This window comes from Balaenoptera physalus (genome assembly GCF_965194825.1).
Source record: "Balaenoptera physalus genome assembly, chromosome: X".
Taxonomy (NCBI): Eukaryota; Metazoa; Chordata; class Mammalia; order Artiodactyla; family Balaenopteridae; genus Balaenoptera; species Balaenoptera physalus.
This window is the reverse complement of record NC_138903.1, coordinates 39,850,713-40,139,070: the sequence shown is the minus strand read 5'-3', so window position 1 is coordinate 40,139,070 and position 288,358 is coordinate 39,850,713. Positions and strand designations below refer to the sequence as shown.

The window sequence follows — 288,358 nt, the reverse complement described above, 5'->3', positions numbered from 1 at the left end:
AGAGCTTTTGTTCCAGACCATGTTTTCAAGGATGTTTGTCTGCCAAACAGCCGTGAAAGCTGGAGACAGTGTCTCCCCCTGGAGCAGAGGCAGACTGTTTGCTGTCATGTATAATATAGACCACGTCTCCTTCCGGGGCAAGGGTCAGGCAGACTTACTGCCCATTATAAAAGATTTGGGTTCCTTAAGCTTGGGGTTCCTCTCCTGGAATACAACCCGCTATGTGTGCAGGTTTCGCCTTCACTGCATTACCTTTGGGGAACTGGAGCTTGGGAAACCGGGCAAATGATGATACTTTGGATACTGCTTCTACTGTGAGTAATAAACTACGCTTTGTCCCTGATCCTTTGTCTTCTGCAGCGTCCATGAAACTGTGGCAGCCCAGCTTCTTAGCTTGCAAGAAGGGTAAAACCTCAGACCCTTCGTAGCTCTTGAGAAATTTATGTAGATCACTTAATGCAGCTCTTGACATGTACACAGCAGGTTTTCACTGAGTTGTAACTAAATGTACAATAATGGCTGATGACGAACTGTCAGAAAAATGCCATCAACTGGTAACATTTTTACTGCACTCTTCCGAAAAGTAAAATATGGAAAAGCCTCAGAATGGCTAGTAGAGGGAAAATACACAGGGACAGCCATGTCAAGGAGCTCTGGCCCACTGGGAGGAGGGAGCAAGTTTACTAAAGGCCAAAAATTCAGCTTTTCAGGCCACAGGTAACAGTTTCTCCCTCTGCTCTGTTGTTTTATTTTTTTTATGGATTTATTTTATTTATTTATTTGTTTGTTTGTTTTTTGGCTGCATTGGGTCTTTGTTGCTGCGTGCAGGCTTTCTCTAGTTGCGGCGAGCAGGGGCTACTCTTTGTTGTGGTGCGCGGGCTTCTCATTGCAGTGGTTTCTCTTGTTGTGGAGCACGGGCTCTAGGCACGCGGGCTTCAGTAGTTGTGGCACGCGGGCTCAGTAGTTGTGGCTCGTGGGCTCTAGAGTGCAGGCTCAGTAGTTGTGGCGCACGGGCTTAGTTGCTCCGCGGCATGTGGGATCTTCCCGGACCGGGGCTCAAACCCGTGTCCCCTGCATTGGCAGGCGGATTCTTAACCACTGCGTCACCAGGGAAGCCCTGCTCTGTTGTTTTCTGACTTCCAGGACTTGGGAAGAAAATAAGGGAGTGTGTGGTAGACCATGGCCTTAGAGTAAGAGGGATTTCTAGAAGCTGAACCTTTTAGGAAGGATACTTGGGAAGGATGGGCCGAGCCCCAGGCTCCAACATCAACTGTATCTAGACTGAGGCTACACTGGACCAGCCAGGGTGGCTCCTGCCCTGGAGGGAACTCACTACCAGGTTCCATCAGGAGAGGCGCTCAGGGCTCATTCCCGTCTCACTAAGTCCTACCCACGGACCACAGAACTTTCCTCCTGAGGAGGGCTGCCTCCATTTTCCCTTTTAGAAACTTTGTGTCTTGCAGGCTTGCTAAATATTTAACATATTTGTTTAACATATCTTTCCTCCACTAGAATGCAAAGTCCATAAGGGCATGGGTTTTTTTTTTTTAACATAAGTTGAAAATTTTAATTTATTTTTTCCAGTTTTATTGAGATATAATTGACATATAACTTTGTATTAGTTTAAGGTATACAATATAACGATGTGATATTTGTATATGTTGTGAAATGATCACCACAATAAGCTAACGTCCATCACTGCACATAGTTATGTTTTTTTCTTATGATGAGAACTTTTAAGATTTATTCTCTTAGCTTTCAAATATACAATATAGCATTGTTAACTATACGGTACATTATGTTCCCAGATCTTATTTATCTTATAACTAGAAGTTTGAACCTTTTGCCCACCTTCACCCATTTCCCCTGCCCCCAATCCCCAGGCCTCTGGCAACCACCAAATCTGATCTCTGTTTCTATGAGTTCAATTTTTTTAGATTCCACGTGTGAGATCATGCAGTACTGCATTCATCTTTCTTTGTCTAACTTATTTCATTTAGCATAATGTCTTCAAGGTCCATCCACATTGTCACAAATGGCAGGATTTCCTTCTTTTTGATGGCTTAATAATATTCCATTGTGTGTATATACCACATTTTCTTTATCTGTTCATGGACACTTAGGTTGTTTCCATGTCTTGGCTACTGTAAATAATGCTGCAGTGAATATGGGGGTGCAGATATTTCTTCAATTTTATTTTCATCTGTTGTATACCCAGAAGTGGAATTTTGGGATCATATGGCAGTTTTCAAATTTTTTGAGGAACATCATACTATTTTACATAATGGCTGTACCAATTTACATTCCTACCAACAGTGGACCAGGGTTGTCTTTTCTCCACATTCTTGCTAATAATTACTTCTTGTCCTTTTGATGACAGCCATTCTAACAGGTGTTAGGTGATAATCTCATTGTGGTTTTGATTTGCATTTCCCTAATTGTTAGTGATGGTGAGTACCTGTTCGTGTACCTGTTTGCCATTTGCATATTTTCTTTGGAAAAATATCTGTTCACTTCCTCTGCCCATTTTTAACTAATTTTTTTTCTTCTTGCTATTGAGTTGTTTGCATTTTTATATATTTTGGATATTAACCTCTTATCAGATACATGATTTGCAAATATCTTCTCCCATTCCATAGGTTGCCGTTCATTTTGCTGATGGTTTTCTTTGCTGTGAAGAAGCTTTTTAGTTTGATGTAGCCCCAGTTATCTATTTTGGGTTTTCTGTCTATTTTGTTTACTGCTATATAAACTGTAAGCAGTGGCACAGGAAGTGCTGGGTAAGGAGTCTCTACATGTGTTCTAGCCCCACTTCTGCCCTCTCCCTCTGCAATAGCCTCCATTTCTTAACTTCCTCAATGCTTTGTCAGCTGCCTCTCCTAACCTATTTCCTAGTTTTTTAACCTCTTCTTCTGCAAAGAGACTTTAGGCAACCCACAGAGGTCTTGGAAAACACTTCCCCAGATTCTCAAAAATTCTCTAATTAAGCTCTTTTTTTCCTGCCAAGATGACAGTTTTAAAGAGCAGATATCCCAGTGAAAGAAGATGTGATGCCTGAACTTCCCACCTGGACCTAGATGACTTGACCCCCTTATCCTGAAACTTTGAGTGGGTGGCGTTGGAGGGAGAAGGCAGCAGGAATGATGTGGGTGCAGAAGTCATTTCCCAGCTGAAACCCGTCCATTGGCTGCCCTGCCATTCAGATTTAGAGTCAAAGTCCTTACCATGACCCATAAGGGCCTCTGCACTGATAGCCCTGTCACCTCTCTGCCCTCCTCTGCTGATTTTCCCCTTGTTCGTTCTGTTCTCGCCACACTGACTCCTAGCTGCTCCTTCAGTGTGCCAGGCCTGTTTCTTCTGTTGGGAATGCTCTTCTCCCAAAAGCTACATGGTTTGACACTTCATCTCTTTCAGCTCTTTGCTCAAATGTCATCCCCTCAGGGAGGACTTTCGTGTTTTTGTTTTGTTTTATTTATTTATTTATTTACTCTTTTGGCTGCGCCATGTGGCATGTGGGATCTTAGCTCCCTGACCAGGGATCGAACCTGTGCCCCGTGCAGTAGAAGCGCTGAGTCTTAAACACTGGACCGCCAGGGAAGCCCCAGGGAAGACTTTTCTGGCCACCCTGTTTAAAATTCCAACCTCCTCCCTCTCCCCTGTGCCACTCCCTATCCCCCTTCCCTGGTTTATTTTCTTCACAGCATTTTTCACCATGCTAAGTACTTTATGTATTTGCTTATCATATCTTTTTCCCACTAGAGTGCAAAGTCCATGAGGACATGGGTTTTCTGTCTATTTTGTTTACTGCTATATCCTCAGAATTTAGAACAGCACCTGGAACCTAGCAGGTGCTCAATAAATATCTGTGGAACAAATGAATTAGTAAAAGAGTGAATAGCCTTCCCATCCATTTCCTCAACCACAGGATCTGTGTGAATGATCTCATGTATGTGCATGAGTGTGTGTGGAGACCCCCAAGAAAATGATCACATTTAATCCCAAATTAATGGAGTGTGGGAAAGCAGAGCTCCAGAAATCCACAAATTACCCGAGGCAGTTCAGATTAATGGAAGGAATGATAGGGCAGCAGGCTAGAGACCCGGTTTAAAGTCAATCTTTACCACTAATTGTTTGGGCAAGTTATTTAACCTCCCTGGGCTTCAGTTGTATCATCTGTAAAATGTGAAGGTTAGAATAAAGAATCACTGAGAAAAAGTATGTAGCATGTTATGGCTAAAAAATTTTTTTCACTTGTATTATCTCTGAATCCTGTGAGACGGCCAGGGCAGGTAGACAGATATGAGAGAACACAAAACATTTTTGTAGTCTTTGTTAATTGAAATCCCTCTCTGGACCCCAAGGAGGGGGGATCCCATAAATGGAGGACCCTTTGTTTGCTGAATAGATGATGGGGGACAAGTTTGGACTTATGAGAGGGGTAAACTGCTTTAGTAAGAATCAGCTGAAAACAATTTTCTATTTCTTTTTGTGTCTATATGGGATGATGTATATTCACTAAATGTACTGTGATAATCATTTCATCATGTATGTAAGCCAGATCATTATGCTGTCACCTTAAACTTATACAGTGCTGCATGTCTATCATGTCTCAATAAAACTGGAAGAAAAAAAAGAAAAAGAATCAGCTGAGATAGTAAGGACAGAAACAGAAGCCTGGAGAAGCAGAAGAAAAGAGGTGGCAGAGCCCTGCTGGGGGAGATCAGGAAGGGGCGATCTTGTGGCGAGATGAACTAATGGGGCATGGAAGCCAGAAATAGCAAGACGGATTGAATTTGCTCTGCTGGGCATGACGCAGTCCCTTCCTACATTTACCTCAGAAAATCCAAGTCACTTCTGAATGCTTTGGCCCAACTGAATTATCTCAGGAGAACAGAAATTGGTGTGGACCCCATGTGGAGGCTGCCAGAAAGGAGGTGACAACCAACATCTTGGCCACATTATAGCAAAAGCAGAGCTCAGGCTCATCGGAGCAGGGCTCTGGTCCAGAAAAGATGACTACCATGGGCAGCCCTTCCTGTTACAAGTCGTTCTTGTAACGACTTCTTAGGGTATGATATTGCCCATTTCCCCCTGAATATCATATAAAGGATCTGCTATAGATTGGATGTTTGTGTCCTCTCCAAATTTGTATGTTGAAACCTAACCCCCAAGGTGATGGTATTAAGAGGTGGGGCCTTTGGGAGGTGATTAGGTCATGAGGGTGAAGCCCTCATGAATGGGATTAGTGCCCTTATAAAGAGACCCCAGGGAGCTTCCTGGACCCTTTCACCAAGTGAGGACACAGCGAGAAGATGGCTGCCTATAAATCAGGAAGCGGGTTCTCACCAGACACTGAATCTGCTGGTGCCTTGACCTTGGACTTTCCAGCCTCCAGAACTGTGAGGAATCAATTTCTGTTGTTTATGAGCCACACGGTCTATGTTATTCTGTGATAGCAGCCGAACAGACTAAGACAGGGTCTTATTTATTATTTTAATCTCTCATCAGTTTATTATAATGAGACACTCTTTTGCCTTGGACTTAGTAATTGCTTTAAGCAGTAGAGCCTTCCTTGGCCTGATAAAATAGTCATCATGTTAAGAGTCATTAGGGTTGGACCTGAAGAAATCTAGAGCCTTTGCTTAACACTTTGACTTTGCAATTAGGTTTTTGATTTTGCACACTTAGGTAAATGGAAAAGCACTTTGAACTCACTTTTGGATAATTAGCACAAAAAGAAAATGGCTTTGCAAGTCACAATGTGGCATGGTTCAAACTGAGCAAATGAAAACAAAAATCAACACTTTGATATTCATACAAACCTTCTACCACAAAGAATTTTCATTTATTTTAAAGTGATAAATCTGGGTAATTATGTGATATGATTATTCATAAAACTGTTAGTCAAACTCACATCTATCTTGTAGCATCTCATACATAACTCTGCAATTGGAATATTTTAGGAAAATATATTGTCTGAATTTTAAAATATCACTCCATTGTAACTATTTATCAGCAAAAATGAAAAAAATGTATCTTGGCTAGTTTGGTTTAGTCAGTTATTGCAATGGAAAGTGTTAGATGTATCCAATAAATACAATTATAAATAATACAGTGTATATCTGCTTCCAGTGTATACTCCCTGATAAACATCCAATATAAATAAAGAAATATAAATTGGGTCTGGAATGGACAATAAAAATGCTTTAAAAGTGAATGTTTATCATGGACAGGTAAAAGACAAAAAAGTCCTTTCTCCATTTTCGTTATTTTGTTAAATCCGTACATAAGTACTTCTTGAGTACATTTACTATCCAGTATCTTATTCAGACTTTTCCCAGATGAGATAGGAAGGTATAAATAAAACCAAAATAAAGATGGAGACTTTGGAGGTGATTTAAAAATCTGATGTGTTCTAAACAGCAGGACATGATTATCTTGTGCTAGTATGTTTGGAAGATCCACAGATTGACTTTTAGACACTAAGCTTTGTTTATGCTCAACTTCATTAAATGAAATTAATTCTCTTGTGATTTGGGGGTGCCTTTCAAAAGAATCTTCTTTTTTCAGTAGCATAGAAGCATTCATTTGCCTCACTTGGATTATCCATATTCTTTTACAGCTCAGCAGTTTCCAGCTCAGTTTAGAAAGTCATTTCATCCTCGGGTGGAAGTGCATTTCCAGATATATTGGGCACTTTTGATCCCTCTTGGCTCAGAGGCCTTCCTTGAAGATCACAGTCAGTGAAAACATTTTTTCTGTGAATGACAACAATTGAGAGAATCATGGGTAACTCTTAGAACCGGTGAAATAAGCAGTTCATTTTCAACTGGTGTGATTCTCTCGCAGATTAGCAGATGGGTTGCCAGTCAAGATTAAAGGAGAATACTGAGGATGGAAAGAAATGAAAACTTAATTAACTTCATTCTCCTGTCAATGGACACTTAGGTTGCCTGCACTTTTTCAGTATTACAAATAATGTTGGAATACTTGTAGATGTTTCCTCGAGCCTATGTAGAAGATTTTCTCTAGAATATATTCCCATAAGTAGAATTGCTGGGTCAAAGGGTATATACATCTTTAATTTTACTAGATATTATTACATTGCTCTCCGAAATGCTAGTACCAATTTACACTCTCATCAGCAGGACATGAGAGTTTCTGTTACCCTACATCCTCACCAGAACTCAGTATTATCTGGATTTTTTACCTTTTGTTGGTCCACTGGAGGTAAAATTGCATTTCATTACTGTTTGTATTTCTCTGATGAATAGCCATATTGGACATCTTTTCACATATTTACTGGTTTTTAAGCTTCCTCTTCTGTGAGTTACGAATCCATATTCTGTTGGCTTGTTTCTTGTTTTTCCCTGTAGGAGCTTCTTTTAAAAATACGCTTTGTAATTTTATGTCTTGCAAATAGCATCTAGTCCATGGATTTTTTTTTAAATGTTTATTTATTCATTTGGGTGCCCTGGGTCTTAGTTGTGGCACACGGGATCTTTAGTTGCGGCATGTGAATTCTTAGTTGTGGCATGCATGTGGGATCTAGTTCCCCGACCAGGGATCGAACCAGGGCCCCCTGCATTGGAAGTGCAGAGTCTTACCCACTGGACCACCAGGGAAGTCCCCCATGGATTTTCTTTTCACTTTATCTTTTGGTACATTTTATAGTTCAGAAGTATGTCATTTTAATATAGTTGAATTTATTAATCTTGCCTTTTGTATGTTAAGAAATCCTTCCCTGTACTGTGACCACAAATGTATTTTTCTAAATTTTGTTCAAAAATTTGTAAAGTCTTATTTTTCACAACTGGAATTTATTTATTTATTTATTTTTGGAATTCCTTTATTTTTATTTATTTATTTATTTATTTATTTACTTATTTTTGGCTGTGTTGGGTCTTCGTTTCTGTGCGAGGGCTTTCTCTAGTTGCGGCAAGCGGGGGCCACTCTTCATCGCGGTGCGTGGGCTTCTCACTATCGCGGCCTCTCTTGTTGCGGAGCACAGGCTCCAGACGTGCAGGCTCAGTAGTTGTGGCTCACGGGCCTAGTTGCTCCGCGGCATGTGGGATCCTCCCAGACCAGGGCTCGAACCCGTGTCCCCTGCATTGGCAGGCAGATTCTCAACCACTGTGCCACCAGCGAAGCCCTGGAATTTATGTTTTTGATTGTGTGTTTTAGTTCTCTACTGCCCTGTAACAAATTACTACAAACATAGCAGCTTACAACAGCACAGATTTATCAGCTCACAGTTCTGTAGGACAAAAGTCTGGTAGAAAATAGCTGACTTCTCTACTGAGAATCTTACAAGGTCGAAATCTAGTTGTTGACTGTCTGTGTGCTCAACTGGAACTTGGAGTCTTCTTGAAAGCTAACATGGTTGTGGCAGAATTTTGTCCCTTGCAGCTGTAGGACTGAGGTCTCCATTTCCTTGCTGGCTGTTAGCCAGAGGCTGCTCTCAGCTCCTCTCAAAGCCATCTTCAAAGAATCTCCTTGTGTGGAATCTCTCTCATGCTTCAAATCTTTCTGACTGAGAATTTCTTCTTCAGGACTAGTCCTACTGGTTTTAAGGTCTCACCTGATTAGGTCAGGCCCACCCAGGATAATTTCTCTTATCTTTTTTTTTTTTTTTGGCCGCACAGCCTGAAGGATCTGAGATCCCCAACCAGGGATCAAACTCTGGGCCCCGGCAGTGAGAGCACTGAGTCCTAACCACTGGACTGCCAGAGAATTCCCAATCTATCTTAAGGTCAACTGATTTGGGATCTTAGTTACATCTGCAAAACCCCTAAACAGCACTACCTCAATTTGTGTTTGAATAAATAACTAGGAAAAGGTGTGTGTGTACCATGGGCCTGTAATCTTAGAGGCCATCTTAGAATTCCGCCTACCACATCATATAAAGTAAGGATTCATATTTTTTCCATGTGCATCACTACTTTATATTCATTTTGGAAATTTAAAACATATACAAAAGAAGAGAAAATAATTTCATGAACCCTGATGTTCCCAGTAACCAGTTTCTGTGATTCCACATGGCTAATCTTGTTCCACCTAGCTCTCGACTTCCTTCTCCCCACTCCCCCAGATTATTTTTCAACAAATCCGTGACATACTAGTTCATCTGTAAATCTTTCCATACGTATCTTTAAAGACAAGGACTTCTTTTCTTTCTAACTGGAACTAGCAAAACTTGAGGTTAAGGGCACCATCCTCCAGACTGCCAAGTCTGCCCAAGACTTCTGACACCAACTGCAAGTTCAGTGGTTTCCCGAAACCCCACAGGTTTCATAATTTGCTAGAAGGACACACAGAACTCACAGAAACCTATTATATTCACATTCACTTTTATTACAGGCAAAGGGTGCAAATTAGAAGATACACATAGGGCAGAATCTTGGATTGGGAGGGTTTCAAATGTAAAGCTCCCATGTCCCCAGGGATGCATTACTTTCCCGGCATTGCTATGTGGCAATACATGCATGGAGTATTGCCACCCCAGGAAGCTCACCCAAGCTTTGATGTCCAGACTTTTATTGGGGCTTCATTATGTAGGCATGATTGATTGGATCATCACCTATGTGGCTGAACTTGATCTCTGGCCCCCTTCTGCTCCCAGAGGTCAGGCTGATACCCTGAGGCTCACAGCCCCAACCCTCTAATCACGTGGTTGGTCTTTCTGGTGTGGCCAGCCCTTACCCTGAGTCATCTCTTTGACGTACACCATCAGGCTGGGTCTAAAGGACCCACCATGAGTAACGAAGACACTCCTGTCCCTTAGGAAACGTTAAGGGTTTAGAGGTTACCTCCCAGGAACTGGCAATAAGAGCCAGGCAAATCCATCCTTCCTCCCTTCGTTCCTTCCTTCCTCCCTCCCTCCCTCCCTCCCTCCCTCCCTTCCTTCCTTCCTTCCTTCCTTCCTTCCTTCCTTCCTCCCTCCCTCCCTCCTTCCCAACCACAATACCATTATCACACCTAAAAAATTAAAACAATTCCTCTTTTCATCAAATCTCCAATAAATGTTCTAATTTTCCCCATTGTCTCATTAAAAAAAAAAAACCAAAACAGTTGATTTCTACAAATCAGTATCCTAATAAGCTTCACACATTGCACGCAGTTGATATGTATCTTAAGTTTCTTTTAGCTTAGAGGTTTCCTTTCCCTCTTTTTTCCCCCCTTTAATTTATTTGTGGAAGAAAATGAGTCATTTGTTCTATAGAGGCTACCACATTGTGGATTTTGCATAAATTACATAACCATAAAATTCACCCGGATTCTGTTTACACTTGACGTATTTGAATTCATTTAGCTAGAGCAGACAGTTCAAACACACCTTGTGGTACACATTTCACAGGTACAAGTAAGCACTCTAAAGACCTTTGTGAAACAGTCATTAGTTTAGTGAACAGCTTGGTGGCTCAGGAACTCTGGAATATCTATCTGTCCTTGATCCATCCTCCAAGCTTAATGCATGTTACCCTTATGTTTATATATACTCCAGTGCTTGGCAAACTCCAAGACTTCAAGGCCTATTTCTATATGACAGGTAACTTCATAGAGACCTGTTACTATAGCCCTGCCTAAGAGGATTTCTAAGAATAAAACAAATTGGCATGTCTATTTGTGACTTGGAACCCCTCATGACCTCTGCCCATAAAGAGATGAAGATTTGACCAACCAGGGCTTTGTAGCCCTGGGGTCCACCTGTATAAACTCTGGGGGAAAAAAACCCCTGGAACTCTGGCTAGATTGGGAATAGAGTTTTCTGGGCTCAGATGAACTTTAAGTCAGGATGCCACAAATTTACAGAATTCAACTGTAAAAATCTCAACTAAATAAAACTGGTTCTGTCTCAAAAACAGACATGTCTTTTTAAAAAGGTCTTTGAAAAGTGCTCAGAGGGCTGAAATGGAGGATGTGAGTTATCTAATTCCGCTCCACTATAAAGGCACTGGAGTCATGTCTTCCTATAATGTGATATGCCACGAACAGTCCTATTCTATCCAATGCATTTAGTGGTAATGGTAAAAGCTGAACCCAGCATAAGTGCCTTTAAAAGGCTTATCACAATTGTCTCGAGATTGATGGATCTACAGGCCTTTAAAAGAGCTTCATTGTCATGTTCAGAGGAGAAATTGGCCCCGTACAATGAGTATGTATCAAGTGCTCTGAATATATTTTCAGAGACAAAGCTACTTCTCTCAGTTGTGGCTTTAGCCCAGGTTTTTGTCCTGTTGAACACACCACCCAAGGATGAGATGGACACCATGACCATCCCATGGATCCTCTTGCGGCCAGAAGGAGCCCTTGGCCTATGGGACTCCATGAGGTATTCTGACCAAATGCCAAGGTGTTTGGCACATTTAAAATGCAGCTGCACCAACTGATCTGCCACAGTGCTGGAACTCAGAACCACATATGCTCCCATATGCCAAACTCAGAACTTTCTCCATCCCAAGATCGGTCTCGCCATTAACTGTCCAACAACAAACACAACGGTGAAGCCCAGAGACCAGGCAAGTCCCTTTTGAGGAGCACGGGCTGCTAACCATGGTGGGTTTCAGGGACAAGGTCAGCGCCTTTGTGCCTCCTTGGCTCCCATCACTAGAATCTCCATCTGGACCCCCAAGGCCAGCTTCTGAGGAACAGAGGTGTGTTCACTGTGGGCTTGGGACCCGTCCATTGACAGACTGTCCCAGGCAGGGAGGCTGTACACATGGGAGCAAGTTTTGGGGAGGAAGGGGAGCTCTGGATCGTTGTTCTTCCAGAGGAGAGCCTCTAGAAGGAACCTCATGTTGGGAGGTAGAGCCAGCACGGGCAGGCTTGTAAGACAGCCCTGAAGAGTTGGCGGAATGTGGTTTCGCCATGTGGCTCAGGGAAGTGTAGGAAGAAGCTTCCTGGAGAGGCTGCCATGGAGGAATGGATGCCACAGGAGGAAGATGTGGGGAGGGTGTTGCCAAGTGGAAGTAGGTGAGGGGTGGGAGTGAAGCTTTGCGCTGTTCGGTGACTGCATACAAGACTGACTTGGGTCCGGGTTCTGTGGTACTGCCATTTAGACCTCTGTTCTTCTGGAAAGCTCTGCTGACGGGGACCTGGCAAGAGAGCTCTTTGTAGCCAGAACTCTTGGGGTTTTTCTCCTCAGACTGCTCCAGTGCCACTGTCCATTCAGCCAGAAAATTGAGGGGGTGATTACAGAGCTCTAGAGAGTGATGGTCCAGAGAATTGGGCTTTGGAAATTTCCCTTTTTACTTTTGTACATAAAGACCCGTGACTTTTTTTTAATGAATTTGCTATATTTATTTATTTATTTATGGCTGTGTTGGGTCTTCGTTTCTGTGCGAGGGCTTTCTCTAGTTGCGGCAAGCGGGGGCCACTCTTCATCGCGGTGTGCGGGCCTCTCACTATTGCAGCCTCTCTTGTTGCGGAGCACAGGCTCCAGACGCGCAGGCTCAGCAATTGTGGCTCACGGGCCTAGTTGCTCCGCGGCATGTGGAATCTTCCCAGACCAGGGCTCGAACCCGTGTCCCCTGCATTGGCAGGCAGATTCTCAACCACTGCACCACCAGGGAAGCCCGACCCGTGACTCTTATACAAAGCAATGGGGTTGCCCATTCGGGCTGATCAGATGAGAACCTTTTTAGGAGGCTTAGTCTCTGTTTCCTTCACCTTGACTTTGAAGGAGCCATGACTTTCTTCTCGGTCAGGAGGGATGTCAGGGACCCGTGGTGTGGTCTGCTCTCCTTACACAGAGACCTGGTGTGCACCCAGCTTTGGGGCCAGAGAGTTTGCACTTCAGCATCCAGAAGAGCTTTCACGCAGTCCTGCCTAGACTGGCTCTCATTCCTTTCCAGATTATAGCCCTCTGGTTCCATCTTTACCACCTGAAAGAGCCCCTTCTTGATTCCAGCATTCCATTGACATTTCTTCTGGGCTCTGCTCCCCTTTTCTTCTTCGTTACCAGAACAAATCTGTTCACTCTGCTCCTTGTCTTTTTCCTCTTCCAGCATCTCTGCAGTCTTTGCTTGTGGTGTGCCGGGAATTCATCCGTGTACTGGGCCATCTGCTCTGGCATCGCCCTGCCAATAGCTTCTTTAAGTTTCTGTAGAGGCGCCTTCAGATGCACCCCCTGCCCCCAACACACAGAGATGAAGTTTGGGGGCAAGTGTGACCAGGATGTCCTTGCTGCCGAGCAGGCATGAAGTCACATGGCCACACTCTTCAGAATCTTCTGGCAGAAGATTGAGAGCGAGGGATGCTACCCCATTCTCACAGGCTTATGGTCCTCATGCCTGTGTTTCCTGGGCTGATTTCTCATTCTGAAATTTCTTTAACATCTCTTTATCACTTCGAGCCTCAAGAACATTTCTTCTTCTTCTTCTTCTCCTTACCAGCATTGAGAGCTGTGAAGCTCCTTTGGGAAAAGCTGAGCATTGTTCATTTCTTCTCCCTGTTGAAAGTGTCCTCTTTTTTCTTTCTTCCCTTCTCACTACCTTCCTGCAGCTTCTTCTTCTTCTTTGGTGATTTTTTCCCCCCTCTTTTCTTTAGTGGAGTCGTTGTCAGATTCTGATGTTTGTTGTAACTGCAGGGTTCTCGGGTTAATGTAAAATCCTCCGTACTTTGTGGTCAGAGAAGCACCATTTGAAGCAGTTCATCATATATTTCAAGTCCAAATCAGTTGGTGGAAGAATCAGATTCATCGTGCTCATCCCCCATGGTAATCAAGTCTCGTGTATGGTCTTTTCTATGATTCTTTCCAACCTTGTTTCCAGGTTGAAGACCTGCCACTTCAGCCTGTGAACTCTTCACCAGCTCTGGGTAGTACTCTGGGCAGCGCTCACTTTCTGGGTCAACAGAACAGTTGCTGCAGCCAACTTAGGATCTCAGTGCTCTTCTGCTCTCCCAACCTCCTCTTGCCCAGATTTCTTAAAAAATATGAGATTCACGGGGCTTCCCTGGTGGCGCAGTGGTTGAGAGTCCGCCTGCCAATGCAGGGGACACGGGTTCGAGTCCTGGTCTGGGAGGATCCCACATGCCGCGGAGCAACTGGGCCCATGAGCCACAATTGCTGAGCCTGCGCGTCTGGAGCCTGTGCTCCGCAACAAGAGAGGCCGCGGTGGTGAGAGGCCCGCGCACCGCGATGAGGATTGGCCCCCCGCTTGCCGCAACTGGAGAAAGCCCTCGCACAGAAACGAGGTCCCAACACAGCCATAGATAAATGAATGAAGAAATAAAAAAATTAAAAAAAAAAAAAAAGCTACAGCAAATACATGTCTTTTGGGCATTCCTTGATCCAGTGTGTTTGTGATTTCTGTGCCAAGCATCACTGCACTTACACTCTGGGACTTCCTGCTCCCAGAGCTCCTGTTTTGGAGTAACAGTCTTGGCTCTCTCTATGCAGGGGGAGAGTTCGAACATCTCTCAATACAAGCAAACTTTGTCAGGAAGACGGGATTTGGTGAGGAAAACAGAGCCACTCTGTGGGTTGCGGGAAACCAAGGGCCTGAGGGCTTACATGATGTGGGGAAGCTGGGGGAGTGAGGGTCTGCAGGCACGAAGCACTGGATGGGGGCAGGTGGTTCTCAGAAGTTCCATAGGAAATTAACCACAATTCTTAAGCAAAAAATGGCTGAACCAAAAGATCTCTAGGGTCCTTTCCAGTTTTAAGATATGCTGACTCTTTAACACGGTCCAGAGAGAGTCCCCGGTAGACTCATCAATAGCAAGGAAAACGTGCAAGGTTGGGGAGCTGGACGACTCTTAGTCAAGTGACAAGAACCCCTTGCACACCGGCCTGTGATTGGGAAGGCAAAGCCCAGTGTTTCTGCAGTTTTTCTCATAATTCTGGCTTTCCTGAACAAACCATCCCTCCCTCCAATCCTCAGCCATCTCCCATTGGTCCTGCCCCCTGATTTTTGTGCTGTGACCTGCCAATGACGATGTGCTCTCCTGCCCCAGCTGACTGCTCAATGTTGATCCGTGAAAGGTGTCGTTATTCAGCCTGTTTTGCTCACCTCTCTTCAATGAATATATAAAATCTTGCTTGTATCACGAGACTGTGAAAGATTTACTCGCCTTAGTCACATGATTTTCAAAATGTGTTAATTATGCATTACTCACATGCTCTGAGCTTTTGCTGCTAATGTCATTTTATTGGACTGGGGAGAAGTTACTTGTAGTGGTTACATAGTCCTCAGACTTGCTGACAGGGTATTTTACCACCATAATATGCGTAAGTGGGGGTCCTCAATTTTGATTCATTGCCCTGATGAAATAAAATCCTTCTGGTATTTTCTTCCTTTAGTCAGATGGTAAAGGCAGTCAGCATTTTCTTTTATCTAGATGTTCAACTTCAATTCCGTAGACAAATACCATTGAAAGATTGAAGTAATAATGATAGTCTAAACAGAGAACTCAAAATTCCTATACTAAAGATTAATGGGTTTTCATATTTTATTTGTCAAAGTAAACCATAGAGCATTATTTCATCCCCTCAAATTTTAGTTTCAAAAAGGATGCAAGTTCAGTACTCATAAACATGGTGAAATTTATTGATCAGAAATGCTATCATTTCTTCATAGTTGCCATAAATGGTATGATTATAAAGTAGACTGACATAGAACACTTGACAGCTCTTTCTTTCTTATACACTGTAATTAATCTTGCAACCTGTCTTATTTGTCAATTTAAAAAAATGGGTCAGTGAAACATGCAGTTAACACATGGCATGATTCTATGACAAATAGACATGATTCACGGTCCAGAGCAGGTCCATGCAGAAACCAGCTTTGCCTTTGATTAAATGGCAATACATGTTTATACAGCATCCTCCAAGAACTTAAGGAAACCCTGTATTTGAGGCTGAAATGCATATACTACCATTTTGTCTTTTCAGCAGCATGGGTCAATTGTTTTTGGTCAAAATACATTTTTGGGATCCCATCTGTACAATCAAAGCAATAATGAATTGTGACAGTTTTAAAATATGTCTGCAAATCCTTTGGCACCCTTCCCACGTGGGTTCTATGGCCTCTCCCCCTGAATCTGTACTGACGTTAGAGACTCATTTGTAACCAACAGAACCAGCAAAGTGATTCACATAACTTTTGAGGCAATGCAATGTCTGCCTGGTTCCCTTGGGGCACTTGCTGTGGGGGACCCCAGGTGCCATGTAAGAAATCCAACCACTCTGAGACCCTCATGCTGTTGAGGCCACGTGGAGGTGTTCCAGCTGACAGCCCAACTGAACTCCCAACCAACAACCAAACTGCCAGATGTATGAGTGAGCCATTTTTCACGTCCAGCTCAGTTGAGCCTTTAGATGACTTCAGTCATTGAGAGAGTCCAAACAAGAACAGCCCAACTGAGCCCTTCTCCAATTCTGCAGTCAAATAGTTTTAGAGAGATTTTGCATCTTAGGAGATTGAAAATGCACCTTGTAATATTAAAGGCTCTGATAAGTCCTGCAGTACAGAAATCTAAATAAATTTAGCTTCAATTTATTTAGCCACAGAGCCATTCGGTCTTTAGACATCTATTAGGAACTGATTGATAAAATTAACACTCTGATTAATACAGTTTTCAATTATAAAATTTTCAGCTATACCTTCGGACTCTAGCTTGGCTCAGAATTCAGAAAGAGAGCTTGTTGCAGTTGCAATAGTTAATTGACTTCATCTTGGTAAAGAAATCAAACTTCCATGGGGAAGTATGAATAATAGGGATGGGTGGAGGATCTGAAATATTGTATTGGAAAATAAGAGGCTACTGGTTAAACCAGAAATTACACACCAGTGCAGGGAATACATCAGCAATCATCAGGAAGGAAATTACTTCTGGATAGGAAAACAATTGAGTTTTATTTATTTATTTTATATTCTTTTTTTTATTTTCTTTTTTTGGCTGCACCACATGGCATGTGGGATCTTGACTGAACCCGCACCCCCTGCACTAGAAGTTTGGAGTCTTAACCACTTGACCACCAGGGAAGTCCCAACAATTGAATTTTAAAATGTCCGTTGGTTCTGCTTGTTTTGGTGGTCAAAGGAGTGGCAGAAACTTCTGGCTGAGTCTCAGAGCAAATCAATTTATCTACCTACCTACCTACCTACCATCCATCTTCATTCATTTCATTTGAATGGGTAATATATTCATATAGTGTAAAATTCACAAGGCACAGAGTGATATAAACTGAAAACTGTCCCTCCCAATCTGTCTTTCAACCACAGTGTTTCCAGTTTTTTGTCTATCCTTCCAGGGTTAACTTAAGCATATAGAAACAAATACATATATATGTTCTTAAAGAAAACATATATAATAGCATACTATACATATTGTATTCTGTACCTTGCTATTTGTAGGTAAAAATATATATTTAAAGTCATTCCATATTCATACATGGAGAGTTTCCTTATTCTTATTTTTTCCATATCCATTTAATATTCCATTGTATGGATGTACCAGAATGTAATGAACTAGTCACTTACTGGTGGGTCTTTTCCTATTATAAACAATGTTGCGATGAATAAATTTGCCTGTGTGCAAACGCATCTGAGGATAAATTACTAGATATGGAATTACTGGGTCAAATGCTGGCAGGTGTTATTGGTGCCTGGCCCTGACCTCTTTTATGGGACTGGTGTCATGCAGGATCTCGGGATCTTAGTTCCTCGACCAGGGATGGAACCCATGCCCCCTCCAGTGGAAGCGCAGAGTCTTAACCACTGGACCACCAAGGAAGTCCCTCACATCTACTTTCTTTTCTGGGGAACTGCTGTTGACTGACAGTTGCTGCCTGGCCCGCAGATGTCTTGGAAGTTACACGCCCTTCTGGGGATAGCCCCTGGCCAATGACTTACAGATGTGTGGGTATCACAGGCTAGCCTGTGCAGAACAGCCTCTGTGGTGCAATTTTCACTCAGGAGTTCCCTGTGGGATGAGGCTGAGGCTGAGGCTAGACAGATCTTATGCCACATCTCGCCCTATCTCCTTCCTTGGCCGTCCTGCTTCCCTTACTCCCCTGCAGGTTTCTCCTGAGAACATTCCCTCAGTAAGTCATCTGTACAAGAATCCCTGTTTCAGCCTCTGTTTCTAGGGAGCCTAGTCTGAGACAAATGGTATGTGCACATGTAATCTTTCTGTTGTTGTTAAATCACATGTTTTTTTTTTTATTAAGGTGAAATTCACATAACATAAAATGAGTCATTTTAAAGTATACAATTCAGTGGCATTTAGTGTATTCACAATTGACACACAATGCCTCTATTCACTTCTAAAATTTTTTCCATCACCCCCGAAATAAGACTATACCCAGTAAGCCATCATTTCTCTCAGCCCCTGACAACCAACCACTCTGTTTTCTGTCTCTACGGATTTGCCATTCTGGACATTTCATATAAATAAAATCATATAATATGTGATCTCTTGGTGCACGCGTAATTTTTATAAATTTCATACATATTGTTCAATTGCCTCCATAGAGGTTGTGCCAATTTAGATTCATCCTAGCAATGTAAGAAAGGGTTAGGGAAAATTGTATCATCTTAATTGCTCATCAAGTATTAGTGAAAGAGTGAATATATGCTGTATCTTACTTGGGTGATAGTATATTTGGAGTAGTGTACCCCTACTTTTAAAAATGTGTTTGTTTCCAGAGGAACTGGGACAACTGTCTTCTTAAAAAGTTGTTTCCGTCTCAACAGCCATGTGACCACTGACCCCATGGCCCTTCCACTTGCCATGTAGATGGTGGGGAGGGCCATGGCCAAAGGGACTGGGTAGGAAGGTTGCAAGATCTAGGCTGCCATGTTGGTAGGATACTTTAGGACATAGCAAGTTATAAGGTCTCCAGTTTTAAAATCTTGACAAAGCACAGACTACCTAGTTGTGAGGAAAATATCTGGGACTCGTAGGGAGATTCTGTTTCTGAGCCCAAATTTGACCAGTGCTTTTAGGGGGTAGATGGTTTAAGCGGCAGTGTGGTTTGCATAAGCCAGAGGCAGCCTGCTGTGGGCTTTCGGGTCAGCGCACTTGAGATCCAATCCCAGCTCTGCTGCCTTCTAACTCTATGCCCTTATCTTTCTGAGTCTTGGTTTCATTTTCAGTAAAACAGTAATAATAATACCTATCTTGCAAAGTTATTATGAAGATTCAATGTGTTTGGTCCCTGGTAGGGGTTCTGTAAAGAGTACTGAAAAGGTAGTAGGAATTGTGGTTATTATTATCGGAGAGCTCTCCTTAATTTTGAGGAAAGGTTTCAACACTAGGGAAGTATATTAAGTACAGAAGAAGGCCCAGGAGAAGGGCTCCTGGTCTTCACATGCCAACAGCCCCACTTTTCACCAATTCTTCACGTTGTCCTATTCCAATTCTTTTACACTAACAAAGACCCGTACTCCCCTCTCACTGCCTTGATCTCTCAGCTCATTCAGGGGCTGGCATAGACAGCCAATAAAAGAAAGCCAGAGCATGCGGGTGTCAGGGTTTTCTCTGCTGGTAAATGTTTGGGAACCCAATGACCTGTGTTCAAGAGGTTTGACTGCTTATATGACAAGGGGTTTCAATGGTGGGGAGTTTTCCCATTTCCACTGGGGACAACGTAAAAGGAAATGGAGATGCTGGAGCAGAGGGGGTTAGAATAGACTTAAGCAAGATCTTCCAAGACCCTCAGTGCTAGAAGATTCCATACTGTGAACACATTGCCTCTGGGTTTATTTGAGTGTAGTCCAGCTTTATGGTTCAGCATTAGCTTTATATTATCTAAGACACCCAAAGGAATCCCCACACATAATACAAAATGCACACATTATAGAACAAAGCCAAGGATGATGATGATGATGATTTGGGCTGCACTGCACAGCTTGCGGGATCTTAGTTCCCTGACCTGGGATTGAACCCAGGCCACGGCAGTGAAAGCACTGAGTCCTAACCACTGTATTGCCAGGGAATTCCCAAGGATTATTTTTTTTAAACCCGCATTATGTTTAAAATCATTTTGGGGATAAGTTTCAAATGATCCTCTTTCATTATGTTCCCCACTGTGGTCCTGTTCATAAAGGTTGATGTCGTATAATGAGTAGGGTTGTGAACAACTTTATTGGCTTATTTGTTTTGGTGGAAGAAGGGATTCTATCTTGAGAAAAGAAAATTGGAACATTTGTTTAAGAAAAGTTTATGGGGACAGAATGTTCTCTGCTTTGGAAAAATAAAAAAGCCAGATCTGTCTTGAGCCTTTCATGTTAGGTAATAGTTTGAGAGTATGTCCTCACATCTTGTAAAATAATCATTGCATAAATTATTTATCCTCTTTTCCAGAATAAAGTACTTCTTGGTACCCACACTTGAGAGAACTTACAGATGCAAATTGGGGTGAAGTGTGCTTTTAGCTTGTTTTTTTTTCTTCTGCAGTAGGGAAGGCGGATTGGGTAAAGGCACAAGCTCCAAGATCTAGGCTGCCATGTTGTTGCACAACTCCAAAAGACACTATTACATTATACCCTATGTGAATGGCGCCCCCTGGAATTCAACAGTGTAAATGGTGAGCCCTGGAATTGTGCATCCCTTAGTAATGTCCACATTTTGTTTCCCAATGGCACTTTTGGAGTCTTGCCTCATTTAGTGTCTCTAGGAAGCATTATCTACAGTTCAAGCTACAACAACCTGAGTCAGAAGCTGGCAATCAAATCCAGCTTAAGATACTCTCCTTGATGGGGTGACCCATCAAAGGCAGGAGATTTTGGTCCTCTGGTCTATGGATATGGTGACCATATTTTTTGAAACAAAAAATCAGGACAAATGGTCTGGCAAGGGATTATTTATGGTCTGTGAATATATTCAAAAGGAGCCTTACAAATAGCTTTTAGTGATTTATGTGACAAATCATTGTGTAGAAAAGAATGAAACTGTGAAATGGATGTCATCTCAGGAATTTTAATGTATACTCGCCACCTATAATATTAATAGCTACCATTTATTGAAGGCTTATTATTGAAGCTTCAAATTAAGTGCCTTACAGAAATTATCTCATTTTCTCCTCAGGAGAACTCTAGTTGGTGGGCACTATCAATCCATTTTATAGAGGGGATAACTGAAATCCCGAGATGAGAAGTAGCTTACCACGATCATGTAGCTGGGAAGTGGTAGAGCTGACATTCTGACCCAGGCTGGCAGGACTCATACTCTTCAATGACTCCTTCCTTGCCTTTTCCAGCTTCTGGTGGCTGCTGGCAACCCTTGGCTTATGGCCCCATCACTCCAATCTCTGCCTCCATAGTCAATGATACATGTGGGCTTTTTACTCTTTTATTGGCAAGTTTTACTCTTCTCTTTGGGTCTGGAATGTAGCAAAAGACGGTAGTTCCATCAGGCCAAGAGATTTATAGCTCTCTCCTGTCGGTGGAGAATAAGATATTCCTCATTACCTCAATTTAGTTCAGGACAACAAACATTTATTAAGTATCTACTTGATACCAGCCACGGGGCTAGTAGTTATGGAATATAAAGATTAATGAATATCAATACTGCACTCTTCCTACACTCAAGATGTGTGGATTAGGGGGAAAAAGCAAACACACAAATAACTTTAATATGAGGCCAACTGGAATAAGTGACATACTGGAGAAGCTAGTTGTTCGGAGAGTTTCAGGAAGGTAGAAATTAAATCTGACTAGGGAATCTGACTACAGGAATTGGCATTTAATTAGGGCCCTGGAGGATTGTAGGGCTATCATCGTTACTATGGTCGTGTAACAATTTACCCCAAAACTTAGTGGCATTAAACAATCATTTTACTCTGTTAAAAAATCTCATGTTCAGGAAGGTCTCAGACGAGCAGTTCTTGCTTGGGGTCTCTTAAGTCGTTACGATCAGATGCGACTGGGGCTGCAGTCATCTGAAGGCTCGAGCGGCTGGACATTCAACATGGCACATTCACGGGGCTGGCATTAATGCCAGCTGTCAGTGGGAACGCAGCTGGGAGCTCAGCTGGGCTGCCATTGGAGTGCCTGCACGGGGCCTCTTGTAGCATGGTGGCCTCAGGCAGGAGTTGTGTGCACTAATCTTGGAAGTCACGCAGCATTACTTCTGCCACATCCTGTTGGTAATGAGAAAGTCACTAGGGCCAGCCCAGATTCAAGGGAAGGGGTCATGGGCCCCACCTCTCAAAGGGAAGAGGATCAAGGTCACATTGTCAAAGAGAATGTACAGTCTGCCACAAGGGTGTGGCAGGTGGAGGTGTGGGCAAAGGGCCTTCTAGGCAGAACCGCAGGAATAGGAAAGAGGGATGTTGAAGGAATGGCAGGTTGTCTGGTGTAGCTGGGGTGGGGAGTGTGATGAATTGGGAGAGAGAAATTTGAAAAATTAGTTGGGGTTCTGCCCGCAGAGGGCTTTATAAGCCAGAATGCTGAGTCTGGATTTATTGAGAGGTAATCTAGTGATGAGATTAAGAGCGTGGTTTTGGAGTCAGCTAGAATTCTTTCCAGATCAACCCTTTACTAGCTGTGTGACCTTGGGTGAATTCCTTACCCCTCCAGAGACTCAATGTTCTTACCAGTGAAAGAAGATGATTGTAACTTTGTTGCAGTTTTACTTTACAGGATAAGAAGATGAATGTAAATCACTTGGTATATAATAAAGGGTGGCAATTATTATTACTCTGATAGGAATAAGGCAGCCTATGAGAGTGTTTGAGGATAAGGTCACATGATCATATTTATCATTCAGAAAGATTCCAGCAGGCAGCTAGCAAGCCTGAAGTCAGGAAGACCAGTTAGGAAGCAATGATACTAAGTTGGTTAAGAAGCCATGAGAGTCTAAACTGGGGTGGTGACTGAGGAGGGCTTAGAATGACAAGATGTTGAGATGTTGAGGAGATAGAGGTTTTATTTGGTGGCTCACGGGCGACAAGGGTGAGGGAGAGGGAGAATCTGACTCGGGTCAGAGGTCAGAGGTCAGGTCGTCCCGGTTGGGGTGCTGATTCTAGAAGCAGAACCTGAGACAGAGAATCTTGGGTGAGGGGTTTATTAGGGGAGTGTTCACAGAAGAAAGAGTGTGGGAGAAGGATGGAGCAGAGGAAAACGTTAAGAAAAGAGGTGGTCTCACCTGACCACCAGCTTTGGTTGGATCCCACGGGAAGCTCTGCAGCTTGATTGCACCACACAATACTTTGCACCTCGAGGCAAGTGTCCTGCCTTTTGTACTTTGCCTGCAGCCAGTCAGTCAGAGCTTTGGGCTGCCTGGGGCTGATGGGGTAAGGTGTAATCTTCTTTGCCAGATGGTTCCATTTGGCCAAGAGCAATTCTCTGGAGAAGGGGGCAGCTGTGAGCTCTCAGCAACCACCATTCCCGGCAGCTGGGGGAACAGGTGTCCTGGCCCAGAAAAGGGGATTTGGACGAGGCACCACCAGTGTCCATTATAAGGGTCAGTGTTGCGATCAGTCTGCTCAATACCTTTCCCAAGCCAGGGAACCAGTGCAACTGAACTTCTGCTCTGCACGCCTATCTTCATTATAGAAAATTCCTGTAGGTTGCAAGCTGTGATAATAACTAACATCTAGTGTTTGGGAGGTCATCTTTTCTTCTTAAAGGATCCTGCGGTATGGCATTGTGCACGTGTAGAGTGCTGAAATGGGGGCCACAAGGAAGCCCGTAGAGCCTTTAGCCTACAGAGAGAGAGAGAGAGGAAAAGCAAGAGAGGCCAATAGAACAGATAGCACATGGAGATGTGCATTACGTCGTATTTACTGAAGAACTTCCCCCCCCTCATAATTTATGTACCTCTCAAAAGACCCAGCAGGTGCTATTTATTCCACCTCTGGCTCTGTGATCTTCTGTTCCACGCACGCTGGATTTGATTGAGATTAGACAAATCACTGTTTTCTTTGAAAAGGGAAACTTCTGAAGCAATCGCTGAATGTAGCGCGTGATAAATTTAACTTTTCACGTAGGTACTGTTTACTTCTTTAAAGTCAGTATAAATGACTAAATGGGAATAACTTACGTAATTCAAAGCAAACCCATACACACATACCAAATCTTTAGATGAATGGCTTGGCTGCCCGCCACCAGAAATCTCCCACTTCCCTTTTATTATTCGAAGCAAACACAAAACCAAATCAACACCATCAAGGGTTTGCCCACTTGGAAAGGATATTGCATTCCAGAGCGGTCCAAAGGTTACACTACTCATAACAATTGTATATTGTTTTCTCTAAAGTTCATGGGAAGATAATAGTTGTTATTTTCTTCCTTCATACCAGCTTTCCAGCACTCCTTGTCCTTCTAAAAGGGAGAAGCACATCTTTTGTGCATTGTGCAAAGTGACCCTCTTTGGGAGGTCCTCCTACTGGGCTGAGCCTATTTACCACCATGGTTCTACCATGATTTGTTATAGCAGCCTGAATGGACTGCTATTTTCAGAAGGAAAGAAGACACTCATGAAAACCACTCAGACTATCACCATTCCTGTCCTGGATTTATATAGATAACTATATAAGAATGAGCTACTGGAGGTCAGAGGTTATATTTTGACAAGGTGACCACAAATAAATGGTTTCCAAGTACGTGTTAGATGCCATCACATTGAGCGAGCTAATTAAGTCCTAAAGATTAAATGCCAGCGGAGTTTTTCACTTCTATCAAGATTAATACTCAACATGAGCATGTTCTGTATATACTTAAAATTTTAAAAATCACCTTTTGCTATCTGATGTGTAATGAAAAGATGAAGATTCAGGAAACCCCAACTTGTAGTGACAGGAGATTTTGGACAAGTCTTTGAGCCTCAGTTTCTGAATTTCTAAAGTGATAATATTTGTTAGGCCTGTCAGCCAGAGTTGCTGGGAGCATCTAAGGAGATATAAATGTAAAGAAATTTTGCAAACTTGAGTGATGCTCAAATATTGGAAACCAGGGGACATTAAAGAACTATACATTTAAAATGTCTTCTTTTATTCCATCATATAGGAAATATATACTCATAACAAAAATATAGAAAAGTGGGAAAAAAACGGAGGAGGGGAAACAATCATAGGATTTAAGTGGTTATTAGATTAAAAGTGATACCTCTTCAAGTTGGATGTTATAGTGGACTGAGTGGTGGCGCCTCAAAAGATACGTCTGAGTCCTGGCCCCTGGTTCCTTGAATGTGATCTTATTTGGAAAAAGGGTCTTTGCAGTTATAGTTAAGTAAAGGATCTTAAGATGAGATCATTCTGGATTAACTGGGTGGGTCCTAAGTCCAAAGACAAGTGCCTTTATTATAAGAGGAGAAACAGAGTGGGAAAATGTAGGGGAAGGCCATGTGACTATGGAGGCAGAGATTGGAGTGATGGGGCCATAAGCCAAGGGATGCCAGCAGCCACCAGAAGCTGGAAAAGGCAAGGAAGGAGTCTTTCCTAGAAACTTCAGGTGGAGTATGGCCCTACTGACACCTTGATTTCAGACTTCTGGCCTCCGGAACTGTGAGATAATACCCTTCTATTGTTGTAAGCCGCTCAGTTTGTGGTAATTTGTTATGGCACCCTAGGAAACTAATAGAGATGCTCACCATAAAGAAAGTCCTACGAATTTCATCATGCCAGAGAGTGAGCAGAGTATTGAAAGACAAAGGAAGTATGTGGTTGGCAATCTGCAATGCATGGCTTTTCTAATGAAAAAGATTATTTTCTGCCCCTTTTAAAGGAGAATAGTCACTTTAAATGAACCAAAAGAAAACAGCAATAAAAACTATAATAAAAGCAAGTTAGGAGCAGGTTGAGAAGGAAAGTAACCACAGCAAATAAGATTAAGTCAGTTGAGTGGCCTTATCTTGTATTAAGGAAAGACTTTTGGCCGTAGAATTAAGTAGGTGAGCATTTCCTCTTTAAGGTGGAGCATGGGAATAAAAGAACAAAGGGATTAGGAATGCAAACAGTTAAGGGAGAGAGGGAAAAAAACACCCAGTTGATTCAGAATTTATACCACCTTTGGCTCAGACTTTGTCCTTTTTTCGATTTTACATTTAGTTGTGTTTAAACATTTTAATAAAGAAATTGATTCTTATCAAGTTAAGTTGGAAAAAATCCACTGATTAATTTGGGTGAGTCTGGGCAAAGGAAGTCCTTGGCTATTTGAGCAACCTTAATGTAGTACCTGGCACCTACAACTCAACCAGTTGAAACCCAAATTTATAATATGGATTTGCCATGTTCTGGGACTGACCTCTTGGCCAGAAGGATATTTAAAAGAAGTCCTGCCCAAGGCAAAAGTTACCTTAATTTAAAGTCTGCCTGGTTCCTATTTTGTTAATCCCCAGCCCCCTTAATATCTTCTTTTCTATTCACTTGGTACATTTTTATGGTTCTTTTGTTATTAAAAAGAATAATAAGCACCGATTACCTCTTAGGCACTTATGTTTTCATAGATACCATTTGATTTTCATGATAATCTTGGGAGGTACCCAATACCATCCCTATTTTATACATGAGGAAACCAAGGAACCGTGACATTGGAGGTACAGTGTCTTAAGTGGCTCCATGTCCAGAAATAAGCTGTGTGACTTTGAACAGATAAGTTACATAACCTCTCTAAGCCTCAGTGCTCATTGTCAATGAGCAGATCGAAAAGGAAACCAATACATATTTTTACACACAGGAAAGATAATTACATTGTTCAAAAGAGAGATTAGTAATATGGGTGATCTTGCACTTCTTATTTTAATGTTTGAAATTGCAGTGTATCTTATAACTGCCGTCTTATATTTTTCACCCTATAAAGCTGCTATTAAATTGATGATGTCTTAGTGTTGCTAGCATTTGATAATTGAGGAATTTGGTAATGCATACCCTCCAGGGTTCTTATAAAGCCTAAAGACTGTGTATGTAAAGTGCTTGGTACTGAGTCAGAGCTCAGGAAATGTTGATTTTTATTATTTTTTAAGTAACTTGGCCATAGGTTATACTACTAGTAAGTGGCAAAGCCTAGATTGGAACCAAGTTTGTAACTGTGGTTACGGAGCTCCTTCTTTTCTAGGCCAAAATTCTAGCCCCAAATAGTGAGGGAACCAGCTCATTACATTAGCTGTGAGTCGGTCCCCCATATAATGACCCAGACTCCCTGATTCTCTTAACTTTGCCTGTTCTTCCTAGTTCCTAATATCTTCACAAGGCATAAATTATGTTGACCCATCAACATTTTAAATTTGAAATTGTAATCTTTAAATCAAGGCACACAGGACTTGCATAATTATTATTTGTTATATTAAGTTGTCATGTTATCTTCCGGATACTGAGCTTCTAGGATAATGGGAACTAGGTGAAAAATGAAATAGGCTAAAAGGCAAATAGAAAGGTAAATCTTCAAATTACTGAAGTGAAGTTAAGCCTTTAGCCTGTTCCAGTGTCCCCTTTTTGTGTTTCTGCTTTTCCTCCCAGAGGGAATCAACAATTCATCATTGTACCTGTGATTGGTGTCAATGTTCCTCTACCCACTGAAAGTGACTCTGAGCTGGGGAGGGAAGTGTGGTCAAGAATCTCAGGCACAAAGTTGGTGTAGTAGACATCTATTGTTATTATTATTATTATTAATTGCCTGCCTAACATCCAATCTTTCTTCTTTTCCATTGGAGAAACTCTGTCCTCCCTCAGTCCTTGTGATTTTTGGGGGTAGGATTCATCCTAGGGGTGATTGAGAAACCCAGGCCCAGACAATGAGCATATTTTATCCCTTTGCCCACCATATTTGGTTCAGGGATGAGCAAATAAGTTACATTTTTTTTACCTAATCTAGTTTGAGTTTTAACTTTCTAATACTTTTGATTGAAAGAAAGTAACTAACATCACTAACATAATTGGAAATCAAGACCGGTTGGTGGTTGGAGACACCCCCAGTAGCCACAGGCCAACATTGGAACTAAACCCTTAATGAGGAGTTGATAAGGATAGTTTTTCAGGGTTCCCTGGCACCATCAAGGAAGGGGCTTGTTCCAGTAGACCGACCCAGGTGTAAAATCAGCCAGGCAGATATTTTTATTAGCAGTGAGGTTATCGTGGTCCCACAAATCAATAACCTTTATTTAAACCACACGGTTCCGTCTTCTTGAATCCAGTGTTTGTCAACCAATCATTTGAACTTAATTTAGCCTTTCTTTTCTGGGAAGGGAGTCCATATAGCAAGTGAAACCCCTGCTCTGGGAGGTATTTGGTAGGATAGTGTAAATGAATAAACTCATGGTCTGGTTATAAGTGAACCTCCTGTGAATCTAATTGTCACAAGCCAGTCCAACTGGTGAGCTCAACCTCGGATAATTTAACACATTTGAATTCCGAACCCGCACATTTGAAAATCACCTCCAGAACAGAAATGACTAGTGGCAATTAAAAAAAAACCCTTACAGTTTACCTAAAAACACCATATTTCAAAATTACCTATTTGTTGTTTTCTCTTGAGGGAGGAATGGGGTTGGTGTTTGTTCTTTGAAATGTCTTTCACTCATCTAAGATCCTGGATGCACTGTATAGAAAGTCAATGAGGGTTTGGGGGCTGATTGATTTACTTACTTTTTTCTAAGACCTCAGCCACTAAACAGGGATCCTTTGTGTGGTTGCTGAGATGTTAGTTATGAAAAATAGCCATCACAGCCCTGGTAAGCTGTTCTAAGATCTTACTTGATAAAGTGATTCAGTCTTTCAGAAAGTTTATATCTGTGACTACCCTGATAAGACGTGAGGTTCTAGAGAAAGGAGTGGAACGTTGAATGTCCAATGTATTTTACAGTAGAGCTTATTGCAGCATCTTCAAGATAAAGAATGCCATTTAGAGGTTATTTCTCTACATTAAGAAGACTTGATATTGCTATGTAGTTTGGAAATACTAAACTATTAATAGACTTGCTAGGAGTTTTGCTTATGAAGTACAACAAACACTATCTACTTTGTACATGGCATGGGTTAAGTAAATGTTCCCTTTTACACAACCTAAGTGCAAGATACTGTCAAAGTAATTTCATAATCATTTCATAAGTCAGATAAAGGCACTTACCATAAAGGTTGTAATGTTTTTAAATGTCAGAGCAGTAACTGAACAATTATAAGAGGGCACATTTTGTTATTAATTTGTCACTCTTACTATGACATTAACTTCCTTCCTCCAAATTACTCATTTGACATTTTTCCAATCCGGACTGTGTGAAGAGCTTCACAATGGACATTGCCTTATTTTTTCTTCTTCCTTTTTTCACATTGTTTTAAAAAAACCATACAAAGTAAGCACAAATACCTTCTTGTCATAAAAAGTTTTCAAATGATAAAAAAACAAATGTCCCCTTTTATTCCTACCCAATCTTATGCCCCTTTCCAGAAGTTACACAGTTAACTATTTATTGTATCTACTTTCAGCCCCTTCTCTATGCATTTATGAAAAAATATGTACATATATCAGTGTATGGTTTTATTTTTGGTATGTGTGTTTATAAATTGGATCGTAGTGTATGTATTGCTTTGTAACTTGCCTTTTTCACTTAATGGGCTGTGTTAGGGATCTTTCCATATCAACACGCGTGGATTTATTCATACAATCATTCAACAAATATCTATCGAGCACTACTGTGGATTTTATTGTTGTTCAGCAAATATTCACTCTCCTTTCCCCAGCTCCTCAGGGGAAGAGTATATTTCCCTGCCCCGTTGATGTGCAGCTTGCTCATATGACTTGCTTAGGCCGCTGGAATGTGGATGGTAGAATTGACAGCGTGTCAGATCCTAGCAGAAGCTTTCAGAGGCATTGCAAGTTCTGCTAGCCTTCTTGAGCTCCTGCCCTCCACTCAAAGAATAGTATGTTCCCCATGTTCTTCAGCCTGGTCCCTGGCACAGGAAGATGCATGGAGCAGATCTGAACCCAGCCCACAGCCCGGAACAGAGTTACTGTAGTTGACTGTAGAACCATGAGCAAAAAATAAACATTTGTTGCTGTAAGCCACTGAGATTTTGGAATTTTTGTAACTCGGCCCGATCACAGCAAAATCTGATGCATACAAATAGTTGCTATTTGCCAGACATTGCTCTAGATGCTGGGAAAACTACAACAATCCCTGCCTACATGGAGTTTACATTGAAAAGCTGGTTAGTATTCCATGGAATGGTTGAAGCATGGTAAGGTACTGTCTCTTTTTCAGTCTTATAGGCCTTTCGTAGAAAGTGCTTAGCATGCAAGGTCTGCGCATCTTCAACACTTCTGCCACCTCTATCCCCTCCTTCCCATCACTACTCCCACCTGGTCGTTCCTCTGCTCTTGACCTTCCACCTTGACTATGGAAGAACCCATTGGCTCTCCTCTAGGTTCTCCCTTCTCTCAGATGTCCCACGCATTATGACAAGTGCGTTTTCTAGCCATGACCTTGCCTCACGCAAAACTCAGTAACTCTTTTTCCTTCTTTACAAAACACAAAGTCTGGCCTTCAATGTCCACCCCCTCTCAACTTTCCAACTACATTCTTTTCTTAGGCTTGCACTCTCGTGTTTTGCCAGAGCAGCCTGATAACTGCCCAGGACACACAACCTGTAGTGAATTTCGTGGTGGGCCACCCAGACAGAATTTCCCTTCGGGACTGAGGTACCCACTCCCCCAGCTGCCAGGAGTGTTGGTGGTTGATGGCTGCCATGTAGTCTGCTCTCAGATGAAGACACCCACCTCACCCAAGGTTCACATTCCCTTCCCAGGGACAGGCTACATCCAATGACTGGTCAGAAGGGGTGGGGATTCCCTGCTGGTCCAGTGGTTAAGACTCCGCACTTCCACTGCTGGGGGCCCAGGTTCAATCCTTGGTCAGGGAACTAAGATCCCACAAGCTGTGCTGTGTGGCTAAAAAAAAAAAAAAAAAGTGTGTGTGTGGGGGATGCTATAAAGACCCATCCCCCTTGTCTCAAGGCAAGGCAGCTCTGAAAAGTTATTCCAGCTTCAGACCAATCTATGAGATTGGCTCAGGCTTTTTGTTTGGTGTGGCTATATTGCAGCCCAGCACCTTCCTTTGCCTAATCCTGTTTCCTTGACTCCTCCACAGGGGATGATCCCAAGGATATTCCCTAATACATTTCCAAAATGCTAAACTCCATCCCAGAGTCTGCTTCCTGGGAAACCTGAGATGAAACACACCCTGCAGGTCCTTGGGCCTTTCCCATACTTTGGGACGTTTGATCACGCTATTCTCTCCACCCAGAACACCTTCCCTATAATCCTCAGCTAGTTAAAACTCTACCCAGACTTCGTGACCTCTCCCTAACATTACCTATTCCAGGTAGTTTTTCCTGACTTTTGAACCCAGAAGCCCTTGCTCTCTTGAAAGGCCACCAGCAATGTTCTTTTCATATTTCTGTTACGGTGCTATGGGAGCTGGCAGGTGGTAAGGGGAGAGCTTGGACTTTGGAGTCAAGCAGGCTGGTATTCTTTTACTTACTAGCCGTGTGAACACAGACTCTTCAGTTTTTCTCATCAATAAAATAAGAAGAAAAAAAAAAGGCTACCTCATAAGATTGCTGTTAACATTAAAGGGAATTACACAGATAAAGTGCCTGGTGCATAGCAGGTGCCCAAGTGCGAGATCCTCCCACGCTCTCCTTCCTTCTTCCCTTTATCATACCTTGTATCTTTATTGATTGTGCCCATCATTTATGGACTTGTCTCATCTGCCTGCGGGCTTGGTAAGGGCTGGAATGTGCCTTGCTTATCTTTGTATTCACACAGTGCTTTGCACAAAGAGCTTCATAAATGATGAGCTGAATGCCACTTCTGGGCCAACATTTCGAGTTTGTTTTTGGAACCAAGAATTTCCCTGTTGTATTCCATAATTCATAAATTGATTGCACAAAAAAGGGAGTCCAGAATGACTATTTATGGGTTCTCAATAGCGACTTTAGCTGCAGAGAGGTGTGCCAGCCCTCCGGCTGGCCCTGTCTCTCACTGCAAGCACCATATGGGAAGCCAAACCTCAAACAAAGGTGCCCTTCGAGAGTCTGGACTCAGATAACAGCTAAGGAATTTCAAGGCAAACCATACACCTCAGCGTTCCTATGACTAAAGTTTCTTTCAATCTAATTTTTTTTTTAAGTATTTGTTTATTTATTTATTTATGGCTGTGTTGGGTCTTCGTTTCTGTGCGAGGGCTTTCTCCAGTTGTGGCAAGTGGGGGCCACTCTTCATCGCGGTGCGCGGGCCTCTCACTATCGCGGCCTCTCTTGTTGCGGAGCACAGGCTCCAGACGCGCAGGCTCAGTAGTTGTGGCTCACGGGCCCAGTTGCTCCGCGGCATGTGGGATCTTCCCAGACCAGGGCTCGAACCCGTGTCCCCTGCATTGGCAGGCAGATTCTCAACCACTGCGCCACCAGGGAAGCCCCAATCTAATTTTTTTAATGACCATAGTTGAGAATTCTAAAATGATCTTAAAGATGAGCTCTAGGGTAAGAAGTGACCAAGTTAGCACACTGCCTAGCATAGGTTCAGGACGTGTTTCTTGAATGAATAAATGAATGGATGGATGGGCTGTGGCTGGGTCATGGGTGAAGTTCTCTAGAAGGGATATTCCCATCTTCTCAGACACACTCAGGTCACCTTCAGGGCAAACTGGAGGACAGAGTGGGACCTCTCTTATGTAGCCACTCTTAGGCGTGGTTACTGGGGTAAGTGAAAGAGTCTTGTGTCTGACAGCACCGTTTCTGAAGGTGAACACGTATGGTGATAATGCTGTAGTGTTGGAAGTGAAATTTCTTTAAAACCCCAGCATAGCTCTAAGTCCAAGTTTCTACATAGACATTAATGGCCCGTGTCGCAGGTTGGCTTCCCTTCAGAAGCAGACTGGGGCTGAGACTGAGTTTAGCGTGCAGGGTGTTCATTAAGGACAGCCCTTGAGATCAACACCTGTGGAAAGGAGACAAAGGAAGCAGGAGTGGGCAGAGGGAAATGTCGAGCTGCAATGCAGGTCCAAAGACAGCCTTAGCCTATACTACAGGGGGCTCTAGAGCTAGATGACCCTTCAAAGTTGTCCCAAGTTGGGCTAAGATGATCAGGCCTTTATACCCTTGCCTCGATCAGTCATTGTATGTGGGTTGTCCCCAGAATAGTGTGATTTTGGGTGAGGTGGTTCTCTGCAGGTGACGCAGACCCTGAATGGGCTGAGGGCTGTCTGCTTACTGTACTCGCACAGCTGGGGTATCAAGTCCTTCCTTGTAGGGTGGCTGGGAGGCGCAGCTCCATATTCTCAGCCCTTTATACCCATCCCTATCCCCCCAACCCCCTCGCCTTCTGCCACCCCTGCCTTCCCTTTATACCCCTGCAGCAGTAAAGCGCTTGTAGTCGCCATGCCTTGGCTTACGCTGCCTCTTTTCTTAGAATGTTCCTCCTCTCCTTTCTTGGGTTAACTTCCATTCATTCTTTAAGATGAATCCCTGGGCATTATCTCCACTAAGATATTTTTCTGGGCTCCTCAAAACAAAATGAGATGTTTCTCCACAGTACTTACAAAATATCCTGCGCCTCATACTTCTTTACCACGCTGTTGTTGTGTGTCTGCTTGTGTGTCTGTCTCTCGTTCCAGACTGGGACCCCCAGTCAGGGCCCAGCACCTGGGAATGTCTGACTCAGATAACGGGGATTCTATTCATGTTTGTTAAATGAATGATTGGGTGGAAGAATGACGGGGCTTGTTAACAGAATTGTTGCGTGAGTGTGTAGTCCTACTGGCTAAGAAATTACAAAGTAGGTAAATGATAGCATCATGTGTGTTTATTCAGACTTTTACACTTGCAAGAAACAGTCTCGCAAACCCCTTGAATCCTTTTGCATTTGGCTGGCTGGCTGTTTTGCAAAATGAACAGCATATATGGTGCTTTCTGAGCTGCTGTCTCCCAACCGGTAGGTTGGGACACTCTGATGGGTTGCAAAGATGTTCTTGATATGTCACAATCCCCTTGGTTTCCTCATTCTTTGTTATCGATTTCTGACCAGCAGGGTGGGATTAGTGGTAATGTGGCAGAGAGAGGAGGTGGGACAACACAGGCAAATATGTGAGTGTCTCGAGGTCAGGTGTTTGGGGTGTGCGTGGCTACAAAGCTGTATCAGCGAAGGGCTGGATGGGATGGAGCAAGAGGCGGGAGACAGTACACCCTGCCTCACTCTATATCCTGTTTTGCACAAGGCTGGTGAACACAGTGATTTCAAATGACTGCAGATGATATCGCAACGGAAATCTCCTAGTGTGGAATCAAGTACCGTCACCAAGTCAGGATGAGCTGAGGTCGGAAAATGAAGCAGAGCACGAGCTGAGGATGTAGACCGCTCAGAGAGGATTTTACTTAGTAAAAGGGAAAATTCGCTCTGTATACGTCTGTGCAAAGAATGCTCACATGTTAGAACTCTTGTGGTTGCAAATGATAGAAGCTTGCCTGGAACCACCTTAGGCAAACAGGAGGATTTATTGGCTCATGCAGAAAACCCTGGAAAAGGCAGATATGCAGCTGACTTCTGGGAGTAGAGTGACAGAGGCTAGTCCCCCTCTAGGGTGGAGAGTGCCGCTTTCTCTTTGTCAGCTTTCCTCTTTTAGACAGGTTTTCCAGAAGATTGGATCATGGATGACAGCAACTGCCAGCTCTCATCTTCCCAGATTTCATTCATTCAATTCATAAAACAAATAGCCACGGAGCACCTATTACAGGCCAGATATTGTTCTAGATGCTGGAATAGCAGGGAAAGAAAGATGAGAAAAACCCCTCTTTTTATATTCCAGGGGAGGAAATTCAGACAGCGAACAAGAGTGAAGAGGAACATTTGATAGTACATTAGAAAGGGATAAGTGCTATGGAAAGAGAAAATCAAGCGTAGAAGGGGGATAGGGAGTGCTGGGGCTGGGGGTGGATACTGCAATTTAAAAAAAAATTATTTTATTGAAGTATAGTTGATTTACAATGTTGTGTTCATTTCTGCTGTACAGCAAAGTGATCCAGTTATATATATATATACATTCTTTTTCATATTCTTTTCCAATATAGTTTATCACAGGATATTGAACATAGTTCCCTGTGCTATACAGTAGGACCTTGTTGTTTATCCATTCTCTATATAATAGTTTGCATCTGCTAATCCCAAACTCCCAATCCATCCCTTCCCCACCCCTCTTCCTCCCCTCCCCCTTGGCAACCACAAGTCTGTTGTCTATGTCTGTGAGTCTGTTTCTGTTTCGTAGACAAGTTCATTTGTGTCATATTTTAGATTCCACGTATAAGTGATATCATGTGGTATTGTCTTTCTCTTTCTGGTATTGTCTTTGTCTTTCTCAGAAAGAGATAATCTCTAGGTCCATGATGTTGCATTTTAAATAGGGCCGTCAGGCAAGGCCTTACGAGGGAAATGACATTGGAGCAAAGACTTGAAGGAAGAGAGGGGGTGAACCATGCAGGGTAACTGGAGTTGGAGACAATAGCAAGTGCAAAGGACGTGAGGTGGGCGTGCTCTTGGCATGTGTGAGGAACACCGGCAAGACCACTGAGACTGATCTGGAGTGGGCAAGGGGAACGGGAGTGGGAAATGAGGCCAGGGAGGTAAGGCAGATTACATGGGGCTTTGTGGGTCACAGTAAAGACTTTGACTTTGACTTAGAGTATGAGGTGGGCAACCACTAGAGTGTTTTGCAAGGAAGAGTAACATTATCTGATCTGCATTCGGCTCTGGCTTCTGTGTTGAGAATGAACTGTAGAGAGACAAGGGTAGAAGTAGGGAGACCAGTTGCCTATTGTAATAATCCAGGTGAGAAATGATAGGAGCTTGGACCAGGTTTGCTCTCTGAGAGGGACTGCTCCAATTAAAGGGGAAATGAGGGCTGTGAGGTCATCTCTCTGGTCACAAGTTGGCTGGTTGCCCCAGTGAGAGCACCTGGGTGGAGTAGGAGAAGGAGTCGTTTCTCTTAAATGTGGAGAGCTGTTTCTAGAAAAAGGGAAATTGGGAGGCAGACCACAGCAGCTGTCTACTTCAGCCATTGTTTAGTCAAGACTGCTTGAAAGTTTTAGAAGCATTCTCCTGCCTTTGCCTATGTGTTTGACTAGATCTAGGAAACATTCTCTGTCTGTAACTCACAAGTAGATTCCACTACACCCATGGACTGGTCTGCGGAAAACAGAGCTAAAGCTTTTGTGAAGAACTGAGCCATGAGTAGATTTCATCCTGACAGTGTCTTTCAGCGTCCTTGTTCTCTTTCTTAGAGAAGTTTTCTTTGTTGAAATATAGCTTACTCAATTTCTTACTTACTGTCACAACAAAGGACTTAAATGGTTTCATACGCATGCACTTGGTTTTCTCAAAAACTACCTCTTTAGAACGCCATACCGATTCTCTGAAAAGGGACAATGTGTGACAAACATTGCATTGCTTCAGAGTGACTCTTGAAAATGCTGGATGGAAATTTAGGAATCTAAAGAGTAAAATGGGCTCTTCCAATATTGCTGTTACAATTACAATGAAAGAGTCTAAATACAGAAATGGTCTCCCTTTCACTTGTCTGGGTGGTCTTTTATATTTAACCATGATACAAACACAACGAGTGGACCTTGGACAGTGGGCTCTTTTATCTCATTTTTTTCCACAGAGGTATGATATGATGACATCTGCAACCATTTCAGATGATATTCAGTACAAAACATATATCTCATAATTTTAATGCCCTCCCACCTCAACTTTTAAGATATTTAGTACTGTTGGTTTAGATTGAGTTTACCGTTATCATCTTGAATCCTGGAAGGAGAAGCTGAATATTTCTTCTTTGTTTACAAGTTTACCTATGGCCTTTCTAGAATGAGAAGTTTAGACTTTGGCTCTACTTTGTACTCCCTGGGCACCACCAGGTTCACCCAGATGGGAATAATTCTTGTTAAGGTACCATTCTGTTCACTGCTGACTTTATGATCTCCATCTTCTGACAGCCACAAACAAAAGAAGATATGTAATCAATGTATAAGGTATGAAGAAAAATGTGACAAGTACTCAGCAAGCTAACTTAATAAATACTACTAGATTCCCTGTACATCTTTCTCCTGTCATATCACTTTCCATTATTCCAGAGGCTACTACTATCCTGAATTAATCTCTATTTACTTTTCCTATTTTATTATGTCATTTGCTTTTCTTTCTTGAGTGTGGATTATTTTGTACGTACAAAAGAATGTTATACGGCTAACAAACACTCCTGAATCTACCATCTAGCTGAAGCAGCAGACTATGACCAAGACCACTCAGGTTTCTATGTTGTTCTTTGATCTTAAAAACCACATCCTCCAGCCTTTCCCTAATTTTTGTGTTTGCCATTTCCTTGCTTGTCTTTATAGGCTTACTATATTCTTATGTATCCTGAAATAATACGTTCTTCAGTTTGACATTTTAAACTTCATGTAAATGGTGTAATATTGTATATATTCATCTATGACTTGCTTTTTATGATCAACATTATGTGTGTGAGAGTCTAAGGCTGTGGGGACCAATTATGCTGGTTGTGTACTGTACAACTCTAGGGGGGAGCTATTTACTTTGCAGTCTGGGCAAACGGTAACCTCTGGAGCTATACAGTGTACAACTTGTATCTACTACTAGATACCAGTAGTATCTTCAACCCCCTCCCCCCAATCCTATAGTATTTTTCAGTATATCTCTCTGTTTAGATTTTTAATGGCTGCACTAAGTATTACATTACACATAGATAAGTCATCACAGTCTACTACTGTCTACATTTTACGAGTTCGAGTGAAGTGTAGAAATCGTATATCCCTGTTAAATGTTTTCCTCTCCCCTGTTTATAACTATCTTAAATATTTCTTCTGCATACATTGAGAACCACATCACATAATGTTATCTATTTTTGCTTCAAAAGTCAAAATTTAGAAAACTCAAGAGAAAGAAAGTCTATTTTATTTACCTATGTTTTTACTCTTTCCCTTATTTTTTATTCCTTGCTGATGGTTTCACACTCCTTCTTTTACCATATCTTTTCTTTTTCAAGAATTTCCTTTAGCTGTTCTTTTAGGGTGGGTCTGCTGGTGACATTCTTTTCGGTTTCCTTTGCCTGAGAATGTCTTGATTTCCTCTTCATTCCTAAAGAGTGTTTTAACTGGATATGGAATTCTAGTTTGACCATTCTTTTCTTTTAGCACTTGAAAAATATCGTGTCACTTTCTTATGGCCTGCATGATTTCTGATGAGAAATCCAACTGCCATTTGAATTGTTTTTGCTATAGGTAGGGTGTAATTTCTCTTTCACTGATTTCAAGATTTTCACTTGTTTTTAGTTTTCAGAATTTTTATTATCATATATTGTGGCATAGATTTCTTTGACTCCCTATTTTGTGTTTGCTCAGCTTCTTGAACCTGTAGGTTTATGCCTTTTGCCAAATTTGGGAAATTTTTCCCATTGTTTTTTTCAAATAATTTTTCAGTTCCACACTCTTTCTCCTCTTCTCTTCATGACTCCAAAGACATGAATGTTAGATCTTTCATTACAGTTCTATAGGTCCCTGGGCTTTGTTTATTTTTTTTCCAGTTTTTTTCTTATTCTCTCTCTGTTGTTTAGACTGCGTAATTCCTATTGGTCTATTTTCATACTCACTGATTGCTCCTCTGTCCTCTCCACTCTGATGTTCAGCCGATCAAGTGAGATATTTTACCTAAGTTATTATATTTTTCAGTCTCAGTTTCCTTTTGGTTCTTTTTATCTTCTATTTCTTTACTGAAGATTTCTATTTCTCTGCTTAGACTTTCTATTTTTTCATGTGTTTTTACTGTGTCATAATTGCTCCTTGAAACGTTTTTCTGTTGGCTGTTTCAAAATCCTTGTCAGATGATTCCAGTATCTGTTGACACCTCATTGTTGGTGTCTGATTGTCTTTTCTTATTCAGGTTGAGATTTTTCTGGCTCTTGGTATGATGAATGATTTTAGATTGTATCCTGGACATTTTTAGTATTATGCTATGATACACTGAATCTTACTGAGTTCTTTTGTTTTAGTAGGCTTCCTCTGACACCATGCTTTCCGGTGAATATGGATACAACCTCTTTTCTGCCAGGTTGGGGGTGGAAGTCCAGCCTCTGTTGACACCTCAGGGTTGGAAGTGGCACTTTGTTACCACTAGGTGGAGGTGAAAGTCATGACTCTTCACTAGACCTTCTCTGACACCATCTTAGCAGGGGGAAGGAAAGGTTCCTTGTTACCATGGGGTGGGAGTGAAAGTCCTGTTTCCACATGTGATTTCCACTGACTCCATGGAAGGACATTTCATTATTGTCCGACTGGGATGAGAGTCTTACCTCCCCCACTTGGTCTTTCATTACACCACCCTGGCAGGGGACTTCGGGCACCTTGCTATAGCCTGGCAAAGGTAGAAGTCTACTCTCTCCCCTTGGCATTTTCTGATGTGTGCCACAGTTTTTTCCATGATGTATGGCTGGAATACAGTGGTTATTGACCAAAAGTTCTCTGTCTTGCTAGGTTTCCCCTTTCCTGGTCCTTTGTCTAGGAAGAGCAAGCTTTTTTAGGGACTTTTTTTGTCTGTGCCTGCTGGCATTTCTGGGTTGGCAACTTCTGTAGCACCCAGTCTGAGATCTATAAGGCAAAAAGAATACCCAGGGAACTCACTACTGTGTCATTCTTTGGGTCCTGAGGTTCCTAACTGGTTTGCCTTCTTCTCTCCCCCTTTCAAAGTCTTATGTTTGTTTTATGTACAGTATCCAGTGTTTCTAGCTATACTGTGTGGGAGAAATAGGAAGAAGTGTGTCTACTCTTTTCTGTTCAGGACTAGAAGTCTCTATTCAACAATTTTTTTAAAATTTCTCTTAACTTTTATTTATTTATTTATTTTTATTAGAGTATAATTGCTTTACAATGTTGTGTTACTTTCTGCTGTACAACAAAGTGAATCAGCTATACGTATACATATATCCCTTCCCTCTTGAGCCTCCCTCCCACCCCCCCATCCCACCCCTCTAGGTGACAATTTTTAATATGTAACATTTTCATTGTTATTCAGTTGAAGAACTTTATTTTTCTTATGATCTTTTTCTTTTACCAGTCAGTTATTTATATTGTGTTCTAAATTTCCAAATATATAGGATGTACTTTTTTGGTTATTTTACTGAACCTATTTGCCTGTGGGTGAGAAAGTTGCTTAAATAAATTTTTTTTTAAATAAATGCTTCAGTTTTTCACTTGTAAATGGAGATAATAATAGTTTTATTCTCATAGGGTTGTGAAGATTAAATGAATTTGTCCGTGAACTTTCCTAAGAAATCATAGGTATATTCCCTTCACCATTTTTTCTTTATTTTTTTTTTTTTTTTTGGCTGCTCTGTGTGGCATGCAGGATCCTAGTTCCCCTACCAGGGAGCGAACCCATGCTCCCTGCAGTGGAAGCACAGAATCCTAACCACTCAACTGCCAGGGAATTCCCTCATTTTTTTAAATGAAAGTTTATTGAAATATAATTGCTGTACCATGTAAATCATTATTTAAAGTGTATAATTCAATAGTTTTTTAAGCATATTTACAAAACTATGCAAACATCACTACAATCAATTTTAGAATACTTTCATCTTCCCTCAGCAAAACCCATTAGCAGTCACTCCCCTTCCCTCCCCTCTCACCCCCCATCTAGACTTAGGCAGTCATGAATCTGTTTTATGTTGCTATATATTTGCCTATTCTAGACATTTTACATAAACAGAACCATACAATATGTAGTCTTTTGTGACTACCTTCTTTTGCTTAGCATGCTGTAGCATGCATGTATCAGTATTTCTTTTTTTATTGCCAAATAATCTTCTATTGTATGACTCTAACACATTTTACTTATCCTTTCACCAGTTGATAGACATTTGGATTGTTTCCACTTGTGGGCTATTATGAATAATATGTGTGGATATATGTTTTCATTTCTCTTGGGTATATTCCTACGAGTGGAATTACCGAGTCTTTATTAACTTTAATAAAGTTAAATATTTTACTTTTTGAGAAACTGCCAAACTTTTCCATAGCAGCTACACAATTTTACATTCACACCACCGACGTATGAGGGTTCCAGTTGCTCCACATCCTCTCCAACACTTATTACTATCTATCTTTTTTTATTAGAGCCATCCTAGTGGGTGTGAAATGTGATCTCATTTTGGTTTTGATTTGTATTTCTCTAATGACTAATAATGTTGCATATCTTCATGTGCTTATTGGCCATTTGATATTTTCTTTGGAGGAATGTTTATTGAAATCCTTTACCATTTAAAAATTGGGGTCTTTTTTTGTTGCCATTAAATTATGAGTTCTTTGTCTATCCTGAATACAAATTCCTTATCAGAGGTATGATTTGCAGATGTTGCCTCCCATTCTGTCTGGTTAATTTTTCACTTTCTTGAGAGTGTCCTTTGATGCACAAGTTTTAGATTTTGATGAAGTTTCACTTGTCTATTTTTCCTTTTGTTGCTTTTGTTTTTGATGTCATGTCTAAAACTCTTTTGCCAAATCCAAGGTCATAAGAGACATATGTTTTCATCTAAGAGTTTTATAGTTTTTAGCTATTAACTTTAGGCCTGGGATCCATTTTGAGTTAATTTTTACATATAGTGAGAGGTAGGGATGCAACATAATTCTTTTGCATGAGTATATTCAGTTGTTTCAGCACCATTTATTGAAAAGACTATTATTTCCCATGTCAAAAATCAATTGACTATAAATGTGACTGTTTATTTCTGGACTCTTATTCCATTGATCTCTCCTTATACCAGTACCACACTGTCTTGATTACTGTAGCTTTGTGGTAAGTATTGAATTTGGGAAGTTTCATTCCTCCAACTTTAATCTTCTTTTGAAGGCTTGTTATGGCTATTCTGCATCTGTTGAATTCCCATATGAATTTTAGGATCAGCTTGTCAGTTTCTGCAAAGAAGTCAGTTGGAATTTTGATGTGGGTTGCACTGAATCTGTAGATCAATTTGCAGGACTATTTTGATCTTAACAATATTAAGTCTTCTGATCCATGAACACAGGATGTCTTTTCATTTATTTAAATAATCTTTAATTTCTTTCAATGATGTTTTGTAGTTTTCAGTGTACAAGCTATGCTCTTCCTTTGTTAGATGTATTCCTAAGTATTTTGTTCTTTTTGATGCTGTTGTGTAAGATGTGCTCTTGAACCAGAAGGATGAGGGCCGTAGCCTAAGAATGGCAGACCAAGAACTGGAAGGAGTCAAGGCACGCTACACAGTTGAGTACCCAAAGAGCTTTTTTTCACCTACCCAGACAATTATGTAAGAGAAAAATAAACTTTTATCTTGTGCAAATATATGTTATTTTTGGGTGATCTATCACTCACAGATGAACTCATTTTAATAAATCTAACCCATGATGTTAATCATTTATTTATTCACTCATTCAACAGTTATCTGTTGAACATATAAAATGTCATAACATTGTACTAGGCCCTGAATGAGATGAAAAAGACATGTAAATCCCAGCTATTTAAGAACCTCTCAATGATACATACACTCCAATAAAATGTTTTGGGTAATGACAAAGTGCCGTTTGTCCACTGAAGTGAATGACACAGACCATGCTTGCCTCAAGTCAGAAAAGACAGGGGCAAGAGGGTGGGAAGAGAAGAGATCCCCTAGGACTGGAGTCTTAGAGGAAGATTTGAGGGAGGAGTCTTGAGCTGGAAGAGGCAGTGGAATTTCAACAAACAGAAGAGGCAGATGATTGAGCATTTCAGATGGAATGTTGGGTGAGAGGGAGCAATGTTAACAAAGCCCGGAAATGGGAGTAAGGATGGCAGAAAAACTGAAGGGACAGTGGGGAAAGGGGGCAAGGACCCAATGAGAGAACCATAAACACCCAACTGAGCAGTCTGTGGGCAAGGTGAGGATCCTCCAGTGGTGTGAACTAGACAGGTTTGACTGAGTGGCATATCAAGGGTAGAGTAGAGGGGGCATCGGGCCCTGAGTGCAAGCAATAAGAGGGTGCGTTGTCTATAGGAAACTTAAAAACAGTATTAAAGTGGCCTAGAATTTGGTCTGCTTTGTATTTTTCGCCTTGTACTGACAATTCTAAATAATGTCAGTGTTAAAATACTCCTCCTTCCCATAATCTTTTGTCAGTCTAGGGCAGTGCTACCCAAAGGAAATATAATGCAAGCCACATACGTTATTTAAAATTTCCCCGTATTTACATTAAAAAGTAAAAATAAGTAGGTGAAGTTAATGTTAATAATATACTTTGTTTAACACAATATGTCCAAAATATTAAATATTATATATCCAAAATATTCAACATATAATCAATATAAAAATTATTAAATATTTTGTATAATTTTTTTCATGCTAAGTGTGTATTTTCCACTTACAGCGCATCTCAATTTGGACTAACTACATTGCAAATGTTCAGTAGTCCCATGTGGCTAATGGTTAGTATTGGACATGTTTAAGGTCTAAACAAAAGCTTTGCATTGTAATAATAAGTTAAAAGCTCCAAATTAGCACAATGTCATTATTTATCATTTCATAAACATTGTATTCTACATGTAAGTCAGCTTGGAGGACTCCCAGTTATATAGTCAGGCCCTAAAACATGTGGATTCAGGTATATGTGTTTGTTTGGAAAGTAAGTTTTTGTTTTAGGGCTTTTTTCCCTACTTAATAACATTTTTTAGAAAAAATAAAGTTATATGAGGAGAAATACAAACTTCAACAATAATTATCTGTTAACAGAACAATTAAGTATATGAGAATAAACCTATCCAGGTGTATCTAGCATGTATAATTGTCATCTTTATATTCATATAAAGAACTAGTGTTTTAATTTGTTGTTCCTTTTGATCTGGCTTGGTATTCTATTTTATTGATTTCTGTTCTTCCTTTTTAAAATTCTTTCCTTCTGCTTGTGTCATTTCTAACTTCTTGAGTTACCTTTTAGCCTTTCACCTTGTCTTTTTTCCCCCCAGCTTTATTGAGATATAATTGACATATTGCCTAAGTTTAAGGTATATAATGTGTTGATTTGATACGCTTATATATTGTAAAATGATTAGCAGAAGAGAATTAGCTAACACCTCCATCCTGTCACATAATTACCATTTCTTTTTTGTGGTGAGAACATTTAAATTTTAGTCTCTTAGCCACATTCAAGTATATGATACGGTATCATTAGCTATAATCACCATGCTGTTCCTTAGATCCTCAGAATTTGTTAATCTAATAACTGGAAGTTTGTACTCTTTGACCAATAGCTCTTCATTCCCCCCACCCCCCAACCCCTGACAACAACCATTCTACTCTCTGGTTATATAAGTTTGGCCTTTTTGAATTCCACATATAAGTGATATCATACAGTATTAGTTTTTCTTCTGTCTGACCGGAGAATAAGTTTGTAATGGTTCATAATTATTAGAGCTCTTTATAAAATTCACCATCACAAGTGTAGGTTACTAGTTTTACCAGAGAACATTTCTTTATACATTCTTCCTCTCCACCCCACACATATCCCACATAAACAATACTGTGACCTCCACCCACATCCTTTAAAGTCGCTCAAATCACGGGCTGTGTCCAAGTTAGCACAGAAAAGTTTTTGTTATTGCCCTCTAAAACAAAATGTCCACAGTCTCTGAGAACATTACTCTTGGTGAACTCACCCCATCCACTGCAACTGTGACAACACTCACTCGTGCCTAAAGAGAAGACTTAATCAGAGCAAAGGAATGCACTACAGAAAAAGTATAGTGTCAACGCAAATGTCTTTAAGCAAATAATTCTAGCCTAGAGAATGCTTGAACTGAAGCTAAGAAAATGAGAAATAAATTAGGCCATTTGTCAATTCTGTGACTTGGAAGACAAATACCATTTTGTGATTCAGAAGTTTGATATAAGGCATTCTAATGATGTGAGCTTGGATATTTTAAAGGACAAATCTTTTGGCTTAAAACCAAAGTGTATATAATAAAAACCTGCTATAACATGGTTAGTTTATGGGATGGGTGTCACTCTTATCCAGTATCTATATTAATATGGAGAAGGTCTTGCTGTATGACTGAATAAGCATATATACTCTCTGGAGCATACAGAGTGAAGCCCATATGCTTCCCTGGGGAATTCCCTTTCCATTCATGAACTGTTTCTTGGCTCTCAATAGAGCCTCCATTTTGTTCATGTGTGTATCTGACTTTATTAGTTTCTTTTTTTTCCGTTTAGTTATCTTGCACCATCATTTATTGTAGTATTGTATATCTATCTCACGTGGCATTTATTACAGTCTCTAACTTAACTGATCTTTATATACATCCTTCTTCCTCAAAATTGCTGAAACCATAAAAAGCATCAAAATGTAGGTACTCACATCACACCATAAATCTTTATTTTTTAATTCCTAGGCAGATAGAATTCCAAATTATTTTAGATGACAGTTTGGTATGTGAAATGATTAATCTACCCATTCTTTACACGTAGCTATTTGTATGAAACGTTGTCTTTGAATAGACAAGTTATCAGTAGGTGCAAACCTTAACTCATGAAGAACTCGTTGCAACAGGACTCCCTTCTTTGGATCTATGATCTTATGATCTTTCAGATACCACTCTCCTCATCCAGAAAAAAATTGTTCACTTGCAATAGGCCCTTGGGCATAACACAACATTTACGATGTATAGAGTGTGCATTTCATGTTTTTTTTTCATGTATTTCCTTTGGTTAAAAACTAATATGCAATCTACAACATCCAAATAAATGATTTAACATATTTTATACAACACATGTTCAAGTAATTGATTTTCTCACGGAAATGTCATACAATTTAACTCGTAGTTATGAGCCAAATATTTGTGCAGTAGTTTGTAATGAATATATGCATCATCACAGATTGCCCTATTTTCTTTGTACTCAAATATAATTTAAAGGGACAGAAGGACCTCACATTTTTTAATGCTTGATGCATATTAGGCTCTCAGTAACTCCTTGTTGGATGAATAAACACATGACTGACCAGTTTGGCAGATCTGATCAAATCCTGTGAGCTTAGGGTTTTGGTTAGTCTTATTGGAGCCTTATTATTATATTACTAACACAATTGACTGTGTATGATATGTTTTTTTTGTTTGTTTGTTTTTTTATTGGCTGCCTTGGGTCTTAGTTGTGGCACGTGGGATCTTCGTTGTGGCATGCGGGCTTCTCTCTAGTTGTGGCGTGTGGGCTCCAGAGCGCACAGGCTTAGTTGCCCTGCGGCATGTGGGATCTTAGTTCCCCAACCAGGGATTGAACCCGTGTCCCCTGCATTGGCAGGCGGATTCTTAACCACTGGAGCACCAGGGAAGTCCCGTATGATATGTTTTGAAAATACTTGGTTGCCCGAGTGCAGCAAAAATAATTATGGATATATGTGAACAAAAGCTGATGTAAAAACCAATTTATATGCATCAAGTAGGGAACACCTATATCAGTCAGATTATTTCCAGTGGCAGGTAAGAAAACTAAGGCTCAAACTGGCTTAAAAATACGGAAATCTATTACCATGCCCAAAGGTAATGCAAGCTTCAGGCACTGTTCTTTCAATTCTCTTGGCTCTGCTTTCCTTCATGTGTTTCTTTTGTCTTCAATCTAACTTCCCTCATGGTTGCAAAGTGGCTGCCAGTGCCAGCAGCACCTGGGACAATATGCTTCCTTGCTCACATTCAGTGGGAGAGTGCAAGAAAGCATCTTCCTCAACCATGTCCTAAAAGTCCTTTCCTATAGTGTGATTGGGTGGGCTAAGGTCATGTGACCACAGCTGCTTGGGGAATGCCATGCACTGATTACCCTTAAGGCTGGGTTTCTGAACCAATCACTGGTAAGAATGATGGGATTACCTTGAATAGCTGAGACTAATCAAGACCTATTCCTGGAGCTGAAGAAGGAGTCAGTTTCTCCTGAGTCAACTGGGCTCTGGGGAAGTGAGGAGGATGCTTGAACAGAATTGGGTTCTGTTAGGAAGGAAGAAGGGGGAAATGGATACTGTGTATGCAAATAACTGTCTATTCCAGCACCACTCTTCTTTAAAAAAATTTAATCATTATTATTTTTCTTTCTTTAAAGTTTCTTTATTAAACACTTGATTTTTCTACAGCAGTTTTAGGATCACAGCAAAACTGAGAGGAAGGTACAGAGATTTCCTGTATACCAAATGCCCCCACTTGTGCATAGTCTCCTCCATTATCAACATCCCCCACCAGAGTGGTGCATTTGTTACAACTGATGAGCCTACACTGACACATCATTATCACCCAAAGTCCATAGTTTACATTAGAGTTCATTCTTGTTGTACATTCTATGCCTTTGGACAAATGTATAATATAATGACATGTATCCATCATTATAGTATCATACAGAATAGTTTCACTGCCCTAATAGTACTCTGTGTTCCACCTATTCATCTCTCCCTCCATCTTAACCCCTGCAACACCACTCTTCCTCAAAAGAGGAATTGAACTAGTCAATCAAGGAGAAGTATTCCCATATCTCCACAAAAATGAGAATTGATTCTCTCCTAAAGATACATTCATCAGTGAATTAAGAAAATGAGGACAGAATGGGAAAATGTAGTCTGTCCTTCCCAAGTTTTTATTCTTTTTTTTTTTAAATTCACTTTCCCCTCGATTGGTACCTATCAAGACCCCATCATGCTTTAGTTCTTTTTACCTGCTGCTTAGTCTCTTACTTTCTCTTTTCAAGAGTGATCAGCTTCTTTGTATCATCTCTGAAAAAAATAAGTCTAAGAATCACCAAGATAATCCCATTATCACTTCTTAAAGGTTTTTCACTTTCTTCAGCTAAATTGATCTAGAAAAAAAAGACCTACCATCCCCATCAGTGCTTATTGAAAATCATGTGGCTTATCACTTGCATTCTGTAAGGATCTCAGCTTTCTCACAGTCATTTAAATTTTTCTGAAATTACTTGGATAGAAAACCCTGTGGCGACAGCTTGGATATCATGATTGCCCATATCTGGTTTAAGAGGCAAAGAAGTGGGTCATCAGCCCACAGAAGGGCAAGCTTACAGGGCTCTGACCACTTGGAAAAAGGGACAAAAACCAAATGAGAGGTCTGCTGAACCAAACACAGGGACATTGGGAAGAAAACAAAGCAGACTTCCAGGATCCATTCACTTTCTGTGCAACCCAGTGCAAACTTTGAGGTGACCATACTAAAGAAACAGGTACAGCCTGTAGTTTTCTGGAAGAATTATTGCTTTTTCTTTAAAGCCCCACTTTACATAACCATCAGAATCAAACATTAGGGAAAGCAAAATCTCTTATATGGAAAGAAGGGGAGTGCTAGTGACTTAAATTTTTTTTTAAACTGCTCCATTATATTCCATGCATATGCTGTATAAAACATTTCCTATGAGAAATGGGGCCATTCTTATATATGATTTCACTTCTTGCCTTTTTTTTTTTTTTTTTTTTTGGGGGGGGTGGCGTGCCATTCAGCCTGCGGGATTTCAGTTCCCTGACCAGGGACTGAACCCAGGCCACGGCAGTGAAAGCCCGGAATCCTAACTACTACACCACCAGGGAACTCCCCTAGGATTTATTTTCTTAACTTTTGTGTGTAACATACAACAGTGTTCATTATATTTTTCACGTGGTACATTATATCCCTAGTACTTACTTATCTTATAACTGGAAGTTTGTACTTTTTGACTACCTTCATCCAGTCCCCCCTCCCTGCAGCCTCCACCTCTGGTAACCACAAATATGAACTCTTTTTCTGCGAGTTTGTTTGTTTGTTTGAAGTATAACTGACCTTCAACACTGTGATAGTTCCTGGCACACAACATAGTGATTCAATATTTTTATACATTTCAAGATGATCACCATGATAAGTCTAGTTACCATCCATCACCACACAAAGATATTACATTATAATTGACTATACTCCCTATGCTGTACATTTCATCCCCATGACTCATTTATTTTGTATTGGAAGTTTGTACTTCTTAATAGCTCTCACCTATTTCACCCAGCCCCAACTTTCTCCCTTTTGGCAACCACCTGTTCTCTGTATCTATGACTCTCTTTATCTTTTGTTATGTTTGTTCCCTTGTTTTGTTCTTTAGATTCCATGTATAAGTGAGATCATATAGTATTTGTCTTTGTCTGACTTATTTCACTTAGCATAATACCCTCTAGGTCCATCCAAGTTGTTGCAAATGGCAAGATTTCATTCTTTTTTTATGGTTGAATAACATTCCATTGTACATATACACACCATATCTTCTTTCCTATTCATCTACTGATGATCTCTTAAGTTTGAATGCATTCTAACAACCCTGCATTTTTACTTCCTCCCCCCAACAATGAATGTTTTTGGTGTCCTATTTCACATTGCTTTGTTTTGTGTATCCCTTAACTACTTATTGTGGATATAGATGATTTTACTACTTTTGTCTTTTAACCTTCCTACTAGCTTTATATGTGGTTGATCTACCAACTTTACTGTATATTGCCCTTACCAATGAGACTTTTCCTTTCATAATTTTCATATTTCTAGTTGTGACCTTTTCTGCTTAGAGAAGTTCCTTTAACATTTCTTGTAAAGTTAGTTTAGTGCTCCTGAACTTTTTAGCTTTTTCTTGTCTGTAAAACTCTTTATCTGTCCTTCAAATCTGAATGAAAGCCTTGCCAGGTAGAGTATTCTTGGTGGTAGCTTTTTTCCTTTCATTACTTTAAATATATTGTGCAACTCCCTTCTGGGCTGCAGAGTTTCAGCTGGAAGTCAGCTGACAGTCTTATGGGGGTTCCCTTTTACATAACTAGTTGCTTTTCCCTTGCTGCTTTTAAGATTCTCTCTTTAATTTTTGCCATTTTAATTATAATGTGTCTTGGTGTGGACCTCTTTGGGTTGATCTTGTTTGGGACTCTCTGTGCTTCCTGGATCTAGATTTCTTTCTTTCTTTCTTTCTTTCTTTCTTTCTTTCTTTCTTTCTTTCTTTCGTTCTTCATTTTTTTCTTTTTTTGGCTGCACTGTACTGCTTGTGGGATCTCAGTTCCCCAACCAGAGATTGAACCCAGGCCACAGCAGTGAAAGCCCAGAATCCTAACCACTAGGCCACCAGGGAACTCCCTGGATCTTGATTTTTATTTCTTTTCCCAAGTTAGGGAAATTTTCAGCTATTATCTCTTCAAACAATCTCTCTGCCCCATTATCTCTCTCTTCTCCTTCTGGGACCCCTGTAATATGAATGTTAGTATGCCTCATGTTGTACTAGAGGTCTCTTAAACTGTTCTCATTTTAAAAAGTTCTTTTTTCTTTTTTCTGCTCAGCTTGGGTGATTTCCACTACTCTGTCTTCCACTTCACCAATCTGTTCCTTCGTATCATCTAATCTACTGTTGATTCCTTCTAGAGTATTTTTTATTTCAGATATTGTACTCTTCAGCTCCATTTGGTTCTTCTTTATATTTTCTAACTGTTAAACTTCTCACTGTGTTCATCCTTTTTTTTTTTCCTGAGTTCACTGAGCACTTTTATAATTATTACCTTGAACTCTTTATAAGGTAGATTGATTATCTCCATTGTGCTTTGTTTTTCTTTTGGGGTTTTATCTGGTTCCTTTGGAACATATTCCTTTGTCCCTTCATTTTGCCTAATTCTCTGTTTCTTTGTATGTATTAGGTTGGTCAGTTACATTTCCTGATCTTGGAGAAGAGACCTTATGCAGGACACATCCTATGGGGCCCAGCAGCACACCAGAGCTATATGATCTAGCAGTGCCTCCTATGTGGGCTAAGGGGCCCTTCCTGTTGATGTGGGACTGAATACTGTGTATGTGCTGGTATGTGGGGCTGGGTGGCTGCCAGGCTCTGCTTTGTGCAGAGGCTGCCATCTGCTGGTGGGTGGGGCTGGGGTCTGGGCAGCTGGCTGCAGGCCTGGGAGGGGTCCTAGACTGGTGTTAACTGGTTAGCCCTGGTTGAACTAAGCTAGAGGGAGGATTCCAAAATGGCACTTGTAAGCACCAGTGTCTTCATGGTAGAATGAGCTCCCAAAATGGCTGCCACCAGAGTCTACATCTCCAGAGGGAGTCCCAGTTGCCTCCTGCCTTCTGAGAGGCTCTCCAAGATCAGCAAGTGGGTCTGACCCAGGCTTCTTTAAAATTACTGCCTCTGCACTGGGTCTCAGAGTGTGTGAGATTTTGCAGGCACCCTTTAAGAGCAGAGTGTCTGTTTGCTACAGCCCTCCAGCTCTCCCACAGGCAAATCCCACTGGCTTTCAAAGTCAGATGTCCTGGAGGACTTGTCTTCCTTGTGTGGGACCCCCAGGCTGGGGAGCCTGATGTGGGGCTTGGACCCCACTCCTTGGGGAGAACCTCTGCAATTGTGATTATCCTCCTGTTTGTGGGTCACTTGGAGGTATGTATCTTGACTACAGTGCATCTCTGCTCCTCTTACCTATCTCGTTGTTGTTCTTTCTTTATATCTTTAGTTGTGGAAAATACTCTCTGCTAGTCTTCATGTTGTTCTCATAGATAGTTGTTCTGCAAATAGTTGTAATTTCGGTGTGCCCGTGGAAGCATGTGAGCTCAGGGTCTTCATACGTTCACATTTTGGCCACTCTTTGGGTATGGGATCATAAAAATGATTTTTAAATAGTCACGTTATAAGTCATACTATGTAAGTACCACAATTAATAATTATCTCCTTTTTTAATTCTTTAAAACATTTCTTTTAAAATCGAGATATAATTTACAGACTGTAAAATGCACAGATCTAAAGCATACAGTTTGATGAGTTTTGACAAATGCGAACACACTCTAATCAAGACAAAGAATATTTCTATCAGCCCCAAAAGTGCCCTTATGTCTCCTCCTATTCAATTCCCTATCTCTCCACAACCGCTGCTCTGATTTCTATCACCATAGCTTCATTTTGCCTATTCTTGAACTTCATATAAGTGGAATTATACAGTATATACCTCATTATGTCTGACTTCTTTTTTGCTCAACAGTTACCTTTTTAAAATTTATTTTTAATTGAAGTATACTTGATTTACAATGTTGTGCTAGTTTCTGGTATGCAGCAAAGTGATTCAGTTATATATATATATATATTTTTTCATATTCTTTTGCATTATGGTTTATTACAGGATATTGACTACAGTTCCCTGTGCTATACAGGGAACTCGTTGTTTATCCATTATATATGTAATAGTTTGCATCTGTTAGTCCCAAATTCCCAGTCCATCCCTCTCCCACCCCCTTCCCCTTTGGCAACCACAAGTCTGTTCTCTGTGTCTGTGAGTCTGCTTCTGCTTCATAAGTAAGTTCATTTGTGTCATAATTTAGATTCCACATGTAAGTGATACCATATGGTATTTGTCTTTCACTTTCTCACTTACTTTACTTAGTATGATAATCTCCAGGTCTATCCATGTTGCTGCAAATGGCATTATTTCATTCTTTTTTATGGCTGAGTAGTATTCCATTGTATATATGTACCACATCTTCTTTATCTATTCATCTGCTGATGGACATTTAGGTTGTTTCCATGTCTTGGCTACTGTAAATAGTGCTGCTGTGAACATAGGGGTGCATGTATCTTTTTGAATTATAGTTTTGTGTGGATATATCACCAGGAGTGGGATTGCTAGGTCATATGGCAACTTTATTTTTAGTTTTTTGAGGAACCATCATACTGTTTTCCATAGTGGCTGCACCAATTTACATTTCCACCAACAGTGTAAGAGGGTTCCCTTTTCTCCACATTTGTTATTTGTAGACGTTTTAATGACGGCCATTGTGACCAACATGAGGTGGTGCCTCATTATAGTTTTGATTTGCATTTCTCTAAAGTTAATGATGTCGAGCATCTTCTCATGTACCTATTGGCCATCTGTATGTCTTATTGAATAAATGTCTATTTAGGTCTTCTGGCCATTTTTTGATTGGGCTGGGGTTTTTTGTTTGTTTTTTGTTTTTGTTTTTTGGCTCAACAATTATTTTGAAATTCACTCAAGACATTGTGTTTATCAGTAGTTCATTCTTCATTATTGTTAGTAATATTTCTTTGTATGGATATGTAACAATTTGTTTATTTGCCAGTTGATGGATATTTGGGCTGTTTCCCATTTGGGTCTATTATGAATCATATTGCTTCGAACATATTTTTTCAAGTCAATTTTAGAGGGGGTGAAAAGTGATAAGAAAGGATAGCTAGGTCAGTGATTCTTTTTTTTTTTCTTTTTGTAGAGAAGGTACAGAGAAGCAGGGGATGCAGTTGAAAGACTGGGGATGGAGGGGTGGTAAAAATGAAGCAAACAGGGCTTTTGAGAAGGAAAATCCAAGGGGGAAATTAATTTTAAAAGAAAAAAAAGAAGAATGAAAATGGGCAAGGCTAAGAAGAAGCAATCAATCAAACACTAAATGAGAAACAAGAAAAGCCTATAAAAATTAAAATAAGTACAAAGAATTAGAACCACAAAACATATTTTTAATCATGTTCTTTGAGAGCTCCTGGAATGAAGAGAAACAAACTTTTGAGCTTTCTCCGCATGGACTTCCGCCCCTCACATATTCCTGATGCTCTAATGCTTTCTTTACATGAACATTTTCTACAAGCAACACTATTTCCCTTGCTTGCCAGAGCAGAAGAGTGTGTTCAAAGTGGCTTTGATCAGGGCAGGGAGGAAGCCAGGAGGCTTTTAATTTAAAAATAAGTGCTGCCTTGTCTCCCATGTTTCCTTAATTGAGGCAGAAGCTGAATCTAGGACACAGCCTGGTGGGAGATTGGCTATGGCCCAGTCACGTGGGGATTGGATTCTGAGCGAGAATGGGATGGTGAGCAGCGGAAAAGCAGAATGGCGCAGATGTGTGTGAATGTGTGTGTGTGTGTGTGTGTGTGTGTGTGTGTGTGAACAGTTACAGGGAAGCGTTCTCAACTGTTAGGCCTGTCAGATTAAGATGTCTGAATGGGCTATAAGGGAAAGAAGTAACTGAATCTGCATTAGCTGTATTATTTCATTTTGTAGACGTGGTGCAGAAGGATTTAAATGCCTTCATCTAGAGATGGAGGAAAACAAAGAAAGGCAAGAAGGTCCAAGATGGCTGGAATTGTTTTTGTCTGAAAGAGACTCTGCAGGCCTGAGAGTTGAAAATTTCTTTTCTACTGTGATGTTGCTGACATTTTGACCTAGGATATTTCTTTCCTCTTGAAACCAGAAAATAGGCACAAAAATAATTATAAGAAATGACAGGCAAGAAGGATGAGGAAATATATAAGGTATATTGAAGACATTGCTGATGGAGTTTTATGGTGCTTTATGGCACTCTTACCCCTGGCCCCAACTTTCAAATGGGTTTGGAGTGAGTTTGATGGATAAAAGCATGAAAGGAGGGAGAGAAATGGGCTATGGCTGCGATCTAAAGCTATTGAAAGTTGTTAATGCAGAGGAGGGATTTATTTGGTCTATAAATCCCAAAGGGACGTAACCATGAGAAATATGGTGTGGTTCACAAAAATTCTGATTGAAAAAGAGGAACAGTTTCTTGATGTGAGAACTATTGGAATACAAGATAAAACAAAATATTATATATTAACACACTTAAAGGAGTAAAAGTGCTATGCAAATTCAAAGCATCATTATTATTTAGCCCTTAAGGGAGCCGGTGGTAACTCCACCATTAAAACACACCAGAGCAATCCCAAAATACAGTCTCCAAAAACCCTGGGGACCAGATGAGACCACAGCATATGCTGGGGTCCCTTGGGGAAGTGAAATATTCTGTCTGCTTCCCCAAATTCCCAGAAGGTTACCCCTTCCATATGATGGGCTTTGTTGCTCCCCTGATGTAAATGGCTGCTTCTGTTGAAAAATCTCAAGTGGTGCATGTGGCTGAGGACCATCTGCTTGGTTTCAGGCAATGAGTTAGGGCAGACATTAACCTTTAAAGAAACTCGGTGAATTTTCATCTCTTAGGTGTTAAAGCATATTCCTTGCCCAAATCAGGCTGGAGTAGGGGGCATTTCCACATTCGGTGTTTGAGAGTAATTGGAACTGGGCATATGAGTGTGAAAAAGAGTTCTCTTTGGGAAGCCACTTTAAAACAGAAAGTACAGTTTTCTGTTCCATAGCATAGCCTGGGGATGGGAGTTGGGAGGCTCTCAGTGATAATAATCTCATCCACTTTCAAGTTCATCCTACATTCTGGGCCCTTTACACCTATTATCTTGTTCGGTACAACAACCCTACGAGGAAGGATATTACAAGTGAGTAAACTGAGACTCCAAGATAGTATATGACTTGGCCAGAGTTACAGAATTAGGCTATAGACAGCTCAGGATTAGAATCCGGTCCTATCTGACTCTGAAGCCTGTGCTTGCCTCAACTCATCATAAGGCTGTGTGGGATATTTGTTCCTTTCCTCCCTGCACTCGGTTTCAATGTCTGTGTTTTCATTTGGATTCTCCCAGAAGCAATTCTGAGACAAGGATTTGGAAGCAGGTAGTTTATTCTGCGGGTGATTCCAGGAAACACTGGGAGGGAAGTGGAGAAGGGAGACCGGGAAGAGAAGGCATCCAATAAATGGTCCATTATTGAGCAAGTTGCCACTGTAGGTGACTGGGGCTCAGTCCTGCAGGAGAACTTTGGAAAATGAGTTATCCTACCTAGAAGGCAAGGAAGCTGGTGCATTTATATAGCCTCCACCCCTGAGCATGAATTCCTGGCAGGCAAAGCTGGCTCTGGCGGCCAGAGAATGCCTTCAGCCCAAGAAATGAAGTGAAAAAGGTGAGGGCAAATGAGGTATAGACACCTGGGGACCTCTCCGGTGCCCAGGGTGCTGGCTAACTTGGTGTTAGGCGCTGAGCCTTAAATGGTGCTGATCTCCTGGCTCTGCAAGGGCTCAAGTATCCCCCTCTGCACCCCTATATGAGAGCGGCAGGGAATCCAGACACCATCTTGCCCAGGGGGAAGGCCAGCGTGTTGGGCAAAGAGGGAACAATGGCGTTATTTTTCTTACCAGAGGAGTCTCTCTTAGACTCATGACTGCCCAGAAACCCAGTGATGTGCTCACCATCTGTAGAGAGATACCAAAGCAAAATATATAACAGTTACTGGAGAGGATGGGGATATAACAGAGGATCTGCTGATTCTTCTAGATGCTGTGTTCCAGCTGTTTTTTTCTGGATGTTTCCCAACACTCTGCAAGGCTCTCCCAGGTCTCTTAGCAATCAGCATGTGTCATTAAAATCTTCTCTACAATTGTACTCTCCAATCTAAATTCTAGCTTCGAGTTTTGCCTGCTCTTTTCTTCCCTGAGCACATGAGTAGTTCAGAGGCCTGTGAAATAGACAAACCCCACAGAGAATTTGATATTCCAAACCACACTGAATATTTTACCAAGAGGGTAAAACTTGAAAATGAATTCCTGAAAGGTTGTGCTCCTTTACATTGAAGTTCAAGCTTAGAGGTTGATAAACTGTTACTGTTAAATAGTTTGGTCAACACTTCTATTTTAGTAACAGAAAATTTGCCCTGAAAGGAGTCAAAGACGTGATGGGGCTCAATGGCAGGTGAGAGCATCTGCCTGAAGCCATCAGAGCCACCTTTGAGACATAGACATAAGGGTACTTTCAGAGTAACCAAATTGTCTACATTTCTTGGACTGTTTAAAAAAAAAAATCTGAGGATTCTGCTACCTGAATATGCAAATTAAAATTAACATTCTTTATGAATAACATTGTATAACTTCTCAAAAATGAGAAGTTAAGGTGTGCCACTCAAAGATCGGATTTTCTTCCTAAAAAAAATCCAAATTCTTAAGCATATAGGGCATACTTGTTGAGTCAAACACTATCTGGGACTAAGTTATACAACTGTAAATGAGGTGTCTTGGTGATTTCTTAAATTCTTCCAGGAGAAGTTTTAAGTCATTTCCTCAGAGAACAAAGTCAACCCTTGGTCTGAAAATGGCAAAAAGTTCACATAAACAGGAAGTAGTTGAGGCCCTAGGAGATCTCTGATCCATGAAAATGATGTTTCTTTTTACACTCTATTCACTCCACTGTGTATAATTTTATATAACAGAGATCATATTTTATGTATTGTCCTATAACTTGTATTCACTGAACAATACGTGGTAGATCTTACGACGTCAATCATGGTCAACTGACATCTTAATGGCTGCATAGTATTCCAGTTGGATCAGTGGAATGCTATAGACCGAAAGTGTCTGTTGAAACCTAATCCCCAATGTGATAGTATTTGGAGGTGGGTTTTGGGGGAGATGATTGGGTCATGAGGGTGAAGTCCTCATGAATGAGACTAGTGCCCTTATAAAGAAACCCCAGAGAGCTCCCTGGTCCCTTCTGCGATGTAAGGACAAAGGGAGAATATGGCCATCTATAAACCAGGAAGGGGGTTCTCACCAGACACAATCTGCCAGCACCTTGATCTTGGACTTCCCAGCCTCCAGAACTGTGAGAAATAAATTTCTCTTATTTATAAGCGACCCATTTTATGGTATTCTCTTATATCAGCCCAAACACAGACAGATTTATTTACATAACTGATCCTGTTGTGATAAACATTTTGGTTATGTTTGATTTTCCTGTATGATAAATAATATCTACCATAATTAAGGACTTACTATGTTCCAGGCATTGTTCTAAACATTCATATATAATAACTGATTTAATCGTCACAGCAAAACTTAGAAAGTAAATTTTATTATTATACCCATTATTGATGAGAAAACTGAGGTGAGAGAGGGAAGTATTGGGTTGGCCAAAAAGTTCGTTTGGGGTTTTCCATAAGATGTTATGTTACTTTGCCCAAGATTGTCCAGGTAGTGAACAGCTATAGCGTCTACATTGGTTAGCAAACTGGACACCCATTCCCAACACTTTCTCCTTTGTCCACCTCCATCATTAGACAAGAAAAGCCCAATTCTGCTTTCCCAGCCTTCTTTGCAGCTAGGAGAGGCCAATGAGGCATAAGCAGAGGTTTGCTGGTTACTTCTAGCAAAGACTGTATGTCTTATCATCTTAAATACAGAAGAAATGATTTAAGGTTATGCAGCCATCTCACCATCTTTCAAGTGTAAGTGAAAGGCCAAGAGAATTGCAGAGATGCCAGATCTGACACTGTGAAGCCTGCAAACCAGTGCCAGATCTGACACTGTGAAGCCTGCAAACCAATGCCAAGACCTGCCCGTTTTTAGATTGTATATAATGTGAGAAAAATGAACTATTTCTTTAAACTCCTGCTGGTCTGCTTTTCTGTAACTTGCAGCCTAAAGCACTGCTAGCTGATACACTACTGGGGCAGGGATTTGGGCCAGGCAGCCTGGGTCCAGAGCCCATATTCTTAATCTCTACACTATTGTGCACATTTGTGTATCTAAATCAGCTGGGACAAACATCTTTGCATGTACGTATCACTTCTGCTGTTGTATTAAGGAAGAAAAGTTGACAGAGTTACTTGTCTGATTTTCTGTTTGTGTCTAAAATCCAACAGATAAAGGATGGGGGAGGTGAGGCTCAATAGCAGCATGCATGAGAATGATTGAAGTAATTTAGTATAAAGTACATCATTCCCTTGGGTCAGCTATGGGACACTGAAAATGCTGACCCGACCTGAGATGTATTTAGAGAATTGTGATGTCTCCATGGAAGTGCAGTGTTTAGTTCTGACAACACCAATTAAGAAATATCGTGATGACGATATGCTGAGTGAAAGAAACCTGACACAAAACAATGCTGCCTTGGAGCAGATCCTCTGAGAAGCAGACACCCAGGCAAGAGTAAATGTGCGAGGATTTTATTAGGGGAAATGACTATGAGAGAAGCAGCGAGAGACATCGGCAAGGCTGGGAGATCTGCCAATGGGCTGTAATGTTGGTTTGACCCAAGGGAAGGCGAGAGGGCAGGGAAGTGGGCGGGAGCATCCTAGACTGTCATGCAGTCTCTGGAAGGTTCAGCGAGGCCGGCAGGCTGTCCTCAAACCAAAGTCAGCTGTCAGAAGTCTTGTTTCTTTCAGGAACCGGCCTTAGTGCCACGCCTGGATCAGTCATTGGCTGGGGCAGCCAGTGGGAGGCATGGCATCTGTGCAAATACCACGATGGATTTTGGAGCTCAATAGCTGTGGCCCTTGGTCAGTGATGCTTCCTGGAGTTGGATGTCTGCAAGGCACATTCTTCCTCTTGCCTGCCGTAAGTACATAATGTATGATCACATTTATGCCAAGTTCTACAACAAGCAGAACTAATCTATGGTAGAAGAAAATCAGAGTGGTTGTTTATTCTGGGGGCAAGGACTAAATGGGGAAGGGTATAAAGAAATTTTGTTTTATATCTTGATAGGGATTGGGGTTACACTGGAGTATGCATTTGTCAAAACTCAGTAAATATGCTAAAGTTTTGAGCATTTCATTGTATACAAACTTTATATCAAAAGAGAAAAGCCTGTAAATAAATTAACTCCAGCTAATGATATGCTCTCTGAAGTATTTTTTGAGGGAGGGAGGTCTGCAATTTACTTTGGAATGCATCAAAAAGTAAAATGGAACTTCATACCCATTAGGATGGCTACTACAAGAAAATAAAAATAACAAGGGTTGACAAGGATGTGGAGAAATTGGAACCATCGTATACTGTTGGTGGGAATGTAAAATGGTGCAGCCGCTATGGAAAACATTACATATGGCAGTTCCTCAAAAAAATTAAAAATAGAATTACCATATGATCCAGCAATCCCACTTCTGGGTATATACCCCAAAGAACTGAAAGCAGTATCTTGAAGAGATATTTGTACATCCATGTTCATAGCACCATTATTCACAATAGCCAAGAGGTGGAAGCAACCCAAATGTCCATGGATGGATGAATAGATAAACAAAATGTGGTATATACATACAGTCGAATACTATTCAGCCTTAAAAGGGAAGGAATTAATGGGTGTTGAACTCCATGGTTGGTTGAATTCGCAGATGTTGAACTATGGATATGGAGGGTCAACTATAAGTTATACTCGGATCTTCAACTGCATGGAGGGTCAGTGCCCTAACCCCTGTGTGATTCAAGGGTCAACTGTACTTATTAAGTATAAGAAATAGTTCGATAGCAATTCTGCTTAAATATGGAATCAGGTAGTTCCTAGTCTTTGGCAGAGTTCAAGTATGTGTTGGTGAGGAGAGACAAATAGGACAATTGTCTGCTAGAAATCCCCAAAGCTAACTGGGACACTGGCTCCCCCATCTCCCAAAGGAAGGTGATGTCACAATGGTATGCAAGTTCCCTAGTCAGCTGGCAGCCAGTTGCGGCGGGCTGTCTCTGTTAGGAAGGCCTTTCTTATGATCATAACGGTGTCATAGTCACGTGCTTGGTTAGATGCTCCCTGGGAGAGCAGCAGGACCGTGGGTCCTTCCCTAGAGCACAACCTGTGATGTATTTAGCAGTTTCTAGCCCAAATACACCACTTCATGGGATGGCAGGAGACAGAGGCACTGTGTGCTTTCTGTGGCTGATCTTCTGCTTGCGAGTTCTAGCCTGAATCACATAATGCTTGCGATGTTTGCCCAAGTCCTTTACTCAACACTTGACAATCACCTTGTAAAAAATATCAGAGGGAATTTAGGCTCTGCTGGTCAGATAGTTGCATTAATGCACTTTTATTTCACTATGGTTCCCATGGCTTTAAATACCACCACAAACTGGTGTCTACCAAAATTATATCTTCAGTCCAGATCACTCTCCTTATCTTCAGGTTTATATCCCAAATTATAAGTCTAATAGGCATCTTTTTAAAAATTGAAGTATAGTTGATTTACAATGTTGTGTTAGTTTCAGGTGTACAGCCAAGTGATTCAGTTATACATATATGCATATATATCTCTATCTATCTGTCTATCATCTGTCATCGATTATTTTTCAGATTCTTTTCCATTATAGGTTCTAATAGGCATCTTAAATGTTAAAGTGTCCATAACCGAGTTCCTGCTTCCATCTCCAACACCCCTCTTTCTGCTTCTCTTGTAGTTTTCCCCATCTCAGTTATTGGCTACTTTATCCTTTTGCATATCCAGAATCTGAACATCTCACAAACCCACTGCCACCGTCGTCTGTTGTCTGGTTGATTTCATATTTCTAACCTCTTCCCTTTTTTCCTCAGCCCTAGCAAGGGTAGCTACTTCCTTCAGTTGCTACTCTGTGATAATTTAGAGTCCCTTTTTAACTTATCAGTTACTGACTTATAATATTATATTAGTCTTAAATGTTCAACATAGTGGTTTGATATTTTTTACATTATGAAATGATCTCCACAATAAGTCTAATTACCATCTGTTACAATACAAAGTTATTACAATATTATTGACTATATTCCCTATGCTGTACATTACATCCCTGTGACTTTTTATTTTATAACTAGAAGTTTGTACCTCTTAATTCCCTTTACCTCTTTTGCCCATTCCCCCACCCCGACCCCCTCTGGCAACCAGAAGTTTGTTCTTTGTATTTATGAATTTGTTTCTGTTTTGTTTGTTCATTTGTTTTGTTTTTTAGATTCCACATAAAGTGATATCATACAGTATACGTCTTTTTCTGTCTGACATTTCACTTAGCATATACCCTCTAGGTCCATCCATATTGTCACAAATGGCAAAATTTCATCCTTTTTAAAGGCTGAGTAATATTCCACTGTGTGTGTGTGTGTGTGTGTGTGTGTGTGTGTGTGTGTGTGTGTGTGTGTATCTCAGTGTTCTTTATCCATTCATCTTTTGATGGACACTTAGGTTGCTTCAATACTGTATATGGGTTATTGTAAATAATGTCACAATGAACGCTGGGGTGTGTATATGTTTGAATTAGTGTTTTCATTTTGTTTGGACAAATACTCAGAAGTGTAGTTGCTGGATCATATGGTAGTTCTATTATTAATTTTTTGAGGAGCCTCCATACTGTTCTCCACAGTGGCTGCACCAATTTACATTCCCACCAACAGTGCACAAGTGTTCCCTTTCCTCTGCATCCTCACCAACACTTGATATTTGTTGTGTTTTTGAAAACAGCCATTCTGACAGGTGTGAGGTGGTAGCTTGTTGTGGTTTTGATTTGTGTTTCCCTGATGATTAGTGATGTTGAGCATCTTTTCATTGTCTGTTGGTCATCTGTATGTCTTCCTTGGAAAAATTTCTATTCAGATCCTCTGCCCATTTTTTAATGTGATTGACTATAACGTGCGGGTTTATTTCTGGGGTCTCTATTCCCTTCCATTGATCTATGTGTCTGCTTTTGTGCCAGTACAATATATATATGTCTATTTCAAACTGATAGTTGCTTAATTTCTAATGCATTCTAAAAGCACTATGTTTTATCTTCTTTCCCCCATGTTTTGTGGTTTTCATGTCATATTTTACATATTTCAATTTTGTGTATCCCTTATATTATTATTGTAGCTATAGTTTAATACTTTTGTCCTTTAACCTTCATACCAGCTTTTTAAGTGGCTGATCTACTGCCTTTACTATATGTTTGCCTTTACCAGTGAGATTTTTTTTTCTTTCATATATTTTATTTATTTATTTATTTATTTATTTTTGGCTGTGTTGAGTCTTCGTTTCTGCGCGAGGGCTTTCTCCATTTGCAGCAAGCAGGGGCCACTCTTCATCGCGGTGCGCGGGCCTTTCACTATCGCGGCCTCTCTTGTTGCAGAGCACGGGCTCCAGATGCGCAGGCTCAGTAGTTGTGGCTCACGGGCCCAGTTGCTCCGCGGCATGTGGGATCTTCCCAGACCAGGGCTCGAAACCGTGTCCCCTGCATTGGCAGGCAGATTCTCAACCACTGTGCCACCAGGGAAGCCCCATATATTTTCTTATTTCTATTTTTGGCCTTTTTTTTCTCTTTTTTTGGGGGGTGGGAGGGATCTTAGTTCTTCGACCATGGATCATACCTGGGCCCCAGCAGTGAAAGTGTGGAGTCCTAACCACTGGACTTCCAGGGAATTCCCATGGCCTTTTCTTTTCCACTTAAAGAAGATCCTTTAACATTTTTTGTAAGGCCAGTGTAGTGGTGACAAACTCTTTTAGTTTTTGCTTGTCTGGGAACTTTATGTCTCCTTCAACTCTGAATAATAATCTTGCCAGATACAGTATTCTTGGCTGTAAGATTTTTCTTTTCAGCACTTTAAATATATCATGCCACTTTCTTTTGGCCTGCAAAGTTTCTGCTGAAAAATTAGCTGATAGTCTTATGGGGGTTCTCTTGTATATGACATTGTTTTTCTCTTGCTGCCTTAAAATTCTCTTTTTAACTTTTCCATTTTAATTATGATATCTCTTGCTGTGTATCTCTTCGGGTTCATCTTGTTTGGGACTCTCTCTGCTTCCTGGACCTGGATGTCTGTTTTCTTCCCCAGGTTAGGGGAATTTTCAGCCATTGTTCCTTCAAATACTTTTCTGTTCCTTTCTCTCTTCTTTTTCTGGGACCTCTATAATGTGAATGTTAGTATGCATGAAGTTGTCTCAGAGGTCCCTTAAACTACCCTCATTTTTTAAAATTCCTTTTTTTCTTTTTCCTGTTCTGATTGGGTGATTTCCACTCTTCTGTCTTCCAGATCACTGATCTGTTTTTCTATATCATCATATCTGCTGTTGATTCCCCCTATTGTATTTTTCATTTCAGTTAATGTATTCTTAAGCTCAGGTTGATCCTTTCTTATATTTTTAAACACTTTGTTGAAGTTCTCATTGTGTTTCTCCATACTTCACCCGAGTTTAGTGAGCATCTTTAAGACCATTATTTTGAACTCTTTATCAGGTTAATTACTTATAAGTTTCATTAGGGTTGTTTCCTTGGGTGTAATTCTGCCATTTGAAACATATTCCTCTGCCTCCTCATTTTGTTTGGCTTTATGTATTTGTTTCCATGAATTAGGTGAAACAGCTACTTCTCCCAGTCTTGAAGGCATGGTCTTGTGTAGAAGCATCCCCTGTGTAGACTGCATGTGGTGGCTTTGGCTGTCTGGTTGGACATGGAACAGGCATAGGCTGGGGGGTCCTGGGGAGTGCTGTGCTGGGGCCACCTTGGTGGGACAGCTGGAGCTGGAGTGGGCAAGGGCAGAGGGGCCCAGGGTGTGCCACACCAGGGCTGCACTGGGGTGACAGATGTAACTGGTGAGGGCCAGGGTCCTGGGGCATGCTGTGGCGGCCTTGGCAGGCTGGCTAGTGCCTGGACTGTGTTCCCACCTGTGCTATCCAGGTGGAGGGGGGAATGCAAAAATTGGTACTCTCTGACACCTCCAACCCGAGAGAGAGTTCCAGCAGTCTCTCTGTCCATTTGGAGATGCTCTAGGGTTAGTAAATGGATTTCCTTCTTGTATAGTCTAAGTGCCCTTTAAATCACTATCTTTTTGCTGTGCCCCAGGGTGGGCAGGTCTGCATGTGGGGCTCTCAGTGATATCCCTCTCTACTGCAGGTTGCTATGTTGGAGGTATCCCATAGATACTGTGTCTCCATCTCTCTCCTGTTTGTCTTTATGTGGTCCCTCTATTTCTTGTTGTGCTGAAGCTGTTCAATCAGCCCTCATTTCTTCCTCAGGAGGAATTGCTCTTCCTCTATATAGGTTTAGATTCATTGTGTCTGTGGGAGGAGGTCAGTCTTCCTATGTCATCATCTTGGACTGGAAGCCAGTGCTCCATTTTCTGATTTGATGATGCCTCCATCCCCAAGTGAAGGATGAGACTAGGACAGAAAAGTAATCCAGAAGAGGGATAAGCATCTAGAGGAAACTCACCTCAGAAGAGGGCTGGAGGGAGGAGAAAAATCTATTTATTCTTTAGATTAAATTCTATCTGTTCACTTAACTAGTGGGGTTTCCGTTTCCTGTCTAGACCCTAAATAATACAGCCAACATATTTAAAATTGCAGTACACTTATAGTACTCCATATTCCCCCCAGTTAATTGTCCTCCTCTGGAGGCAGGAGATAGATGGGCCCCAGGTCAAGCAGCTGGAGTTTGTCCCCTGGAGTTTATGGACAGATACTCCAAAGTAGCAGGAGTGAGAGAGGCGCTGGGCCCTGCCCAGATAAAAGATAGAGACCATGTATTTCTCATTCTCAAGGTCAAGGAGACTTTCCCGACTACACATGTGCAGAGAGGCTCCTTGGAGGTCAAAAAGGGAGTGATGTCAACCTACCCATAGGCTCTTAGGTAGAATCCACACGGGAGGACCCTCAGATAAACCAAATACAGACTCAGAACCAGGCAAAGCAAGATGATTGGCCAAAGGAAAGCTGGAAGAAATGCACCGTAGAAGTGATTCAAACTACCACGGGGACGTGACTCTCTCTCTGAGTCCACCCATATGTCTATCCACACTTACTCTTTTTCCTCCTAATAAACACTTTCCTTGTTCCACTACTTTCTGTCTTTGAGGGAATTCATTTCTACACAGCCGATGGGCCAGGGCCTTGTCACTGGTCACTGGTCCCTGGTGGTCTAGTGGCTAGGATTCACTGCCGTGGCCTGACTTCAGTCTCTGGTCGGGAACTGAAATCCTGCTTCAAGCAGCTGCAGGCTGAGGCCACCTGAGATCACTCCCACCAGAAGGTAAGCTCCATGAGGGCAGGTATTTTCCATTTTCTTCATTGCTGTAGATCCAGTACCTAGATTAGTCCCTGATATATGGTCAAAATTCAATATGTATTTGTTGAATGATTTCTATTATGTGTAGGAAAAGTAAGATTTGCATGATTTACAACTGTAACTGGAAGAGTGAGAGCATCCTTTTTCTTCCTACTGGACTGAGAATGGGGTCAAAGGCAGCCATTGGTTAAGAAGGTAAATAATCTTTCCAACTGACTGTTTCAAAAGTTTTGATCAGGCCCTTGTGTAAGTAATCTGGGAAGCAGCCACTAAGACGAGCCACCAAGGACTCATCAACAGGGTAGGCAGACACTTTTGTTTGCTCCTCTTCAGAGAGCAACAGATGAATGGAGAAGTTGAGAGTCAAGGAAAGTGACTAAGTATTATTATTACTACTGAAGGGGAACAGAATTTGCCACCCCGAGCTATGCCTCTTTGGCATAAGGATTATCTTGAGCTGGTTATTTTTAAGAAAGAGAAGACATAGAGAAAATCTGAAAACCAAGTAGAAGTTAACCTCTGAAAGAGACATTTACAAGGGAAATCGCCATTTGTCAGGGTGTCTCCATCTCTGTACCGGGAAGAGAGGGATGACTAAATCTCTAGAACGCTTATCAATGGAGAAGGCAAGGACCTAAATCTGCATAACAACCTTATCCTTGTTAACTGTGCTTTTCCTGATAACCTCCCACAGCCTTGTTAAAGATAGCAAGGAAGACTCTTCAACAGGGACCACTGCAATGCCGGTTTTCAGTAGGGGTGAGAGATTGGGCTCCAATCTGAATACAATTGGACAAGTGGAGATTCATAGCCAAGGAGCAGGGTGGGGGTCTGTGGATAGAAAATTACTAGGAGGAAGCATCCGTGTAAGGAGGATTCTGGCTAAACTGACTTGACAGGATTCCTGCCTTCAGAAAAGCCAGAGAGATAAGATATTGAAGGTGGGGGATGAGGCATTTGGTCAGATATCAAGAGCGAGGGTTTTTGCTAAGCTGACCCAGCAGGATTCTTGCTAACACTGAACTAAGTGGGCCAAGGACAGAACTGAAGGTTGGGGCCTAGTTGAGAAGAGGACTCAGAGGAGCCTGACTCAAGTTTGGTTAAGGAGAGAGTCTTTGTCAGAAGTAGGGAAGGCTGACACGTTGGGGGTTACATACAACTTGGTACAATTTTCATATAGCTTCTCATTCCAAAAAGAAGGATAATCTATTATCTCTCATTTAAGTGCAACTAAATGCTTTAACTAGAATGAAGGTTTGCTTTAAGAAATGTGCTAAGTCTGTCTTTATGTGTAATTCAAATCTATGTCTAAGTGACTCATTCCTGGTGAAAACGGAGAGCAGCTAGTGATGATGATGATGATGATGAAGATGATGATTTTGTTTCCTGTGCTTGGAAGCTATTTTTGAAAATATCCCCAACTTCCATTTTTCTCTCTTCTTAGATAATTAGTCCCCATTTCTGAAGTTTAGTCCTTTTTTTAAAAATCTTGGGCCTTTGAATTCTAGTAAAGTGTGTTGACCCTTTAGGTTAAAGTTTCTTTTTCAAGGAAGTTACACAAAGATTCAATTGCTTGTCTGAAAATTGTTAAAGGGGTTAAACAGTCTTTTTGCCTTTTATGTCCAATTTCAGGTTCCTATCTTATTGAGAGCAACCTTACTGTTTTGTCTATTTACTTCTTTTTTCCCAAAAATATTAACATTCTTTTTGAGGAGTTTTTAGGACAGTCACCTGGAGTATGGGGTCGGGATAAGGATGAAGCAATTGAGGCACTTAGACCCTAAGTGGTTAAATATGGTTTTGACTAGAGGCCTGGAGATGAAATAGAAAAACTCTTGGGTTCCCTCCTGCTTTGTAGACCATCAATGACCTATTCTTTTGAACCGGGAAGTGTTCACATTAAACAATGTTGACTCTGGAGAAAAAAAGAGTTGCTTCTTGAAGAATACAGGGCCTGCAAATATTAAGGGAACATTTTCTCTCGCAGGGACTGTGGCCAACACAGCTCTCTCCAGTGGAAAATGAATTAACTCAGAGCATCAGTCTCCTAATTAGAAGAGCTAAAGCAATGGTCCTCAAGAGAGGGAGGTATGGAACAAAATCACCCAGGGAACTACACATATCACTTCTCCCCCTTTCTCTACCCCCTGGAATCTGATGGGGGTGTGCATGTCAGGATGGCCCAGGTGGTTTTGACGAGCTTCCCAGGCAACACAGAGGGGCAGCTCTCTCTCACCCAGCTGGGGAATCACTGGGCAAAAGAGACCCAATGTTATTTATGAAAGTTTGAAATACATATTATTGACTCTACTTCTAGGAACCTATTATTCAGAAATACTTGTATACTCGTTCAAAGATAAATACACAAGGATGGAAATTACAGCACTTTGTAATAGCAATGATAGTAATAATAAAAATAATAATAACGACAACAACTTGAAAGTCCATCAGTAGGGCACTGGTTAAATGTATGATTTAGCCATACTATGAAATTATATGCCTTGGTGAGAAAGAACAAGGTAGTTCCTCATGTGCTAACATGGAGTGATCTCCAAGGAATATATCTGGGTGGAGAAAGCAAGCTGTACAACAATAGGTATAATGTGATATTTTTAAAAACAAAACAAACAAAGAACAACCAAATCATGCACATACCTGTTAAAGTGTATTAAAAAAATTCCGAAAAGAGACAATGCAAATTCTTAACACTGGTTACTTATGAAGATGGGAGTAGACTAGTGTAGGATTTTCAGTTTTTTAAATGGACTTTGGCACTTGACTTTTTTTTTTGCAACTCACATTTATTCGTGAATTTGTTTTTGTCCAATGAAAAAGTTGATTTAAAAAATTGCCCAAACAGGTCTCCTTTGCCTCACATGGTCCTCAGTTTCCTCTCTGTTGCAGGCTCTTCAGTTATCTTCACCATCACTAGCTCCTCTCATTCACACCCACACCTACACTGCCACCATGAGCTTCACGTGAGACATGAATAAAGGGAAGTAAAAGCTTAACATGTTCTATAGGAGAAGGAAAAAGGGAAGTGGTGCAAAGCATGTGTCGTATGACTGGCCACTCTCTGCTAGACAATGTGTGTGTATTACTCAAGACGATCCTGAGAGAGAGCATTTTATAGATGTTGTCCATGCCCATCATAGTCTCTTTTTTGAATACAGCTTAAAAGATGGTCTTGAATTGGGATTAGCCAACATCTTCCTAATCGGACTCAATAGCTTCTGCTTTAACCCCTTCAGTCTGCCCCGAGAGATATTTTTTTTCTAACATTAAACCTTATTATATCTCTTTCTTGCATAATATTCTTCAAGGATTAAACATTGCCTTCAGGACAACGTCAACATTCACAAGCAGAGTTTCCAAGCCCCTTCACGATCTGGCCTCTGATAACCTTTTCAGTTCTATCTCCTGTCACATGCCTCACCCTTGGCAAGCTAGTTTTACTAAGCTACTAGCAATTTCCTTCAACATGCCATTTGTTTCCATTTTTGGCTCTGATGGGGTTCAGGGCAGGCTACCTCCAAATATGCCACTTTGGCATATTCATTATTTTGAATTAAAGTTACTTAAGAAACAGCTGGCACAAGAAAGACACTCTGACCTTCCTTTGTCCCCCTGAAATCAGGAAATAAATCTCTCATATGAAAGGTACCCTCCCTGTACCAGGAGGGGAGAAGGCACCCTCATCACTAGAGACAGGAAATTCAGGGCCGAGAAGGCTGTATAAACAAACCTTGTTGCTTCTTCACTAACTTACTACCCTAAGTCCAAACTTCTTTGTCTTGTAGATTCTTCACAGACTTATTATTTTTTTGTCTAAAAGGTATAAAAGCTCCCTGTTTTGGTCACTTCTTTAAGTCTCATATTTCTATGAGCTCCAATAAGTCTAAATTAAATACTTTTTTCTCCTGTTCATCTGTCTTATGTCAATTTAATTATTAGACCAGACTAAGACCCTAGAAGAAAGGAAAAGTTTTCCTCGTGTATAGGTCATTGTATATGCAGAATGTTGGAAGTTCTCTGATGAATTCCCGCTTATCTTTTTTATAAATTCATTTATTTTATTTATTTATTTTTGTCTGTGTTGGGTCTTCGTTGCTGCATTTGGGCTTTCTCTAGTTGCGGCAAGCGGGGGCTACTCTTTGTTGTGGTGTGCGGGCTTCTCATTGCGGTGGCTTCTCTTGTTGCAGAGCACGGGCTCTAGACACATGGGCTTCAGTAGCTGTGGCTCGTGGGCTCTAGAGCGCAGGCTCAGTAGTTGTGGCTCACGGGCTTAGTTGCTCCGCGGCATGTGGGATCTTCCCGGACCAGGGCTCGAACCCATGTCCCCTGCATTGGCAGGCGAACTCTTAACCACTGCGCCACCAGGGAAGCCCTACTTGCTTATCTTTTAAGCCTCAGTTCATATATCTGAAACCTTTTCTGACTCTCTTGAACTGCATCCCCTCTACTTATTCCATGCCCTGAATACCTGATGTTTTATAGATATTTGTATTTTTTAAACCTGTTTGACTTTCCTATTAGACATTTAATTCCTTGAGGATAGTGACCTTGTTTTCTTCATTATTTGTACACGTAATAACCAGAAGGCATGTGATATACATTAAATAAATGTTTATTCCATGAATAAATAAAAATAAATACATAATCAATTGAAATCACTGTTGGGGGGATAAGGATTTGAAGAAGAACGTATACAGGAATGTCATTATTTGAAGTACTATAATCTTCTAGGAGTAAAAATTGAAGGTAATTGATCCGTAAGATTTGGGTATTAGATGATATAGAAGAATTCTTAGGAAGTGAGAGTCTTATTTGAATAAACTGTGATTATCAGCAATTTCAAATATTTCCCAGCTTGTGAAGCTTTGACTTTGCTTTATGCAGGATTGACATGCATGTCAACCACACAGTAAACAATGAAAGGGAAGTAAAAATCTGACTCATAAGCAAACTCAGTACTAAAAATGGAATTACCGTTTCATACACAACAGATGAGGTATGGACATTAAAGAGAAAAATGTGACCAAAGTAAAGAAGAAATGTTGCTCAGAGGAGTATTTTTTTGTTCTCTCCCTGAGCACCTACATATAGAAAACTCACGTTAAGAGCAGGTGAAGCAAATTTTAATGGCTGAAGGATGATTTAAAAAATACAACATTGACAGTAGGCCACAACACTTTCTTGTAATTACTCATCTGGGTGACGACTTCAAAATGCAGTAGCCATAATTATCAGAGAAATGCAAATCAAAACTGCAATGAGGTATCACCTCACACTGTCAGAATGGCCATCGCTAAAAACTCTACAAATAATAAATGCTGGAGAGGGTGTGGAGAAAAGGGAACCCTCTTACGCTGTTGGTGGGAATGTAAATTGGTGCAGCCACTATGGAAAACAGTATGGAGGTTCCTCAAAAAACTAAAAATAGAGTTGCCATATGATCCAGCAATTCCACTCCTGGGCATATATCCAGACAAAACTATAATTCAAAAAGATACATGCACCCCTATGTTCATAGCAGCACTATTTACAATAGCCAAGACATGGAAAAACCTAAATGTCCATCAACAGATGAATGGATAAAGAAGATGTGGTGTGTATATATATAATGGAATACTACTCAGCCATAAAAAAGAACAAAATAATGCCATTTGCAGCTACATGGATGGACCTAGAGATTATCATACTAAGTGAAGTAAGTCAGAAAGACAGATATCATATGGTATTGCTTCTATGTAGAATCTAAAATATGACACAAATGAACATATCTACGAAACAGAAACAGACTCACAGACATAGAGAACAGACTTGTGGTTGCCAAGGGGGGAGGGAGGGTGGGGGAGGGAAAGAATTGGGAGTTTGGGATTAGCAGATGCAAACTAGTGTATGTAGGATGGATAAACAACAAGGTCCTACTGTATAGCACAGGGAAGTATATTCAATATCCTGTGATAAACCATAATGGAAAAGAATATGAAAAAGAATATATATATGTATAACTGAGTTACTGTGCTATACAGCAGAAATTAACACAACATTGTAAATCAACTATACTTCAATAAAACTAAAAACAAATTGTAGCAGTAAAGGAAAGACTCCAGACAACATTTGCAACTCAAAATGTTTAGGCTGACTCAGGTATGATGATTATTTTACACACACACACACACACACACTCAAAACCCAAATATATGTTGGTTCAATTCTACTAATAGGCCTGTGCTTTAGATCTCAAGAGAATGGAATAATGATACAACCCAGGAAGAAAGAAAAAAGTATCCATGGGGCCAATATTACCCTTAGGGCAGAAAAGAGTTAACATAGCATGCCTAACTGCTTATCCTTGGAAAGGCCTGCTTACAAGATTGGCCCTTGGCTGGAGTCTGGGAACTTGGATTTGGGAAGGGTTCTCACCATTCCCAGAACTGATAAGGGCGGCTCACTGTGCCTAGACTGTGCAAACATTAAGGTTTATGCTGAATACCTGCTTGCCTTCTGGGAGTCTGGAATTCGGGGATGTGCTAAGCAAGGGGTACCTATGTGACCAGCCCCCAGTAAAAACCCTGGGCACCGTATCTATAAGGACCACCTATAGTTGGCAACATTTCATATGTGTTGTCACAAGTTGTTTGTGACTCCACTGGGAGAGGACGCTTGGAAAATTGCCCCTGGTCTCCCCTGGACTTCTCCCCATGCGCATTTTCCCTGGGCTGATTGTGCTTTGTCTCCTTTCACTGTGATAAATCTCAGCCATGAGTACAACTATATGCTGAGTCCTGTGAGAACCCCCCTTGAATCATCGCCTGGGGGTGGGCTTGGGGACCCCCGATACACCCTCAGACACAAAATGTGGTTGCTTTTATGACCTTACTTGAAAATCATTCTTACTCAATACTCTCAGACTCTCTCCCAGCATATCTTCCTCTTTGATGTGCCACAAATATCCAGTTAAAGCAGAGCCTGCTTTAAAAAAAAACATCTCATTGTTACATACAGAGTTCTAGAAAACAAAATATAGTTAGAAGTTGAAATTTCCCCCCAAAGAAGCCAGCTGGTTCTATCTAAGAGTGTCTGAATGTTGTAACTGACAATGAAAAAGTCTGTAGGTACGTGCAGCCCTCTGGGGATATTCTGTTTTGATGACAAGACACCTGACTCACTTTTCTAAAAAGTGAGATTTCCTTTTCTCTCTTTTCCACTTGGCAAGTCCTTGCTCAGCCTTCAAGATTTAGTTCAAATGTCACCTCCTTAGTGTAGCTTCTAAACTCCTCCAGGCTAAGTGGGTCCTTCCTTTGTCAGTTTGCACATTGTATTTTGTGCCCACTGCTTCCATAGACTGATTGGCTTACATTAAGATTGTTTACCTCTCTCTCCTGAACTTTGAGGTTCAGAACTAGGTCAAACCATCCACCAATCCCCAGACCACACCTTAGCGTGTGACAAAAAGCAGGTACCCAGAAACAGTTTGTCCCATAATATTAAATGAATCACTAGGCATCTATTTGATTCATAGATGAATTTAAATATATTTCTGTTTGCAGGACCTTTCATTCCCTGAGGTACTCTGAGATATAACTGAGTGAGATCTCGGTTTTGAAAAATTTCTGAAAAGTATATTTTATAGCACTACATTACTCATTATTATGAATCATCATTATCTTTGAGAGTTCATATTATTATAAAATATACAAGTCCTGGCATTTTGAAAATGTGAAGTTAAGAATCACTGTTCTAGCTCTTGCTAGAGCCAGTATGCAGCCAGACACTATCCCATTACACAGTATTTCGTCCTTTAAGAAACTGACCAAATATAATCACAGAGGAAGTGCCAAGTGGCTAACAGTTGTACGAATTCAAAGTAAACCAGATAACAAGAAAGCAATATTGGCCAGTAGTGCTGGTCTCTTAAAGATCAGCAAGGACCTCCTACTTCCCAAATACAGTGACCTTTTCTCCTCAAACTGCGGTGTCTGAAGCTGATGCTTTCCTGTTTCTGGAGACTCTCTCTTTCCTTGCTTTCTAGGGCACCACAATCTGTTACCTACCTTCCAGTTCTTCTGTCCTTTCTCTACTTTCCTCTCTGGCTTTCCATCCCCCTCCTACCCCTTAAGTGTGCTCACTCACTCATATTCTATCCATGGGCCTCTTTTCTTTCTGTTCCCTCACTTGAAAAAGAAGATAGTTAACAATTACCAAGCACCTGCTATTCAATTTAAGCCTCAAACTATTATATAGGTAGTATTATTATCCCCATTTTAAAGATGAGGAAGCTGAGGCACAAAGAGATTTAGTAAGTAGTCCCCGATCACATAGCTCACCAGGGGAAGAGGCTGGGATTGAAATCAGACAGCCCGGTTCCAGAGTCCAGACTCTTGACCACTCCATCACTCTTTTTTTATTTTTTAAAAAATTTTTATTGGAGTATAGCTGTTTACATTGTTGTGTTAGTTTCAGGTGTACAGCAAAGTGATTCAGTTATACATATACCTATATCCACTCTTTTTTAGATTCTTTTCCCATATAGGTAATTACAGAGTATTGAGTAGAGTTCCCTGTGCTATACAGTAGGTCCTTATTAGTTATCTATTTTATATATAGTAGTGTCCATCACTCTTTTTAGAAAGCATCTACAAAGCAAGACCCTTAGGTTCAGGGACTGGAAACCAATTGCAGTAGAGTGCTGAGTCTGGAAGAACTGAGGGTTGACTGTTTTCTTGTGAGTTCCTCAAAGGGATCTCAAAATCAGTTTACTTAAAACAGATACCATTTGCTCTGAAGTTGTGAGGCCAGGCAACTGAAAAAATCTTGGTAACACTGACCCCAAACTCATTACCTTTATGACTTTCTTATCTCTGGAACTGATACTACCATAATGGTGGAGACTGCACCAATGAGATACTTTTCTGTGACTGTATCAGTCCAAAGTGATCTCTTCACTCGTCATTTACCCCTGGTGTGACGTAAACATCACAACCACTGTGTATTGCACAGTGCTGGACACGTTGTCATCTTTTGTGAAAAGTATTTGCAGAATGAATGAACACATTTCTACCAGACTGTAAGTTCCAGAAAAGTAGGGGCAGTGACTCTCCTACATTGTATTCTGTAGGGAAGTACAGAATCTCACTAAATAATCCTTCAATTAGGTGTATCTGTTAAATTCCATTGATTGGAATCAACCTTTTCAGATGGGCACATTTGAATGCAGTGGAAAGCTTATTTCAGGATTTAAGAAATAGTTGCATCACTTTTAAGGAGCTTATTAAATTCTAAAAAGAGCCAATTTAAAAGCCTTTTTATTGAACCAAGAGCAAAAGTAATGAAAACCAATTTTGCCAAGTTAAAAAAACAGTGAAGCTCTTAATAATAATTGTTTTTGAACTCCCCATTGCTTAACTCGATACATTTGTTTCTGAGTAAAACTTTTCTTTCCTCTTGGGAACTCCTTAACCAGTCCCAAAGTTACACAGTAATTGCAGTGGTTAACTACTCTGCCAAATGCAGATCATCTGCCTGGGAGTCTGAATCACTTTTAAAAGCTCACTAATACTGCTCGTGGTGCAGAAACATTCATGGATGGTTCAGAAAATTCCTGCAGATTCACTTCAGGTTTTTTTCTCAAGTTAAATTAAAGTATTATTAAATTTCATATGTTTTATTAGATCTAACATATCTAGTCCAACTGTGTTCTTATGAAATTATTTCAGAGTATCTGGACTGTTATATTCTCTGTCTCCATCATTGGATCTGTAGACGCTGGATCTTGCCAGGGACTCTGGGGGATTTGCAGCTTTCTTCTTTGTACTTTGATATATTCCTTGACCATTTTTTTTTATAAAGAGCATTCCTCATTTTTATAAAATCAATATGTCATTACTTGATTTAAAATTTTTACTTTCTGTGTTTCAGGTTCAGTTCAGACAATGAAGGTCTATCGAGCTTCTGCTGTATGCTAAGATGCACATGGGTAAGATGGGGTTTCTTCCCTTACGGAGCTTTCAGCTCAGTTGGAGAGAGAAAAACATATATGGACAAAAGCATGTATGCTGGTGGTCTGTGCAGAGACTATGGGGATGGAGGAGTTCTCTTGGAAGAGAGAGCCTGGGTATGACAAGGACAAGTAGTAACTGACCAGGAGGCTGGGGGCAGGAAAGGCAGAGGCCTAGAGATAAGAGAACCCTCTTACACTGCTGGTGTATGGAAAACAGTGTGGAGGTTCCTCCAAAAATTAAAACTAGAGTTGCCATATGATCCAGCAATCCCACTCCTGGGCATATATCCAGACAAAACTGCAATTCAAAAAGATATATGCACCCTTACGTTCATAGCAGCACTATTCACAACAGCCAAAACATGGAAACAGCCTAAATGTCCATCGACAGATGAATGGATAAAGAAGATGTGGTACCTATATACAATGGAATACTGCTCAGCCATAAAAAAGAATGAAATAATGCCATTTGCAGTAACATGGATGGACCTAGAGATTATCATGCTAAGTGAAGTATGTCAGAAAGAGAAAGACAAATACCATACCATATCACTTCTATGTGGAGTCTAAAATATGATGCAAATGAACATATCTACAAGATAAAAACAAACTCACAGATATAGAGAACAGACTTGTGGTTGACAAGGGGGAGATGGGGTGAGGGAAGGAAGGATTGGAAAAAAAAGAAACATTGGGGTTTTTGTGTCTTGCTGTAAGCCTCACTGGGATTGCTGCTGAGTAATGTGCTGGGCACAGTCAGTGTGAAAAGATACTAGAGAGGTATCCAAAGACCAGCTCAAGAAAAGCTTCCTTCCTATTCTACGACTTTACACACATCCAGGCTTTATATATGTCCCCTAGTGGTGAATTTGTAAGAATATCTACTGTCTAATATTGTCAGAAATGGAAACACAGATCTTTTTCTGTACATTTAGATACACTGCATGTACAAGCATCTTCCCTTAGCCTCACAGCTGTCTTACTTTGTGGCTTTATCAATCTACCTTGAGTTTTTGTTTTATTGAGTTCCTCTAAAGCCTAAAATATTCTTTGGGAATTTTCTCCTCTTCCTTGTCACGATGTATCATTTGTTCAATATGTTGCTAGGTTCAATTTTCTAAGATTTTATTTAGGATTTTAGCAACTATGTTCATAACTGAGATTCACCCATAGTTTTTTCTTGCCCTCTCCTCCTTTCCCTTCCTCCTTTCCTCTTTCCCTTCTTTCTTTGCTAGCACTCTTTTTATCTGATATCAGTATTAGGGTTTTGCTAGTTAGCATAACAGAAGGAGAGTTGGAAACAATATTTTTAGAAGTTCTTGATCAGTGTAACGAGGAGAACATCTGTTCTTTGAAGGGTTAGGAGACATCGCCCATTAAACCCCCTGGGCCTGGTGGCTTTTTAGCAGTAATCTTGGATTGTCTTTTTTATTTCTTCCAAGGTTATTGATTTAGTCAGGTTTTCCACTTTTCATTTTTAAATTATCATATTGTAACATTGACTTTTTCATTTGATGTGTGGCTCTGTGAATTTTAAAACATGTAGATTTGTGTTACCCTTACCACAGTCAGCATATAGAACAGTTGCAACATCCCAAAACTTTCTCGTGCTCCCCTTCTAACCCCTGGCAACCACAGATCTGTCTTCCATCACTACAGTTTTGTCTTTTCAAGAAAGTCATATAAATGCAACCATACAGTATGGATCCTTATGTCAGATTTCCTTCACTTAGCAGAATGCATTTGAGATTTATCCACGGTGTTGCTTGTATTGGTAGTTCATTTTTATAGCTGAGTAGTATTCAATTCTATGGAAGTATCACAGTTTGTTTATCCATTCTCTCATTGAAGGACATTTGTGTTGTTTCCAGTTCTGGGCTATTACAGCTAAAACAGTTATAAATGTTTGCACACAAATTTTTTAATGCACACTGTTTTTGAGCATATGAGTTTATTTCTTTAGGGTAAATACCCAGGAGAGGGATTTTGGGGTCACATGATAAGTGTATGTTTAATTTTATAAGAAACTGCTAAACCACTTTCCAGAGCAGCTATACCATTTTGCATTCCCACCAACAATGTATGAGAGTTCCAGCATCACTCATTTTTGTTCTCTTGACTTGTTTTTAACTATATTTCTCTATAATGTTGATGGTGGCTTGTTTTTTGTTTTTTGGGTTTTTTTTTTTTGATGGTGGCGTGTTAACTGCATATATTTGATAAGCTTTCATGGTGAGCTTTTGTGGCTGAAATTTATTTTTATTTATTTGGATTGCGATCTGTTGTTTTTCCTGTAACTAAGGATTCATGTCTTCAAGCACTGTGGAGAATCCTTAGTCATTGCCCCTTTGAAGGTTGTTTTTTTCCACATTCTGTTTAATTTCTCTTTCTGGAACTCTATTAAGTATATGTTGGACTCTTTCATGCTTTTCTACATGCCTCTTTCTTTGTCACTCATTCATATTTTCCAGCTCTTAATCTCTTTGTGTTGCATTCTGGGAAATATCCCAAGAAATGTCTTTCAAGTCACCAGTCCGCTCTTCAAATATATCTAATTCCTTAAATTGTCCACTGAGGTTTTAACTTTAGTGATAACATTTATCATTTCTAGAATTCATATTGCAATTATTCCTTATCCTTTTTGGTAGTATACTGTCCTTTTCTCAAATTTGTATTTTTTTATTTTAAAAATAACTTTAACACATGTATTTTACAGTGTTTATTTGTGATATGGTTCTCAGATCTGCTCTATTTCCTTGTTTTCTCACGCCTATGATTCTCTCACTTAGAGAAGAAAAGAAAGAAAGAAAAAAAGAAAGAAAGGGTACCTCTACTTAGAAGGGAAATAGATCAAAGTAATGAGTAAAGTGATGCATAATTTGGTAACTGGGAGGCAAGGGAGAGATTAGCTTGCCCTAAGAAATGGAGAACTTTTATAAAAATGTCAGGAAGAAGCACATTTCTTTAGAGTTTCAACAAATATGTTTATGTGCCTAAATACTACTTTCTCAGTCTCTGATCTTCCTGTTTCTAATACAAAATTAAAAATAAAGTGGCATTTATTGAGCACCCATTATATGGCTGCTACAATACTAAGTACTTTACATACAATTTCATGTAATTCTCATGGCCATCTATTTTACAGATGAGAAACTGCCACACAGAGAGGTTAAGCGGTTTTCCCTGAGATCACCCAGCTAGTAAGTAGCAGAGGTGGGATTTGAACACATGTCTTTCTCTAATTCTTGTCACTTCTATTTCTTATCACTTGACTTTGTTAAGATAATAGCGGTAGTAAAGGGGTCTGTTTTCCAAGATTTTCTTCAGTTCTCTTCTTTGTATCATTTGTAATCTCCTATCAGAGAACTCATTTTCAGTTTTAACAGCTATCTCTATGTAGTGTACTCCCAAATATTCTGTCCTCGGTACTAACATCTCCTTTAAACTCCCCTAACCACTAATATCAAAGAAGTGGAACTGGACATTGCCTAATGGATAGCAAGAGGTGCACCTGTATAGCAGTTAAGCGCAAAGGCCTTGGCTGTGGACAGCTGGGATTTGAATTCCACTTCTATCACTTGTCAGCTGAGAAACTTGGACAAGTTGCTCAAACTCTCTGTGCCTATATTCTCATTTATAAAAAGAGAACGAGGTAAGTTTGCTATTATGTCTCAGACATATAATTTCTACCTCCCCCTGAAAGCATATCTTCCCTTTCTCCCCACCCCTTAGATGTAGGCACTTTCTTGTCTCATTGTCCCTAGAGCCCTTCCATGAAGTGTTTTGAATCTAGCTCTTTCTTTACAGTTCCTTGGTCACCACACTTTACCCCATCTTTGAATCACTTTAAGACCCCCCTCCCCTGTTTTTGCTTTGCTCTCAGGGTTTTCTCTTTTAATCCATCCAGTCTTTTCTCCATATAATATACCTTGAATATTTCCTGCAAGTCTATGATTCTTTGTTATTAAAATTTTTTCTGTTTTCTTTTTTTTTTTTCTGATGGTGAATTGCAAAATATCCAACTCCTATACAACAGAGAAAATTAAAGACAGCCAAACTTTCCCTAGGACATAACCACTGTTAATTTGGTGCACATTTTACTTAATATTATATATAACCATTATTAAAATTAGGTGCATATTTTATTTAATATTATACATAACCACTATTAACAATTTGTGCATATTCTATGTAATATTTTACACCGCCACTCTTAATATTTTGGTACATATTTTAATTAATATTGTGTATAAGGGTTTTCAACATTATCACTTGACCGTATATGTTGTTGACATATTGCCATGGTAGTGTTATAGATGTATATCATTATTTTTAAAAAATTGGTCTTTATTAAATATTGATTGAACACAAAACACTATTTATAAAGCATGTGTAAGGTATAAAGAATTTTCATACGATGAGCACTCATGTTCACGTCCCTCTGTTTAAGAAATAGAACATTTTCGTCACCTTTGAATTCCTGTTCCCTTCCTACTCAATTGTAGCTCTTATCATGTATTTCCACTTATCACATTCTTACTTTTCATTCTAGTTTGCATATATGTTTGTATAGCTAAACAATATATTGTTTGCTTTTGTGTGTTTTTGAAATTGATATAAATAGATCATTTTGTACGTTGTCTTCTGCAACTTGATTTTTTTCCCCCTCCACTTTATGTCTCTTTTGGGATTGTGACTGGAATGACATTAAGGAGAATTGATATGTTCATGATATTGAATCTTCCAGCCCATGAATGTAATATATTTCTCCATTTATTTAGGTCTTCTTTAATGCCTTTCAAAGTAGTTTATCATTTTCTCCCTAAATGTCTTGCTTATCTTCTGTTAGCTTTATTCCTAGATAGATATTACTTTTTGATTTATTCTAAATGGTCTTTTTAAAAGTTAGTTTTCTAGCTGTTTGTTGTTGGTAGATAGAAGCGCAATTGATTTTTTAAAAAATGAAACTGCTTATTTAACATCTGGAAACAGGACAAAAACATTTATTTGTTTATGAATACATACAGCTGTAGTGAAATTCTATAAATTTGGTTGGAAAGATGGATGGAAACTTCAGGATAGTGTTATTTGGAGAGGCAGAGGGAATGGGATTAAGGAGAGGCAGAAAGAGGACATTAATGGTATCCATAACATTTTATTTCTTTGTGAAGCAAATATGGCTAAATATTAAGATTTGTTAAGGCTGCATAGCAGGTATATGAGTGATTATTTTATTATTCTTTGTACCTTTTTGAAATAGGTCATAATTTTTAAAAATGAGATACACAATATTAATTATATGCTCAAAATAAATCACTTTCATGATGGATGACCTCAGAATCCATTAATTCTATTGATTATTCTAAACTGGACCTTGTAGAGTGGGGGCTGTGTACTGAACCCAGGCTCCAGATGTGATTGTTTTTTTGTGCTCTGTAATTAAACAAATGAACCAGCAATGAAATGCCAGAGATTTTACATAAGAATCTGGATTTCTGAATTCTCTTAAAACGTTAGAAAATCTGACAACACTATACTTTCATGAGGTAATTGTCAATTAGATACGAATAAGTAGTGGCTGCCTGTTTGTTTATTGACTGTTTATTATGAAAAATTTCCAACATTTTCAAAGATAGAGAGAAGGGCACAATGAGCTCCCAGACACCCATTGTTGAAATTCAACAGTTATTGACTCATGGCCAATTTTGTTATATCTATTTGCGCTGATCTCCCGATCCCTGGGTTAGTTTGAAGCAAATCCCAGACATTGTATCATTTCATCCATAAGTACTTTAGTATTTATCTCTAAACGATAAGTACCTTCAGAAGACGTAACCATGATTGTATTGTCATACCTAAAACATTTAACAGTAATTCCTAATATAACCAAACATCCAATCAATATTCAAAATTTCCCCATCTTCTCAACTTTATTTTACTGTTTGTCCAAGTAAGAATTCAAATAAGGCCCTTACACTGCGTGGGTTTGATATATTTCTTAAATCTCTGGGATGTTGTAGTGAGACTTAGATCAACACTGTTCAATAAAATTTTCTGTGATAACCCAAAATGTTCTATATCTGTGTACTCAATGTGGTAGCTACTAGCCATGTATGGCTATTGAGCACTTGAAGTATGACTAGTGCAACTGAGGAAATGAATTTTTAATTTTATTTAATTTTAATGAATTAAAAATATTTCCTTATAGCTTTATTGAAAGAAAATTCACATACCACAAAGTTCACCTTTTAAAGTGTACAATTCAGTGGCTTTTAATATATTTACAAGTAGTACATTGATCATCATTTATTCTAGAACATTTATGTCATCCCTAAAAGAAACCCATTAACAATCACTCCCCATTTCTCCTGCTCCCAACCCTCAGCAACCACTAACCTACAGCCTTTCTCTATGGATTTGCCTATTTGGATATTTCATATGAGGAACTTATACAATATATAGCCTTTTGTATATTGCATTTTTCACTTCACATAATGTTTTCAAGGTTGATCAACTGATACATTAATATGAATCAGTTAATTTATATAATTTTATGGCCAAATAATGCTCCATTGTATGCATATACCATAGTTTGCTTATCCATTCATCAAATGATGGACATTTGGGTTATTTCCACTTTTTAACTCTTATGAATAATGTTACTATAAACATTCATGTACAAGTTTTTGTGTGGACATATGTTTTCAATTCTACTGAGCATATACCTAAAGATGGAATTTCTGGGTCATATGGTAAAACTCTGTGTTTAACTTTTATAGAAACTGCCAAATGGTTTTCCGAAGCAGATGTAATATTTTACATCCCATTAGGAATGTATGCAGGTTCCAAATTCTCCACATCTGCACCAATACTTATTATTGTCCATCTTTTTGAGTATAACCAATCTAGTGGGTGTGAAGTAGTATCCCATTGTGGTTTTGATGTCCATTTCCCAAACAACTAATGATATTGAACATCTTCTCATATGTTTACTGGCCATTTGTATATCTTCTTTGGAGAAATGTCTATTCAAATCCTTTGTCCATTTTTAAATTGGGTCACTTGTCTTTTTTGTTGAGTTGTACGAGTTCTTTATAAATTCTAGATACAAGTCCCTTAGAAGATATGTGATTTCAGATATTTTCTCCCTTGCTGTGAGTTGTCATTTCATTTCTTGATGGTGTCCTCTGAAGCATGAAAGTTTTTAAATTTGATGAAATCAATTTGTCTATTTTTCTTTTGTTGCTTGTGCTTTAGGTGTCATACCAAGAAAATCATTGCCTAAACTAAGTTCAAGATTTACTCCTATATTTTCTTCCAAGAGTTTTACAGTTTTAGCTCTTACATGTAGGTCTCTGGTCCATTTCAACTTAATTTTTGTTTATGGTATGATGACCATGTATTGGTGTGTAGCAGGGGTACAAATTCATTCTTAAGATATGGATATCCAGTTGTTGCAGCACTATTTGTTGAAAAGATTATTCTTTCCTCCACTGAATTATCTTGGCACCCTTGTCAAAAATCAATTGACTGTAAATGTAAGAGTTTACTTCTGGACTGTCAATTTTATTCCATTGATCTGTATGTGACCTTTATACCAGTAACACACTGCCTTGATTATGGTAGCTCTGTAGTAAGTTTTGAAATTGGGAAGCACAAATCCTCCAACTTTGTTCTTCTTTTTCAAGACAGTTTTAACTATTTTGGGTCCCTCGCGTTTCCATGTGAATTTTCAGATCAGGTTTTCTGCAAAAAAGCATTTTAAATTATGATAGTGATTGCATTAAATTTTTAGATCAATATGAAAAGCATTGCGATCTTACCAATATTAAGTCTTCCAATCCATGAAATAGGTATCTTTCCATTTTTTAAGGTTTTTTTTAAGTTTCTTTCACTGATGTTTTGTAGTTTTCATGTACGAGTGTTTTAGTTTTTGGTTAAATTGATTCCTTAGTATTTTATTCTTTTCGATGCTATTGTAAATATTAATTTAGCTTTCAAATTGTTCATTGTTAATGTACAAAAATACAATTGATTTCTGTGTATTGGTCATGTATCCCTGAGAGCATTGTTGAACAGAGTGGCAAGAGTGAACACTCTTGTCTTTTTTCTGATCTTAGGGAGAGGGTATCCTATATTTCACTATCAGACGTGATGTTACCTGTGTGTGTGTGTTTTTATTTTATTTTTGTTGTTGTTGTTGTTGTTGTTGTTTTTTGGTGTGTGTGTGTAAGGCTTTTATTAGGTTGAGGAAGTTCCCTCCTATTCTCAGTTTGTTGAGTGTTTTTATCAAAAAACAGTGCTGGATTTTGTCAAATGCTCTTTCTGTGTCTATTGAGATGATCATGTGGTTTTTGTCCTTCATTCTGTTAATATGATATATTACATCAATTAATTTTCAGATGCTAAACCAACTCTGCATTCTTGGAATAAATCCCACTTGGTCATGGTGTATACTCTTTTTTATATATAGCTGGATCTCGCTTGCTAGTATTTTGTTGAGGATTCCTGTATCTCTGTTCTTAAGGGGTATTCATAACCTTTCTTTTCTTGTGATACTAGCCTAATAGAATGAGTTAGGGAGTGCTCCCTTCTCTTCTATGTTTTGGAAGAGTTTGTGAAGGTTGGTGCTAATTCTTCTTTTAAATGCTCAGGATGAGGACTTGAAATGTGGATATAACCCAAGTGAGCACAAAATAATGAAGAGCATCAATTTTCAGGAGCTCAGAGGAATGGGGCAGTGATATTTATGAGGACATCAGGGCAAGGGAGGCTTGAGAGGCAAGGCTTCAATGGAGGAGAAAAGGAAGTTCCAGCAGAAATACTGTCAAAGGCACTCCCTCCTGCTGCCAAGGGCTCTTGCATCTTGTCGAAAGGCTCTAGATTGCAGGATGACCTCATTCCTCAAAAGAAATTCTCCAACCGGGCAAATATTTCCTTGCTCATAGGCTAGTTTGGGCTTGCTCAGAAGTATTAGCTCTGCTGGCCTCCCCTGCGCTTTCTTCATCCACGGGTGTGTGTAACATAGATTCTTTGAACATCAATAACAGTGCTTCCCAGAACTGGTCCTGACATGCCCCAAAGTGTTTTCAGTTATTTCCAGGGGTGTCTTGCAAGTCTCAGAACTCGTTTACTTTCAATTTATTTTAAAGAGAGATACATGCCATTTCAGATGTTCCTTTGTGGTAGATGTGTCAGAGCAGAAGGAATGGGAAGATAGGTGTCATGGAAGGAAAACAAAGCAAGAAGAAAAGTTGCACGTTGCAGAAGACTGAGAATCTCCGATCTGGGGTATTTAGAAGTGTTCACTCTGTCCTAATCACTGATTAATCCCAATGTCTGGAAGCGGTCCTGGCACATCAGAGTAGATGCTCAATAAATATTTGCTAAATGGAAAACGATTGAATCAATGAATGTAAGACTCTATGTGTGAAGTATCTACAGAAGTACAAAAGTGGAGGTATCAGTGTGCTCAAAGGAGATAGCATGTGTGAACAGCCAGGGCGATAGATGTGTGTGGCCGACTCAGGCCCTAGATTTTTCGGACAGCTCTAATTTAAGATATTTTGTTCTGTTACCCCCTTAAGAAAGTCATTCTTATTAGAACCGCTTTTCTGTTTGGAAAATATCCTCCTTGTAGAAGGCAGAGGCCTTCTGGGTGTGGAGTGTGTGAGTTGTGACATATTGAAGAGGACACTGGACTTGGAATCAGAAGGTGGGAGTCCCAGCTCTACTACTTGCCCCATAGATGGGATGACCAGAAACATTTATAAACACACAAGGGAGCAATCTGACACAAAGAAGAGTCAGCCAACACAGGAAAGAGGGAAGGTGAACATCAGAGGGTAGAATTGTTGGTTAAGGACCCTAAACTAAGTATTTTAAAAATGATTAAAGAGAAAATAAGCAAGAGAAATTATAAGAGCAGGATCCCACTTAAAAGAAAGAACATATAGACTTAAAAAGAACAAGGGAAACTTCTAGAAATAAAAGTATATTTATTGAAATGAAAATTTCAATGTATTGGCTATAATCACTTTTAAAACATTTAATATTATTTGGTAAAACTGAAGACGTTCAATTGTCTTAAAGAAGTTATAAGTACAGAAATAAACACTAGAACAAAAACACAAGCCTTCTTGAACACCAAGAGAATTTATAAATTACAATAGCAAAGAAAACACATCATGAAGAAAAAGAAGCAGTAAACGTACATAGTTTACATGGTGATTACAATATAAAATAATATATCAGAGTTGAGATAAAAAAAATATGTCCTATCAAGAAGTGTGAATGGGCTTAACTCACCTACTAAAAGAAAAATATTTTCAATATGGCTCACAAAGCAAGACCCAAATATCTGGTGTATGCAGATACATTCAAATCAAAATGAGTCAGACAGGCTAAAAATAGAGGCATAAGAAAATGAAAATAACAAATAAGTGGGGACTGTGAGATCAAGGATATCAAACAAAGTAGAATTCAGGCCAAAAAATAATTAAATGTGACAAAAAAGGATATCTTATTTCAATTTCACAATGTAGGTATAACAGTTATGAAAACCTATGCACCAAATCTCTAAAAATCTTTAAAAAGCAGAAACTATAGATGCAAGATGATACAGATAGAAACAGATTGCTAATAGGAGACTTTAATAGGTCATTCCTAGTGCAGAACAGATCAAGTGGCAGAAATATAAGTAAGGATACAGAAGAAGTAAACAACATAATCAATAAAATAGATCTCATTTACATATAACGAACTTTAGAACTGAATAATAGGGAGTATGCCTTCCTTCTCAGCTACGCATAGCATAGTTACAAAAATCCATGAAATGTTAGGTCACAAAGAAATCGACAATAAGTTTTATACAATGGAAATATTACAAACAATACTTTATTATCACAGTAAAATAGAACTAGGATTAAAAAATTTTTTCCAACTAGAAATTTAAAAGTCTTCTATTAAACAACTGGAGTGAAATGGAAAATACAAGCCAACATTACAGAATATCTTTAAAAACAAACAAACCAGTATGAAAACACTACATATCAGACACTATTGGATACATTTAAAGTAGAACTCAGAGGAAAAATTCATATACTTAAACACTTAAATCAATAAAAATGAATGAATTATGTCAACTTAAAAAGTGAGAGAAAGAACAACAAATGAGCCACAAGAAAGGGCAAAGAGGAAAAAAATAAAGGCAAAAGCAGAAAAATAATGAAGATTAGGAATAGAAAACAGTAGGTCAGAGTAATAAATCAAAATTCTGGTTCTTTGAAAAAAGTAACAAAATATATAAACCACTAGCTAAATTAATCAAATGGAAAAGGGAGAAACACAACTACAAAATAAGAAAGACAAAGGAGAAACAGACAAGGATGGAGCAAAAAACTGAGCGAGAGCTAGAAATGGGAAAAGAATGAACCAGACTGTTTTTCAAATGAGTAACATAATCAGTCTAAACAGGGAGGAGAGGACAAGAGTGGGGAAACACAGCCAACTCATTTTGGAACACAGTATTTTGACTAAATACATTAAGACTAAAGAAAAAAAAACCCTGAAAACATATATTGAACTTTAGTTAGTAGGTTTGTTTTCACAATAACATGAGTTAGCTATTCTGAAACTGCTTTGGGGGTCTTTTAGTATTGAGCAAATAAGTAAATATTTTGAGGGTAATTGGAATCAGATTTCTTACAGTTTGAGAAGGGCATTATAGATGTGGAAAGGGGAACTCGACCACATACTCTATTGTGTTGACTGAAATTGGACATATCAGTATAAACTCAAGGGTTTTAATATGTCTTTATATCTATCTATCTATCTATCCATCCAAAGACAGAAATGGAAAGAGACATACTATCTGTGCCTATCTATGTCTGCCTATACCATAGATATCTCGAATATCTTGTAGTGACAGAGTACAAGGAAGTACTTGAAAAATGGTAGGGAAAATCAAAAGAACAGAGGAGTCAGCTTAGAGGGACTCCCACTGACCAAATGTAGGACGATTTTAACATCAAAATAAATAATAATAGTAACAGATCATAATGCACGGAATAAAACAAGAGTCTGTAGACCATTCTGATGTAAATGAATGAATAAATAAATAAATGGAGAGAAAGAAAAGTTCTTCCTTGTAGAAGAATGCCAACTAATATATGTAGAAGGAATGGTGGAGTTAAGGAATCATCCTTTGGCAATCACAGTGGTAATAAATGATTTGGGCAAAATCATCATTGATGCTAGTAGTTTAATGAGGAACTCGGTATTTACATAGTTCCAAATGATCACCTCACAGAATTCTTATTAATTAGAAAGGCAAAAAAAAAGTCACTACAGTGGAGAAACTTGGCATGCACCACCTTAACCAGTGATCAAAGTTAACTTCACTGTTGATGGTTAAAATACACATTATGTACCTGCTCCTTTGATGAATGAGAAGGACACAGCGTTCCTCTTGTGGTGTTCCTGCTAAAAATGCCATGAACAAAAAGACAGTCATTTACTCAGGAGAAAACACTGGTCAAACCGAAACTGAAGAACATTCTACCAAATAATGTTCTTATTCTTGTTGAAGAGGCCTATTCTCTTCAACAATATCAAGGTCAGGAAAGACAAAGAAAGATGGAAGAACTGTTCCAGATCAAAGGAGAATAAAGAGATGTGACAACTAATTTGTGATGTTAGATGAGATTCTGGACCAGATTTTTTAAACTAATTTTTTTTGCTAAAAAGAACGTTTTGGGGACAATTGACAAAATTTGAATTAAATATTTTAGATTAGGAAATAGTACTCAATTAATACCAATTTTCTGATTTTGATTACTGTACTTCAGTTATGTAAGAGAATGTCCTTGTTATTAGGAAATATATACTGTAGTATTTAGGGGTAAAGGGACATGATGTCTGGTATTTACTCTAAAATGGAAAATTTGGATATACAGAAGGAATGATAAAACACGAATGGTAAAATATAAAACAATTGGGGGAATCTGGGTGAAGGGCAAACAGGAGTTGTTCGTACTATTCTTGCTACTTTTCTATTAGTTTGAAATTATTTCAATTTAAAAAGTAAGAAAAAAGAAACATTTAAAAATATTTGTAAGAACATGTAGGAGAATAATTTTGTTCTACAGGATTTTTTGAATTTACATACAAAGCACAAACCATAATGGGAAAGAATGATCTAAGTAGAGTAAAATGACATATTCATGTACAATAAAGAAATCTATAAATGGAGAAGACAAACCACAAATGATGAGAAAATATTTGCTATGCCTAAGATTAGTATCCAGAATATATATTAAAAGTTACAAATGATCAAATAGAGAAATCAGCAAAGGATATGAATGGATGAGTCACAGAAGAAGGTAACAAGCCTGTGAAAGGATGACCAACTGCACTAGGAATTAGGGAGAAACAAATTAAAATAACAATGGCATACCATTTCACATTTATTCAGATGATTGTTCAAAAATATACAATTTGATAATACCTATTGTTGAAAGGATGAAGGTGAAAGGGGAACTTTCTTAATCGGTTCAAAGATTCTGGAGATCCAGTACAGATGAAGGTGTGAACAATTCCACCTTTAGGTATATAGCCTAGATAATCTCCAAAGAAACAGGAGAGGGTTGTTCTTTGCAGCATTGTTGATAACTACTGAAAAACTGGAAACAACCTCATCGTCATCAACAGATGACATCAACAGCTGACAACAGAGGGATCAGTGATTTGTGGTATAATCATACAATTCGTTTAAAATGGATGAAATAGATCTACATGTGTTAACATGTAGAAATCTCAAAAACAAAATCTTAGGTGAAAAAAGCAGGTAGCAGAAACTTATAGTGTAGGGCTTCCCTGGTGGCGCAGTGGTTAAGAATCCACCTGCCAATGCAGGGGACACGGGTTCGAGCCCTGGTCCGGGAAGATCCCACATGCCGCTGAGCAACTAAGCCCGTGCGCCATAACTACTGAGCCTGCGCTCTAGAGCCAGGGAGCCACAACTACTGAGCCCACATGCCACAACTACTGAAGCTCGCATGCCTAGAGCCCGTGCTCCACAACAAGAGAAGCCACTGCAATGAGAAGCCCGCGCACCACAACGAAGAGTAGCCCCCACTAGCTGCAACTAGAGAAAGCCCACGCATAGCAACGAAGACCCAACACAGCCAAAGATAAATAAATAAAATAAATAAATTTAAAAAAAAAGAAATTTATAGTGTAAAATTTATAAACACAGAAAAACAATAATGTATGCTTTTAATGAATAAAAAAGGAGATAGAGTCCCTGCCCTGGAAGAACTTGGGGGCATTTGAAGAGAGTCAAGTAAAACCATGATTACAATGCAGTACCACAAAAGCCACCATTAGAATGGGCACCTAATACAGATGGGGGAGTGGAGAAGGTGGAGGAAGTTTTTCCAGAAATGACAAAGCCTTCCACACCTCTCTCCCACGCTTAACCAAGTCCTGAAAGACAAGAAGGGGTTACCCAGGTTAAAGATAGGAAGGAAGGGTGTTTTCTAGCAGATAGTGACATTTGCAAAATCCCGGAGGGGAGAAACTGCGGAGCCCGGTTTGGAAACTGCCAGTGGTTTCTCGAAGCTGGAGTAGAGGAGCGGGGCAAAGAAAGGGATGGAGGGAGTTCGTGGGCGCCTTCTGACATAGGCTCTGACTGGGCTAAGGAGCTGGCCTGCCTCGTGAAGGATAGAAGAATATTGAAGCAGAAGAGTTACCAGGTGCATCATGAATTATATAAGAGGATGGCTCTGGAGGCAAGATTATTTAGTTGTTTTTTGTTGTTGTTGTTTGCTTGTTTTAAAAGAAAACCAGACAAGAAATAATGGGGTCTCGATTGAGACAGAAGGGGTGGTGGCTGAGAGATACCCAGCGTGTCCAAACTGTAGAGTAGGACTCAGGGAGGGATTAGCTGTAGCCGTGGGGAGAGGAGCTTCTGGCTTGGGCATCTTGGGTGCATGATGGACTGACAGAGGTTGCATTTTGTGCCAACTCACGCCGCCCCTGGCCACCATGATTGCACCAGGAACGAGCATCTTACAAATGTTTAGTTCAAATATAAAAAGATACAGAGGAAGGACTGAGGATGGTGGTTACCGCTGAATGGGTTTTCTCCGGTGCTGGTGATCGCGCGGGTGGGGGTGGGGAGACAGATGGGGGGTATGTGTGGCTTTGGATTCATCTGGAACGTTTTCATTACAAAATTAAAGCTGATGTAAATGTAACATTCACTGGTGTTACATTTCTGGGAGCACACGGGTGTCATCTTATTTTCTGCACTTTTCTGTGTGTTTGAACTAAATTTAATAACCAAATGGCAAGAAATGTGCAAGCAACAGAGGAGCTTCAGTACATGAAAGGCTTTGAGCCCCATCCAAGGGTTAAACCAGCGAGCCGCGGGGGCGGGGAATGGTGCGGTCGTCAGCCTTTGTGCCTGCACAATGCGAGTGGAGAGAAAAGCCTCGGGAGACCCGTACCCGGCTGAGTGGGTGGGGGGGGGAGGTGCGGGCGGGGAGCTTTTCCCCAGCCCCGCCCCGGCCCCGCCCCGAGCCCCCGGCCTGTCGAAGCCCCTTCTCCTTTTGTGACACCTATTTCGGTCTCTAGGTAACGTGGGGTCGGGGGTCAAACAGCGCGGCCTCAGGGTGGCAGCTGCCTGCCGGCCCATCTTCTCGGTCCCTTGACCCTCGGACGCTCAGAGCCATGGCGCTGCCGCTGCTGCAGGGCAACAGCTTCAACCGCGACGTGAATAGTGAGGGCGCCCGAGGTCAGAGGTCCCGGCCGGAGTCTGGGGTGCAGGTGTGGACACTTCCCCGGCCCCTACTGGAGGCCTCCTGACGCTGCTTCGCCTTCTGTGGATTAGGCGCAGCTTGGACCAAAGTTTGCAGGCTGGTGGAACCCTTACTCTCTACCTCCCCTTCCCCCTCTCTCCAACTGCATCTGGATACTTTTCCTACGTTAGATACAGAAGTGGAGTCCTTATAGGTGTTAGGACCCTCGATGGGAGCCGATGGTAGGTTGCTGATGATAGTCATCGTTGAGCGTTGAAGGTGTGCCAGGAGCTGTGCTTTAATCACCTTACACAGCATTAGATGTTCCCGACAGCCCTTTGTATTAGCTACTATTTTTAATTCCCATTTTGCAGTGGAGGAAACTGAGGCACAGAGTGATGAGTCAGTCACTCACTGGCCAGAGCTACACAATCTCAGTGGTGAAGCTGGGTTCCCTCCAGGCAACCAGTCTCCACAGCCCGGGAGCCTAATCACGACGAGCCTTAATACCCTTTGTGAAAGAGTTTGCTATTAGAGTGAAGAAACCTGGCACTCTCAAGGCTGGTAGGGGGCAGATAAGGGTTCCACCTGCCTATAAAGTTTGATCCTAAACTTTATAGTGAAGGATCCAAAGGTGGAGGAGTTCTTTCTTCATTTAGAATTGGCAATGGTTCATTTCAAAACAAGATGAAAGTACCAAACGACACAACACAACAACATTAAAAACCTTGAGCATGCAAGAACTTTTGCCAGTAAATAGCATCTTATTTAAACCACGGCAGAAAAATGATTGAGGTTTTTGTTTGCACTGGTCACTACTCTTTACTTGGGTTTTCCAGTTGTGTCTGTAGGAAGTAGGTAAGTAATACACTGATGGGAGGGAACTTGCTGGAGCCACTCAAGGTATTTGTGTAAACCTCTGTTAAGTTTAGAAAGCAGGCAGCAGATTGAAGCATTCGACTTTATGGATCCTGAACAACGTCTGCATCCAAGTTGTTGGCCCTAAAGTACCACTTATCTTTATAGCTTCAGGCCACTGCATTCTGACCCCCACAGGTTAGCTGGCCAGTTCAACTTGTTTCTTGACCACTGGTTTGTGCATTTCTTGGCTGATGCATAGAGGCTGGCCTTCCAGCCTAACGTTGCCCTTAGGTAAGATTAAGCCAGTCACACAAATTAAGTAAGACCCCTGAAAGGCAGGGCATGAAAAAAGATTCCAGAAGTAAAGAAGCATGCTGCGTAAAAGTAATTGTAGTCAAAATTGAACGTAGAGCCCACAGCTTTGGGCCTAGCAACACTTCAGATTCACAGCTCTCACGTGCAGTGATTAAGGGTGGGAAGGAAGAACAGTGGTTGAATGAGATATTTTAAAATCTGCAAGGCTGCACTCAGTGTACTTTTGCTTTTTTTAAAGTTTTTTTTAATTGTGAAGTATAACACATATACAGAAAAATGCACAATGGATGATCACAGAATGAACATCAAGAAAGAAAATATTACCAGGACTCCCAAAGCATCAACGTTGACTAGGGTTGCTGGATTTACCAAGTAAAAATACACGTCCCAAATATTGCATGGGACCTACATATATTAAAAGATTCTTTGTTGTTTATCTGAAATTCAAATTTAACTGAGCAGCTTGTATTTTACATGGCAACCCTACCTATGACCCTTTCTGGTCTTCACCCCTTCCCTGTTCTCCAAAGGCAACCCCTCTCCTGGCTGCTACCACTGTAGTTCGGTTTGGCTTGCTTTTGAAATTTCTATCAGTGCAAATGTCTGGTTTTTACCCTTTTGTGACTGGATTTTTTTTTTTTTTAAGCTCAACATTGTTTGCGGGATTCGTTCATGTGGCTGTCTTTAGAGATAGTTTGTATGTTTTCATTGCTCTAGAGTATTCCACTGTATGAGTATGACATCATTTATATACACATTTTACTCTTGATAGAGATTTGGTTTGTCTGGGGTTATTAAGAATAGTTTGCTGTGACTATTCCTGTTCATGCCTCTCAGTACAATTGCCAGATCAAATGGTATTCTTTTGTTTTTTTTTTTAGTAAAGTTCTTTTTTTAATATATTTTTATGTTCAGCTTTGGTGGATGCTGTCACAGTGCTTATACCAATTTAAATTCCCACCAGCATTTTATGTTCCTGTTGCTCCATAGCCTTTCTAACACTTGATATTGTTAGTCTTTTAAATTTTAGTTGTTTTGGTCAGTGGGTGTAGTGTGACTGTAGTTTTAATCCGCAATTCTCTGATTCCTAACGAAATTGAGCACATTTCACACATTTATTGGTCATTTGGATATTCTCTTTTGTGTGGTGTCTATTTGTCGTTTGTCTAATCTCTGTTGGTTTGCCTGCCCTTTTCTTAGTGATTTGTAGGAGTTCTACATAGATTTTGGATATGGCTCCTTTGTCAGATATTTGTGTTGTAAATATCTTTTAGTCTGTGGTTGGCCTTTTTACTCTCTTAATGATGTTTTTGATGAAGAATTTTTCCTTTAAATTAGTGCTTTTTGTTTCCTATTTAAGAAATAGTTCCTTACACCAAGTTCATGATGATATTTTCCTGTGTCATCTGGAAATTTCGTTGTTTTTACCTTTCATGTTTAGATCTATAATCTAACTAGAATACATTTTCGTGTGTGTGTATGAAAAGAGGTAGGGGTCAGGTTGTATTTTTCCCCATGTGGATATTCAGTTAACCCAGAACCATTTGTTAAAGAACAAAATTCTGAGTAAATTTTAAAGAGCTTACTGGCTTTATTCAGTGATTAATGAATCAGGCAGATGGAAAGGAGCTCTGAAGAGCTATACAAGGCAAGAGATTTTGTAGGGAAGTTGCACTAGGCAAAAAATCGGATTGGTTATTGTAAGGTTACTTTCCTTATAGGGAATGGCAGGGGTTTATCAGGCAGATTACCTAACTAATGCTGATCAGGAAATTCATGGTTGATTGGTTTAAGATTCTATTTCTGGGAGAGCTGAAACTGTAACTAAGTTAAATTTCAGTTTGGTAACATGGGGCTTAGCATAAGCAACTCCATTTGGGTTCTGTTGTCCTTAATACATTTTTGGGAAATGGCCACATTTTCTCCACTTCTCTGCAGAGCTACTTTGTCATAAGTCAAGTATCCAAAATATGTGTGGGTCTGCTTCTAGACTTGTGAGTGTATTTAAAAAAATATTTATTTACTTCATGCCTCAGACCGATAGGAGGGTGTGTGTGTGTGAGAACTAGAGAATGACAGTATACTTATTAGATACCTTGGGCTGTCATTCAACAAATCAGTATTTATATACTGAGTGTCCTAGTATGTGCCCAAAGCAGGTGGCTGCATTAAAAAAATTGTTACACTAGCCTTGGGGCTAAATGTGCTATGTGTTGCCAAAAAATCGATATTTTTAAAACCTTGCACTTAGTTAAAAGATTGGATGTTCTCTGGCACAGAATGGTCAGAGAGTCAGTAAAGCCAAATCTGGCCTTTCTATCCCTGCCTCCCTCCTGCCTATTACAGAGCTTTGTCTGCTTAATTAAATTATTGAGAGAAAAACCTTGGCCTCCTGGAGATAGCATAATTACTGGCTGTTTGGGTTTAAAATTATAACACAAGCTAACTAACTTTTATGCTTTTTCTTAGAAATTAAAAAAGGAACTTGCTCCCCCCCTTAATTAGCTGCTGGTGGTCAGTCATGAGCGATAGATTTGTTTCTGTCCACAGCTAGGTGATGTGCAACCTCTCCTTCTATATCTGAAATACAGGAAGTATTGTGCTTTCTAAAATATAAGCATTTGTATCACTGATGACGTTAAAATTATTCTGATGTGAATTAACTGCGAACCTTAGGGAAAGATCACAATTCCAGACCCGAAGTATCTTTTTTCCAAGAACTTACATGCTGGATTTGTATTGAGCTAAGAGAATCTCAGGCATATTGTCAAGAATGATAGGATATTAAAGTTAAAAGGGACACTTCCAGCCAAAGCTGAAAATCCTTTCTACAGCATTTTAGACAGATGGTTGTGTAGCTGATCCTGAATGTCTCTAATGAATAATGAGGAGCACACTTTCTGGTTTTTATGAAGCTACCTCGCCACCATCTTAGGAGGGTTTGTCGTAAATAGTCCATCCTCTAATTTATAGTGAAGCAACTGTTTCCTTAGGAAGAAAAAGAAATTATTTGAATTCACAACAGTAAAATAAAACATATTTAGAAACTGTCTCTCTTACAGAAATACCTTGAAATTTATTTTTATCTAGATTAATATAAACCTATATATTCATGTAGGAAAAATCACTCTTTGGGAAATTTACCAGCAATTTAAATGATGAACAACTGAGAGAGAAAAACTATGAGTAATACACAGTACACATATTGATTTCATCGTGTGGTGTTAGCTAAGCCAATTTAAATTTAGCTCAATGACAAATATAATCGTAAAACAATCACTTTATTCACAAGGTAGAGGGTTTTCCAGCCTAAAATTCTGCCTGCAGATTCCTGGCTATGTTCTTAGCAGTCAATTCCATGGCCTTAAAATAAGCTGCATCAGGTCCAAAGCCCTTAACCTGAGACCCCAGGCCATTAGAGTTTGTCACTCATTTTGTGAGATCAGTTTAATGAATCATGACCAGGATTTAGGAAAAAGAAAAAGAAAAAAATAAACAGAATAGGGTGGAATAGAATAAAAGAATCAGTGTATTATGCTTGGGAAGAGTAAGTATTGTTTCATGAACTTTTGTTTCTGTCACGTGTGTACGTGAACTGGGTTGCACTAAAATCTGTTTGTTATTGTGGCAGTCAGCGTTTGAAAAACACTCTCATTAGAGCCATCTCCACCAATTCTTGCCTCTGATTTAAATTCTGATCTTCAACATCCTTCAAGGCCAAATCTAGTCTCTTACCCTTCAGGAAGTCTCAACTGATCCTAGTCAGCCTTTCTCGGTGTTTTTTTTGTTTTTGTTTTTTATTAAGGTACAATTCACATAACATAAAATAAACCATTAACCATTTCAAAGTGTACAATTCAGTGGCATTTAGTACATTCACAGTGTTTTGCAACTGTCACCTCTGTCTAAGTAGTTCCAACATATTTTCATCATCCCACAATCTTTTTACCCCAGAGGAAACTTTGAAATGATTTTCAGGTCTTGGGGAACTCCTGCATAAAGATGATTTCTATAGCCCATGGTACCTTAGCATGATCCATGAGTTGTAGATGTAGTGATCCAATAATAATTGTCTTTTTGAGTAAAGAGTAATAGTTTTCTGTGGATTTGTTGATTTCAGCAAATTAATTCACCTAGTCTGTGTGGTTTCCTTTTCTCACAAGGGATCTCAACTCTAACACAAGTGGGAGTGTACTGGGGGAAAGGTCAAGGGTTTCTTTCTTGTTGTATTGTAAAATTTCCTACTTGATTTCTCCTCTTTTCTCCTTATTCAAGTAGGCCTAAAAATCCTCTCAGTTTCTACTGTAGAGGGTGCCGTAAGGTATGAAATGTGGTATAATGGTATGAGCAAGAGTAGTTTTCTCCCTTATTTAAAACAAAAAATGACTTTTAGCTAGGTTTTCTTTTTTTTTTTAATAAATTTATTTATTTTATTTCTTTATTTTTGGCTGTGTTTGGTCTTCGTTGCTGCGCGAGGGCTTTCTCTAGTTGTGTCGAGCGGGGGCTACTCTTCGTTGCGGTGCGCGGGCTTCTCATTGAGGTGGCTTCTCTTGTTGCGGAGCATGGGCTCTAGCTGTGCAGGCTTCAGTAGTTGTGGTGCGTGGGCTCAGTAGTTGTGGCTCGCGGGCTGTAGAGCACAGGCTCAGTAGTTGTGGCGCACGGGCTTAGTTGCTCCGCGGCATGGGGGATCTTCCCGGACCGGGGCTCGAATCCGTGTCCCCTGCATTGGCAGGCGGATTCTTAACCACTGCGCCACCAGGGAAGCCCATAGCTAGGTTTTCTTGAGAAACAAACAGGTAGTTAAGCTTAGCTTTCCTTTCTTTCCTTTTCATACCTTAAAAAAATTCATAAGGCAGCATCATACATTTCTGTTGAATAACTGTTTTAATCCAAGGTGGGACTTACTTTTTCAAAAAGTAGGTTCAGTTGATTTAATTTAAATTAAGGTTATAAATTCATTTTAATTAATGCTGTTTACAACATGAAAATATAGACAATGTTAAATAAGCAAAGCTACTAAAATCATATTGACAAAGCAATATGAATAAAAATAGAGCCTAAGACACAATTTTATGTGAGACCTAAAAATTAAGTTTTTTTTACTGACTGACATGATCAGGCTCAAATATAGGCAGTTATACAATCATTATAATCTTAATTTCCTTGTAGACCTATATACATAAGAATATGATTTTTTAAAAACTAAAAATAAAGAATAAAAATTAGCTCTTCAGTGTGAAACCGATGCTTGTATTTTGCCACATAGACACGTAATTCTGAGTCAAATTTGAGATAAGCACTCACAGGTTTCATTTTCAACTGAAATGAGAAGATTTCTCACCTTTCTCTTGATACTTGTTAAACAAGGAAAGCTTTGCTTATATATGTGAGAAGTTGAAAACTGCAGCAAAATGCTCACTGCTTTCCTATGAATGGCAGGATCCTTGATTTTCATGTAAATTTGGAACTGGCCATAGGTGTATGTTTAATTTTATAAGAAATTGCTGAACAGTCTTCCAAAGTGGCTGTACCATTTTGCATTCCCACCAGCAACGAATGAGAGTTCCTGTTCTTCTGGATTCTTGAGAGCATTTGGCATGGGCAGTGTTTTGGATTCTAGCCAGTCTCATAGGTGTATAGTGGTAACTCATCCTGATTTAAACTTTTATTTCCCTAATGGCTTAGGAATGATGTTGAACATCTTTTCATGTGCTTATTTGCCATCTGTATATCCTCTTTGGTGAAAAGTCTGTTTGTGTCTTTTGCCCATCTTTAATTGAGTTGTTTCCTTACTGTTGAGTTTTGAGAGTTCTTTATATATTCCGGATACAAGTCCGTTTTTGGATATGTGGTTTACAAATATTTTCTCCCAGTCTGTGGCTTGAATTTTCATTCTCTTAAAACAAGGCTAGAAAATATGTATACATTTTTAAAGATAAAATACCACATGAATCCAAACTGATACTTGAAATGCTAAGTAAGGATTATAGGATTTTTATTTAACTTCTTTGATTCTTCACTTATCTTTTACTTACATTGAAAATCTTGATTCATAAGGACATTAACATAATTACTTGCTTTATCCTACCATAAATAAAAATATATATCCATATAATAGTTTTTGAGTAATAATAACATTATTATTAACAATTTGAGTTTTGAAAATAGGTTAAGATTTCTTTGTAGTTCTTATTGATTTTAGGATTTATCCCCCTAGGAATGTACGGTCAAATTATTGGGTTTTAATTTCATTTAAGTATGGTTAAGTCACCAACTCAATACCCAGTTAGGTTGACTGTTGCATTTTGCTTTTCATTTTTAACTTAAAAATTTTTGTTTTATTATAATGTAAAAGTAAAACATTTCTGTGGTTTCAAAGGCAAATTTACAAAGTGAGGTGCGTTCAGACAAGTCCTAGCTTTTCTCTCTGTCCCTTCAGTCTTGTTCCCTCCCTCACTCCCTCTAGAAGTAACATTAAAAAAAAAACTATTTAGCTTGGGTTATCCTTCCTTTTTTGTTTTTGTTTTTTAAAATAGCAAATTCTTAACTATATTTACGTGGCCTCTTATTAAATAAATGGTAGCATACTCTACGTATTCTCTTGCACCTTCCATTTTTCGTTTTAACAGGTATATCTTGGAGATTTCTTAATAGTCGTATGCAGAGCTATACTCATTCCATTGGAATGTGTATTCCGTTTGTAGCTACATAGTACTCCATTGTGTGGACATACCATAGTTTGTTTAACTCATCCCCTCTTGATGTATAGTTGTATTATTTCCAGTCTTTTGCTATTATAAATACTGCTGAAATAAATAGCCAAAGTTGTGCTTCAGAAGAAACCATCAAAAAACTGAAAAGGCAACTACAGTTATTTTACAGGGAGAAAATAGTTGCAAAGCATATATATGATGAGGGATTTATATCCAGTATATATAAAGAACTCTAAAAACTCAACAATGAAGAGATAAATAATCCAGTTAAAAACGGCCAAAAGATCTGAGTAGACATTACTCCAAAGACACTCAAATATCCAGTAAACACATGAAAAGATGCTCAATATCATTAGTCATTAGAGAGATGGAAATTAAAACCACGATGAGATATTACTTCACACTCACTAGAATGGCTATAACAAAACAGACAATACCAAGTGTTGACAAGGATGTGTAGTAATTGAAACCCTCTTATGTTGCTGGTAGGAATGTATAATAGTGCTGCTGCTATGGAAAAGTCTGCAGTTCCACGAAAGTTTAAACATAGGGTTACTATATGACACAGCACTCCTAGGTATAGACCCAAGAGAAAAGAAAACATATGTCCACAAAAAATGTGTACATGAATGTTCATAACAGCATTATTCATAATAGCCAAAAGGTAGAAACAACCCAAATGTCCATCAGCTGGCGAATGGATAAACAAAATGTGGTATATCAACACAGTGGAATATTATTTAGCCATAACAAGGAATGAAATATTGATACATACCACAACATAGATGAACCTCAAAAACATTATACCATAAGCGATATGCAAAAGACTACATATTGTATGATTCCATTTATGTGAAATGTACAGAATAGGCAAATCTATAGTGACAGAAAGATTAATCGTTGCCTAGACCTGTGTGGGGGAAGGGAGGAAGTGGGGAGCGACTGCTAATGGGTTTGGGGTTTCTTTTTGGGATGATGAAAGTGTTCTGAAATTAGATTATGGTGAAGATTGTGCAACTTCGTAATTATAGTAAACTCCTTTGTATTGTATATTTTAAATGATTGAACTTTATGATAGACACAGTTTGCTTCTACATCTTGACTATTGTAAATAATGCTGCTATGAACATTAGGGTGCATGTATCTTTTTGAATTAGTGTTTTCATTTTCTTTGGCTATATACCCAGTTAAGGGACTAATATCCAAAATATATAAACAGCTCGTGTAACTCAATATCAAAAAAACAAATAACCCAATTTAAAAATGGGCAGAAGACCTAAATAGACATTTTTCCAAAGAAGACATACAGATGGCCAACAGGCACATGAAAAATATGCTCAACATTGCTGATCATCAGAGAAATGCAAATCAAAACTACAATGAGATATCACCTCACACCTCTTAGAATGCTATCATCAAATAGAACACAAGTAACAAATGTTGGCAAGGATATGGAGAAAAGGGAACACTTGTACACTCTTGGTGGGAATGTAAGCCACTATGGAAAACAGTATGGAGGTTCCTCAAAAAAACTAAAATTAAAACTACCATATGATATATAAATTATACCTCAGTGAAACTGTTAAAAAAATAAATAGCCAAAGAAAGGAGTTGGTGGTGGGGAATTGCTGGACAAACAATAGGTGTTTACTGTGCCAGATCACAGGATGGTTTTGATTTAGTTTTCTGTTACTTGTTCCTGGTAACTATTGAAATGTCCTTGAAATCACATGATTTCAGACTGGGCCACTTCTTGAAGCTGCTATTCATAACTTTGGAAATGACATAAAACTCCATTGCTATTCCTAAATGTTAATTTGCATTTCAGAAATTAGAGTCACTTTGCCTATTCAGGGATCAAACACCTAACTTTGGTCATTTTTGTATTCTGTCCTGAACTTTATAGCTATGTCACTTAGGATACTCAGATTCTTTTTCTCTCTCCATTTTGCCATCTTCAGAATGTTGGCTTTACTTTCTTAGGCTTGTGACCTCATGGTTGCAAGATGGTTGCCTCAGTTCCGGACATCACAACTTCTTACAACAGTGTTCAAGACAAGCAGGAAGGAGGGGTGGGGGAAGGCTCTTATATCAGAAAACAAAATGTTTCCCGGTCCCCCATTAGGTTTCTACCCTACATCTTATTGGCTAAACTTGAGTCACATGGCTATCCTTTGCTACAAGGGACATTGGGAGCTTGATTTTTCACCATCTATTTTTGGAGCTGGGAAAGAGAAAAGGGAGCAATTAATGGCTGTTGGGAGCCAGAAACTTTGTTTGCCACACCAGCCACAGACTCAAACCTGTGAGTCTAGATGCTCTCCTCAGCCTTAGCATCCCTTTCTTTAAAATTTTTTTGTGTTTTTTAATTATACAAGTAACACGAGTATATTATCATTGTAAAAATTCAAACAATACCATTCTTTCTTAACAATCTTCTTTTTCATAATGGAAAACAAACCTAACACTCCAGTTAAACCAGTAAGCTCACTGTCTGTCCTTTGAATATATTTTGGACTTTTCCACTCAACTATTGGTTTACTTGCCCCCTTCTCCAACAGCATTCTCATACCTCTTCCTCTTCCCATCCAGATCCTAGTCTTCCCTCGAAACCTGGCTCTAATCCCCCCTCCTCATTAAAGCCTTCCCTGGTCATCTCAGCAGGAGCCATCTCTCTGGCTCCATAACCCTGAACCCTGAACACTCATTTACTGGCTTATTGGCTGTGTTGTGTTTTGCATTCTTTATGTGTGGTTGTAACATTCCCCAGCTGACTGAGAAACTAGGATTGATGCCCTTTGGATTGCTCTTCCTTACCCAGGGCAGGCCTTGAATAGGTGCCTGTCGATTGCCCCTGTCTACCTGTAGCAGCCATGCCTAGAAACTAGCGGGGATAGACACAGTTTGGGAGAATCACCTTTGGAATGCTTCTCACTAGTGTTTTCCACTGCCGCTGTGGGAAAAAATATTTATTTTAGCAAGAGTGAATATAAAGGAGGAAGAAAGGCATTTGCTTTTGTGGTTTAAATCGGCGATAAGCCTCTCAGGATGCGTGGTTTATACAAAGCAGCCAGGACAGCCTGAAGGTGTCACCATGCAAGTTGTGACTCAAAGCCTCTCTGTGGCCTGTTGTGCCATGCAGTGGGAAGCTTCTCTTTTCCTTGTTGGCATCCAGTTTGGCTTTTTCTGGAGGCAGCAGATTTTTCTCTGCGCATTCATCAGGCAGGACCCTTTAGCAGACCAGTCTCCCAAGAACAGGATTCCAGATACGCACTAGTGCAAATGTAAAGGGACTTCTTAGGTCATTTCCTGAGTTTATCCTGTTCCTACAGTTGTAGAAAGGGCAGAGCCAGCTTTGTGGGGGGGGGGGGGCGGTTCTGCAAAGCAAAAAGAAGGGAGAGGTAGGCATTTTCACTCCCTCATTAACCAAACCCCAGGATGCCGGAATTTGACCTGGGAACTCCACTGTGACAAAGTGACAAGCTTGGCCAGTTGAAGGCCAAATTCTTTGCTTTCCTAACTATGTATTTGGCATTCCAAAGAAGAGAATGGTAACAAACTGCTAGAGTTTGGGGGGAGACCAGGTCAGTTCACATGGTTTAATGGTTAATTTAGACCACCTTTTCTTCTTCACTTGTGTTTGGTAATTGAAACAGAGATGTTTGTTTTGTCATTTATAGGACTATCTTCCATCTCATTTCTGTGAGACTTCAGTCATTCATTGCTCATCTGTATTCATGTTCATACTTAATACCTTATAAAAGGCACCTGAGTAGAACCTCTCCTAGTTACTGAGGAAAGTAAACCCTCTCTTTCCTTTTATTGTTAATTGAAATTTTTATGGAGATACTTGTACATTTACATGCAGCTATAAGAAATAATACAGAGAGAGATCCTGTGTACCCTTTACCCACTTTCCCATTGGTAACACTGCAAGACTATAGTATAATAGTGCAACCAGGATATAAACATTAATATAATATACCGATCTTATTCAGATTTTCCCAGTTTTACTTGTACTCATTTGCGTGTGTGCATTTCGTCTATACAGTTCATCACATGTGTAGGTTACTGTGACCACCATGACAGTGAAGATACGGAACAGTCCCATTATCACAAGGATCCCTCCTGTTGCCCATTTATAACCACACTTAAGTCCTTCCCATCAACCTCCGCACCTGCCCCGCCCCCGTCTTGCCGTTCCTCACCACATCCTAATTCCTGTTCTCTATATCTAAAATTTTATTACTTTGAAAATATTAGATAAATGGAATCATAAAGTATGTACCTCTTGGGATTTTTTTTTCACTTGGCATAATTCTCTGGAGATTTATCCAGGTAGCTGTGTTTATCAGTTGTTCATTTTATTGCTGAGTAGTATTCTGTGTATGTACCACAGTTTCTTTAACCATTTACCTGTTGAAGGATATCTGGGCTATTTCCAGCTTTTGGTTGTAAGAATAAAGCTGCTAGCAAACATTCATGTACAGGTTTTGGTGTGGACATGTGTTTTCATTTTCTGGGATAAATGCCCAAGAGTGCAATTGCTGGATCTTATGATAATTGCATGTTTAGTTTTATTAAAAAAACTACCAACCTGTTTTTGAGAGCAAATGTACCATTTTACAGTCCCAGCAACACTGTATGAACGATCTAGTTTCTCTGCATCCTAGTCAGCATTTAGTGTTGTCACTATTTTTCATTTTAGCTGTCTGATAGGTGGGTAATGATATCTTATTGTGGGTTTAGTTGTCACTTCTGTGATGGCTAATGAGCTGAGTATCTTTTCATGTGCTTATTTGCCATCTGTATATCCACCTTGGTGAAATGTCTTTTTATGGCTTTTGCCTGTTTCTAATTGGATTGTTTTTTTAACTGTTGAGTTTTGAGAATTCTTTATACATTCTAGATACTAGCCCTTTGTCTAAGATGTGGTTTGCACATATTTTCTTCCAATCTGTAGCTTGTCATTTTGTCCTGTTAACTGTCTTTTGCAGAACAAAAAAATTTCAAATTTTGATGAGCTCCAACTTATCAATTTTTTTCCTTTTATGGATCATGCTTTGATACTAAGTCTCTGCTCAGCCCTAGATCCTGAAGAATTTTTCCTATCTTTTTTCCTAAAATTTTTGTAGTTTTACACTTTCTGTTCAAGTCTGTGATCTGTTTTGAGTTAATTTTTGTATAAAGTGTGAGATTTAGGTCAGGGTTCATTTGATTTTGCCTATGGATATTCAATTACTCCAGCACCATTTGTTGAAAAGGGTATCTTTCCTCCACCGAATTGCTTTTACACCTTTGGAAAAAATCATTTGAGCATATTTGTGTGGGTTTCTTTCCGTGTTCTCTATTCTGTTCCATTGGTCTGTGTCTATCCCTCTGCCAATGCCACACTGTTTTTATTACTGTAGTAATATAGTAAACCTTAATATCAGGTATAGTGATTTTTCCCACTTTATTTTTCTTTGTCAAGATTCTTCTTTGTCTAGGGCCTGCACCTTTCCATATGAATTTTAGAATAAGTTCATCTAAGTCTACAAGTAACTTCGCTGGAATTTTGATAGGAATTGTATTAAACCTTAGATCGATTAGTGGAGCATTGGCATCTTTACTATGTCGAGTCTTCCAATTCATGAACATGATATGTCTCTCCATTTCTTTAGGTCATCTTTGATTGTTTTCATCAGCATTTTGTAATTTTCAGCTTACAGATCCTGTACATGCTTTGTGTTTTGTTTTCTTTGGAGTGATTGTAAATGACATTATGTTTTAAATTTCAGTTTCCTGTGTTCATTGTTAGTATATAGAAGTGTGATTGATTTTTTATGTTGATCTTGTATCCTGTGGCCCTGATGAACTCAATATTAGTTTTAGGAATTTTGGGGGTAAATTCTGTGGGATTTTTAAAATATAGACAATCTTGTCACCTACAAATAGAGACAGTTATATTTCTTCCATTCCAATCTGTATCCCTTTTACTTGTTTTTCTTGCCTTACTGCAGTGGGTAGAACTTCTCGTAATATGTTGAATAAGAGTGATGAGAGCAGATATTTTTGCCGTGTTCCTGATCTTAGGGGAAGTACATTTAGTCTTTTACTATTAAGTATGATGTGAGCTGTAGGTTTCTTGTAGATGCTCATTATCAAGTAATTCCCCTCTGTTCCTAACTTGCTGAGAGTTTTAAAAAAAATCTTGAATGGGTGTTGGATTTTGTCAAATATGTTTACCTGTATCAATTGATATGGTCATTTGAATTTTCTTCTTTACTTGTTGATATGGTGGATTACATTGATTACTTTTTGAATGTTGATCCAGCCTTGCATAATAAATCCCCCTTGGTCATAGTATATAATTCTTTTTACACAAAGCTGGGCTTAATTTGCTAGTTTTTTGGTGGAGGATTTTTGCATCTACGTTCACGAGAGATACTGGTCTGTAGTTTTCTTTGATTGAACTGTGTTATCTAGTTTTGGTACCAAGATAATACTGACTTAATGAAATGAAGTGGAAAGAGTTCTTTCTTCTTTTATTTTCTGGAAGAGATTGCATAAAATTGGTGTTAATTCTTGTTTAAATATTTGGTGAAATTCTCCAGTAAAGCCAGCTGGGCATAGGAGTTTCTTTTTGGCTTTTAGTTAAAAATCCAGGCTCTTTAAAAGTTATAGGACTATTTAGATTATTTCATCTTGATTGAGTTTTGTTAGTTTGTGGTTTTGAGAAATTTATCAATTTTTTTCTAAGTGTTTGAATTTACATATGTAAAGTTGGTCAAAATGTTCCCTCATTATCTTTTTAATGGCTCTAGGATCTGTGAGGATAACCCCTGTTTCATTTCTGGTATTGGTGATTTGTATCTTATCTCTTTAAAAATTTTTTTCAGTCTTGCTAGAGATTTGTCAATTTTATTGATATATTTTTTGAAGAACAAGCTTTGTATTTGATTGATTTTCTCTGTTGTTTTCATCAATTTCATTGATTTCTGCTCTAATTTTTGTTGTTTCCTTATTTATGCTTGCTTTTAGGGTATTTTACTCATCTTTTTCTAATTTCTTGAAGTAGAAACTGAGGCTGTTGATTTGAGATCTTTCCTCATTTCTAATATAATTATTTAGTGTTATAAATTTCCCTCTCAACACTGCCTTAGCTGCACTCCACATATTTTGGTATGTTGTATTTTCATTTCTTTCAGTTATATCTATTTTTAAAAGTTCCTTTTGCAATTTCCTCTTTGACCCATAGACTATTTAGAAGTGTGTTGTTTAATTTCCAAGCATTTGGAGATTTTCCTGCTATCTTTCTGTTATTGATTTCTAGTTTGATTCCATTATCAAAAGAATATAATCTATATGATTTTCATTCTTTTAAATTTGTTGACATTTCTTTTATGGCCCTGAATATGGTCTGTCTTGGTGAATGTTTCATGCACACTTGAAAAGAGTTTGTATTCTGCCGTTGTTGCGTGGAGTGTTCTATATATATTAATTAGGTTCTGTTGGTTGCTGAGAGGACTGTAGAAGTCCCCAACTATAATTGTGGGTTTGTCTATTTCTCCTTTTAGCTCTGTTGGTTTTGCTTCATATATTTTGAGGTTCTGTTGTTTTGGTTTTGCTTCATATATTTTGAGGTTCTGTTGTTTTGTGCATACACATTTTTTAAAAAATGAATTTAATTATTTATTTATTTTTGGCTGTGTTGGGTCTTCATTGCTGTGTGTGGGCTTTCTCTAGTTTCAGTGAGCGGGGGCTACTCTTCGTTGTGGTGCACAGGCTTCTTATTGCGGTGGCTTCTCTTGTTGCAGAGCATGGGCTCTAGGCACATGGGCTTCAGTAGTTGTGGCACGTGGGCTCAGTAGTTGTGGCGCATGGACTTAGTTGCTCCATGGCATGTGGGATCTTCCCGGACCAGGGCTCGAACCCGTGTCTTCTGCATTGGCAGGTAGGTTCTTAACCAGTGGGCCACCAGGGAAGTCCTGTGCATACACATTTAAGTTTGTTGTGTTTTCCTGGTGGATTGATTCTTTTATCATTATGTAGTGTCCCTCTTTTCTCTAGTAATTTTCTTTGCTCTGAAGTCTAGGTTATCAGATACTGATATAGCCATTCTTGCTTTTTTAAAATTAGTGTTTCCCTGGTGTATTTTTTTCCATCCTTTTACTTCCAACTGACCTATATATTGAATTTGAAATGAGTTTCCTGTGTACAGCATGTAGTTTGTCATGCTTTTAAAATCTACTCTGCAAATCTCTGTCTTTTGATTAATGTATTTAGATCATTTACATTTAAGGTGATTGATTTGTTAATGCTTATGTCGAATATATTATTATCTGTTTTCTGTTTCTTTGTTTCTCTTTTCTTACCTTCCTGTGGGTTACTGGGACTTCTTTTAGGATTCTATTTTGATTTATTTATAGTGTTTTTGAGTATATCTCTTAGTATAATTTTCATAGTGGTTGTTCTGGATATTGCAGTGTATATATATGCGACTTATGTAGACTTTGGTCTATTGCTATCAGCGTTTTACCACTTCAAATGAAGTATGGGAACCTCACTTTCATTTAGGTATCTTTAACGTTTCCCACTTTTAAATATCATTGTCATGAGTATCAGATTATGTTATAATTTTTGTTTTAATCCTTGATCTTCTGGCATCAGGGACTGTTGACGCAGATGTTCAGATTCCAGTCCTAAAACACACCCAGCACAATTACACAGTCACTGCCCCCTCCTACCATTGGGCTTCCATCATCCACTTACCTCACAGCTATGGGAAAAGGCTGCCTCTGTCCCTGAAAGTCTTTAGCAATTCATGAAGTATAGTTGGAAGCTGTGCTGCCCTTCTATCTCACCCCTCCACTCTGACCCAAGATTTTTTAATCCATAGGTCTTACCCTGAGTGGCCCATCATTCCTAAAGCCCACAGATTCTTTGCTGGGGGAGAGGGAGGTCAGGTGTGACTGTTGTACTGCGTTGCAGGTGCTTTGTTTCTTGGTGCCACTTCCTTTGACCATCAACTTGCATCAGATGCTAGTATAGCCAGTATGTTATTACAGGAGTGCTGAACTTGGATGTTACAAGGAGCTTACTTCAGCCTATATACTCCCAATGTGCGCGTGTGCGCGTGCACACACACACACACACACACGCTCATGAACCTCCATCCCATGAACAACTCTCTGGTTTTACCTTGACGTAGACTTTCCTCCATAATATTCATAAGGCAGGTATTGGGACAGATCATGAACTTGTGGTTTCCATCTCCAGATGTACTGCTCATGTGTATACAACTCACAGCTGCCTTTATCTTTTCTATTCTTCTAGTCTTATCAGTAGAATCAGTTGTCCCTCTCCATAAATTCTAGAATTAATCTCAAACATATCCCTTAAGTCAGTGAAGGTAATAAACTTTACTAATATTTGTTGTGCTCAAAGTTTGAGAAGATATTTATTTTTCTCAATGTATAAAGAAAATTACACTTTAGAGAGGTCACTTAATAATCTTATTCTGTTTTTTAAAAAAGGCATTAAAGCACAGCCTTTAAAGACTAAATGCATTAATTTGTAATGCTTTATACTGCAAGTAATGGAATACCTGACCAATAGAGGCTTAAACAAGCAGGGATTTATTTTTTTAACCAAGCAGGAAGTCTGGAGGTAGGTGGCTGGTGGCATACATTTAAAGGCTCAACTTTGAGCCAGCATCTCTGCAATCCTCCTCACCTTCCTGCCATGATCCCAAGGTGGCTGCTGCAGCTCCAGGCATTATGTATACATCTCAAGGCAAGAAAAGGTGAGCTAGGGGCAGCATCACCTGCATTTGTCCCTTGGCTCAGGAGGACAAAATCCTTTTCTAGAATCCCAGAACAGAATTCTGAAAAGGAGGCTGAGGAAACAAGTGGAGTATTTAGCCTTTTCTAGCTTCTAAATGGAGACCAGCAAGGGAGAAGGAATTTGGAAATGGATGTACTAATCAGCTACAATGAGCCAGTGATGTTAACTGACTTTGGGGGAAGTCTTTAGAATTCTTTTGATTGGTACTTTGAGTTGAATTATTTAGAGGAAAAAAACAGGACAATGTTTTCTGAGGAAGGGGCTGCACATCCTTCTAGATCTTATCGATTTAATTTTATTTTTTACTCTACTGATTTAAATACATTATTAAGTATATAAAACCAATCTTGTTATATTGACTTGAATGGCTAAGATTCATGAGCACAACATTTTTTCTAGTTAGGTTTGGAAAGAGAGGAAAATCAGCTTAAAAATGTTTGAAGTTTTCTTTGACATGACTTTTTATTTTTACATTTAGGGTTTCTTTTTGAGTGATTTAGCTTTATTAATCAGTAATGATAGCTTTCATGCTCTTATGGTCCTGAACTCTACCCAAGGCAATTTTGTTGTTATTTTCTCTGGGAGGTTCACGGTATTTGCTGAATGACTTCTTTTTCTCTATAAAAGTACAGAAAAGAAGAAAAGAGAAAATGAATTTCTGAAATAAATATGCTATGAAGGGAGAGAAAAACCTATTCATGGAGCAGAAGCAAACTAGTCTCAAACCTGATCAGGCAGGAATATCTAAGAGTGATAGTTTTAGGTAATTCATAATTTCCGTAAGCCTCAAAAAGTAGTTAGAAAAGTAAGTGTTGTTAATACATATTAAAATATTAAATATTAACTGGCTTTCTTCAGGCCCCAAATTTTTAGTAACTTCTGGTGACTGTAAAAGGGTATCTACAGTACTCTCTAATACCTGTTCTGCTTTTAAGGGATTGAGCCCAGGTCCAATGATCTGATCTATTTCCTCTCTTCCATGTCATGGTGGTCATTCTCATTATTATGTTTGTCAAAAGCAAAAGTAGTAATTCTGCCCTGATGACTTAAACAAGAGGAGATCTATTCCTTTTCTCTAAGGGAGCACAGACAATGCAAGACCTAATGCCTAAGGGCTCAGGCATGTGAGTTTTCATCCTGGATTCACTATACTAGTTGACTGACCTTGGACAAATTACTTAAACTCTGTTCCTGAGTATCCCCATCTATAAAATGGGGATAATGATAAAGCATACTCAGAGATTTGCTCTGAAAATTAAAAGAATTTAGTGCTTCTAAAGTACTTAGCGCACTGCTACACATGTCAGCTTTTATGGCTATGATAATGATATTCACATCTGCAAAGATAGGCTTCTAGCTAATGGTGGCCCTAATGAGCTGTCAGATTCTTACCAAGCACCTTATTCTTCTTGCCTTTGTCATGTGGTTGTCAAGCATCTGGGCTTTGGACGCAGTCTAGATAGAAACAGAGAGACTCTGATGTGCTGAAGCTCTAAAAGAGAGATTATAAATGGATAAACAACTCCTGATACTGATGACTATAACCTGCTTCTCAGTTTGGGTTAGCTTTACGGTTTCTGTAGTCGCCCTGGCAACTTACTGATTGTTTATTAATCAATCCAGTCATGTGATAAAAGTGCTCTTCCAATCTTTAGCAACAAGGAAGGGATGGTGGTACCAGCTATTAATTTGATGTGAAACATCAAGGAGAGTCTGGATTTGGCTGCTGCCTTTCCAGTAGTGGTGCCGTAAGTGGGATGGGACCCAAGGAGTTGAGATATCAAGGAACACTGGATCTGTGGATAGTATGTTCCTGATTTTATCATTTGCTAAGACATTTGCCTAATTTCTTTGGACTGAGACTGAGCACCATTTCACAGTTACTAGGGCAAAGGGCAGGTTGACATGTGATCCTAAGAGATTATAATGGCAAATCTCAAGTTTGTGTGTGTGTGTGTGTGTGTATTGGGAGGGGCAAACATTTGAAACAGGTGCCCTGTGGGCTTTTACATCATACCAAACAAATCCTCAAGCAATTAGTTTCTGAGGTATAGAATTTTGAATTGAAATTTCAAGTTAGAAATGGAATTTTGCATGCTATGCTGGTGAGAATAACAATAGAAATTGACATTACTGAACTTTAAAGAAGCATATGTGTATTGTTGATTTTGGGGGTTTGAATGTGTTACACAAACCAAGAGTTTGGGGAAGGATTTAGTAATAGTTTCTTTCATGTTAAAAAATATTTAAGAATTTGGTCTGGCTGATTTGATTTTATTTAGCAAAAGAATTGGAAATATTTAACAAGTATCCAGCTAATACTCTGCATAGAGAAATTGCTCATCAATTTAGCAGGAACTTGATTGAACTACCTTCTGAATTTTACACATTGTGGTTTCTCTTCAATTTTCATAGCACTGATAGATCTTATGTTTAAAGAAAAAGGCCCCATTGTACGGTATACTTAGTCATTGTCACTAACTGGACAAAAATGTACTGACAAGAGTTCATAGCAGTTGTGTATGTGTATGGTTGGTGGGGGGGAACCCCTTTACTTCTTCCAGTCTCTTCTCTTTCCCTTGCTGCTGTGAGGGTGACCAGGAAAGGGAAGGCCAGCCTTGCTGAGGGCTCTTCAGGTTCAGTCCACTGCTTTAGTTTCTTTCAGAAATTTCAGAAGTGAGAAGCTCAGCCAGTGCTGTTATGGCCATGCTTGGGAGCTGTAGCAATATATCGGCTAAGGAGCCAGGTGATAGAAGTACTTCGTCCTCCTTATTGCTTTTTCTGCTCTCCCCACTACCCCTTCCAAAGTGAAAGTGAGGCTGGCATGAAACTTGCAAGTCACCTCCCATCATTCTTCCTTTCTTAACACATCCAATCACAGACGTTGGTTTCTTTCCCTGCTGTCTACTGCAGCAGTGCTACTCCAAGTGTGGTGTGTGTTTGTGACACTGGGAGTCTTTAGAAGCTTATATAGCAATATGACCTTGCCATGATATCCAAGGGTGTGATTTAGTGGGCTTGTAAGTTTTTATGTCTTTGTTTTTGTTTCAGTTTTTTTTATAATTAATTTTATTGTATTTTATAAAAGTATGGGTCTGAAATGATTTGGGAAAAGAAACAATCAAACTTGCCCTTCCTCAATAATAGTTTGAATGTCCTTGTCCTATAGGATGTTCCTTCCTTCCCATTCCCATTGTCTTCACCCTCGTGCAGGCCTTTCTCACCTTGTGCACTAGCAGCTTGCCTCATCTGCCTACTTCTCACCTCTCATTCCAATCCATCATTTTTTTAATGTGAGGTGCGAAGAGGTGAACTAATTATATTCCTCCATTTATGGCCCAGTATCATCATTGATCTGTGCAAGGTCTCTCTCTTGTTTTGCGTATTTTTGTTCCTCATCATTCCCAACCCCTAGTCTCATTCCCTTTCCACTTCATATAGGCTTCCATACAGATGTCTTTGATGCACATTCTTGAATCTGCATGTGTTCTTAAAAAATATGTAGCATTATTTTTTGTTTTTAAAAGATGTATAAATGATATTGTATGCTACAGATACCATTTTTCACCCAACGATATGTTTTAAGGATCTGTTTTGCTATATGTACATCCGGTGCTATATGTCCTCCCCAAATCCATATATAGAAGCCCTAACCCTGCAGCGTGATGGTATTTGGAGATGGGACCTTAGGAGGTCATTAGGTTTAGATGAGGTCATGAGGGTGGGGCTCCCATGATGAAATTCATGCCCTTATGAAAAAGACACCAGAGAGCTTGCTCTCTCTCTCACTGCCCTGTGAGGACACAGTGAGAAATTGGCAGTCTGCAAACCAAGAATAGAACCCTCACTGGGCAACTGAATTGGCCTGGCCGGCACCTTTATCTTGAACTGTGAGAACTGTGAGAAATCAGTTTCTGTTGTTTCAGCCTCCTAGTCTATGATATTTTGTTACGGCAGCCTAAGCTAATACATCTGGTTTATTGCTTCAAAGCAGTGAAGTGAAGTGAAGTGAAAATCTACCATAGAGTACTTATCCATTAAACCATATTTTCTTATCCATTTCCTCAACATAAATATCTAGATTGCCTCCAACTTTCCCAAAATATTGGGTTGGCCAAAAAGTTCATTTGGGTTTTTCCACAATGTTACAGAAAAGACCTGAATGAACTTTTTGGCCAACCCAATACCATTACACATTCTCATATATGTCCCTTTATTGGCTACTGTGAGAATTTCTCTGAGATGGATACACATCCAGGAGTGGGATTCTTGAATCATAGGGAATACACATCCTTAGTTTTGCCAAGTAGTACCACATTGCTTTCCAGAATGGCAGTTAACTCTCCCATCAGCAAAGCATTAGGGTTCCTATTTCCCTCCTCTCCTGTCTAATTCATCCCATTCCTCCAGGCCCAAGGCAGTATCCAACTACCTGCAGGACCTCAACACTACTACTTCAGCCCATCAGTTTATGGCTCTAGGTAGATAAACTTACCAGAGCTTAGGGTCAATGAGCTTAGATTCAGATGCAGGCTCCACTAGTTACCATATAACTGTGGGTGTGCTAGCCTGTTTGTCTCTGCCTTGGTTTCCTCATTGGTAAAATGGCAGTGATAATGCATATCAAATAGTTTTGTGATGGTAAAATTAGGTAATGTATATAAAGCCCTTAGTAAAGGGTCTAGGTCATAGTAAGTGGTCGAAAATGGTAGCTGTACTGCTTCCTAGTTGTTTTATATATATCTAAATCTTGGCTCATCAGCAAGAGAGTGGGTTTCCTCTTCAAGGCAGGGGTGGAGTTTTATGCTTGTTTTAAGTAGTGTATCTGGGGACTTCCCTGGTGGCTCAGTGGTTAAGAATCCGCCTGCCAATGCAGGGGACACGGGTTCGAGCCCTGGTCCGGGAAGATCCCACATGCCGCGGAGCAACTAAGCCCGTGCACCACAACTACTGAGCCTGCGCTCTAGAGCCCGCGAGCCACAACTACTGAGCCCACGTGCCACAACTACTGAGCCCACGTGCCACAACTACTGAGCCTGCACTCTAGAGCCTGTGCTCCACAACAAGAGAAGCCACCGCCATGAGAAGCCCGTGCACCGCCCCGCACCGCAACGAAGAGTAGCCCCCGCTCGCCGCAACTAGAGAAAGCCCACATGCAGCAACGAAGACTCAACACAGCCAAAAAAAAAAAAAAAACTGTATGGAGCTAAAACATAATTTTAAGTAGCATGACTGGCACAAAGCTAGGAATATAGTAAATGCTTAACAAACATTTGTTGGTTTGACCTGAGGTGAGTTTGTGATTACCTGAAATTACTTGCTTTAAAAGAGGGAACATTGTTGTAAAATTCTATGTTATTCCTCCATTCATTTTAACCAACCCAACTGTTGCTTTGCTGTGGTGATCTGGGACTGACTTGTGGTAAACTGAGTGTATGTGTGTGTGTGTGTGTGTGTGTGTGTGTGTGTGTGTGTGTGTGTGTGTCGGGGGGAGTGGGGTGGTGGTGGGGTTTGTGGCAATGGATTCTCTGTGGGACAGAGCCAGGCTGCAGGTCACACCGTCCTAACTGCTGCCTCTAGCTTTCCTCCCACAGCCTTCGAGCTGGGCTGTTCCTCTGCCCAGGGCAGCTGTAGTGGCCCCGGCTCTCCTGGGCAAGGCTGCTCAGGCTCTTCCCCATTCTTCCAGGTTGTCTTCCCTACAAGGGGAAAGGAGGTCTTGTCTTTTCCTTTTAATATTGAGTATTTAATTTTTAGTTTTATTGAGGTGTAATTGACATATAACATTATATGAGTTGCAGGTGTGCAATGTAATGATTCGATAGTTGTATATATTGCAAAATGATCACAGTAAGTCTAGTTAGGTCCACCACCACACATAGTTACAAGTTCTTTTTTTTCTGGTGATGAGAACTTTTCAGATTTACTCTGTAGGCCACTTTCAAATATACAGTAATTATTACCTATAGTCACCATGCTGTGCATTACATCCCGAGGACTCACTTATTTAAAACTGGAAGTTTGTACCTTTTGATCCCCTTCACCCATTTTGCCCACTCCCCACCCTCCACCTCTGGCAACCACCAATCTGTTCTCTGTATCTATGCGCTTGCTTTTTAGAATTTTTTAATTTTATTTTTTTTTAAGATTCTACATATAAGTGAGATCATATGACATTTGTCTTCTTCTGTCTGACTTATTTCACTTAGCGTAATGCCCTCAAGGTCCATCCATGTTGTGGCAGGATTTCATTTTTTTTTATGGCTGAATAATATCCATTGTATATACATATATACACCACATTTTCTTTATTCATTCATCGTCAATGGCCACTTAGGTTGTTTCTGTGTTTTGGCTATTGTAAATAATGCTGCAGATGGACATGCGGTACACATCTTTTCAAATTAGTGTTTTCATTTTCTTTGGATAAATACCCAGAAGTGGAATTGCTGAGTCATATAGTAGTTCTATTTTTAATTTTTTAAAGAACTTCCATACACACCAATTTATATTCCCACCAACAGTGCACAAGGATTCCCTTTTCTCCACATCCTTGCCAACACTTGTTATTTCTTATCTTTTTGACAGTAGCCATCCTAACAGGTGTGGGGTGATATCTCATTGTGGGTTTGCTTTGCATTTCCCTGATGATTAGTGATGTTGAGCATCTTTTCATGTACCTGTTGGCCATTTGTATGTCTTCTTTGGAAAAATGTGTATTCAGATCCTCTGTCCATTTTTTAATCAGACTTTTTTTTGCCATTGAGTTGTATGAGTTCTTTATATATTTTGGATATTAACTCGTTATCAGATATATTATTTGCAAATATTTTACCTCATTTCATAGGTTGCCTTGAAACAAAGTATTTTCAAACGTCCTTTCAGAATTCCTGCCAATGCGTCATGCTTTGCAGGAGGCTATTGCTCTGGTGTATATAATCCTGGCAAAGTATAAAGTTCAAGCAGCAAATTCAGGATACTGGTTACCTCTGGAGAGGGAGGCAAGGGGCATGAACTCTGAGAGAGGGCTTTATTTGTTTATTTTATTTCTTTCTTTTTTTAATATTTTAATTTCATTGGAGTATAGTTGATTTACAATGTTGTGTTAGTTTCAGGTGTACAGCAAAGTGATTCAGAGTCTTTTCTCATATAGGTTATCACAGAATATTGAGTAGAGTTCCCTGTGCTATTTATACAGTAGGTCCTTGTTGGTTATCTATCTTATATACAGTAGTATTTGTATGTTCATCCACAAGTATCATATATCACTCATATGTGGAATCTAATTTAAAAAAGATACAAATGAACTTATTTACAAAACAGAAACAGACAGATATCGAAATCAGGAGCTTGGGATAAGAGAGTGCTTTAATTGTATCTGAAATGTTTTATATTTTATACAGAGCTGTGGTGTACATGGATGTTCATGATATGATATGCATATGATACAACAAATATCATATATCATAATAAATATATATGATATTTATTGTATCATATATCATATATTATCTTGGATATTATATTAACTTGAATTTGCTGCTTATTTCCATGCTTATATTATCCATAAATAATACTGTATTTTTGAATGTTTTCAGACTTTATATAAGTGAAATGATCAAATTTTGTGTGCCTTTCTACTACCTTTTTTTTGATTGACATTTTTTTGAGATTTGTCCATATCGATGCATATAATTTTAGACCTCTGTATTAATATTAATATTAATTGAGGTATCTTTTTTGCTATTGATGGACATTTAGATTGTTTCCTATTTTTCACTCTTACCAACACTGCTGTAACAAATAATCTGATCTATAGCTCCCCATGCACGGCGCAAAAGATATTTAGGAGTGGACTTGCTAGGCCTCAGGGCATATACACCTTTCACTTTGCTAGGTATTGCCATGTCTTTTCCTCAGAGGAATTTTTCTGTTTTACTTTCCTACTAGCAGTGCCTGCATGTTGGTGTAGGCCCACATTTTTCCAATCCTTGGTAGCATTATCTAGGCTTTGCCCTCTCTGCCTAGATCCTCAGAAAAGATGGGAGGGGAGTGGGGAAGAGGGAGGGCAAGGTTCTACAATTAGGAGGAGAATGTCAGCTCTGACGAATTTCCTGTGACATTTACTTTAATGAGGAAAAGATTTTATTCTCTGTTTTGATGAAAATAATATTTAGACTTCTGTGGGAAAACTGTTACATTTTTACTCTGAAGTAGAGGAGTTTTTTTTTTTTCCTGTTTACATTCTTGGCAAATAAGTAGAATAGACCAATTAGCAAGCTAATGTCCTAAATGTTCACTTGCAGTAATAATTTTTAAATGTTTTAAAATAGCATGGAGCATTGGGTTTATTCTTATTGCTTTTCAAGGTTTTGAATTTGTTAAAATGAATTGAATTTAAAATGAGACACTATAATGAAGATTGATCATAATTATTTGCCACTCTAATTTGCATTTTGTAATGGGAAAATAAATGATGGGAAGTGTGTTTACCTTTTCAAACAAATAAGAAAAGTCACAAAGAGTAACTTTGGCCATTTTATGTTGTCTCTTGTGTTCACAGATGGGAAAAGAGAAATTCCACAAATCTCAACATTGGGGCTTTTGCAAAAATGTTAGGATGCTGGTGAGTGAAGATAAACCAGGAATAGGTGGAGAACTGCTTCTCGGACAAAAGATAAACCCAAAACATAGTGTATTTCCTAAAGGAATGGGAACTGATTCACCATCCTGGGTGGCTTTTGATAAACAGGTAAGTCACATGACATTGGGAGAAATGCGGTCTTAAAATGTTACATGTACTAAATATTAAGTAGATGTGAGAAAATAAGAGTCCTCAATGTAAATGTAAATGTTCATCTGAAATGACACATTTTAGAACAAAAGTACCCTAAACAAAGAAAAGTTATCCCTGCTCCTGTTTCTGACTAGCTACATTGGCTGCAGGATGCTTAATGTTCATCACCTTTCTTGGCTAATGCTTATCAACCTTTCTCTCATCTCCTGCCCTGGACAGGATAATGTCCTTCTATAGACTATAAGAGTCTGGTCAGACTGCCACTTTTGCTTAGTGATTGCCATTAACTAAAGAATTTTGTTTGATTCTGAATGTGCCATTGAATACAACCCTGAGGACCATAGGGTGACATGGCATGAATTGTAGAAGTGAAGGAAAGAGGTGCCATTCTTAGACAAGAGTCTGAACTTTTTAGTGATATGTGTTTGCATACATAACGTATACTGGCATATTGACAGTTGTAGAAGGCGATCCTTTTGAGTATCTTAAAAAGAGACTAAGATCAAAGGGAAAAAACCCAAGGTGACCAGTTATTTCCCACAAGGCAGCTATATGGATATGCTCTGTTTATCACACAACCTTGTATCATGGCCCCATGGTCTGTTCTCCAAAAAAGAACTTGTTATTAGATTATTTAGGTCCTGTAATTAAAAAATAACTCAGGACTAAAGAATTCAAACTGTAGTATGCTAAGTTTACCAGGAAGTTTTTAGCAGCCTTAGCATGGATTGGTTGGCAATACTTTGATTCCAATTAAAATGTCTTCAAATTTGGTAGAAGTGACATATCCCATGTCATCTGAGTTAGGGTCAATCAATTAGAGCACATATTTCTTTTGAAGCCCCATTCTGACACTTGTGGAGATCTAACAGACCACGGGAATGCTTCTTTCCTGGGAAACCATCTCTACTTTGAAAGTGGACCAATATTTCTTCTTGTTTTGATTATTTTCAGTACCTGGCTTAATGCTGGACCCAGAGTTCAGAAACAATTTCTGGGCTGACTTACTTGGGTAGATCATGCATGGCTTCCTGTTAATATCAATCTTATAGGTGTTTGCACATCATCATTCTAGAATATTTAATTTGCAAGGGTCAAAAAAAAGATTCTATTTTTACTTCTTGTGTCAAAAAGAGGGTATTGACAATAACGTAATCCACCACTGAATAAATAATGTAGGCCACCATATATTAAACTATTCTCTTGCATTTAAAGTTGAAAACTCATTTTTTTCATGTTTTTCTCGGTATTTAATATGTGCCTTTCGAGCCTATTTTATAGCCCTTTAATTACTTATAAAATTATGTAGAATATTTCATGAAGTTGGAATAATTTTAGCTTTAAACTACTTGAGAAAATGAAGAGCTTGCTCATTTCAGGCCTAACTAAATGCGACATAATTCTTTCAGTTATTTTGTTTGGTCAACTTCAATTAAATATTCATTGAGCTTTAAATGAGACACTAAGACTATGAAATATTTACGTGCTCTGATGAGATTGTGAACTGCAGATTGGATCCTGGTTGTTACCCAGAGCAAATTATAAAGCACTTTCTGCATTTGTGGTTCAACAAAACAAGTCAACACCTGTTAATCATTTTTCTTGAAAATGAGACACTTTCAGCTCGTTGCCAGTTTTTCCAACAGCTTTTAATCATAGCACTATACCTAGGGTTCCATTCTCAAACAATACAAAGTAGAAATAAAGGCAGTTCTTTGGAAAGTGCATCAAAATTAATATTTGCAGTAGATGCTCTTGGTGCCCACCCCTCCCCCACAGCTGCAGCAAGTGCTTTGGCAAACAACTCACACCTGTAACCCTCCACGGATTTGTTGCTCTTGGCCAGTGGGCATTGCATCACCCAGAGAGGTAACCTGGGAGGTTACACTGGCCCCTTCATCACAGGACCGGGTAGCAAATGGCTGACTGATTTCTCAAGGGTAAAAGGCTGAGCTTCTTTAAGGTGGGACAAGTCGGTGTTGTGATTTAGGCTCATAGCCCCTTGTGGCGTTAAGCCTCGGCAAAGCTTCATGTGAGAATGCATCCTCGCTTGGATCATTTCTCTTCCTTTGGCTGTTCCCCTCACTCCCTTACAGGTTTCTCCCAAGAGTATGCCCTTAAGAAATCACACGCACCTAAATCCCTGTTTTAGGTTCTGCTTCTGTGGAGCCCAACCTAAGACAATGTTCCAGTTTCTATCCATAATTCTAAAAGTGACCATCAAAATGCTCTGCTCAGGCAGACCATCAGATTACAAGCAGAAAAGATGCTATTTGCAGTCACGCAAAAGAGCCAGCATTTATCTTCCTGCCTGGCCCTCATGGCAGACATTGCTAGCTATTTATCTTTTCTTCACTCTCCCCTTCATTCTTATGGAGAGAACACTAGTTTTATTCAGGCTGGAGACGTGCCCACTTACAGGTGTTCACCTCCCCCAGGCTCCGTGCAGCTAGGGCTGGCCACTTGGCTCACTTCTAGCCAATGATATGTGAGTTAAGGTTTATTGGGTGGGGCTCCTGGGAAAGGTATTTTTCTAATTAAAGGAGTCAGGCTCAGCTGGTATGTTTTTCCTGCCCTTCGCCCTGCCTTGTTTTCCTCTCTGGAACTAGGACATAATTCCTTGGGGGCACATCAGCCGTCTTGTGACTGCAGCAGAGATAAAGGGAATCTAGGGCCCGGATGGCATCATGCAGCCACTGTTTCAGGCCTGGGCTGTGTGTCTCCGGACTTCTTGTTAAATGAGAAAAATCAGCCCCTATTTCAGAGGTTCTCAACCCAGGGAGGCGTCTAGAAATGTGTGGAGGTGTTTTAAGTTGTCGCAATGACCGGCAGCAGCACCGGACTAGGATAAAGCAAGTGGGGCACTTGTCTTGGGTACAGAATTTAAGGGGCACCCCCAAAATTCAGTAATCCGCCAGATAATATTTTAATGAAATATCTTAAAAATTAATGCAAAAAAATTCAGGTTGAACAAAATGCCGGCATGTTATAATAAAGACAGGATCAGTAACCGCCATGCTGAGCTATACTGGAGCCTGGGGCAAAAAGAAAAATCAGTAGCACTGATTCCATATTTGTTTAACATGGTGGTATTTTGTTCATCATGGATTTCTGGCATTAGTTTTGATGTTTTAAATTGCCTCGCCCTAGGGCCAGACGTGACCCAGAGGTGCTGCTGCTATTTGAGTAGCTGGGGGCCAGCCTTGTATTAATATTTGCGGCAACCCCCCACCGGGCAGAATATTCTGCCTAAAATGCCAGTACTGCTCCCATTGAGAAACACAGTCCTGACTTGCTTAAAACCCTTGGCAGTGGGAGGATTTATGCAAATAGCCAAACATAAGTTTGCCTGATACTGCACCTACTGCCCGAAGACTAGTCATTTCGTTGAATTCATTTAAATACAAGCCAGCACATATTCAACCAGTGAGTTCCAGTCGTCATCCCAGCACGTCTACCAGGAAGAAGCAAACGTGGATGACTGTTCTCATTTTATAAATGAGGAATCATTGGCAAGAAGTGGGGCAGGAGTCAGGGTTCTGATTGTGGCTTTTTCACCTTATGCGTCTTATCCTGAGTTTCCTTGACCGTGATGTGGGGCTTGGCTAGCTGGTTGCTAATACCCCTTTACCTCTAGCAGTCTCTACCTAAGTCTTGAGTCTTAGTCTGTGGCGTGTAGTCTATGACTACGGGGAAATTCATCCTAGAACTGAGCCCAGACCCTGGATCTCCTGGCCTGGGGCTCTTTCTAATTACATCAGTCACCTACTGCTTCATTGTTGATTGAAGTTGGGCACTTAGTAGTTTATAATACGCCGCCGTTGCTATCGTTACCTGCTCTTATAAAAAAGTCAGACTAGTTAGAAATACTCAAATGACTGAATGTTTTTTAATGACTTTTATCTGGATGTTAAGCATCATTTACATAGACTCTACAATTATACACTCATTTCTCTTCATTTGTCGATGGCTCCTAGTTAGCCTAATTTGTTGGCTGATTTGCAAATGACTCTATTATAGTAAGTGGCAGGATAAAGGTTGATCCTACGGGGTATGCATGCATTTAGAAATATTTCGTTTTTTCCATCTACTGTATACATAATAATTATAATCAAAACTACTGACCACAGAATTAGAATTTTAATAACTTTGCATTCATTGACATTGAGTTTATGGTGAGCTGATTATTTAGTACTGTGTGGATCTCTATGCTTTGAACAATATGGAAATAAAAATTTAAAGTATAATTTGATCTCTTGGGTCACCTTGATGTAGTTTTTTAATTGAACAAGTTGGTTTATTATTCCTTGCAGTGAGGGAAAACATATACCCTGAGTAACTGTGGGATGTCTAAGTAAGCAGGTGTTAGAAAAGACTTACTATAAGATTTGGGCTTGTGTTAGGTAATTTTGGAGAGGATCGAAGGAGGTGAGGCCTTGCTCTGGATTCGGTGCTCTCAGGAAGCGGGGGTACTTCTATGATTGTGTATCTTTTTTTTTTTTAATTGAAGTATAGTTGCTGTACAATATTATGTAAGTTATAGGTGTACAATATAGTGAGTCACAATTTTAAAATGTTATATTCCATCCTTTTACAGTTATTATAAAATATTGGCTATATTCCCCATGTTGTACAATATATTCTGGCAGCTTATTTTATACCTAAGAGTTTGTTCCTCTCAATCCCCTACCCCTGTATTGCCCCTACCCGCTTCCCTCTCCCCACTGGTAACCACTAGTTTGTTCTCTATATCTGTGAGTCTGCTTCTTTTTTGTTATATTCACTAGTTTATTGTGTTTTTTAGATTCCACCTATAAGTGATATCATACAGTGTTTGTCTTTCTCTGTCTCACTTATCTTACTTAGCATAATGCCCTCCAAGTCCATCCATGTTGCTGCAAATGGCAAACATTTTCATTCTTTTTTATGGCTGAGTAGTATTCCATTGTGTGTGTGTGTGTGTGTGTGTGTGTGTGTGTGTGTGTGTGTGTGTGTGTGTGTGTCTACACACCACTTCTTCTTTATCCATTTATCTGCTGATGGACACTTAGGTTGCTTCCATAGCTTGGCAATTGTAAATAATGCCACTGTGAACATTGGGGTGCATGTAACTTTTCGAATTAGTGGTTTTGGTTTTTTTTCAGATACATATTCAGGAGTGGAATTGCTGGGTCCTATGGTAGTTCTGTTTTTAGTTTTTGAGAACCCTCCATACTGTTTCCACAGTGGCTGCGCCAGTTTACATTCCCACCAAAAGTATACGAGGGTTCCCTTTTCTCCACACCCTCACCAACACTTGTTATTTGTTGTCTTTGTGATAATAGCCATTCTGATAGATTTGAGTTGATATCTTATTGTGGTTTTGCATTACCCTGATGATTAGTGATGTTGAGCATCTTTTCTTGTGCCTGTTGGCCATCTGCATTCCTCTTTGGAAAAATGTCTATTCAGTTCTTCTGCCCATTTTTTATGACTGTGTATCTTAATAAATCTCATTTATGGAGACAGCAGACTAGAGTGAGGCTACATCTGTAATTGGGAGAGAAGCAGCCGTCACTCCCATGAGCTAGGACAGGAGGATATTTGGCATTTTGTGGCTTGGACAATGTTTATGTTCTGTCTGTGTTTAGATGTAGCTATGGAGTGGTCTGTTTTTTTGGTCTTGATCCACTGTGGTCACAGAGCGGCCTTGTCTGAGGATGGTATTTTCTGGAAGTGTTCATGTTCAGCGGGAGAACACCAAGGCTTTGCTGTGGCTGCCAGACCAGCTTGTAGCAGCACCAAGGCCAGCTGATAGTGCCAGGCTGGCTCCTGCATGTCAGGGGCTGCTTTTCTCCTTACCCAATACCAGCCAAAATTTTTAGTTTTCCCACAGGGGATCAAGGAGCGATCAAGTAGGCTAGAATTTTGTATGATTGGCAAAGAACAATACATGACTACAGATCCTTGAAGTTTTGCCTAAAGCCAATTAGGAATGTTACAAAATATAATCAGCGTATATAAAAATAAAATACAATTAAAAATTTAAAAATAACTAGAAAATGTGTCAGATACTATACCTTTAAACCATACCCAAAAGGTCAAATGAAAAATTTTCCATAGGTTTATGTAACTTTCAGATTATCTGAAACCTGTTAGAATCATTTCATAAAAGACACCGATATGTATAATTATAACACAATGTGATTGTAATACATTGCCATTTAAATCCCATGTTTTAGGTCACAATTACACAATCTTTAGCTACTTAGCTTTAAAGATGAAATCAAAAGGCTTGCCTGAAATCAAACATGTCATACCCCAAATTCTCAACTGTATATTCTGCATCTATTTCTAAAACACAAAATTACCTTCTTTAAATTTACGTTAAACTGATAAAGTTTCTAATTTCATCATGCATTATGGCTTTCTTTAATCTTTTGAAATTCAGAAGGCATTTAATTAAAACCCCCAAATCTGGAATAAATGTATTTGGAATAAAAAGAATGAGGTTCATAAATGAGTCTCTGACTGAAGAGGAGAGAGTTCTTCCTCCCCTCTTTTCTAAAACCTAGAGTGTGGTTACCAGGCAAAATTTTAAGACCCTCCCCTCAGGGTTAAACTTTTTATCAATAAGTAGGCCTGTGGCTTATTCTCATTAGCCCAAAGTTAAAATTGTCTTTTTGAGCTTAAACCTGAGTAGATACCACTACACACTCATTAGGATGGCTATAACTTAAAAAGACTGACAATACCAAGTGCTGACAAGGATGTTAAGAAACTGAAACTTCTATATATTCCTGGAAGGAATATAAAATGGTACTGCCATTTTCGAAGACAGTTTGGCAGTTTATTAAATAGTTAAATATATGCTAACACATGACTCAGTTAATTCCACTCCTACATATATTTCTAAGAGAAATTAAAACATACGTTCACGCAAAAACTTGTATGTGAATGATTATAGCGTCATTATTCATAATAGCCAAAAACAGGGAACAACCCAAATGTCCATCAACTGATGAATGGATGAACAAAATGTGGTATAGCCATACAATGGAAACTATTTGTCAATAAAAAGAAACTACTGGTATATAGTACAATGTGGATAAACCTCAAAAACATGCTAAGTAAAAGAAAGCAGACACAGAAGACTTCATATTGTATGATTCCATCTATCTGAAATTCTAAAAAAGGCAAATATATCAGAGAAAGCAGATCAGTAGTTGCCTGGGGTTGGCAGTGGGAGAGGGAGTGTTTCGGGGGTGATAGAAGTGTTCTAAACTGGATTGTGGTGATGATCACATAGGTCTATAAATTTATGAAAAGTCATTGAACTGTATACTGACAAGAGGTGAGCTTATGGCATATAAATTACAGTTTAATATATTAGTCTAGGACTGCCATAACAAAATACCATAGACTGGGTGCCTTAAACCACAGAAATTTATTTTCTCATAGTTCTGGATGTTAGAAGTCCGAGATCACGGTGCTGGCAGGGTTGGTTTCTCTTAAGGCCTCTCTCCTTGGGTTGCAGATGGCCGCCCTCTTGCTGCCTCTTCACATGGCTGTTCTCTGTACATACTGATTTTTTTTTTTTGAACACAAAAATCTTTATCATGTATAACATTTTAGTTCACAAATTAGGAACTGTTAGTTACTGTTTGATTTGTTGACTTATATTTTAGGCTGATTTATATTTTGATCTGAATTTTTAATCTATACAGTAACGTTTATTTATTAAAAAGTACTTCCCTCTCTGAATTCAGACCAGCCGCAGGTTTATTGGAAACATTTAAAAGATTATTTACCTTCCTGAATTTTGTATTTGCAGGATTCTACCCTATAGTAAGCTCACCCTTTTTTAACACTGATGGTGGGTGATTGTACAAATACTAACTATATAATCCTTGTTCTTTTTTAAAAAAATATTTTTGAAATAATTTTGTACTTACAGGAAATCACAAAAATGGCACAAGACAGTTCCTGTGTCTCTTTTCCCAGCTTTCCCCAACAACAACATCTTATACAATTATAGTACATTATCAAAACCAGGAAATTGACATTAGTATAATACTAAACTTGCAGACCTTAATTGAATTTCACCAGTTTTTACATGCACTCATATTTCCCCTTTAGTTTATAGTTCTATGAAATTTTATCACAGGTACGGATTCATGTAACCACCACCACAATCAAGACACAGAACACTGTATTCCTCTAGGATTTTGTTGTTTGAGTCTTTATTTTAATCAACTTTACTGAGGTATAATTTGTATATGATAAAATGTACCCATTTTAAGCATACAGTCCCATGAGTTCTAACAAATGTATACACAGGTAACCACACCCCAGACACCATATAGAACATCTCTACCACCCTAGACAGTTCCCTCATACCCCCTTCCATTCAGCCCTCCTCCATGGCTCTGACTTGCATCACCATGGTTTTGCCTATTCTTGAACTTCATATAAATGGAATCTTATAGTATGTCTTCTCTGGAGTCTGGCTCACTGTTTGGGATTTAAGATTTGAGGCACAGCTTTGATGCTGTGTATGTATATAAAGAAAGTGCAGCCAATTCACATGTAATAATTCACCATGGCAGATTTCTGGTTATTTTTATAATTGCTTTTCATTCTCTGGATTGATATTCCTTTATTTTTAAACATGCTGGGTTTTATTTTTTTCAAATAAATTGCTCTCCTAACTCCCTTCAGAGGTTTAAAAACATTTAGCATTGTTAATTTCTAAATTTAAACATGTTAGAATTGTTCATATCCTTCTACTTATTTTAATTATGCTCCTGTATTTAAACACCTATTCTGAGTATGAAATTCATTGTGCTGTTTAGTGTGGTAATAGTTCTTTTAATAAAGAGGATTCTTCAGGGACACATGTCATTATCATAAACCTTTTATCAGAGGTACAAATAATTGAGGGCGCATGGCCGTTCATTCTAGGACATCAGAAATGGGGAGGTGGCAGGGAGGGCATGAATTCCACATTATTGAAATGGGGACAGAAATGCTTATCTCCATTCTTTTTTCAATGTTGTCCCATTTCCTTTTCTTATATCCCATCTCTCAACCTCCTTAATCTTTCCCCTTGCATTCTTTTGACCTCTTTCTCTATTTCTTTTTCTCTCTTATTGGACTTCGTCTGTCTCTTCATCCTCATTCTCTTTCCTTTCATGCATTTTTATTCATCTTCCATCATGTGTGCCCTATTTAACTTTCTTCCCTTTGCCTACTTTGTCTTCCTCTGTCGCAGGCCTTGCAATTGCTGACTTCTCTTCTTAGGAAAGTAGAATCATCATCGTTATTGCCAGGGTCTTTTCCTTTCCCTTTACCTCTAGGATTGAACCCAGGGTATGTATGTCTCTCCAAATGGAGCATTGTTTGAATGAACTCTGTGTACATTGGTTGGGGTATCCCTTGGGAACATGGTCCTCCTGCAACACCCCTGTAATGGGAGGCTCTCTGGTGTAGTGGAGAGAGCAAGGGTTTCAGTTAGACAGATGGGTTCAGAACCTGGATTTACCATTTATTACCTATTTCATCTGGGCTATGTTTTTAACCTCTCTTGGTCTTAATTCCCTCATCTGTCAAGTAAGAGTAACAAACCTATCTTAGAGTTGCCATGAGCATCAAATGAACAATGCACATCAAGTGCCCAGCTCATCGTATGTAGTCCTGAAGAATTAACTCTCCTCCTTTGCTTAAGGCCTGGCTTATTTTCTTACGTGGGGTAGGCAGGGCGGTGTTCCTAGGGGAAGTGAAGCAGAAGCTGGGACTATCCCAGTCATCACCTGTGCTGCAGGATTCTTGCATTTTTCTTTGGCACAAATTCTGCCATATTCCAGAAGAATCAGTTTGGAGATGCCACCATTGAGACCAGTGAATTCTAAAAAGTAGCCATTAAGCTATCGATGCATTGCTCTTTCCAGTTGTTCCCCAGTGTTCCATTTACTCTGTGGGTATTAAGTTAGTTTAAAAAGTCTTCTATTGTTTAAGAGAGTTTGTCATGTGTCTTCTATTTTAGCAAATTCACTTAATGGTCTTTTAGGGGAAAGGTGATAAATAACTACATTTATTATTGTTTTACTTTTTCACTATTCTGAACTAATAGCAGTCAGTAATAGACTACTACAATTGTATTTACATTCCGATTATTCTAAACTCAAAGATTTTACACCATTGTCATCTAGGTTCTAGAAACTTCATGTAGGCCCTTTTATGTTTAATCAAAGTTTTACTTCCTTTGTAGTCTACCCTGTTGTTGCCCTCCTTTTTAGCCTAAAATATAAAATCTGTTTTTGAGTGTATTTTATTCTATCTCTGGTTCTACTTGTTGAGTTTTTTCATCTGGTGTTTCAGGGCATTTATTTATTTATTTATTTTAAACTTTTTATTGAAATATAGTTGATTTATAATATTTTATTAGTTTCAGGTATATAACATAGTGATTCAATACTTTTATAGATTGAATTGCCATTTCAAGTTATTATAAAATAAATAATGGCTATATTTCCCTGTGCTATACAATATATCCTAGTTGCTTATTTATTTTACACATAGCTGTTTGTATCTCTTAAAACCTACCCCTATCTTGCCCCTCCCCCTCCCCACTGGTAACCAGTAGTTTGTTCTCTATATCTGTGAGTCTGTTTGTGATATTAATTCATTTATTTTATTTTTTAGATTCCACATATCAGTGATAACATACAGTATTTGTCTTTTTTTTGACTTAACTTCACTAAGCCTAATACCCTCTAGGTCTATCCACATTGTTGCAAACGGCAGAATTCCATTCTTTTTTATGGCTGAGTAGTAGTCCACTGTGTGTCTGTATATATCACATCTTCTTTATCCATTCATATGTTGATAAACACTTGGATTGCTTCCATATTGTGGCTATTGTAAATAATTCTACTATTAACATTGGGGTGCATGTATCTTCTTGAATTAGTGTTTTTGTTTTTTTCAGATACATACCCAGGAGTGGAATTTCTGGATCATGTGATAGTTCTATTTTTAGCTTTTTGAGGAACCTTCTTACTTTCTTCCATAGTGGCTGCACCAATTTACACTCCCACCAGCAGTGTACAAGGGTTCCCCTTTCTCTACATCCTCGCCAACATTTGTTATTTGTAGACTTTTTGATGATAGCCATTCTGACAGGTATGAGGTGATGTCTCATTGTGGTTTTGGTTTGCATTTCTCTGATGATTATCAGAGCATTCATTTTTACATTTGTGTTTGAATTTCAAAAATAAAGCTGTTTTTCAATTCTCGTCTAGTTGGCTTTTACAGTCAGCTTTATTAATTGAAGCTTTGGTTCTTACTGATATGTAATGGGGATAATATTAGTAATGTGTGTTCCCAGCTTTCTCCTTTTCCCCACACCCTGCCTGCTGAACAAAAATTTGTCTTTGCTCATTCCACTTCCCCGCCCCCCCCCCACCCCGCTCCATCCTCTAAGGATTCTTCTGAGTTTTTCAGTCAGATTCTCAGGCTTTGGGGGATGCAGAAAAGGGAGAAGGGCTGGAAAGAGCTGAGGGGAGGAGAGAGAGAGGGAGAGAGATGTCTTAGAGCTGATGGTGAGGAAATGTGAGACTGACAAGACTTGAAAAAGAGAGGAAAGGCATTTTTGTGAGAAGTGGAGATGTGGAGTATAAATTGGATCACCTTTAGAGTTTCTTCAGGGAGCTAAGGTGAGACAGAGTTTTCAATTGCTGTTGGTTGCTCAGCCTTTTCTTGGACTATATTACCATGCTGGGCCTGGTCCACATTGGCTCATTATTTGAGTTACATCTAAATGTTAAGTCACTAAATTATATATTTTTGTTTATATTTAAACAAGTAAGAGAGCCACCATTACCCTCTGTCACTGATCAGTTGACCCCAGTCCTCTCGTTTCCCTCTAAAATCTCCCTTTCATCAGTCTCCTTTCGAAGGCCACTGCTGCTATCCTATTTCATATCTTTCATCCAGAGAGTAGCCTCTTCAGCGCCATCCCTGCCTTCAATCTGATTCCCCTTTCAACTGCCCACTCTGCTACAGGGTTAACTTTCTAAAATATTTAGAGTCCTTTGACTTAGCTTTGCATGGCCTGGGGACCACCTGTCTTTTGGCTCTTGTACCTTACTCATCTCATCTCCTCTGCCACCCCTTCCCCACTCAGCCCTCAGCCACACAGAACGACTCGCAGGACCCCACATACCATATACTACCATGCTCTTGTAACTTTGTACATGCTGTTCCCTCCACAGAGAATGCCCTTACCCACCTGTCCACGCACGCAGTTGTTCTTTCATCTCTCAGCCTCGAAGACTCACTTCACTTGTCACCTCCACTGTGATGCGTTCTTCTTGATGCTCTCTCAGGTGGTTCGCACTTCCCCCTCCTACTGGAGCATTTTCAAACCCCTGTTAGAATAGCCCTGTTACTCTTCTCTGTGTCCTTCACTGAGCTGGAGTGTGGTGGGGGTCTTGTGGCAGTTCAGGACATAATGCTTAACCTCTGAAGGTGGCCTCTGATGCTAGGCAGTGTGGGTTCTAACCCCAGCTGTCCTATTCTCTTATCTCGAGACCTTGGGTAAATTATTTAACCTCCTAAACCTTGATTTCTGTAGAACAAGTATCACGATATTACCTATTTTAGAGCTGTGTTGTGAGGAGTAAATGAGATAAGAGTGTAAAAGAACTTAACACATTGCCTGACCCATTATAACTACTTAATCAGAGTTGGCTATTTTCATTTATCTTTGAATTCTCAGAGCCTAGCACAGTGCCTGACACATCACAGGTGCTCAGCGATGTATACTGAATGGCTTTGTAAGAATATTATTTTGTCTCTCTCTCCTAATGGCTTTTCACTTTATCTCCAGCGCATTATAATTATTTGGAGGTACCATTCCCTGTTTTGCAATTATTTGCATATAGTCTAATCTCCCTTACTTGACTGTGTAATCCTTGTAGCTGGAGAGATTGTTTTATTGAATGCTGTACCCTCCGTATAGAGCTTTGAACTTAGCAGGTGCTCTGTAACTGGGTTGGTCTGTGTTACTTTGCTTTTGATACAGGAGCCTTTCCATATCAAGTATCCATTTTGTGATCTCAGCTGTTGATGCACTTGTGGGAAGTAAGGGACATACTTTGAAACCAGTAGGACAATCTAATGTACAGGGGAGTCCAGTTTATTGAGTAATTATTAGAAGTATAGAATAGATTCTTTCGATTGGAGGAGAACATAAAAGGCATCTTATCTAAGCATCTTTCTTCTTACTCTTTTGGGAGGAATCCAGCCTTTTAAAGTACATAATATCTCAAAATGATGGCAAGAAAGAGTGTTTTTGCCTCAGGTCCCATTATTATTCCCTCTGAATATATATATATAAAATACTTGGTAAATTTTATATATATATTTACCAAATATTTTTCTTTGTCTTTTATATTGTAGGTGCTGTTTTTCTTTTGTATCTTTAATATTGAATATTTGAATATTCATTTTTCTCTATTCAGTTTATGAAACCCCATGATTAGCAATGGGATTTCTGTTGGATAGGGTTACCCCCTTCTTCTCAACCTAATTATTTTTCCAGGAAGACTTATTTTTAAGCAGTGGGTCTGAACCTCTTCTCTTAGTAATATCAAGTGTTTTTAAATTGCCTTGCCCAATAGATTCCATAAGGATGTGAAAAGACAATTTTAGATGTGGTTTTGACAGTATTTTTAAGCTTCTAGCTTTGCATCCTACACTGATTTATATATTATTCAGTATTTTTATACATTCATTTTCTCTCCAAAGTGCTGTTATATATACATAATTTTCTTAATCCTTTAAATAGTGCTGCACTGTCCTGTGGTGAGCAAGTGTTGATTTTCTAAGTTTTGCTAAAAGGTTAACCAGGGAACAAAGACTTTAAGTGGTTTGCACCAGTTATATGGTTAATTAGTGATACAGCTACAAGAATAATATTCTAGCATTCTAGTCACATCTTTTTCCCCTTTTATAAACCATAAAATCAGGTCTTAAGAAGAAGCAGACAAGTAAAAATAAATTTGATGAATGCTTATGCTGTCCATATAGGTTAGGTGCATTTCATCTTAAACCCACCCTAGATTCAGTCATGAAAATTGGAGCATAAATTATAAATGGATTCATGATGATAATATTTTTATAATATGAAAAATTTCTGGAAATCATCTTTCTATAGTTTGTATTTTTTGTCATTTATTTATTGAATTTACCTTTATTGACCATCTCTTATGTTCAACAAGCTAAATGAGATTCAGATTTGTATAACTTGAATTTTCTAAAATGATATGCCTATTTAAACACAGTATCCATAGGAACATAAATTTATCAAAAAAAAGTGAGGAAAAAATGAGAATTTGGAGTGAGATTATAACTTAGGCATTGATATTTAGATGAACCTCTCCACCTTCACAATCCCAATTAAAATGACTTCAAAATTTTTAAATACACAGAAACCATAATAGTGTTGGAGGCCAGGGGGGAGGTCCATCTTCTTGTTGCAAACTGTGAAGAATTTCCACTAGATACAGTGCAGATGAAATCATATTGAAGAATTATACCAAAACCAACATGCAATTTCACTTCCTAAGAAAGTGACAAGAATTGAGTCGGGGTGTTAGGACAACCTGTAGGGGCTTCCACTTGGCTTACTTTCACAGCTATTGATGGATTAAGAGTGTCACTAGGAGGCCCAAGAATAGTCACACTGAGGGAAAAAGCAGGCCCTGCATTAGGGCATTTCTCTGATGCGACAGGCAATGCACACGAAGGACTGGCTATATTCGCTCTGTTCCCGGAGTGGAGGTCAGGTCAATTTATAAAATTTTTGTATGGAAAAATCTGAAGTTTTTCCTGCAGGGGACTCTCCATGGCCCCAGCTCCCTCCCTGCTTCCCTTAACATGCTGTATATGAATTTCTATCAACCAGCTTCCCACTGAGAGGAGGAATCAGAACATTGGAATGGACGGTGAAGGAAGGAAAGAAGACCTGCCCACCCTATTTTTAGAAAAACATCAGCCTGGATAGACTGCTCTTTGTTCAAGAATGAACAAAGAAACCCAACAGAAGGTTTCTGAAAAGGCTCTGCAACGTAAATGGAGGAGAACATAGTATTTAAGAGGCAGAGGAAAAAAAATATTTATTTTAAAAATATGCTTTCTATAGGAAAATGAATATTTTTGGTAACGATTTGCTTTGTGCTTTCTATTGAGTGCAAAGAAGTCTACAAAACAAAGTAAGCGTTTAAAGCAAACTAAAGTGAAGTCTAGAAGGAGAAAAGAGAACAAGAGAATATGTTTAAAATATTGCTGAATGAGACTGTAGGTGAAAAGGAAAGGGAACTTGCTGAAGAAGGAAGAAATGTGAGGAAACTAAAAAGCATTATATGTAGTAAAATTTAAAAAAAAGAAACTGGAGAAAATGAGATGAGTGATGGAAAAGGCAAACGAGAAATTCTCCCAGAATGCAGAGGAAAAGGTCAGATATGAGAGCTTGAGATAGGTAATGAAAGGCTGGACAGAGGATGGAGCTCTTATAATATATAGACAATTGTTCCTAAAGAATTAGAAGCTAGATTAAAAGCAACCAAATCAGTTAAGCACGCCATAAGAAAATAATAAAAACAAAACCAACTTTCTCGACTATAAAAAGACACAAATCTACAGATCAAATGCTTACCGTGTACCAGAGAAAATAACAAAAAGAGACCAATAATTAGATATAGTCTGGCATTTTTTATGTTAATTTCAAGGATAAAGCAAAGAAATTACCTAGCATCCTGAGAGAACAAGTAGTTTAACCCCCAAAGAAGGAGAAGTTGACATCAGAATTCTCTGCAGTCTTACATGCCAGAAGACAGGGAAGCAATGTCTGTAACTGTTAGGGGAAAATGTTTGTGACCCACAAATTCTAGACTCAGCCAAGGTATTAGTGAAAGCCGCAGAAAGATGTTCTCAGATATATGATCTCTCACAAATATGCCATCCACATACTTTTCCTGAGAAAGTTGCTTGAACATGTACTCCAGCCAGCTGTAAAGCAAATTAAACAGTTCAACCATGAGGGAAGTCATGAAATAAAAGGGTTAGTGGTGAGCAATGGAAACAAACTTATAAGTAATTATAAAATATAAATAAAGTTGAAAACAGTGTAAACATTTTAAACGTTTATTGGAAGATAAAAGCACAATGAACAATAATAAAATGACAAATGCAAGATAGGGATATAAAGAGAAAAAATATAGTATTCTTCACCATTCAAGGGAGTTGTTCCAATAGATGTTAATTTTTGGAATTCACACTTGAACTGACAATTCTTTACAAATTAAAAGTAACAATGAATAGAGCTGAAATCTTAATCAAAGGGGGAAAAAGCTTCTTATATCATCCTTCTCTAGGACCTGTAAATATTCCTTCTTTAACTCTGCTTAATAAACATATATACTTTGCGTTTTTAACTACATTAAAAAAGAAAAAAGACTTTTAAAGTAAAAATACACCAGAACATGAAAATTGTATATAGATTGGTGGTGGGATTTTGTGGCACATAAATCTTCAGTGAGTATGGGCATGAAAGCAATCATTTTTTAAAAGCATATATAATTTGGCATAATGAAAATATGAATTTTTTAAAAGTATACAAAATTTGACATAGAATCACAATTATGTTAAGGAAAGACATGAACAAAGCAGTGGGTTCTAGGTAGTAGAAACATCCTACACTTCTTTCTGTTCCTATTTTCATATTTTTGTAATGCACATGTATTAATTTTTATAGGGAGAAAATAAACTTCATTAAAATAAAAAATCCTATAGATACAGCAGAGTTATAAGGCAGATTTATAATATTGAATACTTTGTTCTTCCCCCCTAAATTAAAAATAAACCAAGCATTTAATTAAGGCATTAGGAAAAGCGTAACACAAAAAAATACATCTGAGAACTGAAGGAAAAATTAATAAACTTAAAAGCAGAATTTTATAAATCAGTAAACAGAATAGATTTGAACAAAAAGTCAAAGAGTTGAGTCTTAAAAACAACAGAATTAAAAAACTTCTAGCTTATTTCCTCAGGAAAGCAAACAAAAATACACAAAATAATGTATTTAAATCACAAATTTAGAGGAAATAAAATGCACTGCTTATGCTTATTATAAAGTGAAGCGAATATTATAGTAAATATTAAGTAGCAAAGTTGACTCAAGGAGTACAGCACTGGAATTGGCCAATAACTAGGGAAATATTAGAGAAAACCTCCAAAGAGCTACTCCAGTTGTTAAAGTGATTGTCTCTAAGTAGTAGGATTGTGGACTTTTCCCCCCACTTTGTGCTCTTTGGTAGTCTCAAAGCTGCATAGCACAGGGAGATCAGCTCCGTGCTCTGTGACTGCCCAGAGGGGTGGGATAGGGAGGGTGGGAGGGAGGGACATCTGGATCACAAGTTGTTTTTTTGTTTGTTTTTGTGGGTTTTTTTGTGTTTTTTTGGTGGTTTTTTTTGTTTGTGTTTTTTTTGGTTCTTGTTTTTTGTGTTTTTTTGTTTTTGTTTTTGTTTTTTTGTTTTTTACTAGTAACATGAATAGATGAAACAAGTGTTCTTTACTGTATTCAAGAAATAAGTAAAGGAAGATAGTGAGTTTTGACTTAGGCCACTCTGGATATACTACACTCAGAAAAGACTATATTGCTCACTCCCATTCCTAAAGAAATTAAGCTGAATTATGGCAAGGTTCTCTCCTGCACGTTAGAAACACTGCAGAGTATGGTCTATGCATTTGCCATGAAAATTGTAGAGGGAGAGGAGCAGGTAAGGAAAGTATTTTCTCCATATAAGAAGGAGATCATTTTTTTTTTTGGAAAGGAAACTTACTTTAATTATAATATGTGTATATCCTGTTTATCTTGTTGATTGTGCGCTTACAAAAGCAACCGTTCATTCACACCCATTTTTAAAATGCCCACTTGGTAATGTCACTTTGCTAGAATCAGATGAATAACATTGTGTTCTCCACAGATCTTATGTTGTGAGAAAGGTAAATGAAAGAGGATGTTAGAATGTGATGAGTGGAGATATGTACAAAATGTGACAAGGGCAAGGCAACAGCAAGAGTGTGACTAAGGTCGTGTTTCCAAAGAACTTGAGCTCACTGAATTGTACCTCAAGTTAATCAAATTAATCTAGAAGTAACTTTGAGAAATACCTTCTTGGGTATTTGTGGCTCACATTAGCATTATCACAGGAAATGTGAAATGAAAAAAAAATCTGAGGAACTTTGTACAACTCGTTATTTACCAAAAGTGTGTGCCATGGAACCCTCTTTCCTAAAATTGTTTATCACAAGCTCAGGGCTCCAGTGGGTTGAGGGACACACTGTGAACAATGTCTATTTAAAGTGTACATTAAATAGAAAAAAACCTTCCTAACTCAAAATATTGGCTTAATTTTTGAACGTCTTCTGTCTTGAAAAATATAATCAAGTTGCACCTTTAACACTGCATCAGCTTCTTTTGTTCTACTAAGGAAAGTGAAGCACTTCAGCTACGGCTTTCTTCTTCTCAGAAGACTGGACTCCCAACAAAGGGGAAATCTATGCTATACTCAGTGTTATTTATAGGAAATATGAACTGTCAAGTTCCTGGTAGAGCTTGATCTTTTTCATTTATTTCTTTTATTATGGATGACATCTACCGGCAGAATACAGGTGGCCTTTCAACCTTGCCTTGCCTTGTAAATTAAAGAGGAATGCTAGAACTAGGATGGCTTATTACTCTATTCTCTTACTAATATCTGCCACCTCGCCCAAATACTATCATTTAACTGCCAGGTGTTAATGAAGTTAGTTATTCATTCATATGTTAATCCAAGAAATCTTTGCTGAGCGCCTGCTCTGTTCCAGGCACTCTTCTAACATCGGGTGTATGTACAGTGTGAACGAGACTGACAAGCTTGTAAACTTACAATCTAGTGGGGAAGATAACCAATGAACACACATATCTATTCACAGCACAATCTCAGACAGGGCTAAGTGCTAGGATTAAATCAAAATAGTAAGTCCAGGATTTTTTTTCCTCCCAGGTGAGGTGAACACTTACAGATTGGTGGTCAGGGAGGGCTTCTCTGTGGAGGAGACTTCTGAGCTGAGAGCCAGATGGTGAGGAGCCAGCTGATTTTTCTGGATCCTCATAAATAGGCACAAAGGAAACTAGAGAAGTCTGGAGTATGCTGGGCCTCTTTTCATTGATTTAGTTTTCAAGAGTAAAAGAGATTTTCCATTTTAAAAATGGAATTTCTCATCCAGTAATCGGACTCCTAGACTTAGGTGTGTGCCTTGGATGGCAAAGTTAAATTTCCTAACTCAAATGTTTTCTTTAAAATGTGGGTTCATTTTAACTTCTCAAGGAGGAAGGCTGTTTGCCAAATGGGCAGCTGAAGCTCTTCTCTGTTTCTGCCCTTGTGGAGAATGGTATTTCTAAGTAATCTACATTTGGGCCTTGTTAAAGAATCAGAGCAATTTGAATGAAGAGTTGCTATTACTAGTATGCTAGTTATCTGAAGAGCTTTGGAATTATCCAAGTGTGGGGAGGGAGTTCAGTTCAGATTCAAACCTCATCTCCTCAGTGGTTGTAAAATTCAACCGATTTGGCTCCCATCAATTCTAAGGTCCCCCACAGCCCTCCCTGGCACATTATGACTATTAACTAATTTTTATCTAAATTGATTTCCTCTTAGATGAAATGCTACTGTTGGTTTATCTTTAGAAATAAGAAATTGCAAGTTGAACAGTCACTGAATTTACAAATTTAACAACAACCCATATGGACTATAGAATTCCTATAATAACAAATACATTTTGGGAATAAACGGAACAAACACCTAGCTCACTTCTAAACTTCAACATTCCTTGCTTTGTTTTTTTTTTTAAAAGACAAGTAGGAGGGTGACTTTAGTCACCAATTGCTCAGAAACACAGGCTGCAGAGAACAGGGATTTGGATTAGCAAACCAGAACCTTATGGAACTCTTTCTTCTCTACTGACTACCCTGGCACAACTGGGCTGGAAGGAAACCCCTAATAACATCAAGGGCAGTTCCCCTTAGTCTTCCTCCCATCCCACTGCACCCCACCCTACCAGCCAGAAGCAGAAGTCTTATGAAGAAGTTTTGCGGAGAACATCCTGTCCTGGTTTCTTCTGTTCCAATGGGCTTGCCAAACACACCCTTGACCTGGGACACAGGCAGAGTTCAAACCAAGTCAATGTTGTCAGGCTGCTGGTCTCCCTTTTGTGGAAGACTCCTGACTGTGCCCTCTCTGCTTAAATATTGTAGAGGCGACTAGTGTTCTCTCGTAAGGTGGCCAAGGTGTGGGAGAGTGGCTGATCTTTGATTCTGGCTATCTCTCGAACCGTATGCAGGGCCAGGCCTGGGTGGGCAAACGGGCAAACGCTTTTGGGAACCCCACGAGGGAGGAAGAAGGGAGCATCGGTTTCCACGACGATTCTCTCCAGTGGGATCTTTTTCAGAGCATCCTGGATCTCCCAGGCAGAAGAGTAAGTCAGGAGTGCAGTGAAGCCCACAGACATGTTGGGGAAGTAGTCCAGAAGGGGCTTGATGACTGCGTAACTGCCAGTGAAGCAATGCCTATGGATCTTGTAGTCAGAGGGCACACATTTTTTCAGGATGCCTATCAGATCTTCCTCAGCTCCTCGGCAGTGGATCACCATGGGCTTCTTTAGAGACACGGCCAGCTGCAGCTGTCTCTCAAATATCTTGTGCTGCTGTGGGACAGGTGTGATGCACTTATGGGAGTAATCCAAGCCAATTTCTCCATATGCTACAGCCTTGGGGTGCCGTAAGGCTTGCACAATATTTCTTTCGTAACTCACATTGTAGTAACGTGCAAAATGGGGGTGACAGCCAAAGGCCCCCCAGACCAGATCCTCTTTCAACAGCTCCTCCCATAGACCACCCTTCAGTGTGCGAGGATCACAGAAATCAGAGATGCAGCCGTGAAATTCCTTAGGGAAGGAGTAGCTATAAATTTTTCTGAACTGGTCAAACGTCCCTTTGAAAGACAACTTGGAATAGAGCATGTCCAGGTGACAATGGGTATCAATGAAACCCTGCTGTAGGCTTTGTTGCCAGTAGTCCCTTGGCAGGCAAGAAGATGTATATCCTCCCCAAGAACGTGATGGTGTCTCCTCTTGGAGATGGTGTCTCCTCTCCTTCATCCTGGCTTCTGAACTTCTGGGGAAATGAAATGAATGAGAATTCAGAGACTGATCTTCTTCGGATGCCGTCAGTTCTCTGAGCCAGGTTGGGGAGTACACTGGAAAACTGAAGGGATAACCACTCAAGGAACTCTGGCTGCTCTTCCCAACCTGGGGTGTGTTGCTGCTGCTGCTGCCGCCCACGGAGAGAGAGCAAGGAGGCTTGGGACTACTGGGCCAGTAGCTGGCAGAGTTATGCCAAGGACCACTATACAAATTAGGCCAGTAGGTGACAGGCTCAGCTGTGAAGGATGGAGGCTTTGAAATTATCAAGGGACTGAGTGAGACTGGCTCCTCCTGAGGGAAACTGAAGGCAGAAATCTCATTCACCTCAGACCAGCCACCTCCCGAAGAAGGGCGCTCAATTACCATACTCTTATCTTGATGCTTTTGGATTTGTGAATCATAGTCAGGTCTGCCTAGAAATTTTGGGGCTGGAGAGCCTTCTTCAAAAGTGAGTGCCCTTGGGTAACCAAGTGGCTTCTCACGATGTACCGTCATTCTCCGGTCACAGAAGTCGCTGATCTCTTTCTTCTCCTCTCTGACCTCTGAGGCAGACACTATTCCTTGAGGAGCAGAGAAGGGGACATCCCTGGCTGATATTCCTCCAGAGTTGGGCTGCTGTCTTGTGCTCCATTTTGTACTAGTGGCAGCCTCTCTTTCTGGCATCGATGTTCCCAGGATGCCCTGGATCTCCTTCACGTGTATCATTGAAGAGCCTTGGTCTTGCTGTCTACCCCAGCTTCTCTGGCCCTCGTTTGCTTTCTCAGTCTCATTATTCTGACCCTCAGCTATGGCAGCAAATTCAGGATTTATGGAGCTATAGAAACTATGTTTGGAATTACCCTTAAGGTTGTAGGCACCCTCTGGAGAAGCCATTTCTTCTAGAACGGGACTGGCAAAGCACAAAGGGGATGGCGCTGAGGCGATTCCACGGACGAGAGGAAACCGGAGTGCTCCGAATCAGGTAGTCTTTGGAGGCTGCTCCACCCGCACGCGAACCTGAGGAATGGGAAGAGTATAAAGAGAAGTAAAATGAGAAGGTGGAATTTCCCTGACAGGATGAACCCCAGGAAACCTCGGCTTGACGGCCACAAGGACCTCCTTCTGAGGTTTCAGGCACCCGGGCGGCTAGGCTCCCCAGAACGTAATGCAGAGCCCTAAGCTGGCTGGCTGGAGGAGGCCACGTCACTGGGCCCCCAGAGGCATCCGCGTTTGCTGGGGGATCCTACCTAAGTGCCGCTCCTGTGGTCCTTTACCTTGCGCCGCTCCCGCGGCTTAGGGAACTTTCTCCTTTCTTTCACTCGCCCGTCACAGTTCTCCGTGTTCCAGAGATGTCAAAGTCCTTCCACTGAGTTTGTGATCTCAAAACTATTTGCAAAAGTCACAAAGATCCAACATCGACTGAAGGCTTGGTTCGACGTCCAAGCCCGCAGCGAGCTCCCGAGAAAAACGGCGACTTCTTTTTTTTTTTTTTTTTTTTTTTTTGCACAGTTACTTCCGGGGCGTCAAGGCACTTCCGGGATATCAAAGCACTTCTGGGACTAGAAAGCTTTTCTATTTGGTTTGGAATACAGGGCCCTTGTGAGATGTCAGAGCCCTCGAAAACGCTGCAAGGTAATTTAGGGACCCCACACGGGAGCCCCTGAGCTGGGCTGGTGGCCTAGAGATCCAGGCTGCTGAGGGAGTGCAGGAGGGCGGGGCTGAACCCAGTGCTGGAGGAGGTTGGGGGGAGGGCACAGCTCCTTCCGCCCACCCGCCCTGGCCACCGGAAGTACTCCCGCAACCCGGGGTGCCCCCCCCCATTCCGCTTCTACCTCAGGTCTGTTCCCTCCTCTCCACAGCTGCCCCTCCCCCCCCCCGCCCCCGCCTATGCCTCGTGTGCGTCGCAGCCAGCCGGCCGCTGGAGTCGCCGCCATTGCTTGCTTTTTGTTACTCCCCGCCCCTCGCCTCGTGTGCGTCGCAGCCAGCCCGCCGCTGGTGTTGCCGCCATTGCTTGCTTTTTCTTACTCCCCACCCCCACTCCCCCCCACCCTTCCCCTCCGCCCCCGCCTCGTGTGCGTCTCAGCCAGCCCGCCACTGGAGTTGCCGCCATTGCTTGCTTGTTGTTACTTTCCCCTCACCCCGTGCCAGTGTTTTTGAAAAGCATAATTATGGTTTATAAAGCATAGTTTAAATATACATGGTTTTGAAAACATAATTGTAGTATGTTACCATTTTCAGTCCTGTGGGTTTTTTTCACTCGACCTTTGTGCGTATCCTAAGCATTTCTCTTATTGCTGCATCGTTTTAAAAAACATCATACTACTGCCTTCATAATATTCCATAGAATACATACATGTGCCATAATTCACCAGATCCTTCCTTTCTTGTTAGATCTTTAATTTACCCCACTCTAATTTTTTTGTATAATAAAAAAAATGCTGCAAAGAACATCTTTGCACATATGTTTCTCCATATTTTGGTTTGTTTCTTTGGGCTGCGTGCCCGGAAATGGAGTTCCTGAGAAGAAGTATAGGAATTTTAAAATGGCTCTTCAGAGCATCACACTACCTCAGAAGAACTGTAATAATTTACAATCCCATGGGTAATGGATAACCCTACCAGGCTCATTTAATAGGAGAAACAAACAAAACCGGTGCCTCACTGTTATTTTAATTTGTACTTACCTGATACTTTTTTAGAGTGAATATTTTCCTTTTTTTAATTGAACCTCTCCTGCATTTTAATTTCTGTTTTCATTTCTTTTTTAAGATCCTTTAAGAATTAATTAAAATTTTTTTTATAAAATAAGCTTTTGTCATATGTTCTAAATTTCTAACTTGTATGTTGGTTTTTTTTTTTTTTAAAGAAAGTACTTGAACTGTGTTTTTTTATTTTTTTAATTAATTTTTATTTATTTATTTATGGCTGTGTTGGGTCTTCGTTTCTGTGCAAGGGCTTTCTCTAGTTGCGGCAAGCGGGGGCCCCTCTTCATCGCGGTGCGCGGGCCTCTCACTATCGCGGCACAGGCTCTTGTTGCGGAGCACAGGCTCCAGACGCGCAGGCTCAGTAGTTGTGGCTCACGGGCCTAGTTGCTCCGCGGCACGTGGGATCTTCCCAGACCAGGGCTCGAACCCGTGTCCCCTGCATTGGCAGGCAGTTTCTCAACCACTGCGCCACCAGGGAAGCCCTGTTGCTTGTTTTTAATTTATATTTTAGCCTATTGAAGTTATAACTTGTTTTTGTAGTTAAATTTTAACATTTTCTTTCATAATTTTGTCTTTTTCTCTTAAGTCTGGAATGGTCATCCTCCCTTTCAGGGCTTTGCCACATATATAATTTGTTTTGGAGGGGAAAAGGGATTGATTTGTTATATTTAAGCTGATAATCCATCTGATATTTATTTTGGGTTATATTTATTTTAGGTGGAGATATACATTGATGGTTTTCCAAGTTAGTACTTTTTTCACTTACTGATATGATTCCTCTTTCATCATGTGTTAAATTCCTATATGTAATAGAGCCTATTTCCAGACTATCTATTCTTTTCCACGCACTAGTGTGTCTCTTATTACTCTGGTTTTGCACTGTTTTAATAACTGAAGCATAATAGTAAGTAAGGTATAAAATCTAGGAGAGTTAGGTCTTCTACATTACTCTTAATTTTCATAATTATCTTTAATAGGCTGACTGTTTATCAGATGAAATTAGAATTATTTTTTCAAGTCCTTCCAAAACATCAATGAAATATCCATTTGAAATATGTTATTTTAGTCTGCTTATCCAGAATATACTTTGCCTGTCCTATTATTTGTCAAGTTTTCCTATATCTTCTAGTAAATACTTTTAGAGTTTTATCTGGGTCACAGAGTTTTCATTAAAACTATTTTTAAGTGTTTTGTAATTTTGTATTCTATTGTGAACATGCCTTTTTCTTCCACTGTATTTTCAGGTGGTTATTGCTAGTACATAAGAATATTTTTGATTCAGTTGTGGTTATGCTGAAATCTTTTATTTATTCTTAGTTTTTCAGCGTTTCCCTATGCCATTATTTTGTCTATCTATAATGATGCTTTTGTCTCTTTCTTGCTAATATTTTTACTTCTTACATTGTCCAGAACTCCTAAAAAATATTAAATCATGATGTTGGTAGGGGCATTTTTGTTCTGTTCCTGATTGTCGCAGACACATAGTTCAATTACATATAATACTGGATGTTTAGGCTATTGTTTTAAAGCAGATGCTTTTTTATCCTGTTAAGGAATTACTCTTGAATTTTAAAACATATGTGGTAGGAAACAGTTTGAGATCATTATATATTTGCTCTTGCTTCCTAATTTAGAAACATCTTTGCATCTGTGAGGAAAATGCTGCTTTTTGTGTAGTTTGCTTATGACTGTTATGGACTCTTGAATTTAGTTTGCTTGTACTTTAGTTAGGATCTTTGCTCTATAAATCATAAGTAATGAAATTGTTCTGGAACAGTAGTTCTCAACCTAGGCTTGCACATTGTAATCACTTGGGGAGCTTTAAAATCACTGATACCTGGGCCCGACCTGAGGGATTCTGATTTCATTGTGTGTGGGTGTGTATAGGTGTGGATGTGGCCCAAACATCATGATTTTATAAAGCTGTACAGGTGATTCTAATGTGAAGCCAGGGTGAAAACTATTGCTCCATAGTTTTCTTTTTTTTTTTTTTTAATACCTTGTGTATTAGGCATTGAAATTCACCTTTGTAGCTTTCCATCTTTTTTGGTATCCTGGGGGAGTTATATAAAGTGGTGCTTTTCTTTTCCTTGAAAGCTTGAAAGAATCTATTAGTAAATCATCCTGGTTGGAGCCTTTGTTGGGGCAATACTTTGGTAATTTTTTTGCTTCTTACTTGGTTATTAGTTTATTCATTGTGTTTTGATACTTCACAATTCTTACAGAAAATCACTTATTTAATTGTGGTTTTAAAATTTATGTTCATAAAAGCTTGAATAATTTATTATAATAAGATAACTTACATCTTATAATTTATTACTTCTCTATGTTGTGCACTATCTCATTTCTGATTTTATTTATTTACATTCTTTGATTATCTTTGCTAGTGCAGGGGAGCAAAATTTGCCACCCCAAATAGTGTCTTTTAGGCACGTGGATTATCCTGAGCTGAAAACAATCAAGGCCCAAAAGACTAAGGAAGAACCTTTGACTTTCTCCCTAACTGCCTAAAAGAATTTAGATACAGGACCTGTTCCATGAAGGGAGACAGGGAGGAACCTAGCAAAGTGTCGGTTAAAATTCCTCTCTTTCTCCCATTGCTTCTGTATGGCCCAGCAAACGTTTGTTTACCAAGCATTTGCTTTTTTTCACCTTCTTGTGAATTGCCTTCCTCCCCTTTGAAGTCGCAAACTCCTACCCCCTTCCCCTTCTCTCAGATGGCATATAAGCTTCAATTGCCTAACTTGTCTTCGGGCTTCATCTTCTTACGGAGCCCCTATACGTGCATAATGAAATTTGGTTTTTCTCCTGTTAATCTGTCTCATGTCAGTTTAATTCGTTAGACCAGTCAGAAGAACCTAGAAGGGTAGAGGAAAGTTTTTTTCCCTCCCCAACGCTAGAATCTTACCTATTTTATTTATTAATAAAAACTCTTGGATTTATTTATTGCAGTTGTTTTTCTCCTTTCAAATTTATCTATTTGTGCTTTTATCCTTTTTTGCTTTAGACTTGTTTTCCTTATGACAAATGTTTGCACTTTCAAAAATTTTTGTTCAATCCATTGCTCACTGTGACTGCATTTCAGAATTACTTGTGGAGCTTTAAAAAAAATACTAATGCCCCTCTTAACTGCCTCCAAGATTCCTATTTAATTTATTTAGGCTTGGGTATGGTTTTTTTTGTTTTTTAAGTTCCTAATGAGAAGCCGAGAAGGCTGAGAATCACTGAGTTAGTACATTTACCTGCGTTGGCTGTCTTTAACTCTAAATTCTCATATGTTATAATCTAAATCCAGTAATTTACCTAAGATTACAGATTTGCTTGTATCTTATAGGTTTATACCTCTTTAAATTTTATTAAATTCTCTACTCATTTTTTGTATTTTAAAATTTACTCTCCTCACAATAATTATTAGGGGTGACAATATTTGTTTATAGTTACATGATACATTTTTAGTTGTATTGCTTGTGATTGATGGTTATGATTTCTGTAGTTTAAATTTATTTAAAAAATTTTTTTTTTGTAAATTAGCCTATGTAGGGAAGGAAAATAATTTTCCTTTTACCCTTCTAGGTTTTTGGCTGAGATGCCCCCTGTAATGAAAGACAGCTTAACAGGAGAAAAACAAACAAGTTTAATAGCATGTTTACCTCCTGTATACATGGGAGATACCAGGAAAACTGAGTAACTCTCCCAAATATCCCAAGCCACCACCTTAAATACTAGTTCCAGCTAAAGGCAAAAGATGTTCGGGGTAGGGGGAGCCAGTTATGGGAGGTTATCAGGCAAAGCACAGTAAAGGTCGGTACAGTTATGCAGATTTAAGTTCATGCTTTCTCCATTGATGCATTTCTAGAGATATAGTTATCTTCCTTTTTCTGGCACAGAGAGGGAGAAACCCTTACCAATGGAGATTTCCGTTATAAATGTAAAAGTCTCTTACAAAAGGATAACTTTTACTCACATTTCAGAACTTCTTCTTTCTCAACTGTTTCTTAAAAATGATCAGCTCAAGATAATTCTTATGCCAAAGAAGCATATTTTGGGGTGTTATATTGTGCTGCCCTTCACATATGATAAATTTCTTAAAATATACCATTGTCATGTATAAAGGAGCCATCCTCTATATGCAATACAAAATTCATTATAGTTTATTTCCTTATTTCTGAGATTCCATAGTCATAAGAGAAACCATTGATTTAATAACAGCTTGGGGACTTCCCTGGTGGTCCAATGGTTAAGACTTCACCTTCCAATGCAGGGGGTGCAGGTTCGATCCCTGGTCGGGGAACTAAGATCCCACATGCCTCATGGCCAGAAAACCAAAACATAAAACAGAAGCAGTATTGTAACAAATTCAATAAAGAGTTTAAAAATGGTCCACATCAAAAAAAATAATAATAACATCTTTTTCCAGAAGAATAAACAACACTGCATTAAATGTACACAAATTTTTATTGTCTGCTAACTAACCTATGATAGCATGCATTTATCCTTACTATTATGTACCTTTTTGTTTAGTACCTCGCAATTTACATCTGAGCCTTTTTCATTAAATAGAACATAAACATTTTAAACTTAGACTTATGATGTTGATCTCTTTATAAAACGTTGAGCCTTATTGAACATTACTGGTGCTTCTTTCTTTCCTAACAGCTTCTCTAGGAATTCACCTGTAAGCTTTTGACACTCAGATGTTTGGTTCCTGAGTAATAGTCTTTATGACTCATGCATTGGTCATACCAGCTTCACGATCTTTTAAAATTCTGTGATTTATTCTGAGAGATTAGACTTTTGCTTTTGCCTTATGATTGCATTGCCTAGCACACGATGGACAATCTTCCAGCATTTTTATGTCAATGCTACATCAGACAGTAACATTTTGAAAACATTTTAAGTGAAAATTAGGATTCCAGATTGATGTTAAAATCCAGCTATTTGGGATATGCAGTGCAAAGCAGAGAACTCAGTTGACATGAAAACAGAACTAACTCCTTCCCCACAAGGCTAAATTTACACCTTACATCAAGTTACATCTATGTTCCTCGTTAAAATGCATTCCTGACTGCTTTGAGTTTCTTTTGGCTTTAATTGTAAGAAGAATCTGATTTCAGAAATATTAACATTAAATTTTTTTCCATTATATGAGGAAATATCACATATCTAGTATTTAAAGCTAATTGATTTCAGATTTTATATCCTCTTGGCTAGCATCAAAAATCTGAATGCCTTGGGGATCAGGCAGGTAACCTCATATAATACAGGGCTTGTAGAGGCCTGTGGGGAATGGAAGATCACACAACCTGCCAAATGGCATTTACATTCTGTTTTCAAGAAAATTACAGCCAATTACATCCTCTAGGACCTTATTTATCTAGTCTCTGCTTGACATCATAAATTATGATGAAACCTTGTATCATAATTATGTTTCTATAAATTTTCATTTCTCACAGTTTTTATTTTAGATTGTTCTCTCTGGATTCTCTGGTACATCAAGTTCCATTGCAATTAGGTCTTTCACCTTTGTGAGATCACTTTTAATCTATTTGGTATCTCTTCCCTCAAATGCCATTTTGCTACATTTTACAGTTTCCTCTCCCTCTTCTTTTTCTACCTTTCCATCTCTACTGCTCTGACTTGCTCTCTACCTTTCATGCTGGAGTTCGTCAGCCCTGTATTCTCAGGGGACCAGAACATGCAATATCAGTCTGTCCCTCTTCTAGAAATATTGAAGTCCAACCTAAAATCATGTCTTTCTTTCTCTTTGTTTCCACTGAGCATCGTTTATTCTCTTTCAGTGCATCATTTGCTTGATAAATATTTAATGATTATATGCTTGACAATATTGTCAGCTGATCTCTGGCAGTTCGGTCATGCACAAATTTATACCAGTAGCATTCAATACATAGAGGTAGGTGGGGTATGAATAGTCTCTCTACACTTTCCTACCCAATTACAAAGAAAAAAAGTTTCAGATTGAATATTACTGTAGGAGCAGAAAACTTTTCCCTTCTTCCCTTCTAGATTCTTTCTCTGGACTAATAGTTAAATTAACATAATACAGATTAATGGAAGAAAAGGAAATTTTGTGCATATCGGAGCCCCATAAAAATATGAGACTCTTTGGCAGTCGGGTACTTGATGCTTATATACCATCCTGAGCTAAGTAGACGGGGGTAGAGGTCTGGGGCTTCAAAGATCATTCACAGGAAAATGAGAAGAGCAAGTGTTTGGTAAACAAATGTTTGCCATGCCATGCTGATAAGGCTTTCTGATACAAATAAGTTTTCTCTGGTAGTAGCTCTCTTCCTGGTGCAGGTTTCGTGTCTAAGTCCTTTTAGGCAGTTAAGGGAGAGGTAAAAAGTTCTTCCTGGGTCTGCTGGGCTCTGTCTTCAGCTCAAAATAATCCACATTGTAAAGTGGCACCTTCTAGGGTGGCATATTTTGCTCTTCCTCACTTCCTCTACTGAAAGCTTGATGGAACCCCAGCTCTCTTGTCCTTTTAGGTGTTCCAACAACATCTTTTTCCCGCCTACTTTAAAAAAATTGAGACAGTATTCATATAACATAACATTTACTATTTTAGTGTGCAATATAATTCGGCATCCCACATCTTTTTTTAAAAATTGAGGTAAAATTTACATAACATAAAATTAACCCTTAGGCATTTTAAAGCGTGCAGTTCAGTGGCATCTAATATATTCACAGTGTTGTACAACCATCACCTCTATTTAGTTCCAAGACATTTTCATCACCCCAGAAGGAAACCCTGTACCCATCCAACAGCATCTTACCGGAAATGTTCACTCAACACAAATGTGACAACATTCTAGTAGTGAGTTTAGCTAACTTTCTAACTGGAATCAGCCCAGATAAATTCCCCAAGAAAGCAGCTGAACATAGGACCGTTTTGGAATGAAGACAAAGGTGCCATTTTGAAGGTATAGATCTCTGGGCTCACTAGATTCCTAGAACCTGTTCTGGTAAAGACAGTGGCTGGTCAATATTTGTAACTGATCCATTCATTTTGAATACAATTATTTCACTAGCTAAAACTCATTTCTAATATTCTTTATGGTGATTAGCAAAGCCTCTTCTGTTGATCAGAGATAAACTACTGAGGCATTTTGTCAGCCACTTCTGAAGCATGGGCTTCTGATAGAAATTTGCCAAACAATCCTGGAGCATATATTCCTAATTAGGGTAACTGACCACCCCTAGAGGTTAGATTGCGCCTAACAGCCTCACTCACATATATATTGTCTATGTTGAATTAACTTGGTGTTACAACAGATGTACACTTAACTTTTGCAACTTTAATTATAAAAATTGAACAAAAATGAGAGCAAAGGAAGTATTAAAATGGAGCTCTGAAGGAGCTTGTGCCCCAGGCCAAGCTTGAAATGGTAGCCTGAATCTACTGTTCCTTCAATTGTCCTCAATTACCACGTCTTTCTTAGTGTGTGTAAGCAGGTCGTTGTGTTGAGAGTGATTCTAATGGTGAAAGGTATGTATTATTCATACAACATGGCACCTAAACCTAAGGAAGCTATTTCAACTGGTCTTCAACTGAAGAGGCAGTCAGTCTTCTGCTTCAACATGGGAGAAAAACGGGCTGTGTTGTACTTACTGAGAGGCACAGTTTTCCAAAGTAGTTAAGGAATTTTCAAGGGTATTTTTGACTCTCTCTGATTTTTACCGTAACTGCTTTAGAATCCACCTCTCCTACCCATGTCTACCCCCCACCCCCACCCCGACACACACAATAAGATGAGGCTGGGTCTAGCATTGAGCTAGGCTCTTTGAGGTTCCTGAAGAAGTGTAGGGTGGGGTCTCCAGTGCATTGGAAGAATTTCAGCTCCGCCTGTTTGAATTGCCTCAAGGCAAGCAATCAGCAGGACCAGAGATGAGAATAATTTTATCCTAGAACCAAGGTAGCTTTGTGGTATTTTTAATGAGAAAAAAATGACAAAACTTCTTATATTCGTCTTGTGGGAAAGAATATTATTTTGTCTGTAGCACATACATATGGAATCCCACTGTGAAATTCCAAAGACAGACGCTAGTTCAATTTATGGTGGAGCTGAATGATGGATTTATTGCTTGAATATCATTTCCTCATTCTAACCAGACAGTGATGAAAATATAAAATAATCTTTATATACTGTAACCTAGACTGTATATCCATTCTCATAGCTGATGTGTAGAATGTCTTCTTGCAAAAATTTCCTCAAATTTTTTCTTTACATTAACAAAAAGTATACAGGCAGTAGCTTTATTGATTTTAAGTTCGCTGAATTTTTTTCATTTCTTAGTTTCTAATTATGATTCCAACAGGTATTATCTTTTGATGCCTATTTAGAAGATGAAGTACCTGATAAAATTCAGGAAAACTATAGAATAAGATGCTATAAAATCTACTTCTACCTTGAAGATGACACAATTCAAGTAAATGAACCAGCATTGAAAAATAGCGGACTGCCTCAAGGTATCTATTTAAAGCAGAGTTATGGTTCTTTCACTTCTAACTACTGCCTTTATATACTATCTTTCTCTCGCTTTTTAAAAGACCCCATGCTACTGCGTAGGTATCTAACTTGTTGGCAATGGTGAACGTAAACACGCTGATAGCTTGTAGTTATTGATGCTGACTTATCAGCTTTCTACCCTCCACACCTCAACACTGGCCATTTCACTCACTCTTCTGTGTCATCCCTGTATCTTTCACATGCTGCTCTAGTATGAGCAAACTCTCCTGTGTCTTTGACTTTTTTCTTCAAACTCTTTTTTGTCTTTTTGCTATGACCACATTACTTCCTTCATAACACCCTCAAGGGTAGAGAGAAGACTGGTCTCCACTGCCACTTCCAGATTGGGCTTCTCTCTCCTTTCTTGAATTCACTGCTGTTTGCTTCAACCACTCTCTCTTCATCTTCATACCTATTAACTACAGACTTTCATAGTGCTTCAAGAGAGGGCCATTGCTCCTTCGCCCCACATATGCCAGTCATCTTTACCCATACTCCACTTCAGCCAGACAAGAGTTAGCTCTGTGACGTGGCCAGCGGAGAAGCTAATCCTAGGTTGCATTAGTAGAAGCATGGCAGAGGTCAAGGGAGGTAATTGATTTCTTCTGTGTGTGCTGTAAGTCCTTTACTTTGGACAATGCCAAGTTCTGGATGCCTTCAAGCGACAGCAGCCATGTTGGTGAAAGGACTGAAAATTTATCATGTGTAAGGGAGAATAGTGAAAAGGGCTATCTGTCTGTAAAGGGAAGACTTGGGTGTGCCTGATAAATGTCTTAAGGAATCTAAAGGGCTGTCACGTGGGGGAGGGGTGACCTAATTTTCTGTATCCTCAAGGACAGGACCTAGGGGGTCAGAACTCAGGTCAGTAAGAGGAATAATTTTTTGGCAGAGAGGTTCACATACTTAGGACAAGGTACAAGTGGGTGGAAGGACCACCCTGCCCGAATCCTGGGGTAGGCAATGGTCCTCCCTCTCTTTTTCTGTTGCATCAGGCTTTTCTGATGATAGTATGGTTTGGAGACCAGAGTTAAAGTTCAAGGAAGACCACAGACAGAAGGGACCTTAGGCTAATGGCACACACTTACTCTGTTGGAAAGATGTAGGGACAAGTGGGCCTGGCCACAGCTGTAGCTTGCCAGTCGGCCTGCTGAATAGTCATGGGTTTTATTTGTGTTTCTTGGGCAAAGGACACATGGGGCTAGAATGGGTGTCACCAATGAATGAGTGGCCAAATTAAGGCCTCATGAATATTGAGTGGCCATGAATATTTAGTGCCTCTTGTATATTTAGTGTATCATGAATATTCAGAGCCCAGGTACCTCATGTATATTTAATACATACTGAAAAGTAGTTGTCTCTTGGTCCTTCCATCCCTTTCTTTCTGTGTTTAACATATACATGCTCTACTTACTATCAAATTATCATTATTTAACACATCTTATGATTTTCTGCCTATGTTGAATAAACTTTTTGCTTACTAACTACTTATCTGGGCCCAGTGCCTCCATATTGATATACCACCATGGGTTCCATGGGGGAGAAACAGAGAAGTTTTAGGACCATAGGCCTCTGAGCGTAATGTTATGACGAGTCAGTATGCGAAGGACTTCCTTCAGTGCTCATGAGATTGAGATTGTTCTTAGAGCATGGCTTCGTTATGTCTGGACGATTAATTTGGAGCCAGTCAGCATTGTCATGAAGTGTTTGTTGAGTGTCTACTCCATGCTAGGCACTGTGCTGGGTTTTGGGAAAATGGACAAAAGGAATAAGACTCATTATATCCCTATCTCATGGAGCTTGTAGGCAAGCAGGTTGGAGAGGAAAGGGAGCAAGGTGACTAGTCCAGGAGTTTTGCAGTTGTTCACGGTAGAAGTGCTGAGTATCCAAACCAGGACAATGATGGTAGGAAGAGAACATAGGGGAAAGATTGTAGACACATTTGATTGGCAGTTAATAGGCCTTGGCCAGTGATTAAATATAGAGAGTGAGGAAGGGGAATATCTAATGATAAGGTACCTACTTTATCATTATCTCATTTAATCACCCCAGTGACCGTCTAAAGTAGGTTATCATCAGCTTTTACAGAAAGGAAACAGGCTTAGAGAAGTAATTTGCTCCATCTGAATCTTAACCGATTGTCTCAGAGCTCATGCTGTGGTTGAGAGGATGGTGATGCGTTGATAGAGCCCAGGAACATGGAGCAAGGAGCGGCATTGGAGTTGGAGCTGGGGTGTGTTTGGGTCATGAGGCTTTTCAAGTTGTGTTAGAACATCTGTATGGTGTTGCCCACAAGGCAGGTGGAACCTTAGGATGTGTTTTCAGGAAAAAAGTCAACACTGGAGTTGTGGATTGGGAATCAGGGGTGCCCAGATCATGAGCAGAATCAGGCTATTGTACCACGTTGGGAGAGAGCCACTGTTGAGGTGGTGGAAAGAGGAAGAAGATTTGATTTAGTGTTGTGCTTGGTTTTACTGGTGGAGGGAGCAGGTGAGGATTGGTATGGGGAGGCAATATGAACTGTCCTCATGATTCTTTGTGTTCCAGCTGATACAATATCTACTCCCTGGCTTTTATTTGGAGAATCTGTGGCTTAATGATAAATCTTTTAGGAAATATGGAAATGCTTTGATATTTAAGAAAAGATTTTCACAAACTTTTAAAGTTGGAAGTGTGATATTTTATTTTGTAAAGGGACAAGAGGTCTTTATACTCTTTTAAAAAAGTTTCTATTGGAGTATAGTTGATTTACAATGTTGTGTTAGTTTCAGGTATACAGCAAAGTGAATCAGTTATACATATACATATATCCACTCTTTTGTAGATTCTTTTCCCATGTAGGTCATTACATTACATGGGAGTATTGAGTAGAGTTCCCTGTGCTGTACAGTAGGTCCTTATTAGTTATCTCTTTTATATATAGTAGTGTGTATATGTCAGTATGTCAATATTGTCAATATGTCAATCCCAATCTCCCAATTTATCCCTTCCCCCACTTTCCCCGCTGCTAACCATAAGATTGTTTTCTATATCTGTGACTTTATTTCTGTTTTGTAAATACGTTCATTTGTACCATTTTTTAAGATTCCACATATAAGCAGTATCATATGATATTTGTAGGTCTTTATACTCTTTAGGGTCATTTTAAACATATATAATGCAGTTCTTAAATATTGACAGTAATGTATTAGAAAATGTTTAAAGAATTATTTCAAAACATTAAGAAAATTGACAACTTTTAATTTCTATGAACATCTGTTTTGCCTAAGTGCATTTGTTTAGGTAAGTGACATTACTGCTTTAGCAAAAAAATATTTTTTTATACATTTTCACTTAAATGCTTTACTCTGATATTCCCTAACTAAGCTTTGCTTATTTTTTGATTACCTTCCCCACATGACATCAGATTTACACAAGTGATGGACTGGAGGTCATACGACATCCTGAACCTGCATTAGTGACTTGCCTAATGTTTTTATTTTTATTACTTTTAAGGCAAAAGTTCATATTCCCGTAGCTCACTGGCCCCTGTCCAGTGAATCTTAGTTTTATTAAACTCCAAGAGGAAAAATGAAATGCATCCTCTATGAGGATCTTGGAAAGGCTTTTATTAAGACTTTTCGATTCTCTCAGCCTCTTGATTTCAAATCTCACATAGGCAGATTCCAAAGGGAAATTGAAGATAGTTATAATGATTTACTTGAAAATAATTTTTATGTAAGTAGGAGGGAATGTTATTCATAAAGACTCAGGGGAAAAAAAACCTTAGGAGAAGACAATTTTAAAGTCTCTTTTGAAATTTTCAGAATTTCTGATGGGCTCACTCTGATCAGGACATTTCCCTGAGTGAGACGCAGCTCAAGGGGTATGTACAGAATACATTAGTAATCACGATATGTAATGAGACTGAATTTGTCAGCAGAGTGGAGATACTTGGCGGGCTCTAGCAGTTCCTGTGGAAAGCAAACACAAATAACCACTCTATCATCAAGTTTTGTTTAGAGAGAAACCGGTCTCTCTTGAAATATTAATTAATTAATTAATATGATGATTCTTGTTAAGGAAGGTCTGTTAGGACAGAGGAAACTTTGGAAATTCATTGAAATGCCTTCTTCAGGCTTTCCTAAATTAAACGATTGGGAAAAAAGAAATGAGCTTACTGAGCCAAGGGCTCAGACCTCAGTGGGATGGGGACACTCAGTTGTGTCTTGAGTGGCCTGGGACTGCTTTTCACGTGCCTGTGGGCCCTCAGAAGGGGTTAGGGGGTCACATTTAGGTGCTGGGCACTGATGGTGCTCCTGTTACTTCCACAGGGTTTTGATATTTTCCCAATGAACTGGAAGGTCAGATGCACCTGTTTTTTTTGTAGAGCTGACCATTCAGAAATTAGTGCACCTGGATGAATTACAGCCTCCCTTCTTAGTTGCCTCTCCTATCATGTAATTTTTTTAGGGAGGGGGAGTTTGGAATAAGCCAGAAATAAAAGAGGCATCCCTTAGCGTGGTGCCAAAATAGGCATTCAGTTTTGTGTAGCTTCTCGTCAGAACAACATATTCACGAATCCTCGTTGGCAGAGAGATATATGTGTGTGAAAAGTCAAGTCACTGATGCATGTCGAGGCTTGCTTTCATTTCTTGCCAGGACATCATTCTCTTTTAGGTTAGATGTGTTATAGTCATAGAATTTGTTGCTGTTCTGCTGGAATATAGTTAAAATGATGTTATGCCAAGCCAAGAATGTCAGAGGTTAATCCTAGTAGTTTTACCTCCGATTGTCTAACAGAACAACTGTTTGTCAAATGCTGCCAAGTCCCAACTAAGCTATACTAAAGAAAGGATAACCGTTAGAAACATGCCATGATTTTCTGGTAAGGTCTGTACCAGTTGTTCTCAGCACAGAGCAATCATCAGAATCTCCTGGCCCACCCGCAGAATTTCTGATTCTGTAGGCCTGGGGTCAAGAAATGGCTTCTGGGACTTCCCTGGCAGTCCAGTGGTTAAGACTCCAGTGGTTAAGACTCCATGCTCCCAATGCAGGGGGCCTGGGTTTGATCCCTGGTCAGGGAACTAAGATCCCACATGCTGTGAGGTGTGGCCAAAAAAAAAAAAAAAAAAAAGAAAGAAAGAAAGAAAAAGAAATGGCTCCTACTTGATTTTCAGTGCATCCTTGGTTAAGAATACTGATCTCCACTAGTGACTTGCTTTGGCCCCTCAACGGGGTAGTATTTCATATATATATATATATATATATATATATATATATATATATATATATATATATATATATATATATATATAAAATCACAAAATAGAAGTCATTTATTTATATTGGGCATATGCTATATCTAATAAGTATGCATCCCATAAAGTGGAATGGTGGGATGGTAGTAGAGTTGCCAGATAAAATACAGGATACCTGGTTAAATTTGAAGTTCTTAGTATAACTATGCCCCAAATATTACACGGGACATACTTATACTAAAAATTATTCATTGTTTATCTGGAATTCAAATTTAACCAGGCATCTCGCTTGTCAGTTTGGTAAATCTGGCAACCCCAGAGGGTGGACTTTGCAGAGAGAACTGTCGCTGAATGGAGCAGAGTGGAGTATAGGAGTGGAGGTAAGTCACTGTGAAGATAGGTGCTTGGTGCATGATGGCTGCTCAGTAAATTTGATGAAGAAAGGAAGAAAAAGGGAGGGAGGGAGGAAAAAAGGAAAGAAATGTGACAGACAATGTCCATAACACAGTGTAGTCATCGTGAATGCTATGAGGTACTTTGAGGGATCAGAGGAGGAAACGCCCGTATCCATTAGAGAATAAGGCATTTGAGTGGTACCTCAAAAGTTTCTCCAGATAAAGCTGGAAGAGGAGGGCACATTAGTCAAAAGGAACAGCATGAGGTAAAGAGGTAGGAAAGTGGTGAGGCGAGGAGTTGGGAGGTACTGGGAGCAGATCATAGAGTGTGTAAGGAAAACTAGGCAAGAAGGTGGTAATGCAAGAGGACAGAATGCCCAACAGGCTGTCATTTGGGGCTCATTCAGTGGGTAGGGGGAGATGCATAGGATTATTGTTTCTTACTGGGATCAGAGGTATGGAATTCAAAAATTTTTATTCTTTTGCTGCAAGGCAAGTGTCAAGTTAGCTATATTTAAAAAGTTATTCTCATTAAATCAAATTCCACAAAGATGACATTTTATAAAAATAGAAATGGAATAGTAATTTTAGTGAAGGAATTATAGTGAACATAAGAGGAAAAGATACTCTATCATGGCTGATCACAGTGAATGGTCTTAGTATTTTTAGGATACACATGATGACAAGTGGCAATTCCACTCGTATATTCATTCACCTAAGAAATACCTGCCTCTAGACTTGGATGTACCCTAGGTCTGCAGTGTTACTAAAATGAGCTAAACATACTGAAGATAGAAGTAAGAGGTTGGAGTCTTAATTCTTGAAGGTGAATTCCTAAAAACTAAATTTAGTGGTATGAGCAAAGATCTAAAGCAATTCCAAACTGAATGAAATGAAAACGCATTAAACATAAATGGATATATCATCGTTTTGATCTAAACCACAGGGGAGTGTTAGAAAGTTAAAGCTTGCAGAGTATAATCAGATAGCAGGGCCTTTAAAAAGAAAGAGAGATGAGAAATATGAAGATAAAGAAGAGCTTAAAAGCAGACACCTGATGCCTGGACATCTGCCCAAATTGTCTTTATGGACCAATTAAGAAGATAAATATCTGAACATTTCAAGGGCAGATATAGTGCTTTTGTTGTTGTTTTTCCATTTTGTAATGTTATTTTTATTTATATATCTTGATGGTCTTGGGTGCTCTTCAGTGTGTGCCAAAGACATGGCATCCTGCATATTTCTTTGATATTCCAGAACAAACTTCTGCTGGTGGAGTTTCTGCCATTCATCATGGAAAACTATAAGCATACAAATACCAATAAATAGAAATTTTTTTTTTTTTTTTAATTTTTTTTTTTTAATTTTTTTTTATTTTTTATTTTTAAATGTATTTATTTATGGCTGTGTTGGGTCTTCATTTCTGTGCGAGGGCTTTCTCCAGTTGCGGCAAGCGGGGGCCACTCTTCATCGCGGTGCGCAGGCCTTTCACTGTCGTGGCCTCTCTTGTTGCGGAGCACAGGCTCCAGATGCGCAGGCTCAGTAGTTGTGGCTCACGGGCCTAGTTGCTCCGCGGCATGTGGGATCTTCCCAGACCAGGGCTCGAACCCGTGTCTCCCGCATTAGCAGGCAGACTCCCAACCACCGCGCCACCAGGGAAGCCCATAAATAGAAATTTTAATTCCCAAAGGGCACAGTTGAGAGGTCCCACAAATGTATTTTTGAAAGCTCTCATGTGTAACTACATTTCAAATGCCCACGTTACTTTTCTGATTAACATGGGATTGTGACTTTGGATTTCTCGTTATTAAAATTTTCTTTTTTAGTGTTAGACCTGCCTTCTCTTTGCAATCCATGAATGGTCAGGACTCTCTTCTGTTGCCACAAAGAACTTCCCTGGCCTCTTCTGAGAACCATCTAGTGAGAGGAGTGTGGGACCTAAGATAAGGAAGAGTGTGGACGTTGCAGATATGCAGGCTCCTGGAGGGGCGGGGACAGGTGACACAGTGGTGTTGACCCTGGCGGGGGATTGCTGCCGCTGGCAAGTGGGCCCTCGCCAGAAATTTACTCTTAGAGAAGAGAGAGGCTGTTCTTTTGGAAGAGCAACTCCATCATCTCTGTTTCACGGTGGCAGGCCGCTCTTCTCCCCATTTCTATCCTGTTTTGCCTAAGACACTCCCTCCTCTCCTTCACTTAAGTAATTTGTGGCTGTCATACAGTGAGATACAGTTCAGTGCAAACTGTGGAAAGTAATGGTATTTACTTAGAGCTTGAAAAACCCAGGTTCGAGATCTTTTTGTGCCATTTGTGAGTGCGTGACCTTGGGCACGTCACTTAGCCATCCTGAGCTTTGGTTTTCTCATCCATAAACTGAATATTTGTATTTCATGCATTATCTGCCTGGTGGGATTATTGAAGATTAAATGAGAAAAATATATGAAAGCATATCCTAGGGCTATGATGATGATTGTGATGATTACTATTTAAAAGCTCAGTGGGTGGGCCAGTTCGTCCCACCTAGAAAAATACAGGATTTCTATTTGAAGTCTTACTGAACAGAAATCAGCACTAATTTGCTTATTTGAATTTTTATAGTGAAGTACAAATGCAAGATAGATGGAATTCCTAAAGAAGCTCTTGGCTGTTGAATAAATTTCATATATTTTAAAAACTGTCACAATATAAGTATTTTTAAAGAGATATATAATGGTTCGTGAAAACACCTGAAATGCCCATGCTTTTATGGGTGTTTAGTATGCAATTTGTTCTAAATGTCTAATCTTGAATCATTAAATAATTTGCATACTGTTTTCAGTGGCATGAATTAAGGGCTAATTGAAGTATAATTTTTTGCCGTAAAATTATATCATCTTTTATGTAGTACATTAAAAAATATTCTAGGCCAGTTCTAATTTTATAGTTTTATTATTTTAATTTAATGTACCGAGTAATTAAAAATTGCTACAAAGAAAAGAAGATGAAAATGATTTTAGTTAATTTCCCATCAACAGAGTGAAAAGATGATTAGTAGAATAATGGAACAGAGCTCAACACAGTTCCTGGCACATAAAGATATTCATTAACTGTTCCTTAATGAATAAGGAATGAATAATTTCTAAGTATTTCTAGACTTTGGGAAAAGGCACCATTCTCAGTGTTATACAAAATGTGAAGAAGATTGCGTGACATCTTTATACTAAAATGCCTCCATACACAGGTCACACAAGCCAATTTTTCTTGAACCATTAGACCCTCAGTTTGCTCTGCTTGCCTTTTCTCCTTTTGTCTTTGCTCCTGGAGTAGATTCTCAGGCTTAAGTCAGTTTACAGAGGTTGAGAGACAATTCTCCGCAGGTATCTTGCATTTCTGTGGATCTTGCAAGCAGAGACACTGTCTGCTCTTTGTTCTGGATTATCTTTTCAAGGATGTTTATATAGCACACAGCTTTGGAAGACAAAGATAGTCTCTCCTTCTGGAGCAAAGTGGAGGTTTGCTCACAGCCTTGGAACATAGAGGTGGTGTCTCCCTCTAGAACAAAAGGCAGACATGTTTACTGTCCAGTCTAATAAAGGTAATTTCTCCCTCTGAGACAAAAGGCAGGGATGCTTATTGCCCATTATAATAGATTCAGGTTCTCTCATCTCAGGGTTGCTGTCCTATAACGTGTAACCTACTGCATGTGCAGAAGTTACCTGGCCCTTGTTGTGTCACCCTGTGGGAATTGGGGCTCAGGAAACTGGTACAAAAATGCTGATGTTCTGGCTACTGTTATTACTGTGAGTAATAAACTGCCCTTTGTCTCTAACCAAAGCATCTCGTGTCTTCTACCAGCATCCATGAAATTGTGGCAGGCTAACTTGTTAGCTTGAAAGTAGGATAAACTCTCAAACCCTAAACACTCCTTGACAACAGGTTTCAGCAGTGTTTGGGTAAGTTGGCTGGTGTGGTGTGGTGTAGTTGGTACATTCATCTAGTTAGCAAACCTTTTTACCTCCAGTGGCTAATTGCCATTTGGGTGTACTTCGGGACCCTGGGTCCATATTCTCAAGAGGAGAAGTGAATGGGCATCATAGGGTTGGAAGTAGAAGAGGGGATGAGATCCAGAACCTTTAGCCCAGAGCACTGGTTAAAACTTGAAGCCTCTGATAACTCTCACTTTGGGGGAGTGGATGGGTGGCGGTGGACAGAGTCCACAGAGGAAGAAGGAGGGAGAAGAGGTTGGTAGAGGGAAGAAGATTCCAAGAAGCTTCAAAGCAGCATAAAGTCATTCATGCTTATAGAAGCCGTAAATCATGGTGTTAGCATCTACCATAGTGAAGCTTATTAGCTTACTTTTTTCAACCAAGAGTGTGCATTTTTGTGAGTACTCTGCTTTAGGGTCTTAGTTCCTTGCGTACTGCGCTCACATTGAGTGCTAGTGGGTGAAAGTGAGCATGCTTGTTTTGGGAAAAGACATGATGGTAGTGTCTGGCACATTAGGTCACTCTGTTCATACCCCCTCCTCCTTCCCCCCTGCCCTAGTCTTTATGGTTTACTTTAATAGAGTAAACCCTAGTACCACTTAGGCAACTCTAACAACATGCAAGGCTGGTCAAATTACCCTGGGCCTCAGAAGTCTCAGCTCCCTCTGGCACCCTGAGAGTTTGAACATACTGACGCTACTTCTCCAAGAACCAACCCTTTGCCCGCTTCACTGTGGTGGGAAAGCATTCAGGGTTGTTATAAAGATGTACTGTGATCTCTTTCTGGTGAGCCACACGATGAAACAATTGTGTTTTATTTCACACCGTAGGAATTTTTATCCAGCGTCATCGGATTTCTCTCCCGCCTCCTGATGAGGGTCAGTTTTATACTGTGCATCATTTTAACATCAACATAGACATTGTCTTTCATGGTCGGACATTCAAGATTTATGACTGTGACACATTCACAAAAGACTTATTGAAGAAAATAGGAGTCAGATTAAACCCCCCGGGACAGTGTCCAGAAGATCCTTACCTGAAGACACGGAGAGGTAAGTTGATTCATCCATGAACTCTTATCTTCAAGATGAGAATCCCTTCAAAGTCAGTAAAGGGTATTGGTACTCCTGATGCAGATGTGAAAGAACTTTGGGGGCCATGGTCACTGGAGTTGTCCTGCTTTCCTCTGGGCTGGAGGGAAGGCTGGGTGTTGGCTTCGGTGCAGGAGCTGCTCACTTTCTGCCCCTGCCCCCACTTCTCTCCACGGAGAGTCTCCCTTCCAGGAAGTAGGAGTCTTCAGCGAGCTGCCCGCATGGGATGGTTTCTAAGAGGCCGTGATTGGCTTTGTGGTCACTGACAGTGAAAGAGTTGGGTCCACGCTTACCTGGCTTTTCTTTTCCCATTTTAGTTGCCTAACTCTGGGAAAATCTTTGCTCCTGTGCTACCGATTTACTGAACCCTTTGGGTACGCCTTTTTCCTTCTTCCTTGGGACTCCCAGCTCCCTTTATGGTGTTATCAGACGCTGAGGTGTTCAGGAGTGAGGAGGGCCATGATTTCGACGTACTCCTATGATGACAGGATGCTTGTTTTCGAAGGCTGACCCCAGCTAGTGTAGGGAGGAAAGAGTCAGTGTTAGTAGTATTACTGTAGTCTTTCCAAAGTTTTTTTTAATGATCCCTTGGCCCAAATTTTATGTTTTACAGAAAAATCTGAATACCCAAAAGGGCAAGTGTCATGTGGAAGGTCACATACCTCACCAATCTTCTTGCTGGGCCTTGAACTCAAATCTCTTGCTTCTTATCCTGATTTTCATTTTTGTCATTTGTTTCTCTTTTTATTGAAGTATGATTATGCGCAGTAAAATACACAGAAATTAAGTATACAGTTTGATGGGTCTTAACAAATGCAGGCACCCATCCCCCCAGAAAGTTCCCGCATGCCTTTTTGCAATCTGTCCTTCTCCCCACCCAGGGATAAGCACAGTTCTCATTTCTATCCCTATAGATTAGTCTCATTTTTATTGTTTCTAAAACTTGTAATTAACTTCTTTGCAGAAAGATAACATAAAATTTAGAATAAAAATCTCCTTTGATTCTGCTTTGATCTCTTGTTAAAAGCTGCATGTAGGATCGTTCATCTATTCCTGCCTCCTAGCCCCAGCAGAATTACCCTCTAATGCTGTAGGCATACAACCCTCCTGAGAAATATATATTGTTGATCCTGGCATATCTAAGGTGAAATCCCTGTGGCATTATACTTGTGTGTATTGGCATGCAAGGAGATTTATGGTTTGGGTTCATTTCTACTTTTTCCAAGTGCCCTAGAAGAAGGAGTCTAGATAAATACAAAAGTCTTTAGAACCAGCAGAGAGAACCTAAAAGAAATGGAGCTATATGATTTACCACCCTTTGCATCTGGCTACATTCATTCACTAACAGCTGGTATTACATGATAGTTATTGTGAATGATGATGCATTATATGAAATACTTAGAACACTGTGTTATTTCATAAGTTTATAAGGAAAATAATCTTTTGTTCCAGGAATCAAGAATAAATACCAAGAACAGCCAAGAAATGTTTTTCCTTTCAGATTGGAAGAATCGTTTTAGCATTTATTCCCTCAGGGAGAAAGCTCTTCAATAAATATAGAAATCTGTGGAAAATTAGGAGTTTAGTAAGAGGCTTTTATATTGACTTTAATGCATTTACTTCTCCAGTGTTTGCTGCCTTGAAATGTAAAGTTAAAATTAAACAATTTAACTTGAACTGAAAAGAGCCTCGATGGTATATAATCAATAATGCATTTCTTAGAGGCCTTATAATGCCAAAGAAAGATTTTTCAATCGTTGAAAGTAGAGATCTCGTAATTTCATTTATATATCAAGGATAAGACTGAAGAGCCTCTGGAAAGGCCATCATGTCTCCCCCACTGTCTTGGGATAAGTCTGCACGTAGACTGCCCTGGACAGATGCAAAATTTTGAGAACTTACAAGTAAGATTACATAACCCGATGTGGGACTACATCTCCCTTGCTAGTGAGCACTTCCTTATATAACCATCCTATTAGGCTACATTAGATAGAATGGGGGCGGTTTGCTCCAAGACAGGGCTGAGACTGTGCAAATAGAGGAGTTGGGCTGAGAAGACTGCCGAGCTAGTGCTTCCTGATTTGGGGGCCAGAGCCCGCGCATTAGTTCTGTACAGATTGGAAAGTTCTCCATTTGCTTTGCTCCTGTTTCCATGGCCTTTCAGATCTTCACTATCTAAAGCTTTTGAGCAAAATAAAACTGTGAATATATTTCTTCTCTTTTACCTTCACAAAAATCTTTGGATGAGTAAGAAGCATATACAGATATGAGTTTTCAGTGAAAAGAATTTTTTGGTTGAAATATAATTAACATAGGCTTGGATGTACAAATATTAAGCATACCCGTTGACAAGTTTTTAAAAATGTATACAATTTAGTAACCAACACGAAAATCAAGATAGAGAATATTTCCATCACCCCAGAGAGTTCCCTTGTCCCCCTTTCCAGTCAGTCCTCTCCCCAGAGGCAATAACTGTTCTAATTTCTGTCACCATATATTAGTTCTGTCTGTTCTTAAACAAGAATTTTAAGTCTTTGAGAAAAGTCAGTTTTCAAAAACATTATAGAAGTATATTTTAGTGTGTTAAAATAATAATGAAAAGCTTCCTAATACTTGATTGTCTGTATTTCTAAGGTTGAAACTGGTTATATATGCATATCATGTATGTTGTTAGTTGAAATTTGAAAAAATGTCACTGAATAGTCTATAGAAAAGATACCTTTATATTCTTTGATTGCTTGCATCCCAGAAGCAACTATGGAAAAACTTCCACTCTCATCAACCTTTTCTCCATTGGCAGAAGCTAGACTGCATGGAACCCTTACGTCCCTATGAGTCCTTTGACATTCTGAAACAGTTCCTTGAGTGTGATAGGAAGGTTTTGCGTTTCTTCTGCCTGTGGGACGACTCAGGCTCAGTGTTTGGGGACCATAGGGAACTCATCCTGCATTACTTTCTGTCTGATGATACCATCGAAATCCAAAGAGTATTGCCACATAACTCAGGAAGAGATGCTACGTCATCGTTCCTCCAGAGGAGGAAGCTGCCTAAGGTGGGCTGAAGACTCTAGTCACTCACTGTCTGGAATGTCATGTGTTATGACTGTGTGATGACAAGTCACCATGTATTAGTGCAAGTGTTTAGAAAACTCTCACTTTGTGCCCTCTATTAACGTACATCTATGAAAGTAATACAGAGGATATGACAAATTGGAGTTGGAATATTCAGGGCTTGAGGCAAGTAAAGGAAAAATGTCAAATGCAAGAGAACTACCTATTCATCAGTGAGTTCACCATGAGTCTTATGAAGGTAAATGACTCTCTAGTAAAAGGATTGCTCGTGGCCTTGGGCAGGGCACTGGCCTCTGGCCTCTGTAGCCTACTGAGGAGATCCCATTGTATTGGTCTGGGTTGTGAATACACACACACACACACACAAGCGCACACACACACACACAGAGGAGTGACTCTTCTGAGAGTAGCCACCAGTCACCAACTAGCCACTGGCTAGCAACAATGATAGCTTTTGCATTTTTACTATTAAAAAAGAGTTGTCCAAGTGATTTCTACACATGTTTATGGCCATTTGAGAGCTAATGTAACCTGGGTGCAGCAGAAATGGCACAGAGACAGAAGACCTGGGTTAGAATTGTGAGTCTGCCACTTAACAGCTGTGTGACCTTGGGCAAGTCATTAACCTCTCTGAGCGTATTTCCCTATCTCTAAAGTGCAGTTAACTAGGCTTCCCTCCTGAGATAACTGTAAAGACTGAATGAGATAATATAGTAAAAAGCACTATCTAAGGACCTATAAACACCTATAAGGACACGTGAAAGTATCAAGGCTTATTCACAGCTCTACGTTATATTTTATTTCTTATTTGGATAAAGTATTTTGATACTTAATTCTTAGTGCTACTGAAAAGATTACTGTAATGCTCATTTCTGATGCAAACAACCACTGGTTATTTGCTTATCACAGGAGACTCTTCCAGATTCTCTGAGTCTCCTGCCAGAAGTCCTGCTGTGTTGCTTCTTGGGGCAGGGGCAGGATTTGTCCCAGAGCGAACTCTGGGCGTATGCACAGCAGGTGGCCAGGAGGTGCCAGGGAAGCCTGTTTTTAGAATGGCTTTGAAAAATAGGCTAAATATAAAATTATAATGACATACTACCTGACATTTGCAGTGTTCCTTGACATCAGTTGCTTCATTTATTCTTTCATTCAACAAATATTTAGTAAGTGTCAGCTGTGTGCCAGCTCTGGGGTTACAGTGAGAAAGAAAATGGATAAAATCCTGCTTCGTGGAGCTTCCATTCTCGGGAGAGATACAGTAGCAGTGGGTGTTCCCTTGACACTCACAGCATCCTTTGAGAAAGCAAGGAGTAAGTACTGTTGTTGCGGTTAGATGACACAACTGAAGTCCGGAGAAGATAAATGCCTGGCCCCATGTCCTGTAGCTAGGAAGCAGCGAAGAGAGAGTTTGCATCTAAACGTACTGTTTTTTCTTCGTTACGTGGCTTACTGACACCCCACACATCATAAGTTCACACATTGAAACTTAAACATTTTATGTCACACGTATCTGGCATGATTCAGATTTCTCATGTGTATGGGATAAACGGATCACTATCAATTTCTATAAGTTAGTTCAGATATTTCCTGCCTGGACCACCTCCAGTGCGGGTGGAACTGAGGAGTGCCCTACTTGGCTTGCTCCGGGCCACAGTTTCTGTTAGAGGCTGACTGCACTCCATTGCCAACGAGTGCGTCCTTGCTCAGGATCAGGCAGGGTGCTAAGCAAGTAAAGAAGGCAAGGCAGGGTTTCTCCATCAGGGCGTTTTGGAGTTTAAAGATGACTGCCGATGAAGCAATTAGAGAGCAACAAAAAGTGGTTTAACCCTGAGGTAGGTGCTACGGAAGTTTGAACTGGGGACAGGCCAGTAGGATGGGAGAGGTCAGGGGCTTTATCAGGGCCTTGAAGGAGGGGGGGAGTGAAGACCAGCCTGCGGCGGGTGGGGAAGCAGGGGGAAAGGTGGCTGGAGTCTGTGTCCTGTCTTCCTCGGGATGGCAGAGAAGAACCATACGGGGTGCCTCTTCCCGCTTGAGTCCCTCAACAGGAGCACGTCTGTGTTTAGAGGCCATCCACTACATCTTGATTTGATTTTTATCTTCCAGTATGGCCCCCCTGGAGTCTATCAACCAGGCAAGATAACAGACCGGACAGTTCTCAATGGAGATGGTGGCTTGTCAGAGAACCGAGTGTATGGCTGCCTGTTGGATAAATACAAGGTGAGTCACGTTTTATTACTGTTTCCAGTGTGACTTCCCTGGAACCTGGAATGTGGGGTGAGTTACGTGTTCTGCTTCTGGGAGACTGATTGTGAATGAAATCGATGAGTATATAAATATATGCATTGCACTGCCATTTGGTAGCACTGCATTGCTAAAAGAATGTTTTAAAATGTTAATATTGAGCGATTGTCTTTTGATTTGATTTAAAAATTTTGGTTATGAATGATATAGTTGATTTTTTAAAATTTCTTTTTCCCTTTGGGGGTGGGTGCCAATGTCTTTGGTGGGTCTGTGGTGTCAACGTCACGTTCCTTTGTTTTTATTAGCTAGGAAAAGCAGACCAAGAGTTTTACAAAGAGAGTGACCTGTCCATAGGAACCACCATCAATGTGTGGGGAAGGAAAGTGCTCCTTTGTGACTGTGATGAATTCATGAAGACTTATTGTAAGACTAAATATGGAATTGGTAAGTGATACATCTGTCAATTAGAAAATAATATGTAAAACTTAGAGTCTTTTTTCCCTAGTTAGGCTTGATCTGACTTTTGAGTTTCAAATTCTAAGCTCATAATAGCTACCGTTTATTGAGCATTTGCTAACTGCTGGGCATCTGTTGTCTTATTTATTCCTAACAACAATTCTAGAAAGGTAGGCTCGTTATCCCCATTTTAGAGGTGAAGAAACCATGGCGTACAAGGGGCTTACTTGTCGAAGGTCATGCAGCAAGTAAAGGGTGAGCCAAGACTTGAACTTGTCTGCCTGATGCCAAAGGCTTCCATTTGCCCGTATAGCCCCCTGCCGCACTAGAGTATGGGGGAAATGCTTTGGTTAAGCAATTGCAATGGAAATCCAAACACTTTTCTTTTCACTGAATTCTTGCTTACCACAGAGGATATACTTATTTGAGCTCTCTGGGGAATTGTGCCAATTTGCTCTACCTTTCCTGGTGAGGCTCAGCCAGGCTTCCAGCTTTTTCTCTTCTTAGATATCCGTTCCATTCAGATCAGGTTAGCGCAGTTCAGAATGAAAACCAGTGATTTATTAAGCACCTACCACATGAAGGTCATTCACAGAAGCAGGTGGAGGATCTGAGGCGAAACCTGAAAAACACACCCCTCCATTTGCTAAACCTGCTGGCCAGCTCTGCCCCCACCTGGGCCCTCTACCCCAGGCTCCAGGTACCTACCGGTGCTTGGCGAAGTGGGGTGGTGGAAGGTGCCAACCTCCCAGACTGGGGATTGGAGCTCTGATGGGGGATGCTTACCCCGCTCTGAACCTTGGAGCATTCATACGAGCTCACTTCCTGAGCGATGAGTTGGAAGCCAGAAGCAACCACAGCTTCCTAAAAGGCAAGGTGCTTTGTCTTTAGAATGAGACGAGGCCCACCTTACGTGTCTTGGTGTCCCCACTGTGTCGTATTCCTGGCCTCCTGGGAATCTTTATATCATGGGAGAAGGCACACAGCATACAAAGGGGCTGGAATAAAAGAGAATTTCAATCTCCCTCCTCTGTGCATGAGGGGAACTTGTTCCACAACATCTGCGTGCCAGATTAGTCAAAATGGAGCCAAATTGGTGGCCTCTTCTTATATTCTTTTCTAAAATTAGTCCTATTTAGTGGACACAGTTGGGCATATTTGTTTTAGGGACTGAGGGCAAGAAGCAGCCAGGAATGTGCAGGTAGTGGCTACTGTAGAGAAGCTGCTAGTGACCCTTAGATAGTTGGGAAGGATAGTTTGCTTTTTAATAAATGTAAGTGCCTGTTTAGAATCAGCAAGTCTTCAGTGTAGACTTGGAAAATTTTTTTAAATGATATATATATGAAATGAGTCACTGAAGACATTTACCTGTGTCCTACTGAAAGATTACCTTAATTTAAAGGACGTGGTAAAGGTTCAAAGCATCATATGATCCCTTAAATAGCAAGTCCAACGTTCGGTTGATGTTTGTCTGTCAGCTTGATTTTGAGAATATAAAGGTCGCATTTGGGAAAATGAACGTAATGCTGGAGAGACACGGTACACTGTTAGTCTTTTAACGGGTTTGCAGGGAACTTTCAGAGGCAGAGTAAATCCACCGGTGCGCTCCAAATCTAGCCATCCTCGGCAAATGTATCAGCTTCAAATGCCCTATGGTCCATTTCAGTTGAGCCCTAGTGCTTAATTTCTTTCTGCTCACTTCTTTTGCTCACTCTATAGACTTACTGTATTACGTTAAAAAAAGTCATTTGTGCCTTTAAAGCTAATATAACGTGAGCATTATGCATTTAAACAGAAAATTATGCAAATGCAAAATTATGATGTATTTTATAGTCACGCTGACTTTTTATACTTCTCATAACATATGTTAAAATACCCCATTTAACAGACACTATTATTACACAACATTTCTTGAGTAACAGCAGTGTACTTAATATAACTAATGACTGGAAATTATATCCGTGATTCAGGGTGGAGGGGAGTGAATCAATATTCTCTGATAATCTTTACATTTGCTTTACCTGACTTTTTGGTAACATTAAATTAATAGACTTAATGTTACTTAGATACAGTTACTTCTGACATTTTAATTTTTTTATAACTCACCTGGTTCTAAAAATTCATGAGACTGACCAAGTTTTATACATTATATTTTGGTATCCTTGAAGCCCAAACGAGGACAAAGTCCTGGCAATAACTGTGGTCACATTTCCTTCCTTGTCAGTAATTGTGGTCTCCACAGGAAGGAGCTGACAACTGCCAACGACACAGCTAGAGACCTCCCTAAGAGGAAGCCAGGGGGAAATTTCTAACGCAGTATACAGCCTGGGTGCTTCAGTACCTTCTCTTACCTAATGCCGCCCCAACATATTTTGGGGGAGAAAAAATGGCAGACAGACTAAGAGATGGAGTTGGCCACAGTCCCAAGAATTGTGCATGAGTAAGCATTCTATTATGTGGAAGCAGAGGGCTTGGTAGAATTCCAAGAGATGTATGTAACCCCTGCATAAAACCCAATCTGACTCCTAAAAAGATGAGATCGTTTTGTGTATTTAAGGATTCTAAAGAGAAGGCAACTTCTTCCACAAAACAGTCCAATGTGAGTCCCCCACTAGGCAGCTTGGCCATCCCGCTGGCCCTGGCGTGTCTGCCGGGCGGGAGCTTGTCACTCCCTCATTATTTCATGTGCATGAACACGGACTGGCAGATGGAGGCCTGTCGGACTTTCCTGTAGCCTGAAGGTTGGAAAAGGCTCCAGGGGCTCTAGCAGGTGTTTCTTTCACTGAAGAGACAGGGATTTGAATGTAAACTGTTCTTACCTAGAATTCCTGCCTTGGGTTATTATTTCTTTGTCTATAAGAGGACTTTCTTATTATCGATTCTTAGTGGTTGGGACAGCCAAACTAGTAATAAGACCATTCATTCGCGTTGTTCTCGAATACTTATTAGGCTATACCGACACTAAGGATAAGCAAAAAACTGAAAGCACCTTTAATTTTGTGGAGTTGTTTATGGCCGCCTCTGAACTCTTGGTGTTAGAAGCAGCAGGGCATCCAAGATGAGAGTCTAATGATCACTTGAGCAAATTAGCCATCCCAAGGTGCAGCGACAGAGGTAGAATTTGCTTCTCGTCTCTCCACATGGCTTTGATAGAGCTAACAATTTCACCTTTTTTTTTTTAACCTCTCCTATGAAGTGAAGAGGGTTGAGGATTAGATGATTTCTAAGGGTTTTCTAGCTAGAGCTAGAAAATTATGTGATTCACTAATTATTTGACCCAAAAATGAACGTCCCACCAAAATCATTTGACCTGGGTATTGGGTACAAGCAGAGGTGGATTTACCTTGAAGTTAATGAAGCTTAAGCTTTAGGGTTCTTTCTTTGCAGGGGCCCCACTCCAAGGTCCTGGGCCTAATTTTGTCTTAATTATTTGACATTTTTAGTCTTAAAGAGCTTCTCCCAAATTATATAAGCTTTAAACCTGGGTCCATATCTGGGTTACTAGTACATCAGAGATGAACTTCGATGAAGGCTCTTTCCAGGATCGTTTGCAAATGAGATGATGAATCGTAAATCACTGTGAAGGAGCATTAAGACATATCCTTTAAAAAAATCTATCACCTCTCGGTAAATTTGTTGCAATCTGGTCAGTGTGGATGGACATTCAATATATATGTTTTTACAAGTCTTTTGGAATTAGAGGAATCAGACTACTTGAAAGACAGATGTGTCTCAGGATCCATCAGAGTTGTCAGTTTAAGGAGATATTTGGGAAGATGCTTTGTAAAAAAAAAAAGGTATACTTTTTCATTAAATATTTTTTTAACACCTGAAACATGCAGGATGCTGGGGTGATGGAAAACCAAAGACAGAAAGTTATTCAGGTGCGAGTTCAAACCTTTGTGAATATACGCAATTACCCAGAAAAATGAGATCTTAAGTCAGGGTATCCAAAAAGATTGGATTGTTAAAAAAGTCAGACATGGTGGAGTGGAACAGTTCTCGGCATTTATACACTAGATGGCACTGTGGGTGCAGAGGAAAGCTCTAAATTGATTCTTTTGTTAAATCTGTGGCAAAAATTATGTAGTTGAGAAAACAACACTGTGTTATAAAACCTGTAATTTTGGGGGGAAGTGTAGAATGCATTCTTAATTACTGTGAGATTCAATATGTGTCCTCTTTTGGTTAGGCTGCGTAGATTAGTATATAGAGTTGTATGCGTATGTCCCCTGTTAGAAGAAACCAATCACGCCCCAATTTTCTAATAATCATGTAGAGCTCTCCCTGCAATCCCTATGGTCCTTTTCCTAAAATGAAGGTACCAGTTAGTGGTGTGTTTCATGTAACAATTAGCAATGAAAGGGTCTACTGTAATTCTGCCTAATTCCAAGATTTGAACTTTCCTCTTTATTACCAAAGCTTCTCTTTAATTGCCACAAAAATAGCAATAGGAGAGGCTCACCAGTCACTTCCGTACCAGCAGTCTGGCTGCCCCCTTTCACTGAGTCAGTGAGAAATATTTGATGGCATTCTCTTTGCCAATATGTCTTCTGTAAGCAGTTTCTGTTAGGATGGAACAATACTCTTTTGGGGATTATGCTTGAAGAGATTTCACACAAAGGCTGTTAGGAAGTCTAAGTAAATGTGAAAGTTGAAAATGGTTTCAGATCAGAGTTAGAAACAGCCTCAAACCCTTAGCCTTTTGATCAATCAGTACAAAAAAAGACTCCCTCAATTTTAAGAGTTAGGTTGCCTTGGATGACAAATTGATGCACATTTTCAGTTAGAGAGGTATGCACTAAATCTGTACTCTTCCTTCTATTAGAACTTTGGCAATGGAAAAGGAAATCTTTGCTTATGTGAACCTCCTTTCACGCATTAATGGAAACGCCTATGGGATAGTCAACCTTGGGGAAGAGGTAGAAATTAGATTCCATGGGTTGTTTTGTTTTGTTGCTTTGTTTTGTTTTGTTTTAAGAAAGACCCTGACATCTTCTTTGTCATTTGTGGTGTGACAAACACAGGTGACTGGGATCTGTTGAGTCAATGTATTATTTGCTTTGGAGAACACACTTGCTTCTCAGAGATTGTACAGCCTCACAAATGAGTACCAGCAGCTCCTAGGCTATTATAAATATGTCTCTCCTTCTTCACAGATGACAAATGAATAAAGAAAGTCAACAGTATTTACCACTTAACACTCCCTTTGAGAGTAGACAGTGGCTGTTTTAAAGGTTTTGTTCGTTTGTTTCGTTTTGGTTTTATTCCTTATTTATTTATTTATTTATTTTTGCTTCATCACATTTCAGTACGATTGCAGTCTTTACTTGGGCAATAACAGAAGCACCCTGGAGTGGTGGTTGGTGAGAAGAAGTTTTGTTTTTGTTTTTGATCTAGGCAGTGAAGTGTCATGGCCTGGAGCTGAGTTGGAGGAAAGGGAGAGCGTTTAAAAAGTGGGCACAGGAGGAGGGGACATCAGATGGGGAAGGTAAAGCAAAACACTTAGGAGTCAGTCCTGTTTGGAAAGGAATTTGATTAGTGACTGTTGACTAAAGATAGGACAGGGCTACATTACAGGTTAAAATATGGCATGGGTGGCATAAAGTTCCAAGTATGAATTTTCCTGTCATTGGAAAAATCAGGGAAGAACAAAAAATATTCTGAAATGGGGATGCGATGACAAAAGATAACTGTTTACTTATTCGACACAGACAGTCTCTCTCTCTTTTTCCTTTCTTTTGAACCAATGGCAACTATTGAGTGAGTTTTGTGGTTTTTGTAAACACGATTGAAACCTACCCTCCCAGGATTTTGCTGTGTTTTGTTTGAAAGAGTTTAAAATAGTCTACAAAGATCTCCATGTTCATCTTGAAAACATAACAAACCTTTCAAAACAGCCATAATCAGGGCAAAAAAAAATATTGATGTTTCATCTGCCTTTGTTTTGTTATAGAGAACTTTACCTCGATTTCATGCAAGGCCCCACCTCCTCCAAATATAGAAAGGAAATTTCCACGTTACACCGGCTTTGGTTCTGAAGAGGATTCTCTCTGCTCCTGCATAGGCCTCGTGCCCACACCTCATCAGAGGAACTTCAAGAAGTTCATGGAAAATGACAGGTGCTTGAGGGAACTGCTGTTTTAGTCTGATCTTTCCCAAATGTGTTCAGGGTTTATAATATTGTCCTCATGACAAAACAGATGACACTTAATTTGTCTGATTTCAAGTCCAGGGACATGTTGTTATACCTTTTTAATGATGTTGATTAATATGTAAGTATTAACAGGTTCTTACTTCAGTGGTTATTTTATTTTTTTCCAGCTTTTTGAGAAATAATTGACATATAACATTGTATAAGTTTAAGGTATGCAACATAATGATTTGATATATGTATGTATTGAAAAATGATCACCACAATAAGATTAGTTAACATTCATCATTCTCACATAGTTATAGTTTTTTCCTTGTGATGAGAACTTTTAAGATTTACTCTCTTAGAAACTTACAAATATACAATACATTATCACTAACTCTAGTCATCATGTTGTATGTTATGCTCCCAGAACTTATTTATCTTATAGCTGGAAGTTAGTACCTTTTGGTCACCTTCACCCAATTCTCCCCTGCTCCGCACACCTCTGGCAGTCACCAGTCTGATCTCTGTTTCTATGAATTTGGTTTTTGTAGATTCTACATAATCTACATATAAGTGAGATCATGCAGTATTTGTCTTTCTCTGTCTGACTTATTTTACTTAGCATAATATCCTCAAGGTCCATCCATGCCGTCGCAGATGTCAGGATTTCCTTCTTTTCTATGGCTGAATAATATTTCATTGTGTGTATGTATCTTATATAAATACAGATATATGTATATATACACACACACACACACACACACATATATATATGTTTTTATTTATCCATTCATCTGTCAGTGGACACTTAGACTGTTTCTCTCTTTTAGCTATTGCAAATAATATTGCGTTGAACATGGGGGTGCAGATATCTTTTTGGGGCAGTGATTTCATTTCCTTTTCATATATATCCAAAAGTGAAATTGCTGGATGATATGGTAGTTCTATTTTTAGTTTTTTGAGGAGCCTCCATACTGTTCTCCACAGTGACTGCACCAATTTACATCCCCACCAACAGTGCACAAGGGGTTCCCTTTTCTCCACACCCTCACGTTGAGTGGTTTTTTTAATGTGTCATCTGGAAGCTACTAAAGCCATATTATCCACAATCTATATTGCCTTTCCGTGTATATATATGCCTTTCCATGTATATATCTCCTCAAGATGGTCCCTAAGAAATGGTGTAGAGTGGGGGTCAGCAAACTTTTTCTTAAAGGGTCAGGTAGCAAATATTTTCTGCTTTGCAGACCATGCGGCCTCTGTCACAACCACTTAGCTCTGTCATTGTAGCATGAAAACAGCCACAGACAATATGTAGCTACACTCCGATACAACTGTTTATGGACACTGACATTGAATTTCATATGATTTTTACATATCACAAAATATTATTCTTTCGATTGTTTTCGATCATTTAACAATGTAAAAATCATTCTTTGCTCATAGGCCATACCAAAACAGGTGACTGGCTGTATTTGGCCCATAGGCTGTAGTGGCTTCAGTGATTTATAAGTGTTTTTTAGCATGTTATTTGGCAATTAATGGGGTTTGGTTTTAATTTGAGAGATTTGGTTGAGTTCAGTAACCATAGATTGCTCGTGTGGTGGAATATGATTTCAAAAGATGGACTTTCAGAAGTGTTCCTAATATATATGAGGAAAAATCTGCCTCTGAGTCATGTGTATAGCTGTGAGCACTGCCCATGGCTACTTTTTGCTTCTTCAGAGAATGGAGGCCCTGGAGAAAGAAGTCAGGGGGGAAGAGTGGTGGGAAAATGTTGCAGATGCTTGAATAGGATGCGGGCTAAACACCGAAGTCCTGGCATGAGGGAAGTAGTGGGTCAGGAGAACCTGTGGAGAAAAATGATAAAGGGAACATGGAGTAAGAGCAGGAGAAGGAGAAGAACAAGACAGCACCCTGAATTCGATAAAATTTAATGGCATCAGATACCGCTGTAGAATATTTTGAGGTGGAGAGAATAGTTTTGCTCTAACTGTAAACGTGGTGAAAATATGTTACGAATTGTGTAGAATGTCTAAAAGGCTGCCTTTGCCCTGACACGATGTCCTTTGTCTTGTAAGAAATAATCTTTTATTTGTAAGGACTTGGGAGTTTTGTTTTTAAGTTTCAGAGTTGACGCTACTCAAGGTGTGGCCTCCGCACTGGTTAGAAATACAGATTCCCGTGCTTCACCCCAGACCTATCGAGGCCCAGTCTCTGTGCGTGGGGCCTGGTACTGTGTTTTAACAAGACTTCCAGGGGGTTCTGGTGATGGGCACCAGGGTTTGAGAACCACTGATTTCGATCATATAAGAGGGACACCAACTCATACTCCATCCTCCCTTATAGGTAGCAGTGTTTACAGTGAAGTTCGAGGGCAGGACTTTTGATGGATACTTTTCACTAACTGCTGTTTTGAAGGGCAGCCACCAAAAGAGGTGGGCAGAAAGAATGTCCCTATTGTAAAAGGAGAGGGAATTTTTCTTATAAGTAAACAGGATGAAACACGATCCAGTGTGTTACTTGTGGAATCCAGGGGGAAAAGAGCTCCTTGTGGGTAGTTGCCTTAGTCTCTCTTTCTGTCAACTTGCCCACAGAGCACTGACTGTAGACAGCATTCCACGTTCTTGTCATGCTGTTGTGGCCGGAGGATGGTGGTACAGGCACGAATGGGTCTAATTTCTTTTCTTTCTGTCCACTGCTTGTTCTGTGCCAGGAATACACTTCCCTCAAGCTCCTCCCACACAGTGACCTTGTTTCCATAGAAACTGGCACATTCAGCTGGAGACTTATACATGAGTTTGAATAACCCAAGGTTTTAAAACCGTGAGAACCTAAGGAAGATGATCTCACAAAGCATACAAAGAACAGTTTCTTAATGCAAATAAATAAACCGTGAATTGAGACGTGCAATAGTACGTGACATATATTGATTATATATATTGCTATTAAAAATGTACTGGCTGCTTACTGTTGTATGAGGTTAATGGCGATCTACTGTGAGTCATTGGAGGAGATAGTTTCAAGTTAAAGCATATGAGGTTTTTGATGGAATGAAGACCTTTATTGTCTGGGTAAAAATTCACTGTGGTGGCCTGCTGGGCAGATTGTCTAGTCTGACTTGGGAAAACCAGAAGAATATCTTTCTCACTGCACCTGGCTGAATTAGGTACTTTGTTCTCTGTGTGCTCACAATACTCTGCTGATCATACCTCTAACAATAATAATATTACTAATAAAAAGCAGTTTATGGTTATGGTATGCTAACTACAATGCTTGATCTCATTTAATCCTCAAAACAACCTCATAAAGTCGGTAATATTATTGTACCCATTCTTCACATGAGGAAATCGAGGCTCAGAGAGGCTATACGATTTGCCCAAGCTCGTACAGCTAATTTTTAGTTGAAGTAGGATTTGAACACAGGGAAGTCTGACTCCTGGAGTTCACCTCTCTTGCCCCAGAATCTGTACTTATCACAGTGTGTGGCAATTACTTGTTTATATCGAGACCAAGCGCTCCTTGAGGACAGGGACTGGCTTTATTGCTTCTCTTAGAGTTAGAACAGTGTTGGCTGTGTACTTGGGGTTCAATAGATATTTTGTCCGTAAGAGGACGAATGATGAATAAGTGAGTAAATACAATGAACATTCACCCTTTTAGTTCTTAATGATGGATAGGAGAGACGGATGACTTCCTACCAGGAAGGCTGTTATCCCAGACTTGTGCTATTCATAATCATATAGCATCTAAAAATTCACGGTTTAATCTTAATCTCTGACTTCTTTCAGATGTTGTCCATCTGTTGTCTCCGTCAGTCATTTTTTTTTCCTCTTTAAACAAGTTTTCCCCATCAATAATAATAAGCCTTCATGTCTCTTCTAACCATAAGACTATAGCTATAGCTATCTTTAAGGTTCTCAGCAGGTATGTAGCCCTGGGTGAGCCATTCATTTTCTTAGTCAGCAAATATTTATTGAGTACCCACTATGTGCCGAGCACTGATCTTGGGACACATCAGTGAACAAAACAGATACAAAGCCCTGCCCTCATAGAACTTACATTCTAGCTGGGGAGGCAGATAATAAACAATAAAGGTAATACATAAAGTACATTCTGTAGTATATAGAAGGTATTAAAGTACCATGGAAAAAAATAAAGAAGGTAGCTATGAAAAGAATAAAGGGGACTTGGAATGTGGGCCTGAAGAGCACCCCTGGTTTCAATTTTAAACGGTGTGGTCTGGATGGACTTTACTGAGGAGAGGAAACATGTTCTAGGCAGAAGGAACAGTCAGTGTAAAGACCCTGAGCAAGGAGCAGGCTTGGGATGCACAAGGAACAGGCAGGAGGCTGACGAGGATAGAGCAGATGAGTAATGGGCAGAGTAGACAGATTAAGAGAAGTAATGGGCGATCAGATAACATAGGGCCTTGCAGACCATTGTCAGGATTCTTTTGACTTCAAGTGATAAGGGGACTCATTGGGAGATTTGAGCAGAAGAAGAGTGACTTGATCTGATTTACATATTAGAAGAATGACTGCAGATGCAGTGTTGAGCGAAGACTGTAGAAGGGCAGTGGTGGAAGTAAAGACCAGTTAAGAGGCTACTGCAGTAGTCCAAGAGAAAAGTTATGATGGCTCCATGAGGGTGAGTACCATGAAAATGATGAGATATAGCAGATTCTGGAAATATTTTGAAGGTTGTGCCAATAGGATTTCCTGGCAGATTGGATATGAGGTGTGAAAGAAGAGAGGAGATACAGATGACTCCCAAGATTCCTCCAACTAGAAAGATGGAGTTGCCATCTAGTGAGATGGGAAAGACTATAGTTAGAGTAGGTCTGGGGCAAGAGCAGAAGTTCAGTTTTGGAACAAGTTAAGTTTGAGATGTCAAATATCAAGTAGAGATGTTAAGTTGGCCGTTGGATATACGAGTCTGGGGTTCCGGGAGAGAGGTCTGAGCTAGAGATAGAACTTTGGAAATCATCAGCATGTAGGTAGTATTTAAAGCCTGAGACTAGAAGAGATCACCAAAGGAGTGAATATACACAGAGAAGTGGATGACCAAGTTATTCCTTGTTATCCCCGGGACGCCCCAAATTAAGAGATTGAGGAAAAGAGGAGGAACCAGCAAAGGATACTGAAAAGGAACAAGCAAGGAGGTAGGAGCAAAACCAAGAGAAAATACAGGATCCTGGAAGCCAAGTGAAGCAAGAATGTCATGGAAGAAAGTGTGATCCTTTGTACCAACTGCTGCTGATTGGTCAAGTTAGACACAAAAATGAACCATCGGAATTGGCATTGTGGAGATAGATCATTGTTGACCTTGACAAGGGTAGTTTAGGTAGAGCTAACCTAATGGAAGTGGATTTAAGAGAGAATGGGAGAAGAAGTCAAGACAGTGATTATAGATAACTCTGGGCTGTGTGTAGAAAAAGTTAAGACACGGCTGCTGGACCTAGGAATTTATCATCACTTGTTTTGAGACAATGGTATTCAATAAACACATTTTAAAAAACCAGTCAAGAATACAAGTCTATACAGTGCTAAATTGGGTGCCATGCATAATGGTCGGTGCAGGAGGCGTGAATAGGTGGTCAGCTGGGTGGGCAGCCATGGTCAAAGAGAGCTCTACTGATTGGGGCCCAAATGGATGGACAGGACTCTGGACAGGCATAGGACAGGATGAGGGTGTACCCTGGGGGAGGGGATGACACCAAGCGAAGGCCTGGAAGTAGAAGCAAGCACAGTGTGGGGCACTAAGTGAAGTGGCTTGTGTGACTTGAGTAGAGAGTGTATTATTGGCAGTCATGACAAATAGCTGTATGTGTGAGTATTTGAACCTGACTATCAATGGCCCAGGAAGCCAGATTGAGCAGGGAAAATGCTAAAATTTTTTTGAGTGCTGGGCATATTGTGATAAAAAGAGTGTATAGAAAGGTTTGATAATTAGCTTATTAGCCAAGGAAATGTCTGAAGCTACTTGCAAGTGTTTTTCAAAGTGTGCTCTGGGGATGACTTCATCAGAATCTTCTGGGGAGCTTATTAAAAATGCAGGTTTCTGGAGCTGCAAGCTAACTACTGAATCCATACCTCTGGGGGTAGGACTCTGGATTCTGTATATTTAACAAGCTCCCAGGTGACTTTCATACATGGCAAAGTTTGTGAATGACTGGTCTAAAGATTTTGTTTGAGTAGATTATATTCCTGATTGATAAGCTGTCCAGAACACTAGAATTAGGTTTTTAAAAAAAAGGGCATATTAAACATGAAAAATCCATACTTAACATACACTCTTACACATTTATGTAAGTTCTAAGAAGCTAAATTTGCAGTTGTATTCATTTGGCCTGACATTAGACCTCATTCAGTTGTTTGAATGATATTTCAGGCATCTGTAAAAGTATGGGTCTTTCATGAGAGGGGGTTACCAAATCTGTTTGTTACTTTTAAATCCAATTATGTACCAGAGAAGATGGTTGAGAAGGTATAGCTGCTCTCCTCCCCTATGCTGTATGAGGTCTGTCTGACGCCTGGGAAAATAGGGACTAAGAGAACAGCTATGGAGATCTGGCTGTTTTGCCAGGGCTGCCCTCGGGGTAGCCTTCCAGATTGCTACTTCCCATCTCACTTGAGGCCTCAAGCTGTGAATCATGGTGCCATGCTTTTTCAGCCCTCCTTCCTTGGACAGTCAAAGAAAGGAGCAAGCAGAGAAAAGCACCTTCCGCCTCTGCAAATCACAAATAAGTTTTCTTGTTTGTTTGTTTTAAAATCAGTGTGATCACAAGGAAAGAATGAATTTCAGCATACGAGACTGAAAGTGAGGCCCTCTCTGCTCAGAGTTGTGACAGGGAAGGGATTAAATACATGGTTTATTTTACTCTGTGCCTCCTTGGGGTAATGATTTTGATTATCAGAGACCTCCCAAAGCGTTCAGTATTTGTCATGAAGTCCACCTTTCACTAGCTGATATCCACAGACATGCTTCTGCTGACAGACCATAAATTAATTTCTTCCAAGACCAGGCAATCAATTTTGGGAACTTTTGATTCTAGACTTCGATCCCATCTTCATTCTTCTAGACTATTCATGCACAGAATTCTAAGTGCAAATTCCAATCTATACGGATCTTATAAAAACTTTCTACAAACATTCGAGCACTTAGAATGTAAAAAATGTTGTCTTAGACAATGATTAATAAGATGCAGTCCTTGGCCTTCAGAAAACAGACTTGTAATGGCGACTTATGATATGGGTGATAAGTGTTACGAAAGGCGGGTCTGTCATATTTAATATAGCATTTGAAAGGGAAAAGGTAAATTTTCCCTTGAAGGGAGTTAGGGGGCTGCTGGGGAACTGGGAGAGTGACTCAGCGAGGAGACGATGTGGGGTTTGAAGAAAGATAAGGAATGGGCATGACAAAGTGGGCGGTGAAAGGGGGAGGTGGCTCTAGGCACCAGCAGAGCACAGCCTCTGGCCTGCTCAGGCAGTGAGGCCCAGGTGCTGTGCTTCTTGCTGACACGACTGTGATTGTTGACCAGCCTCGTGAGTAGGGAACAACCATGTAATGCAGATGGTTTGAGCAGTGTGTTTATGACATCTGTTTTGGGTACATTTTCCCAGTGTGTTACCCTGCACATCGAAAGAATAAGAGATTTTAATAAACCGAGAAAATGCCTCTGCATATAGATTTAGAGCCTTAATGAGAAGATGGTTGAACTTTTTCAGCCTCTGAGAGTTTATGCTACTATCTTAAAACCATAGCGCACCTGCGGGATGGGAGGTGGGTGAAATGGGTGAAAGGGGTCAAAGGTACAAACTTCCAGTTATAAAATAAATAAGTCACGGGGATGTAATGTATAGCATGATGACTATAGTTAATAATACTATAGTACGTATTTCAAAGTTGCTGAGAGAATAGATCTTAAAAGCTATCATGACAAGAAAAAAATTTTTGTTAAAGTGTGGTGATGGATGTTAACTAGACTTATTGTGGTGATCGTCTCACAATATATACAAATATCCGATCATTGTGTTGTACACCTGAAGCTAATATAATGTTATATGTCAATTAAACTTCAATAAAAAAAATAGCATACCTTTTGCAGGTTTTTTTAAAATTAATTAATTTATTTATTTTTGGCTGTGTTGGGTCTTCGTTTCTGTGCGAGGGCTTTCTCTAGTTGCGGCAAGCGGGGACCACTCTTCATCGAGGTGCGTGGGCCTCTCACGGTCGTAGCCTCTCCCGTTGCGGAGCACAGGCTCCAGACGCGCAGGCTCAGTAGTTGTGGCTCACGGGCTTAGTTGCTCCGCGGCATGTGGGATCTTCCCAGACCAGGGCTCGAACCCGTGTCCCCTGCATTGGCAGGCAGATTCTCAACCACTGCGCCACCAGGGAAGCGCTATGGTCTGATTTTTATAGCCTAGATGATCTAAGAGAGTGGCTTTCATTTTTTTTTTTTTAACCGCTAAAGTCCATTTTACAAAGATCCCTTAAATGTGAACCCAGACATATAAAATGATAAAAGAAGAACAGTTTTGGTTGGCTCAGGACTGGGGGACTTGGGACATCTCCTTTTAGACACTCTCCCTACTTCCTCCATGGCCTCTGAGGCACCTCTGTGGAATCCAGCGGCTTCAAAATCATAGTCTGGCTACCACCAGTTCCATGCAAAGCTAGCAAGACAAGAAGAAATCTGTATTCTTGATAGTACCACGTACGAAATTTTTGTCTAGCTCTAGGACAAGAATCCCAGATTAACAAATTTAATCTTCAGAGTCTATTTTCCTCTGGCTGTTGAGGCTGTTGCCAAGGTCCCAGCTGCAGGGCCCACGGAGTGCCTCTCTGCAATAGACTGATAGGGTGGCCATTGCTGAAGAGAGCCATTGATTTTGACTTACCAAATTATGGAACTGTAGGGCTCTCTTCTTTGTCCCAACACGTTCAACATTTTTATCTGTGCCAAAGACACACGTTTGAGAAGAATAATCAATGGTGTGCTGGTTAACCGGCTCTCTGAAAAAATTTTAAAAGCTCTGTTTTGTACTGTTTGTCAATTTCCATGATGCAAATACCCAAACCATGGCCAATTTCAAGCAACCAACAGTTTTAACAACTGGCTTGCAAAATCCCTTGAAAATTTAACAACCAGCCCTTATGAGCTGGTATGAGCCACTCAGCACACCAATGAATAATGAATAATTTGTATAACTAAGTCAGGGTCCACGGTGATTTGAATAATGAATCAAATCTTAAAATATGAAATCAAATAGGGATGAATATAAAGTCATGCTCTTGAAGGTCAAAAAATCAACTCTATACATCTAGAATGGGGACGATATGGCCAAACCAATTGCAGCATTCATAAAACAGAAGGAGTGACGGCAGTCAAGTACAAGCTTGCCGGTAATAATAGCAGTCCTGATTGAGTACCTACTATTATCCTTAGAAGACCTGCATGAGGTTACGTTTTGTGTTAGTCCCGGTCCTCCAAGAGGCAAACCCCAAGATGAGATTAAATGTACAAGAGATTTATTAGGGGAAATGCTGGTGAGGGAAAATGTGGCAGGAGCCAGACGAGGCCAGGAGAGCCATCAGACTGCAGTGCATGTCTGACTCCTGTGAAGGACAGAGAAAAGGGAAAAAGGGGAAGGTCTTAGACTGCAGTGAAACTCTAAGAAAGTTTTGCCAAGGCTGACTGGGAGTCCTGGGGCCAAAGTCACCAGTCGGAGGAGCTCCCATCTTGCAGGAATGGGCCTGCCTTAGTATCCCTGCCTTGCTCAGTCGTGTGTTGGCAGCAGCCTCTGGGAAGCATGACCTCGGCACAAATCTGGGGATAGATTTCAGAACATAGCAGTTGGAGCCTTCTGTCAACTTTGTTCCCCGCAGCAGGCAATCTGAGAAGTACATTTTCATGGCCCCCCACAAATATTATTCCCATTTACCAATGAGAATTCAGAGTGGTTCAAAGAGGTTAAATGACTCCTAAAGATCATCCAGCAAGCAAATGACAGAGCCAGGATGGACTCCAGCTCTGTTTGGCTGCAAAGCCTATGTCTTTCCACCACCCCTGGTTTCTGCAAGTGGTAGGAGTGTGATGAAGCTGATCCCCAAAGCTCATCTGGTCTCAGGTTGTATTCACAGGTTTGAAGATTTCAGTTCATTTTCAGTTAGAAGGTAATGGAGTCCCGCATTCAACTCTGCTCACTGCTTTCCAAGAGCTCAAAAACCAAATAATGCCCAGAAAAGAGCAGAGGAAACGGTGAGAATTCTGGAAAGTAAGAAAAATGAGGCATCGCTAAAAGAAGCAAAGCTATTTTACCTGTAGAAAAAAAGAGTTCAGGGGACTCCCATAGTTATCTTCAAACAATTCAGTAAGCTCCTTTCCGGAAATGGCGCATCTTACATTTCATCTGTATGTCAGCAGAAGTATAAGGACAAAGAGGTGGAGATAAGCTCAGGTGAGAAATTTTCTACCTGGTACTGTTCAGGCAGGCTCTAAAGATGTTCCTGATGTCCCAGTTTCCAGGATGCTGCTGGGCATATAGCAAGTCCTCGCTAAGTGTTTATTTAAGTGTTTGGACTGGGAAGGGAGTGGAGCAAGAAAAGAAAAGGCTGGAATGCCATGCCGCTTTTCTTCTTTACACACTCATCTAGGAAGTCTCATTTCTTCACCCACTGCCTCATTCTTCCCTTAAGTACTATACGCAGTATGAGTTCACAAGTTCACAGCTAAGTTGTATGGTCTGTGTTTGAGCATGAAGTAGCTCTAAAGGCAAGTTGTACTGTTCTCTTTTTTTTAATTTATTTATTTAATTTATTTGATTTTTGGCTGCGTTGGGTCTTCCTTGCTGCACGCGGGCTTTTCTCTGGTTGCAGCAAGCAGGGGCTACTCTTCGTTGCGGTGCACAGCCTTCTCATTGCCGTGGCTTCTCTTGTTGCGGAGCACGGGCTCTAGGCGTGCGGGCTTCAGTAGTTGTGGCACACGGGCTCAGTTGTTGTGGCTCGCGGGCTCTAGAGCGCAGGCTCAGTAGTTGTGGCGCACGGGCTTAGTTGCTCCGCGGCATGTGGGATCATCCCAGACCAGGGCTCGAACCCGTGTCCCATGCTTTGGCAGGCAGATTGTTAACCACTGCGCCACCAGGGAAGCCCTGTACGGTTCTTTTAAGAACAAGACCTACTCATTAACTTTTTTTCTCTTTTTCTATAGGGTATACTGGTGGGATGTTCTTAAAAAGAATTCGTGTTAAGAAGCCTGGACAAGAAGTCTTTAAAAGTAAACTCTCAGAATATATCAAGGCTGAGGAGCTGTATGTTGGAGCCAAAGTGAACGTGAATGGCTACCTATTTCTTTTGGTCAGTGCTGATGTGTATACCTTAAACTACATGGAGAGGAATTCAGATAAGGTGAACTCACTTGGTGTAATTCTTGACTCACCTCTCAGCACTCTGCAGTCTGTGTTTTTCTAACTCCAGGCCTTTTCTTCTTCATCTTGCCACCAGTTTTACATTGTGCTTTCACACATGTGGGCATGAATAATGGATCTGCACGACTTGGCCACAGGTCCCGTCACAGAGGCCAGGGCCTGGTCTCCTCTGTTTATGTGCTGGGTTTTCCACTGCCCAGCATCATGGATGCCAGGCACAGGCAGGAGGCAGGCCCAAGGTTGAATCAAGTTTCCTGGGTTTTCCGCTGACGCTAACAATGTTTTCAGAAAGAAATTCAGCAATGATCGGAAAGGAAGACAATCTGGTGCCACACACTGTGCTGTCCCAGTTAATTGGCACAGGCCTGCGGAGAAGGCCAAGACCTAAACAAACAGAAACCCCAAGGGAACCTGATAGTTGCTGGGATTGCAGCTTCCCATAACAGGAGCCACCTGAGGCCTAAATGGGAATCCAAGGACAAATTGGCAACAGTGAGCGCCAAGAGTTTTTTCATTTGAAATAGTATGGCACGTGGGTACTATTACTCAAAGTTCCATTATGGCAGTGCCGGTCAGTAAAAATAACATGTTGACAAAATCTTGATTTTTAAGTGTGGACTAGTCTGGTGTGCAAACACGTATGTCTCAGAACCATTGCCTACTATTGAAGAATCTATCTAGAAATAATGTATTTAAAAAGTCTGCCTGAAAATAATAATATTTATGTGCCATTTATATAGATACAGTACCAATTCCGTTTCATTTATATGTAAAATGCTCGGGGTAAGTTGCTAAGATCAGTCTCACTGGGTATAGCACGTTACCCGGATCAGTTTGGGTCCTCTGAGAAGCAGGTACCAAGACAGACTTAGACATGCGAGAGATGTCTTGGGGGAAATGCGTATGAAGGATAAAGGGGGAGGGAACAGGAGTAGGTGGGGAGACTGGGATGTAGGTCTGATCCCTGAGAAAGGAGAGGGAAGGAAGGAGGATGCGGTGGGAAGAGCCTCAGACACAGCGTAGCTCTGGGAAAGTCTGCACCAGGCCAATGGGGAGCCCTGGAGCAAACACTAGCTATCAGAGAAATCCCATGTCCGGCAGGAATGGCCCAGCTCTGGTGCCTCCTTCCTGCTCAGTCACTGGATGGTAAGAGTCTGGGGAGAGTGTGGCCTCCGTGGGGTCTCTGAAAGCTGCAGCGCTGCAGTGATCACGAAGGTGCAGCAGCTGGGCGCTGTCCGCTACCAGTGCTCTTCTCTGAGTAGTCCCTCTAGAGGGCAGGCCTGGGCAGCACCCTCTGGGGCTGCCACACCATCTCTTCATTTGCAGCGTTAGGAACTTGGGTTAGCGTGACACCATGAGCCGGTAGCTCTTCAAAAGCACTGAAGTCAGGTGAGAGGCTCAATAATAGGTCAGTTAGATTCCTGGAGACCAGCAGGCTTGGCTAGGAAACCTGACTCCTTAAAAGCTGAGGGGCCTTAGACGTGTATCTTCCCTGAGCTTTGTTTTCCGCATCTTTAAAATGGGAGTACCAACAGTGGCTATTTCAGAGAGTTACTATGAAGACTGGATGCGAAAATGTTTTAAGTGCTTAGCTCTATGTGGCCCATAGCAAGCTCAGTCAGTGTACAATTTACAATAGCTATTGTAACTAGAGCTCCATTTTCAAACACAGTGCAAACCTGTACTTTAATATAAAAAATATATAGCATGAATACACACACACAGACACACACACACACACATATATATATCTCATATATATATGAGACATAAAGGGCTTTTCTCCTTTCAGAAAGATAAAAGCAGGGTAGGACATTATCTAGTATCAGCATCCCAAGTGAAAACTGCATTATCTTAAAACTACCCTTAACAAAGACATTCTAAGCAGAGAAAGATTAATATCAGTCTGAGGAGTCTTTTCAAAAGAGCTAATCCTATCATGGAAACAGATTAAAGGAAATGCAAAAAAGGGAGGGAATGCCTCCCCCTTCCCAGGGCAGAGATGAACTTTATTCTAAGTTACCATCAATGTTTTTCTTTTTGTATTTAGTCTTCTCCTTTTCTAGCTCTTTGCTGTAGTTATTTACAAGCTTATGCTTTAGTGGATTGAATAAGAAGTATTCTTACAGAGTCAGAAGCCAAATCACAGTGTAGGAGACAGGAACTGGGGGCTGCCTGGAGAGTGAGTGTAAGGGGACTGCAGTGCGTGTATCATCTGGTGGCTGACAGTTCTGGGGGCACACTCTAAAGATCTGGGGAAGATGGGGGTCCACTTATTCAATTTTGAATCCCCGTGCTCTCCCTTAGGGTCTCCCAACATGTTGGGTCAATGTCCAAGGGTTAAAGGGAGGAGGCTGAGGTGGGAGTAGTGGTTCTTTTCTGATTCCTGTGGCCCGCTGTCCCTTAAGTGCATTTCTCTCAGATCTGGCCCTGTGCTAATGTCACTCGTTGTCCTAGAGCCATAGCTGAAGAAATCTGGTCATGTCTTCTCTGTGTTGGTCTCTATGGAAGGACATAGCCAGCTAAGTCAAGGGTCACAGTATGAAATCTCTTTGCTGGCCACCCGGAAGATTGGGCTCCCTATCTTAAACATCTTTCTTTTCCCCTTTCCAGTTTCCTATGAGCAACATTGAACTTGCCCTACAAAAGATAAAACAAGAAGAATCAAAATCCAGAGAGCTCAAGCAGGTGTTTACAGCTGCTGATTGCATGCACACGAAGATGGTGGATTATAATACTTTCAGGTAAGCCATATTCTGCTAGCAGTAATCTGTTTTCTCCTCAAGATTGTCCAAAGAACAGAAGGAACAATTTCTTCCCTAGTGTTTCTTCATTAATTTTCCTACATACTTTTTTACTAGGAATTGGTGTTTCTTTACATTCGTATTACTTTGTGATCAAGTTTTGCCCATTTCTAGTAAATTTTATGCATTTGCATATAAAAGAAGTTCCTAGGGGAGAACAGAGAGACAAAGGCATAGTAAGTCAGTTGGGCACATTGTCTTGTGAATCACGCAGGACATTGAAGGATCAGGGGAATGCCAGGAAAACAGTGCAGCTAAGAGCGCCCCTCTGAAATCTGAGGAACCTAGGAGGGACATCTCCTTAGGAATGCGATCCAGTTGGAAAAGATAGTGGAAACTTCGGCAATTATCAGAGGAAAGGTGCTATGTACGCTCACACACGTATGTATTTTGAAAGACACAAAAATGTAGAAATCAAGGGGAAAATATATGACAGAGGTTAGAAGTATTATAAGAAATCATGAACAATAAAGATTTTCTCTAAGGTTAAGCTGAATTCTAGGACTGTCCAGTGACTGACCTAGGCAAATTTCCAAACAGCAGAAACACAGGGAAATTCAAATTCAGCGTCTGGTACAATTGTGAGACTTCTTAGCCTGAAAACAAAGTGAATGGAGCGTTCAGGAGAATGTAAATTAAATCACAGATGGAGGACAAAGGGGACTTTCTCTTTAGGCTGAGAATGCTGGCTCCTAAAAACAATAGTGGCTGAAAGCTATATAGGAAACTCAGCTTGATACAGTCAAGATGTGGCTGAGGAATGAAGACGTGAGCCCAGGAGAGGGTGGCAGGGAGGTCTTTCTAACTTTGTGTCTGAAGTTGCCTGTTGCATCAATACCTGGTGACCCGAGCCCTCCATTAGGCCCAGCGTGTCCCCAAAGCTCATTTGTTATTTTAACAAAGCTCTTCCGTGCCTCCAAAATATTCTTTTGAGAGCAGCAGTCAGAGGACATATTTTTATTGTTTAGAATTCCCGAGCTTCTGGGATCAATAAGAATTTATAGTTCTTTGTTATTGTTCATAGCAGTACACATGTTCATGGCCTCTTGGAAAATAAATGGAGACAGGGTAAAGAGCAGAGACAATTGCTCAGGCCATGGATTAATGGAAAGCAGTGGAGGGGAAAACGAATTTCCATCAGAAATGAGGGAGTGGTTTCGTTTTATTATTTTGTGTTCTTTTACAAAAGCATCCATTCTCCTAGTACTCTAGCAGTGTCTATTGGAAACACTTTAGTAAGTTTATGGGGCTTTGGGGGAAGCACTTAGGCCAGGCAGGAGATCCAAGGAGGAAAAGTTGCTCTTCGGCCTGACCCTAATTGTGGGCGGGATAAAGGATGGCCATGCTGTGTGATTGCAGGGTGACCTCAAGGCTCAGAAAGATGCTCAGAAAGAACCAGCTCCCAATATTTAGGCCCTCTCCTGGACAGAAATTCCTTAAGACAGAAATCAGCTCAGGCTGTACCTGGTTTGAGAAACCCTTCAGTGGCTTGCAATAAGATCCAAACGTTTTATTGCAGCCGGCAGGGCCTTGAGCGATGCAACTCTGTATTTCCCGTGTCATCACTTCTTTTCCTCCAGCTCTGTCCTCTGGCCTTGCTGACCGTCAGTCACTTGCTTTCTCAAACACATCAAGCTCTTTCCCTCCTCCAAGCCTACGCACACGCAGTTCTCTCTGCTCAGAACGTCCACACCACCATCCTTTTCGTGGCAAACCCTGTGACTCATTGTAAATGCTGCTTCCTTGGAGGGGATTTCTTTCTATTCTACCTAAAGGAGATCACTCACTGTTTTTCTTAGCCCCTTGTTTATATTTTTCATAGCACTTAGCACAGCTTGCAGTTAAGTTTATTTAGATAGCTGTACTTGGTGTGTGTGTGCTTGGGTGTGTCTTCTCCTATTAGAATGTCGACAGCCCTGTTCACTGCCCTAAACCTGGCACCTCGTGCTGGGCTCACTACATATCACAGTTCCTGAATGGAATAATGAGATGCTAGGATTATTCTTGGGGGTTCTGTCTCCAGATGAGAGTGCAGAAGAGGCGTCAAGACGTCCTGGTCCGTGTGATATGCTTGGTGTCGGGCACTACGCCATCTGTGGGTCCCTAGTTCATGGTCTTCAGCCCTCTTTTTTGCTCTTCATGTTCTTTCCTGGGCAAAGGCAAAGAAAGTACCTAGTCAGTTGCTATCACACCACATCCTAATTTAATTATGTGCTTGGAGCTTTTACTAGCTAATATTTTTCTTTTATTTCTGTATGTATGTATGAGTGTATATTCTGGCTCTTCTCACCAGAACGTAACCTCTTTGAGGGCAAGGACCTTCTCTTTCTTGTTTTTTGCTTTAAGTTTATCACTTTTCACAGTGCCTGGGTGTGAATATTTGTTGAGTGGCTGCATTTTATCCAGCCCCCCCTGCTTTGGCTGCCAGCTAAATGCTGAGTTCTCCATTTAGTTCCTCGTGCTCAGACCTTTTTCCTGAATTATAAATCTGGAAATACGAACGCCTCCGAGACATCTCCCCTTTGGATGTCCCTAAGGCATCCCCAAATAACTTTCCCTAAATTGACCTCATTTTCTTCTCCCATAAAGTTGCAGCCGGGGACCCTGTCTTGGTAAAGGCCACCATACTTGTCCCCAGGGCCTGGGCCAGGCTCTACCTTGTCTTTCCCCTATGTTGACCTCTCCCACCCTCTTGAAATTGCACTTCTTAAACTACCTCTCTCCATCTCTAGCTTCACTGTTGCAGTTCAGCTTTTCATCTGTTCACCTGGACTCCTTGTCTTAACACTCATCCTCCAAAGCTGTGCCAGAGTGACCTCCCTAAAATCTGATCATGTCGTTCCTTTGCTCTAGGGCAAATCCCAACCTTTTAGTGTTTCATGTGAGTTTGGTCATGATCGGACCCTTGCCTCCATCTCTTCCCTTATTTCCATCTCACTCGAATTGTTCTTTTGGAGAAGTCACCGTTTATCGAGCACTTACTGTGGACCATACATCGTGCTAAATGCTTTTCCTGTATTATCCACTGGTAGCCCGTGTTGAGTTATTCGTTTACTTCCCTGCCTCCACAATTGGCTCCTGCCAAGTACAATAGGTGTTCGTTGAATAATGTAATGAATGGTCCTATTTCTCAAGGAACATTCTGTTTAAAGTTTGCATCAAACAAGTAAATAATTGATTACCTTGCTCTGGGGAAGGGAAATCTGTCTCTGACTGTAGGGAAGTCAGGGAGAGCTAGTCCCGACTCTCACAAGTCAAATGACTTGGGCAACTCACTTCACCTACCTACACCTCACTCTTTGGTCCATATAATGGTCTCTAAGGCCCCTTCTAGGCTCTGACATTCTGAAACATTCTGTAGGTTTATGAATACACTTGTAAAATGTTCCCTTTTCAAATTTGTGCATCAAAGTAGTAGAGTGGGCAGGCGGAGGCAGGACTGCAGTGTAGGCCTCTGGGCTTCACCTCTGTGGCCCTCATTTTCTCCCCTGCTTACATACCTGGCCCTCTCAGTATGTACCTGGCGCCTCAGAGCCCGGCCTTGCTGCTTTGGGCAGCAGTCCAAGCCCCGGGCATTTTCCTTCTTCTCAGAGATTTGCACCGCTTCTCAGGGAAACCTTGCGGGCAGGAGCTAATAAACTATCTCTGCATAAGGTGCCGTGGTTGATAATGGATTACTGGATTAACTTGTGGACCTTCCTGAGATATTTGCCTCGAAATTGACCCGAAGGAATGCAGGGACAGGTGGAAACAGAGGGCACTTTTGGGAGGGAGTGTTTCTCTTCTGCCTTGTGGGGCTCACTGGCTCTGCCTCTAGGCTGGACCTATTTCTCTGGGACCCTTTTTTCATGGTCTGTCAGATTGGCCTGTGACAGCCATGGATTGTTATCGAAGAGAGTGCAGAGAGCCTTTCTCAGAGCCTCGATACCTGACGGGCAGGTTTCAGCAGGGAGCCAGGCAGGGACTAGGCTTGGCAGGGCTAGTGTTTCGTGCAGGTGGGAACATGGGCAGGGTGAGGCTTCCTGATAGGGGCCCTGGACTCAGAACCCTAGGCGACAGCAGCAGCGAGGGCCCTGTGCCAGGCAAGACGTGGCCAGCCCCTCCCTCCGGCCACCTCCCCGAGCCTTGATCTCCCCATCAGAGATGACACCCGCCCCATGTAGCCTGCATGTATTTTGGTTTTCTGTGTGCTCAGTGCTCACCTCTCTTCCAAGGGCAGGGCACATGCCCGGTTCACCCTGGAGTCTTTCCTAGATACCTCCAGCACCCCGTGTCTCAGGCCTCAGTGAATGTAGTGAATTATTACACCGTTCTTCCTCAGACCCCCATTATCAGCTGTGGGATCAGGAGATTTCCTGTGAGCATCCATGTTATAAATTCCAAGATTTACAGCCTCGAGGAAATTTTCGTTCTTGTAAACTTAAAATTCTTCCTGAGAGAGATAGTATAATGTAGTAAACAGATTCAATTTTAGACTTGTAGACTTGCATCCAAATCTCAGCTCTGCCATTTGTCAGCTTGGTGGCCTTGAGTAAGTTGCTGAACAATGTTTTCACCTACAAAATGGAGATGGTAATAATACCTACTGCATAGAGCTGTTGTGATGAATAAATCTGATAACATATGTAAAGTTCTTATTGTAGCACACTGTAGTGCCTAGCAGACACTAGAAAATGAAAACCCTTTATCCCAATAGTTGGAATAGTTTGAAATAGTCACCGAAAATAGTAGTAGGAATCTATGTCCTGTTTTCGATATTTCAGTAAGTTCTGTATTTACTCTTGATGAGGTCATTGAAAGCATTCTTTAATAAATGAGGTTGGAAGAAGCCCTTTAAAAACTTGGAGGCCATGAAGGTGGAAAATAAACATCACCGTTGGTGGACCAAGGTTGGGAAACATTAATATAATCCACCCCATTACTGTCCTTTACTTCAAGGAAGAAGATTATAAATTTAGTGCTTAGAAAATTGTAATGATCTCATCCTGATTTATCTCAGACAGTTATCTCTCCTTTTATGTGGTTTTGCTCTATCTTTTTTTGAACAACTCTGTGTACATTGTTATTGGTGTTTTTATTGTAAGCCTAACTAACATCTTTTAAGGAAGCCACTAGTCTATGAATCTATATGAACAGAAGGAAAAACCAAGACAAATTCCCAAAGCACTCAAACATGTACTCTCATCTTGAACCAAATAGACACTTTGACAGTGTCCATACTATATCTTTGAGATACGAGCCTCAGCATACATTTTTGAAAACAGCATTTTGAACCTTCCTAAAAGCATTAAATATAAATAAATGTGATGTCATCGAAAAAATGCTGGCCTGGGAATCAAAAAGACCGAGATCTTTGATTTGATTCTGTCACTGCCTGATGGTGTTGTTTGTACTGGTGAGGGCTTAGTTTTTAAAAAGCAGAATCCTCTCTGGCTAGTTAAGCAGAAAAGGAATTTTTAAAAAGGATCCTGGGTGGTTCACAGTATCTTTGGAAGGGCTGGAGCAACAAGCTTGAGGCTCAGTTCTAGGAACAGTGCCCAGAACTGGGCTGTAGAACTTGTCTGATGAGAAAATGGCCTCTGTTCCTACTGCACCACCCACACTCGTTGCTACATTTGCGCTGCTGCCAAGAATTTGATTTTACCACAACCATCACTGCCACTACTTTTGGCAACCTTGTGTCCTTTGCTACCCCTGAAAGCTGGACCCCTCTGACACCAAAGGTGGCCACGCCTAGCTGGTTTTCTCTTGTTAATCCCTTCCAAGTCAAGGTCTCATGTAAGCTTCCCCAGTTGGCAGAGCCTGGGTCACCAGCATGTTTCTAACTGCAAGGAAGCCTGGGAAATTGAGCTCTGACTTCCATGTTGGGGTGACGGAGAAAATAACGTGGTAATTTCCCCAAATATAGATGGGCGATTTAAAAGGTACCCTCTTCATTTGCTATGATGGCAAATCCAAGCCAAGATGAGCCAAACAAACAGGGGGCATAAAATGTCAACATTAGGAACTGAACTCCTTGTTTGTAAACAAACCAAGCAAAACACTTGCCTGGTTTTAGCACTTTGCAAATACTGTTCTGATCTACCCGAGCAGCTAAACAAAATACAAACTCCTCCCCTATATTCCACTACTTTTGCAATCTCTGATACACCTTTCTGAGTTTAAGTTGCCTTCAGTGAAGGCATTGGATTACTTTCAAGTTCATGGATTGATAGCTGACAATCGTGTTTTGTTTGGTTTTTGTTTAATGTTTTTTAAAATTAAGAGTTTAAACATAAAAGTCTATATTTCTCTCTCCTCTTGAAAAATAGAAACTGGGCCTACATTTCCCCATGTCAACTGTCAGTTGGGGGTGAGTGGCAACTGTCCGCCTCAGACTGTGCCTGTTCTCTGCACTCTTCCCCAGTTTCTACAATTCCTTATTGTCGTATACCTTCTCCCATTTATCTTACCTGCGTATCCCAGAAGGTACTTGACGAGGTAACCCTTGGATTAGATAATTTTAAGGTCCCTTCCAGCCATAAAATTCCATTATTTTGTACCCTAGGTATAGTGGAAATAGGCATTTAGGAACCAATTGTGTAAATAGCCCAAAATAGAACTGGAGACTGATTTTTAAATTAGAACCCAAGTGTGATTTTATATCTAAAAATCCAAAAGACTCAATTTAAAAATGATTAGAAATATTAAGAATATTTAGGAAAGTAGCTAAATACAAGAAAACTACATAAAAAGCAATAGTTTTACTAGTGATAAACAGGAAATATTATGCAATGGGGGGTACTATTCGCTATAGCAACAAAAATTATGAAATACCTGGGAACAAATTGGACAAGAAATGTGTAAGACTAAAATGAATACAATTTCAAAACTTTATCATATCTCTGAATGGGAAGACGCTATTTTAAAAATTCTAATCTGTTCAAATTAATCTAGATTTGAAGCAATTCTAATCAGAATTTACAATGTGAGTTTTTGTTGTTGCTGTGGTTAGATTTGGTTTTGTTTTGCAGAGTTAGGGGAGAGAAATTGGCTCATTGATTTTGAGGTCCCTCAAGAAAAATCAGGGATTGAAAAAAATGTTGAAAAGGAAGAATATTACAGTCAAGATACTAGAATTTATGTAGTTTATAGATATTTGAAAACACTGTAAAATACTAATAGAGGATTAAACTAAAATATCAGTGAAACAGAGTATAGAGCCCATAAAAGATTCATTTTTATGGACTTTATTATAAGGTACAGAGAAATTCTCAATTCAGTGGACAATGAATGGATTAATAATAAAGGTTTTAGTGATAATTGATTAGGAAACATTTAATACATTTTAATTTTGTGGTAGGTAGGACACAGTTTCCAAAAACCATAAAGGAAAAGTTGACTGTATTGACTACAGGAAAATTTTCTATTTCTCTAGGCAAAAAATACTGTAAACAAATTGAAAAGACAAGGGACAGACTGAGAGAAAATATTTACAACCAGTATAAGAACCAGGGGATTGACATTAAGGATTTATGAAAAACTGTAAAGTCAACAGACAAAAATGGGTTAAGGACAGGAATAAACAATTCTCAGAAGCAATACAAACAGCCTTTAAACCTGTGAAAAGAAGCCCAATAATCACGCAAGCTGAAACAACAATGAAATATTTCCATCTATTATATTGGTGCCATTTAAAAAGAATAACATAACTGGCTCCAGATGAGCATGTGGGATAACAGGGACTTTCATTTTCTATTGATAGGAGTTTAAATTGGTTCAGCATTTTAGAGGGCAATTGGCAGTATCTAATGCTTAGACCCTTTTACCTAGTCATTGCACGTTTAGAAACTTTTTACTCAGAAAAAATTTGACAAGTGGATTGTAATAGATATGTGTGTGTGTGTGTGTGTGTGTGTGTGTGCACAATATTTATTGCAGCAAGCTTTGTAATAGCAACAATTTGGAAAAATCAAATGTCCAACAATAGGGGAGTAGTTGGATAAATTCTACTGCTTTGGTTTAAGACTGTACTATTTAGCCATTAGAAAGAATGAGATAGACCAAATATGCATACTTGAGAAAATGTTCAATGTGTTAGTCAGGATTGGTTAAGTAATGCTGCAGTAATAACTAACCCCCAAATCTCAGGGAACTAAATCAACAAAGGTCATTTCTTGTTTACTCTGTGTATCCATTGTTGTTGTCAGAGGGAGCTTTGTTCACAGTAGCCACTCAGGGACTGAATCTGACAGAACAGCCCCTACCTTGAATATACCAGAGAGAGAAGAGAGCTTTGGAGGGTCAAGCCCAATAAGTCTCAGCTGGGAAGAAATACATATCATTTACACTCTCAGTTCACTGGCCAGTACTAGTCACATGGCTCCACCCATATGTTCAGAGGAAAGAGGGAAACCAGATGTTAGGTAAACAGCACTAATGGCTACCATATATATATCATGCTGTTTTGTAGATAAAGCAAAATTCAGAGGTCTGTATAATATGATCCTATTTATGCCAAAAGTCTAAAGGTTATATGTGCTTGTATATTTATACAAATATTTCAGGGATTGTGTATCCTTTGAAGAAATCCTAGCAGGCTGCACACCAAGCTGCCTCATTCTTTGATATATTTTTTTTTTTTAACAATGAGCAATTGTAGAAAAAAAAATTAAAAAGATAAATAAAGCTCAAGCAAATAAAACCAAAAAGCCTGGGCAAAGAGCACTGAGCATTTTTCGTTTCTTGCTTCAGTTTCCAGAAAGAGCTAATGACAAATGCTGGCAGAATGCTTAGAGCAAAAGTCAAGAGTCTCATAATCATAGAGCAGGGTATGAGTTGTTCCACTTGATGCTCTACTCTGATTATTGATTAGAGTCAAATAATTTTAATGTGCTTACTTAAAATTCTTTTATTATGGACCATAATATTTTACATTTATGTTACAAAATTCCAGAGCTTCGCAATTAAATTTGGGATGGAATCGTTTTTATAATTTTCAAATTCTTGTCAAATTAGCAACAAATTCTTACCCATTTATTTTCCCCACTTAGACTGAATCATTAATATTTTACTATTATTTGCTTTATCATGCATCGCTCCATTCATACACCCCTCTATCCATCCATTAATCCATCTTAACTTTGGTGCACTTCAAAGAAAATCACAGACATCAATTACTTCCCTCTAAATATATCAGCATGCTTACCATTTATTTACATTTTTTTCCTTTTAATGTATAATTTATATTCAATAAAATGCATCAACCTTAAGTATACATTTGCTTAATTTTGACAAATGCATACACCTGTGCAACACAAATCCCTATTAAGATGTACAACATTACTGTCACCCAGAAAGTTCCCTCACACCCCATCCTAGTCAGTCCCTGCCCACACCCCCCATTCAAGGGGCAGCCACTTTTCTGATTTTTTTCACAGTAAATGGCTTTTTTCCTGTTCTAGAATTTCATATAAATGAAATTATACAGCATATATTCTTTTGTGGATTCTCTTATTAAGTATGATTTTGAGAATTATCCATATTGTTGAATGTATCAGTAATTCATTCTTTCATATTGCTGAGTAGTGTTTCATTGTATGAGAATACCACAATTTGTTTATTCTTTCCCCTGCTGATAGACACCTGGGTTATTTCCAATTTTTGGCTAATATAAATAAACCTGCTCTGAACATTCTTGTACAAATATTTTTGTGAACATAATTTTCTTTCTCTTGGTTACATAACTGTGAATGGAATTGCTAGGACATAGGTATATGTTTAGTTTTTTTAAGAAACTGGCAGACCTTTTACCAAAAGAGGTTATACCAGTTTACATTTCCCCTAACAACGTACAAGGGTTCTAATTGCTTCACAATCTTGCCAACATTTGCTATTATTAGGCTTTTAAATTTAAGCAATCTTGTAGACATGTAGTAGTATCCCATTGTAGTTAAATTTGCATTTTCGTGACAACCCATGATGTTGAGCACTTTTTTTCATGTGTTTATTGGTTATTTGTATTTTTTGTGAGTGTGAAGTGTCTTTTCAGATCTTTTGCCAATTTTTATTGGTTGTTTGTTGTATTATTATTGAGTTGTTGGAATTCTTTATATTTCCTGGATACAAGTCATTTGTCAGATACACTTTTTGCGAATGTTTTTCTCCCAGTCTCTGGCTTTCCTATTCACTTTCTCAGTGGTGTCCTTTGATGAATACTGTATATATTTTAAATTTTGATGAAGTCCAAATGGTCAGTCTTTTCTTTTAAGGTTATTGCTTTCTGCTTAAGATGTCTTTGGCTGCCTCAAAGTCACCAAGATAGACTCCTATGTTTTTCTCTAATAGCTTTATGATTTTAGCTTTTACTTTTAAGTCTATGATTCATCTCAAATTAAATTTTATATATGCTGTGGGATCAGTATGCAGGTTTATTTTACTTAAATTCTTAAAATGCTTATTCCAAAGTTTTCTATTATAAGCCAGAATATTTTATATTGAAGTAAAACAATTCCAGAGCTTTAAAATATAATTTTGAAATGGAAGAGTTTAAAGTTTTTTCAAATTCTTATTAAATTAGTGACAGTGTCTTCCCCATTCATTTTCTTCTTGTTCTGTGACTTAGTTTTGACTATTAAAATTGCAAATTCTCCTTCGCAAAAGAAACTGAAATGCTGATCTTTTATACTTCCACCAATTTCCTTATGTAGTACATTCCCACTTCTTGAGAACTGAAATATTCTCACTACATTAGTATCCCAGTTAACTGAGGAATGCTAGATACCAATGATCTTGTTAACTGAAGGAAACTGTATACTACACATGTATGACAGATTGTATTTTTCAAAGATGGCTGCAGCAGTGTCCAACATGTGAACTTGACACTCGTTCCACTGAGAGGTGGGGTCTATGCCAGTTCCCCTTGAATCTTGAGTGGCTTTGTGATTCACTTGTAACCAATAGAATGCGACAGAAGTGATGAGACAGCTGTGTGAGACAACTGAGGCCAGGTCAGAAAAGATGATGCAGCTTCTACATTGTATGACGTGACACTTGCTTTTGGAACCCTGTACTACCGTGTAAGAAGTTCTACCACCTTGAGGTTGCCATGCTATGAAGAAGCCCAAGCTACATGGGGAAACCACGTGTAGATGGTAATTCAAGTGATAGCCCAAACTGAAATCTCAGCTGATGGCCCTTGCCATGCACTGGATTTATGAGCAAAGACACCTTTGCATAATTCAAGCCCCCAGTTACAGAATCTCCGCAGTTGAAACTCCAGACCTTCTTTTGTGCCCTCTCAGAATTCCTGACCCACAGAATCCATGAACATAACAAAAGAGTTGCTTTAAGCAGTTGATTTTTAGGGTAATTTGTTAAACAACAATATTAACTGAAGCAGCATGCACCAACACATTTTGGGGAATTAGAATACTGAAAATATGCAGCCCTCAAATTAAGTATTCGATTTTTAACTTTTTGAGAAACAGTCTGATGTCTTTTAGTGCCTCAGAGTCCTGGCTTCCCAGTTCTTTAACTGCAGAGGTGGAGAAATCCTGTGCCACATCTTGGAAGTTGCTCTTGTGAAAAGATCTCCACATCAGTTAGAACACAGAATATGCTGGGTGGGGGAAAAAAAGTAAAGAAATAATTCTTAGTATGTGTACCTTCCATCTGGAAGAATAGTGGTAAAATTTCCTTTTTCTACCAGAACTGAGCCAGGTGAGGTGGGGGTGGAGGCTTTTGTGAATTTAGATACGTTTTCCATCCAAAGAAGAAGATGTGGTCTCATTTTCCAAGAACACACTTGATTTTTTTAGGCATTAATTTATTTTTAAATTTACATACACTGAGATTCACTCTTTTTGGTGTACAATTCTATGATTGTGACAAATTCCTAGAGTTGTGCAACTGCCACCGCAATAAAGATACAGAACAGTTCCATCACACCTGCCCCCTCACACACACACACCCCCACCCCCAAAATGGGAATAATGCTGTCTCTTGAGTAAATACCTAGGAGTGGAATGTGTGGATCGTACAGTAGGCATATGTTTCACTTTTTGAGAAACTACCAAACTGGTATTTTTTGTTGTTGTTTTAGAGGTTTTTTTACATCTTTTGTTACATTTTCCCCTGGATATTTCATACTTTGGGTGCCATTATAAATGGCATCTTTTTTAGTGGTTGCCCCAGAGTTTGCAATACTGTACACGTTTACAATTAGTCCAAGTCCACTTTTAAATAACACTATACCACTTTATGAGTAGTGAGGAAACCTTATAATAACATCACGGCCATTCATTTCACTTATACAGAAGCATCTATATGTTCATATACATGTATATGCACATAATTGAATACATTGTTGCTATTATTTTGAACAAATTATAAATGTTAGATCACTTAAGAAAAATAAGTTTTTTATTGACTTACTTATTCCTTCTCTAATGCTCTTTCTTTTTTTTAACTTTTTCTTTTATATTGGAGTATAGTTGATTAACAATGTCGTGATAGTTTTCAGGTGTACAGCAAAGTGATTCAGTTATACATATACATGTATCTATTCTTTTTCAAATTCTTTTCCCATTTAGGTTATTACATAATACTGAGTAGAGTTCCCTGTGCTAGACAGTAGGTCCTTATCCATTTTAAATATGGCAGTGTGTACATGTCAATCCCAAACTCCCTAACAATCCCTAATGCTCTTTCTTTATATAGATACAAGTTTCTGACCTATATCAATTTCCTTCTTTCTGAAGAACTTCTTTTAAACATTTCTTGGAGGGCAGGTCTCCTGGCAACAAATTCCCTCAGTATGTGTTTGTCTGAGAAAGTCTTTATTTCTCCTTCACTTTTGAGGGATAGTTTCACAGGATACAGAATTCTAGCTTGGTTTTTTTCTCTCAACACTTTAAATATTTCACATCACCCTCTTCTTGCCTGCATGGTTTCTGAGGAGAAATAGGATGTAATTCTTATCTTTGCCCGTCTATAGGGAAGGTATTTTTTTCCCTTTGACTTCTTTCAAGATTTTTTTCTTTATCTTTGACTTTCTACAGATTAAATATGATGCGCCTAGGTGTAGTTTTGGGCGAGCATTTATCCTGCCTGGTGTTCGCTAGGCTCCTGGATCCATGGTTGGTGTCTGACATTAATTTGGGGAAATTTTCGTTCGTTATTGCTTCACGTATTTCTGCCGTCCCTTTCTCTCTTTCCTCTCCTTCTGGTATTCCCATTACACATATGCTATAACTTTTTGTAGTTTTCCAGAAGTTCTCGGATATTCTGTTCCATTTTTTAAGTCTTTTTTCTCTTTGTTTTTCAGTTTTGGACGTTTCTATTGATGTTTCTATCCTCAAATGCAGAGATGCTTTCCTCAGCTATATACTAATGAGCCCATCAAAGGCATTCTTCATTTCTGGTAGTGTTTTTGAGCTCTACCATTTCTTCTTGATTATTTCTTAGAATTTCCATCTCTCTGTTATCCATCTATTCTTACATGTTGTCTACTTTTTGCATTAGAGCCCTTAGCATGTTAATCATAGTCGTTTTAAATTCACAGACTGATAATTACAACATCCCTGCCATATCTGAGTCTGGTTCTGATGCTTGCTCTGTCTCTTCAAACTATGTTTTTTGCCTTTTAGTATGCCTTTTAATTCTTTGCTGAAACCAGACATGATGTACTAGATAAAAGAAACTCTGGTAAATAAGCCTTTGGTGATGTGGTGGTAAGGTGTCGGGGGAGAAGTGTTCTCTATCGCTATGATTAGGCTTCAGTCTTTTTAGTGTGCCTGTGTCCCTCAGCTGTGAACTTCATAAGTACATTTTAGTTTCCTCCCCCACCCCTCTAGGTGGGATAGGATGGCCGGAGGGGGCTAGATTTGGGTATTTCCCTTCCCTTATGTGTAAGGCTGGAGGGGGCTGGAGTTGAGTATTTCCCTTTCCCCAGGTGGGTTAGGCTCTGATAAAACCCCATTGGTAAAATGGTTTCCCTTGAAGGCAGGCATTGTTAAGAACAGAATGCTCTTGCACATTTCAAACTGGTTACTTTTCTCCTCTCCTGCCAGAAGCCAGAGAGAATTTTTCCTTGATATTCACTGTGAGAACCTGCTAAAGCTCCTGGAGATAAAGCTCACACAAGTGTGGGGCTCCCTTGATGACTGGCCTCCCCAGGAGTTTTTATCTCTTAGATTCGTCCACATGCAGCCTCCAGAAATTCATCAGTTACAGTTCAGATTTTCCTACCCTGCTACTGGTTCCCACTGAGGTTTCTGCTTGTGGGTTTCTGCTCTGATAAGTCATGATTCTCTGGATCTGAGTGTCTATTTGTCTTTCCAGTTTGAGGGACAGTGGTTTGCCCGGTGACCTCCCTTCTCAGATGGATCTAAGAAGAATTGTTGATTTTTCAGTTTCTTCAGCTTTTTACTTCCCAAATTGTTTTTTAAAAGTGATTGTATCATCTTCATTTTTACCAAGAGTCTTTGAGAGTTCCAATTCCTCTACATGCTTACCACACGTGGTATGGTCCATTTGTTTAATTTTAGCCATCCTAATAGATGAGTAGTAGTATTTCATTGTTGTTTTTACTTGAGTTTTCCTAATGATTAATGATGTTAAACATATTTTCATGAGCTTCTTTGCCATCCATAAATCTTTGGTGAAGCCAGAGGAGATTTCAGGTCTTTTTCCCAAACATTTTTTGAGTTTTTTGTTTTCTTGTTCCTGTTTTGTGAGTTCTTTATTTATTCTGGATACAAGTCCTTTATCAGATATATGCTTGCCAAATATATTTGTCTGTGGCTTGTGATTTTATTCCCTTAGAAAAGTATCTTTTGAAGAGAAAAAGTTTTAAATTCTGATTAAGTTCAATTTATCAATATTTGCTTTTATGGATCATGATTTTGGAATTAGATCTAAGAAATCTTTGACTAATTCAAGGTCACAGAAGTTTTCTTCTAGAGGCATTATAGTTTTACAAGCAGGTCTATGATTCACTTTAAGTTAATTTTTTGTTTGTGGTGTGAAATAAGGATTGAAGTCTTATTTGTTTGTTTATATGTAGATATGCATTTTTTCAGCACCGTTTGTTGAAAAAAACACTATCGTTTCTCCACTGAATTGCCTTAGAACTGTTGTTGAAAATCAGTGTCCATATACGATGGGCCTTTTTCTGTTCCGTTCCATTGATCTGTCTGTCTCGTCACTGATACCACGCTTTCTTGATTACTGTATCTCTATAATAAATGTTGAAATCAGGTAGTGTTAGTTCTCCAACTTTGTTCTTCTCTTTCAAAGTTATTTTGGCTATACTAGGTTGTTGTATTTCCTTTGGTACTTTGGAATCAGCCTGTCAATTTATGTAACAAGCCCTGTTGGGATTTTGATTGCAATAACATTAAATCTATAGATAAACTTGTGGACAACATTGAGTCTTCTGACTCATGAACATGGTGTATCTCTCCATTTATTTGAAATTTAATTTGTCTCAGACATACTTTATAGTTTTCAGGGTACAGGTCTTGCACATCTCTTGTCAGATTTATCCCTGAACATTTCATATTTTTGATGCTTTTGTAAATTGTATTGTTTTTAGTTTTAATTTCCAATTGTATATTGCTAGTATATATAAATAGGATTGATATTTGTGTATTGATCTTATATCCTGATACATTGCTGAACTCAACTATTTGTCCTAATAGCTTTCTTTTTTATTCCATCAGATTTTTTATATTGACAGTCATGCCATCTGAGAATAAAGGCAGTTTTACTTCTTTGTTTCCAAACTGGATTCATTTGACATCATTCTCTTGTTCCTAAAATTAGGGGGAAGGCATTTAATCTTTTAACATTAGGTGTAATGTTAGTTAAGACTTTTTGGTAAATGTCTTTTATCAGGTTGCGGAAGTTCCTTGTTATTCCTATGTTGTTGAGTGTTAGATTTTTGTCAAGTCCTTTTCCTGCATCTGTCGAAATGATCGGATTAGTTTTCTGTTTTAGTTTGTTAATTTAATAACTTACATTGATTGATTTTTCAAATGTTAAAACTTGCATTTCTGGGATAAATTTCACTTGGCCATGATGTTGTTTTCCCTTTTATAGTTGTTGTATTTAATCTGTGAAAATTTTGTTTAGAGTTTTTGCCTGTGTTTTCATGAAGCCTCACAGAACGAGTTTTGTGCCTGTCATGGTGACCAGGTCACTTTACCTGTTGGGATTTCATTTCCTTACTTGTAAAAGGAAGAGGCTGGATTGATGATCTATCTGTTATTTTCCATTCTAATGGAAAATGGTCTTTTCCATTATTCATATTTATTTTCCCATGATTTACATTTATCTTCATTTAGCCCTTTAAATTATTTTGCATATCTTTTATTATATATAAAAGTACAGTCAGTCTTTTCCCACCTGGAACACTTTGCTATTAGTCTTTGAGGTTGTATTGGACAATTATATAAAACTCGTCTCATCCTTCAAATAACCCTGCAAGGCAGACTCATTAATCAGCTCAAGGTCACGGGGCAGAGCTGGGATTCAGACCTAAGTCTGTTTGATTCCAAATCTGATATTTTCTCTTTCAAAACTTAAATGGAAGTGTAATTACTAAAATTTTAACTATACCAAAATGTGCTGAAAGACACTATATACCCACTACCCAGAATTAATAAAAGTTAACATTTTTTCTACATTTTCTTTTTATCTTTCTTTTTAAAAATTAAGTAAGAAGTGGATATACAGCTAATGCCTGCTCCCTCAGCATCTCTTTCCCTTACCAGTATCAAGATGTATGTATAATACCCATGCTTAATTTTTTCCACATATATATGTATCCATAAACAATTTATAATATCATTTGTGCATTTAAAAATGTACATAATGGTAAACACTGTATCCTTTTGTGACTTGCTATTTTCGATCAACATATGATTTTCACTTATTTCCACGTCAGTACATGTAGCTCTGGTTTATTTATTCTCATTGTTTTATAGTATTTCACTTTATGAATAAACTACAGTTTACCAATTTCTTATTATGTTAGTTTTCTGTGGCTACTGTAACAAAAGCAAACTAGGTGGCTTAAAACAACAGAAGTTTATTCTCTCACAGTTCTAGAGGCCAGAAGTCCCAAATCAGTATCACTGGGCTGAACTAAAGGAGCTGGCAGGGTGATGCTCCCTCTGGGAGAATCTGATCCCTTCTTCTTCAGTTTCTGTGGCTGCTGGCAGTCCTCGGCTTGTGGTATTACTCCAACCTCTGCCTTTGCCTTCACATTGCTTCCTCCTCGTGTGTGCGTGCGTGCGTGCATGAGAGAAATCTCTGTCACTCTCTCTTATAAGGATACATGTGATGGCAGTTAGGGCCCACCTGGATAATCCAGGATAATCTCAGGTAATCTATTTCAAGATCTTAAATTAATCACATCAGCAAAGACCCTTTTTCCATATAAAGTCACATTCACGGGTTCCAGAGATTAGGACCTGATATCTTTGGGCACCATTCTTCAGTCTCCTATACTTATGAACAGCTATTTTGCTATTACAAACAGCTGCAAGGGAACATCCTTGTGCATGTCTCTGTGGATATGTGCTAGTTTCTCTAGAATAGGAACCTAGAAGTAGAATTGCTAGGCTATAAGCTGTATCTTTAACTTCACTAAGGATTGTTAAATTTTTCTTAGAAAGTGGAAGCATCAATTTATATTTTCATCCTTTGCACATTGCTCATTTTTCTGTTGAGATTTAAGTCTTTTTTAAAGTCTTTGTTCTTGATACATTTTGCATGCGAGTCCTCTGTTGGTTATGTGCTTTGCAGATGTATTCTATGTCTGGCTTCTCTATTCACTTCCTGTATTGTGTCTTTTGTCATGTGGAAGTTTAAATTTTTAATTGTAAATGAATTTATGGGCTTTTTTCCTTTATAGTTAGTGAATTTTGCATCCTCTTTAAGAAATTATGAATACCATATGAATTTCCAGTTGTTCCAGCACCATGCATTAAGTCTGTCCTTTTCTCCCCAGTGGTTTGTATTGACACATCTGACATATTTCATAGTCCCATATCCATATGAATCTGTTTCTAAGCTCTCTATTTTGTTAAATTTGTCTACTTGTCTAGCCATAGGCTAGTACCACCTGTTTTAATTTGTTACTATGGCATCATAAGTTGTGATATAGAGCAGGGTTCTAATTTTTCTTCTTCTGACTATTCTTAGGCTTTTAATTTTCCATATCAATTTTATGACCACTTTCTAGTTCTTTAAAAAGCCAGGTTGGATTTTGACTGGAATTGTGTTGAATTTATAGATTAACTAGGGGGCAGAACTGCTGTCACTATGAAATAGAGATTTCCCATCTTTGAATATAGTGTATCTTGTTTTATAATACTGTACAGTTTTGTTGTCATAGCAAATATTGTCTTTTAATTTTAGAATTACATTTTCCAGTTGGTTGTTGCTGGTGTATATGAATGCTACTGATTTTTGTATTTTATTTTTTGTATGCTGTTCTCATTTTCCCTCTTGAGTCCTCAGAATATGTAGTGTCTTTTGGATATTATTTTGGACCATATCATATAAACTGTAAATAATGACAGACCTGCCTCTTCCCTTTTAACCTATATGATTTCTTTCTATTTTTCTTATTATAATATTTTGGCTAACAGCTGCAATGTAATATGTAAGATAAGTAGTAATAGCAGGGATCCTTATCTTTTTCCTGATTTTAAAAGAGGTATTTCTAATATTTCACCATTAAGGTCATAGGTTTTTTGGTAGATGCAGGTATTCTATTTAGGATTTTCACATCTTTGTTCATATAGGAAACAGGCCTATACTTTTACTTTCTCATACTGTCTTTGTCCAGGTTAGATATCAGTGTTTTATAATAGTCTTATAAAATAAGTTTCAGAACATTCACTCTCTGTAAAAAGTAGGTATTATTAGTTCTCTGAAGGTTTTGTAAAAGTTGTGTGTAAAACCATATAGCCATTCCTTTTCTTTCTGTGGGTGGATTTTTTAACTAATGGTTCACTTTCTCTAAGGAGAGTACATGCTATTCTAGATTTCTATTTCTTTCTTGAGTTGGTTTTGAAAATTATATATATTTTCTAGAAACTTTTCCATTTCGTCTAATTTTTAAAATTTATCACCGTTTTAAGCCCTATTACTGTTGATTTGTGCTTTTTCTGTTTTTTTAAAGTCAATTTTACTAGAGTTATTTGATTAATTTTAAAAAGAACCAGATTTCAATTTGTTAATCCCCCCCAATTTTTACCTTTAACTTCTATTTTATTAATTCCTACTCTTATTTTTATTATGTCCTTCTTTCTATTTTCTCTGTGTTGATTTTCTGATTTCTTGACTTGGACATTTGTTTCACTGATTATCAGTCTTTATTTTCTAAGAAATGCACTTGAGGCTTAATTTGCCTTGTAAATACTACTTTGGCTTTAGTGTGTTTAGTGTTTATTGTTCTTTCTGTGTAAATAGTTCCTAAAATTGGCCAATTATTTGTTTGTTTTTAAATTTCCAGATGTGTATGACGTTAGCTTTATAGTTCTTTTTTCTCTTTTTGTTACATTTAGTTGGAGAATATGGTTTGCACGATACCAATTCTTTGATATTTATTGAGACTTGCTTTGTAACTCTGGGAATGAATAAACTTACTTTCTGAAATGTATTTTTTCTCTTACTTTTGAAGTTTAACTGGGTAAATAATTCTAGATTTATAGTTATTTTCCCTTGACCTTTTGAAGATATTATTCTGTTGTCTTCTGCCCTCCATTGTGGTTGTTGGTAAGTCTCTTATTAATATAATCGTTCCTTTGTAGTCATATGCCTTTTTCTTCTCTCTGGTTGCCTTTCTCTTTGTTTTTGGTGTCCTGCAGTTTCATTACAGTGTATCTTGGAACTATTTGTAATTCTTCAATTTGACAATTATTCTCAGCCATTATCTCTTCAAATCTCTTGTCCGTTCTCTCTGTTTTTCTTCTCAAACTCTCAAGCTGTTTTCTGTTTTCCTCTTAACTACTTGTCAAACTTCTCTCTCTTTTCATGTCTTTTAACCTCTCATTCATTCTTTTCATTGATTTTTTATTCTGTGCTGCATTCTTGGAATTTTCCTTAAATCCGTCATCCAGTTCATTGGTTAAGTGACTTTACCTTCCAATTCCTTAAGTGCTATTTAGTTGTGTGTGCATGTGTGTGTGTGTGTACACGCACTCATGTGTGTTTTAAATGTTTCTGTTATTTTCCATGGCATCTGTGTTCTTTTCTTATGGTTTCTCTATTTTTTAATCTGTTTTGTAATTTTAAACATAATATTTCATAGTCCATTACTGACTTTTGTACTGTTGTCCCAAATTCATGGGGTACTACTCCTTCTGTTACATCCGCTGACTCTCACTCATAGTGGATTATTTCCTTTTATGTTTTCTAAGTTCACCTTAAACTGGACTTTCTTCCCCCACTGCAGTGTTCCTTTGCTGCTTGGGTTGGCCTTTCAGAGTTGTTTTTGTTTCATTTTGTTTTAAACCCTTTTATTTTGAACTAACTGTAGACTTACAAAACAGTTCCAAAATAGTATGGAGAGTTTTCATATACCCCTCACTCAGTTTCTCCTAATGTTAGCATCTTACCATAGTGCTATCATCAAAACCAGGAAATTAACATTGGGACGATATACTAAACATCTTATTTGAATTTTACCAATGGCTTTTTTTCTTTCCCAGGATCCTGTTTAGGATCCTACACGGCATTAGTTTTTCTTTCTTCTTAGTCTTATGTGATCTATAACAGATCCTCAGTCTATCCTTGTCTTTTATGACCCCAATATTTTTGAATAAGTTTTTTGAATCAGTTATTTTGTAGAATACCCCTCAATTTGGATTCTTTTTTGATGTTTTCTCATGGTTGGACTAAGATTATGCATTTTTGGCATAATCTTGGCAATTTTCTATAAAAATTCTACAGAAATGATGCATCCTTCTTAGTGCATCACATCAAGGAGCTCATGATGTCGATGTCTTATTACTGGTGATATTGACCTTGATCACTTTATTAAGATGGTGTTTGTCAGATTTCTCCATTGTAAAGTTACTATCGTTCCTTTTGTAGTGAATAAATACCTTGAGAGAGATACTTTGAGACTATGCAAATCCTGCTTTTCCTCGAGCTTTCACCCACTAATTTTAGCATCCAGCAGTAGAACTTTCAGAGTATTGATTTTGCCTCTCCAGGCGGGCTTATAAACTGAACTTAATTTAATCTTAATTTTGATGTTAATTTATTGCCTTGGAGCTTTCTATAGTTAGTGGGTAAAATAAATTTGTACTACAAATTCTTATTAGGCAGAATATTGGCTTTGAGATCTAGCAGGTAATCTATCCATCTTCCTCCCTCCCTCCCTTTTTTCCTCTCTCCCTCCCTTTTTTCCTCTCTCCCTCCCTTTTTATACAGAGACTCAGAAAAAAGGTCCATTGTCATCTCTCTAAGACAATGGTTAGAGTTTATTAATCCTTCTTTCACTTCAGTTGCAGCCTTTTACAGTTCTAACTTTATACACAGGTTTTGTATGTAGGAGTTCCAAACTGCTACTCTCCTTGGCCAGAGGCCTTGTTTCTTGTGCCTGAGTGAGCATTAAAATCCAAGCTCTTACCTGTTAATAGTGTTCGATTCCCACCTCCCCCAGGTGCCACCCTGTTAGCTTGTACACCTTCCTCTCTGGCTGTACCAGCTACCTGTTTGCCTTGGTGCCTGTGACATTTTCTCTCCTTTTTCAAAAGCTCAGCCAGCAGTTTGAGTTTCAATTGCTATCTCGTCTACCATTTTGCCACACATAATCTCTTTACCATGCCATACGGACTCTCAACTTACACTGGAGAAAATACAAACTAGACACATTATTGGGGAATGTAACATCATTATAAATACCTATGCTGAAGTGGATTTGGCTTTGCTTGTGTAGACCTAGTTAAAATCAGCTCCACTATTTAAAATCTTAATAACTCTCAGGCTTTTCTCTTTCTATTTTTGAAGCATATCCATTCTTATAGCCTTGAGTTTTATGGGATGCTAGAAAAAATTCGTGGCATTTTAGAATAAATAAACCATATAATGTTGTGCCAAAACAGATAGACTATTTCTTATGTTTCTAAAGAGTGGAAAAAGGACCAACTCTTTTTCTGAGGTTTTATATATACATGTATATTTATACTGTGTTTCTTTTATTTCTTTTTCCATGATTATATTCTTGTGGGAGTGGGTAAATCATTAACAGTGAAACTACTATTTCATCCAAAATACAGTGTTCTAATGGTCTCTTTTCGAAGAATAAAAGCAAGGCAGCTGTGTGGCCATTAGTTGCTAACAAATGACCAGGTTAGTGCCACCCAGGCTTTCTCCTTTAATTAGAGTCCCAGTTTTGTTTTAAAAAATGAAAACAGTAACTGAATGCTAATTTTTAGTTCCTAAGAGGGAGAATTATGATGTAACAATTATGATGTAAAATGAGAGAATATTACAGAGCAGGAGGGGAATGACACTTAAGCCACCATAGGGCAAGCCCTACCTGGCTGTTTTTCATTCAAGTAAATTTTGCAACCCAAAGTACTGGGTATGGAGGGTGTGCCTCTCAGTGTGGTGTTTAGCCATGTACATTTAGCATTCATTCAATAAACATATATTAGGCACCTACTCCTGTATCAGGTCCCATGGTGGGTTCAGAGATGAACGAGCTGCCCTTGGAAAATGCCAGCCTCATCTTTGAACCTCGACCAATCACCATAGGACCTGGCACTGATGTTTCTGGGCCACCCAATTCATGTCATTCTCTTTCCACGCCATTTTGGAAGGGATCTCTCCTTTGCTGTCCAGCTTTCTCCTACCCTTAAAGATATTCCAGTTTACATTTTTTCTCTTAAGATGTTCCTGAACACCCCAGCTCACAGTGATCTCTGTCTCTTTGATCTCCTTGCATTTATGGCTGGTGCCACTCAGCACATCTTTTTATTCCCTCATGCATGTTAGTTGAAGAATAAGTAAATGAATACAGGCATGAACAAAGGCAATGACCTTTGTTTGGATTCAACTTTCACTCACATAATAGTTAGGATCCTATAGAAAGGGGATTCTTAACTGATTTTGGCCTTTCTTGAAGGAAAGTTCATTCTACTACCTATTAATAATTATAATAATAGCTAATACTTGAGTTTGGAGACTTGAATCAAGATGGTGGAGTAGGAGGATGTGGAACTCACCTCCCTGCACAAACACATCAAAAATACATCTACGTGTGGAACAATTCTCACTGAAAACTGAAAACTAGCAGCAAGACTCCTGTACAACCAAGGCTATAAGAAAGATCTACACGGAATTGGGTAGGCAGGGAAAAGAAGCAATCAGGTCGGGACCTATGCCCCTGGGAGGGGACTCAGAGGAAAAGGGAGATTACACAGGTGGAGACCCTCCTTGGGAAGTGAGCATTTCGAACCACACATTGAGTGCCTCAGTCCTGGGGCCTGGCAAAGAGAAGATGAGCCCCCTTGGCTAGTTAGAGAGCCAGTGGGACTAACATGAAGGCCGTGGGAAGCCTGGACTCCACTCATGAGGAGCACACTAATGCTTGCTTGCTCCTGAAGCAGGGTGGAATGGGTGATTGAAACTGCACAGGTGGCTGATTGCTTTCCTGTGACTGCCCTGGCACACGCCACACGCCACACGCCCCAGCCTGAGCCGAGTGAACACCCCAGCACTGTTTGCCTTGTGTTGTAGCTGCACCCTGGAGTGAGGGCTGTTATGACTGAGGAAGAAGCCTGGCTAATAGACACTGAGGTGGCTCAAAGCCTAAGCAGAGTCTGAGCAAGGAGAGGGTAGCCACTTCTGGTGATCATGCAGGTGGTGCATCAGAGGCGGTCCGGATCTCTGGCAGTGGCCAGACCACCACAGCCCATGCCGTGACTCTCACCGAGTACCTACACCAGTCCTTTTTGCTCCAGCACTGCTCCCCTCTTGGATGAAGGTGCTGGTGCTGGGAGGGGGAACAGCACACACTTAAATGGAACTGAGCCTGCTCAGCCCCAACGCTCAGGGCTTCTGCTTCAGCAACTTGGGACCTGACTCTACCCCTCATAGGGTGGTGATGGCCACTGAGCAGAGGGGAAGTCCCCCTCACACCTTGCTCTGCCCTAGCCCCTCCATCTCCAGCCCCATTGTCTACCTAGGTGATACCTGCCAGCACACCCTGAGGAAAAACATGACTTGTGTTCACATCAAATCCAGCTCTCTCACCAAAGCCACTGGGCACATACAGACTGTACAGGGTTGCTCCCACATAAGGATACCTCTTCAAGACCACCATAGGTAACTGTTTCACCTAATTTCATAGAGACAGAGAGAGAAGCAAAATGAGAAGACAGAGGAATTTGTCTCAATTGGAAGCACAAGAGAAGACTCTGAAAAAAACAACTTTTGAAACAGAAATAAACAATTTACCAGATAAAGAATTCAAAGCATTAGTAATAAGAATGCTAAATGAATTAGGGAAAAAAATAGATGAACACAGTGAGAATTTTTTTAACATCTTTATTGGAGTATAATTGCTTTACAATGGTGTGTTAGTTTCTCCTGTATAACAAAGTGAATCAGCTATACATATACATATGTTCCCATATCTCTTCCCTCTTGCATCTCCCTCCCTCCCACCCTCCCTATCCCACCCCTCTAGGTGGTCACAAAGCACTGAGCTGATCTCCCTGTGCTATGCGGCTGCTTCCCACTAGCTATCTATTTTACATTTGATAGTGTATATATACTTTAACAAGGAAATAGAACATATAGTCGAAAGGAACACAAATGACAAATGTTGGTGAGGATGTGGAGAAAAGGGAACCCTCGACATCATTGGTGGAAATGTAAATTGGTGCAGCCACTGTGGAAAACAGTATGGAGGTTCCTCAAAAAACTAAAAATAGGGCTACCATATGACCCAGCAATTCCACTCCTGTATATATATCCAAAAAAACCCCCAAAACTCTCATTTGAAAAGTTACATGCATCCCAGTATTCATAGCATCATTATTTACAATTGCCAAAGTCTGGAAGCCACCTAAGTGTCCATCAAGAGATGAATGGATAAAGAAGATGTGGGGTGTGTGTGTGTGTGTATGTGTGTATATATATATATACACACACACACAAATAGATATAGTTACACATTAACTTATATGAACCCCATGGTAACCACAGACCAAAAACCTACAACAAATACACAAAAACAAGAAAGAAAGGAACATAAGCATAGCACTAAAGAAAATCATCAGACCACAAAGGGAGAAAGTAAATGAAGAAGAAAAGAGCAGGGAAGAGCTACAAAAGCAACCAGAAAACAAGTAGTAAAATGGCAATAAGTACATACATATCAATAATTTATTTAAGTGTCAATGGACTAAATACTCTAATCAAAAGACATTGGGTGGCTGATTGGATTAAAAAACAAGACCCATCTATATGCTGCTTACAAGAGACTCACTTCAGAACTAAAGACACACACAGACTGAAAGTTAGGGGATGGAAAAAGATATTTCATGCAAATGGAAACGACAAGAAAGCAATATTTGTATCAGACAAAATGGACTTTAAAACAAAGTCTATAACAAAAGGCAAAGAAGGGCATTATATAATGATAAAGGGATCAATATAAGAAGAGGATATTTTACTTGTTAACATGTATGAATCCAATATAGGAGCACCTAAATATATAAAACAAATACTAACAGACCTAATCAGAGAAATTGAGAACAATACAATAATAGTAGGGGACTTTAACATCCCACTTACATCAATAGACAGATCATCCAGACAGAAAATCACCAAGACAACAGTGATCTTAGATGACAAAATAGACCAGTTGGACTTAATAGATATCTCCAGGACATTCCATCCAAAAATAACAGACTACACATTCTTCTCAATTGCACATGGAACGTTCTCCAGGATAGATCACATGCTAGGCCACAAAACAAGTCTCAACAAATTTAAGAAGATAAAAATTATATCAAGCATTTTTTCTAACTACAACAGTATGAAACTAGAAATCACTTACAGGAAGAAAAATGGGAAAAGCACAAACATGTGGAGACTAAACAACATTGGTGGTTTTTTTAAGTAAAAACCAATGGGTCCATGAAGAAATCAAAGAAGAAATCAGGAAATACCTTGCAACAAATGAAAATGGAAACATAACTTTCCAAAATCTATGGGACGCAGTAAAAGCAGTTCTAAGAGGGAAGTTTATAGCAATACAGGCCTACCTCAAGAAACAAGAAAAATCTCATATAAACAACTTAGCCTTCCATCTAAAGGAATTAGAAAAAGGAGACTAAACAAAGCCCAAAGTCAGCAGATCAGAGAGGAAATAAGTAAGAGACCAAAAAAGAAAAGAAAAAATGAAACCAGGAGCCAGTTCTTTGAAAAGAAAAACAAAATTAATAAACCTTTAACCAGAATCCTCAAGAAAAGAGAGAGGATCCAAATAAAAAGATAAGAAATGAAAGAGGGGAAATAACAACCAATACCACAGAGATACAAAAAATCATAAAAGAATACTATGAACAGTTATATGCCAACAAATTGGACAACCTAGAAGAAATGGACAAATTTCTAGAAACATACAACCTTCCAAGACTGAATCAGGAACAAATAGACTATCTGAACAGACCGAACACTAGTAGTGAAATTGAATTTTTAATAATAAAAACTCCCAGCAAATAAAAGTCCGGGACTAGACAGCTTCACAGGGGAATTCTACCGAACACATAAACAAGAGCTAATACCTGTTCTTCTTAAACTATTACAAAAAATTGAAGAGGATAGAACACTCCTAAATTCATTGTATGAGGCCACCATTACCCGGATACCAAAACCAGACAAAGACACTACAAAAAAACATCACACGCCAACATCTCTGATGAATATAGATGCAAAATTCCTCAACAAAATATTAGCAAATGGAATTCAACAGTATATAAAAAGGATCATACACCATGATCAAGTGAGATTTATTCCAGGGATGCAAAAATGGTTCAATTATTTGCAAATCAATCAGTGTGATACACCACATTACTAAAAGGAAGGATTAAAAATTACATGATAATCTCAATAGATGCAGAAAAAGCACTTGACAAAATTCAACATCCATTCATGATAAAAACTCTCATCAAAGCTGGTTTAGAGAGAACATGTCTCAACATAATAAAAGCCATTTATGACAAGCCCACAGCTAACACCATACTCAATGGTGAAAAACTGAAAGCTTTTCCTCTAAAGTCAGGAACAAGACAAGGATGCACACTCTTGCCACTTCTATTTAAAATAGTATTGGAAGTACTAGCCACAGTAATCAGACAAGGAAGAGAAATAAAAGGCATCAAAATTGGAAGGTAAAAAGTAAAACTGTCACTATTTGCATATGACATGATACTACATATAGAAAATCCTAAAGTCTCCACCCAAAAACTATTAGAACTAATAAATAAATGGTTAAAGAAGATGTGGTATAGATATACAATGGAATATTACTCAGCTATAAAAAGAATGAAATTCTGCCATTTGTGACAATGTGGGTGGACCTAGAGGGTATTACACTTAGTGAAATAAGTCAGATAGAGAAAAACAAATACTCTATGCTGTCACTTATGTGTGGAATATAAAAAATAAAACAACGGAATGTATGTAAAAAAGCAGAAACAGACTCTCAGATACAGAGAAGAAACTAGTGGTTACCAGTGGGGAGAGGGAGGCGGGAGGAGATAAGGGTATGGGATTAAAAGACACAAACTAGTATGTATAAAATAAATAAGCAACAAGGATATATTGTCCTGCACAGGAAAATATACCCATTATTTTGTAATAACTTTAAATGAAGGATAATCTATAATAACATTTAATCACTCTGTTGTGCAACTGAAACTAATATAATATTGTAAATCAGCTACACTTCAATAAAAATAAAAGAGCTAATACTTACATGCTACTTACCCCATGATGGGTGCTGTACTAAATGCTTTCTATATATTAACTCACTTAATCCTCACAGCAATCCTAAAAAGTACATACTATTCTTATACCCATTTTGTAGATGAGGAAACTGAGGCACAGAGAGCTTAAGGAAGCTACCCAAGATCACATACTAAGTTGCAGAGCTGGGATTTGCACCAGGCAGTCTAGCAGTTTCATCATGAGTTCTAAGATTTAGAATAAAACTAGGTAAGTTTGACTCCTCATTGTGCCTCTCTAATGCCTTATGGTCTTCATCTGTGAAATGAGAATAATTCAGGAGATGACTGAGGGGATAAAATGAGTTAATATATGTTAAACACCAAGCCCGTAAATGCTCAGTTACATTCATTCCATTCACGTCCCCTCACCACTGGCCACGTGGAACTTACACTTTCTGGTTCTAGAAGGCATGTGTGTGCTTCTGGATGGTCCAGCAGCTGTCTGTACAAACCTTGAGATCTTTGCTCTCATTGAAATTTTCTTTCTTGACTTTACCCTTTCTGGATGGCTCTCTTCTGGAAGGAGCACAGTTGGGGTGGGATTAAAAAAACTTCCTGGGCATATACCCCCTCAGTTTTTCTTCTATTATATGTGGTTTTATACTTATTTCTATTTTGCCTTGTTTCAGAAATGGGATTAAATTGAGTGACTAAGATGCAAACAATTCTATAACACAAGATGGATATACAAATAATAAAAGTGAGAGAAAAAAAATAAATATAGGAACAAACTGTGGATCCAGGGTGGAGTTGACACACAGAGTGTATTTACAGACTCTGAAGTCATGGGCATTTACTAGAGGTCAGCCATAGGCTGGCTCTGACCTTCCTAGAGGTCAGCACCAAATAAGAGACCACGAGCATAAAGCAACAGTAAGCCCATTGCTTAGCAGAAGGAATCCTAACACAGAGCCCAAGACTGGCCCACCGTTCGTCCCCCTCTGGGGCTGAGGCTGCCTCCTGACCCGCTCTCTTCCTCCTCTCAGGGTGGTGGACAACGAGGGGACCCTGCAGCTGAAGAGAAGCTTCCCCATTGAGCAGAGCTCGCACCCCGTGTGCAGCATTTTCTGCCCCCTCATGTCCTTCCGCCAGGGGGCCTGTGTGGGTGAGTCCCAGGGGGTCAGGGTGTCTGGATGGCCAGGGAGGGGCAGGGACCAGGGCTGGTGCTGACCTGGCTCAGCTATCACGACATCCTAATGCCCTGACTTCCTGGGCCTCGAGAACTCTCCCACCCCAGCAACCTCACACTTTGAACACAGACCCCGAAACAGCCCAGAAACCTCACAGCCTAAGACACAGACCCCTCCCCGCCGCCAACAAAGAGCTCAGAGACCTCACACTCTGGACGCAGAGCCAAAACAGCTAGGTGGCCTTGCATCTAGGGTTGGTCCACCCCAGAGCCCCCAGCCCCGCGACCTCACACCTTGGACACAAATCCCTCAACACCTCAGACGCCTCAGAGACTTCACACGCAGGGCACCCCGCTGCCTCCTGCAGCACCTCCTGATGGTCTTCTCTCATCTGGGCAGTGACGGGTAGCGAGGACATGTGCGTGCATTTCTTTGACGTTGAGCGGGCAGCCAAGGCCGCCGTCAACAAGCTGCAGGGCCACAGCGCGCCCGTGCTGGATGTCAGCTTCAACTGCGATGAGAGCCTGCTGGCTTCCAGCGACGCTAGCGGCATGGTCATCGTCTGGAGGCGGGAGCAGAAGTAGGAGACTTCCAGCCTTGCCCCTGTCCACCTTCCCACCCGGCCCCAGCCTTGTGTTTGTAAATCAAGTTCCTGTGGTTGTGCCGATGGCTGGCTCCCAGGTCTTCTGGGGGTGGGATGGGGGAGAGGGCAGCTCTAGGACCCAAGATGGGATGGGGTTCACCTCCTCATTCATGCCTTCATGCATTGATTCATTGATGGATTCATTCAGCAACCGTTTATGAACGTCTGCCGTGTCAGAGGCACCACTTCAAGTGTTTTATACAGTCACGCTTTGGACAGACATTGTGGAGCACCTACTGTGCGCCAGGACCTGTTCTAGGCACTGAGGGTACAAGCTGTGACTTAAACTGACAGGAATGGCTGCCCTCGTGGGGCTTACATTCTAGTGGAGGCAGACAGATAATAGACAAAAATGTATAATAGGTCAGCTAAAGCTGAGTGTTGTGAGGAGAAAGGGCAGGGGATAGAGTGCAGGAGTGAGGGGAGGGTTAGGCTCTTTTTGGTGTCATGATCAGGGAGGATGTTCCTGACAGTGTGAAATTTATTTTTCTTTAATTTTTATTTTATATTGGAGTATTACATTAGGTCCTTGTTGATTATCTTTTTTATGTATAGAAGTGTGTATATGTTAATCCCAAACTCCTAATTTATCCCTCCCCTCCTTCCCCTTTGGTAACCATACGCTTGTTTTCTATGTTTGTGGGTCTATTTCTATTTTGTACATAAGTTCATTTGTTTTCTGTTTTTAGATTCCACATATAAGCGATATCATATGGTATTTGTCTTTCTCTGTCTGACTTAACTTCACTTGGTCTGATAATGTCCAGGTCCATCCATGTTGCTGCAAATGACATTATTTCATTCTTTTTTATGGCTGAGTAATACTCTATATATGTACCACATCTTCTTTATCCAGTCATCTGTCCGTGGACATTTAGGTTGCTTCCATGTCTTGGCTATCGTAAATAGTGCTGCTATGAACATTGGGGTGGGTGTATCTTTTTGAATTTGAGTTTTCTCTGGGTATGAGGCCCTTCCCTGTTCTGGTTGTACCTGCGGCCACCATGTGGGTTAATTAGGCCTGCAGGAGGCTTAGGCCTGAAGTCACTGTGACCGTGACTAGTCACTGTTGCTGCAAGTCAGCTCTGGGCAAACTTGACCCTGGGAGTGACCATTGTGTGGCTTAGGAGGGACTGTGCTCCAGCACTTGCTAGAGAATCTCCCTCCTGCCCAGAGTGGAGAACACGGCTTCTGAACTGGCAGGGAAGTTAGGTTTGTGACTGACAACCAGCTTCCCTATTTCCTTTTATCTTAATTCATTCCTGCTCATTTTCCCTTTATTTTTTATAGAAATGCCACACTCTTCATAGATAAGCATATTTACTTTATTTTTGATTTAGAGCCATTTATGCTTTATAGATGAGGTATCAGCATATAGATTTCTGAATTACTTTTAAAACTGCTGTTTTTAGGTCTGGTGTTCTGTGGTTACACACTAGGATTCATTACATAATTTAAGCACAGGGTGTTTAGAACAAGGAGCCAGGAACAAGTTCTCATTATATTATCTGGACTGAAAATGATTTCTCACTGACACTGTAAAGTTTAATAGTTCCAGCCACTGTCAGAGTGTAGTCCGGTCGATTGCCTAGGTTGTGTCTATGACTTCTGATTCAGATAAGTGATTTAGTTCTCATTTCAGTGCTGCCCTCTCCCAAGCTCAGAATTCTTCATAGAAGACCAAAACAAATAAAAAAATAGGACATGACAGTAAAATGTAAGAAATTTTCCTACTTCAGATTCTGATAAGGAAGTAAATCATTGTATTCATCAATGGACTTATATTTCTTCCTTTTCTGATTTATTTCCTGGCATAGGAGACCCAGTTGCCTTAATGACGATCTGTCAATTGAGCGTAAGCCAAATAGTCTATCTTGGGGCTTCTATGTCATTAAGTGGTCCTAGGGAAGGGCCACTGTAAGGGTTGTACAGATTGTGGACTGCACAATTCTGGGGACACCAAGCATGGAGAGGCTGTTTTCTAGTCCCTCTATCAGTGGTTGGGGTACTGGGACAAGGCTCCCAGCCTTTTCTCTGCTACTTAATCTTTTTTTCCCTACCAACACCCCACCCCAAATTTGGCTTCTTGGTCTCCAAATCAAAAGCTTGTCTCTCCCTCTGTCTTTCATGTTGACTTGGGCACATTTATTGAGGATGGCCATGATTGGATCCCTCCTTTCCTTAACGCCCCCCCCAACAGATACACATACGCCCCATCTGTGACAGATCCTATGGAATTTAGTTAAGTGCAGCGCCATACCAATGCCCAGACTGCTCTACAAACCTCTTTGTAAGGTTGCACAAACAGAGAGAAACTAAACCGTGCAGTGTAGGAGGTTCCATGCAGATTCCAAAAGTGATTGATTGTATGAAAAATTGGTTTTTGTTTATTTGTTTTTAGAACCTAGTTAATGGTCACAACCAGATGTATGATGGTCTCAGCAAGAGCAGACCATTTTGAGAAGCAAACAGACCAAAATAGGGAAAGAGTTGTATTAAAATGTAAAAAACACATATTTTCTGAATTAAAAATTAAACAGGAGGCACTAATAGGAGACTGGACACTGCAAAAAACTCAGTAGTAAACCAGAGAACTATCTTTAGAAACACTCTCAAACAGAGCAAAACAAGGAAGAGATTAAAATGTTGAGAAAGAAGAGAGCGGAAATGGAGGTAGAGAGGGAACTGAGCAAGTGGAACTACGGTAATAATCAATGATAATTTTTAAAGAAAAATCCTTTTCTAAGTGAAAAAAAAATACGTCTGGAAATTGAGAGATTTCACTCTGTTCCAAGCAAAGTATGTGAAAAGGGATCACCAGATACACCTTGGTAAAAATTTAAAGGTCATATATGAGGAAAGAATCTTATAAGGAGCATCAAAGCAAAACATACACACAAAATAAAGCTTGAAAACACCACCACCACCAGCAGAACCAGTGACCTAAAAACCACAAAGATGTGGCTTCAGGTAACGCAAGGAGAAAATGGATCAAATCTTCAGTGCTTTGAGAGTAAGCAAAATGGGGACAAGTTGTTTTTCGTACATGGAGACAATAGAAATGTTTTTAAATCTTGAAGAAAATGGACTATGATATAGTTTCTTTGACACATTACTCAAAGTAACCTATTACTTTCATAAACTACTCCAGAACATGAAGAGAAAATCAAAATTAAGAACTCAAGGAGGACATCTTATCTTGAAAGACTGGACCAGCATTGAACATTAAGACAGGTTTCACACACACACATGCACACACACACACACACACACACACACACACACACACACACACACACACACGGTTATACAGCTAAATTCCAGGATAAAACATTATTTCAAGAAGTGAATATTGTTAGAAAAATTGAAAAGGAAGATGACATGGTTTGTACCACAGATAAAATAGCCAAATAAAGAGAGTTGGGAAACTAAGGGCTGAATTCTTCATATTTGATCTTGAGAGTAAAATCATATTTCATGCTTGCCTTTGAAAATTAGGTAGTTATAAGTTTAAAATATTTTAGGGAAATTTCAACTTAACCAAGATAAAATTCCAAATAGAATTGCAGAATCTAATAATCATTTCACAATGTATATGTATATCAAATCATCACGTTGTACTTAAATATATATAATTTTGTCATTTATCTGCCAATAAAGCTGAGTGAAAAAAGAGTTCTGGGGAGTGGGACTGGAGCTTGAGGTGGTGAGGAGATCATTATATAACTTTTTATATTCTTTGAATTTGATGACATATTTTATTATTTTAAAACCTACTATTAGGAAACAAAGACAAGCATAAGACATAGTGTTCCTTTTTAGAAAAAAAAATTGCAGAATCTAAGAGCAAACCTAGTGTAGTCTTGACGGCAAAAGACAAGTAGCAATAGAAGGTAATGGCAACAGTACATAAAAAACTGAAAACAAAACCAGAAGACAGGGGGAAAAAAAAGTCCTAGGAGAGGTCTTGACCATAAATGTGAACTCCCTGATGGCCCCTGCAGCCATTATGACACATTCTGTCTTCTTGAGGTTGGCATATGATCATCTCTCTTTTACTTTCCTGTTTAACTCCTTGAGCTCCCATGGGCCATATTATCAGGAATTCCTCTTGAGGAATGATCAATATATTCCTCCTGAGGCCTCTTCCCTTCCCCTTCCCCCTTAGTGGTCCAAGAACCCCAGGAGGGTGAGTTTGTCCAAGGAGGGTCAGACCACTGTCCAACACCACTGCTGTGGCTCCTTGCTTCACAAGGCTGCTGTGGGAGACTGGTCCTGCCAGGCTGATGGATGCCACCGGGATGACTTAGCTGGCCAGAAGATCAGCGGCTAGGTTTTGCTGTTGTTTTAAGTTGGGAGAGACATGAACATGTCTATAAGCTGAAGAGAAAGGATCAATAGGGACCAAGAAATCGAAGGCATAGATGACAGACTGGATAGCTGATGGATCAGTGGGCAGTTAGGGATGAAGAAGCAGTTAAGGATGGGTCAAGGCATAGTTATGCCTTTGCCCATTCTCCACAACGGGTGGCAGAAAACCTCATCTCCAGGTTAACAGAGAATATAGAGGTCCTGAGATACAAACCTCCCCCATGCCCCTGCATCCACAGCTTCGCATTCCTCCCTCCTCACCTCAGTAGAAAAGGCGCCCCCTCTGCTGTCCAAAGCTAGCGTCCATGATGGCCCTGTTTCCCAGACCCTGAACAAGAAAGAGACTGGGACCCATCCTCAGCCAAGCACATCCAACCCCAGTTGACGCCTCTCAGCTCACCCTCTTGCCCTGTTTCCTCTGCCCCAGCAGCCCTTACTGGTGTGCCTACACTCACGTTGCTTCCTGAGTGCCCTGACGTCCAACTCTCTGTTCATAGTGCTCGCTTGCTTGACATCCTTCAAGAGATTCCCTTCACCTGTGGAAGAAAACCCAGATGCCCCCTGTGTGCCTTTCATGATTGGGCCCCACCTGCCAACTCTCTAACTTATCTCTTGCTTCATTTCCCTATGTTCTAGTCATCCTAAGAATCCTGACTGGGTTCAAATCTTGGCTCCACCACGTACTAGCCATGTGCCCTTGGGCAATTTGCTAGAGCTCTCTGGGCCTTAGTTCTTCATCTGTAAAATGGGGATAGTCCAAGTTCCTACTTAAAGAGTTGTCGTGAGGTTAAATGAGTTCATACATGTGAAGCAGTTAGATCGCTGTCTGGCATACACTAAGCACGTGATAAATGGTAGCTTCTGTTATTAGTACTTTGTACAGCTCCTAAGATGTACCATCCTCTTGCTCTCCTTGTATCTTTGAGAATATGGTTTTCTCCCATTCCTCCCAACCTCCTTCCCCTCCCCACCCTACTTTTCTGACTAGCAAATTGTCCTTCATCTGCAGGGTCTGTCTGCTCTATTGACACCTCGACTGTGGAGCATTCCTAGATTTCCCCCTTGATGTGTATACATTCCAGACTGGGTGAGGGCTACTTTTTCTGAGCGGGACATATCTTTATTATAGCCCTTTTTCTACTTTGTTGATTTGGCCTTTCTCTTGGTCTGTGATTAACTGTAGGATACAGGCATGGAGGGCTGGGAGTCAAATCTAGTCCATTCTCTTATTTTCCATCAGTTAATGTGGCCTGACATGGACTAAGTGCTCATTTAGTGTTTGTTGAATGAATGAATGAATGAATGAATAAATGAATACATAGGTAAGGGACATGTGCAGACAGAACACTATAGAAGAAATATAATTTCCAAGCAAATAAGAGATGTTCAAGTTTATTAGTAATCAAATCACTGTTGATTAAAATGAGACATCATTTTTACCTGATGAATTAGGAAACGCTTTTAAAAATGATAGTATCTATTTCTGTGGCCTCTTTCTTGTTCCTGGTGGGAGGGTAAAAGCAATTTAACACCATGTGTCAAGATCCTTTAAAATGTCCTTTTCTTTTGCCCACCTAATTGTACTTCTGGGACAGTAACAGAAATAATTTTAAATACAAACAAATGTTTATGTGTAAATATGTACATTATGACATTATTTATATAAAAATTTGAGAAAAGCCCACAAAATATCCAATAATAGAAGAATGGATTAGCATTTTGGTTTCAGAGGAATGTGTGATGATAAGAAATGTATTAGTTAAAGGAAAAAAGCAGACTATAGAATATGTTCACAACTATTAAGAAAAAAAAGACAAGTAGATACCCATGCATAGAAAAGAGACTGTGAGGAAGTATACCAGAATGATTACTTGGTTATATTTGGATGGTGGGAGTGTGTATGGGTTTTTTTCCTGCTTTTATATATTATCCAAATTCTCTATATTTAGAAATGTGTTCCTTTTACAATGGAGTAAAGCCAATAAATTTTATATTTTAAAGTGTGTGCTCAGAAACAATTAAGAATCTGATTATATTTTGTTTGATATGTTTTGACATGAGTAAGTCTTAAATTATGAAGTTGATTTTAAGTACCGGAGGGCACAGATCTGGTCTTGTGTTCAGCCGATTGTGTGACCAGTAAATAACCTGTGGGCTTATATGAGGTCACCCTCCATATAAGAAACCACAGTTGTCACAGGGCTTAGCATGGCCTCTAAAACATCACATCTGGCCACCAGTGAGAAAGAGTTAAAAACAAAAAGCCAAACAAGTGAGGTTTGCTTGGAGACAAATAATCCCTGAACACAGGATGGGTGTTAATGAAAAGGAAGGTGGTAGAAAACAAATCACTTTGCTTGTAAATGAAATGCATATTCATTCTTTTCTGCCCACATGCAAGTTAAGCACCATCATCCGGGGTCCACTTGCTGGATGCAAAAATCTTGACATGATTTAAAAAACAAAAAACAAAAGAAACCTCACTGTTGTCTTAGCTTGCTTAAATGCATATTGTACCAAATTGTAGAAGAATTATAGATGAGCGTTTTAAAGGGTTTCTAAAATTGTACCCCTATGAAGAATATTGCTAATATACAGCAATTACTGTTAACTGCATGAGAATATCTCATTTTGTTTGGCTACACTAAAACAACCCCAAAGTTGAGTGCACCAAGACATACTGGATTTCAAACTAAATAAATCAAAATTACCATGTACATTCCACTACATGTCAAAACAGGAAAAGCCATAGTATTTGATGTGAAATGAAGATTAGAGCAGTAATAGAGAGAAAACTAGAAGCTGCTTACATTTATTTGGAATAAGAAAACAAGCTCAGTGATTTTCAATGCAGATGTACTTCTCTTTGAGAAAATACATCAAAAAATCAATTTACAAAGCAGAGAAATTTGGCAGTAATTATTATACTGTTAAAAGATTCTTTAGTTTCCGAAGAACTTATTTCAGAGTTCAGTGTGCTTGCTTCTTGTTAACAACTTGACAGATATTAGAGGAACTTAAAGCTAAGGTGTTAGGTGCCATTGCCAATTAAAAATGACCAAAATGAAGATAGAGTATCTTCATATGTAATAGAGAGTGAAAGGGGGCATCTAATTTGAATTCTAAGAATTAAGCATTTGTGCAGCATCTCAAATCTATCCATTATATAAAGGAAGGCACACCTGGAGCTTATCACTTTATCACTTCAGACTTAAATCCTGAATTTGACTATTTAAAACAAGTGTACCATCTTCCTTTTACATTCTGTGATAAATTCCATGATTTCACTCATCAAAGACACTTCACATTTTTCCAAGATAAACTTGCTTAAAGGAAGTAACTCATCTAGTTTAATACAACATGAAACTATCTTCATTTTGGGACGATGAGAATAAAAATTGATATTGTTTATTGAGCATTCATACAGTTCCAGGCACTATAGAAAGCTAAATGCTTTTCATACCTTGCAAACTTAACCCTCATTTTTCATTTATTCAGAAAACTATCTATTACAGAGTGCTTACTATGTGTCAGGGGCTATTGAATGTGTTGGGGATTCAGCAAGGAACAAAATAGACAAATAGCCCTGCCTTCTGTGGAGCTTACGTTCTAGCAGGGGAAGAAAGACGATATACAGAATAAGAAAATAAATGATATACTAGGTTGGCGTATGATGAATGCCACTGAGGAAAAGAGAGCAGAGAAGGGGCTAGGGAATGCCAGGCTTATAGGGGGAGGGGTCACACTTTTGAAAAGGATGGTTAGAGAAGGCCTCATGGAGAAGATGACACCCAAACAGATGAAGATGCCCTACAGGAAGTGAAGGACCAAACTGTGTTAACTGTCTTGGGGAAGAGCATTCCAGATAGAGGGAAGAGCAGGTGCAAAGACCCTGAAGTTGGAAATGTGCCTGCCTTGTTTGAGGAAGAACAAGGAGTGCAGTATGGTGGGTGCAGAGAGAAAGAGAGGGGACGAGGTCTGAGAGAGAGAGCAGAAGAGGGGGCACATCATGTCGGGCCTGGTAGGCCGTCATGAGGCTTTTGGGTGCAACTTCAGGAGAGATGGCAAGCCCTCAGAGGCTTTTGAACAGAGGCATGATATGATCTGACTTACGTTTTCACAGGATCATCCTGGCTCCTGCGGTAACATAAAATTCTGTGAAGCAGGTGGTCTTGTCCAATTTCACAGATAAGGAACAGAGCCTCAGAAAAGTTCAAAATTTACCAAAGTTCCCATTTATTAGAGAATTTGTGGGGCTGCAATTTTAATCCAGGTCTGTGTAATTTGGAAGCTCACATTTTCCCCACTAAACCACACTGCCTCCCAGTTGCAAACAGGTTGTGACCCAGGCTGGGGTAGATGATTTTCTTATAGTCTGTGGTGACCTCTTTTTTTCTTTTTTCTCTGGAGTCCCTTGGCTTCTCTGGCGAGGCCACCGTGTCACACAACTCCAGGGGACACAATTTATGCCATAAGTCTATAAATGTTCTCCCTGGAGGTGGGCAGTACCCAGCCAACATGGACATATGTAACGGCTTTGTTCTCCAGTGAGATTGAAGAGCTCTGTAAATGGTTTTGAGCTATAGTTAGGCTGGTAGCAAAATCTGGTAAGACATTTGTACTGGCTCCATTTGATCTATCTTTCCATTTCTCCTTCCTCTGACACATATTCTACCAGCTGTCTCTACTACTCTCTGCAGTCTGGCAACACACTAGTCCAGCACTATGCCAGGCTAGGACGTAAGTTATGGGAAAACCTGCTCACATCCTACATTCCCTCAGGTTTTCTGTTACTTGTGGGCCTAAGCAGGTGTGCCTGGCTTCTGATTAGACAAAGTGAAACACATTTTATTTGTTGAATATCAAATTGAAGGAGATGATACAGGGTGCTATCTAACTGTCATTAAAGTTGCTGCTTGGTTTAATTTAGGCTCAACCAGATTTTCTTGTAAGCCTTAGGGCCCAAGGCTTAGACTCTTGAGCCCTTGTTTACATTGAAACTAATTTTTTTAGTTTGTTTGAAAGACATTGCTTACACTTTAACAATTCGATATGTAAGAAAATACCCCAAGATTCAGACCTTTAAAATGAAGTTTTGATTCACCATTACTTGACTGGGTGACTTTAATGGAATTATGTCTTGTAAAACTGTTTAGCATTTCATGTTTCAGAATTCTGCGTAGTTACCTCAATACCTTAGAGCAGTTTGGCTTTTTTTTTAGTCTTATGGCTTAAATTACAAAAATGGAGAGAAAATCATGGCAGCATCCCTTATAAGATTAATTAAATATTACTGTGATGATCTGTATAAAATATTAGTGCCAGGAGCATAGTACAATGTTGAGTAAAGGCAAAGGTGATTGCCATTTGAGTCTTTAAGATGAACAATAGTAGTCACAGAATACCAGATCACTAAAATTATGACTGCTTTTTAAAGTGCATTTTTATTTTCCTTAAATGATGGGGCAGGAAGTACCAAGATGAGACTTTGCTCTCAGATCGTATTGGAGGTTCACTCGGAAGGTTTAAGTGAGAAAGGGCTATGTCTGATGGAAGTTGGACCTTTGTTTTTGTGACTGCTGCTAGCAAAAATGGAGTATGCAGAAAACAGTTCGGTGGGTCCTCAATAAGTTAAACATAAAATTACTATATGACCCAGTGATTCTACTCCTAGGTATAAATACCTAAAGTATTGAAAACAGGTGTTCAAACAAAAACTTGTACATGAATGTTCATAGCAGCACTATTCACAGTAACCAAAAGGGGAAAACAACCCCAGATGTCCACTGATGCATGAATAGATAAGCAAAATGTGGTACATTCGTACAATGGACTATTATTCAGCCATAAAAAGGAAGGAAGTACTGATACCTGCTGCAACATGTATGACCATGAATACATTATGCTAAGTGAGAAAAGCCAGACACAAAAGACCATACTGCATAACTCCATTTATATGAAATATCCAGATTGGTAGTCTGCAGAGATAGAAAGCAGCTTAGTGGTGGCCAGGTGGGGAGAGGGCTGGGGGAAGGAAGAAACTGGAGTGATTGCTTCTTTGGGGTGATGGAAATATTTTGGAACAGATAGAGGTGGTGGTTGCATGACATTATGAATGCACTAAATGCCACTAATGATAGATTTTGTCTTCTGTGTATTTCACCACAATAAAAAGAAATGGAATGTGCTACTTTTGAAAACATTCCTCATTCTTGGTGAAGCCCATTAAAGTTTGACAGGGTGGGGTGGGTCCTAAAGAAGGGACACGTGGCAAACACAGGGCAAAGGGGTTAGCAGGGCGAGGCTTGCACTGCCTGACTGGCATTGCTGGTGCCAGGACCTGGCTCGTGTGGGTGAAGCAGCAACCCCGGCCGCCACTCAGGGGCCCCTCGTGTCCTGCACGACTGAGGGCGGTTTTAAGTGTGGGGCAGCTTGTTTGGAATCCTCACATAAAGACATGGAAAGCGAGATAGCTTCAAGATGGCGGAGGAGTAAGACGTGGAGATCACCTTCCTCCCCACAAATACATCAGAAATACATCTACATGTGGAACAACAACTCCCACAGAACACCTACTGAATGCTGGCAGAAGACCTCAGACGTCCCAAAAGGCAAGAAACTCCCCACGTACCTGGGTAGGGCAAAAGAAAAAAGAAAAAACAGAGACAAAAGAATAGGGATGGGGGGGCTTCCCTGGTGGCGCAGTGGTTGAGAATCTGCCTGCCAATGCAGGGGACACGGGTTCGAGGCCTGGTCTGGGAAGATCCCACATGCCGCAGAGCAACTAGGCCCGTGAGCCACAATTACTGAGCCTGCACGTCTGGAGCCTGTGCTCCGCAACAAGAGAGGCCGCAATAATGAGAGGCCCGCGCACCACGATGAAGAGTGGCCCCCACTTGCCGCAACTAGAGAAAGCCCTCGCACAGAAACGAAGACCCAACACAGCCATAAATAAATAAATAAAAATTAAAAAAAAAAAAGAATAGGGACGGGACCTGCACCACTGGGAGGGCGCTGTGAAGGAGGAAAAGTTTTCACACACTAGGAAGTCCCTTCACTGGCAGAGACTGCGGGTGGCGGTGGGGGGGAAGCTTCGGAGCCACAAAGGAGAGCGCAGCAACAGGGGTGCAGAGGGCAAAGCCGAGAGATTACCGCACAGCGGATCAGTGCCGACCAGCACTCACCAGCCCAAGAGGCTTGTCTGCTCACCCGCCAGGGCGGGCGGGGACTGGGAGCTGAGGCTCGGGCTTCGGAGGTCGGATCCCAGGGAGAGGACTGGGGTTGGCGGCGTGAACACAGCCTGAAGGGCGCTAGTGCGCCACAGCTAGCCGGGAGGGAGTCCGGGAAAAGGTCTGGACCTGCCTAAGAGGCAAGAGACCGTTGTTTCGGGGTGTGCGAGGAGAGGGGTTTCACGGCGCCGCCTAAACGAGCTCCAGAGACGGGCGCGAGCCATGGCTATCAGCACGGACACCAGAGACGGGCATGAGACACTAAGGCTGCTGCAGCCACCAAGAGGCCTGTGTGCAAACACAGGTCACTATCCACACCTCCCCTCCGGGGATCCTGTGCAGCCCGCCACTGCCAGGGTCCCGTGATCCAGGGACAACTTCCCTGCGAGAGCGCCTCAGGCTGTTGCAACGTTACGCCGGCCTCTGCCACTGCAGGCTTGCCCCGCATTCTGTACTCCTCCTTCCCCCCGGCCTGAGTGAGCCAGAGCCCCCAAATCAGCTGCTCCTTTAACCCAGGCGATCTACAAGCAGAGGCGGGGCCAAATCCAAAGCTGAACCCCAGGAGCTGTGTGAACAAAGAAGAGAAAGGGAAATCTCTCCATGCAGCCTCAGGAGCAGCGGATTAAATCTCCACAATCAACTTGATGTACCCTGCGTCTGTGGAATACCTGAATAGACAACGAATCATCCCAAAATTGAGGCAGTGGACTTTGGGACCAACTGTAGACTTGGGGTTTGCTTTCTGCATCTAATTTGTTTCTGGTTTTATGCTTATCTTAGTTTAGTATTTAGAGCTTATTATCATTGGTAGATTTGATTGCTGATTTGGTTGTTCTCTTCCTTTTGTTTTTTAATATATATATATTTTTTTTCCTTTTTCTCCTTTTGTGAGTATGTATGTGTATGCTTCTTTGTGTGATTTTGTCTGTATACCTTTGCTTTTACCATTTGTCCTAGGGTTCTGTCTGTCGGTTTTTTTTGTTTTTTTTGGTTTTTTTTTTACAGATCATTGAAATTACTTTATTATTTATAACACTTCTAAGACTTAAACAAATTATTATTTTATAGTTATTCATTCAGCAAGAAGAAAATGGGTACAGGATCTTTCAGTAACGAAGCTGGAACATTGTAAAAGTAAATACAGCATTTGACAAGGAAGATAACATAAGTCTGTCCCGTCATTTGATGTAGAAACAAATGCTGCTTAACAAGGTTAAGTCTCTGGTACTATTTATCTCTGATAACACTTCTTGGAAGTCTTGTGCCTTAACAAAATGCTGTGTGATGACAGGTTATAATATAATCCCAAGATTAAAGCTATTTTGCTTATACTTATCTATTTCCATAATGTATTATTTTTTTAATTTATTTTTTATACAGCAGGTTCTTATTAGTCATCCATTTTATACCCATCAGTGTATACATGTCAATCCCAATCGCCCAATTCATCACACCGTGACCCCCACCCCCCGCTGTTTTTTTTTAAGTATAGTTTTTAGCTCTTGTTATCATTGGTGGACTTGTTTTTTGGTTTGGTTGCTCTCTCTTTCTTTTTTTTATTACTTTTATAATTTTTCATTTTTAATAATATTTTTTAATTGTTTATTTTAATAACTTTATTTTAGTTTAGTTTACTTCTTTCTTTCTTTCTTTCTTTCTTTCTTTCTTTCTTTCTTTCTTTCTTTCTTCCTTTCTTTCTTTCTTTTTTTCCCTCCCTTTTCTTCTGAGCTGGTGGCTGACAGAGTCTTGGTGCTCCAGCCGGGCGTCAGGCCTGAGCCTCTGAGGGGGTAAGAGCCGAGCTCAGGACACTGGTCCACCAAAGACCTCCTGGCCCTACATAATATCAAACGGCGAAAGCTCTCTCAGAGATCTCCATCTGAACGCTACGACCCAGCTCCACTCAACGTCCAGCAAGCTACAGTGCTGGACACCCTATGCCAAACAACTAGCAAGACAGGGACACAACCCTGCCCATTAGCAGAGAGGCTGCATAAAATCATAATAAGTTGACAGACACCCCAAAACACATCACCGGACGCAGTCCTGCCCACCAGAAAGACAAGATCCAGCCTCATCCACCAGAACTCAGGCACCAGTCCCCTCCACCAGGAAGCCTACACAACCCACTGAACCAACCTTACCCACTGGGGGCAGACACCAAAAACAATGGGAACTACGAACCTGCAGCCTGCGAAAAGGAGATCCCAAACACAGTAAGTTAAGCAAAAGGAGAAGACAGAGAAATACACAGCAGATGAAGGAGCAAGGTAAAAACCCACCAGACCAAACACCTGAAGAAGAACTAGGCAGTCTACCTGAAAAAGAATTCAGAGCAATGATAGTAAAGATGATGCGAAATCATGGAAATAGAATAGAGAAAATACAAGAAACATTTAACAAGGACCTAGAACAACTAAAGAGCAAACAATGATGAACAACAAAATAAATGAAATTTAAAATTCTCTAGAAGGAATCAATAGCAGAATAACTGAGACAGAAGAACGGATAAGTGACCTGGAAGATAAAATAGTGGAAATAACTACTGCACAGCAGAATAAACAAAAAAGAATGAAAAGAATTGAGGACCATCTCAGAGACCTCTGGGACAACATTAAACACACCAACATTCAAATTATAGGTGGCCCAGAAGAAGGAGAGAAAAAGACAGGGACTGAGAAAATATTTGAAGAGATTACAGTTGAAAACTTCCCTAATATGGGAATGGAAATAGTCAATCAAGTCCAGGAAACACAGAGTCCCATACAGGATAAATACAAGGAGAAACATGCCAAGACACATATTAACCAAACTATCAAAAATTAAATACAAGAAAAAATATTAAAATCAGCAAGGTAAAAGTAACAAATAACATACAAGGGAATCCCCATAAGGTTAACAGCTGATCTTTCAGCAGGCACTCTGCAAGCCAGAAGGGAGTGGCAGGACATATTTAAAGTGATGAAAGAGAAAAACCTACAACCAAGATTGGTCTACCCAGCAAGGACCTCATTCAGATTTGATGGAGAAATTAAAACCTTTACAGACAAGCAAAAGCTAAGAGAATTCAGCACCACCAAACCAGCTTTACAACAAATGCTAAAGGAACTTCTCTAGGCAGGAAACACAAGAGAAGGAAAAGACCTACAATAACAAACCCAAAACAATTACGAAAATGGTAATAGGAACACACATATCAATAAATACCTTCAATGTAAATGGATTAAATGCTCCAACCAAAAGACACAGACTGTCTGAATGGATACAAAAACAAGACCCGTATACACGCTGTCTACAAGAGACCCACTTCAGACCGAGGGACACATACAGACTGAAAGTGAGGGGATGGAAAAAGATATTCCATGCAAATGGAAATCAAAAGAAAGCTGGAGTAGCAATTCTCATATCAGACAAAATAGACATTAAAACAAAGACTATTACAAGAGACAAAGAAGGATACTACATAATGATCAAGGGATCAATCCAAGAAGAAGATATAACAATTGTAAATATTTATGCACCCAACATAGGAGCACCTCAAAACTTAAGGCAAATGCTAACAGCCATAAAAGGGGAAATCAACAGTAACAAAATCATAGAAGGGGACTTTAACACCCCACTTTCACCAATGGACAAATCATCCAAAATGAAAATAAATAAGGAAACACAAGCTTTAAATGATACATTAAACAAGATGGACTTAATTGATATTTATAGGACATTCCATCCAAAACAACAGAATACACTTTCTTGTCAAGTGTTCATGGAACATTCTCCAGGATAGATCGTATCTTGGGTCACAAACCAAGCCTTGGTAAATTTAAGAAAATTGAAATCATATCAAGTATCTTTTCTGACCACAATGCTATGAGACTAGATATCAATTACAGGAAAAAATCTGTAAAAAATACAAACACATGGAGGCTAAACAAAACACTACTAAATAACCAAGAGATCAGTGAAGAAATCAAAGAGGAAATCAAAAATTACCTAGAAACAAATGACAATGAAAACACGACAACCCAAAACCTATGGGATGCAGCAAAAGCAGTTGTGAGAGGGAAGCTTATAGCCATACAATCCTACCTCAAGAAACAAGAAACATCTCAAATAAACAACCTACCCTTACACCTAAAGCAATTAGAGAAAGAAGAACAAAAAACCCCCAAAGTTAGCAGAAGGAAAGAAATCATAAAGATCAGATCAGAAATAAATGAAAGAGAAATGAAGGAAACAATAGCTAAGATCAATAAAACTAAAAGCTGGTTCTTTGAGAAGATAAATGAAATTGATAAACCATTAACCAGACTCATCAAGAAAAAAAGGGAGAAGACTCAAATCAATAGAATTAGAAATGAAAAAGAAGTAACAACTGACACTGCAGAAATACGAAGGATCATGAGAGATTACTACAAGCAACTATATGCCAATAAAATGGACTACCTGGAAGAAATGGACAAATTCTTAGAAAAACACAACCTCCTGAGACTGAACCAGGAAGAAATAGACAATATAAACAGACCAATCACAAGCACTGAAATTGAGACTGTGATTAAAAATCTTCCAACAAATAAAAACCCAGGACCAGCTGGATTCACAGGCGAATTCTATCAAACATTTAGAGAAGAGCTAACACCGATCCTTCTCAAACTCTTCCAAACTATAGCAGAGGGAGGAACACTCCCAAACTCATTCTATGAGGCCGCCATCACCCTTATACCAAAACCAGACAAAGATTTCACAAAAAAAAGAAAACTACCGACCAATATCACTGATGAACATAGACGCAAAAATCCTCAACAGAATACCAGCAAACAGAATCCAACAGCACATTAAAAGGATCATACACCATGATCAAGTGGGGTTTATCCCAGGAATGCAAGGATTCTTCAATATACACAAATCAATCAATGTGATAAACCATATTAACAAACTGAAGGAGAAAAACCATATGATCATCTCAATAGATGCAGAAAAAGCTTTCGAGAAAATTCAACACCCATTTATGATAAAAAAACCCTCCAGAAAGTAGGCATAGAGGGAACTTACCTCAACATAATAAAGGCCATATATGACAAACCCACAGCCAACATCGTTCTCAATGGTGAATAACTGAAACCATTTCCTCTCAGATCAGGAACAAGACAAAGTTGCCCACTCTCACCACTATTATTCAACATAGTTTTGGAAGTTTTAACCACAGCTATCAGAGGAGAAAAAGAAATAAGAGGAATCCAAATCAGAAAAGAAGACGTAAAACTGTCACTGTTTGCAAATGACATGATACTATACCTAGAGTATCCCAAAGATGCTACCAGAAAACTACTAGAGCTAATCAATGAATTTGGTAAAGTAGCAGGATATAAAATTAATGCACAGAAATCTCTTGCATTCCTATACACTAATGATGAAAAATCTGAAAGAGAAATTAAGGAAACACTCCCATTTACCATTGCAACAAAAAGAATAAAATACCTAGGAATAAACCTACCTAAGGAGACAAAAGACCTGTATGCAGAAAACTATAAGACACTGATGAAAGAAATTAAAGATGATACAGACAGATGGAAAGATATACCATGTTCTTGGATTGGAAGAATCAACATTCTGAAAATGACTGTACGACCCAAAGCAATCTACAGATTCAATGCAATCCCTATCAAACTACCAATGGCATTTTTCACCAAACTAGAACAAAAAATTTCACAATCTGTATGGAAACACAGAAGACCCCGAATAGCCAAAGCAATCTTGAGAAAGAAAAACGGAGCTGGAGGAATCAGGCGCCCTGACTTCAGACTATACTACAAAGCTACAGTAATTAAGACAGTATGGTACTGGCACAAAAACAGAAATATAGATCAGTGGAACAACATAGAAAGCCCAGACATGAACCCACACACATATGGTCACCTTATCTTTGCTAAAGGAGGCAAGAATATACAATGGAGAAAAGACAACCTCTTCAATAAGTGGTGCTGGGAAAACTGGACAGCTACGTGTAAAAGAATGAAATTAATTAGAACACTCCCTAACACCATATACAAATATAAACTCAAAATGGATTAAAGACCTAAATGTAAGGCCAGACACTCTAAAACTCCTACAGGAAAACATAGGCAGAACACTCCATGACATACATCACAGCAAGGTCCTTTTTGACCCACCTCCTAGAGAAATGGAAATAAAAACAAAAATAAACAAATAGGACCTAATGAAACTTCAAAGCTTTTGCACAGCAAAGGAAATCATAAACAAGACAAAAAGACAACCCTCAGAATGGGAGAAAATATTTGCAAATGAAGCAACTGACAAAGGATTCATCTCCAAAATATACAAGCAGCTCATGCAGCTCAATATCAAAAAAGCAAACAACCCAATCCAAAAATGGGCAGAAGACCTAAATAGACATTTCTCCAAAGAAGATATACAGATCACCAACAAACACATGAAAGGATGCTCAACATCACTAATCATTAGAGAAATGCAAATCAAAGCTGCAATGAGGTATCACCTCACACCGGTCAGAATGGCCATCATCAAAAAGTCTACAAACAATAAATGCTGGAGAAGGTGTGAAGAAAAGGGAACCCTCTTGCACTGTTGGTGGGAATGTAAATGGATACAGCCACTATGGAGAACAGTATGGAGGTTCCTTAAAAAATTAAAAATAGAACTACCATATGACCCAGCAATCCCACTACTGGGCATATACCCTGAGAAAACCATAATTCCAAAAGAGTCATGTACCACAATGTTCATTGCAGCTCTATTTACAATAGCCAGGATGTGGAAGCAACCTAAGTGTCCATCGACAGCTGAGTGGTTAAAGAAGATGTAGCACATATATACAATGGAATATTACTCAGCCATAAAAAAGAAACAAAATTGAGTTATTTGTAGTGAGGTGGGTGGACCTAGAGACTGTCATACAGAGTGTAGTAAGTCAGAAAGAGAAAAAGCAATACCGTATGCTAACACATATATATGGAATCTAAGGGAAAAAAAAAAGGTCATGAAGAACCTAGTGGCAAGACGGGAATTAAGACACAGACCTACTAGAGAATGGACTTGAGGATATGGGGAGGGGGAAGGGTAAGCTGGGACAAAGTGAGAGAGTGGCATGGACATATATACACTACCAAACGTAAAATAGATAGCTAGTGGGAAGCAGCCGCCTAGCACAGGGAGATCAGCTCGGTGCTTTGTGACCACCTAGAGGGGTGGGATAGGGAGGGTGGGAGGGAGGGAGACGCAAGAGGGAAGAGATAAGGGAACATATGTATATGTATAGCTGATTCACTTTGTTATAAAGCAGAAACTAACACACCATTGTAAAGCAATTATACTCCAATAAAGTTGTTAAAAAAATAATAAAATTTAAAAAACAACAACATGGAAAGCAGTGGAATACTGAGGTGTTTAAAACCCAGGCATGCAGAACCCAGCAGATATAAATTTTCACTGCAGTGAGGTCAGGATAATTTCAGTTTATCCAATGAAAAGGAAAATAAACTTTTTTTTTTAAACATCTTTATTGGAGTATAATTGCTTTACAGTGGTGTGTTAGTTTCTGCTTTATAACAAAGTGAATCAGCTATGCATATATATATATCCCCATATCTCCTCCCTCCTGCGTCTCCCTCCCACCCTCCCTATCCCACCCCTCTAGAGGAAAATAAACTTTTATGACCTGGTGGGGCTAGAGTAGGTTTAGTTAAAGGTACGTGGTAAGTTTCTAGTTATTGCTGCAGACGCTCTTTTCCCTCGTCCTTGGGAGTGTGCCACTTCTTCTTCATGCCGTTTTCTACCCTCAAAAAGAAAAAGATTTCAAAGGGGTATTTTTCTGACGATAAAAGTAATATTTGATAATTATAAAAATTCAGAAAAAGCAGACATTTTATATATAGGTATAAAATCATTTTTATACCTATATATAAAGAAAGCTCAGCAATCAGGGATAATGCTATAGATGTTTTGGTATGTATCCTTCCAGTCTTTTTTTCTGTGCATATATATGTCAATTTGTACCGGTATCTTTAGTTTCATTGGGATCATACTACATTTATCAACATAGCATGGATGTCTTTCATACCAATTAATACCAATCAGTCAACAGCCTACTTTTCATGGTTGCATAGTGTTCAATTCTGGGCATGTGTCGTGACTGATTATTCCATGACCAGTGTTTTAAATGAGCCGGGGACTTCCCTTGGTGTGGTTCCTCCGTGGTCACTTGGCTCTCTGTCAGAGATGGTTGGTGACTCAGGGTTTCTGAAATTACTTTCTCTTACTTATTTATGCGGGTTAGTGATAGCCCTCAAAGCACAGGTCATGGACGGGAAAGGGAATCAAGAGGTCTGTTAAAAAATCAGCTCAAAAGCCACTGCCTTCAGCTTTCCCTGAATGAGCCCCACTGCATGCGGTCACTCTTTCTTCTGTGTCCCAACAGAAGAGGGACAGAATAGTATGCAGGAGCATGGGCTCTGGAGCCAGACTGCAGGGGTTTGCATTCTGACTTCATGACACTGGACATATTACTTCACATTTCTCTGCCTCAGTGTTCTCATCTGTAAAATGGGGCTAATACTAGTATCTACCTTCTGGGCCAGATGAGATGATCCATGCCAAAAGGACCCAGCAGCACAGGACCTGGCACATAGCAAGTACTCAACAAGTGGTGAGGGTTATTATTATTACTCAGTTCATTCAAGTGCCCCTCCCAGTTAGTAGCTAGGGAGCTCATCTGGATGCCTGGACAGCCCAAATAGATTATAGACTCTGAAAAGTTCAGATGCCAAAGTGACTACAGTGTTTTCCAGATAGTGAGCCCCCGGCCAACGTTACTGATTGATCGTCTAACCCAAACTGACTTGCTGCAATGGTGGGGTCCTCTTGGTTGAATTTGGCCTTCATTTCCCATTAAAAAAACAAAAGCAAAGCAAAACAAAACAAAAACCCCAGAGACCCTAATAAGTGGATGTAGGTGAAATACAGTTCCTTCAGGTAGGTCAACATCATAGCTGTGGGCTTTCCTACACTCTATCTAAGGAAATTCTTGACCAGAAGAACCTACAGATCTCTTAAATGATAGTGAAAATGACAAGAAATATTTAAAACAACTAAAAACCATATTATTCCAAAAGACCAGTCTATAACAGAAGAAGAAATCAAATCTTGTATTCCCTCATTTATTTGGGGTTCTTGGGAACTGAATTTTTTCCCAGTAAGTAGATTTTCTAGATGGTGGAAGCTTATTCATTTAACCACCATAACAGTTTGCATTTTAACCATTTTGGTGTAATTCTTTCTAATGCCTGTTGCATGGTTTATGGCTTTCATATAGTGAATATATTGAAAACATGTCAGCCAATTTGTTAAGCTTTGAGGCCTCATTGTGAATGTGTTGCTGTCATTTGTTTTTTTGTTGTTGTTTGTTTGTTTGCTCTGCCAAATGATATCAGTGCCATTTGCCTTCTAAAGACTCAGACAACTGTACCTTTACACAGCTCTTTTCACTTTTCACTTTTTTCTCTCACTGGTAGGGTATGTCAGTTTTTACTTTTTACTACAGAAATGTGCATAATTGCTTTCCCCATCTCCAAAACACCTTTCTAACTTACTGATTTATAAGTTTTATACCCTGGGAAACCAGAACCCCAAGTCTGTTACTATTTTGTATACAGTAAGATTAATAGGTATTGAATGAAATCATGTATTTAGTCACAGGATTTTTGACCATTTGAGGACTTTAAGAATTTACTTCCTGGTTGTAGGCTGTTATGCGGTAGAAGTTTGACTCTGGGCAAAGTGCCATTTTATTTATAAGCTGTTGTGCTTATTGTTTTCCATTCTAGCACGAGTGCCTTCCTGTTGCTCATAGGTAGAGAAATTAAATTAAAGAAAAATAATAACCTGTCTCTAGGCAGTTGGTAAAGTTTTGTAAAATGGGATTTGGATATTTTTTAATAGAAAGAAAGGTAAAGTAGTCTTAGATATAATTTCTTGAGTGTTTTTCCATTTTCTTTACAGAGAAATAATGATGAGTCTGTCGGGAAACTCATAGACTAAGAAGTTATAACCATTGCACGTCACTACCGGGTGCCTGAGGACCCCCGTCCAGATACGAATGTCCTCATTGCACAGGCCCATGAACAGCTCAAGAAAAATACTTCTGAGAATTTTGAAAGACTCATTGCTACCTGTGTATACCAAGATCGGGAAAAGTAAGCTTTTATTTTATTGATTCTAATAAATCATTTACGTTTCTGTGAACCTGACTAATGAAGGAATTTGTATTTTACCAAAAAGGGCAAAAAAGAAAATTGACATGTCTCCTCATACTCCACTATGTAGCAAAGCCACCTTAAATCATTTTTGGAGATTATCTGGGTACAGATATTTCATAGTGATGGATGGTGAGCTTTGCTTGTTGATGGAATGGGGGAGGCCCTGTATCTTCAAAAGAATAGGATTGCCCCTTTGCATTTTCTTTTAATTGGTCTCTAGAGGTTTTCAATTGAAACATAGTAAATCAATGTTAGAAGGTTTAATTCTGAGATGTCATCTCTTTACATTATTTTAGTGATAAGTGGGATTTATAAGTGTGACTTTTATAATACACAGAACAGGGGATTTGCAAGTAAACTTTCTATAGAATTTCTTTGAAATTATTTCTCTTTGAAGATAATGAAGCTCAGCATAATCTATTTCGAATACATTTACCGTGTTTGCATTGAGTTTTATTGAGTCACTGTTACAAACAACTGGAGCTCCATCTTAATATGTTTTGGTGTTCATCTTATCCACAGACTGATATAGTGAGGGGTGGGCGGAATACTCAACTGGAGTTAGAAAACCTTAGCTCAAACCCTAGCCTCTGATTTTATTACTATAGACCATTGCCATCTCTTTTCCCCATGACCCCTTCCTTCATCCCCAAACCTGAAGTCTGCACCCAAGTGGCTACCTACATACCCTAAATATCTTTGAAGGTCCCATAGTTTATTTTAATTGTGAATATGTTTTTTTTTCCCTAATCCATAATACACCCTTGTTGAGTTGTTATAAAGATGGTATTTTTCCTTGAATCTTTAAGCTTCTCTGAGCCTCCTGGAGGATGTGTGGCCTGAGCTTTGCATGACCCGGGCCTTGCCTTCCACCCTAGTGGTACCCCTTCCCAGGGTGAGAATTGTGACCCTCCTTCACTAAAGGAACACCTCCTGGGAAAATGGGGCTGGTTGATCAGACAACTCTGAGGTTCTCCAGATCCAACAAGCTCCAATTCTAGACATAAACATTCTCTTACCATTTTATAACCTACTGCAAAGAAAGAAGCCCACTTTCTTTCCTGTTGGTTCTAATTTTGCCTGATGCCTGGAAGAACACTGTCTGAGTTAGAACATTGGACAAGCATCTCTGTGCCCTCAGCAGGCTGGGGAAAATGGCTGTTGGGCTGGTCTGGAGAAAAAATTGAGGTGAATGTTAAGGCCCCAGTTGGGGCTTCTAGGTTATAAGGTTTGGGTCCAAGGAAAAGACTAGAAAAACACCCTCCAGTCATATAATACTTGTGTTGGAGGCTCTAGATGCCTGTCAGATTAAGAGATGTTTTCAAATATCAGAACCATTTTTGACTAGTGGTCAAGAATGCAGATCGATTACTTAGAGCAACACTCGTGGCTACAGCCTTAATAGGCTGTACTATCACCAACCAAGAATCTGAATCTTGATGGAAAGGCCTTTGTAAGGACAGAATCTAGTGACTTCTGAAATGGAAAAAAAAGTTGGTGAAATGCAGTATTACTGTTTTTCCTTACTGTGATTCCAGTACCAGTTTTCATACTTATTTCCAGGTGCATGCTTTTAGGACACATCTGTGTTTTCTTTCCTATAGAGTGTAATTGTTACTCAAGAGACAAAAAGTATATAAAAGCCCATTTACTTTGTTTTAATGCAGGGAAAAATTATTACCCAGCAAAGACATCAAAAGGCTGTGCAGGTCCTCCAGATTACCTTTGAATGATGATCTTCTGGGATCCTTACTCTCCAGGTAAGTGAGAACTCCACCCTCATGGGCAATGTCCTGCATATTTTTGTTTCGGAGACTGTTCCTGGTTTTACATCTACCTTTAATTGCCCTTGATTTACCCTTGACTGTTTTTATTTATTACCGATGACACATCTCCATTTAAGTGTTAAAAAGGAAAAATGAGTCATGATTTTGAACGTTAGAGAGCCTATTATGAATTATCATTTTATCTTTTTAACATTAAGATATACTTATATGCACACAGATTCCTGGGACAAAATGAAAATGTACAACCTCATTGGTTATGAGAGTCTTAGATGTAAAATTTAGGGCAGATTTTTCAAAGCAGTAGTTTCTAATGGCCACAGACATGCAGTAAGAGCACCTCGTGTTATTAGCACAGAGCTCTGTCCTGCTAGAACACTAGATGTAAAGTGCAGAGATTATGATGTTGCAAAAGGGAAGCACAGTCAACCGCTTTCTAAAACACCTCACTTCTTGTACTGAACCTGACTCTTGACTTCCTGGCACCACCCTCCTAGCCACCCAGACTCTGGTCATCTTTTATGCTTACCGTGGCATGACTCCAGCCCCCCCTCTAACGTACTTATCTTGATAATTCTGACATTTGGGGCTGTGTTCTAGGCATTGTTATCATTGCTTTGAATACATTACCTCATTTACTTTGTGAGGACAGCTTGGTGAGGTCAGAGCTATTATCCTACCTTACAAGAGGATGCTGAGGTCTAGAGAGATAAAATTTTGCCTAAAGTCACATAGTCTAGAAAAAGAAGAGCTGTGACTTAACCCCTGAACCTTTAAAACGCACATCTTCTGCTTCTAACCATTTTGAATTATTGTCTACAACTAGCCAGTAGATCAGAATGTCTTGACAGGCCTACCTCCTTTCTACTACTTGCATCTACTCTCTCCCCTCCATTCCCGCCACCTTCACTCTTGTTCTGACCCACCTTTCTTCTTGACTGTTTCAGGACTTCCACATTGGTCTTTCTTCCAACGGCCTCTAAATTTTTAAATCCATCTTTACATCTTGCAGCTAAGTACCTTCTAAGAGCAAGAATATCATAGTGTCACTCTTCTACTCTTGTACCATTTCTTTGTTCTCTAAGGAATGACCAAACTCCTTAGCTTTGAGCTCCTTCTCCCCCTTCTCCATTGTGGAGTGGGGAGTCCTCATCTGAGACAAAAAAAAGAAACAAAAGGAAGCAGACAAAACTAAATCCCATGTGGGAGAACTAGAGTCCAAGGTATCAGGAGGGGAATCAAGAAGAGGCCAATTCAGTTGGATGTGTGTATATGCATTGGATTGACCTGGGGTTATCTTCTAGAATCAGCTCTATTTGCTTTCATTTGCTAGCAGTAGTATGAGGGATAAATAGGCCATCCCGGTGTAAAGGACCTGAGATGAAATAGGCAGGCTTAGGAGCCCGGTTTCTCCACAGTTGTCACATTCCCAAAGCTCCTCTTCTCATTCCCAACAGTCCAGCCAAATGGCTCATTTAGCATTTCACATGTATTCCTCCTGCATTCCCACTTTTTTGCCTTTTCTCTTGCTGTTTCTTCAGTAGGAACTAGCTTCCAATTTTCTTCACCCGCTGAAAGCTTGTTCTTTACGACCCGTTTCAAATAGCACCGTATCCATGAAGCCCTCTTGGATTTGCTTGGCTGGCAGTGATTATCTCCTGCTAAGGATTCTCACAGCACTATTTATGTTTCTTTTTTTGTCTCTTACCTTGTAATGAAGACTTGTGACTAGACATTTGATCCACTTAGATACAGAGGCCTGCTTCTAACCTGTTTGATTTACTGCCTAAAAATAAGCAGTGGCTTGTCACATCTTGACAGTTTTACCCCTACCTTGTCTCCTATATTCTTTGAATCTACTTGCTAGCTGTGTAATCTTGTGTAAGATTTTTGACCTGCCTGAACCCCAGATTCCTTACCTCTAGAATGAGATAACACTACCTACTTCCTCATGGTTCTCAGGGTGACTTGAGATAACATACATAAATTCCCCAGTGCCATAGCACCTGGTACTAAGTACTGACTGGGGACTAGGAGAGGAGTTTCCATCAGGGACCATAGACCACACACTCTGACTTAGAAATGAACTGGAAGAGACCTGCGTCCTTCCACATAGAGGAAGCCTTGTTTTTAAGCAGTTGGACCTGAATGCCTTTCACACATTAAGCTGTCTTCTAGTCAGGAAGCTGCGGATGTTTATTAGATTATCTCTTGATGGCCTCGAGGATGAGTTGTCCTGGAAAGTCCAGTAATGTGGGAGCCTGGCCTCCGGGGGACCTAGATGTTTCCTATCCAGCACTGAGGCCACCAAGTCGTCATCCTCTCATCCTCTCAGCAGACTGTTTTGTCTTTGCCTTGACGATTTGACATTAAAGGCAGAAAGACGATTCCCCAACTCGTTGCGAAGCCGGCTCAGTCTCAGATCACATCCGCCTCCGAGCCCGGCTTAGCTCCGAGGAGGTCATCCCTCTGAGCCGCTAAGCAGTCTAACTTTGCCTCTAATTGTGCATTGACCCTTCTCCACACTCAGGGGAAACTTCAGACTAATCAGATTAGAAAATGTCTCATTCCCATTCCCCTCTCCCTCCAATATGCCCTGCCACGATTTGGGTCACATGCTTGGTGTTTTGCATCATCTCCGCAGATTCCTTTCAAAGACTGCCCTAATTCCTAATGGGCCCATCAGCCTGCAGCTTACATTTATATTCTGCATTCTTATTGTTCCCCACAGACTCCACAGGGCTTTCCAGAGCCTTGACCAGACTCTCTTTCTACACAGCCCTCCTGTGGCACGCTAAGCCAGAGCCCCTCTGACGTCTGCAGTCTCCCGTGGGAGACAGGCCCGGAGTCTGTTGACTTGGTTCAGCACACACTCTGCCCAGGGGCAGTTTTACCTGCCTTGGGATGGAGCTGGGCAGCTGTTGAGCAGCTGTAGAGCCCTGCTGCTGTGTGAATTCAGATCAGGAGACGAAAACCTATGTGGCTAAAGATTCGGATGATTTCTTTCACCCACTCCAGATTGTTACCTGTGAATTCCTCCTGACCCGACATGCGGGTACGAAGATTTCCCCTCTATTCCATTTCCATTTTTCTTGTGATTCAGTTAGGTCTTTTCCTTATGAGCACAAGTCCTGCTGGAATCAGCATTTCAAAATCTCTTCACATCTGGTTACCCAGCCCCTGTCAGTTTGTGCTGTGGTAGCTGGTATGAGGTCACTTTACTTGCCAAACGAAGTCAGAAGTCATTTCACTAATGCACAGAGCATCAGACTTAAATGTTCGATGTAGTGGTAGCTATTACCCATTCATAATAGGAGTGGCACTCTGTATTGATATAGTGCCTAGGGCCCTAGAATATTTTGTAAATCCTTGAGCACATTAAAAGGTACATTTTAGTTGATGGTAGGCATGATACCTCATTTCATGAGCGCAAACGTTGAGGTATAAGGAGGCTCTCTCACTCAAAGAGCTTGCTTCAGGCCTGAATGGCTCTCTAATGGAATTAAAACGACAGCTCGCTAAGATACCCTAAACCTTTGTTTCTATCTGAGCTCCTAGGGGTAGGGACGATATCTCATTCACCTTTGCAGTCCCAGAGACTTGTCCTGTGCTGGTACACTGGGCAGCAGGGAGAAACACATGGGCTTGATTTCTACCAGAGCTGCTTCTGAAGTCCAGCCCTACTGCCTTCTGCCCAGGTGATCCCTGTAAATGGAGTCAAGCCCTCTCCGCCTTCATTAGGGTATTAATATTTCCTCAGTACTAATAAGCAAGAAATCCTGGTTCTCAAACCATAAGAGGTAGCGAGTATTCTGAGATCATTCCATACTGTGTTCCTGATGGGACTGGGGAGTAAACAGGCAGCCTGCTCCCCTAATTGTAGCCTTCTGAATTGGGACTTGGAATAGCTGGAAATTCAAGTGTGACTCTTTCCCCAGCAGCTCTGCCCCAAGCTAGTCTTTTACAGCTGTCTTTGGGCTCCATGGAATGCCTTAGAACTGGCCTCCCAAGAGAGCTGGTGCCTCATCCAGAAATATCAGTTAAAATGGAAAAAGTTAACAGGGCTTTAAAATCATCTCATTATACTCTACCCAGCCTCTCCCTCTGCCCCCCTCCCAGAGGCATGGTTGGGGCTCAAGTGATTTCACCCAACAATACGTGGCAGTGAAGCTGAGGGGCAAGGGTTGAACCATGTGCTTGCTAATGTTGCAGAGTGTTTGGTGCACTGGGAAGTTTTCAGAGAGAAACCCTCTTCTGTCCCTCTCCTTCTCTCTCTCTCTCTCTCTCTCTCTCTCTCTCACACACACACACAAACACACACACACACACACACACACACACACACACACACACAGCTGCTTTCTACCTTTTCAAATATAAGGTGATTTGGTCCCTAAGGAGATCTGTGCTGGGCTCACAATTGGAATTTAGAGGCCTGGCGATTTGAGATCACAGGAGTTAACTCATTGGCAACTTGGGCAGTGCCATCTTGCCGACTCCTAAGTTTTTGTGGCCAACCGGGTAGGGTGGCCTAGAGCTCCACTTCTTTTCCTTAAGTGTCTGGTCTTTAAGACTCTCACCAGGTGTTTCAGTGTGCACCCCTGGGTTTGTTGGGTAATGAACTGAAACCAAACACAACCAAGTGAGTCAAAAATGTGTCTTCACCACCCTCCCTCCCTTTCAGCCCTGTTCCTGCCGCCAGCCCGTTCCCCTAAGTTATGAGATGGCCTTTGCGGCAGAGGGGGACCTATGTTACTACTCTTCAGCAGAATACAGCTGCTGCGCCTATTACCTCCACAGATGGTGGAAATAAAGCAGATCAGGATTATTCCCCACAGCAAGGAGATGGATGGCTTCTGCGGTTTTCAAGCCATTCATCATTTTTGGGAGGGGGACCAGGAACACCTGTCAAATGACACGTTAGACTGACTTCTTAGCACTTCCACCAGCAAGGCATTGGGAAGCCTGCTCGGGGTTCATTATTATCTAGAGGAGAACCAGGGGAATTGCCTTCCCTCCCTCTTCTTCCACAAACATGTCCTTTAGTTTGTGTAGGGAAGGAAATGGTGGCTTGCCCAAGTATCACAGGAAAAGAAGAATTTATGGAGGTTTTAGGAAAACACTTTAGCACTGTGAGCTGGGGCTTTAAAGTAAGGAGGCTGACTTTTTAACAAGCATCGACGCACTTAAAAGCCAGAATTAGTGTTGCCCTCTAGGGCAGTCCCCCTGGAAGGCTGTGCGCTGACTCCAACAATGTCGCCATAGAAAGCTCTTCTTTGGAATTGCCTTCACAGCCTTTTCAAAAGAATTTCCTCCAGAGTGGCAAATCTTTGTCCTTTGACCATGAATCGGAGTCTAAGCAAGAGTCAAATGTCATTTGGCAAGGAGCGAAGTAGGGGATTCAGGTGGGGAACGAGGATGCTGACATTTTTGATCAGAAGCACAGCACGACCCTGAAGTAAGGAGATCCATTTTCTATGCGATTCATAGGCTTTTCCAAACTACTTTGAAAGGATGGAGAGGATTTGGTGAATGATTACCTGTAGTCATGAGGCAGGAGGGACGGCTGGGGAGATAATATTCAGGGGAAATTGACCTACTTGTCCTCACTCCCCTAATAGTCAAGCCTTTCTCCGTCTCTAAACTGCTCCCTCTCGGCTCCTTCTCCTCCAACCTGGACTGTTTTTAGAGCTGCAGCACTCCTTTGTATCCTAGTCTTTTCTCTCTTCCAACCTCATCTAACAGTAGCGTATAGTAGATATAGTGTATAGTAGCAAATGAGGGCGTGAAAAATCTCACTATGTCAGTGGTCCAGGGGAGGCAGCTCTGTGCTGAGTTTTGGAGCATGGAGGAAAACCGGGACATGCTCCCAACGAGCGGTGCTCCTGCCTTGCCAGGTCTGACTTGTGTGAGTTTACTACCTTGAAAAGCACGCTTCAAGGTCTCTCATCGGCTTTTTACACTTCTTACATTTTTATTTATGTCAAACTGATACATGCTTATAGTAAAAAAAAATAAAATAAAATCATTCTAAAAAGCTTATTCCGACAACAGCAGTTTCCAGCCACATCTCTCCCCACCTCCCAGACCCGTTCTCAAGAAACAGCCTTTCAGTCCTTCTAGCTGTTTCTGCAGACCTTTAAATAGCATGTACGTACTGCTATTTCTGGATTTCTCATTTTTAGATACTGCTACTACTTCCTGTTACGATGCTTGAGAATTTAGCATAATATTGATTCCCATTACTGCTGTTCTTTCTGGATGCTCTTAGGATCGTCTCTTTATTCCTGGTGTTCTGGAAGTTCATGATGGGGCTTGTGGTGTGTGTGTGTGTGTGTGTGTGTGTGTCTGTGTGTCTGTGTGTGTGTCTCTATGTAGATTCATTGTGCTTAACAGTTTATGGGCCCTTCCGGTCTGGAGACTCTGTCCTTTGGCTCTGATAAATTTTCCATTAATTTTTAAATAATTTCCTTTCCTTCATTTTTATTTTCCTCTTGTGAGAACTCCTATCATTAACATTTTGGCTCTCTTGAATTTGGATCTTTCTCTCCCCAATTTTTCTTTGTCATTATGATGTCCTTACTAAGGGGTTTCCTCAACTTTACATTCCACCCCTTCTTCTGCATCTGTTTACTACTATCATGTTTTTTATTCCAAGAGCACTCTTTTGGTTCCTATTTTTAGTCTTCTGTTCTTTTTTCGTGGGTGTAATATATCCTCTTATCTCACATCGTTCCCTCTGCTACCTGAATTACCTTTGTTGCTTGATACCTTTTTTTTTTTTTCCTGTTGCCGTTTTGACTTCTGTCCTTAATGTTGGAAGCTTTTGGGGGTGGGTCTTGTTAATTAGTGGGTTTCGCTGCATGAGTCATCTCCTAGCCCACATTTTCATGAGGTAATCCCCAGAAGCCACAATTTGGGGCCATTCAGAGTATTGAGAGGAGAATCCTATCTCCTCCTGTGGGGCTAGGAAGGAGGGTGGGATGCGGGAAAGGAAGAGAATTTAAGTATGGCCACTGGTGTTCTGGAAACAGAAAAGGAGAAGGAAGGGGGCTGAGAGACCCAAGTTCAGTGTAGTGTGTAATGTTCTTCTCTACCCTCCATTATGCTTCCTCTCCCCAAGACTAGAGCTGCTTTTGTTGAATTTCTCTGGAGAACAAGCCTCACTCCCCTGTAGGGAAGAGTACAGTGTACAAGGAGATACTTGAGGGTTCAGCTGCTCTTGCTTTATTTAGGCTTTCAAGCAGTCCTTGTTTTCCGGCCCCCACCGTATCCCTGCCTTTATTGGCACCTGGAGTCTGTAATCGCTGAGCCTCTCAGAAGTTTTGTGGGCCACACTGGCTAAACTCTAAGTGGCCCCTGCCTCTGCCATGGACATTTCGAGTTCAGCTTCCCTTCCTCAGCTCTGCCGAGCCAGTTACCAATCCTTAGTCTGATTTCCATCTTGCAAACGATTTTGAAATCTGTTGTCCACTGTTGCCTTGTTTTCCAGCTATCTTTGCCATTGGGGGTTATCACCTATTTTTATTTCTTTGTTGTCATTTTGGTGAGATTTTGGTGGGAAAGGGAGATAAATATTTGTGAGTGACCCATCGTGATTTACTGCAACTCTATCCACTTCCCAAGAGCAAAGAATTCTTCCAAGAAGCATTAGCTAATTTTATCCCTTTTAATTGAAAGATTCTTTGTTCTTTTCTCCCTTGCTCCTTTTGGGGGGATTCCCATATTCATTGAAATCCTCCAAGACAGAACTGAAAAGAGAAACTTGGAGTATTTTACCACATTAGCTCAACTCTTCCCTGAGGCCTGGCTTTGGGACTTTGGAAAGATTAAATCTTTCAAACATTTTTCCTCAAAAAGATTTTATACATCATTTCTAAGCTGTGTACTCTTTCATTTACAGCTTTTGATCCTTCCCGAATATCATTTGATTCAGGAATATCCTTCCCAAATATCTTTTGAGATGGGTAAATGGTTAGATGTGTTGAGTCTGACATATCATGAGTTGGGCAGGAAAGAGTGCTGGGGGCCCAGGGTTAACGGGTGAGCATGAGTAAATATAAGGCGGATTGGTAAGGAGGTCTGATAATAGGACTTCCAGTGGTGACTTCCAGAAGTTTTCCTGTATCATCCAGGGCAAATGCAGACTTAGGCATGGGGGCTCGGTTAGGTAAGAGGAACTGCAGGAAGGCCTTTCTGAGGCCTTTGAATTGAGACTTTGGAATTGAGACTTTCCAGACAAAGAAACCAGAAGGTGCAAATGCCTTGCATTGCTGGGAACGATCTTGGTATGCTCAGAGAGCAAGAAGAAAGCTGGTGTACCTGGAACATTGTGAACAGGAGAGAGTTTTCAGAGGAGGTCAGAGAGGTCAGCAGGGACCAGATTATGTGCGGTTTTATAAACCCTGGTAAGGAGTTCAGCTTGCGTTCTAAGTGGATTGGAAAGCCATTGCACAGTCGTAAACAAGGAAGTAATTGATCAGATCTGTGTTTTAGAAAGATCATTCTGGTGGAGGATGGTTTGCAGCAAGGTAAGAGTAGAAGCAGCAAGACCAAGATACAAAAGCTATTCCTGTAATCCGGGTGAGAGATGATGGTGGCTTGGAATTAGTGAATAGTAGAAAAGATGGAGAGAAAGAGACTCGTGATGTGCTATGGTGGTAGAACCTACAGGACTGGTTAGTGGACTGTGTATGAGGGGTGGTGTAATTCTAAATCTGTTTGGTAGTCTTTTGACTGGTTCCCAAATTACTGGGATATTATACTTCTGAAACCTCTAGGATTCAGTACGTGCCTCCTGTCATCAATGTGATGGGAATTTACAAACAATTAAATTCTGTATTGTAGGAACAGATGAAGACACTTTGTTCATTGGTGATCTCATTCAGTCTTCCAGTCTGGTGGCTTTAAATATCATCTGTATGCTAATGACTCCCACATTTCTATCTCTAACTCAAACATCTTCCCTGAACTACAGACTCATCAAAATGTAACACATCCGAAACCAAACTCCCCATCTTTTCTCCCAACCTGTAGCTCCTGCAGTCCTTGCCATCTCAGTTCGGGCAACTCTGTTTTTCCAGTTGCTCAAGCAAAACCCTGGGAGTCGTCCTGAATCCATTCCTATTCATTCTCCCCCTCGCCTCCCCTATACACTATATACAATCCTTCAGGAGTCCTACACTCAAAATATATTCAGGCTTCACCACTCCTCACTGCCCTCCCTCCACTGCCACCACTGTCACCTTAGCCACCATTATCTCTTGTCCGGATTACTGCAGAAGACCGCTAACTGCCCTTGCCACTTTGGCCTTGCCCCTACATTGTAGTTGCAATATATCAGCTAGAGTGATCTTCAGAAAATATAACTTAGATCTGGTAACTGTTCTGTACAATATACTCCAATGGCTCTTAGTTGTCCTTAGTATGAAAGTCAAAGGCCCTCCACGATCTCATTCTGTGACCTCAGCTCCTATTCAGAGTATTAGGGAATACTTTTCTTCGAGGCACCATGCTAAAGGAGTTTCTTACAAAATATCTTTAATTGATTGAGTTTTAGTTCTTCTCCCCAAACACATGCAAATAAAAGACATAATGGTCCTGCATTTTGGCTACAAATATTTCCATAAACAGAACATGTCCTTTCAAGGAGTTCAAATGATGAGTGAGCCAAAATTCAAAGGATAAACAGTGGTAGGGGGCAGCATATTGGAGTTGTATCCCAGAATCCTTGGCCAAAGAAAATGTACACAAAAGAATGACTGAATTCCCTTTCCCCTCTTCTGATCACTCTGTTTATTCTACTTTGTTTAGCTTAATGAGTCTATGTAACTTCATCTTGTAACATTTAACTTATTGCTGCTAATTGTTATTAGTTTATAAATATGAGCTATTATTTTCTTAATGCTTTGATAAAAAAAGAGAAAAGCCTTTTGACTGATTATGAATAGGTTTTTTTTTCCTGCTTCTGTTATCACTGAGTTTTCTTATAATTAATTATCCTCTGTTCATCGTTGCAGTAGTAACTTTGTGCACCTCACTTGCTGGTTGGAGGGGCGTGTTGAGTTAGAGGTCCTGAGAGAAGGGCAGGAGCCTGGAGCAGGGTGCTTGTAACAGTGCCTTAGTGACCACCTTTGTCTTTTTCTTCAAAAAATCGTGTTACATAACCAGTATGTATTTAGCCTTAGAAATTGGCAGAGGTGGTCAAATTCAGAATAGAAAAATAGCATTGAGGTATTACAGTAAGAAGTATTTTGTTTGTGTTTAGGTCATTTTAGCAATTGTCTTGAAATTTTGGGGTCTTAATTGCCAAAACTCTATTATGGTTAAGGATAAATTTATGTCAATTTCCATAATTAGGAAATAGCAGTCAAACAGATTAGTTATTTTTGACCTATAGTTTTATGGTGCAGGGTAATCATTTGTTGTTGTTGTTTTTTTTCAAAATGAAAATGGGCTTAATATTTTCTGATTATGAATTTAAAACAATTCAGATGATACAGAAAAGTCTAAAGAAAAAGCGAAAATTATAATCTCTCTTGCTACAGATAGCTGTTCTTAATAATTCCGTGTATTGTTGCTAGACTTTTTAAATGTTGTTTTGTACAAATATAAACCTAAAGTGAGACCATAACTCTACATTCTATTTTATAACCTCCTTTCCACTCAACAATATATTATTAACACATCTCCATGACAACATATATGGATCTACATAACCCCTTTTAATGGCTACATGATAAATGATTAAAGTGCCTTTTATTTTTCCTAAAAATATATTAGTAGACAAAATGAATCTAGGCTTGCTTTAAAGATTTAAAAGGCATACAATTTAAGAAAAATGAAGACGTTTTAAAAATTTTACTGACATAGTATCAACCTATTAAACTAAGAAGAACTTCAATACTGTTAACAAAATATAACAATGGTCTTAGCTGCTGAATAAATTAATTTGTTTCTATGGCAACTGCAACAAGTATTTGTTGAACACCTACTATGTGCCGGCATTGATCTAGGTCCTGGGAATACTTTGGTGAATTAGATGTGTGAGGTCTCTGCTCTCAAAGAATTTACATTCTGGAGGGTTAGAAACAGAAAACAAGGTAATAAGAAATAAGAAAAATATCTGTATTGAAGCACATCTAGTAGTATGTTTTCATGGTGGATTTAAGCTGACAGTTTGGTCCTGAAATCTGCAGACTGAATGAAATCATATATTATAATTATATTTTTAGGTTTGAAGACAGTGAAAAACAAATAAATTACGAGTCATTTTTCTGTGCCCTGAACTGGAGAGTGAATCCGATGCCCAAATTGGAAGCAGTATGGTGCATTAAAGAGGTAAAAGTAACACCTGTTTTAAAAACCAGCTGTGGCTACCTCCCTTGCGTTTTTAATATCCTTTATCTTAAAATTATTTTTCAATGTAAAATAGTAACATCAGTGCTTTTGGAAAGAGCACTATGTATTTCTGGGTATTTGTGTTAAAGTCTAATTCACTTTCCATACTGAGTGAACATCTGCTGTATAAGAGCGTGATTTTTCTTATGCAGCTGAATGTTTTTTAACCCAAGTCGTATCCAATTATATGGAAAATAGGATAATAGGTTACGGTTATAAATAGATACAAACACTGTTATCAAGGGATTCTGGTAATATCATCATAGGCTGCAAGAGCAAGTCTCAAATAGTGCCTATGTCAAGAATCCCCAGTGTATTTGCGGCTGTGCATGCAGGTTTGCCTTGGGTGAAACAGTATAGTATGGACATGTATATTTCATAGTGGGGCCAAATGTAAAATAAAAATTCAGTAGAAAAATGCTTGGTTAGGGAAAACAGAGTTCATGTGATCGGATGATGCTCTCAACGTTGTGAAATTGTCTGAATTCTCTAAGATCTCTTTGGACCAATTGTCTTTAAGGAGTGGGTGGGTGGGTGGTGGTTTGTTTATATTTTAACATGCTCCAGAAATTGATTTTCTTGGGAAAGTCCCTTGATAAAGCAAATGTCATGTGGTTGATACTCCCAGAAAGGAGGCATTTATTCCTCCCGGTCTCTGATGACCAGCTCATTCTGGCCTGAACTGGTCTAGTGCCCTTGGGGAGTTCCCTCAGGCATGCAGCTACTCTGGAGTGTCAGGCAGCCTTAGAACTTCCAGATGATTGGGAGACACTGGTGGCCTTTGGAGTCAAACAGAGCTGGGGTTGAATTCTGGCTCTGCCACTTATGTAGCTGAGTGACTTTGGGGCAGTTACTTAACTCATTCATTTATAAATTTAATTCTCAGACAAATCATGTTTAAGTATCCACTCTTAGCAGTTTCTATGCTCTGCGCTGGGGTCTAGAGACAGTCGTTATTGCTACCTTAAGGAGGGTTGCGGGGCACAGGAAGTCTTAGGGGAGGTGATGCTTGAAATTTCAGTGATGAATGGTAAGAGCTAGGTAGGAAAAGTGGCATGGTATGCCCAGAGGCATTCCCAACAGAGGCTCTAGGGCATGGGACGACACGGCTCTTGTGCAGAACCACGGCTCTTGTGCAGAACCGGAAAGAATTGGTGTGGCTGGGATGGAGGCACAGAGGGAGGAGTGGAGATGAATGAAGCTGGAGACACCTGCACAGGTGAGGTCTGAGTATCGTCCTACAAAGTCTGCAGACTGTGGACAAATTTCAAGGAAGAGAGTGACATGATCAGGTATGCCCTTTAAAGGGAGCTTGCTCTGGTTGGGTGGTGGGTAGATTGGAGAGAGGACAAGGAGACAAGTAGACCCCATAGGAGGCTCTTGACGACCCTTCGTCACCATAACAACAGCAAACACTTTAAAGCATTTACTATGTGTCAAGCGCTGTTCTAAGACCTCAAAATCTATTCGCTCGTTTAATCCTCAGAGCAACTTTCTGAGGGTAGATACTTTTATCATTCCCATTTTAGAGATGAGGAAGTGAGAGGAACAGCCAGGGTATGGTAGAGTTAGAATTTTAACTCAGGTCTGTTTTACCGCAAAGCATGAAAAAGGAAAAAATCATTTAAATACAATCGTCATTGAAGATATTGGATTTAATTAACTAAAGTCCAAGATACTATCACAAAAACAAATAAATACTGTCATTTGGTAACCTTTTAATTCTTATCCATGCAAATATGTAATTTTTACATGTAAAAAGAACAATGATAGATGGAGTTTATATTCCACCTTTTCATTTAATGTTACAGTATTCTGTGTTGGATATCATCCATTTGTCCCATTGGGACTTTTCTCCAACCCCATCTACCCTGCTCTGAATCCTAGACAGCTGATCTTTGTGGGCTTCATCAATGGGACCCCTAGCCCTCTGGCCTCCAGTTGGGGGAGCCAATGGGACGCACCAGCAGGAGAGTGGAGGGTGGGACGAGACAGAAGTCATCTCCCTCCCTGACAGTCACAAGAGATTGACTGCCTCCTCCTGCCCAGGGCCACAGTACCTGTCTGGAGGGTCTCTCCACATAGCTGTCTCCTCCGGGCTCTGGCAGCCACCCTCACGTGCCCCTTCAGCCCCAGGTGGTGGCAGTGGCTCCCTGTTGCCACAGTCCCTGAGGGTCTGGAGGATCCCTTGTTGCTTTTCCTAAACACTTGCCACAACTTTGTAAATAGTCTCTTTATTAAACTCTTCTCAATTTACACAGTTTGCATATGTCCGCTATTTCTTCTGGGATCCTGAAAGATACACATACTTATTTTGGCTAGTTAGCAACGGCCTTTGTTGTGTTTCTTTCCTTACTTCCTCCTTCTCTCCTTTTCCATTCCACCCAATCCACCACCCAAATGTTTACCTATGTGTTGGGGGTTTCATCATTTCATGCACAAAAGTATAATCATACCACAGGCATTTATCTTCAGTGTGTTTTTCTTAATAGTACACCATGGGACATTTCTCTAGTTTAATATGTGTAGACCTAAGCCATTCTTTAATACTGTAGTATGAATATGGAATCATTTATTCATCCATTTCTCTATTGATAGGCATTCAAGTTATTTTTACATTTTTGCCTTTGAAAACATGTGGTATCTTGTTACTTGAATTTTTATCTTCCTGATGACTATTGAGCTTGAATGAAATTTAATTACCTTTTGGTACTACAACCTACAGTAAGAAAGACGTTTTTCCCTAGCAACCCAGCATGCACATACAATGGCCCAAACGTCTCATGAAACAATACTATTCTAACTGCATGTGATGATGTATGATATTTTTTCTTTCCTTTCTCTTTTCTTTTCTCTCCTCCCGCCTTCTTTCTTTCTTTTGAATATAGTTCATTACCCATTAAATTGACTTAAGGACCTACAAAAGGGTCACCACCCATATTGGAAGAGGAGTCAGTGCGTGGAAAGGCCAGAGATCCACTTTGCCTTTAGCCACCGCTCCCCCATTTCATCTCTTACCTACTCTGTCAACTGGGGCAGTTACTGAGCCATGGACCTCAGGTTCTTTAGAGAGATAGTGTGGAGCACAAGGTCTGGAATCACATGAAGCTGAACTCAAATCCTTAGCTCTATGATTGACTCACTGGGTGACTGTGTAAGTTATTCAACCTTTCACATTGCCCCATCTCAAAAATGGAGATAAAAGTAGCGCTTCTGTCAGGTTGCTTGTAAGGATTGAATTGATACACGTGAGACACTTATCACAGTACCTGTCCCATAGTAACGGCTTAAATGTTAGCCATTACTGTTGTTCGTAAAATGGAGATGCCTTACGTCCTCAAGTCAGTGGGCTGGGCCTTGAGGAGTCAACTTCCAAGACTAAGATCAGTGATTCTGTCGTTAAACGTAAGAGTCAGAACAGCTACAGAACAGCAATGTAGCATCAGATAGGGCCTGTGCTTTAGCAGTAAGTCAGCTCTTTCAACTGTTACTCATTTATGGTGAGAAGAACTTTAGTCTTAGGGTCTCTTGTCAATTCTGATGACCAAGCCTAGAAGCAGTTCAGTCTGTGGGAGACATTTGGATGGGGCCGTTCTTTTTCAGCCAGTTTTTTTTTAAAAAAGGAAGAACATAGTTATAAAATGGTACCTGATCAATTTAACCAATAATGAGAACTTAACTAAATTCCAGAGTCTGAAGCACTCTGGTACTCCTGAGCTTGCTCTCGTTCCATTAAAGAGGATATAAGATAGCTTGGGAATGGTATCAGTGAGTCTGTAATCTATGTGAAAGTATTTAGTGTGAATGGGTTGAGCGTAATATTGCATAGTTCAGAGAGTAGAATGAGTAATGAAAAGTATAGTATCTCCTGAACCATGTAAGTGTACTTAAATGTTAATATCTAATAATGCCCTGAGACACTCTGGGTCAGAGCCTGTCACAGGTTGGGTTCTCCAGGAAGCAGATGGAGTTTAATGTGCAGTATATTTATTTGGGAGTGTCCTTGGGATCAATACCTGTGGAAGCGAGGGGAGGGACATAGGAGTGGGCAGAGGGAGAAGCTGAGCTTCGATGCAGGTCCAAAGACAGCCTTGGCTGGTCCGAAGGGAACTCTGGAGCTAGAATGGCCTTTCAGAGCTGTCCTGAGTTGGGCCAAAATGGCCTGGACTTTATCCCTGTGGGTTGGTTTAGAAAGGGGTATGACCTGGGGTAACGTGGCTCTTTGCAGCCAAGACAGCTCTGTAGCTGAGGTAATCCCTGAAGGGGTCTCCCATCAACTGGGCCACCAAGTGCTTCCTCAAGGGGATTCTGGATGGTATATCATGTCTTGGCAACCAACCACTCTTGATTATTCTTGGTCTGAACTGGAGGCTTGGCCTGTGGCACAGCCTTCTCCACACACCTGCTCCTCTATTACTGTCTGAGCTCTCACCCGTGGCAGGGAACTGACAAGAAAGTGGTTATGCCAGAAGAGGCCGTGATTATGGCAGAAGAGGAAGTGGTAGAGGAGTTGGACCCGATGCGTAGGTCTGTGGGGCCCAGTTGGGCAAAGAAAACCTCTCACTCCGAGCTTTGGGGATTGCCAACACTTAGGGAGTCTGCTGTAGCCCAAAAATCATATGTGGGACTTCAGGACAAGATCCACCAGGTTGTGAAAGTGACCCAGCCTTGAATGTGACGTGACAGATTAAAGTTCTGTTGAGAACAAGGAATGGCAGGCTGAGCTCCTGTGTGGAAGTATGGCCCACGTGGAGGCCAGCAGAGGGGCGGCTCTGTGCTTCCTCCAGTGTATGAGCTGGACAAGCTGACTCTGGCTGAAGTTCCAGAAGTTACCAGCCTCCACTCGGAACCTGGGTATCCTTACTCTTGGGCTGAATGTTGTCCTCAACAGGCTCTCTTCCCTGAACTAGGGATCTTACTGAAAAATGAAAAGAGACTGCTTAGCTGATGAAAGCTGAGCAGGTCTCAGTACTAGATTCAACACCAATTCTGTTTGCATCAGCATTAATGGATAGGATGGATGGTAGGGGTGGAGATTTGGGACAGCTTCCCTAGCTTGATTAACTACAGTGAATGGAAGCAGGAATGGACAAAAAAAAAGAGGAACAGGACCATGGGCTTTAGCCAACCACAGGCTGAGTAGGGGGGTGGTCTGGTACACAGTACTTGGGATTGGAAGGGCAGCGCGTCAGGGAGTTCTAGCAGGGAGTCTCTCCAAAACAGGGAGCACAGTGGTGGGAATCCTGAAGTTAGCGCTATTCAGCGACCAGAGGGGGCCAGCCAGCAGGCTTGAACCACGCCTTCAGCCGCGCCCAGGGGACAGAGCAGGCTGGGTCCCTATACCTGTGAGGTTCTAGCAGGAGACACACGGCCCGCTCAGAGGAGTCGGGATATGGATTTAAGGCAGGGACTATTGACAGAGGAGAGGGTAGGGTTAAGGGAACCAATCAGAGCGGTGGAGTGCCCAGGGCCTAGCTAGAGTGGGAAGCCTTTACCATCCCTAGGTCTGGAGAAGCAGGGAGGGACTGGTATTACTGGAGCCCAGCGGAGGAGCGGGAGCAGTGGCAGCAGGGAGAGGAGCGTAGCCACTGCCAAAGCGTGGTTGGGCAGGGAGGGGGCAGGGAGAGGGGAAGTGGAATCAATACCCTGAACTCTCACTGCTTCCCATTGGCTGGACCCGTTCGGAAGCCAGAGAGCCAAGGAGGCTCGAGAAGTGATGCAGTCCACAGAGGTCAGCCTCCCAGGGCAGAGAGCTTGGTGAGAAGGGCAAAAAATGGATCTTGAGGGGCAAATGGAGGATGAGCCAGTACAGTCTGTTACCAGAGTAAAGACTTGGGCTCCAGTGAGCAAGCCTCACAGCCAGCTTCTAAGACTAACAGCTCCTGAAGCTGGGTCTGCTGGATGTTAGGACTGGTCCCTCTGACTCCGACGGGGCTCCACCTACGTGTGATTGTTACATGGCATCAGCTAGTAGGCCTGCGGATCAACAACAAAGAAGCAAAATTCACAGAGAGGACTGTGGTTGTAGCGAGTCCAGCTTTGATTTGGTGAGAGGTTTCCCTATGTGGATGGGTGGGAGCTGACTGTCACCCACCAGGATTGTTGACTGTGGCCTGTAGCCTGGATTCTCAGGAGCTCCCTTGGCCGGGCCTCTGCCTGGCCTCCACAGCAGCCCATGGTGAGCCACTGGGGCTGTAATTTAATTCTCACTCCGTTATGTGACTATCTGTGGTCTCAGCATGTTGCCCTGGTGCTGTCACGGCCTAGAGACCCCAATTCCATTCTATTGTGCTTGCTCACAGATGGTAGCTGTAAAACTGGCAAAAGAGGTCCCGCTGTTTAGAGCCTGCCTGGCTAATCTCAGAAGTCACGTTTTAAAAACTAACATTAAATCGGTTCTCATATAAACTTTATAACTTGCACTGTGTGACTGGCATCTTATCCTTTGACGTTTCTGAGAAAAATTGAATGTGGCTTCATTTTACGAGCACTAGAACTGCAGAAGCATTAACAATTGGCTCTAAAGTTTCCTCTTGTCACAACAGGATGACATATAGCCTTGGCACTGGGGAGTAGGGGACAGTGGGGTACACCTTGGGATATATCTTTGGGCACCCCACTTGTCGAGGATCTCCTTTTGGTATTTAGAGGGTGGAATACCCTGTGACATTTTATTGTCCCAACCATTTTGTGAGAATAAGTATCATTCCCAATTTATAGATAGGAAGCTGAGACTCAAAGGCATTCCTAAAGGTCAGGATTATATAGTTAGGGGCTAGTGCCAACTCTTTAAGTAAGCAAAGTTATGTCTAATATTTCAAGTTGAGTTTAACAGTTGAAATAAAAGATTATTAATCATTCTCGTAAGACATAAAAAAATAACTGGTAAACACATACTGATTACGTAACACAAAGCAGTGACCTAGTAGGAAACTTCCAGAATCTACTGTGATTTAAAGGTTTGGATGATGTCTACTTGAATTGTATGAATAAGCCTATCACTAAAGCTAAAAATTATCCATGTCTCCTTGAAAACTTTACTTGCCCCGTAATGCAATTTCAAGGAAAGGTTTCTTGTTTAAAAGTTACAACTGTGTTTTAGCTGCAGTCACACAGATGACAATTCTACTGAAGCTCTGTCTAGAGCAAAGAGAAGCAATTGTGAAATATTGGCATTACAGTAAAGACAGAAATGGATAGGCATATAAGCAAATCTCCTGGTTTTGAGCTTTTCCTTATGTCATCAGAATGCTCTTGATTATCTCAACAAGTATCTGTAAAATTTCTTCCCCAAATTAATTTCATTTTGATTTTACTGAAATTTAATTGTTTTTATGATTTCTGTCAACTTAATTTGATTATTTCCAAGGTCATGTCAACCTAGTAGAAGGAAGAAAATCCAAGAAAACCACAATTTCAATTCCATACACAGTACTGGATTTTTCTACAAATTCATGGATAAAAACATCCTTTTTTTGATTGAGCAGAGGGGGAGTAACAGAGTGAAATCACTAACATGACTCTATCAGCCTTACATTTGGGACGAATAAAAATAACCTTGTTTCAGTGAAGCGTGGAATTTAATTGGCTCCCGATCTTTTCCCCGCATGCATCTGGTGGCCAGTACTACAGTAGAAAATTTTAAACTAGAAGGAGACATAATCCAATTAAATTTCCTTTTAAAAATGTCAAAGCAAATAAATCCAGGGCCTATGAGCTCACACACAGCTTTGCTGTTCTCACTGGGCAGCTGCTGTTTACTGGGTTTCCATCCAGTGCCATCTTTGCTTCCCATTTCAAGGATATGTGGTTTTACAGATCGGCAGCTACATTTTTTTTCACCATTGATGAATAAGTAATTTATTGCCAACTTCTCTGACATCTTAAGTAGCTCTAGTGACAGCCAGATTGAAAGCTGTCATGGGGCCCTCTTGCAGACAATGATTTCCAGCCATTTTAGAGTCATGATTTTGCATTATTGCTGAATTTCACTCTGCATTTCATAGTTCTTCCCTCTTCCAGAAAATGCTACGTGGCACATACTGTTTATGCTCCAGATTAAACTGAATTTTGTTTTGAGATTTGGGTACTGTCTCTGGAATTACCTGGAAATCACATTGGAGACTCTGGATCCATCCACAGTTTGTCAAGAAGTTGCTTTGTTCCGAGCTATACTGTGACTTTCATAGACATTTTATTAATTAATTTTGAAAAATGCAAAATGGCATAGTATCTTTGACTTCCTCTGGAAGCTGACTCAGAGACAAGGATTTGAGTATAAATAGTTTTTTGGATGAAGTGAAGGGAGTAACTAGCAAGGGAGCAAGGAAGTGAGAAATGGAAGAGAAGGAGTTAATACAGGGCATATTATCAAACCAGTAAAAATGTGAATGACTGGAGTGTAATGCCTCTGGGAAACACAGGGATCCAGTGGCTGATAGGTACCTCAGCGTTATCCCATCCATCAACTCCTGTCATTGTTTGAGAGCTGCTCCCGAAGTGGGGGAAAATAATGAATTCCCAAGCACTTGTGGCATGTCACAGGGACAGCCAAATCAGGCCTCAGAGGCCAAAGGGAAGCCCTCAGGAGAAGGAATGCAGGTGCTGATGGCTGGAAGTTAGGTTGGTGTGCGCCAAAGTGGAAAGGGTGAGAGGATCAGGAGAGGTGCTAGCAGAACCTGATACACACAGATATTTAAGGTGCTGATCATGCACCTTTAGGCGGGGTGTTTTACAGAAATACAAGCAGGCTCGTCCTCGTCTAGAACAGGAGGGACTGACTGCTGTGGATGAGCTCACCTGTTATAAAATCACCATGCAGTTATTTCCGCTTAAAATTTATGTGCACTGCTGGGAAACAATATGATCTGGAGTTTCCTTCGAATTTTGTAGTGTGGGATGAATAAAAGGTCAGTGAGGACAAAGAATATTTTAACTCACTGCCCAGTCATAAATATTATGTAACGTTTGGAGCATTTGCAGATTTATTAGAACAATTAGGCAGTGGTAGTGAGGGGATTTCTCATGTTAGCAAAGACCTCTTTATTTTACAAAGAGATTGGCCATGTGATTCCTTTAGGTGGACCCAATTACAGGCAAAATTATGAGGAAGATACTTTTTCCCTCTACTTTATCGATGCCCCATCCCCCTGAGTTTCTTAACTCTTGTCTCCTGCTTCCTCCTTCCTTTAGATCCCAGTTTGATTCCTGTTAGTTCATTTAAACGAGTACCTGTGAAAATCTCCCTAAAACTGGGAGCTAGCTACAATTCTGGTACCAATTCCAGTGTGTATTTTTCCCCCGTACCAAGCAATTCTCAACAGCAGCTGAGTGTCCTGCAAGTCAACTCAGTTCTGGCACTATCTACCTGGAGATAACCTCAGATCCCACAGGTTACGGGCTCAGTTCCACAAGACTGCTTCCCCTCCTTCAGATGCCAGTCACAAGTCCAGATTGTCGCCTGTGCTTCTGACCAACTGGCTGTGGATTGGAGGTCCCCATGACCTCCTCCTTGGGAGGAGCGGCTCACAGAACTCAGAGAAACATTTTACTTACTAGATCACTGGTTTATGATAAAAGGCTACAACACAGGAACAGCCCGATAGAATTGATGCATAGGGCAAGGTGTGGGGAAAGGGCACAGAGCTTCCATGCCCTCCCTGGGCTCACCACTCTCCCCACATCTCCACGTGTTTGCCAACTCAGAAGCTCTCCGAACCCCGTCATTTTTGGTGTTCACAGGGCCTTCTTTATATAGACACGATTGATTAAATCATTGGCCGTTGGTGAATAAACTCAAATTCCCGCCCCTCTCCCCTCCCGGAGGTGTGGGGATGGGGAGTGGAGGCTGGGGACTGAAAGTTCCAACCCTCTAATCACGTGGTTGGCTCCACTGGCAACCAGCCCCCATCCTGGTGCCTTTCAATAATGTTTCATTAACGTAACAAAAGAGACCTTATCGCTCTCATCACTTAGGAAATTCTAAGAGTTTTAAGAACTCTGTGCCAGAAATGGGGACAAAAACCAAATATATATTTCTTATTATAAATCACCATATCATATTGCCAATGTACAGACCTTGGGTTCCTCAAGCACTGCAAATATGCCTGTGGCATTTATCAGTTATTTAGGCAGAAAAAGTCACTCCCACCTAGAACCTGGAGAAAAGTGACGAAGGGAAATAAATTTGAGGGAAGTGGTATTGATTTTAGAGAGAGAGCATAGGGGGGCTGGAGCACTCAGGAAGGTATTGTGTGAGCCATGGGATTTAAAGTGATCAGGATTAAAAGAAATGCATTATTGTTACTTTTTTTTGGGGGGGGGATAATTTCCCCTCCCCCCAGCCCTTCTGTGTTCTTTTGGCTGGTTGAATAATTAAAATGAGATTAAGACAGATTAACAGGAGAAAAAAACAAAATTTAGTTACGTATGTATAGGGAATCCATATAAACATGGGAGATTCCAAAGACAGTCAGGCAAAATGAGGTTTATCTGTCATTCTTGACTAAGGGGCTAAGGAGAAGGGGCTAGGGGTCTGGGACTGCAAAGGGAAGGAAAGCAATTCACAGGAAGATGAAAAGAGCAAATGTTTGGTAAATAAATGTTTGCAGGGCCGTGCAGAAACAATGGGACACAGTGAGGAATTTTAACAAACAGACTTTGCTAGCTTCCTCCCTGTCTACCTCACATGTAGTTATCTACGGTGATAGCTCCATTCTTGGTACCGGCCCTGTATCTAAATTCTTTTAGGCAGTTAAGGGGGAGGTAAGAGTGCCTCCTGAGTCTTTTGTTTCTTAAAAATAATCAACTCTATATGACAGTCTCTAGGTACAGATGAACTGGTTTGCAAAGCAGAAATAGAGACACTGGTATGGAGAGCAAACGTATGGACACCCAAGGGGGAAAGGGGGGGTGGTGGGATGAATTGGGAGACTGGGATTGACATATTTACACTAATATGTATAAAATAGATAACTAATGAGAACCTGCTGTATAGCACAGGGAACTCCACTTCGCTGTACAGTAGAAACTAACACAACATTGTAAAACAACTATACCCCAATAAAAAAAAATAATCAACTTAAAATAATCTTCATGCCAGAGAGACACATTTTGGGGTGGCAGATTTTGCTCCCCTACATTATTTTTTCATCTTAAATTATCCTTAATTTCAAATCTCGGGGTATTTACTTGAGTTTCATTTACCCAAGTTTGGCTTGTTGCTAATAAATTTAATTCTCATCTCCAAATTCTTGAGTTATCATTATTCCAGTATAAGTTCTTCTATTTCTTTTTCTTTTGTTGTTAGGATTTAAATCATGATTCCTTGCTCAAAAAACAAACAAACAAAAAACCAAACAAACCAAAACTTTTGCTGCCTAATAAGGTATGAGGAAGGATCTTCTAGTGTTGACCTGTTTCATGAGAGAATCCTTTCCCCAAATAATTTCATTGTAATGTTATGAGCTGCATAATGTATTTCTTTTTGTATTGAAAACTTGTGTTTAAAAAAACCTATCAGGGAATAGTGATTCTGAATGTATATATTTGTTCTATATTCTTCTATAACATGGTAAAATTTAAAAATAAAGTCAGCCCTCCATATGCATGGGTTCTGCATTCACGGATTCAACCAACCATGGATCAACAGTATTTGGAAAAAAAATTCCAGGGAGTCCCAAAAAGCAAAACTTGAATTTGCCACACACCAACTATTTACATAGTACTTATATTGTATTTGCAACTATTTACATAGCATTTACATTGTATTAGGTATTATAAGTAATCTAGAGATGATTTAAAGTATACAGGAGGATGTGCATAGGTTATATGCAAATACTACACCGTTTTATGTGAGGGACTTGAGCATCCTCAGATTTTCGTATCCGCAGGGGGTCTTAGAACCAATAAAGATACTGAGGGACTACTGTACCACTTAAGAGTGAAAATTGCTTTAAGTTTTATAATGAAATTTTTGAGGACATGTTGAATAGTCGAATTGAATGACTATTGATCTCAGACTTCATTGATTAAAAAGAGATATATAGCAGTCCTCCGGCTCCGCGGAGGGCGGGGCGGCGCGGCGCCTGGCGCTCCGGCCAGCGGCTGGCACGTGGGGCGCGCGGGGGCTCCAGCTCGGGTCGGAAAACGGGGGCCGAGTGCTCTTAAGAGGCGGGGATGGAGTTGTACGTTGCATTTGAACTCTGTGGAGGGCGGTCTTGGCTCACTTGTAAAGCTTTAGTGTCTTCTAAGCTGGAGGAGCTTATTTAATGAAAAGTGCCATAGGCCGAAAAACCAAACATGAGGGTAACAGGTGCTGCAAAGTTGGTGGTAGCTGTGGCAGTATTTTTGCTGACATTCTATGTTATTTCTCAAGTATTTGAAATAAAAATGGATGCAAGTTTAGGAAATCTATTTGCAAGGTCAGCATTGGATGCAGTTGCACGTTCTACAGAACCTCCCAGATACAAATGTGGGATCTCAAAAGCTTGCCCTGAGAAGCATTTTGCTTTTAAAATGGCAAGTGGAGCAGCCAGTGTGGTGGGACCCAAAATCTGCCTGGAGGACAATGTTTTAATGAGTGGTGTTAAGAATAATGTTGCAAGAGGGATCAGTGTTTCCTTGGTAAATGGAAAAACAGGAGATCTAATAGACACCAGATATTTTGACATGTGGGGAGGAAATGTGGCCCCATTTATTGAGTTTCTGCAGGCCATACAAGATGAAACAATAGTCTTAATGGGAACATATGATGATGGAGCAACCAAACTTAATGATGAGGCCCGGCAGCTCATTGCTGAATTGGGGAGTACATCTATTACTCATCTTGGTTTTAGAGACAACTAGGTCTTCCGTGGTGGATAAGGCATTAAGACAAAAAGCCCTTTTGAATAGCACATAAAGAACAATAAGGACACAAACAAATATGAAGGATGGCCCGAAGTTGTAGAAATGGAAGGATGCATCCCCCAGAAGCCAGACCGATGTGGAGAAAATTGAAGGGAGTACACTTTCACTTGCTAATGGGAAAGCCCTAACCGAAAAACTACATGTAAATATTTTAAGAGCATGCAGCCGTCTCGGTGTGTGCATGACCATTATCTCTTTTGATATCAGGATTATTTATTGCTAATGTAAATAGACATCTTTGTAAATAGTCATCATAATGAGCAAATCACTGAACCATTTCTAAGCACATCTCCCTAATGGTACAATGTTCAGACTGCGATGATAATGGCATCTTTTAATTCTAAAAGCATTACCCAAAGGATAACTGAACAGATTTGAAAAATATATTGATATATATAGTAGTCGCTGTGAAAATCTATCATGGAATAACGTGGATTTTAGGGAGGAGACTGTTTTATATATATATATGTTATATATGGCCTTTTGATGATATTATCTTTTAAATTAAAAAGATATTGGGCTAAAAAAAAGATATATGTGTGTGTGTGTACATGTATATATACATATACACACACATGAAATACACACACATTTTGTATATGCACACACACAGACGCACAACGATTTACTGCTTTTGGGCATAGGAAGCATATTTCACTAAGTTCCATGTAGCATGAATTGCACAGAACACGCCCTAGGAGTTGGTTTAGCCATCATCCATCTGAATGGTCATTTCCTTCTTTACACAGCTGGTTGGCAGTTTGGGCTCAACCTCCAGCATCCAACAGGAGGCATTCTTGAAAGAGAAGTGTAGTGTCACTTCAAGAATCACTTAACTTTTCTTGTTGAAAGCGGTAGGACCAAATGTAGCCATGTCGGATGAGAGCCAGCTGCTTCTGAATAGGCCCACTCCTTTCCTGGGTTTTGGAGGGTAGCCCAGCAGATAAGCAGAGCTCTGGAGCCCTAATACTGGGGTTGCGGTCCAGCCTACTCCACTTACCGGCAGTTTGACTTTGGACAAGCTACTTAACCCTTCCCTTGCCTCAGTTTCCTTTCCTGTGGATGGGTATCATAATAATACCTACCTCTTAGGGTTTTCTGCTGTTGACCTAAAAATAAATAGACTGCCAGATATTTCTCCAGCAAAGATGGATTTATTTGGGATCAGCAGAGAACTGCATTTTGGGGCCTGCAACCATGGTAAGCCATGTGCAAGTTCCTTCGTGGCAAAGGAAGGAGAACACTTTTATAGAGAGGAGAAGGAAGTTGGGAGAGCGATAATAAAGAGTCCATGGCTTTTCATTGGCTGAGTGCTTACCAGGAAAGAAGAGGAGTCTTTTTCTTCCTGTTGTGCTCTGCTATCATTGCAGGGCATGAAAGCTTCCCCTTCTGGTCTCCTGGCTCTATTTAATTGAAGTTTCTGTTTATTAATTTTTTAAACTGCAGTAATTAAATAGCTCAATACTTGTAAAACGCTTAAAAGAATACCTGTCGTATAGTAAATATCCAATAAATTTAGTATTATTATCATCATCATCATCATCATCACTACTAGGTAATTACGATGCCTATAATCCTGAAAAAGTCTGCTATTAGTTCATCATCATCATAAATCATCTCTTAAACTAAGGCTTTATGCTTTAGTTACAGATGCCAGTTCTTGGTGCTCTTCTGATTCTGCATTAGTGTTATTAATTACCATAGTTTTACATATCACCCATATTTAAGTGACTTCCACATCTTTGCACAGTTCTGGACTCTAGGTCTGTGCTATACAGAACCCTATTTCCAGGTGGTTACCAGAATCTTTACTTTGATGTCCTATGGGTACCTCAAATAAAAATGCCCAAAATTGAACTTAGTTTCTCCCTCTGATCCTTATTTTCCCAGTTAAAAATGTTTAAAACTCTTCTTCTTCTTGCTTTCCTTATTTTGCTTATAATGTTGCCCTGGGTTGAACATTATCCCGCACAAATTCATGTCTACCCAGAACCTCAGAATGTGAACTTATTTGGAAATATAGGGTCTTTGCAGATATAATTAAAACATCTACTAAAAGTTAAAATGAGGTCATACTGGATTAGAGTGGCCCCTAAATCGAGTAATTGGTGTTATTATAAGAAGGCCATGTGAAGCCAGACACACACACACACACACACACACACACACACACACACACGCACAGAACAAGATATAGGCAGAGATTGGGGTGATGTATCTACAAGCCAAGGAACTCAAAGGATAGCCATCAACCACCAGAAGCTAGAAGAGGAGCATGGGACAGTCTGCCTTAGAGCCTCCAGAAAGAACCAGCCCTGCCAACACCTGGATTTTGGACATCTGGCCTCCTGTACGGTGACAGGATAAATTTTGTTGCTTTAAGCCTCTCAGTTTGTGGTAATTTGTTATGGCAGCCCTAGGAAACTAATACAGACATCGTCAGCTGTTACTAAATTTAGAAGTCTTAGAACCATCCTTATCTGTATTAGTTTATAAGGTCACCAGTCATATTGAGTTAAGGGGTCTACCCTACTCCAGTATGACTGCATCTTAGCTAATTATATCTGCAATGACCTTATTTCCAAATAAGGTCACATTCTGAGATATCAGGTGGTTAGGACTTCAACATATCTTTTTTGAGGGGACACAGTTCAACCCATAACACGACCCCCTTCTTTTATCACCACTTCACATCAGTCACCTTCCAGGTATTGTATGTTCTACTGCAGCAAAACCTTTCAGATGTAGCCCTTGTTCATCCCAGGCTCAGCTGCCCTGGTTATGGCACAGTCATCTCTCCCCAGGATTATTGCAGTAACCTCCAGAGTGATTTTCCACCTTCATTTCATTCTTCATACATCCAATGAGTTATCTAATAAACTTCCAATCCGATTTCACTGAGACCCACCAGTGCCTTTCCCTAGCCACAGCGTAAAGTATAAACTAGCACAGAAGCCCTCAAGTTCGGCCCCACCTTTTCCTTCCAGCTGCCTCTCTTGCCCCTTTGTACCGTGTACCCCAAACCCGCTGGGCTAGTCACCCTTTCTTGAAAATAGATTTTTAGGTCTCCAGGCCTTTGCTTATGCTGTTCGCTATGCCTAGAGCACCTTTCATCACTTTAACCCCCTGCTGAACTGCTCCTCATCCCATAAAGCCCAAGTGAAATATCACTGACTCAGGTTGCTTCCACAATTCCATCACATAGAATTATTGAGCCCTTTCCTGTGTCTCTGTGACATCTTGTGACTCTGGATACTAATTTGGCACTAGGAAAGATTTAACACCTCTTATATGCAACAATTAACCTTGACAGTAGAAATAAAAGCAGCCGTAGTTATGGACTCACCCCCCACCATTGATATTAATATTAATTCACCATCGCAGCATAAGTAAAAAGTGTGTATGTGTATGTGTGTATAGATTTATATATACAAGATTTTTGAAATCTCCTTGATGTTACTTATATAATTACATTTTGTTGCAACCCACCTTATCAAAATAATTCTTAAACCTCTTTAGAGTGAAGGTATTTATTTTCTGAAATTAGCAAATATATACACACATAAATGTATCATATATACTATATACATATATATAAAGCATATGTGTATATGTATTTATACACACATATGTAAAGTAGCTTATCCCCAAGAACATACCTGGAATGATCTAGTGCTCATTTCATTGTTAGATTGAAGAAACAGTAACCAAGCAACCAGTATAATACGCTAGCAGTCTGGATTTTAAAAATTGAGTTCTTAATAAAGTATAGGAGGAGCTATCACTGCAATAATGCTGCATAACAACCCCCCCAAATGTCAGTAGTTCACAACAGCAGATGGTTATTTTTCTTGTCCATGGGCCCGTAGATCTGCTGGGCTTGGCTCCAGCTGGGCTTTCTCCACCTGTGTCATTCTGGGACCAGCAGCATCTTGGGCCATGTTCTTCTCATGGTGATGGCAGAGGCACAGAGGGCCAAGCCAAATCATGCCAGCACATTAGGGCCTCTGGCTGTGGTATATCTGCTAAGATTACATAGGCCAAAGCCAGCCATGTGGTCAAGTTCATGTCAAAGGGGCAGGCAAAAGGACTCCATAGGAGGTTCTGCAAATTCACATGGCAGAGAGCACAGTGTATAATTCTAATACAGGGAAGGACGAAGGATTGAGGGCAAGAATCCAATCTACCACAGGGTCCTTATGATCTGAAAGTCGATGGTAGAAATATCTGCTTTGGAAATAAACTGCTTAGCCAAGAGCTTGACAGGGAACAATTTGATGTTGCATTTACAAAGCTGCACTTTGAAATGTAGTTCTAATTATATCCATCTTTGGGTTTTTTTCCCGGAGATGTGAAGATGAGTGGCTTGGGATGCCATCACCTATTCCTGTGAAATGCATTTACTATTTAAACCTTTTAAAGGATGTGTTTGGCTTGGAGGATGAGTAACCATGCAGTTTGGGTTAACTCCCTTTGATTTCCTGATTTCCTGCTCTAATTTTGCCAAGTTTATTTCAGTAGATATGATTCCATTAAAAACAAAAAAACCAAGGTTCATATTGAATTAAAATCCATATTCCAAAATTAATCTCCTTTTGTCATTTCAGTTTTTCAGAACATCATATTATATTGCTGATGTACCAGCACTATTAAAAATGCCATTTAAAGAAACGTTGAGCATTCTTATTATACATATGATTTATTAATACCTAGAATCTTATGGTAATTTTCTATCCAACATAATTTGATTCATTACAACACAAAAAGAAAATGACTTTTGACAGCTATATATGAAATATAAAATCAAATTATATCAGAGCAATAAGTTGTGATTCTATTAAACATTTTTTTGAAATCTTTTTGACACACGCTTATTACTTATATAATTAAACTTTGTAGCAACTCACCTTTTCAAAATAATCCTTAAACCTCTGCAGAGTGAAGGTATTTATTTTCTGAAATTAGCAATGCTATGAGAAGAAAAAACCCTCCCTCACAACACATACACACACGAAAAATTGGGGAGAGAAATTAAAACATATGCAGTGTTTATGTTTTTAATGCTCTTTTAATATCTGAAGTTAGCTTGTTAACTTAGGAATATATGCATGTGTATATAATTATAGTATGACCAAAAATGTATTATGTCTGAAATATTTAAGGATGTGAACGCTGAAGATCTTCAGAGGTCTGTTTTGGTTCTTTCTCCACATATACATAACCGCCTACCCCGGAGGTTTTAATATTCTAAGACTACAGCATGTTTCCCTTTTGCTTTTCTCTAGTCCTATTTTTAGTTTTTTCTAGGACTATACATTATGAGTCTCAGCAGAACTTTTGTCATGTAGTGTATATTCGATTACAAGTCATAACCATGGATCTCTGGGAATTCAGTGTGAGAAGTTTGTCTCAGTGTACCCCATTTTTCAGTGCTGGGTGCTAGGTATCATAAATCCAATTGTCTGGTGTTCTCAGAGACGATGGAGGCCTATGGAGAAGGGTCCTCGACATTGACGTTCAGGGACTGCTCTGAGGGGAGGAAGAGCAACTGGTGACATCTCAAGGGCCCCTTCTATCTTCTTATTCTTTCACTCCACATTTGCAGCGTTTTGCCTAGAAATGAGCTGGCTTCTTGGCAGTCAGATGTACCAATTCGCTTGACAACAAGGGCTCCTTCATTTTTTAAATTTGAAGTTCATCAATAAACCATTTCTATATATAAACCTAGGATAATTCCACATGTGCCATTGTTAAAATAGATCCCATAGGGTTTTCCAATAAACTAGAATACTCAATTTATATACTAGAACCATTTACTCATAAAGTCTAATTTTGACTTCTTGATTTTTTTTTTTTCAAAGACAACTGACAGTGCCAAGCCATTTTGTCACTTTAAGATTTTCCATTCCCCAAAGAGCAAGCTTTTAGAAGGATGACACTTTCCTGGAACTTTTCAGGCTGACACATTCATCAGTTACCTATTCAACTCTTCAGTCAGTTGTCTTTCCCTCAAGATTTTAAATATGTAGATAATTTAGCCCTTGTATAGGCTTGTAATATAGTTCATTTGAGAAGTAGGAGGAGAAAAGGAAAGGAAGCAAGCCAGTGATATGCTCCTGAGTTTGTAGGATGACAACTGCTTGTTCTGTTACATAGATGTGTGTCACTGCCCTAGTTATTCACAGTACAAGCCCACAATTAGCAATTAAACGGCCATTATAGGAATCATGCCGATAAACATGATACATTGCAGTCATACAGACACTTTAAATAATTATTCTTTTTATAACTAAGCCATATACTGAAGGAGATTTATAATTTAGAGATAATATGCCCATTAGTAAAGTTTATGACCCAATAAACAGCTCCCACTAGTTAATAAATGCCAAAGCCATAAAAACAAAGACTATTAATGTAATAGAATTTCTGTACCTCCCTCTTTTGCTGGTGGTCTCAAGACACTGAAGGGAAATGCTATCTTAGGAAAAACATTTATTCTCGTTATGTAAATATCAATGAACTGTCTTACAATCCATCTGGAAATCTCCCAGCCCTCACCTCCTTGGTCCCAGGTGGTCCTGAAATGCTGATGCAGTCTGCTTAGGTTTCAAGCAGTAGATAACTCTGGTTTTCAGCACAAATAAACCCTGTGACTCAAATCTTGGGGGATGTGGGGAAGATGGCCGTAATTTCTGTGTCTCCTCTACCCTCCGAAAAAGAGAAATCCCAACTATTGCCATTATTCCAGAGTAATAACTTTTAAACGTTTCACCACCTTTGCGTACACTTAGATTTTTAGCTGCCTCTTCTCTTTCCTCTAAAAAAGAGAAATCTCAACTATTGTCATTGTTCCTGGGTAATAATTTTTAAAGAAGTTTCACAACCTTTGCATATACTTATATTTTTAGCTGCTAATATTTCTCATTTTGATGGAAAAACAGGTGCTGCCTGTGGATGTCTGGGTGAGTTGAAGGTTAATATAGGCAAACCTTTTGTACTAAGAACATTGTTTTTCAGTATTCCTGGAACCGTGGGAATGATTGATAAAGTCATTTGAAAGCCCAAATCAAATCATGTCTTTGCATAAGGAACTGATTAAAAGCTGTTGAAGTTCACATTAAATGGTTTGCTGAGTCACTGTTGTAAAGTATGGATGTTGTCAGCAGATTACTCATGTTCAGTGTTTATTTGCCTTTTTCCCCCTTTTTAACCTAACTGAACCGTTTGGACCTAACCGTTTGAAGAGCAATGTGGATATGTCTATTGGTTGACTTTATTTATTTTTTTTTATTGACGTATAGTTGATTTACAGTGTTGTGTTAGTTTCTGCTTTACAGCAAAGTAACTCAGTTATACATATATATTCTTTTCCATTATGGTTTACCACAGGATATTGAATATAGTTCCCTGTGCTCTACAGTAGGACCTTGTTGTTGATCCATTCTGCATATAATGCTTTGCATCTGCTAACTCCAAACTCCCAATCCATTCCTCTCCCACCACCTCTCCCCCTTGGCAACCACAAGTCTGTTCTCTATGTCTGTGATTCTGTTTCTGTTTCGTAGGTAAGTTCATTTGTGTCATATTTTAGATTCTACATATAAGTGATATCATATGGTATTTGTCTTTCTCTTTCTGACTTCATTTAGTATGATAATCTCTAGGTCCATCCATGTTGCTGCTAATGGCATTATGTCATTCTTTTTTTGGTTGAGAAGTATTCCATTGTGTATGTATATCACATCTTCTTTATCCGTTCATCTGTCGATGGACATTTAGGTTGTTTCCATGCCTTGGCTATTGTGAATAGTGCTGCTGTGAACATAGGGGGGTACACGTATCTTTTTGAATTATAGTTTTGTCCGGGTATATGCCCAGGAGTGGGATTGCTGAATCATATGGCAACTCTATTTTTAGTTTTTTTGAGGAACCTCCATATTGTTTTCCATAGTTGCTGCATCTATTGGTTGACTTTAGTGCTTATTAAGTAGTTAAAATTTTAAACAATAGAGAGGAGATAAAGAGCATTGTACTTTTAAGTATTACAGTAGTTTAGACATTTTGCCTACTTTAGTCTATGTATTGCCTCTGATCCAATTAATGTCAAACATACCATTCTCGGTCTTTGTTTGAAGTTGGTTTTTTGGGAGATTGTATTGCTTCCAGGCTTTATGGATACCTCAGTCATGAGTTTAGGATATTTATTTATTTATTTATTTATTTTTTAAAGTATAATTTCCACTTTATTGTCTTTCCAGAGAACAGTATTTCTTCAGTCTTTAAGGACTTAGCTCCTTACATGGGCTTTGGTGGAGGTCGTGGGGCAGCACCAGCAGGTCTAAATCGGGGTGGAGGTGTTCGGTCCTTCCGGGCTTCCCGAGAACGATTCCTGACTACCTTGCTGTGAATGGCACAACTCACGCAGTAATGCAGTTTCACATACAGCTTGGGAAGCACATAGGCGTCGAAAACACTCGCTTCGGAAATGTCCCTGACGGCTGCGGCCTCTACGATGTTCCGAATGACGAACTTCTTAATAGCCTTATCCTTGGGCACGCAACGGGCACAGTTGGTACAGCGAATAGGCTGCACGTGGCCGCGGCCCTTTTTGGCATGACCATTGTTCCTTCTTTTCTTGGTCATCTTGGAAGCGAAGAGGCGAAAAAAGGAGTTTAGGATATTTAAATTGCCCTTCCTTCTTTCAAATAGTAGGGAATTATTGAACAAAATGAAGTCTCTCCAAATTAAAAAAAAAAACAAACTCTTGCCTTTCCAACTTGGATTTATTTATCTTACTTTGAGTGAGGACTGCTTCATCATCATAGCCTTTTCCACTTGTTCCTCATCTCCCTGACCCCTTCTTCCATACATTCTGATTTTGCTATAAGTTGGCAGTAGGAGCCTTCACTAGTAGCTTAATGAAACAGTAGGGTTTTCCACAAAATATTTATGTTGCTTCATAGTTCAGAATCCACTGAATAATGAATAGTCACGTTCCCAATTATATGTATGTTCGTTTTAGTTAAGTATATAGATTCCTGAATTTTTGAATACCCTTTAGAATTGGTCTGCAAATGGTCCTTCAGACAGACAGCTTCCAAATGATGATATTAAACATATACTCAAGTAGTGAGTCTCTGCCCTAATACTTGTTTGGGCAAAGTTTTAATTGCTTCCAGTTGAAAGCAGGTTAAGACTTTCTCAAAAATGAGTCTCTTCAAGTTGACTGAGCATCTTCAGAAGCACAGTGCTTTTCAGTTCCCAAGAGAATGTGATGTGTAAAAATGGAAAACCTACTGAGGCAAGATCAATGAAGCTATTTAACAAATAAACCTGGAGTGATAATGGAGCAAACATCATTATTACAAAGGGTAACGCTGACTGTGCAATTAGTTTAAAAGAAATTGGAATTCACGCCCACTCGCCTTCTTCTACCAGGTTATATATTGGTTTAAATAAACATTTTCATTTCGTGTTCAATTAAGTTCCCCCAAACTAAGAGTTCTAACACTAGAATATGCATCTTCTTTGCATTTGTTCCTGGTCGCCAGTAAAATTCCTTCCAAGGGGACTGCCGAGCCCATTATGTGTCTGGTGCATGGCACAGGAAGCCAAGGGTCAGCGCTGCTGCTCAGAAGCAACTGGAAACGGCTGAAAAATGTGGCTGATGAAAAACTCCACAGTGGCTCTGCAAGCAGAGAATTAATGACTGGCTAGAATCAGTAGGAGCCTTTACTTCTAAATACTCATTAGTTTAAGCAGTGAGGCCTGATGTTATGCAAGTTATAGAGGGAAAAGGGGACCGCCCCTCCCCATTGTCTATTTTGAACAGAATATGCACATTTAACTCAAAGTGGTGAATGGTTCAAACACATCAAACCAACTATTCATCAGTCTCCCAGCTTCCTGAGCAACTGCTTTGCTTCTGTATAAAGCCAACAATAGAGGAAATGCTTGTTATGACCCCACTATAATATTAAAATCCAGAGGGGCTGATGGCTTGGTGAAAAACACAAAATACATTCTCCTTTAGAAATAGTTCCACCAAAGTCATCTCTGTGTGTCCTTTTTCTTACTTTGCCTGTACAAGAACAGCTGACTGAAAGAGGAACTTGATAAAATTACTTTTGCCTGCTTGTTTCTCCCTTGCTACCACCGTTCTTCCTTCTCGTTGTGAAGCCACTCCGTGCATACAGAACCGGAGCTGACAAGCCATTTCAGACTGCCGCAGATAGCGCTAGTTTGAACTATGACCAGAGAGTGCAGAGAGAGAAGGGGAGGGGCAGGAGATGACAACTGCAGAGGGGAGCCAGATGAGAATAGGGACCACCTTGTGTGTGTCACGTCACGTGTAAAAGCGTTCGAACGTCATCCTAAGGGCATGAGAAGTTACTGAAAGATTTTAATCTGGAGAATGAAAAGATCACGTCTGCATTTAAAAATCTCTGGCTGCTTTGTGTGTGTGAACTACAAGAGTGAGTTTGGCAGTGAGAAGGCTGAATAGGAGGCTGTTGCCAGAGAAGTGATGGCTGGTTTGGATTAATGTAACGTCAGCGAGGTTGTGAGGTTGCTGAGAAGTGGATAGATTCAGGACACGTTCAGGATGTTGAAGATAAGGGAGAAGAAGAAGTCAAAATTAGGATTGGGTCATTTTGGCAGCTGGGTAGGTGGAGTTGCCATGCATTGTGCTGGGCTATACCAGGAAAAAATCAGGTTTGAGGGGGAATCAAGAATTCTGCCTTGGGCATGCGACATTAAAATTAGGGTGCCTGTGGGACAGAGAAGTGGAGATGTTGATAAGGCAACTAGATGAACAGGTCTAAATCTCAGCAGAATGACCAGCGCTGGAGATGCACGTTTGATGGTAATTGTGAGCTTAGGTAAGATTGGCTAGGGGGAGCCTCTTGTCTGAGAATCACAGTGCCTAGTGTATTACTTACTAATTTTTTTTTAAAAGAGCTTTTTCTTGTCATACAATGAACTGCACATATTAAAGTGCACAATCTGATAAACTAATACATCTATGTACCCGTGAAATGTCATCCCAATCAAGATATAATGAACCTATTCCCCCCAAATTTCCTCACGCTCCTTTGAAATCCCTCCCTTCTACACAGCCCCGTTGTAGGGAAGGAAAAATAATTTTCCCTCTACCGTCCTGAGTTCTTGGATGAGACCCCCTGTAATAAAAGACAGATTAACAAGAGAAAAAACCCAGAAGGTATACATGGGAGATATCCAGAAAAAAGTAGTAACTCTCCAAGGTGACCTAAGCCACCACCTTAAATGCCATCTTCAGCTGAAGACAGAAGAAAGGTGTGTGTTGTGGAGGAGGGGAAGATGACCAGGAAACGCAAGGTAAACAAGGGTAAGATTTGTTTTGCAGGTGTTAAGTCAGCACTTTCTTCATTAATAGGAGCTTCTTGTGATTTTGCGCCACCCTCACTTCCTGGTGCAGAGAGGGTGACATTCTTACAAATGGAGATTTCCACTATAGATATAAACGTCCCTTACGAAAGGATAGCTTCTGTTTTCAGAGCTTCTCCTGTGTCTGCTGTGATTATTTCCCAAAATGGGCAGCTCAAAATAATCCTTATGCCAAAGAGGAGTATTTGGGGGTGGCATATTCTGCTAGTCTTCAACATTCCCCGGGCCACTTAGCTGCTTTCTGTCACTATAGAAAAGTTAGCATTCTCTAGAATTTTATATAAATGGAATTATACAGTAGGTACTTATTATTTTTTTTTTTTTGGTCTGCTTTCTTTCACTCAGCATAATTATTTTGAGATTCATCCATGTTTTTGCATATACCAGTATTTCATTTCATTTTATTGCTCAGTAGTATTCCATTGTATGGATATACCACAGTTTAACTCATTCACACATTGATGGAAATTTGGGTTATTTCCAGTTATTACCTATTACAAATAAAGCTGCTGTGAACATTTGTCTACAGGTTTATATGTGGATATATGCTTTCATTTCTCTTAGGTAAATACCTAGCAGTAGAACGGCTGGATCCAATGGTTGATATATATTGTTAAATAACAACAATTCAACAAAATGAGTAAATTTAAAGATCAAATTGGCTTTATTAAATGACTCATGAATGGGGCAGCATCTCATCTAGCAAATAGAAAGGAGCTCTGCTGAGCTGTAGAAAAGGTAAACTTTTTGAAGGTGAAATGGGGGCAGAAAAAGAAAATTATGAGCAAAGAATGCATTGTTTCAGGGACGGTCACCCTCCTAAGGGGAATGGAAGGGGCCTATTCGGGGGGCGGGGCAGGGGAGATTACCTCACCAGTGCTGACTAGGTAATTCCAGGTTGACTGGCTAAACGTTACATTCCTGGGTGGGGTGGGGGTGTTGAGGTTGCAGTTAGGCTAGGTATTAAGTCTTGGTTTGATGACATGGGGTTTAGCACATCATTTTGGGCCTGCTGTCTCCTTTTTAACGATGTTTAACTTTTTCGGTAACTGACAAACTATTTTCCAAAGTGATTGAACCATTTTATTTTCCCTTCCAGCACTGTATGAAGTTCTAGTTCCTCCATGTTTTTGCAAATACTTGGTATGACCAAGCCTTTTAATTTTAACCATTCTAATAGATGTGTAGTAGTGTTGCAGGAAGGGGGACCCCTTCCAGGGCCGAAGAGTGGGTTCTTGTCTAACACTCGGAAATGAGTTGTCCAAGGAGACACACGTGCTGACAATGCAAGAGACTTTATTGGGAAGGGGCGCCGAGCGGAGAGCAGCAGGGTAAGGGAACCCAGGAGAACTGCTCTGCCACGTGGCTCGCAGTCTGGGGTTTTATGGTAATGGGGTTAGTTTTCGGGTTATCTCTGGCCACTCATTCTGATTCAGGGTCCTTCCTGGTGGCGCGTGCATCGCTCAGCCAAGATGTATTCCAGCGAGAAGGATTCTGGGAGGACGGTAGGACAGATGGACTGGCGTCTCCTCTCTCCTTTTGACCTTTCCCGAATTCTTCCAGTTGGTGGTAGCTTGTTAGTTCCGCATTCCTTACCAGGACCTCCTGCTGTAAGATAACTCATGCAAGTGGTTACTATGGTGCCTGGCCAGGGCTGACGGTTTCAGTCAGTGGTTCCCCTAACAGTAGTATCTTATTATGGTTGCCTGTTTTCTAATTATTGAGTTTTGAGAGTACCTTGTATGTTCTAGATATAAGTCCTTTATCAGATATGTTATTTCTAAATATTTTCTCCCAAATTCTGGTAGTCTTTTTATTCTCTTGACAGGGCCTTTTGGAGAGCAAAAGTTTTAAATTCTGACTAAGTCTATTCTATCAATTCATTTTTTAATGGATTGTGCTGTTGGTGTTATATCTAATAAATCTTTACTAAACCAAGGTCACAAGGGTTTTCTTTTATGTTTTCTTCTAGAAGTTTTATAGTTTTAGGCTTTTCACTTAGTTTTGTAATCCATTTCTAGTTAATTTTTGTTATGATGTGAGGTATGGCTCCAAGTTCATTTTTTTCAAATGGGTATCCAATTATTACAGTACCATTTGTTGAAAAGATCATTGTTTCTCCACTGAATTGCCTTTGTACCTTTGCTGAAAGTCAGTTGTTGATATATGTGTAGATCTATGTCTGGACCTTCTGTTCCATTGATTTGTGTGTCTGTCTTTACACCAGTACCACACTGTCTTGATTATTGTAACTTTATAATAAGTCTTGAAATCAGTAGTTTTAATTCTCCAATTTTGCTCTTCTTTGCATAGTTTAATGTGTACAACATGTTAATTTGATACATTTATATATTGCAAAATGATTACCACTGTAGTGTTAGCTAACACCTCCATCATGTCACATAATTACCATTTCTTTTTTGTGGTGAAAACATTTAAGATCTACTCTCAGCAAATTTCAAGTATACAATACAACATTTTTGACTATAATCACCATGCTGTACACTAGATTCCCCAGAACTTATTCATCTTATAACTAGAAGTTTGTACCCTTTGACCAACATCTTCCCATTTCCTCCACCCCAAGCCCTTGGTAACCATTACTCTACTATCTGTTCTTTTGAGTTCAACCTTTTTAGATTCTACATAAATGAGATCATACAGTATTTGCTTTCTCTGTCTGACTTACTACATTTAGCATAATGCCCTCAAGGTTCATCCATATTTTTACAAAACGGCAGGGTTTCCTTCTTTCTCATAGCTGAATAATATTCCATTGTATATATGTATATCTTTACCCATTCATCCATTGATAGAAACTTAGGTTGTTTCCATATCTTGGCTATTGTGAATAATGCTGCAGTGAACGTGGGAACATAGATATCTCTTTGAGATCTCGCTTTTATGTTGGAGTAATAATTTTTAAAATTATTACTGTTAGAGTTCTGCTTCTGGCCAAGATGTAGTAACAGGGTCCAGATTTACCTTTCTCCCTGAAAGAACTGAAAAACAGGCAAAATATATCAAACAATGCTTTTTAAGACACTGGATTTCAGGTAGAGAAGGAGAGTAATCCATGAGAGACAGGAAACAAATGTGGCGAACCCCTCTATTGCCGCAGATTACTGCCTTGAGAAAGTTTCTGGCCTATGGCACAAGAAGAGGGAAACGAAATAGAATATGGTGGCCTCTCTGACTAGAAGAGATGGGACTGAGAGTCTAGGAATACCAAGGTTGCTAGAGTTCAAAAGGACATATTACTTGAGAGAAGAGAACTGCACAGAGATAGAGCTTCAGAGATCTTCAGAAGGCTCCTTGAGTATTCAGTGGAGTACTGAGCAGTGCATGTGTGTGAGGAAACTACCCAAGACTGGGGAACCTCATGAAAGGATTAGAGAGAATGGTACTTAGTGTCTGCACAAAGCTGATAATAGTGCCTATTCTCAACAACCTAACTGTAAAGTCTCTCATGGAGAATTGTACTCAGAAAGTTCTTGCCCCAATAATAAGGAATAATGAACGTTAGATTAAACATGGTTCTTATCCCACTTGACACATTTAAAAAGCAATACCTAAAAGGATCAAACTGTTTCCAAATAATTTAGCTATGTCTCACCAAAAAAAAAGCTTAAGCATATTGATAGAAATACATAAATATTCAGCAACCAAAAAGGTAAAATTCACAAGGTCTTGCCTCCAATAAAAAATTACCAGGCATGCAAAGAAAAGGAAACTTCAACTTACAACGAGGAAAAAAAAAAGAAATCAATAGAAACTGACCCAGACTGACACAGATCTTATAATTAGCAGAAATGGACAATCAAACAGCTATTAAAACCGTTTTCCAGGGGCTTCCCTGGTGGCGCAGTGGTTGAGAATCTGCCTGCCAATGCAGGGGACACGGGTTCGAGCCCTGGTCTGGGAAGATCCCACATGCCGCGGAGCAACTGGGCCCGTTAGCCACAACTACTGAGCCTGCGCGTCTGGAGCTCGTGCTCCGCAACAAGAGAGGCCGCGACAGTGAGAGGCCCGCGCACCGCGATGAAGCGTGGCCCCCGCTCGCCGCAACTGGAGAAAGCCCTCGCACAGAAACGAAGACCCAACACAGCCATAAATAAATAAATAAAATTTAAAAAAAAAAAAACGGTCCACATCAAAAAAATCTTTAAAAAAAAAAACCGTTTTCCATATAGTCAAAAAGTTAAGGAGAGACTTGGAAGATTTAAAAAGACACAACTCAAACTTCTATTGATAAAAACTACAATGTATGAGGTGAGATGAAAAATATAATGAATGGGATTAATGGCAGATTAGACTTTGCAGAAGAAAAAGATTAATGAACTTGAAGACATACTAATAGAAATTATCCAAAATGAAACACAAAGAGTAAAAAATTGGAAAAAAGTGAACAGGACATTGGTGAACTGCAGGACAACTTAAAGCACTCTAATATGCAATTATTATAACAGAGGGAGAAGAAAGACAGGGAAATAATGGCCTAAAAATTTCCAAATTTTATGAAAATAAGTAACATATGGATGTAAGAATCTCAACCCAAGCACAAGAAATATGAACAAAACTACACCAAGGACCATCATAAACAGCTCAAAGCTAGATATAGAGTGAAAATCTTAAAACCAGCCACAGAAAATGACATGTTATGCACAGAGGAACAAAAATGAGGATTTCAGCAGATTTTTCATCAGGAAAAATGCAAGGAAGAAGATAATGGACCAACGTCTTTCAAGTACTGAAATAGTAAACTGATAATGTGGAATGTTATGCCCAGTAAAAATATCTTTCAAAAATGAAGGCAGAACAGGTACTCAAACAAATATTTATGCACAAATGTTCATAGCAGCATTATTCACAATAACTAAAAATGAAGCAACTCAAATGTTTATCAACAGATAAATGGATAAACAAATTGTGGTGTTAACATGCAGTGGAATGTTATTCAGCTGTTAAAAGGAATGAGGTACTGATAGATGCTACAAAATGGATGAACCTCAGGAACATTATGCTGTGTGAAAGAAGGCAGATAGAAAAGGTTCACATATTGTATGATTTCATTTATATGAAATATCCAGAATAGCTAAATCTATAGAGACAAAGCAGAGTGGACCGGAAGGAGAGAGTTTTATTTTGGGTCGATGAAAATGTTTTGGAACTAGGTGGAGGTGATGATTGTACAAAATTGTGAATGTACTAATTGCCCCTAAAAGTTACACTTTGAAATAGTTAATGTTATGTGAATTTCACCTCAATAAAAATATATCAATTGAGCATGGTCTGGAAAACTCAATATACTAAAGGTGTGAATTTTCCCAAATTGGTATACAGATTTAATGCAATTTCTATCAAAATTTCAGTAAGAATTTTTGGCGATATAGACAACATTATTCTAAAATTTATATGGAAAAGAAAGGAACTAGAATAGCTATAGCAACCTTGAAAAAGAAGAACAAAGTAGGAAGAATCAGTCTATCTGATTTAAAGATTCATTATATATCTACAATCATCTAGATTGTTTGTCATTGGTGGAATGATAGACACATAAATCAATGGAAGGGAAGAGAGAACCCAGAAATAGACCCACACAAATGGTACAAACTGATCTTTGACAAATGAGCAAAACTAAGTCAGTGGAGGAAAGATAGCATTTCAACAAATGATACTGAAGTAATTGAACATCCATAAGTCAAAAAAGAAAAGAACTTTGACTTAAACTTCACACTTTATACTATCACCTCAAGATGGATCATGGACTTACATGTAATATGGTAAGCCATAAAACTTTCAGAAAAATGAAACCCAGGAGAAAACATTCAGGATAAGGGGCAAGTGAAGAGTTCTTAGACTTGATATCAAAAGCATGATACATAAAAGAAAAAGAAAGATAAATTGGACTTCATCAAATTTAAATATTTGCTTTGCAAAAGACCCTGTTAAGAGGATGAGAAAACAAGCTACAGACCAAGAAAATCTTTGCAAACCATATATCCAACAAAGGATATATGTAAAGAAATCTCAAAGCTCAGTAGTAAACAAACAATCAATTACAAAAGGAACAAAAGACATGAACAGAAATTTCACCAAAAAATGAAAAATAAGCACATAAAAAGACACTCAATATCATTTATCCATTAAGGAAAGGCAAACAGTCACAATGCAATATTAGTACACATCTCTCAGAGTGCCTAAAAAAATAGTGACAACAACAAATACTGACTGGATGTGGAGAAGCTGAATCTCTTGCACTTTGCTGGTGGGGATGTAAAATGGTATAGCCACTCTGTAAAACAACTTGGCACTTTCTTAAAAACTAAACATGTGTTGGTGGGAATGTAAATTGATACAGCCACTATGGAGAACAGTATGGAGGTTCCTTAAAAAACTAAAAACAGAACTACCATATGACCCAGCAATCCCACTACTGGGCATATACCCTGAGAAAACCATAATTCAAAAAGAGTCATGTACCAAAATGTTCATTGCAGCTCTATTTACAATAGCCAGGACATGGAAGCAACCTAAGTGTCCATCATCGGATGAATGGATAAAGAAGATGTGGCACATATATGCAATGGAATATTACTCAGCCATAAAAAGGAACAAAACTGAGTTATTTGTAGTGAGGTGGATGGACCTAGAGTCTGTCATACAGAGTGAAGTAAGTCAGAAAGAGAAAAACAAATACTTTATGCTAACACATATATATGGAATCTAAAAAAAAAAAAAAAAAAAAAGAAAATGGTCAGAAGAACCTAGGGGCAAGATGGGAATAAAGATGCAGACCTACTAGAGAATGGACTTGAGGATACAGGGAAGGGATACGGGGAGGATACGGTAAGCTGGGACAAAGTGAGAGAGTGGCATGGACATATATACACTACCAAACATAAAATAGATAGCTAGTGGGAAGCAGCTGCATAGCACAGAGAGATCAGCTCCGTGCTTTGTGACCACCTAGAGGGGTGGGATAGGGAGGGTGGGAGGGAGGGAGATGCAAGAGGGAAGAGATATGGGAACATATGTATATGTATAACTGATTCACTTTGTTATAAAGCAGAAACTAACACACCATTGTAAAGCAATTATACTCTAATAAAGATGTTTTAAAAAAAAACTAAACATGTACCTTTCATATGACCCAGCAACTTCACTCCTGGGCATTTAATCCAGAGAAATGCAAACATATGTTCATACAAAAACCTATATATGGATATTTACAGCATATAAATTGACTAATTGAACTTGATCAAACTGTAAAACTTCTGTTCTTCAAAAAATATAGTAAGAAAATTAAAAGGGAAGCCACAGACTGGGAGAAAAAATATTTGTAAATAGCATATCCAACAAAAGACTTGTATCCAGAATATATAAAGAACTTTCAAAACTCAAGATTAGGAAAACAAACAACCCAATTTAAAAAATAGGTGAAAGATTTGAAGAGACACTTCACCAGTGAAGGTATTCAAATGGCAAAGAAACACACAAAAAGGAGTTCAACATTATTTGCTGTTAAGGGAATGCAAATCAAAGCCACAATGTGCCACCATTACACACCCATTAGAATGGCTAACATTTTTAAAAAATATTAATAATACCAAGTGCTGGCTAGGGTGCAGAGCAATTGGTGGAATGCAAAATGGTCCAGTCACTTTGCAAAATAGTTTGGGAGTCTCGTATAAAGTTAAGCATACCTACCATATGACCCATTGATCCCATGCCTAGGTATATACCCCAGAGAAATGAAAACATGTGTCCAAAGACTTGTATTCAAATATTCGTAGCAGCTTTCTTAATAATAGCCCCAAATTGAAAAGACGTCAGGGACTTCCCTGGCGGTCCAGGGATTAAGACCCCGCGCTTCCACTGCAGGAGGCACAGGTTCGATCCCTGGTCAGGGAACTCAGATCCCGCAAGCCACGGGTGCAGCCAAAAAAACAGAAAGGAAAAAGAAGAGACTCCAAATGTCAATCAACTGGTGAATGAATAAACAAACTATGATGTATTGATACATACAACAATATGGATGAATCCAAAAGTATTATGTTAAGCGAAAGAAGACAGACAAGGAAGTCTGTGTGATATATTCATATGACATTCTAGAAAAATCAAAACTATAGTGACAGAAAGCAGGTCAGTGGATGCCAAGATTGTGGGCAGGAGACTGATTGCAAAGGGCCACACGGGAGCCTTTTGGGATGTTGCAGGTGTTCTAAATCATGACTGAAGTGGTGGTTACATGACTATAAATTTGTCAATATCCATTCAATTTTACACTTAAAATTGGCTAATTTTAGTGCATGTACATTATATGTCAATTAAGCTGATTAAAAAAAAATCAATAGGAGTCTCCTGATGTGATGCTCTGAGAAGACACAACACTACCTATGAAGTTTTTCTAACAAAAATATTTAACTAGGATCTACTCTTGAATAAACTCTCAGGCTAGCCAGATTGTGAGACAGTCTATAAGACAACCGGCCTGAAATATCGAAAAACTGTCAGTATCATGAAAGACAAAAGAAGGAGACTAAAGGGCCACAAGAACTAAATACAATGTGTAATCCTTGATTGAATTCTATATGAGGAAAAGGAAAACTATAAAGAATATAATTGGGACAATTGGGGAAATTTGAGTATGGACAATTTATTAGTTAATAGTACTACTGTATGAATGTTGTTTCCCAAGTATTCTGTTTATGTAAGAAGATGCTCTTGTTTTTAGGAGATACATGGTGAAGATTTTGGGGTGAAGTTCAAGTGTTAAAATGACTGCATCTATCAAGTGGTTCAGGAAAACAAAACAAAACAGAGAGGGGGAAGGGGAAGGGAGGGGAGGGAGAAGGTATAAAAAGTTAAAGGAACTATAAACAATTGGTGAATATAGGTGGAGAGTATATGGCTATTCATTGTATTATTATTTTAATTTTTCTGTAGTTTTGAAATTTTTCAAAGTGAAAATTTGAGAAATAAACTTGGTTTGAGACTTTGAGATTGCAAGTTTTAAGTCAAGATTTTTAAAAAATGATGCATACTCAGTCATATGCTCTCACTAGAAATATAATAAACTGACAGAACAAAGTGTTTTTGTACCTTTAACAAACAAAAGTTTTCAATGTAGAAAAATTCAGTGGGAGAAGATACACATTATTCAATACATTCATTAGAAGAAAAGCTCTTTGGAAAAGAAACCTATATAGCCCACCTGAACATTAATTATATGTGGATTAAAGTTCACTGTCAAAATTCAAACCATAAAAATTGAACATTTATTGACTAAGTATAGCCTTTGTACTTGGAGAAGACTTTCCAAGTATAAAAGACGTTGAAGGGAGCAGAAAAAGATTAATAGATTTGATAATGAAATTAAAACTTTTGGAACATTGAAAACATAACATTAGACAATAAATAGTTTAAGCAGATACAACAAATGATGGCTTATCAGATTTATCTTCAATATGTAAAAAGAATATCATACACATTTGATAAGGAATATTCTAGGACTAATGGAAAATAAGCCAAGAATTCAGCCACAAAACAGAAATAAAAATGGCTGACAAACCTAAAATTGTATTTAACTTTAAATGGAGTCAGAGAAATATAACTGGAATACTATAATGAGTCTATTTCTATGAAATCAATGTCATAAATTTTTTAAAGTGGTAATTTCCCTATTGCTGAGGAAAATGGGGAATCCATACTTTCTCTCATTTCTGGTGGTACAAGTTTTCTAAAAAGCAATTGGAGACTATCTATTTAGAGCCTTAAAATATCCATACTCTAGTAAGGCAACCTAAGGAAATAATTGGAGATGCAGACCAAGATTTATGCACTAAGTTAATCTTTGTAACATTATGTAAAATAGTGAGGATATGGAAGTAGTAGAAATGGCCTGTGATTAGGGGTTGATTAAATCCATTTCAGTACGTACAAGAAAACAATATGATGCAGCGATTAAGAAGCATTATGAAGCATTTTTTAATGACATGAGGAATTACTTAAGATATAAATACTAAGGGAAAAAAATCAGAGTTCAAAATTTTATATCAAGAAAATCTCAACCGTTTAAAAATATATGCTTAGAAAAGAGTTTGAAGGAAATAGTCTATAATGTTCACAGTAGTTATTTCTGGGTAATAGGACTTAACTGATTTTTCACTTTTCCTTTGCACTTTTATAAATTCATATTTTCTTCAGAATATATGTTTGACCTATATTAGGAACACTGAGAACATTATTAATAAGAATGAGACGTGGTCTCTGCTCTCAGTTGGAGAATGAAAGACTGTACCTAAACCTTGCTGGATCAGCCCTGGGGCCATCTTGTCCCATTCAGGATTCCCTTCTGTGATACCCCTGCCCATTGATCCCTCATCTGCCACGGAACACTTCCCGGGCTGGGGAAGGTGGGGAGGGCACAGATAATTTCAGGCAACCCATTTACTGCATAGACAATTCTGATGGTTTGGGAGTTCCTCTCTATTGAGCTGAAATCAAAATCTTCTAAATGTAATATAACGTCCCCTCACTGCCCTTGGGCCAGCTGAGGGTGAATGTACTACCCTTCACCTCCAAATATCCAAATCCAACCGTAGAGGACTCCACCGCAACTATTCTTCCTGTGTCCCAGTTTTCAGACCCTTTGAGATCATGGACACCCTAACCACACTACTCAAAGTGTGGTCTGTGGACCAGCGGCATGGACATCACTTGGGAGCTTGTAGGAAGTTAGACTCCTGAATGAAATCTGCATCTTAACAAGATCCTCAAGTGGTTTGTGGGCACATCGGACTTGAAGAAGCACCGACCTTGAGGAGGACACATTCTCATTTGTCAGCATTTCATTTAATAGGTTCTCTCCAGGCTGAAGAATATTCCAATATTTTTGAGGTATACAAAGTGATTGTTAGCTCTTCTGATATGTCCATTCATCATGGAAACCAATATTTATGGAGCTTGTAGCTTTATGCAAGCCACTGTTGTCAGGCACTGTTAAGTGGAAGACAGATGTGAAAAATTAAATCACTGCAAAAATCTAAGAGTTTCAGGCCCCAGTGGAAGAGTTGTTGTGAGACATAAGTGATAAATGGCAACAAGATGATACAGACAAGGATGGCTGTTAAGACTAAGAGGTCATCTGAGAACAGGGAGGGTACAGAGGAGTGAGCTTGTATCTGGGCTTGTAACGATTAAATGCCCCTGGCAAGGGACCACACTGTGATGAGCTCATTTCTGGGTATCGTCATGTGGATTTGTGCTCTAGGACAGGGGTTCTCCAATTCTGAGGAGTATCAGCCTCACTGGAGGGCTTGTTAAGACACAAATTCCTGAGTTTCTCAGATTGTCTGAGTTTCTCATCCAGTGGATCTGGAGCAAGGCCCGAGAATGTGCATTTCTAACAAGTTCCCAGGTGATGATGACGCTGCTGGTCTGGAGAAAGACACATTCGAGAACCACTAATTTGGAGGAGATAGCATGGGTCTTGGAGCCAGTTTTTGTTCTGCTACTTAATTTAGGTGGCAAGTAACTTTTTCTTTTTCAGGTTTCTCTTTGAGGAGTAGAGAATTATAATGCCGATTTTACAAGCGTTTGGGGCAAGTAAAGGAAATAAAGGTCTATGAAAGCACCTTAATACATTGCCTGGTATATTGCAGGTACTACTAGTTTAACTCAGTTTCCATTCCCTTCCCCAAAGTAATCTTTTTTTTAAAAATTTATTTATTTATTTATTTTTGTCTGTGTTGGGTCTTCGTTTCTGTGCGAGGGCTTTCTCCAGTTGCGGCGAGCGGGGGCCACTCTTCATCGCGGTGCACGGGCCTCTCACTGTCGCGGCCTCTCTTGTTGCGGAGCACGAG

At 39.8% G+C, this 288,358-nt stretch overlaps 1 protein-coding gene, 1 long non-coding RNA gene and 3 pseudogenes across 5 annotated transcripts; 3 read left to right on the top strand and 2 right to left on the bottom strand.

The window, feature by feature from the left end:
• Nucleotides 1–65,215: 65,215 nt before the first annotated feature.
• On the top strand, nt 65,216–273,262 carry EFHC2 (EF-hand domain containing 2). Its single transcript, XM_082446706.1, is given in 19 exon segments — nt 65,216–67,724; nt 75,561–75,618; nt 117,723–117,911; nt 150,266–150,416; nt 160,881–161,102; nt 163,942; nt 163,944–164,193; nt 166,316–166,429; nt 166,759–166,897; nt 172,866–173,031; nt 184,138–184,242; nt 184,244–184,457; nt 187,091–187,221; nt 238,715–238,728; nt 238,731–238,750; nt 238,754–238,908; nt 240,639–240,731; nt 251,990–252,095; nt 269,412–273,262. Coding segments are annotated over 19 exon segments (2,250 nt in total). The 5' UTR covers nt 65,216–67,704; the 3' UTR covers nt 269,514–273,262.
• LOC309652723 (putative deoxyribonuclease TATDN2 pseudogene) lies at nt 120,645–141,231 on the bottom strand (annotated as a pseudogene). Its single transcript has 2 exons — nt 141,115–141,231; nt 120,645–140,466 (listed from the first exon to the last, which is right to left on the bottom strand). The product of its transcript is annotated as a putative deoxyribonuclease TATDN2 pseudogene (transcript).
• Nucleotides 203,662–217,109, top strand: LOC309652635. The gene is made up of 2 exons (XR_014258826.1): nt 203,662–216,417; nt 216,842–217,109. It is a non-coding gene; the product is annotated as an uncharacterized lncRNA (long non-coding RNA).
• Nucleotides 264,342–269,462, top strand: LOC309652585 (protein FAM3C pseudogene; annotated as a pseudogene). Its single transcript has one exon. The product of its transcript is annotated as a protein FAM3C pseudogene (transcript).
• Nucleotides 273,263–273,271: 9 nt separating the features above from the next.
• On the bottom strand, nt 273,272–273,739 carry LOC309652616 (small ribosomal subunit protein eS26 pseudogene; annotated as a pseudogene). Its single transcript has one exon. The product of its transcript is annotated as a small ribosomal subunit protein eS26 pseudogene (transcript).
• Nucleotides 273,740–288,358: the final 14,619 nt, after the last annotated feature.